This window comes from Sphaerodactylus townsendi, linkage group LG09, assembly GCF_021028975.2.
Source record: "Sphaerodactylus townsendi isolate TG3544 linkage group LG09, MPM_Stown_v2.3, whole genome shotgun sequence".
Lineage (NCBI taxonomy): Eukaryota > Metazoa > Chordata > Lepidosauria > Squamata > Sphaerodactylidae > Sphaerodactylus > Sphaerodactylus townsendi.
This window is the reverse complement of record NC_059433.1, coordinates 45159292-45447649: the sequence shown is the minus strand read 5'-3', so window position 1 is coordinate 45447649 and position 288358 is coordinate 45159292. Positions and strand designations below refer to the sequence as shown.

The 288358-nt window shown below is 41.7% G+C and overlaps 5 protein-coding genes across 9 annotated transcripts in view; 3 read left to right on the top strand and 2 right to left on the bottom strand.

Moving 5' to 3' along the window:
- The window catches only part of ROCK1 (Rho associated coiled-coil containing protein kinase 1), an 84620-nt gene extending 44603 nt beyond the window's left edge, over positions 1 to 40017 (top strand). The window contains exons 18-34 of one of the 3 annotated variants that reach the window (XM_048507194.1): positions 1442 to 1592; positions 2887 to 3047; positions 3478 to 3662; positions 4755 to 4824; positions 6901 to 6995; positions 7815 to 7980; positions 8634 to 8727; positions 10193 to 10281; positions 11567 to 11755; positions 12105 to 12270; positions 15917 to 15987; positions 17777 to 17865; positions 21010 to 21088; positions 21205 to 21466; positions 23085 to 23289; positions 32862 to 32918; positions 37109 to 40017. In XM_048507194.1, the coding sequence (XP_048363151.1) occupies positions 1442 to 1592; positions 2887 to 3047; positions 3478 to 3662; positions 4755 to 4824; positions 6901 to 6995; positions 7815 to 7980; positions 8634 to 8727; positions 10193 to 10281; positions 11567 to 11755; positions 12105 to 12270; positions 15917 to 15987; positions 17777 to 17865; positions 21010 to 21088; positions 21205 to 21466; positions 23085 to 23289; positions 32862 to 32918; positions 37109 to 37112 (2133 nt within the window). In that variant the 3' untranslated portion in view covers positions 37113 to 40017. Of the gene's footprint in view, positions 1 to 1441; positions 1593 to 2886; positions 3048 to 3477; positions 3663 to 4754; positions 4825 to 6900; positions 6996 to 7814; positions 7981 to 8633; positions 8728 to 10192; positions 10282 to 11566; positions 11756 to 12104; positions 12271 to 14991; positions 15041 to 15916; positions 15988 to 17776; positions 17866 to 21009; positions 21089 to 21204; positions 21467 to 23084; positions 23290 to 32861; positions 32919 to 37108 lie in introns of those variants that run through there. The other 2 variants (XM_048507195.1, XR_007245391.1) reach the window with 2 other exon arrangements.
- A 5977-nt stretch (positions 40018 to 45994) lies between these two features.
- USP14 (ubiquitin specific peptidase 14) lies at positions 45995 to 63110 on the top strand. The gene is made up of 16 exons (XM_048507410.1): positions 45995 to 46175; positions 48640 to 48785; positions 50239 to 50271; positions 51659 to 51763; positions 52724 to 52827; positions 54783 to 54841; positions 55775 to 55905; positions 56238 to 56318; positions 56805 to 56893; positions 57685 to 57799; positions 58401 to 58466; positions 59545 to 59637; positions 60058 to 60186; positions 61436 to 61496; positions 62215 to 62322; positions 62427 to 63110. The coding sequence occupies exons 1-16, from the start codon at positions 46160 to 46162 to the stop codon at positions 62576 to 62578; spliced, it is 1488 nt and encodes a 495-aa protein (XP_048363367.1). The 5' UTR covers positions 45995 to 46159; the 3' UTR covers positions 62579 to 63110.
- Positions 63111 to 63799: 689 nt separating this feature from the next.
- Positions 63800 to 89046, bottom strand: THOC1 (THO complex 1). Of its 2 annotated transcripts, XM_048507409.1 has the most exons (22): positions 88942 to 89046; positions 86425 to 86498; positions 84398 to 84458; positions 83830 to 83896; positions 83317 to 83435; positions 81656 to 81704; positions 80925 to 81020; positions 79715 to 79797; positions 79249 to 79322; positions 78972 to 79080; positions 77488 to 77619; positions 77030 to 77130; positions 75200 to 75266; positions 74899 to 74949; positions 74181 to 74251; positions 71978 to 72076; positions 71379 to 71444; positions 68824 to 68907; positions 68517 to 68664; positions 66777 to 66855; positions 64390 to 64715; positions 63800 to 64314 (listed from the first exon to the last, which is right to left on the bottom strand). In XM_048507409.1, exons 1-21 carry the CDS (start codon positions 88990 to 88992, stop codon positions 64420 to 64422), a joined length of 1977 nt encoding a protein of 658 aa, XP_048363366.1. In that variant the 5' UTR covers positions 88993 to 89046; the 3' UTR covers positions 63800 to 64314; positions 64390 to 64419. The 2 variants fall into 2 exon arrangements, with proteins under 2 accessions (XP_048363366.1, XP_048363365.1); XM_048507408.1 differs by having other exon boundaries at positions 63800 to 64715.
- A 30394-nt stretch (positions 89047 to 119440) lies between these two features.
- COLEC12 (collectin subfamily member 12) lies at positions 119441 to 240817 on the bottom strand. 2 transcript variants are annotated; one of them, XR_007245472.1, is made up of 11 exons: positions 240194 to 240817; positions 219581 to 219631; positions 141698 to 141820; positions 135741 to 135839; positions 133575 to 134621; positions 129321 to 129800; positions 128360 to 128496; positions 126615 to 126724; positions 125087 to 125232; positions 119974 to 123180; positions 119441 to 119865 (listed from the first exon to the last, which is right to left on the bottom strand). XR_007245472.1 is itself a non-coding variant. In XM_048507925.1 (10 exons), the coding sequence occupies exons 1-10, from the start codon at positions 240198 to 240200 to the stop codon at positions 123161 to 123163; spliced, it is 2220 nt and encodes a 739-aa protein (XP_048363882.1). In that variant the 5' UTR covers positions 240201 to 240817; the 3' UTR covers positions 119441 to 123160. The 2 variants fall into 2 exon arrangements, 1 of the variants encoding a protein (XP_048363882.1); XM_048507925.1 differs by having other exon boundaries at positions 119441 to 123180.
- Positions 240818 to 278438: 37621 nt separating this feature from the next.
- Positions 278439 to 288358, top strand: part of CLUL1 (clusterin like 1) — a 22265-nt gene continuing 12345 nt past the window's right edge. Inside the window, exons 1-4 of the mRNA XM_048508281.1 lie at positions 278439 to 278572; positions 279412 to 279519; positions 282995 to 283143; positions 286941 to 287108. Coding sequence (XP_048364238.1) covers positions 279417 to 279519; positions 282995 to 283143; positions 286941 to 287108 — 420 coding nt within the window. The 5' untranslated portion in view covers positions 278439 to 278572; positions 279412 to 279416. The remainder of the gene's footprint in view (positions 278573 to 279411; positions 279520 to 282994; positions 283144 to 286940; positions 287109 to 288358) is intronic.

Genomic DNA, 288358 nt, shown 5'->3' with positions numbered 1-288358 from the left:
TTTTAGAATATTATGGGTTTGTATTTCAATTAGAATGTTTCCACATTTTATGTACTCTAGGTTCAAGTCAGAATGCAGGAGATAGTTAAAATAAGATGGTTTTGCAGACTAAATCATAGTTGGTTTTGCCAAAATATTTGAATTTATGTTGATAAAGTCCAGTAGAAATCAGTGAAATACATTATAAATCAGATATCTCTGCTTTTTATAGGGCTGTGTGTCAGCCTGTTAGAAATGTTACAAATCTTGCAATAATTAAAATCTTTCTTAATTATTTGTCTAAATATTTGTAGTCGAAGTCCTTTTTGGAGAGTTGACAGGGTATAAATGGAAATAAATAAATAATGTAGTGCGATAAAAAGGCAAGGCACCAAGGTATTTGGTTCAGTGAAAGAATCTCTGTTTCGCATGCAGAAGGTCCACTGTTCAATTGTTGGCATTTCTAGCTAAAATGATCGGGTCTGAGGTGATGTGAAACACCTCCAGCCAAGATCCCGAAGAACCTCTGCCGAGTACAGTATTGACCTTGATCAATCAATGGTTCTGATTCAGTGGCAGCAAGCCTTTAAAATTTTTCTTTGGCTCCAGGAGCCAGACCAATAATTTTATTATTTATTTATTAATTAAATTTCTAAACACCCCCCCCCCCCCGGTTTTGGGCTTGGGGTGATTTCCAATGGATTATATACACAATATTACTCCAAACAAAATAAATACAACAAAACTCACAGACTAAAAACATCCATTACACCTGCAGTTTCTGGATGAGTTTCACCGAAACTAGCTAAAAATCAGGGAAGGGGTAGCTGGGAGAGACTTTTCACCTTTCAGATTTCTGTATTTTAATTGTGCGTTTTCTAATTATTTCTCTCACGAAACCTAATTGTAACCATATAACATGAAAGCCTTTGACAATACGCTTAGCACAGTTCCTTATCGGAGGACCCCTGGATCAACACCAAGTCTTCAATGGAACACTAGTATTTTGAGAAATTTAATGAATGAAGAGCATTATGGATGTTGTGGGAGGGATTTCCAGGAATAGGAGGTTTGGGGAAGAATGGGAGGGTGGATAATAAAGCTAGAGGCTGTGGATGGTGAAAGTTGGTAGTGAGCAAATGGGAGGTAGATAACAGGGAATTAGGATAGAGGAAGACTCAGAAGAGTTTAATACATCTTACATTCTTTGTGAAGAGGTTTTAACCATAAGCATTTGTGGGATTATATATTATGGATGTGATTGTCTAAGTGTAAGTGTGACTGACTTTATTAACATTATTTTACCCTTGCCTTATAAATAAGTATCATTCTGTGGCAATTCCCATAAACCAATATATTGCAGTAAGAAAAAATGGAAGTGTCATGAGAAGTGTCATGAAACTCAAACATTTGTAATATGTAATATTTTCATTTAACTATGATTTATGAAATTGCCTTACAGGAAAAGAATACTTTAGAAATAGATCTAAACTACAAACTGAAGATGTTACAGCAGCGTTTAGATCAAGAAATAAATGAGCATAATGTAGATAAAGCTCGGTTGACTGATAAACATCAGTCAATAGAAGAGGCCAAGTCAGTTGCAATGTGTGGTAGGTACTTATATCTTTGAGTAAAAGGTTAAAATACTGTATTTGTTCATATTTTTCATTTCCATAACAATAGATTGCATATTGGTTGTACAAAGGAGGAATGCTAGTTTAATGTTGTTAAGTATCAGTAAACAGAGGGAGAAATTGGTTCCTTTGCCTTGGAATATGTCACCTCATTTGTTTTAGTTTTCTAAGTAAACCAACTAGAGCCTACAGTATGGAAACAGTAAAGGTATGGAACTGTAAAACTCCTTGCTAACTCAGTTTAACTTTCCTCTTTTATTTAAGAGATGCCTTTTAAAAAGCATTTAGATGAAAAATTACAATAAAACTTTAAGATAGCCTTTATTGGATAAGAAATTTGGAAAGTAAAAATAATTTATCTTCCAATCACCTATCCCCCTGTCAAATTGATCTGAGGATTGTGGGCCTTTTCAGAACAATATTTGCAGTTCTCCTGAAGAGTTAGAACAAGAAATAGAAATAATCACATAGCTACATGCATGAGCATTTGTTCTTTGTGTATGTCTGCAAATAACTTCTTTCTGGAATGTCCATGCTTCATCAAAAATTCTCTTTAGGTTCTCAACGCTCAAGTACTTTAGTGGAACAGATCACACTGGGAAGTGGATCTCTCTTGGATCTAATCCTCTCTACAACTGAAGCAAGTTCATCTAGAATCCCAAATGCTTCACTTCTTAACATTTCCAAGTGCTATTAATGCTATTAAAGTGTACAAGAACTTCATGAAATATTGTAGATTCTGTTTCCTCAATGTGGTGAATTCACTAATCAAGTGATTTGCCTCTCCCCATAGATTGTGCATAATTGCTGCTGAGTTATTAAAATATTTTTATTTTGCCTTGTTGACTGCTCTGTTACTTTATATACTTCCTTTCAACTAAAAGTTCCCAAAATGGTTTGCAAAATAGTGTAGTATAACAGAATCAATAACAATAATTTCATCACTTCTTGGTGAGGTTGGGGACATTGTTGTGGTGGAGGAGGAGACTCTACCAAGCTGTGTTCTAGCAATTATCTTTATCTCCTCAGCATGGGTATTGTTTTGGGTCAGTGCTACATGGAAATATCATTAGTATGTGTTCTGGTAAATTTTGGTTCATTCTGGGGCTGAATATTTCATTTTACCTGATTGTTCGATGACACAGTCAAAACCTTTAGTGTAAAACTATCATGTACTACTAAGCACTTGACTTCTCTGTGCCAGATCGGCATAGAATAATGTACTGAATTTGCAGTTTTAAAAGACATGTTAACTTTGGTTCTTATTTAGAAATAGAAAAAAAGGTAAAAGAAGAAAGAGCAGCAAGAGAGAGAGCAGAAAATCGAATTGTTCAAATTGAAAAACAGTGTTCCATGCTTGATTTCGATCTGAAGCAATCTCACCAGAAGTTGGAACACCTTTGTGAGCAAAAAGAGAGACTAGAAGATGAGGTAACTTTGCTTACTTTCTGTTAGATTTCTATTCCAAAGTGACTGTTAAAGAGAAGCCAACATTATTTAATGTGGCAACCTAAAAAGCTTCCTGATGATTTCCTTGATTCCTGCCATTTGATTTTTGGTTGCTATATATGCAATTCAGAGTTATCGGAACTGAAGTCCAAACAGTCCTTTTATCAAACCTCTTGGGCCCTTTTTGCTGTGTTGTGAGAAATTGCATGGGGGGGAGCAAGCAAATGTTAGAACTGGGGAAAATGCCTTGCTTGCTAAGAAATATGTACATATTGACATTTTTTCTGTTCTGCATAAAAATATATAACAAAACTAACTACATGGCAAGAATGGCCTGGGAAGTATAGCTCTCTTGTCGTATTGTTGCTTTTTTGGAGTTTAAACAAACTGTTTTCCCTTAAAATATGGTTAGGTTAAAAATCTTACGCTTCAGCTGGAAAATGAAATAAATAAGAGAGTGATGACTCAGAATGAACTGAAGATGCATGCTATAGAAGCAGACAACTTGAAAGGCTCTGAGAAGCAGCTAAAACAAGAGATCAACACATTGTTAGAAGCAAAGAGATTAGCTGAATTTGAGTTGGCTCAGCTGGCTAAGTAAGTAATTAAACAATTTAAAACTAATTGTGCGCTTTTGATCACTTTTAAGCCTCTTATGTACTGTGATTAAGGGGGGGGGTTTGGTTCGGAAGTATCAGGCACCTCTTCAATGCTACAAAAGTAGTGAAGATTTGTTGCTGAAGACAACAACAGCCACTTTCTTCCTTCCAAGTTTCTTTTTTAAAGTGGGCTTTTAAAGATCAGCATGGAACAATTTCCAATTTGAGACTTCTCCTAACCTTCAACTTTCATAGACAGCATGTTAAGTTAGAATCTCAAAACAGAGCTGCACATTGTGCTGTATTCAGTCATGGGAGATCTAATGTAAACAGGCTGACTGGCACAAGGAGGAGGAGCTATGTGATCCATTCTCTTGTGCCTTTTGTCTGCCATAAATCAGCACCTCTAGGCTGTTGTGTGACTGCAAATTTGCCCTAGCATGGGCTGGAAAGCCTTTTGAAGGTGATGATTTTACAAAGAAAAAAGTGGAAGCAGGAGCAGTTAAATAGCTGACTGAGTATAATAGCTATTTCTTCCCCTGTTGTTATCTGGCCTTTAAATAATAATCCCTGTCGTTGTTGTTGCTGGGAGATTTTTTTAAAACAGACTGAGGTCAACAAAGTACATGAAAGTGTAATTTTACACCTTGCGCTCACATCCTTGTTCAACTTTATTCCCTGATATATGAAGATTCACTGTTAAATGTGTCAGCACTCTATTAAAAACCGATTTAAATTGATTTTAGGGACTTTGAAGATTGTGTCTAATCAGCTGCCAGATGGAAGGGGGAAGAGTGTGGGGACAGCAAGTGGAAAGAGAGAAAAATGAGGCAAATGTTAAGACTATAAGAATTGCCATTCTGGTTCATTTCAGAGTGACATCTTCCTGTTTCCCACACTGGCCAACCAGTTCCACTAAAGGTCCAACAAACAGGATAGAGAGACTAAGGCCATTCCCTGTTGTAATCTCCCGTGTGCCAACTCCTTTTTATATCTTTGGTATTCAGAGGTTTGCTGTGAAGAAAGGTTTGTGTGTGATGGAATTGTGTTTAGTTTTAAATTTACTTACTCATCTTTCTCTCTCTCAAAGGCAGTATAGAGGGAATGAAGGTCAGATGCGTGAACTACAAGATCAACTAGAAGCCGAGCAGTATTTTTCTGTAAGCTACTTTTTGTATATACTCAAACCATGTTTAAAATTATGGTGCTATTGTGCAGAATATGGGGTGAACATAACAGTACTGACTTTTTATTTTTTGGTATTTCAGTAAGTAGCTCTTTATTCCCACCTGAGAAGGGGGAAAGGAGAGGAAGAAGGATGTGACAGGCACACCTATCTGGGTACATCTAAGCCACAACCTGATGAACTGCAGCTTCTATTGTATTTATAACTGTAATTGCAGCAGTTTGCCTGGTTTGCTTGGTCATGCTACTATGAAAAAGGGGGGAATATCCAACCAAAAAAGATAGGCTATACCAAAAAAAGAGGAAAAAAAGAAGGTTGAGAGCGCAAAAAGCAGCAAAAATTAGTGTGATGCAACATAGAAACGAACAAATTCAATTATGGGTATAAAATATGCCAGTAATTTGATATATTAAAAAACCAAAAACAGGAAACAGTTGTGCACTAATCTAAAATACCACACACCACCAAATACACTAAACTATTCAAATATTTCCAAATCTGAAATTTAATATTATCAAAGTGAGACACTTTGAGAAACACAAATGTGGAAATATTTGGAGACTGATTTTATGTAAAGAGTATTTAAATCACTCAAAGAAATTAATTTTCTTGTAATTTCTCATGTTTTTTACAGTGTGAGTTAGATATGATTCTGTTAATTATGGTCATAAGCTAACTAATCAAGGCATTGCATTTTACATTCTGTTTTATTGTGTTTGGTAGTGTGTACCTCTTCATTATGGTGTCCAGGTGCAGCTGAAGAGTTCAGCTGCATCTAAATATTCCTGCTTCTTTAGGTACTGTATGATGGTCAATAACTCTGCATGATGTATTATGGTCAATAACTATTTTGGCTGTTTTAGGGGACATAGGCTATGCTCTTTAATATCACTGTTGCAGATTGCTCCTTGCCTTCTCTTTTTGCTTGGTTGCTGTTGCTGCAGTTGTTGTTTACCATAATCTGTCGGGATCTAAGCCAGGTGAAGGCAAATGTTAAATTAGTTTTATCTTAGATAAGGCCTTTTTTATCCTTGCACAATGGACTACAGAAACACAGTTTTAATTCCAATCTGAATGCTCTTCTGCCCTCTTTTGCCAGTTTTCATTCCAGTCTGAATGCTTCCCCGTCTTCTGCTACTAATTATTACCTGGACGGTTGCATTCTGACCATATCCAGTGGGAAATTGAATGGTCTGATTACCCATGTAATTGCTATTATCACTACTTATCTTTTTCTGCCCCCTACTCCTCTGCACCAGGCACAAGTAAAGAAGCAGTGGCGTAGTGGTTAAGAGCAGGTGTACTTTAATCTGGAGGAACCGGGTTTGATTCCCTGCTCTGCTTCTCGAGCTGTGGAGGCTTATCTAGGGAATTCAGATTAGCCTGTACACTCCAACACGAGCCAGCTGGGTGACCTTGGGCTAGTCACAGCTCTACGGAGCTCTCTCAGTTCTACCTACCTCACAGAGTGTTTGTTGTGAGTGGGAAGGGAAAGGAGACTGTCAGCCCCTTTGAGTCTCCTACAGGAGAAAAAGGGGGATATAAATCCAACTCCTCCTCCTCTTTTTCTTCTCCTCCTTCTCCTTCTCCTTCTCCTTCTCCTTCTCCTTCTCCTTCTCCTTCTCCTCCTCCTCCTCCTCCTTCTTCTTCTTCTTCTTCTTCTTCTTCTTCTTCTTCTTCTTCTTCTTCTTCTTCTTCTTCTTCTTCTTCTTCTTCTTCTTCTTCCTCTTCTTCTTCCTCTTCCTCTTCCTCTTCTTCTTCCTCTTCCTCTTCCTCTTCCTCTTCCTCTTCCTCCTCCTCCTCTCTTCCTCCTTCTTGTAATAGTACTAGTACTAATGCTTCACTCTGTTTTCAGTATATTTGTGTACTTTTCTTTGTTAACAAATAATGGGCTGCCATCTTTTTTGTTCAGTCTTGGCCAGTTTCCTTGTCCTTCAAGCTCCACTGTAGCCTTCTTGATGGTTAAAAGAAACTAATATCTGGATGGATCCAACACAAAACCTATATTTATACTCGGTATGATAGCTTTTCTTCTCTGTTTCATTTGCAGACACTTTACAAAACTCAGGTTAGAGAACTTAAAGAAGAAATTGAGGAAAGAAACAAAGAAACTCAGAGAAAAATTCATGAATTGCAGAATGAAAAGTAAGAAAGCTTTGTGAACATGTTGCTTCCACAGTTAAGAAATGTTAAACCCTGGTGAATTTAACTGGGAGTTGGGTACTTGGTTTGGTCTCTGTCTCTCTGAAAGTAATGGACCCTACATTGCATAACTTTGAGTTTGCATTTTATGTTTTTAGAAGGATAACAACTTTAGGGTTTTTTAATTACAAAATAAAAAATAATTTGGCCTCCCATTAGAGATGAGAAATTCTCAAAAAATTAGCAAAAGCGACAATTTTCTTGAATTTCTATCTTGAAAAGTCAGACTGATGGTCTAAAATGAGTCTGTAAGATAGAAAGTATCAGACATGAGATAGCAAGTTTTTAATGAGATGCTCAGTGTATAGACTTCAGAGGTAGACAATAAAGAAAATGGGCCCAACAGTACCAAACAGTATTGGGTATTCTATTTCAGTGTGTAAAAGGCAGTCCAGTTGCCAATAATTCCCATACTGCAACAAGAATGCAGTGTCCAATGATGTGCTAATATGCGAAGCAGAACAGAACAGCATACTCGAAAATATTTTCCTTACATGGATCCATGCTTACATTCTGAAAGTAACTAATTGGTATAAGTTTATAAAGATTAAAAATTTATATTGGAAACAAGGTCACACTGTAGAATCACTTATTCCCATTTGTAAGTTCAAACTCTTTTTTAAGTTTAATAGTATGTTTTCTGGGTCAGGAAATTTTTGTTTTGTAAAATTGGTTGATTGAAAAGACACACCAGGATTATATTTTGTTTTTTAAAAACTGCAAGCCATGTTATATGAGAAAAGTATTGACTGTTTGTTGTAGAGAAACGCTTGTTGCCCAGTTGGATCTGGCTGAAACAAAGGCTGAGTCAGAACAATTGGCCCGAGCCCTTCTGGAAGAACAATATTTTGAACTTACTCAGGAGAGCAAGAAAGCAGCATCACGAAACCGACAGGAAATTTCAGATAGAGACAATATTGTAAGCAGGGTAAGTTTATGATAAAGTGATTTGTAATATGTTCATCTTGATGTTGATGTGACACTTGCAAACTCCCCCCGCTCCCCAATAATGCAGTCCCCTACCGATTTCCCATTGTTTCCTGCTCCTTCCAATGCCTACTTAGTGAATTGGTCCGCCACAACACTGTCTGCCATTCAACATGGTTCTTCATGTTGTGGTCAGGAATACTTGGTATCTATCCCTAGCAGGAGAACTCTTCTTCCTCTGATTCTGATGACTCTGAAAAACACTTCAGACTTGCCACCATCAAATGTGGTTTATGACCTGTGGGCTGTCTCCCAGTGGAGATTGCTTTTTAAAACCTTACTGTTTTAGCAAATGTGCTTGGGTCATATACAAAACTTTTCTGTGATTTGTTTCTCCTAACCCTTAAGTGGCATTTTTGGCTTCTGTCTGTTCAATAAGGAGGGATGGTGGACTTTGCGCTCAACCCTCCATGTAATTCTGCAAAGGTGAAGTAGTTCTGATTATGCCAATAACTTTCTGTCTGTCTTTCTGCTTGAGCAGTTCTGACTTCAAAGGCAAAGAGAAGCACACCCACACTGTACAAATCTTGTACTCAAGCTTCAGATTAATATTTCAACATCTAACACAAATACTTCGTCCTTTTTTTTGCTTAGCTTGAAGAAACAAACAATACACTAACTAAAGATGTTGCCTTTCTAACCAAAGAAAATGCTGAACTCAAAGAAAAAACTAAGAAGGCAGAAGAAGGTATGTTGTGTTTTCAGTTTTGATGGATTTATAAAAAATGAGTTCAGCAAATATTATTATTATTATTATTATTATTAATAATAATAATAATAATAAACCGCCCTCCCCCGAAGGGCTCAAATATAACGAAGCCCTTGAAATATTTTCTCTTTACACATTCTCCAGTAGATTTCTTTCACTTGTTTAAAACATTTCTATGCTGCTTTTCCACCAACTATGGCCCCCAAAGCAGCAATTTCATTCCAGATGCACATGAATATTTTAGGAGTTGTTTGATGCACCATTACTGAAAAAGCATTGATCCCCGGACACCGTTTAAAGATTTTGTTGGTTCTATAAGAACTTGTGAGTGAAAACCAGGCAGAGGAAGTAATTATAGAGGAAGTAATTATAGCTTGAGTTGTAGATGTAATGTGTTGTAATAATGGCATTCAGTTGTCACAACAAGCTAGTGAACAGGGACATGATTGGTTGTTCACTCACCCTGCTGTTCCATCCTCCTCTTGTGCACAGAGCATGAGTATGAGACACCTTGAAAAAACTACAGTTCTCTGTAAAGTCTGAATTCTGTGTGAATTGGACTTAGCTTGTCTTTCATTCTCCAAAATTCAGAACTAGAATTAACTGCAGTTTTAAAGCCACTGTGGGGAAGGGGTGTGTGTGTGTGTTGCTAAAAAAGCCCCAGTTCATCTAGGATGTTTGCGTCATGAGGAATTTCAGTTTGTTTCAATACTTATTCAGGTTGGGAACCGTAATTGTACTCTGGCTGTGAAAAGTAGGAGAAAGTGATAGGTAGCATGCAACCACAACAAAGTACATTTGTAATTGTTACAGCAGCAAATATCAAGTTTAATTACAATTTTTCACAACATCTGAATGTACACATTCTTTTTGTTGAGTCAAAATTCCGAATAAGAGACATAGTTTAACAGAATCCCTTTAATCCTTCCATTTTTAAAACGTTGCATTACGGGGCTTCTTAGTTTCCACAATAAAACAGAAAAATACCTTGAATGATAGCTAACTTCATCCTGATAAAATGGGTTGTCTTCTAGTCTGGATGGGTTTATCTCAGCTCCTATATGCTGCGTCCAACTCTCTAGAGACCAGGTTACACCCAGCCACCTGTGGGAGTTGGGGGTAGTTACCTGGTCCAGGTTAGGGAATTCCTGGAGATTTTGGGATAGAGCCAGGGAAAAAAGGGACCTCGGTGGGGCACAGAGCCATAGAGATAATCCAAAGTGTCTATTTTCCCCAGGGAACTGGTGTCTGTAGCCTCTGTAGTCTCTGTAACTACAGAACTGTAGTTCTGGGAGAGGCTAGGATCCCTACTCTAATTGTGGAAGCAGTCCATTGGTTTAGTCAGGTTCGCAGGCTACAGTGAAATTTTTGAGTGGAGAAGAAAGGAAAAATTAGACAAGGTGCAATTGATCTGATGCTATTAACTGTCTAATGTTTTTAACAGAGTATAAACTAAAGAAAGAGGAGGAAGTCAACAACATTAGAATGCAGTATGAAAAGAACCTGAACACTGAAAGAACCCTTAAAACACAGGTATTTTCATTTTCATCCTACACTGATGTTCACAATTTTAGTGCACCATTTGTCCTTTGTGTGTAGGTGAGGCACAGTGGAACAGAAAATCTTAATTCAGTTGTAGGCTAATGGGGTCTGAACTTGCTGAAGCTGAGATGGGGAACGATCGTGGAGTTGTAGAGGATAGCTCAATGGAAGTATCAACAGTGTGCTGCTATGGTGAAAAAGGCTAACTCTGTGTTGGAAGTAGTTAGGAAAGGACTGGGTGATATTATAGTGCCTCCGCATAGGTCTGTGGTGCTGCCTCATTTGGAATATTGCATACAGTTCCAATCACCATATCTCAGAAAATACATTGCAGACCTGGAAAAAGTACAGAAGAGGGCAGCCAAGATGGTTGTAGCACTTTCTCTGTGAGGAAAGGCTGAAGAGTCTGGTATTTTTCAGTATAGAAAAGAGATTTCTAAGGGGGGACACGTTAGAGGTTTATAAAATCGTACCTGAGAGAACAGAGTTGACAAAAATGCGAGAACATTAGGGCATTTAATGAGGATGATGAACTGTAGATTCAGGTCAGACAAAAGGAAATATTCTTTACACAGTGAGTGATTAAAATGTGGAATTCACTGCCAGATGTACCTGTAGTGATGGCTACAGGTATAGTTAGCTTTAGAGGCTGTCAAAGTTTGAACCTGCCAGTTTCAGGAGGCAACATCAGGGGAAGGCCTCAGCCTCTGTGCCCTGCTTGGCCACTTTGTGAGACAGAATGCTGGATTAGATGGGCTACTGTTCTGATCCTGCAGCACTGTTCTTAGGTTGTTTTTTTCTGTTCAAAATCCTGTTCATATTAGGACTATTTCAATGGGAACAGCTGCTATTGTGGTCCATATAGTTTATGGAATTTTGTGCATTGTAGTTACTTTTCTAGGCTAGGTCTGGCAGGATCTGAATTCAGATATGTGCTTGGTCATGCAATTCTCTGGAACCATGAACCAGTTACTGTTTCTCAACTGAACCTTTCTCATAGGGTAAAGTTGAGGGAGGCAAGGAAGGATTCGTGCATTGCATGGAAGGAAAACATTTTTCAGAGTAAATTCCAATTAAGGTACTACTGTATATAAAGCACAGAAAAAACAACAATGCTGGTAGCACTCATTTTCTGCATTGCTACCAACAATCCAAAAGGTAGTATTCACTGAGGTAATAGGTTATCTGCTTATCTGAGTTGTGAAAAATGAAAACTCTGTATATAAATGTATTCGTATTTAAACAAATATATCAATTTGCTTATTTTTCTTATAAGGCTGTCAACAAACTAGCTGAGATTATGAATCGAAAAGATTTTAAACTGGATAGAAAGAAAGTAAACATGCAGGATTTCAAGAAAAAAGAGAAAGAAAATCGCAAGTTGCAATTGGAACTTAACCAAGAAAAGGAGAAATTTAATCAAATGGTGATAAAATACCAGAAGGAGCTTAATGAAACACAAGCGGTAAGACTTATATGGACCACAAGTTTCTACATCAAATGTCTTCCCCTTATCACAGTTTTACTAGATGACAACCCTTGGCTTATAGTTGTGCCATCTCTGTGTGTGTGTCTCTCTCTCTCTCGTATTTATAAATCTGTCTGATTGAAAAGAATTATACTTAAACTATTATAATTGATATGTTGTTACATTTGTTGAATTTCCTAATAATTGGTCTGTGAGTAATTAGTGTTTTGTTTTTAATTATTTTAATTATTTTAATTTTATGGTCACATGTATGATTGCCAAATTACTTAATGTAAAAAAACTATTATTGTTATTACTGTATTCTCTTATTTTCTATTGACTACAGCAACTTGTAGAAGAGTCAACTTATAGGAATGAACTTCAGATGCAGTTGGATAGTAAGGAAAGTGATATAGAACAACTGCGCAGCAAAATTTCAGACCTACAACAAGGCATGGACTCCACTAGTGTGACCAGCCTGCAGGCAGATGAAACTGATGGCAGTGTTCTAGGTAAGAGGCGTGCATGTTTTATCCTTACCTCTATGTGATTTACTTTATAGTTCTGTAAGGTGTTCCCTTTTTAAAAAGAACACATCATTTTTAACTTATTATTTGACTTTCTTTATTTCTTTAATGGTAACTAGGGTTAGATGGTTATGCAGTGTAAAAATTTTATCCCTAAAGTAGGATATGGAATATCCTAAGACAGGATATGGAATTCCATAGTAACTCTTACAGAGAAAAGCTCAAAGATCAAATTCCCACTTTCATCATTCCGCTAATATAAAGCTTGCATTATGCTTATATACAGTATGTGGAAAAGCTTTACCTCTGCTGTTGTCATTACTGTTGTGTTAATTTTAATGACTATATAAATGTGTAAATTACACAGTTTTCTCTGCAGGCTTTTAATATTATCATATGACCTACAGTATTATAACATCAATGAGTAATCTCTAGCCCAGTGGTGGCGAACCTTTGGCACTCCAGATGTTATGGACTACAATTCCCATCAGCCCCTGCCAGCATGACCAATTGTCCATTCAGGCAGAGGCTGGTGGGAATTGTAGTCCATAACATCTGGAGTGCCAAAGGTTCGCCACCACGGCTCTAGCCTCTACTATATAAGGCCTCTGACAAGGGTAACATCTTTTTTTAGTTGTCTGTTTACAGATTACCTTAAATTGGGAATTCAAGCTGAATCACTCTTGCTTTCTTAATAACTTAAAAAATGCTACACATCTGGTGTCATGTTCTTTATATTGCTGGATGCTTTTAATCATGGACTGGCAGTTCCCTGCTTTTAACTTATCAATTCATTACATTTAAATGAATTTATTTTATTTTAAATTACAACATTTTATTTTTGAGGCTATTTGAGTTGTAATGTTGATTTATTACTGTAGTAAGGGGATGAAAAAGAATGTGTAACAAATGGCATTGTCTTCTAATGATATGGTACCTTTTTTGTCAGTTCTAAATTATCTGCAGATAATCCTTTCTAAAATTCAAAAAACATCATTATTATGAATTATAGAATTTAAACCTGCAATTTAAAGTTCAACCCAAGCCTCGCTGAGACCAGGATTGAATGAGCCTGCTCTACTCCTGGACTCTACGTGGAGTTTGGGGGTGGGGATGGGGTAGGGTGGGGTGGGGTGGGGTGGGGTGAGCCTGGCTGGCCCTATTTCCAAGCTCCATGTGGAATTCAAGGGCAGGGCTAGCCCCACTTGCCAGTGTTCAGCTGCGCCCCTAACCTGAACTCCTTGGGGAGTTTGTGGCCAGGACGCAGTTGCAAGGGGCTGGGACACTGCTGTATGGGGGGATGGGCTGGATACCCAGGGTGAGCCCTGGATGCCATTTTACTCTGCTACACCTGTGTCTCCATGTCTGTCACTTTCTGTTTTTCTGCCCCCAACCCATCACTCTTTCTCTTTCCCAGCATCTAGCCTGCTTCCCACCCTCACACAGCAGCAGTGATGACAGTGGCTCTTCTGAAATCACAGCGGATGTCCCAAATACAGTTCCCTAAGGGGAACTGATCTCTGCCATCTGGAGATCAGTTATAATTTCAGGTGATCTCCAGCCCTCATCTGCAGGTTGGCAACATCAGTTCCCCTGGAAGAAATGGCTGCTTTAAAGGGTACAATCTATGGTACTGTACCCTTCCGAGGTCCCCCCCACCCTCAAACCCCACCGTCCCCAGGCTCAACCCCTCAAATCTCCAAGAATCTCTGAACCTGGGGTTTGCAATTTCCTTCCCACCGAGCAACCAACCTACCTTTTCCTACCCCTCTGTCTTTCGTTTTCCAACTCCCTCCCCCACCCCCCGCCCAAAGCCTTTACCTTGGAAAACTAGTATTTCTGCACAATCGGGACGAAAGCAGCTTACATTGATCACTTCCCCTTTTTATCCACATAACAAGCCTACGAGGTAGGTTAGGCTGAATGTTCCATGATCATCTAGTGCAGGGGTCTGCAACCAGCGGCTCTCCAGATGTTCATGGACTACAATTCCCACCACCCCCTGCTAGCATGGCCACTTGGCCATGCTGGCAGGGGCTGATGGGAATTGTAGTCCATGAACATCTGGAGAGCTGCAGGTTGCAGACCCCTGATCTAGTGGGCTTCCACAGCAAAATGGAGATTTGAACTTGGGTCTCCCAGGGCTTGCTCTGAAACTCTAACCGCTATACCACACTGGCTTTCCTAGGGTGACTCCTATTGAACAGAAGCAAGCAGCCAAACCTAGATAAGTCATGTAAGTCGGGTGGAATCAAGTCACTCAGGTGCTGCTTCCAGGCCTAGGTTTACCAACTTCCCAATGGGAACCTGGAGATCTCCCAGATTTACAGCTGAATTCCGTATGGCAAAAATCCCTGGAGAAAATAGCTGCTTTGGAGGGTGGAATCTATGGTGTTATACCCTGCTGAAGCCTCTTTCCTCCCCAAAATGTGCCCTTCTCAGATTCCAACAAAATCTCTGGAAACTTCTACTCTAGAGATGTCATTAATCAGAACTTGTGATGTAATGGGCAAGCTTTTTTATTAATTAAATCAGATTCAACAGTGTGATCAACTGGCTTTAAGTGCAAGAAAATTTGCTTTCATAAGTAGTGTACAAATAACTTCTGCTGTTTTAGTAATGATGTAGGAATCTTATCACAGATTTTTTTTAAATCTGTCATTTGAAAACTGAATAAACTGCTTCTCTCTCACTTTTTATATCTAGCTGATTCTTCCTGCATTCCTTATTTATTTATCTTCTATTCTTATCTTCTGTGAGTAATGGGATATGTGGGTACTTCTGTTCGCTTTCCTGCTTTCTTCTTCCCATGTAAACTGTGATTTTCAGTTGCTGTCTTTATGCTGTTTATTTTATCAATTTCCTACCCTAGTATTAAATTATATCAATAATATATATTTAATAGTACTATACATCCTGAAACATAGTTTGTAGACCCCAGTAATGTTTGTGTGTTTCAAAATATTTCTCTTGAACATGAGCAGTAAAAAAAATTTTTTTATACGCATCCTGCAGTAGTTGCATTACTATAATAAGTGAATTTGTGACCAAGCATGAATCAGTGCTTCAACCTCGTTTTTGTTTAGTTGTGTCTTGTATTCCTGCTTTACCAATCTGGTAACCGCTAATAGCTGCATGAACATCTACTATATTATAGTACAGTGATGGCGAACCTTTTAGAGACCGAGTGCCAGGGGCGAAGCAAAGGAAAACTGCGTCCACGGCACGTGTGCACCCTGAGCCCCTACCTCGCCCCTGCCTGTCCCCGCCCTGCCCTGGAACATCCTGAAACACCCCAGTCACACCCCTGGAACGCCCTTGCTACGCTCCTGCAATGTCATGCACCCAGTGCATTGCACACCCCTTACCCCTTGACACTATGCCACTTCCAAGTGCCCAAACTGGGGTGATGGCGCGCGTGCCCACAAAGAGGGCTCTGAGTGCCACCTCTGGCACCCATGCCATAGGTTTGCCACTACTGTTATAGTAGCTATAGTAGAGGAATAGGAGCTTTCACAGTCAGTGCTCATGTCTTTGGAGGATTTTAAATCACTCCTCCTTTTAAATATTTTTTAGATTTTACTGAAATACTGTTCTGTGATTAAAATTGCACTTCATTTTTAAAAAACAGAATCAAGAATGGAGGGTTGGCTTTCCATACCAAACAAAGGAAATATAAAACGTCATGGATGGAAGAAACAGGTATTTGATAATTCTTTCCTTTTAAGCATAAGCCAGTACTGTGATGGGTTCTATATCAATTTTCATATTTCTACTTGCACAAGACATCAAACAGGCAGAACACACTGATGCTTTCAGTATTACCTTTCTAGTATAGTTCTCTAAAATATGTACAACAACCATTATTTGAGCAGGTGACATTTTCTGTGGGCAAAGGATAGTTGTGGCTTCAACCAACGTTTCTGTTTACAGTTTTGTGACTAATGCAAAGCAAATAACTAATTTATCTTCTAAGCTTTCAAAATATTTACACACTCCTATAACATGTAGGGGCCAGTACCAAGTATGCAATATTGTCATCAGTGAACTTTAAGCCACAAGTTTAAAAAAAGGATTTGATAGTGCTTCTGACAAGGCAACTTTATACAGCATAAGCAGAGACCCACATCGTCAAGCCCCCAACTCCAGCTTCACCACCTCAGTGATGGATACAACAGTAGTGGCTCCCCACAGCCTGCCCAACCCTAGTTTCACCACTGCTGCCCCACCCAAGTCTGCCTGATCCCTGCTTAATTATGGTGGCTCCTCTCCAGCCTGACTCACCCTAGCTTCATCACCTCAACAGCTATATTATAGTAGCGATAGTAGAGGAGTAGGAGCTTACACAGCTGATGCTCATTGTCTTTGGGGGCATTTAAATTCCCTCATCTAATTTTTTTAAGTTTTCAGATTTTTTTAATGTTTTTCTGCAAACCTGGGGAATCTTCCAGGTTTTCTGAAAAATCTGCCTTCTATCAGTGGTTTTTTCCATACAAGTCACCCCATATGCTTTTGAAACATTTGAAAAACTTTTTAAATCCTCCCACTCCCAGCTTGTCCACACTCACCCCCTCAAAATAATTCCTGGCTACCATTTTGTGTTTTTCTCTGTTTTTTACATTTTTCTGTGGAATCAGTGCCTTGTGCTGCAATTCTCCATACCTCGTTTACTCAAAGCATCAAAAGTTTCATTTCCTAAAAAGTTTTTAAAAACTGACAAAAATAGATAGGCAAGGTGACAGAATGGGGCGAGAATGTTGCACTAAGGAGAAAGTCTGGAACTGCATAGAGGCGTGGGAAATATCTTAAAAGAGATTGCACAAGTCAAAACTTTTAAAAGCATTTTCAGCAAAAAAATTACTAAAATTGAGGATATATTTAAAACGTTTTCAGACTGGAAATAAACAGTTTTTGGGATAAAAACCATGTAAAATTCCTCAGAGGAAATGTTTTATTTCTTATTTTAAAACATTTTAGTTTGGTTGTGTGGAAAGGGCCACAGTGAGCCCAAATTGGAATGTAAGGTATATTTGTGATACATGCTTATAATTTGCATATCTCGACCTTATATTCAATTAAAACCCATTGTGCCTAGTGGCTGTTAGCCAGCTCCTTATTTTAGGTCTAATCCCTGCTTGCTTTGGGCCATTATTTAAGGGCCAGTGGGAAAAACCTAACACCTGGGATTTTATGTTCCACTACTAGTCAGAAGTAATTGCAGGTGAGAAGGGGCTGCCTAAGATTCTGAATGCTCCTAATCTGTCCCCGCTTTGCCTCTCAAGATTTGTAGATCTCTTTGATAAACTGTACTGTCCTTAATGATAACTGCAGTATAACACTGAGTGAAGGATGTTTGCTTAATTGGTTTTGCCTTAATTAACTTACAAAGTTTTTGTGTAAACAACGGATTGGGAGTTGGGTAGAAATTACTTAAGAATGCATATCATAAGAATATATGTCTTACCAGATTTTCTTTTCTATTTTTTTCCAGTATGTTGTGGTCAGCAGCAGAAAGATATTGTTCTATAACGATGAACAGGACAAAGAACAATCTAATCCATCCATGGTATTAGATATAGAGTAAGTTCTTCTAATTTTGGTTTGAGATTTATCAGCAGTATTGTTATAGTTTTTTAAAAGTATTAAAAGAGTGGATTTGAAAATATAAATCAAACCATGGAAGATTGAATTTTCTGCTGTGATTCAGAATGAACAGTTAAATTAGTTTCTGACTCACGGGAACATTTTGTCTGTAGACTTTTACACCTAAATTTTAAAATAGCAGTTCACATTGGGCCAGAATTTAATAATGATGGCGATTACTTTTGACACACCGGAACAGAAATTCAGCTTTGTCACCAAAGCATGACCCATCAGCCAATAAAAAGAGAATCAGAGAGAACATTCTGTCCTCTCCCATAGTTGGAAATTAATTCAAAAATGTATGGCTCAGTTGACCATTCTAGTTTGTTTTAAATACAGTGTTCAAAATGCTTTCACACGATCGAAGTATGAATCCTGGGCCATGTAACTAATTTCTGTGGTTCAATCTGAAGTCTTAAAATTATTGTTTTATTGGTGGGAAGTAACATTAAAAGATGAAGTAAGAAAGGATCCTCAGCCATTTTCAGCACACAAGAGCCTTGGCAATTTTGAGGCCAGCTGGCAGGCTCCACTTCAAAATGGCTTCCACAGGAGACCTATCTAAGTTCATATACGGAAGAGGAATTCACATAGAAGAAGACAACCAATAGGGAAAAGGAAGGGTAAAATACAGTGAAGATGATCATGGGAAGAAAGGGGTGCTCCACTTTTCTGGTGCACCCCTGCCTTCACAGCTGATCTGTGGGTTGTGTTTACGGGATCCAGAATCCTTCCTCTCAGTGGTGGGCAGGAGCAAAGTGAAAAATCCCTTTATATGTTCCTATGGCAGCTACTCACTGGTTCTTCATACACAATACCTTTAATTTCCTGAAGCACATGGCAGGTACCTGGGGAAGTGCCTACAGCTGCTGTGGTACTTGTTGAAAAACCCTGGATCAACAGCCACCTTGGTGGGAAAATGTCTGGCTTTGCCTGATACTTTTGGTAAAATGTTTGTTTCCTCACAGGGCCAACCTTGTTTTCCTAACTGAATTCAAATATCCCTCTTATATTAAAAAAAAACAGTTGGTGGCATCTTCCTCTTTTGAAGTAGAGTAGCAGTTTCAGAAATGGTGGATAGTAGAAGTACATTTGCTTCCTTAGATACTGAATGCATGTTTGTGCATTTCCATACATTGCATGCATAGAGCATCATCCTCAAAGTGCTGCCCCTACTGTCACAAACAATAGTTTCATTCTAAAATCTGTGTAGGGCAAAACAATGGCAGCAATAATAGTTTTGAATGCATATGTTTGTTGTTTATGTTGGTCACATGGGAGGCATTAATATCACGTCCTACTATATGCCATGGTGATGAATGTTTCCAGTGAACCAATGGGTAGTAAATTTTAGTGCATTTTGTGAGAATTATCTACCATTTAGAACAATCATCAGTATCAAAATATCTAATTCTCAGCATTGCCTAATCTGTGGCTGCTTAATTTTGGAAATTGGAGCCATAACAAATAAAACGGATTTTTCTGCAAATCTGCAAAAAGTCCCAGGTTCGTAGAAAAGTCTGAAATCTTCCAAACAAAACCTCTTCAGGGATTAACCCCTGAAATAATAGAAGCACCAATTGTTGCTTTAAGAAACAAATGTTCCTATGGCCATTGCTAGGCAACCATAACAATTTTGCCTGTTGAAGTCTTAGTTTCTGTCTGTAAAAGACAGGAGGTGGGGCCTTTCCAGAGTTGTTTTGCCCATTGAGGAAGATTCACTGGGGCGAGGCATAGCAGCCACCATGGGACAACTTGCTACCACAAGACTTGCATGACTCACCCAGGTCCAGTCTCTTGCTACAGTTCAACAGCAACCACTCCACAAAGACCAGTGTGATATAGTGTTAGAGTTTCAGACTAAGTTCTGAAAACCCAGGTTTGAATCTGCATTCTGCCATGGAAGCTCAGTGGGGTACAGTACAGTAATACATTCTCAGCCTGGCCTACCTCTTAAGGTTGTTTTGAAGATAAAATGGAGATAAGAATTATGTAATCTGCTTTGGGTTCCTATTGTGGAGAAGAGTGGAGTACAAATGATGAAAATAATAAATATAGCTGAAGATGGGCAGATATAAGGTTTGTGTGTGAGAAGGAGATAAAGAAGCAGGGGAAGGTGACTGTTTGGGGCTTGCTAGAAGTAGAGAAAGTAGAAATAATGGAGGAAGGAAAAACAAGTCCTTGCAGGTACCCTTCTGCTGGTACCCAGCTGAGCCTGGCTTGGCACTGCAATTAGAGGGGTTGCCAGGGAGGGGTTGCCAGGGAAGGGAGGAAGCACTAAATACTGAAGCAGGGGGCAGATAAAAGTAAGTTGGCTGGTGGGTGAGACAGACAAAGAAGCAGGAAAAGAGGACAGGCTACAGAAGTTTTCAGAAAAGAGAAAGAGGAAATATTGGGAAAGGGTAAATAAGATGTCCCTTGCTAGAATCTTGTTTATTTCAGCACACTGTACAGTAACTAATATATCACATGCGCTTTACCTATAAGAACCATATGAATGGTTGCTGGAGAACAAATAATTTTTGAGAAGTTCTTTCATAGAGAAATTGTTGCATCAATATGTTATGCATTTCACTTCCTGCTACCTAATATTAATAAAATATTTTTAAACAAAGACGATCTTCATTAATAACGTGGTGGCCTTTGTATATAATTTTTTTAAAAACTGGATAGATGGGCTCAATTGTTCTAACCAGCATTTTTCTTAAGCATGCTCAATTCTTTTAGTTGGCACGGTGTCTCCATATTTTAAACAACTTTCTTATAATTGTGTCTTACACTAGTTTTTCCTGCAGGAAAGAGTAAACACAAATATACATATATCTTGTAACTTTGATTCAGCTACGTCTTTCTGAAGCATGAACATTGATTTTTAAGAGTGTGCATTTGTCATCTCTACTTCTTTACTACAGAAATTAGTATAGCAGCAGTACATTCAATGCCGACAAAAATGCTTTGTAAAATATGCTCCTTCTGTAACTATCTTGTACTAAATAACATGAAAATTAATTTACAACTATATCACATCTGCTCAGTTTTAATACTGGTGCTAAAAATAATGTAATATTTGTTTTATTTCAGTAAATTATTTCATGTTCGACCAGTAACACAGGGTGATGTCTACAGAGCGGAAACTGAGGAAATTCCCAAAATATTCCAGGTAACGTCATCACTTGTTTTCAAATACTGTCATTAAAATAATCTTTTGTTAAATAATTTATCCACTTTGGGGTTGTTGTTTTTAAAAATACAACCTTGTTGTGTGTTTTTTTCCAGATTCTATATGCCAATGAGGGAGAATGTAGAAAAGATTTAGAAGTAGAACCAGTGCAGCCACCAGAGAAGACAAATTTTCATAATCATAAAGGTCATGAATTTATCCCTACACTGTATCACTTCCCAGCCAACTGTGAGGCCTGTGCCAAACCCCTTTGGCATGTTTTCAAGCCACCCCCTGCAGTGGAATGTCGACGATGCCATGTTAAGTGCCATAAAGACCACTTGGATAAAAAGGAAGAATTAATTGCACCATGTAAAGGTAACACACAATTTGATTATATCTTTGATGGATTTCTATTGGTGCTTTTAGAAGTCCTTGCTGCAAACAATAATAGTTATTCAGATTTGTACACATAAAATAATTGCAATATGACTTTCTGCTGGTCTGCAGAATGTGTAAAATGTCAGAGCACTGATGTAACATGTGCCTGATCATCAAAATCTGACTGACAGGTAAAATCTGACAGCCTCATTCTGGGATTGATTGGCAATGGACTGTGATAGGCCAGTAAACCAGATATAAGGCTGCAGTGTACCCAGGACTATGAGACACTTGTGTTCGCTTTGCCTTGTGAAGCACTTTGCTTGAATGAGCTATACTTGAAAACTAATAAAGTAGGACCGCTTCTATGAAGCAGAGCTGCTGCGTGAGAGTCTGACTTCCTACAGTTGGTCCAGCATATTGTGCTACTCTGCTATAGGGGTTTTACCCCACACCTTCACAGGTTATGGGCCTAGAGCGCCAGCTTACTCCTATTTTTATGAACTGTTAGACTGGATCAGGTAGTATGCATAAATATGGTACACAAAATGGCTTGTTGGTGGGCTTACGCATGGATCTCCTTTTCCGCTCTTCACATTTAGGAATCCCATGCATAAACTAGCTCAGTTTACAGCCTGTTATACATGGAACACTTACCTTGGGCATCTTAATTGCACAGTGGGGCTGTAGTGCGGGTGTCCTTACGTTTCTCTGTTTACACACGATGAGGTGGTCTCACAGTGCAGCTTTTCTTCTGAACTCTGCTAGGCCTCTAGTTTTCCCAGTTCTCTTAACTCCGCCCATCAACAGCCTTAAAGACACAGATCTCATCACACCTAGAAGTCTCAATGCTAGAGCTGATATTCTCTCCCCCTCTCTCCTACTCCCACAAGAGAAGAGAGAAACATGTTTTAAAACAGAATCTTGTCTGAAATAAAGTTTTAAAAGCCTGTTTAATCATTGGCGAGGGTGGAAGCAGAGCGGCGGAGGTGGGGTGGAGACAAAAAGATGCTCTACTCGTACTGTTCCTTGCAAAAGGAACTGACAGCATGGAAGGGGTGCAGGTGAGGGGAAGGAGTGCAGCGTGGCCCAAGGGAGTGGGAAGACTGGCTGTGGGCAGAGGGAAGATTTCTGGGGCAAAACTGCTTTCACTGGCAAAGCTGCCTGCTCTGTCGATGAAGTAAATTAAAATTAAAAGTTGTGCTAAAAATGGTCTCGCTTGCTGTGGAGAGAATGGAAAGTGAAAGGGGGGCTCCAGGAAACAGCTTCATACAAAAAATCTTGCTGCGATGGACATTTGCCTCCATCATGCAGCAAGTACATAGTGCATATTTGGCCTGTCTGTGACATACAGCTGAGATATGCCTTTGTTTTTAATATAGCCAAACCTCCTTTCCACCAATTTAACTACCCGAGGTAATAAACAATAGCAGAAATACAATACAAATACTATTAATTGTTAACACATAATATAGATAAATGTGTGGAAAGTTTATCTGTTGCCTTTGCATAGAATATATGGTCTCTGTTTTTAATACTTGGAGCATCCAATTGATGGTGATAGTGCTTTATTATGTTTTCATTTACTTGTAATATTCTTTTCTCTTATTAATAGTGAGTTATGATGTAACTTCAGCAAGAGATATGTTATTATTGGCAACCTGTCAAGAAGAGCAAAAGAAATGGGTTTCTCATTTAGTAAAGAAGATCCCCAAGACACCACCATCCAGTTTTATTCGTGCTTCCCCAAGAACTCTTTCTACAAGGTCCTCAGCCAATCAGTCATTCAGAAAAGTTAAGAACGCTTCTGGAAAAGCTAGGTGAGATGTGAATGAACTAAACTGTAATCCTTTTTGATAGAAAAAAGTATTCCAAAATTACATGATCATTCAGATATCACGACAAACCTCTATTTTACCATAGTGGCATGAATGCAGGTACTTGATGTGGTTGTTCCCCACTTTCATTGTCCAGAGAACATTTCCCTGGTTTTTAAAGCCCTGATTCAAGCTCCAGGTCCCATGACATCCGAATGCAAGCATCAGGCAACCTGAAATTTGTTTCTTCCCTGCCAACTGGAATTTTACATTAGGATTAAATTGAGGTTTAAATCTCAGTTTGTGCGGAAGATTCAGGTGCTCGTTTGCTCAGTTGTCTGCATTCAAACGTCCTAGAAAACTTAGTACTTGATTCAGGGATTACCAAACCAGGAAGCCTTCAGTTGCTCTTGTCCAAGTGGAAGAAGGCAAGAGAGTCTTCGAGAAAAAAAAACTGCAGTTAATTTGTCATGCCATTTGAATATGCCCTGCATCTGTTTCCAAGTTAAGAACATTTTATACAAGTTCTGTTTTTTTTAAATACAGCAGTCTTTTAATTTGACCAGGTAGCAGCAACTAACTCCTGTAGCTGCTATTGAAACAATTTAAATTCCTAAGCAAATTGTTCTTCAACTGATGCGTTTTAAATATACTTTTCAGTTGTACATTGACAAGTCCAAAAATATACACTTTTATAATGCTTTGTTTTCTATTCGCAAATTCTGTTGGTTTTCAAACTGTCCATGCAATTTTAAACTTTCAAATAAATATCAAAACACTCAAATTTACCATTCCACTGCCCATTCTAACATATGGCTCATAAGAATTTAACATACCAAAAAGTCCTTGCTTTTCAATATGATGAATTTGAGTTTTTATTATACGTGCTAAGATGCTTATTATATATCTGTTTTTCACAGGAATGTGATCAAAACGTATTGAGAAATGGACTTGTTCTATCAGTATAACCATAGGAACTTGTTACAATTACTGTTGTTCTCTGCTGACCATAGCCTAAATATAACTAGATAAAGTGATCTGCTCTGTTGTTTGATTTTGTTCTTTCTTTTCCCAACTTCTTTGAATTTGACCAAAACTTCAACAAGGTATTCTGATTAAGGATGTACCATTTTCACAAACAAATACTCTTTTATAAATTGTGGTTTGGGACCTAAATACAATCAATAGAAAGCACAGTTGATTACCATCTTTGTTTCCCCCAGCAGTCCCTTCCACATCCTGGAAAGTAGATTTCCAGGTTACAGGACCTGCACGGACTGGTGGGCTGTAGGTAGAGAAGGACCAAATGGTTCTTCCTGTCTTTTCTGTCAGTGCAGCTCCATGGCAAAATTCCGGTTCCTTTGTACTTGAAGGTAGCTGGGCTCCCATCTATTATATAAATCTAGGTACTTCCTTAACCAAGTTTTTTTTTTTCGTTTCTTGTTCTTTGTAATTGATTAATATATTTATAAGCAAATAAAAATATTAATCAGTGTGCAAAGTGTTTTGATGAATTTTGTCTTAAAAATGTTAGATGTACACATAAAATTGTGTGAAGGATCCCATACTAATCCAAACCCCAAGAATATAGTAATTGCAATATTAGCCTTACCTTCAAATAAATGCATCTGAGTCTCTCTGCTGTTCAGATTTTTGTAGCATATTTAAATGATATGCTTTTCTGGAAAAAAAATGACTTACCCTCAATCAGCAAAATTCGCTCTTCAGTGGAAAACTGCTAGGATCTCTTGTCAGAGTCCTGAGTCGAGGCGCCACGCTCCAGATGTTTGTCTGTTAACCCAGTAGTAAAGTCATTACAGAACTGGATATCATACTTTGTTCTAGTATTGTCTAATTTAGGATAGCATTCCATTTATTGGTCATTCTGTCCCCTAGCTATGCAGGTCATTAAATCATTTTGTATATTTCCTCCTTGCTCATTCTGCCATTTTAATGTCTCAGAAGCCCTTAATATTAGCATGCATAACCATGAATTTCCTTTTAAGAGTTTATTTATTCTTAAAATAACCATTTTACTGGGAAGGAAGTAATTTGCTTCATTTACAATCCAATTCACAGGCTGCAGCAGCCAGGGATGACACCACTGCTGCTCCACCCTGCCGCCTCTGAGCACTTTCTGGTGGTGCAGGGAGACAGAAAAAAAAAGCACCACTGGAAAGCCCTCCATTAGGACTAAATGGGCTTATGCCACCTGAACACATGGCATAAGTCTGAGCCCCGGCCTCAGCATACCTGGCTGCAAAGCCCGTGTGGGAAGCCAACTAACCATGGCTCCACTTCCAGGAATGCCCTCCCTGCACTAGTATCCAATCAGACAGCAGCGTTGTTCTGCAGACACGCACGCACACACACACACACACACACACACACACACACACACACACACACACACAGGATTGTGCTTTTACTCTTCTATTCAGAAACAGTTTTCATATTTAAATCTTCTTTGCAAGAATATTTTGGCATGGTATTTGAGGTTTTGCATTCTTCAGTTAAACTTAACCTTTTGCTCTGGCTACATTTAGACATGGTTACTCTAATGCTGAACAAAGTACTTTTTTCTTAAGTATAAAAGATAGAAACCATGTTTTGTTTGCCAAGAAAGAGTAGCCAATAAAGAGGCAAGACCAGCTCTGGCAGCTACTGAAGCAAATAACATGAACGTCAAAAGTTGTTCCTTGTGCTGTAATTTCCTGTAGCTATTGCACATTTATTCTAGCATTCTGTTTCTTCATTTCAGTTAATGTTTCCTGAATCTTCAAGTTTCTGTATGCATTTGTATGTATATATGCATGTATGTATATTCTCTAAACAGATCATAGGCCACATAGATTCATATTCTCAATCTGTGTTTCTCTTGATTGGTTAAGCATTACAGTCTTGGGAAGAATGTCTGTAAATGCATTTATGTAGGGAATTTTGCAATATTAATCAGCATTAATATTAATACTTATCTGCCTCATTACTGTAAGGCAATCACTTACTGGTATCGCCCTGTTTACTAACTACAATGAGAGCCTTTGATCATGACTGCAATAGAATAGAATGCTGATCTTGTTTTCTCAGAATTCATCTATATAGGGAAAGTTCTTGTAACTGGATAGGTGATGACATTTCTGTATGATTTTTCAACTTTGAAACTTGTATAACAACTAATAAGCTAAGTTACGGTGCTTTGATCTTAACCTTTCTTCTAGCATTTAAACATCTTTAAACACAAATGGATGGACTGACACTTAAATGTGTTGGTATGGGGAACTAACTTTCACAAACTGTGTACTTCAGGACAGTGGTAAATAAGGCTGTTGGAGGGGCCATACTTGTTACAACCGCTGCTGAACTTCTCAAGATGATGTAGTTACATGTATAGTTAATTTGTTATTTTGTTATGGTTTGCTGAAGTTATAGATAAATGTGAGACAGATGAAGTAGAAATAATATATACTTATTCTAACTAGTTAATAAATTTGAGTTCTTGCTCTGAGGGAGGACATCTTCGGATCACGAATTATTCTCACATATTCTGCAGGGAGGCAGAACTAAAATTCCATTTGTTGGTCCTCTGACAGCCCTTTGAGCTCAGTTCAGTTCTTGCCTTGCAAAGACCTAGCAGCTCAGAGAGCAAGATTTCCTCTTGTTTCCTTTGTCTTGATTTACGCCTTTGTCAAAACACCTCATTCATTGTCTGCTTGTTTTTTGCCTTGTCTTTAAAACCTCCTGCCTCTTCCTAAGCTGTTCCTTCCTTCTCTGTCCTGTTCTTTGCCTTTATCTTTCCTCCTCCCTCTCCCCCACCAAGAATCTTTGAGATTGCTTCACGGAGTCACTGGAGGGCCGAAACAACCACAGATCTGACAAGTTCTTGTCAGAGGGAAACTCTGGCCCCTTCCGCACACGCAAAATATTGCGTTTTGAAACCACTTTCACAACTGTTTGCAAGTGGATTTTGCTATTCCGCACAGCTTCAAAGAGCACTGAAAGCAGTTTGAAAGTGCATTATTCTGCATGTGCGGAATGAGCCTCTGACTTGGGCCTGAATCCATCAGGTGGGGGAGAAGACGGGAACGGCAATGGAGAAGCCACAGAGCCTGCAAAAATGGAAGTGGCTTCCTGCACCTTTGCAAAAGGGCCCTCCAAAAGTGCACCAAGGCAAAAGTCCTCCAGCAGGCAGCTAGTTCGGCCCTCTAGGACTATGATGGCAGGCCTTACCCTATGGAGACCCTATGGAGCAGCACAGAAAACACCTGGGTTAATGTACAGGTCCCTTTTCCTGCTCTTGAGTCCATGGAAGGGCAGCCATTTTGTGCCACATTAGGGCAGCCATTTTAAACATGGGAGATGCAAAGGACTGTGAGGGAAGAATTTCACCATTTCCAACAGCTTGCCCCCCTTTGCAATCCAGCCAAAGACCAGTGTGGTCTGGCTATTGGAAGGAACAAGCTGAAGGCGCTCAGATATGAACCAGAGGTCAGAGAAACTATGCTTGCGTGCAGAAAACCATCTACACAAAGACTCTTCAACACTTTTGGCTAGCCTTCTACATGTGGTGTTGGCGTAGAAAGTCGACCCTCTAAACTGACGTCTAGGGCAACTTCTTGGTTTTCTACAGGAGGGAATCAGACAACAGCATAAGGCCTCCACTTTAAGATGTCAGGTGGTTTCTATCTCAGTGGTCATTCCCTCCATAGTGGGTCTTTCCACCTTCAGACATCTGCATGCCCTTGCTTTCCTTAAAGGAGTTAGCCATGCTAACCCACAGGTTTTCCACCTGGTGACTTCATGTGGTTTTAACCACTATAACCAAGCTGCCTTTTGAACAACCACTATAACCAAGCTGCCTTTTGAAAGAGAGGTGCCACCCAAGTGGCCGTAGATGAAGGTGCTCTTCCTCCCAGCCATTACATCGGCCCAGAGAGTCTCTGAACTAGGGGCACAATCGGCCTGAAAAGGCCTTCTTGTTTTCCACAAAGACAAAGTTGTCCTGAGACTGAGTTCAACTTTCATCTTGAAAGTAAATTCTTCATTCCACAGGACGCCAGATATTCACCTTCCATCTTTTTGTCTTGGTACTCCCTCAGCTTTCGGAGGGCTCTCAGAATATACCGAAGACTCACATCACATGGTCAGCCTTGAACAAATGGAGAAGAATGTCCAGGGCTGCCATCAGTTACACTACTAAATAGTTCATACATCAGGCATACATAGCTGCCAAAATTCCACCTCCAGGGGTCATCACTGCTCATTCTCTCTAGACTAGGGCATGGCCACCAATGCAATTGCACAGACCCCCCCCCCCACACACACACACCTTCTTACCTCCTGTAGGCATGAAAACCACTCACTGACCTGTCTTGTCAGATTTTTTCCACCTTTTTTTCTTCATGGACTGAGGTGCTTCAGAAATTGTAGCATTTGGTAGAATAGCTATCCCAGAAGGTGAAGGGCAGTGGCGTAACTAGGCAAACTGGAGCCCTGGGCAAAACCTGAGTTTGATGCCCCCACAGGCGCGTGCCCAATGCAACGCGCACCCTCCCTTGTAGCTACGCCCAGTGGCGTATCTAGGCAAACTGGAGTTTGGTGCCCCCCATGGGCAGCCACCCTCCCCCACTGTGACCAAGCAATGATTTTTTACCCCAGGTCGTTTCAAAGTCACCATCACATTATAGAACATGCCCCAGCTCACAAATCTGAGCACAGCAATAAGCCATGCCACACAGCAGAAATAATTTTTTGAAAACATTTTCAAAATGCTTTCAAAATGTTTTATTACTGCTATGAAAACATTTTATGGTGTTGTATCCAGTCCCCCCGATTGGGGGAAACAGCATCACTTTCAATGTTTCAAAGGAGAATCTGGGCTCCCTCGTTTAAACAAGTGATGCTGGAATCCACCCCCAAACAGCATCATTTTCAATGGTGTTTAAACTAGGGAGCCCAGATTCTCCATTTAAATCCACCTTAAAGGGGGAATCTGGGGTTCCCCAGACTAGCTTTAAACAACATTGGAAGTGATGCTGTTTTGGGGTTGATTCTCCCCCACCCTGAAACAGCATCACTTGCAATGTTTAAACTGGGGACCTCAGATTCTCCCTTTAAATCCATGTCAAAGGCGGGGGGATTTAAAAGGAACATCTGGGGAAATTTGGGAGGTGCCTGCTGGCAGGGGTGCAATTGTTAAGCTAGCAGCACCAAACTTGCATGGGTATCTTTAGGATACTCCCCTAATGATACCACCCAGGTTTGGTGAAGTTTGGTTCAGGGGGCCCAAAATTATGGACCCTCAAAGGTGTAGCCCCCATCTTCTGTTAGCTCCCATTGGAAACAATGGAGGATGGGGCACCTCCCTTGGGAGTCCATAACTTTGGACCCCCTGGACCAAACTTCACAAAACCTGGGTGGTATCAGTAAAAGATTCTCCTGATGATACCTCCCAGGTTTGGTGAAGTTTGGTTCAGAGAGTCCAAAGTTATGGACCCTCAAAGGTGTAGCCTCATCTCCTATTAGCTCCCATTGGAAACAATGGAGGATGGGGCACCCCCTTTGGGAGTCCATAACTTTGGACTCCCTGAACCAAACATCACCAAACCTGGGTGATAGCATCAGGAGAGTCTCCCAAAACTTCCCTGAAATTTTGGTGCGGCTAGCCTAAACACTGCGCCCTCTGCAGGCCAAAAATGGAAAAACACTGAAAATACAAAAAATCCCACAAACAAACCTGCGCCCCCCACAGGGCTGCGCCCAGGGCAACTGCCCACTTTGCCCAATGGGAGGAACGCCTCTGGTGAAGGGTGCCCATTGTTATAACTCTGCCCAGGCAAACCCGCTAATAAGGCACAGCTAGGCCGTGATGGACAGGGCAGGCAAAACAAATCAGTGGCTGGCAGAAGTGAGGGGGTCTCACTCTCCATATGTCACAGCTGAGGGGTGGGAAAGATCAGGACCAGGGATTGAAGCTCCATATCTGTGACTGCTCCCCACCCCCTTCAAGTGACTGTGCTCTGCCATCAGTCCCTGGGCAGCTGTCAGAGTTGGCAAGGGCTCCAGCAGTCCCCTTCCCTCGGAGACCCCAGGCAGGCCTTCCACCAAAGTGATGCAAAAGCTGCTAAAGGGGCATGGGAACAACAAGGAGAATCTGTTCAGTGACCTGCGTCCTTCTCTTACCTGTACATGTGCCTTCCAGCAAGCCCGACCACGCTATTTCATTCATTTACTCTAGTCACTGCCCATCTTCCTCCTCCATTGGAACCAAAATTGGCTTATATAATTTTATTTTCCATTTTATGCTCCAGCAACTCTGTGAGGTGCATTACGCTGAAAGTATGCAACTGGCCCAAGGCCCCCTATCTAGCTTCCGTGGCATGAGTGGGAATTTGAATCTGGGTCTCCCAGATCGCTGTCTCACACTCTAATCCCACACCAATCTGGCTTATTCACCCAGACCACTCCGCTTCACACAACAACCAGCAAGGTGAAGGTAGGGAACTTGGTGTTAGTTCAGCCATGAAGGTGGCTCTGGCCCCTACTAGTTTTGGCAGATGACTATGGTGAGAGACCTGTGGCACCTGAACAACAATCTATAGGGATTGAGCCCTCCCTCTTGGATATGTCATCGAGCAACCCTCAAGGAGAATCACAGATGAGATGGAGGGGGAGAGGGTAGGAAGAAGTGTGGAGCTCCTGATACGCATTAAGAACCAAAAAGGCATTGAGACACCATTGTGGCACAACACAAATTTTGTTGAACTGCAAATCATGGCAAGATCTGAAGACTCCAGTCACCCCCTTTTTGGGGCAAGGAGAGAGGGACTGAGGTTCCCGATATGGCTTGCATCTAAGTGGAGTGGAGTTCCTGGGGGAACTTGGAAGGTATGATTCTGTACTCCAGGAGGCAGGCTGGAGCAGCAGACTGAGCAGAGTGGGGTGGAGACTTCCTATGCCTAGAGGTCTCCCTGTTTGATCTTCACCTGTAGGAAAGCCAAAACCAGCTATATTCAGCCATGGAAACTGGGCACAAGTGCCATGCTGGGCTCAGCCATGGGTATGTTGTCCTGGCAGAATCTGCAACTGCATCTTCATGGAGGGCCTTTACTGTGAACCCCCCTTCTTGAGGCAGATGGTTGTGCCATCTGAACTGCATTCAGTGTGTTGAAGTACACAGTGACTGCTTGTGATCCATCAACTGCAATACTTGAAGCTACTTCTCAAGACTCTGATCCTGCAAGAGAAAATGAGTCAAAAGGTTATCTGCTAAGCAGGCAACAACTCCGACCACCCCCCAACCACCAGCAAGTCCTGTCCTCTGTCGAGGGGGAGAAACAAAGGACTGAGCTTACATCCCACTACAGGGCTGAAATCATTCCTTTCCCCAGCAGTTCTCCTGGGAAACTTTCCTGGGATCTTTTCTCATTGCATAACAGGGGCTACAGTGCTGGGATGCTGTGGCTCATGCTACCCCTACATGAATGCAATGCTGGGCTTGAGTGTAGGAAGCTCCGTCAATGGAGTAGCCCTTGCCCTCAAGTGAGGGAAACTGGAGCAGGTTTGGGTTCCTCACCCTTGCTTACCTGTCAGTGCATAGCCACCCCTTTGGGTCATGCTTCCACAGGTGGGATACTCCTTAGGATTCTGAAATGGGAGAGATCAGCCACAGAGTACAGACTTTGCTCCCCCCCTTGGGTGTTAGTGCTAAGTTCTTGTTTTGTAGTTCTAAGTTCCCTATCTGTGCTTTTCCCACTGCCAAAGTTTCTCCTTGCTCTATGTCTGCACAGTAGGGAATTCTGAGACATCGCTTCTGTGCACTCTTCTTACTTAGTCATAAAGCATACTGGCTGAGATATTGGTAGGGCAGATGGGGCACACAGTTGGGAACTGGAGGGGGAGGGGCTTGTCTACCCTGTGAGGCAAGTCAGGTCTATAGTCAGCATCATGAGCATCTCTGTGGCTAATAGGCATGGCTACAGCAGTGAGAAGGAACGTTTAATTTTCAGTTCAGTGGGCACCTATGGGCTACGTTGTGGTTTTTGTTGGCGTAACTTTACATTTCTGATGAGACATTCCCAAGCTGAAAGGGCTCAGGGAGCTAATCCCAGCCATGTCAGTTCAGGGGCCTGCACCTTGGTTGTGCCAGTGATGGAGTCCACAGGGGGTCTGCACTGGTATAAATGGCCCTTACACTGATGTTTCTTGGGGATAATGGCGTTGTAACAATCACTTGGTTCCCTGATTGCTCCCCCCCCCCCTTGAGTATCATGCTTGTGGTGTTGGCGTGGTATAATTAGCAGGGTATGGTATAATATGGCTTATGTTGTTGGCATGGTATAATAGCTCTATCTTTCCATTTGAGGACAAAAGTCTGTTTGCTTTCTCTTGTCAAAACAGTTCATTGGTTCTTTTTCCTATTATTCTTTCACTGAGATTTTAAACTAGGTTTTGCCTTTTAAAAAATACTAGTGTTCAGATCACCCTACTTAGACCACTCTTTTAACATACAGAGTGTACAGTCGACACTCAACACACACACAAATTGTAGTGAAATGCTAATTTCTAAATTTCAATAGGTCAAAGGAGTATGGATCTATGGGGGACATTACCCATTCAGAAAACTCCAGTTATTGGTGAGTAGCTGTTGGCACTTGTGTCATGTGACATTAGTAAAAAAAGCAGATTTGACTTTCTTCTAGTAATGAAAGTTGCAGCTGCTTAGAATGAGAAATCCCCTATTATTTCTCATAATTTTGAAGAACTGTTTCTTTATCTTTCTTTGATCTAGAGTGGATCACTTGCCCCGAATCTTTCTTAGCCTTGTACTTTCACCTCTTGATACTGTTTGTTTTAGCACAACAGTATGCATGTCCTTGCAGCAATCTTAGTACTTCTAAGTAGAACAAGCCATAGTGATGTCTATTCTTTCTAGCTCTTTTCTTCTCATATGGTGAAGGTATGCTCATTATTTATGATAGCCTAATCTCAGAAAGGTCTGTGTTAACATTCAGCAACCTAAACACTGAGGACATTGCTAAATATTGAGCATATGGGGTAAGTTGTCCACTTGTTGGGAAAAAGTAGGATATAAATCAAATCAAGTCAGGTTTACAGTAGGGAGCAGTGACTGTTCTCCCTTAACTGCAGCTTCACATTATTTTATTGGTTTCAATTGCGTTGCTACAGTATTCCGTGGAGAAAGCACAAATAAAGTTGATTTGTGCGCTAGTTCATCATTTGCAATATCTTCGCGGTTGCTTGATTTATCCTCTTCCTTCGGGACAGTTGGAGTAGCTTCCTGAGGGCTTGTAGGCATTCTTCTATCAAGGCACTAGATGTATACCCTTAGATAAATTTCTGAGCTCATCACATAAAATCTTTTGCATACAACCCTGAACATACCTCTTTCTTTGAAACTAAATAAATTGACAGCATGGGAATGGAGACTATGATACACATCAGAATATCGAAAGTTTAAACCTTCTTTCATGAACATGGCTTAGGCAAGCTATTCTGAAAAGCTTTGAACATTATAAAGTAGTGGTTCCCAACCTTTTTTTAAACTCATGTTCCCCTTGGCAACCCATTTCTCTAAAAATGGGTACCCCCCTATCAATGAACCCGTTACATAATTTTTTGCGTATCCCCAAACGCTCTGGTGTGCATCTCTGGTTGGGAACCACTGTTCTGAAGCATTCTGTAAATGTTAAACATGGTGATGATGAGCTAGAAGTAGCCATTCCATGACACTATATGTCTTCATGTGAGCTGTTACACAAAATTACAAGCAGTGCTTTGTGCATACTGTCAGAAGACTGACTTTAACTTAATATTCCTCTTATCAATCTTTCTGTTTTCTTTGTTTGGGTGGTAGCTTTATAGTAGAGGCTTCTGTTGAAAATATTGAATAGACACTACATTTTTCCTCATTGTCACTTACGTTGAGGTGCTGAGAACAGGCTTCTGCAGTGATAATACCTAAAAACATACTCCCAAGAAGAATTGCATTGCAACTATATGGTCACTCAGGATAACAGCAAAATGATGGAACAAAACAGATAGTGATGAATTTATATCACTATGGTCCCGGTGTCCTGGAACTGTAATATGGGAATTAGGACAAGGGGATGACCTGCAGAGACTTGAGGGAGCATCTCATGTTCCCTCCCCCACTATTTTCTCTTTCCCTTCCCTGAAAACCCACAAAAACTGTCCCCTTTTCCTACTTCCCTGCCTCCTGCCCATCCACCACCCAGCATTTTGACTCCCCTTCTCGGTTTTCTTCCTATACTTCCACAGATAGTTGATACTGAGGAAAAACTATGACTCAACTTTGTGGTGCTAGCTATTGGGCTGGGCCTAGTTGCACAGTGGGACCTCAGGAGGCACCTAATTTTCCACTTTATCTCTGCCTCCATCCTCTTAGCAACTGCCATAACCATACCTTTTTCTGCTTCCTTCTCTTATTCCAACTCACAAACTAATATACCTTCCATCTGCTCCTCCCCCAATTTAGTTTCATTTATTATTTCATTTATATCCCATCTTTCTCCCCAGCGGGAACCTATAACCACTTAAATATTTCTCCTCTCCTCCATTTTACTGACACAGCAATCCTGTGAAGTAGTTTATGCTCAGGTTGTACAAGTGGCCCATACTCGGTGAGCTTTCACGGCAGTGGTCATTTGAATCTAGGTGTCTCTGAATCTAGTCTGAAATTCTAACCACACTAACTTTAATGGGGTGGCTGCTGTTGAACAGTAGCAAATAGATGGGCTTGGGTGTGTGGTGCATGTCAGGTGGTAACTAGTTGCCCAGTGGATGCTGCTGACATTGGTCAGGATGAATCCTTTCTTAAAGGCCAGAACATCCCTGGAAAGGGCCCTGTCCACCTTCCAAGCCTGTTACTGATGGAAACCATGGCTTGAAGCCTGAGAAGTACTGTTGTGGTTTCCTAACAGCTGCTGACAGCATTTGTTTCCTAAAGATAGAGGCACTGCTTCTATTATTCTAGTTTTAGTTTTTTAATGTTTTTTATTTCATATTTTTCTACAAACCTGGGGCTTTTCTCAGGTTTGTGGAAAGATCTGTTCATGGCCCCAGTCTCCAGCTTTAAGCATTCACAGGTGGGGCCATGTTGAATACTAGCTAATTGAAGATATAAATGCTGTACCTTACTAATGCTATATCTTTTTCTTTGTGACAGGTTTGGTAAACTTGGTACTTAGTAATATTCCTGTTAGAACTTAATTATTTTAACTTTTCTGATCAGTGTTCTTTTATCTTCTATCTCAAGAAGTACCCTTGAGTCTGATACTTTTCATGTGTGCTCTGTCCTTTGGCTGACATGGCCAGTGGAAATGAACTAAGATTAAAATCAGGTTGAGATTAAAAATAATGTGGTAGACAAGTTGCCCAATACCAGAGTGACACTAACTCAAGATTTCTGACCCCATTTTTAAATATTGGCTAGTAATGAACTCTCTGAATAACTTACAATACTGCTACTAAAAACCAATTCTTTCTGCTAAACCAACAATTATGAGTTTCTATGTAATCTTAGATTGTTTCAGATACCGTGTGAATTTTCTTGGTTCCCTGAGAAACTTGGTAAAACAGTAATTATGAAAACAAATTTAAGAAACCAAAAGAAATTGCTTTTGCTGACAAAGGCTCCTAAAATGAATTATTGTTTTATAAATGATCTTATTTAGTTCATAAATCTGACATACCTTCACGCTAAAACCACCCACAATTGTTTGCATACTATAAATTGTTTGGTAAAATGCTTCAACAAAACCCACTTAATTTATACTAAATTTTATGAATAGTTATTTATAAACATAATTCTTTGGTGAGGCTTTGGCATTTAGACTATGCATAAGCTGATGAGAAAGCCATGTGTACTATTTATTTGCTTAGCTAAACAGTGGAGAAACATTGGCAAGTTTTAATCTTATGTGGCTCATAAATGCTATGATATTTATCAGAAACCCAATAACTAAAAATATAGCATATCTTAACCAGAGCTATATACCATCAAATCCATAATAATGTGACAGTTTGTAGGATATTTTAAAAATAATTAGAATGCATCTCCATTTATGATATTCTTGTAATGCAGATCCACTTGTTATTGAAAAATAAAAAAGATTTAAAAAGATACGAGAGAGAAAACAAGAAAGACTAATGAGAAGGAAAACAAAAAGGAGGGGGAAACTGTTTCCAAGAACTACCGTGTTTCCCCGAAAATAAGCCCTATCATGATTTTGGGAGGAGGCTTAAAATATAAGCCGTACTCCAAAAATAAGCCCTACCGATAGCTACAGATCAGGATGGTGTGATCCAGCAGGGTGCTCCCTGCCAATGAGAATGCAGCTTACATCACACGTGATGGGAAAGCAACAGGGCTGCCGAGAGCCCCCCTTAATGAATTGTGAAGGTACTGTATTTTCCCTAAAATAAGCCCTACCTCAAAAATAAGCCCTAATGCATCTTTTGGTGCAAAAATTAATATAAGACCCTGTCTTATTTTCGGGGAAACAAAGTAGTGGGTCTAAAATCCAGATTCTTCCAGTCCACCTGCCAAATTCAAGGTCCCCAGAATCTGGGGAGGTGAGAGCTAAAATGTATATGCCATTTTTACATAGAACTGTTTCCACTCACCTATGTAAAATAGCTTCAGTAGCCTCAATATCTATCTTTAAATGTCTGATTTGAACATTACAATTGCAAGGCATTCTAAAATAATGTTAACCTATAAAGTTATATAATTTATACAAAGTCATATAGTAATTCTAATTGTATCTTTCTTGTATTCCAGTTAACAGTGTTTGCAGTGCTTCGTGGAATCTGGCAGGATGCTGCAGTCTGAGAAAGCAGGACTGTTTTCATCATTCAGAGCAATGCAGACTGGTTGTTCCAACAAACCACAGGCTTCAGGGCTAAGACTGCTGTTACTCTCTCTCCTCCTTGCTTTGGCATAAAAAGCATGCTGAGGGTGTTTTATTGCAGGTTTGCCTTAAGGTAGATTAGATTAATTATTACTATGTAATGCAAGTAAAAGCAAATAAAGCTTAGCTAGGTATAAGGTTAAAGTGCTGCCTTTTTTTGAATTAAAAAAATGCCTGTCAATCATGATGGAACACAGTGAGCTTTTCTCATGTTGATGAGAATGAAGACTTGTTTACCCTGTGGGAGGGGTATTTTTTTTTATCAAGATGAATACACAGACTGAGTAGATGGAAAAGGTTTCTCAGACTGAATTTTTTTGTAGAAGACTTAAAAGTTGTCCTGAAGAAAATGACATTTGCTTGAAAATGAAGCCGTATATAATCACTTGAACTTCAGTGCCTTTTCTGCAACATTATTATGCTAAACCTTGATTATGAACAGCTCAAAGCGTTAAATATTCTGCTTTACAGATTACTGATTCTGCATATTTGTAAAGGGGGAGAAAATGAGTAATTACATATCTATGCATTTTTGCCAAGCCATACAGAATTTTACTCCTGTAAGCATTAGAAACTAACGGTTAACCATGTTTTGAAGCATATTTTGGTACATGATGTTTCTGTACTTTGTATAACATATTGCATTAACCATTTGAAGTGCAGCTTAGAGTCACACACACACTATATGCACTGTTTAAAATGTAAATTATTATTAGACTTTTAATGGATGTTGCTCTTTTAGTGCCTTAATCTGAGAATTTTTACTGCCATGTCAGTAAGTGTAGAGATTTCAAACACCTATTATGTGTGTCAGTGGTTTTATTGATTAAAATATTGTAGAATATAGTTCCATGTTTTCAAAAGAGTACAATTTTGAATCAAAATCCTGTTACCAAGAGAGATTTTTAATCCTAATATGAAAGGTAGTAAATGCTTCTATCATGAAAACAAAACACCTTTGACACTTTAAAAGTCTAGATAATACAGGAATTGAAGCTCTTGCTTTGTAGCAGGAATATTGTTGTGGTATGAACAGTATGGTTTATTTTATTTTTTAACCAAATACCTCTTCAGTAATTTATAATGGCTTTGCATTGTGTATTAAACATGAAGCACTGGAAAACTGATTCGTCTTCAGGACGATCTACATGTTTCAAGTGGTGTTGAAAGCCACGCTAATGGATATGTAATTAACATATCTGTTATTAATACAGTAATGACTCGTGCTCATTTAATACAAAATAAAAATAATATATGGACGAACTATTTTGAAAATGACTGTGGTATTTTTCTCCAGAATAAAGTACACTTCCTAGGAAGTTTTGAAAATTACAATGCTTTAAAACATTCAACTGTCAAAAATACAAATCTGATACAAACTTGATGTTTTTTTTAAAGAAAATTACAATTTTATAATGTCATACATTTTAGTACAGGATGAAGTGTGTTAAAATTCTCATAGGATTTTGAAGAATTTATTTTGGAATATGACTTGTTTAGTCCTGTTTACTGTAATTATTTTTCATCAAAGGAAATTATAACAGGTACACAGCTCTTAAAAATTGTTACATGTATTTAATTTATAATTAAAGCATGATCAATAGTAATGATTTGTTAAACTTATTCTGCACTGTTAGGGAACTCAGTGGTAGAGAGGGTGACCTCTCACCAGAAAACTAGCCAGTGATAGTGGCAAGGATAAATCAAAATTACTGAGAAATGTTCAGGAGGGATAGGTGGCAGCAGAAGAGCCCATAGAAAAGACTAGGATTGTTTGCAAGAGTTTTGGCAAAAGTAGGTCTTGGAGAAGGAAGAAGTGGTGTGACTTGTAGAAAGGGGAAAAGAAACTATTTAAGGGAGCAGAATGGGAGAAAGCACAAGTGGGAGGAAACAAAGGGAGAAGGTAGATTGTGCTTGTGACCACCAGGGAGTGAGAGATAAGGGGAGAAAGTGATTGGCAAGTGAGATGGATATCTTCAGTGGCTTAAGGAAAGGAATTCTAAATGTGGTGTAAAGATGCAGTCAATAGGGAAGACAGCAAGCTGTTAAAGTGATTTTGGTGTTCACTTCCCAATTCAAATGATTACTTTTAAATATATATATATATATTCTTGATTGAAGTTGTACGCATGATCCTTATGCAGATAATTAGAAAAGAAATATTTGTTTACAAATGGGTGTAAACATAACCTGTAAATGTGCAATTTGCAATCTTCTGCTAGAGATCTAACATATTGGTCAGAAAATGCAGAAGCTCTAAAAACAATAGCAGTCTGCTTATAATTGCATATGGGTATGGGATTTGGTGGGAGAAGTACTGATGTGGAGCAATATCCTTACTGAAAGCCATATGGTTTATCATGCATTTTTGCCAGCTACATTCTGGAGAATTATGCCTAAGCCCTAAATTTAGGAACCCCGCTTCGTTTTATCTCCAGAGCCCATTCTGTGATATCCAGGAGTACATACCTTTGATGGGTATGTTCACCTATAGATATCCGATTCCTACTAATTCTGTATTTGGTGTCAGGCCTCTTCTCCATTCAGTGTCAGTATATTATTGTTTAATACTGCAATTTAAGTTATGCATTGTATCAGGATGTGTTTTTGTATTTCCAGTATTGTTTTCACCTTGTTGGTTTGTTCTCTGATGTTTCTCAATTCATGTATATATATACATATACACACACCTACCACCTTATCATTCCACTACCTGCATCAATTGGAGTAGCTGTTGCCTGTAAAACCGTATGCTGCAATAAACCAATGAGTCTCTAAAGTGCCACTGCAGTTTTTCTTGCTGCTTCAGTGTACCATTACTGTGTATCTGAAGTGTGCTTTCAGCAGTTACAATAAAGTTCTGTAACATTTGCTACATTGAAACATATTTAAGCTCTGATTTGTTAGGAAACAGACACAATGGATTTAGGGGAAAGCTGCAAAAGCTATCTTTGGTAAAATTCAGTAGGGCTGAATTACTTATTCAGCTGGTGCCAAGTCAGTGTGGGATGACTTGCACCAAACTTTTGGGGCCAGTAAGAAATGAGAAGGTTTGTAAATTCTGCATGTGGGATGTGACTGGAAACAGGCAAGCATGTGGGTGAGGGGGAAGGTTTGGGTTTGTGTATATTGGATTACAGTTCCCTAATTTGCAACACTTCTTTCAAGTGATTGGTATGCAACATACCCTGTTTCCCCGAAAATAAGACAGGGTCTTATATTAATTTTTGCTCCAAAAGATGTATTGGAGTTTATTTTCAGGGGATGTCTTACTTTTTCCATGATTTTGCGCCCCCCACGTGACCAGATCAGCTGTGCCGGGGAATCTGTAACCATGGCTTATTTTTGGAGAAGGGCTTATATTTCAAGCAACCTCCAAAAATCCCCAAAAATCTTGTGGCTCCATTACCTAGGCTGGGGGGTGGGGTGGTGGGGGTGGTTAGCAGAGCTCAGGCTTCTGCTGAAATTTTCTGAAGGGAGGCTCTTGTGTTGCCAGCCAGGCAGCACAAGATGAACTCAGTGGCTTAGACTGCATTTGCTTGTTCTTGGCTTGGACAACCTGTGGATACATTAGATGGCATCACAACAGATTTAGCTCCTGTTGTTCCTTTCCTTCGCTCGCTCGCTCGCTCGCTCGCTCGCCCTCCCTCCCTCCCTCCCTCCCTCCCTTCCTTCCTTCCTTCCTTCCTTCCTTCCTTCCTTCCTTCCTTCCTTCCTTCCTTCCTTCCTTCCTTCCTTCCTTCCTTCCTTCCTTATATTTGTATACCGCCCTCCCCAAAGGCTCAGGGCGGTGTCCATCAACATTAAAACAATTTAAAATATCAAATACATAATTTACAATAAAATAATATATAAAATACTAACTACAGATGGCTGTACTATACTATAAAATACTAAACAACCCCTCCTTTTCCCTTTATGTACCCACGGGAGGCCAGATGTTCTGGAGCAGCAGTGGCATAGTGGCTAAGAGCAGTGGCTAAGAGCAGGTGCACTCTGATCTGGAGGAACCAGGTTTGATTCCCCGCTCTGCCGCCTGAGTTGTGGAGGCTTATCTGGGGAATTCAGATTAGCCTGTACACTCCCACACACGCCAGCTGGGTGACCTTGGGCTAGTCACAGTTCCTCAGAGCTCTCTCAGCCCCACCTACCTCACAGGATGTTTGTTGTGAGGGGGGAAGGGCAAGGAGATTGTAAGCCCCTTTGGGTCTCCTACAGGAGAGAAAGGGGGGGATATAAATCCAAACTCTTCTTCTTCTTCTTATGGCGGAGTTGACATCATCCCGGCTGGCCAAACGCCTGGCGGAACAGGTCCATTTTACAGGCCCTGCGGAAACTTTGTAAGTGCCACAGGGTCCTGATCTCACCTGGAAGCCTGTTCCACCAGGTAGGGGCCAGAGCCGTAAAAGCCCTGGCCCTTGTAGAGGCCAGCTGGATCGCCTTGGGGCCAGGGATCACCAGTAGGTCTGCCTCCGACGAGCGGAGGGGCCTAGAAGGGTCCCTCAGATAAGCAGGGCCAAGGCCACGAATGGCTTTGAAGGTCAATACCAAAACTTTAAACATGACCCGGTACTCGATTGGCAGCCAGTGCAGTTGGTATAGGTGTAATCCGGTCCCTAGCTGTTGCCCCAGAGAGGAGCCTGGCTGCTGCATTTTGTACGAGTTTCAGTTTCTGGATCATGGCTACAGGTAAGCCTGCGTAGAGCGAGTTACAGTAGTCTAATCTAGAGGTGACCGTGGCATGGATCACCGTGGCCAGATCGGAACGGGAGAGATACGGGGTCAGTTGCTGTGACTGCCGGAGATGGTAAAAAGCTGTCTGGGTGACCTGGACCACCAATGATAAGGATGGATCCAGAGTCACCCCCAGGCTCTTGGTGGACGAAGTTAGTTTTAATGTCTCACCAAGAAGCGTAGGCAGGCCAAAGGCCACCGGACACTCCCCATGGCTTAGCCACAGGACCTCCGTCTTAGTGGGATTCAACTTCAGCCGACTTGCACTCAACCAACCAGCCACAGCGTCAAGACAATGCTGGAGAGCATCAGGGGCCGAGGTCAGGCTGCCCTCCATTGTGAACAAGAGCTGGGTGTCATCAGCATACTGATGACACCGTGGCCCAAAACTCCGAACAACACTCACCAGGGGGTGCATGTAGATATTAAAAAGCATCGGGGAGAGTATCGCTCCTTGTGGTACCCCACATATAATGGGGCGATGCTTGGAGATCTCACCCCCCGATGCCACCTGCTGTCCCCGATCCCAGAGGAACGAGATCAGCCAATTTACCAGCGAGGCGGTGGACCAAAAGGTCCTGATCTACCACATCGAACGCTGCGGTGAGATCTAACAACACCAACAGCGCCGAACCGCCTCTATCCAAGTGTAGTCGGAGATCGTCCACAACGGTAACCAGCACCGTCTCGGTCCCATGACCAGCGCGGAAGCCAGACTGGAAGGGATCCAATACGTTTGTGTCATCCAGGAATCGCTGGAGCTGAGCCGCCACCGCTCGCTCAATTACCTTGCCCAAGAATGGTAAGTTAGAAACTGGGCGGTAATTGGCCGGATCTCCAGGATCTAAGTGCGGTCTTTTTAGGAGGCTGGGCGGACCACTCGCCCTCTTGGGGTTAAGCTTCTAATTCACAGGGAAAACTTGCTCAAGGGAGCAGTTGGACTATATCCAACAGGTGGTTTTGAAGCTTCTCCCTGCTAGCTTTCACCAACCAGGAAGGGCACGGGTCAAAAGGACAAGTGGTAGATCGTATGGCATCCAGGATCCTGTCAACATCCGTCGGGTCAAGTAGGCTGAAGTGGTCCAAGAAAGGACCCAAAGACGGCCCAGGGGCCTCTAGTTCACATACCGTATCAATAGTGGCTGGAAGGGATTGGCGGAGGGTTAGGACTTTGTGTGTGAAGTAGTTCGCAAATGCCTCACAGCCTAATGCCAAATCAGTCTCTTTTGGACCTATCGAAGAGGTCATCAACGTCCGAATTACACGAAACAATTGTGCTTGGCGCGAACTAGCTGACTCAATAACGGAAGCAAAATATGCCTGCTTCGTCTCCTTCACAGCACCCTCGTAGGACTTCATAAAGTTCGATATGAGTGTCTTGACCCCTCGTCAAGTGCCCGTCGCCACCCTCGCTCAAGCCGTCTCGGTTCCCTTTTCATCTTCCTCAGCTCCTCGGTATACCAAGGAGCCGGGTTGGTGCAGGTGCAGAGAAGGCGCTTTGGAGCGATACCGTCGATGGCTTCAGAGAGTCTAGTATCCCAGCTCTCTACCAGCTCATCTAGGGTAGCGCCAGTGGGTGGGAGTTCCCGTAGAGCATTTTGGAACCGTTTCTTTCTTTCTTTCTTTCTTTCTTTCTTTCTTTCTTTCTTTCTTTCTTTCTTTCTTTCTTTCTTTCTTTCTTTCTTTCTTTCTTTCTTTCAGGGTGCATGGAACTCCCTCCACAGGAAGATTAATCAACTTCTATTGTTATCTTCTGCCAGCTACTAAAGACCTGCTTGCCCCTCTGGATGGATCTGCTAGAGCCCTTAAATGGGGGGTGGGGGGGGGGAAGGTGAAATAGAAGTGTTTTAAATAAAATTCAGCATTCTGGCAGGTGACTTTCAAACATATCAAGTTCTGCAGCTGAGGCATATGCAACATGAGCCCTCCGGGGGAGGGCGGTATAAAAATGCAACAATCAATCAATCAATCAATCAATCAATCAATAAATAAATAAACAAACAAACAAACATGTGTTCATTTTTCAGAGTCACAGGAATAAGATTGTAAAATAGTTCAACATCGTGTCTTCCATGTAGTTCTGCATGAGACTGTGCAAGTACAGGCCAGCCACAGGAAACCAATTTACAAGCTTCCAGAAGTTTCAGTGACTTCAGCAGCATTCTCCCTTCCCTCCATAGCAGGGCACTCCCCTTCCCCTCAGTAGCTTTTTTCCTGCCCAGATAGTCAATGACAGAGTTGGGAGAGTGCTTCTCCCTCAGTTCTTTTCTCACTGCTCTGGGGAGAGGAGGTATTTCTTCAGTGACTTTTCATCAAAACCATGAGGAAAAATAATGATGTTTAAGAAATGTTTAAGAAATTGTTTAAGAAATGAGTGTGGTACTAAGATAGCACAGAATGACAAACATAATTGATGCCTTTTTGCAGGCAAACAGATCTATTGTAGGGAACCCTCTACTCCCTGGATATGGACTGAATATATTTGTGTGTCAGATACCACTTGTGTCCCTGCTTAGTGAGTCTGTTAGTACATTGTCCTGCCCCACTATGTATATGGCCAACAGGCTGATATCATGTTGAATGGCCCAATGCTGTACATGTCATAAGGGGCTGTCTCGTTACTTTTAAACACTGTCAGTGGAGGGATCAGGACTTCAAACACATCACCTTCTGAAGACAGAGGAGAAGTTGGTCTGCAACAAGACAGGGAGGGTTTTCTTGGGGGTCTGTAATGCGCTTCCTCTCAAATTAACATTTTTTTTCTCAAATTAACATTTATTTTAACTACATTTTAAGAATTATTCAGAAGAATTCTGTGGAAAAATAGTATAAAACCATTGATATTTATAGTCATTTACATAATCATTACCACAAATGAAGTGGAAATTTGCTATAGCAGAGGATGACAACACTTCAATTGAAAACTTTTATACAATGGATTTTGATATATCTTAGGTGCAAATTCATTTCACTGTGCAGTGAGCTTTTGTATCCTGTACATCAAAATGGCTACTCTTTCTACTCAAGCATGGACCAAGTCAGAGATCGTTATATGGGCTGTTTCTTGTGAGAGATGAATTTTGTAGCTGATGGGTTCAAGAGAACTCCAACTAAATGTATTTCTTCTTAGCATGGAAGAATTCTAACAATGTACACAATGTGCTCTTTTTCTACCACCCAGTGCACTCAGTTATGTACAATGTATTACACTTTGTCAGATATTTTAATTCTAAACTCCTCCTTGAATTGTGGCCTCCAGTTCAAGGTTAAGGGCACGCTCCCAGGCCTGAGATTCTGCATGTGTTTAAGGAGCTGGATCGAATTTTTCTAGTTTTGTCGGTCCCTGCTTCCAGCTGTATAACACAGCTTGACAGAATTTTCAAACTCCTTTAAAAACATCATTTTTTATTGACAAGATATACAATCCAGCCTTCAACTGCAAGAGTAGCGCCAGTGAAGGCTTAGAGGTTGGCAGCAGTGTTTTCTTTGGCTGGTCCTATGACAGCATAGCGTGGTAAGGCAATTCTGAAGGAGAGCAGAGGCTATAAGGATACTACTATGAAAATTTCAGTTTGCAAGTGATGTTAACAACCCCAACTTTGCCTAAGGTGTTTCATTCACTTCAGTTAACCCTTTGTAGCATCTGAAAAACGGGGGGGGGGGGGGGCAATGCGCGAGCTGTGATGGTGTCCTAGCTGCTTCTTTAACAAAGATCTGGATTCCACACAGCATATTTATAACGAGTGGCAATCCTTATAAATGAATTCGTATCCATTTATTAACAGGGAAAACGAGTTCATTTATATCGATTGCAACTCGTTATCAACATACTGTGCGGAATCCAATTTACTTCCAGGTTGCTATTGCACCCTGGAGTTCCGCCAAAAGAATCTCAGAATCTCAGACCTGAAAGGCGGAAGGCGCTGATTACTGAACCGGAAGCTCCTCCACTTCCGTTGACGAAGCTCTAGCGCGACCGCAGCTAATGGAGGCTCCTGCAGGGAGGCATCTTTTCCGGAGTTGCGCGCGCATCATTTCCGCTTGCAGCGTCATCGTGAGGGGCCGGTTTGAATGAGACCCCGAGGGAGGGAAGGACCGCTCGAGCCGTTTCTTGTTTCTCGTGTTTGGAGGCGCCGCCGCCGCTCCTGTCCCCTTTCCTTGCCCGGCCTCCTCGCTGCTGGGCCGCCATGCCGCTTTACTCAGGTGAGCCTCGCCCGCCTGGAGATCTGGTCCACCATGCAGGGCCTGACTTTGGCTTCTCGTGAGTCTTGTGTCTTTTAGACCCCTTGAGGGTCGAGTCCTGGAAGTCTCTGCCTCTGCTGTACTTTTTTTTTAATGACGAGAAGCTCCTGAGACTGTCTTTGTGCTAGATGTGGGTGAGGGCTGGCCTTTTCTAGTTGCAAGGAATTGGCATGTTGTGGGCTGCTGACTGATTTCTCCACCCCGCTCTAGTGGGTCTCCAGCCCTTGACAGAAGATACCACCGTCCAGTTTTTTCTCTTGCACTATGAAGGCCCACCGGTCATGGATACCCTTTAAGGGAGCACGTTGGAATGACTAGCTCGGCATGGCTGTACGATAGTGAGTGGATTAGGCACCGATCTGCATATTTAGCGTCGGTCGGCTGTTGATAGCAGAAGAGAAGGTGAAGTATTCTGTGCTCTGAGGACCTGGGAGAGGAACAAAGCAGCTATGGGAGAAAACATCAGAGCCTGAAAATGAATAACTGGGATAGCTGGAATCATGGCTAGATCTAGAAAAAGAGTGTCAGGTTTGTGATAGAAGGATGTAGTGTGGAAGACGAAGTATGATGGAGAGGATCACTATTAAAAGTGGAAACCGGTGAGAAATTATGCAGAGGGGCGAAAAGAAGACTGTATATCTTCTTTTAGGCTTGTTAATTTTCTCCTCCTATTCTAGCTCCCCAGACAGTTGTTACTGCTGCATTTGAGAATAGCCCAACATGAAAGATGGCTGTGGTATTGGCTTCTGCATTGCAGGGGAAGCAATGATAAGCAGGACTTGAAAAACGGTAGCCTAGATCTTCCTCCCAGGCTCCCTTGTCCTTTATTACATTACTTATTAGATTTGTAGCCCCCCTTCCTGACTGTAGACAGGCTCAGGATGGCTTACATCATATTCCGGCAATAAATATACAATCAGTAATAATTACAGCCTTATTAAAATTCTTACTTTAAACCTACATTGCACCCTTAATAAAATTTAAACACTTGACAAGAACAACCAGAGAGAGAGAGAGGAAGTGAGAAAAAAGAAACAAAAAAAATAACAGATAAAAATACAACAAAAACAAAACAGGTAGGGAGACCAGCAGCATGGAACTGTCACTACCTCAACCATAGGCCTGAGAGAACATCTTAGTTTTACACTGTTAAGGAACTACCCTTTCACAGTTTAAAAATCCTAGCATTTGGATATGAAGAATATATCCTTTAAGGCAACATTAGGGTTTTACAACTCAATCTAGTTCCTGGAAGCAGCCGGGGACAGTGCTGTTGCTGCTCCGCCACCTCCAGAGGGCTTCCAGGTGGGACAGGGAGGCAAGAGAATCTGGAGAATCCCCAGATGACTGAAAGCACTCCATAGGGGAAAATGAAGTTACTCTAGTCAAAAGGCTGGTGTCAGTCTATCTTCCCTGATGCCAGAATTCCCAGGGCCGTGAGAACAGACTAAGGTTGGCTTTGCCTTCAAGGATGCCAATGTAATGTAATTTTGTTAATGTAATTTTGTTAATTTGCTGTTTAATGGGGGTTTAATGTGATTTTTGTTTTATTATGTTGTTCACCGCCCAGAGCCCTTCGGGGGAGGGGCAGTATATAAAATTAATTATAAATAAATAAATAAAATAAAGAATGCCCCCAGTTGAGTTGGCCTCCACATTACACCAACACAACTCTTGAAGTGGTAGCTGGGAGTCCGTCAGGCACTGCAGAGTTCTTGGCACCCACCTGCCTCTATATTTACCCTCCTGGTAGGCGTGCCACTTATACTGACTGGGAGGGCAGACACATGGGTGTGAGCCTGCACCAACTCCAGTGGTCTTTCAGCCCCCACCATCTGGATTGGTTGCCCAGCTTACCCTGCCCAGTTTTGTCAAAAGTGTTTGCTATCAGACTTTATTACAATTTCTGCAGGGTTTTTTTAAAACTTAAAATATACAGACTCAGGAAGATGTCTTCTAAAAACAACGAGCAAGCATTTGTTGTGGGTGTTTAGAATTGTTTGTATGTTAACAGTGCAGTCCTATGCAGTTTTTTTTAGTCCAATTTCAGTGATTTTAGGCTGGAATTCAGGATTGCAATGTACACATTATTTTGCTTTACTGATTGATGCCTTAACCAGGCTAATCTGATCTCAGAGGCTAACCAGAGTGAACCTTTTCAAGTATTTGGATGGGAGGCCTCCAGGAACACCAGGGCCATGGCACAGAGGCAGGCAATGGCAAACCACTTCTGATTGTCTCTTCCCTTGAAAACCCCACCAAGAGTCTCTGTAAGTCAGATGTGACTTGATGAGAAACCTCCCCTTCCGATAATTATGGGATAGTTATTTATGAAAAATTGCTGAATTTTTAAAACACTTTGCAAATGTTAAGAGTGCATGAACATTTGTAGAAACATTCATCTTCATTTGATACTTTGTTGCAGTTAATGTAAAATGGGGCAAGGAGAAATTTGATGGTGTGGAGCTGAATACAGATGAACCTCCCATGGTATTCAAAGCTCAACTGTTTGCTTTAACTGGAGTTCAGCCAGACCGACAGAAAGTGATGGTGAAAGGTGGCACCTTAAAGGTAGAGTATAGGAAGAATGTGCTTGTGTTATAGAGTTTTGTAATATGCTGGTACAGGTGTGAACATTTGAGGCATATTGATATCATTTTGTGCCACCAAAAATCATCAGCAGATATTTAAAATAACAAATAAAAATAACAAAGTAGGTGATTTTTTTTAAAAAAATTGCCACCTTGAACATACTTGCCTATAAAAGGACAACTTGAGTCATGGTAACAGTAACCCATTGATCCCCAGTGCTTGTTGATGTGTCTTTAAGACCTGACCACTGGCTGCAGAAGCCTGATCTGTGTGCTGGGGAGAGGGAGACAGCAAGATGACAGAGGGATGGAAGAGGCTCTCAGGCATCCCATTGCAAGAGCCTGCTTGGGTTGCGCCATGAATATTTTGAAACGAGGTTTCAAGCTGGTTGGTTCTGAGTAGGTGCCTGCAGTAGGAAGCCTGTATGTCCTTTATTTCCCTCTTTGCCTTCTTCCTCCAGCATGAGACACAACAGCTCAGACAAGAGAAGGAGATTGCCAAGGTGTCTAAGGGAGCACAAGCTGGCCATGTAGAAAATTAGCCCATTACCACACACACTTACACACTGTGTCCAGCTTATTCTTTTCCAGCTTTGTTGCCGTGGCAGTGGTTTATCTTGACTTCCCTTCAGCATGTTTTCTTTCCTCTTGGAAGGCACCTAGGTGCTGGAATGAGAGCACACCCAAAAAGACTGCAAGAAAGATAGGAGTTGTGGGAGAGGGCAGGTCTTTACGCTACTGGTTTGAGGCCTGCTCACAGCTACCTAATCCTTCCTGCAGTCTCTGTAAGGGTGTCTGTATGAAAATGGGAGCCACCTGCCAGCCACACTAAGCAGTAGCCTTGACCACTTTCCTGGGATGGTGAGTCGGCGGCAAATTTGGAAATAGTGCTCGAAAGAGCCATAGGTGGCATGTCAGACGTGTGGCTTCAGAGCAACTGAGTATCCCTGATGTATAATATTTTTTGGCAGTTGGTGCTTGGAGCTGCCATTGAGGAATCGGTTCTGATTAGCTGGGACACCAGTTTGGACACACAGAATTTTTCTCACTAAAGAACCCCAGCCATAGGATCCAACTTAGGTATTTAAGACAGAACCACCTCAAATATATTGTTCATACACATGTTGCATAAATGCAAGATTTTTTTTATTCTTTTGGGATGAGATAGGTATGACCAATATGTACCTAATTTATGCCTGTTTTGTGCACTGAGTGCTTATCTCTAATAAAAGGCAGCGTAAAATTTGTACCGGCAGTCCTCTCTCTAAGTCATTGGGCCCGTTGAGCAGCAGCTTGTGTGGAGTGATCCCAAAAGTGTTCATTCTTACCTGAATTCTCTGGGAATTGGGTTTAAGCGTGTCTTTCTATGGTTTGGGTTTATGCATTGTTTTAATGCACTGTCAAACGTATGTATGTTTGTTATTTCCCAATAGGATGATGACTGGGGCAACCTTAAAATAAAACCTGTAAGTATTGAAAGCTAATTCTAAATTATGCTTAGGTTTTTTTAAAAAACTGTTGGGCTTTGAATAGAGCTGTTGCTTATCTTTCAGAATTCTAATACTGTATATTGTGGGGAACTGCAGTTTAATCAAGCCAGGCATTTTGAGTCAAGGTCCACACGTAAAGAAACGTGGGAAAAGCCAAGGGAGCACACAAGGCCAGCAAAGGAGTTGCAGCACTTAAAGTCTTCCATAGAAAGGCTGTATCTCAGCTTTTATATGGATCCCAGCTCTACATCTGTCAAGAAAGGTGCTCGTTGGAAGTGGTACAATCCAAGTTGCTGCCAAAAATCCTTGGAGTTCTGTGATGTGTCCCAAATCTCTCCTTCGTTAAGAAACCAGCCTGATTCCTTCAGAGACCTGAGTGTGGATCCACGCATCCAACTATTGGTTAAAACTTATATTTGACCCAATGGACCTAGCTCCTCTGATCCTTGTTGATAACCATCGTTCAAGTTGGCAAACACAATTGAGAGGAGACTTGAGAAACATGGCCTCGGAGTACCAAAAGCAAAAGAAACAATAAAACAGCAGCTTTGGGATCAGGCCCTTCAATCACGTAGGGCCCAGATACACAAATCCTTATCTATCCTCTAACGCAACAAATATTTCCTACCTGTAGATAATCTCAGATCCCTCGACATCCCCAACTACCAGCGAATCTTTGTCCTTGCACATTTCAACATTCTACCTTCAGCCCTGCTGGAAAGCAGATACCACCACACTCTACTTTCCCAATGACGTTGTCCACTGTCTATTTTATAATGACTTTTGGTCTCAGTGCATAACTGCCATTCTGTCAGCCTGACCTGGAACACCTGAAAAACCCTGTATCTTCTTTTTTTTCTGGCAGGCTGTTCCTAGGAGATAACTAGCCAAGTTGCCACATTTTGCCTTTGGGCGAGTGGGTTATGTTAACGATTCTTCATAGCTGGAATTACCTCTTTATTATACAATTCAACCTCTTGGCTTTGTGTTTGTTGTAATTTTTTACATCCCTAATTTTGTTGTTTATTGTTACTGCTGATCCTGCTGTGATTGTTGGTCTTATTTTAGTTTTATTGCTGTTTACTTACTTCTGGAGCAGATTTTATATGGAAATAATATTGACTGACTAACAGCATAGGAGGTGTGTTTATTCATGATATCAGTCAGCCTCTGCTTCTTGTGGTGACTAATGCTTTGGCAGGTGCTATATTTAATTTAAATAGAGTATTATAGTGGAATAGAGGACCTAATTTCATTTGAAGATTTAATAAAAGCTTTCACATTGTTCTGTTTAGTAACTGCATCTTTCCTTGATGGTAAGTAGTTTTAAAGCCTTTGTTACCTTAAATATTTTTTTGAACAGGGGATGACCTTATTAATGATCGGTTCTGCTGAGGCTCTACCTGAAGAACCAACAGCTCGGCCTGTCTTTGTAGAAGATATGACAGAAGAACAGTTAGCCTCAGCAGTAAGCCCCTTTTTTTGGTTAAAAATCTGAATGTTCTATCTGGCATTATTGTATGCTAGCAGCGAAGCCCATTTTAAGGTAAAATAAAATGGGCTCTAGAGACAAGTGTGGAGAGAGGGCGGTCGGGAAACTGAGCAGGCTGGTGGAATGCCTGCCGCTTTTCCTGCCTGCCCTCCTCTTACCATGCCTGCCGCTTCTGCCACTGCTTGTCCCTCCCCCACTTGCTGCTCACTTTGTCTGCCAGTGGGAAGTTGGGCAGGGGATCGGGGAGGCTGGGGCTGGACCAGCAGTGAGGGCAGCCTGCTGCTGCTGCCGCCCTTCCAGGCCTGGCTTGCCCCTGTGTTGGGGGAACACAGGAGGGAGAATGGTTGGTAAAGGTAAAATAAAATGGGCTCTTAAGTCCTGTGCGCCAATTGGTGGGAAGTGAGTCGTTGATTCATTCCATCTGTTACTGAATTATGTATGGAGTTTTAATTTTAAAATCACCTCTGCTTTACAGAACTGATGTTTCCAAGATCCAGAGAACTGCAAAACTCATTCTGTAAACCTGAGTGGGTTTTAGACAGATTTGTCAAATAAGTCCTTATTTATTTAGAACAAAACTGGACAGTCCTCTGAGTATGTAAAATCTGTGACCTTATCTATAGGTGCCCTAATTGTAATGCTGGTTGATTGGCATAACCACCCAATTTACTATTAGTAATTGAGGGATTTTCTAAAACATACTTAATGAGCTGCTCTGTGATGATAGCTTAATAAAATAATGACTAAGAAAGAGAGAAGTTAGCTGCTGGTATTCTGTAAGAAAAAAATTCTGAGATTTGGAACATGTTTTTTTTGAACTGCAGAGCTGTAATGTTAAAGAAAATTAGCTCATTTCTATTTATTTATTTATTTTATTTATTTTGGATTTATGTCTCGCCCAATCTTCAAGTAGTCTTTTTTTTGTGTGTGTGACAGATGGAGTTGCCATGTGGTTTAACAAACCTTGGTAATACTTGTTACATGAATGCAACAGTTCAGTGTATTCGCTCTGTGCCAGAACTGAAAGAGTCCTTAAAGAGGTAGGTTTCATTATTATAATAAAATAACATGGTGTGGGTTTATTAATTTTTTTGTCAATTTTACCACTCAACATTATAATGAAACAGTAAGGATTATGACCATTATGTTCGGTGGGTGGGAGGGGTTCTCAAATGGATCAGGTAAAATTTAGTAATAGAATTCTGATTGCTCAGAATTCTGATTACTGCAGCTTACCATTCTGCACTCTTTGTGCAGAGTGGTAAGCTGCAGTACTGCAGCCCAAACTCTTCCATCCTTCCAAGGTCGGTAAAAGGAGGACCCTATTTGCTGGGGGTAAAGGGTAGATGGCTGGGGAAGGCAGTGGCAAACCACCCTGCATACAGAGTCTGTCTAGTAAACTTTGTGATGTGACATCATTCCATGGGTCAGTGATACCCTGGTGCATGCGCAGGGAACTACCTTTACCTTTCAATTTGAAAGTATTGTCATTTCTGCAAATGAATTTATTTTGAGACGTGCGACTCTGCAACATGTAATAAGTTGGGAAGCTGATTTCTATTAATTTCATTCCTGAAACTTTTCAGTGTTTTATTTGCTCTTAACTAATTTTCAGTGTAATAGCATATTCATGTTTAATATTACTTCTGTGTGTTTTTTACTGCAACCTTGTGAAATCATCAAGAAGCAGAATAGGCAAAGGTTAGTCTTGCCAGCAGCTTTCAGATGTAGGAATCAATCTGCTTCTATATAAAAATAAATTTTACTGAATTTCTGCCATTTTGAACCATTCCAGAGTGCTGAGGTGTTTAGCTGAGCCACATTCTATGATCTCACTGTTTTTCAAGTCTTTGGCTTTTAATGTTGTCTTAATTTTTAGAATACTTTGGAGGTTCTCTTGAGAAATTGGTGATAGCGATAAGTCGTGGTCGTAGCATAACTCTGCGTACCCTTCACCCAGTATTCAATATTGTCCATAATATAATGGGCAGACTGAGAAGCTGAATTTTGCACAGCTGCCAGCAGGATTGGGAATTCAGCATAATTTTGAAATTTTAGTGAACTTTTGAATGAAAGAGGTGATAGCAGAGATGATACCCTGGGAAACAGTCCTTTCAGTAGAGGCATGAAGGGCATTAGGCTCATCTACTCCAATTTCATTTTCCTCACTGCATATAGAAAACAAAGGATGGAACTGAGTAAACCCTGCAGTATTTCAATCTGGGATCTCCTTAGCCCTAGACCAAGGGTCTGCAACCTGTGGCTCTCCAGATGTTCATGGACTACAATTTCCATCAGCCAATTGGCCATGCTGGCAAGGGCTGATAGGAATTGTTGTCCATGAACATCCGGAGAGCCACAGGTTGCAGACCGCTGCCCTAGACAGTAGAGACTTGGCATATATCCTGAATTCAAATAAATAGACTGTCTCCCTAGTTCAGTTGTTCACTTGTATATACTACTACAGTGAAGGCAAAGCCGAGAGAATGCATGCAAAGGCTCCAACCCCGCTCTGCCTCAGTTGATACATTTTGTTATGATGATATGTGAATCAGACTTGAAGACTTATGCTGTGACTGATCATGCGTCCCTTCCCTGCTTTGACAGACAGTACATGATCACTGTTTTGCCATGCAAGTTGACTTTTTAAAAGCAATGGTGGTAATCTTCTCAAGGTCATGGAAAACACTGCTGTCACAAGGTGCTTGTGGAAGTGGTTTTATCCCACTTGCCTCAGCAACTGTCTGTCAGCCTACTTTTTGGGACTCATGGATAAAAATCCATATGCCATTTTGTCCTTTGCATCAAGGAAGACAAAGTGAGGAGAAACGTCACCTTCTTTGGCTGGTGCTTCTGTTCTGCAGGCTCCAGTCTGTGCACTCCCCAAGTGCATAGATGATACATGATCTAGTTGTAGCCCATGTTAGCATTATTTTATGTGTGTTGCTCTGACTGCACGGCCAAACTGAGTATCATGTGTTAAACATTTGTTTAGGTATGCTGGTGCCTTAAGAGCCTCGGGGGAAATGGCCTCTGCTCAGTACATTACTGCAGGTTTGTGTTTTTCACAGCAGTGCTGAATTTTCTACTTTTTAAAAACTGGATGATTATTCTGTTCACAAAGCACTGTTTGTAGCTTGCCTTTAGTGCTGCATGGTGTGCCAAAAAGTTGCCGTTGAACATCACAATAAATAGGTTTTCAGGATATCTGAACCATAAAGGCTTGTGGATTGATGCCAAACCACTATTTTAAACATGGATTTATTGCTGGCCTGTTAACCAGCATTTGGCTGGCTAGCCCAAAAAACTATCCACCCAATAATGTTTTGGTCTTTGCTTGTACTTTATTTCCCCCCCTTTCTCTTTGACTTTCTTCTTTTGCTGCTTCTCTCTATATACCACCCAGTAATGGTGTGATAGACTCAGAACCAACAGATACTGAATTCTTTCCCAGTGGAAAGTTTTACAGTTGCCACCTTGTGAGTGAGCAGCTGCAAGTAGGAGGGGCTGCAGCATCAGTTTGGAAACAATCCTGTGCACACAACTGGTTCTCTAAACAGATGTAGAGGTGGGGCTGCCATAGGCCATAATGCAATACCATCAAATATGGAACCACTTGAAAAAGGTATCCAAGGTGATCAGCATTTTTACTTTTATGCACAATAGAACTGGAATACTTTTTTTTTTTTTAGAACTACTTTTAGTACTACTTGCCTACTGTATTGCCCTGTATTGTATTGTACTGTATTGTCTTTTACTGCATTGTATTGCCCTACTACTGGATGAGGATACTAATGAATTTATGAAGCCTATTTTCAGGGATGCTTGGCTATACAAATAATCCTTTACTGAACAGCTCTCCTATTATATAGGTTGACTAGGGATGGGTTTTAGGGATTTAGGGGTGTATTTATCATATGAATTGACAGTCATACTTCATAATTTTACCTTTTTTTAAAGAAAAAATGCTTTTCTCTCATTTTTAAGCTCTTAGAGATTTGTTTGATTCCATGGACAAAACCTCCTCTAGTATCCCACCCATCATTCTCCTTCAGTTCTTACATATGGCCTTTCCCCAGTTTGCGGAAAAAGGGGATCAAGGCCAGTATCTCCAACAGGTAATATTTTTAAAAAACTTTTATCAGGCAGAAAATTTATATCAAAAATGAATCTGTTATTCAACTAGTCCCAGCTCATTACCCTTATGAGGCAGTAATGTAACATTCGGCTTGTTTGTGTGAATGCAACGTTAGTTTGCACCTGTTTTTGTGTGATTCCTTTAGAAGTTTACCTTTCTTTTGGAGACTGAATGAATGAATGAAAAACATTTTCAAGTAACAGTTTGGCTTCATAGCATTTGTAACTTGCCCACAGGGCGTTTTAAGATGTATTTGTTATCAGGCTGCTCTCAGTCTCTCGGATGCCAGTTTTCATTCTGTTTCCCTCACAGGATGCCAATGAATGCTGGGTACAGATGATGCGAGTGCTACAGCAGAAGCTGGAAGGGATAGAAAGTGACGTGGTTATGGAAGTACGTCCTCTTAGCTGTACAGTCCAAACAATGCTGTTACCAACCCTTTGCTCTCGTCCCATTAATTTTATGTCCACCTCTACCTCCCTAAAGGTAGCAGTTATTGCTAAAAGAAAAGTCATGTCCCACATTATGGACTGACTTCTGGGCTTGCTTGAAGGACTTTTGGCCATCAGTTCATTGTAATTTTGAAAGCATAAACATGTTCCTTCATTTTTTCATTCCTTGAGTGTTCTTTTTTTCTTTTCTCCACTACCTTTCCCACTACCTTTTTTATGCAGGAGGGGGGTTGACCTGTACCCCCTTATTTAGTGTAACCCAGTGGTAGAACTTTTTGCATCTGGACCCACTTCTAATAAACAGAAAGATCCTTGAAGTCAGGCATAAAAGAATGAAAGTCTTTATGCAGTAGTCAATATAGAGGAGTTGGCAGGATTCCACGGCTGCCAAAGATGCATAATTAAAAGATGCTGTTTTTCCCCACAGACTGACACGGGAGCTTCAGGAGCGGCAGCATCACTACCAAAAAAGAAGAGCTTCATTGATCAGTTTTTCAGTATCGAATTTGAAACTGTGTATCCTAAACACTTTCTGGCAAGATATACATCGTGCGATGGATAAAAATTCTGCTTGCCCAAGAAGGAATGCTTGTTAAAATGTATTCAAATATAACTGAAGAGGGTTTATATTAAGGTTTACCCACATGGTGCCAATGGGCAGCAGAGCTCCTGGCACCCTCCAAGTGTATTAGGAAGTTGGTGGCACAGGATGATGCTCTTGCCCTGGATGGCTTCTAGTTGACCTTTGGAAATCTGATTGGCTGTGCAGGGCAAATAACATTTCAGCCACCGCAGTGCTGATTTTATTGTCTCTTTCCTTTTCCCCAGTATATATATACTTAAATTATTGCTCTTCTTCACCGCACTTGGACTTTCTCTGTATGTACATGACATGGCTCTGCCTTCTGCAGCAGTCATTTTGTTCCTTCCTTTGGTTCTGCCTCCCTGTGTCAGAATTCTAAAAGTGCCCACAGATTCAGAAGGGTTGGGAAGCCCTGGTTTACACAGTAGAAGAACAAAGAACAGTAAGTAGGTAGAGGGAGAGGAAAACCTAAATTTAAAGAACTGCCCCAAGCGGAAGCAACATGAATTGTGACAGCTGCTGTTGAATCAAGAAAGGCTAGTTAGCAAAAGCTCGTGCCGTACAAAAGTATCCTGTGTTGATACTTTGCGAAAGAGTTGGCCGTTGCCATCCAAATCTGCTGAAAAGGAAAACTTTGTTTCTCCAAATTCATTTTACGAAGTGCAACGATTTTTAAATGGAGCACTCCTGCTACTTTTTTTCTTTTCCTTAATATTGTGTAAAGCATGAAATGCACAGAAGCAGAAGAGGAAGGGGTAACAAAAGGAAAAGAGAATCAACTCCAGCTTAGTTGCTTTATCAATCAAGAAGTTAAATATCTTTTCACGGGTCTTAAGCTGGTGAGCAATTTTAGTATCTATGCCTTTCTATCACACTTTTTTCTGTCTGTCACATTGCTTAGCCCTGGTACTCCTACACAGGCATGCCAGTTGGTTTTATTGTACAGACATCTCGTATAGATGTGTCAGCTTTTGTTCTGCTCTGTTTCCAGGCATATGTTACATTATAAATTGCATTTCATATTTTCTCATGTCCTTTTCCCCCAACAGCTGCATGCATTGACTGAACCAGAGCTTTAGTACTGTTGTTTTTCCTTTGTATGCTAATAAAACATAGCATGTTGGAATCCTTGTGCACTCGCTCCTTGGCTTCCGAAAAACAGGTTCTTGTGTACAGTAATGTTTTCTTTTGGTGCAGCCCCTGTACAGAGGATGTGCCAAAGATCTTCAACGGTGTTCTAACCGTGATCCAGGTAGCCCAAAGAAAACTGCACCAGAGAGGAAAAGTGTTTGATATTCCACTGTATTTTCTCATCCTGCTGAAGAGTGCCTGCTGCATTTCAGTTAAAATTTAACCTGATACACAACCTGATAAAAGCAACCAACTAAAACTGAGCATTATCTTTCATGGTTTGGTGCAATATTGTGTTTTTTCTTTCAGCGTCTTCAAGAAGAAATTACCAAACTCTCTCCCACATTGCAAAGGAATGCCCTTTATATAAAATCTGTGAGTATTATTGGGATGCCAAACTACCTTTTTCATATCAGGAAAGCATTCTGCTTATGCTGAAATTCAGAGTGGGGGGGTGAGACAGTTTAAGGTTAAAATTGCAGTAGATTGGATTTTTACTAAACCAGTTATCATACAAGTACGTAAAAAATGTATCAGTTTGAAGAACTTTACAACCTGGCATCTAAACATATTCTCAGTGGACTAATTCATTGTATCTGTGCAGAAAAACTGTCTGCCATGTGTGACTAAATTACACCATTCACTGGGAGGCCAGGGTATGTAGAATGAGCCAAGTTCAGGAAATTGGTGCTACTGTTGCATAGTTATGTGGAAGCCTGTGCATGTAGCTTCCACAAGAACCTATTTGTTCATGGATAGGGTAGAAATGCTTAAAACAATCCTTCCATCCATGCACCCTTCTGTTGTTTGTAGAGTTGTACATAATCTCATTTCGTGGCATTGTTACTTATCTTTTGGTGAACTGTATTTCAGAGCTTAAGGTTGTACTATGAATAGTGTAATGGACTTTGCTGCCACAGGAGGTGGTGATGACCACTAACCTGGATAGCTTTAAAAGGGGCTTGGACAGATTTATGGAGAAGTCGATCTGTGGCTGCCAATCTTGATCCTCCTTGATCTGAGGTTGCAAATTCCTTAGCAGACCAGGTGCTTGGGAGCAGCAGCAACAGAAGGCCATTGCTTTCACGTCCGGCATGTTAGCTCCCAAAGGCACCTGGTGGGCCACTGTGAGTAGCAGAGTGCTGGACTAGATGGACTCTGGTCTGATCCAGCAGGCTCTTTCTTATGTTCTTACGTATTGGCTGTGGAAAAGGATGTGTCATGGATTTGTGGGACTGTTAGAGCATCTGATTTGCACAAGGTCCCAGGTTCAATCCATGGCACTTCAAGTTAAAAGGAGCAGGTGAGGTGAAAGACTTCTACGTGAGACCCTGACAATCTTCTGCCAGTCTGAGCAGACTATCCTGGCATTGATGGACCATGTGGGGCAACGTTCATTTGTGTAACATAGACAGGGATTTCTGGGTTCTGATAAATTCTCTTCTTGTTTCAGTCCAAGATAAGTCGCTTGCCTGCCTATCTGACTATTCAGATGGTTCGTTTCTTTTACAAAGAGAAGGAGTCCGTGAATGCCAAAGTTCTCAAGGTGTGTAGCTTTTAATATTTCTTAAATTTGGTGATTGGCACTCTTGTCCTGGGGCAGAGACAGACAGGCACTCTTTCTTATGAAGGGTTTTATTTTAAAAACGTGGTAGGCACTGATTTTTTGCCCTGTCCATGGGAATGAAAGAAAGACCAGAACAGGCTGTGCAGTCAGTCTGATAACATACAAGATCCTTGTTTTAGAAAACTGTCAAAACAACTGATTGTCATATGTTTCTGTGAAATGTTTCTGTGATGTTTTGGGCAGATAGTTTTTTGTACAGTATGAAGGTTTATTTAAATTATTTGTCTCAGGTAAAAATATTATCTAAGATATTAAACCGCACTTAAAGCCATCACGGAAATAGCTTTAGCTTCCTGTGTTGCTTTACATGGACATTAAGCTTTTCTTTTTGTTATCTAGGATGTTAAATTTCCACTTATGTTGGATGTATATGAACTGTGTACACCACAACTTCAAGAAAAGATGGTCTCGTATCGGTCAAAATTTAAAGACCTAGAGGACAAAAAAGTAAATCAGCAGCCAACAAATGTAGGTGACTCAGAAAATTTGATTTATGCCATGCACCAAACTTTTTTTAGGTACAGGCTTTCACTCATACCTAGTATTCAGGTAAACAAGGCTTAGAATCTTGTAACTATAAATAGGAAATTCACTGGAGAATGTGACCAGAAAAGAGTTAAAATTCCCACTCGTTGAGGCTAATGTAGTAGGTGTCTCCATATGTGATGGTTGTATGTATTGGGTTGTGGCACAAAGGCAAGAAGGAATTGCTAGGAGTCTTTCCCCTCCCCAATAGTGTGGGTCGTAAACTCCACAAATGACATCAGAGAGGAACATTTCTGATACTTTATCTTGCTAAAGTTTACTGAAAAGTATCCTATGTTTCTCTTGAGCTTCTTTGCCCTTGGCCTAACTATCAGGTGTGTCTTTTGATGGACGAAGGAGACTGCACTGGGATGTGGAATATCCCTCTCAGAAACGGGTTTTCTTGGTTGAATCCAGCCCACACAGTTCTGGATCTGAACCATTTTTTTAGTATCCCTCCAGAACTGGATGTCATTTAACAGTCTGTTGATCAGGCTGTTCCTATACATTTTGTCAGTCACACAATTTTCCTCTGAAATCCATGGCTTTTAAACAAGGTTAGGAACCCCTGTCAGTCCATTTACAAGCATTAAATCTCACACACAAAAAAATTGGTGTACCGTGTTTTAGAATTCAGAGTTGAAGTCTTCGGATTTTTAGGCTTCTGTTGAGAAAACCAAAAAGAAGTATTACATTGTGATTCAGTTTAACAGTAGAAGTGAGTTATACAATAATGCAATAAAAATAGACTGTAGATTGAGATGAGTGGCTGATTGAAGTTTATACCTGATGGGCAGCCTAGCCCTATCATATACAGAGTGGAGGTGAATAAGACAAAAGTTTTTAGAAGAGAACTGAATACATCCTACTTCTTATCTCCATGCTCATAGTGTTCACCTCACCGGCTTTCCTGTGGAGGTAAAAGTGTTTGGTGGGGGTTGAGCTCCCCTTTACCTGTCTTTTTTGCTATTCAGGTTGCACCTATTCCCAGCCTTGCTTCACATGTGATAGAGCAGATCTGGGTTTAAATAAGTAGATCTTCTATTAAAGTATGCAGTTTAAACCTTCATCTTCATATTTGGAGAAATGTCTTTGTTGGAGAAGGGAATTCATTTGTGATTTAGTAGCATAGGCTTGGTAATAACCATATTGGTTTGCTAAATTGTTTTATAATATAAATTTTACTTTTCAGTCTAGTAAAGGTGACGGTACACAGAAGGAAGTGAAATATGAACCATTTTCCTTTTCTGATGGTAAGTATCTATTGAAGGCCATTTAAAATTTTAAATATTGATCTACATGCTGCCATAATTACTCTATGGCTATAATCATAAAAGTTTTGTCATGATTCAAAAGCAAATAGATAGATATGAAGCTAGGCAATCTGGAATTTCTATTGATTGCTGTCTGTGTTTCGTGATTGCACGCCTTCACTGCAGTTATGGATAGAGCAAACTTTTTTTTATCTTGAGTATTTAGATACTGTATTTATTGGATGGTTGGGTGCACTTATGCTGATGGTTTTATTGCACTTCCAGATAAAATCAAAGAATGATTTTATGCATGTTAAAATTAACTGTGTAGCCTGCTGCAGGTAAAGGATTTAATCCTGTGAACCAAGAAGTGGTTCTACCAAACTTGTTCTAGCAAAGGGGAGGAATATTTTGTTCAAGAAGGTACCCTAGATCCTCAGCATTGGCTTTTTAAGATCATTCATGGGATATCTGGGGAAGGCGGGAAACATAACTTTCCTGAAGTCACAGTTCCTATGTAGACAGTGTGTAAATTCAACTAGTAAAACTCACTACATGCCCCCAAGAAAATCTGTTGTTTAAAATATATTATTAAATGACTTTGCTTAATATTGGTAGAGATTAATTCAAACAGCTACTGTGTACTTTAGTACATAAGGCATGGATAAGTTGTGCGAAAAGGTTTTACATTGTGACATGTCTCTTTCTCCCCCCTCAGATATTGGCTCCAATAACTGTGGTTATTATGACCTTCAGGCAGTACTAACACATCAGGGAAGATCTAGCTCTTCTGGACACTACGTATCTTGGGTTAAAAGAAAACAAGGTACTGAACCAACTGTAGAAAAAGGGTTTGGTCATCCACCAGAATAAACTAAGAACAATGGGTTTCATGTCAAGTTGTAAATTGCCACTTTTCCCTCTTTCCAGATGAATGGATTAAATTTGATGACGACAAAGTCAGCATTGTCACACCTGAAGATATTTTGAGGCTCTCAGGCGGTGGAGACTGGCATATAGCTTACGTTCTACTTTACGGGCCACGCAGAGTTGAAATAATGGAAGAGGAAGCTGAGCAATAGACTTCATTTCTAACCATTTTTGCCTAGGTGTGAAATAAATTTCTTTCCAGAACGTCATGGAATTTGCAATGCTCAAACAATCCATCATTTGGAGCAGCGAGGAAGTCAAAGTCTGTTTGAAACTGATCTCTGCCCTAAGGCACGCAGCCATTCAGTATTTGATATTAATTTTTTAGTTACCATTTGCAACAAACAATTTTTAAACTAATGGTGAAGTTTAAACAGGCCTTCCCCCGTTTCTGTAACATTATTGGCAAGATATTTATCGCACACCTATTAATGCACATCATTTGTTGTTAACTCTTGCATGGTTTCTACTGGTTCAGTAGCTGTCCATCCTCTCTAATTGTGACTGACAGTTTTGTCAGAATGGTGAAAACTCAATTATTGCGCCCAAACATGTAACTCAGTGCTGCTGCCCATAGCCCATGGAAATATGGCTACAATCACGTATTTGTCCAGCCTGACCTGCCACCTCAACCTGTTCTGTTGTTGGCATTTCATGACTTTAAATAAATGGTGATCGATGATATTGGTGCTTCTTATATAAATATAGCTGCCTTTTGTCTTCTCTCTAGAGTTGAATAGTACATCTGAATATATTCTCAGCATGCCCCTATCTATGAATGCTTACATCTGGAAGCAGGAGCCATGAACAGCCAAGTCACATATAAATCTGAGAAGAGCTCTAGGTTTTCTGAGGGAAAAAAATTCATAGGAAGACCTAGCACCATGTACATTTAAGAAGACATTTATTCTGTGGTCATTATGGGGACCACTAGGCAACAACGGTATTGGCAGTGGTTAACTCTTAGTTTCTGTCAGTAAAAAGGGGCGGGCACTTTTGGGATTCTTCTACAGGTTGATGGAAGCAACCACAAAATGGCCACTATGGTGCAGGGGATGAGAGCAATTTTTAAAAACACTGGGAAAGAAGATTGTGAGGGAGAACAGAACCAATACAGTTGCCACAGAAACAATGTTATTTTGATCTTCACAGCCAGATGCTGGCGCCATCTACTTTTTATAAACATTTGCATGCCTCCCCAACCTCCCTCCCCTTCCCTGCCACCTCTCCCCATCCTCCCTCCGCTAGGGTTTAGTGAAATCTACTTGCCAGAATATTTTAGATCAACTCTCTGCTTTAAGTTACATAGGGAGGAGAGAGCTACGATGGGATCATACATGGACGCATAAAACTACATTACCCTACATCAGATCGCTGGTTCATCAAGGTCAGGATTTATTCAAACTCCCAAGACATGACAGCTTGCGCCTGCTGATGTTTGTCACATCAGTAAACACCAGTACTTTTAACTACAATTTTTCATTGATAAATTGTTGTAACAAATACTTAAGGAAGTGGGAACAGCAAGAAATTTTGTAGTATGAGATCTACTTCACATTAAGCCCTGTGGTGTATTTGGGAATCAGTTGATGCTTTCCTATTAAAGCAGGCTCTGTTTAAGAACTTTAGCACAAGAAAGAACAGAAGAGCCTTCTGGGTCTGGCACAGCAGGCATGAAAAGTGCTAGCAGAGTCCCACAATTGATGCTGCTTCTCACTTGTATCACTGAAAATCATTCATGGTCTACCACCCTTCACAATATCTATTTTGACCAGCACTGCTAATCCTTTCCTTATTGGAACACTGAACACAACTGTGACATTAAAGATTTTTAATGTGTACCAAATACAAGCAGTAGGTCCAGTTTCCTAGAAATAATAGCCATTTTACTGGCAAGTAACACAGCATGACTCCACAGCCCATGCTTCATGGCAGATTCCAGAGCATCCTTTTATTACAGAAATTTTTCAACTAAAATTACTTCCAAGAAAATTTAACTGTAGTTTTCAGTGTCATTGGTTAAGCTGTCTGCAAGATCGTGTAACCCAGCTTTGTTCAATGCAGTAATGAGATTTCCCAAGGTCGCCCGGATCCCCTCTTGGTCTTGCCAGGCAACAAGGAGCTGCTTTGCTCTCATCTTCACATCTTCACTATCCAGTTCAATCTGCCTTATGTCAGAGTCTTTCATCTCCAAGTATGGGGCCAGAAGTTTCCAGTATTCACCAAGCTTGTTAGCAAATAACTCTATTTGTTCCCCTGTTACAAGTTTGTCTCGTTGAACATCTGGACCTAAAACAAAAAGGAATATTTTAGCTTTATGGTTTACAACTTCAGATTGAGAGCCTTAGACCTTCATATTTAATAAATATTAAATGGTTTTTGAAAATTGACTGCCACATTTCACATTCATGATCAGCTCCATCAATTTTAAGTATAATATAAATTTTCTTTAAATAAAGGTTAGGACCAAAAATATCCTAATAGTGCTCATATTTTTCTGAAGCATTTTCATTAGTATCAACTTATTCAAATGCAGTGTGAAACAAAGTACCTTCCTGGAAGCATCTCTTTCTGCTTCAACTTTTTATGAGGCACCACGCATCCGTTATTTGACCAGAAACATAACTTTACCATGACAATTTCATGATTAAGTCAGAATTAATCTAATTTAAATGTTTTTTAAATGTGAATGATAAGTTAAAAGTGTCTCAAATAATACCCAGCATCATGAATTGTAATTTTTTTTGTACCTGTGATATTTTTCTACATCAAGCACCATCTGCCTGCAGTGATATAAATGCTCTCTGGTGAAATCCACTATTTGTGCCAACCAATAAAGTCACAAACTTTTTTAAAAAATCCCAACAGCAGTTCCACGCATAGGGTCAGGAGGTGGCCCCATGGCTGCAATGCCCTGCCATCCTCCAGGAAGCTTCCCAACAGCAAGGGGGCTCATGAACACAAAAAAGCCTCCATTGGGCTCAATGGGCTTGGTGTAAGTCCAAAGCTCTGGCTCTAGCCAAGTGAAAGCGGACTAGTGTCAATCCCTCCTCCGGCCATGCCGCAAGGCCCCCCCCCCCCCACTACACCAGGGGTGGGGTGTAGAAAAGCTGGCAAAGTGTTCAGTTTTACATTCTGCCATGGAGGGCCATGGCAGCAGCCCAGTGGCAGATCAACCCCTTTGCTGGGGCAAGTGCCCCAGGGAAGGCAAATATACCGGTGTAACCCGCGCCACTTGCAGCAGCAGATTCACCCCCCTCCCCTTCAGATGGGGCTGTACATTAGTTAAGGACAAAAGAAGACCATCATGGTAGTATCAGATTTTTCAGCTGTTCGATGTACTGTTTTTCTCTTTACAAAAGTAAAACTTATGTTGCTGTATTCCACAAAGCATTTTGCTAACAAAAGGCAACTGGGATGAAGTTCTCCAGTTTTGGCTTAAAGGCTATTTAAAATAGGACAACATTAAAAAACAGCTTGATTTGGAATACATAAAGGATTGGTTGAATGCACATTAAAAAGACAGCAAAGGCCATGAGAAAGGGAAGAAGAGGAGATACACTAAGCAGGAGTCTGTTGAAAGAATCACGAAAAACAGGGTTAACTTTTTTGTGCTGTCTTGGCAGGGCGGGGGAGGGAGGATAAAGGATGGAAGTGGAAGCATTCATGAATTAATGTAACGGAACTGCATGAAGTTAAACCAGCACTCAGCTCAAACTGGTTACAAAGAGAGCACATGGAAAATATGAGGAACGCAAATAGAGGATAAGCAGACTGAGGACATGGAGAAGAAATAATATGCAAAGATCACAGACAGACACTGATTCACAAACTGGGTAGGAGGAAGCAGTGAAACGGGAAGAGCCAGTGGTCTCTGAAAATGTGTGCGTTGTGGCAAGGATGATTTAAAGCTCTCATGCAGACTGCTTTAAAGCATCATAAACACTGCTGAAAACTGTGAAGTGATAACTGTCTCAGAAAACATCTTTACCTGAATGAACCACGATAAGCATAAGAGCCTGGAGAACATACTTCACATCGTCGTGTGATACAACAACTTCTAATCATATACTAGCCAACAGACCACCCAACTGCTAGATGAGATACCATCAAAATGGCTAGATTACACTGAAGCCCAAGGAGTACAACAGTATCAACCCCGGCAAGATTAAGGCCACAGAACTTCTGGTGGTCTTGAAGAACTTGAACACAGAATTGAGCACCAATTACTGTGGCAGATCAGAAGCAATAAATGTGATGAACTCTGGAGAACACGGATATGTTTTCAAACTTCTTATACAACAGGGTTCGAGAGGAAAAACAGAAAGAAGTTTAAGAACAGAGTCTTACTTTCGTTGTTTTCCTTTAATAAAGCATCATTATCTTCCTCATCGTCATCCTCGCCTGTTTTAATTTCTTCAGAAGGAGGCTATAATGAGAGAACTGAACATCACTGGATGGATATGCTCAAAAAGTTATTGCTGTGACAGTAGCTCTAGTACACATAGCAGAACAGAAAGGTCATGAAGACATTTGGAAAAAAAAGACACAACAAACATGCTAAATCAGATCACAGGGTATTTAGGCCATCAGAAAATTTTCAGATTCTCCTTTTTCTAGAAAACTGACATCATTCAGTACTTATCAGAGACCAATTCTTGACTAAAACACTGAATAACAGCATAGTGCTTCTTTTTTCAGTTACTATGTGTTGTATCTCAAATACTCTGAACGTTTATATGAGCTGGCTGGATTTTTATCTCTGATATGTAATTAATTAAAATGATATGACATAACTAATTCAAAGCTCCATTCAAAGCTGGGGTTTTTTTGGGGGGTGTTGTTTTAAAGAAAATCTTCATTTTTCTATATTTCTGCACATTAAATCCCAAGAGAAAGCCCAGTCCACAAGTCAGGCTCCTTTCGAGGAAGTTCTCAAGACAGACAAAACAAAACAAGAATGCCCAAGGCAAAGAGCCTATTCGGTCAGGGAGAGGGAAGAGAGATGAAAGCCAACAGGCCTTCATTCCTTGTTGAGAACTATTTTCACAAGATAGTGGCAGTATAGGTACAAAAATTTATTACTTGACTGAAGGCAAAGGAAACTGCTTGAAATGGAAGTTTACATTTATTGCTCGTTCTCAAAATTCTCTTTGTCACAATCTGAGGAGTTCTGCTTGAAGTATTAAGAACCAAAATGCTGGGACCAGAGTAGAAAGAAAGATAAAAGACGTCTTTCCAGTTATTTGTTCCCAGCATTAATTGACTTTGGGAGGCAGCAGAAAGGGGGCAGGGAACATTCCCTTCCTGCTCAGATCACACACTGCCATTGTGAACATTCATAGGACTTCAACTAATACCAAGAGGCAACGTTTATATTGCATTTGACATTTATATTTCACAAACAGCTTTGTGCAGTAGCAGCATGGTCCCATATTCCAGTTGGGGAAGAATACTGGCCTGGGCCACTGTGGCTTTCCTAAGGCCACTTACAAAACCATGGTTGAGGCAAAAGCCATTTTTCATCAGTCACCCCTTTTCCACATTTCTCAACATTTACAATTAATACAAAATACAAGAAACAAGAAATTCTGTGGGACATCTTATTTTCTCCTCCTCTTTCCATTCTTTGATATCCCTTTGATACCTCCTTCTCACCCAAAAGTCAACCTTCCTTTATCTGCCCCAGCTTTCATTCCCTCCCATCTCCTGGAACCCTTTACCTGGGAAAACTATGACCCAGTTCAGCAATGCTGGCCACTGGGCAGGGCCCAGTTGCATGGTGGGGAACCCAGGAGGACCTGCAGGGGGCAGGCACTTGATTTTCTCTTGTATCCCTTTCCCTACCTCTTTCCTTTTTGTGTTTGTCATTTGCAAAACCTAATTCCTCCCTTAATGGGAGATCCCCAAGTCAAGCTTGCCTCTGACAGAAATGATGATACAGAACTTGAAACAAAAAGGACATGTTATACACACAGTGTGACACTCACGTTCAACACGTTTCAACACTCCTTGTTTAAATGTACTGCTACTTGCATTGAATTAAATGAACAATTGTAACCCCAAAAATAAGCAAAATATACTACTTACAGGTAGTTCTTTAGCTAATTTGATAACCATGTTTTCGAGGTACTCTGGTAAACTCTTAAATTGCTGGTTGGTTGGCTGAAAAAAGTGAGGACTTCTGCGTGCCAGCAGCCTTAGTGCTCTCCAGCCATAGTTCGAATTATTGACCACCCTGCAATGATAACCAGAATCAGTAAACCTATTTGGCACCTGAGGAAAAGGTAAATTGTTGGCCCAGCTAGCCCCTTAGCTAGTTCGGAGTACACCTTCGTATGTACCAGAAACAAAGGGCTGGAATTAATGAGGGCAAGAAAAATGATTCCTTACGTACTTATACTTATTCTCAACCATGTTTTCAGGAACTGCCTGTTCAATAGCTTCTTCAAAGAACTCTTCCAACGTTGGCATGTATTCCCTATAAAATAAAATCAGTCTTAGTACTGAACTTGCTCCCATCCTTCCAAATATTTCTTTAAATTCCAGAGGGCCCATCCATGAATAAGGGGGACAGACACTCTTCTAGAGTTTTCAATCAATTAATTATAAAGTAGAGAATTCTGCCTTGGTTGACCAGATGGTTAAACAAAATTATGCTTACCGCACTGCAATATATCATGACAATCTGTATAATCTGAACAACATTTGGTATTAATTAGAATATGAACAATGCTAACATGATTTGGGCTAAATCTGTACTTGAAGCTCTACTACAGAAAAAACCTACACCCTTTTCAGGATAAAGACAACAGGTGATTGGTGAATTCATCCTCCATTTCTCTGGACCATCTTTGTTCTAGAATGCTCCACTCGGGTCCTAGTGCCTACCTAGTTCTGTCCCCAAGGCATCAGAACCCAAGCGGAGCATTTTAGAGCAAAGATGGTCCAGAAAATGATGGATGAATTCACTAATCACCTGTCATCTTTATCCTGAAAAGGGTATAACAGATGCTCTTAATGAAACATCTTAGGAATACTTGTAGAATACCTTGAGAAGTAATCTGAAGATCTGCTTCCACTGATCCTTCTCCCTACTTCTACATTAATAGACTAATTACATTCCTTATAAATATTTTAAACAGCTTTCCTGCAAAACAATTATACGCTCATAGACCAACAGCCCAATCATGGGAGGGCAGGGGTAAACCTCCCATCTGGAGGAGGCAAGGGCTTATGCTGGCGGATATGCCCTCCCCAGGGACTGACCCTGGCGGAGGGGCAAATCCATCAGTGCCCTGGAATGCCCAGCAACAGTGCCCAGTTTTGCATCAGTGCTCCCGCACAGCTTCGTATTGCTTCACATGACGGCAGTTATCCTGGGGGAAGGACTGATGTAACGGGCGCACTTATATTCAAGGGTGAGGGAGACATATTATCCCACCACTAGCCACCAATTGTAACGGGACGTGTAGCCTACAATCAAGGTTCCCACTAAACTGACCAGTGGGGTTTCCTTTGCCACCCAAAATATCCCAGACTAGTGTTCAGGGATCTTCTTTTTACTCTGCTGCCACCATTAAAGAGAAGGAACTAGGAATCCCAAAACTGCTGCTGGCTGCCAAATATAATAAAGGATCCCACCTCACATTCGCTCCTGGTTTGAGGGGAATGTCCTTCAGAGTGCCTTAATCAAAAAAATGGAGGGAACTCAAATTGGCTGGGATTCTAGCCACACAAACAGGCACTCTTCAATCTCTCACACACAAACGCAGGCTGGCACGAGGGTAACTTGAACACAACGAATTACATTTATTTTAAAAACAAAAGAAAGGCTTCTTAAACTGGCTCAGAGAGGTACTAACGCTTGATGGTTTCAGAGAGGTTCTTTTCACTTAAAAATTACAGAGCTTCAGATGTTACTTAGGTTTCACACACACACAGACACACGCAGGTGTCTCTTCAGGAACGATTTTGCTTTAGATCTACTAACTTTCTTCACAGACAGACACTAGTCCTTTCTGATCCACAATCCACTGAATACACACACACACAGCCTATGGCCAGTGAGATTCAGGCACACATAGCCTCCCTCTCTCACACTTATCCCAATTCGGCTTCACTGCCTCTGGATCGGGCTTTTCCCAGACTGGTGTTACACAGGGGTAGGGCAGACTCTAGGTCTGGACAGTATTCACTGTCAAGCCACTGACTGGCATGTCACTTTGCACCAAACTCAGGGCCTCCTTTCTCTGACAAGCCTCCTCAGCTTGTAGAATGACTGGAATTCTGTCAGCTAACTCGGCTGAGACAGAATCCTTCAGCTTCAGACCTGACAGACCGCTCTCTGTCAAACTCTGGCTCTTCCTGAATCTCTCCCAATCTTGCATTCCCTCTGACAGGCACTGCACTGTCTTATACAGCCAGCACTTTGGCTCCCCCTAGCCCTGGTCATGGGCAACTGTGCCTCTGCTCGAACAATCAAGTGGGTTCTCTAGTATAGTGGAGCCTTCTGTATAACTCTGGTTGTCACTAAGGCCTTTTCACTAGGCCTTTCACACACACCAGCCCTTCAGTGTGGGCACATCCATTACAACTGACGTTGGTCAGCTTCCACTGCCCTTTCAGTCCCCTTGCGCTGGTGGAGCTGGCTTCAGAGATATGCCATGATTTTTGTGGTGTACTTCCGCTTTACCCTAGTGGAACTTGTAAAAAAATTTTTTCTTTTTGGGCTTCATCTGCTGTGGGAAAGCCCTTTAAAGGCAGCAGGACTGCACTGGCGCCATCCTCACCCACCAGACAGCTCTGGATTGGGCTGAGAATCAATGATACACATATTAGGATATAACAAAATAAATATTCCACTCACATCACACATAAGCATTATTATTAGCACAGCTATAATGTTAATTCAGGATATGTCACTGACATAATGACAGCTTTCTAACTTACCGACTCTCAGATTTACAAGCTTCCATGTTATCAGGGCACAAATTCCAGAGCCGTGTTAACTCTTCACTATAAGAAGAAATATAAAATACATCACAGAGAATACATTTTGCTGAACCAAGTGTTTTCAAGTAGGCCTCTATTTACTTAATGTTAACTAGTAGCATCAATAAATAACCATTTCCAAAAGTTTAGCTTCTTAATAACAGGCATGCAACCTAGCTCAGCTTTGTCCTTCTTTGAGCTGAACAGCACTTATTTACTGATGATATCAAATACTTCTAACTCAAATTTCTCTTGCAAAAATGTCAGATTTTAGCCTCTTTCAAACCCTGGGGAGAAAGAAAAATGTCAAACTACACTGTTCTCTTGTTTTTGTGTTTTTTAAAAAGCTGGTTCAACAAACAGGAGCCCCAAATCCAAAAGAAACCAATAAGATTAATAAGAGACATATACTCAAGAATAAAAGAAAATGTACAATAATACAATGTATTACAGTATTCATGATTTCTCCCAGTCTTGTAATATTGCTGTTCACACCACTAAATTATTGATATAAAATGACAAGTACAAGAATAAAGAAAGTTAAAGGCTTGACATACTTTCCCATGAGAATTTTTTTGTTGGGTCCTTTCCCCAGAAAGTCTTCTGGAGCTGGTCTCTTTCGCACAAAAGGCCTTATTGGTTTAGAATCACCTGGTCTAAAGAAAAATATGTTAGCCCGCACAGTGCAGGTTTGCATACCAACACCCTATTCAATTAGGAAACCACTTTGGGGTAGCTTGGGTGAGTAACCCCTCTCACATAGCTCCTGAGATGCTGAAATGCCCTGAAAAATCAAGATGGAAACAGGGGAATGTTGGCAATAAATGGAAGCCAATATTGGCTGAAAAGTAAGATAAAAATAAAATCAGCATGCTCAAATAAAAAGCAAGTGAGTTTTTTGGTTGAAATCTTCTGAAGATACAAAGATTAAAAGCACCTCTTCACGTGGGATGAAAGTCAATGAAGGCCAATGTGATTTTGGGCTGTATCAGTAGGAGTATAGTGTCACGATCTCCTATTGTAATTGTACGTCTCTATTCTGCATTGGTTTGACCTCATCTGGAATATTGTGTGCAGTTCTGGGCATCACAGTTCAAGAAGGATATTGACCAGCTGGAATGGGCCAAGAGGAAGGCAACAAAAGTGGTAAAAGTTCTGGAGTCCATGCCCTACGAAGAGAGGCTTAGGGAGCTGGGGATGTTTAGTTTGGAAAAGTGTAAGTTAAGGGGTGACATGATAGCCATGTTTAAATATCTGAAGGGATGTCATGTCGAAGAGTGAGCAAGCTAATTTTCTGCTGCCTCAGAGGCTAGGATACAGAGTAATGGATTCAAGGTGAAGGAAAAGAGATTCCATCTAAACATTAGGAAGAACTTCCTGACCATCAGTGCTGTTTGACAGTGGAATTCACTGGCTCGGAGACTGGATGAACATATGCGGAAGTGCTTTGATTGTGTGTTCCTGCATTGAAGGGGGTTGTACTTGATGGTCTCTTCCAACTCTATAATTCTATGAGTTTGTATCTATCAGAGACCGGAAAAAGGAGTACAACAGAAGTGCACCTGATCAGAGTGACTCAATCAAGCCACTATCCTCTGGGATGACTAACATATTTTGGCTGGTTCACAGGAGACTAAAGTACAAACTCCTTCTGTTAGGTTTCCCTCAAAGTGGAAAGATTAGATTTTGTTTATTGATGGTTCAGTACATGACTTTTTGATGGACTGTCATTAATCACCTTGCAGCCTACTGTTACATCAACAAACAAACGAAAGCTCTTAGATACTTCCTTTGTAATTGTTTAAGCATACATCACTTTATTTTATTTTTGCTAGGTTAAGAGCACTTTTTCAAGAAATATCAAAATAAGCAAGAACCTAAATAGAATCATATACTCAGGAGGGGAAAAACCCCTTTTACATAACTGTTGGCTATTGTAGGTTTTCCAAGATGTGTGGCTGTGGTCTGTTAGCTTTTGCTCCAAATGTTTTGCCTCCATCTATGGCTGGCATCTTCAGATGTGTTTCTCTCTGTGGCACAGTGGGAAGTGTTTTGTGCAGTTGGGTATCTCTTTTGTCCATGACCCAGATGTGAGGGGGAGAAAGGCACTTTTGCAAGTTTCTGAGTGAAGTCTATTTGCAAGTTGTATTTGTAAGTGTCCTGGTGATTTGAATGTGTGGGACACATCCCAGAGTGAGGGGAAGTGGTGGGTGGGGGAGGGGGGGGCGGGCGGGAATGAAGGAGTTTGTAATATCTGGTCAATTGTTGAATGGTTTTTGAAAAGTCCCCTAGGTTTTGGTGCTGGTGTTTTTTAGCACCAGAAGCTAGGTTTGGTTGATTTTCAGACTCTTTTCCTTTCCTTTGTTGCTTGTGGATTTCAATGGCTTCCCTTTGTAGTCTTACACAGTAGCTGTCCAAGTTGTCAAGAATTTCTGTGCCATCAAATAAGATCCTATGTCCAGCTTAGGTTAGAGTATGTTCAGCTACTACTGATTTCTCAGTTTGGTTTAGTTGGCAGTGCCTTTCACACTCTTTTGTTCCTGTCAGACTGCTGCATTTTGCAGTCCCTGTGTATACTTGACCACAGCCAGACCATGGGCACACAGCCTGGAAAACCCGGAACAGCCAGTTGATTCCAGCGTGAAAGCCTTCAACAGGACCATATAACTTTGATATGATCTTTGGCATGATATACAAATTTTACAGGAATATGAATGCTGCATTAGCAAGACAATCCAGTCCAAATCTAACATTTTATACCTTTCCTTAACAAAGCTGGGGCAACCTTCATTTTTCCACGAATTCCAATTTTCTTCTGTGTTTAATATATGCTGTGAAAACAAAACCACAAGCCTCTCAATTAGAATTACTATCGCCTTTAACATCAGTGCAGAGATTAGAGAGTCACAAAAGAAATACATCACAAAGCCAGGACAGAAGTCAGAACAGAAAGGATAATCTCAATGTTCAACCCTGAGAGCTGGTCTTGCATAGTAGTTCGAATGACAGATCACAACCTGGAAAAACTGGGTACAAATCCCCACTCTGCCAGGGCAGCTGACTAAGTGACCTTGAGTCTGTCACACTTTCAGCCGAAACTCTCTCACAGGACTACCTTTCGGAACAAGGTTGGAAGGGGGAGAATGACGTGGTAAAATGCCTTGGATTGCCATTGGAGTGAAAAGCAGGGTATAAATAAGAAAGAAGTACATCTCTCCGGTTATTGTGGGTTATCTTTTCATATGAGGTCTGTATGCAACTTTGTCAGAGTGATGCAAGGGGCATAAAAGCCATTTTAAAAACTAGGGAAGGGTACTCAAAAAACAAATAAATTAACAGCAACCGATGAGGATACTTGAAAGCAGAAGCAGGGAACAAATTGGTACACCACCACCTAATTTTTCTAAAATGAAGCGAGTTAAAGCTGATAGTGCCAACTAAAGTACATCTCAATTCTATTTATAAAGAGTCCACTTACCGCTACCATTTCTGAGAACCTCTCTCCATCTGGGGGGTTTTCTGAAAGAAGCTGTTGTTGGAAAGAGATCAGATAATTAGATTCCAATGCTTTGTGGCATTATCAAACAAACAAGGTCACAGGGGATAAACATATATTCTTTCTTCTCAGTCTTAACTTGCTTAAAAAAAAAACCAACATAGCCAGAATCATACAAACAGCTGCAGCAAGAGCAAATGCCATATAAGGTAACTAGTGGAGGATTAAAAAAAAATTCAATCCACAACCTGAAAATATACAATTTGCATTCCACAGCACTAACCTGGTAGACTAACTTTGTAGTATCTTCAATCCAGAGGGACTGCTCATCAGTCAGCACAAAATTGGAGCTAGACGGCAAGCCACCAATTAAGAGAAAAACACAGTGAGACACAGTATATGTACATAATGGGAGTTACTAAACGAATACTGAAGTTTGGCATGGTTACACAGCAGCTATTTGAAAAACAGCGAAGATCCAACCAAATATTTTGGGTTTTTACTTCAACATGCCAGAATGCATCATTGTGAACATGGACTGGAGGAGGGTAGGCAGGGGCCACCACTCCATAATACCAGGCAAATGCTCAAAGACTCACAGTACTCATAAAACACATTAATAGTTCCAATTTTCCTTCACTCCAGGCAGCACATTTAAAAAGCACCTTTTGTACTGGGCATAGGTCCAATTCCATCATTTGCCTCTTCCCTGTCTAATTCAGTCTCGGGCAGTGCTGCATCACCTCCTTTGAAGCCTGTCCAAGCATGCATGCTTGTCCTGCCTGTCCCTCTCTCTCCATGAGACCCCTGAAGGTCCCCTAATCTAAGGGCAGTCTCCTCCATGTCATTAGGCATGCCCCAGCCAACAAAACTCATCCTAACCAGCTGATACTCTGGCAAGCTTCCCCATCAGGCTGGGCTGGTCTCCTTAAGCCACACTTCAGGGTTCCAAGATCTGCTTCCTGCAGATCACCTGACCTGACCTCTTGTCCAACACCAGCAGGCACCAATCTGTCCTGGATGCTGAGAATGGGGCGTCCTGCCACAATCATGACTTGGGTATTGAAAGATGAACACAGATACAAGGGCAAAGACAGAATGAGAAGAATAGGGAGAAGTTCTGAAAAGATCTCTAACTCTACTAAGAAAAAAATATTTTACTCAGTAAAAATAAAAATTATTTTGTAGAGAATGACACTGCTCACACAGAACACACATTTAGTTAATTAAATTGCAGTATCTAAGTATTTACTTGCCACAATGGAGAATGTCTGATTACACTACTAAGTGCTTGTCTATGAAGCTATCTTAAATATCATGTTATTTCTTTTTGAAAAATGAATACAATTATCCAACAGAAAACTATTTTTATAATGAGATATTCAGGGTCTACATAGTTTAATGTAGGAGCATAATCACTTTTCACTACATAATGAAGTTGAAAAATAGCTTAAACAGCATCTCAATATTACAAGCACCTATTTGGAAAAAAGCTTAATTTCAACATGACTTGGTGAGAATTAATTTGAAGTCAATACATTAATCTTCAAATAGAGAAAGAAAGGTATTCAAAATACATGTGTTAATTTCAAGGCTACATAGAAATTCAACAGAAAAGAACTGCTGGATCTGACTCATAATACACAAATTTAGCATCACCTACTACTAAAGAAGCCAGAATGAAGCAGCACCAGGTTAGCTTTCAATTGTAATGGTTGCTAATATGTTTACATGATTATTTACCCTGCTATTTCAGTTTACAGACTTGGGAAAAGCTTTATTATATTACCACAATCCAGAGATTCACACATCAAGCACATTTCATTTCTCATTTGCTATACCGAAAGCATCAGTATGCCTCATGAGGATTGCTTCCAGGTACTATGCTTCTCTTCTATATACTGGGTTCTGTAATCCCTCTGGGCTTTGTTAAGCACTGCCTCTGTTCAATAGATTGCACTGGTGACAGATCAGTATGAACAGACAAAATGGATGGAATCATGACCACTGAATATTAATTCGGTTTCATGAAGTTCTGCTAAACAAAATTCATTTCTCTCAGTATAAGAAATAATTTTTAAATACATGATTTTAATCAGCACTTCCTACTTACCTTTTAAACTTCACCTGTCCCTTTAAGTACTGAAATAGTATCAAATACTGCAGTAAGATGTGACGGCGGAAGTTGCTGTCACTCAGCTGTAAATCCATTAACTGAAAATAAAAAGAACACACATTGTCTGCTATTGTCTACATTGTTCTAGAATACAGAAAGGGGGTCCCCAACATGGTGTCTGTGCCCACCAACACATTTCCTGTGCTGGCCAAGTGAGTGTAGTAAATGGGTATGGCCAGGGGGGCTTTTGCCCTGCAGATGTTCTAATCAGCCACTGGAAATCAGATTGACTGTGCAGATTCTTTTAATTGCTTTGGAAGCAGCTGTCATAATAGCACAAGAACCTTCACTACGTGACTAAAGCTTTTTGTGTATATGCACGAAGATATTTAAGACTTCATTTATTTTTCTATATAATCCAGTTTTCATTTATGTTAGGACCAATAGAGCAATACCTTCTCACTCGTGAGAAACTTGGCAAAGTAAACATGCTCCCCTCCAGTTTTCAACTCCTCTAATTTCTTTCTTGAAGCCTGAGTATCATCCAACTTGTAGCTTTTAAAGACAGTCAATACTTCTTCAGAGTACTTTTAAAAAAAGATAGAAAGATGTTATCTTTACATAAATACTGTAGTAAATATCCAAACAGAATTGCAACCACACAGCACTGAAATGTGATCAAATATATCGTAAATAGGAGTCTACTGCTTCTGCTCCTTTCCAATTAAGCGTTTTAGTCTGGCCTCTCTTTGTAACATTCCTGTCTCCTTTGCTCTTTACATATAAACTGGCCTAACTAATTTATACTGGAGCACATCTGATGGAATGAGCTGTGACTGATGGAATACATGTTGTTAGCCTTTAAGTACCGCCAGATTCTTGATTTATTCTGATGCTACAGAGTCACTGAAACTAAGCAGATGTAGATATGATAAGAAACGGGGATGAGAGACCACTTAAACAACATGTAAACAGCTAAACACTAAAACAGTGCTATGCCAGCATACCCTCCTACAATATAATATGTTTTCAAGACCAATCTTCAGTTTGTATCTCCCTGGACTAATCCTCATTAACCTACAAAGTCATAATGGCGAGTTTTTTTATTTTTGTGTTTGAACTGAGGGGAGGGGGGGAACAGAACAAGGTAGGCACCAGGACCAAGCAGAGCATTCTATAACAAAGAAGGTCCAGGAAGTGGCATCATGATATATTTGTGCACCTCCAAGGGTTTCCCCAGCTTTTCTCTGCTCTTCCTCAAAACTGCTTTGTTTGAAATTTTGGAAATGATGACAGTAAAACCTCCATGGCTGCTGTATGGGTGGGTAAAGTTGGATTTTCTGGGCCACGTGGCAGCCATGTTCCCTGATCCTGTCCTCATGGCAACCATTTCCTTCCCCTGCCACCAGGGACTTCTTTTAGTTTTTTTTTAAAAATCAGAACTAGAATATTGTCATATCAATATACCATTGCAACAATAGGTGTATCAGATTCTCCACATTCCCAGCTTTAATTTGTTTTAAGTAGGTCTCTTTCCCCTTCCCCTTGAGAAACTACAAGAAAAAAAGAACACATTTTCACTAGAAAAAAAACTAGAGCACTACTGTAAAAAAATGAAAATTGAGAATTCTGAGAACGTGATACGCTTTTAGTCTACTGAAATAATGATAGAATAGTGACAATTTTTTAAAATTGTAAAACCCAGTAGCCCAGGGCACAATTATTTCCAGGGGATTTGGGCAGGAAAATCTACTGTGTAGAGGCCCCATTGCTGCTGTGCAGCCACACCAGCCACAGGAATCCACAAAATCCCATCCCTGTGTGGAAAAATCCTTACTTGTAGGTGTTTCATGTTTTAGTACTGGGACAATCTAAAAATAGAAAACATCAATCTCACTTGAGATGAAGGGAGAAAAAAACCCCACACCACAACCATTACCTTTAGAAATGTTTTCCATGAGATCTTTTCATAGCATTGAACAGGATTTCGGAAGTAGTCTTGCAGGGACCAGAACTTTCTGTACAGGTTGTAATCTATAGGAATAGAGCTGGAAAAAAAAATAAAACTTGAAAAACACACAAACACACACACATGCTCCTGGCAGCTTTGGAGACAAAGATCAACTCATAAATGGAAAAATCAACACGAACAAGTATTTCTTTTTTTTCCATTTTAGAACTGATGAAACATTTATTTAAGCTTCATCTACGCTTACCAACTTGTAGGAGCTTCATCATCTCCCATTTCACCTTCTTCTACTTCCATTCCTTCATCTCGCTCTTCAACATGCTAAAGGGAAACAAATATTTATAGACCTAAAACTTTCCCCCCATATTACAGGGATTACATATAATTTCTTTAAAATCAGAATTAAAATTAATCAGGGAAGTGAACACAGGGCTCAAATCAAAGATCTGAGTATTTTCTTAACATGCCTTTCAAAGCTTCCAGTTCTGATAAGTGTGTTTATTCATAAAAAGCACTTAGACATCAGACGATCTTATGCTTTGGAGTGAGGTACAAGACCAGGGTGTTTGTTTTTTAACCGCTTTCCCCTCTTTTGGATATGCGGTGAACTATATTTAATACTCAGAAGGCAGTGTGTAGTCCCTTAAACCCCCACTTTTTCAGGTTATTCATCAAATTAGTTTCTTTTTATGTAAGTTTAAAAGGAGGTTGACCTTTTGTCCGAGTGTGCTCTCTTGCTCATTGGTATTAAAAACAGTGATATTCTCCAGGTTGAACTGACTTTGCAAGTTGAGTCCTGCACAAGAAAAGATGCACATTTAAAAAACAAACAAGAAACTTGTGAGAAATTGCTACATGGAAGAAAATTGTAAGGAGCATGCCAACTTGTACACATATCAGGGCGTCTTTCCTAGACGCCAATTAGAAACATGTGGAGGTCCACAGAAGCTAGGGTGGGGGATCACACCTCTCCCATCCCATCCCCTCTCCAGGACCACTCCCCTCCCCATCCCATTTTCTAGCCAGCTTGCCCGACACTGTGCCAAGCAAACACAACGAGTCAGGCCTCCCTCAGCCCTACTTTCTTGCCAGTTTGCCCAGTGTGGCTAGGCCTCCTTCTTCTCCCTCCTGTGCACACCCAAAGAGAAGCTCTCTTTAAAAATCAGGGGGATTTAAATTCCACTTTTAAAAAATTTCAAGATTTTTCTGCAGACCCAAGGAGTCCCGAGTCTGCAGAAAAACCTGTTGGGGAGAGTGTGTCTCTATGTATTTAAATATCGGCAGGCAGGAGACATGTGTAAGATGTGTAGCCCAATCCAGAGCCCCTGGCAGCAGGATGCAGTGACGCTGCAGAGCTACCTGCTTCCTCCAAGAGAGCTTCTCAGGGGCATGGGGAGGAGAAAACAAACAAAAAGCCTCCCCGCCACCAAAAAGCCTTCCATTGGGTTCTATTGGAAATCCAAGCCCCAGGCTTTGCATTCTGGCAAGCCAAAGCTGGGTGGAAGCCAATTAATGTTAGCTCCACCCCTGGCCATGCCTCTGGAATGCCTGCACTGTGCCAGGAAAGGTGGTGGTGCCACAGGAGCACTGGATGTAGCATCTAGCTGCTGTGGAGGGCTGATTTGCCCCTCTGCCAGGGGAGGACAAATCACCAACACGGCCCCCCGCCACCACAGGTGTATTTGGGCCCCCTTTGGATTGGGCCATTAGATATATAGATCACAGCAGTGAAATTAACTTACAATGACAGACTGGAAATTGAGCTTAATGTTATTATCTGTATTTAGATATGCAGGGTTACAAATTTAAAATAAACACAACTGTTTGAAAATCAGAATAGCCTTGGGTTAAAATATATTTGACAGGTTCTACTTCAACCCATCCATTATACTGTTTTTGACAACATAAGGGAACAAATCTCACCTGACTTTTCTGAAAGGGGGAATAATCTAGCCAGGAATAACTGAATTCTTCCACAGAACACTGTATTCTGTGATTTAGATAACCTTCTTAAGAGATCTAAACAACAGACATAAAAAAGGAGAAAACATAAGTTACCTTTATGATTATGCCTAGAATCCAAAAAAGTGCCTTGTACAAACTTCATGTGCACTTCTACTCATGCAAAAAGGAGAGGGCCGCTGATTTCCCCTTCAAATTATAGCCCCACTGTCTCATGTCCTGTGCAATTCAGAGTCCTCAACTTGGCCCCTTTTAACAGTACATTTTTTAAAAATATACTGAAATCTGCAATAGGAAGGAGGATGTGCGAATGGTCTGTGATGCAAGCAGGATGCTGACAGCTGTTGAAAATGAAGAGGTGGTAAACACATCCCAAAGGACATTAACTGATTTCTCCTTCCAATCACTCTGTACACTTTAGTTGTCTAAGTACATGTGCTTCAAATACGCTCTTAGTTCATAAACACTCTTTCCCAGAAAGATTAAATAAAAACTGTTTAAAGCAAGTTGTAGTTCAAACGGCAGTTCATACCCAAAAGTAAGCAAGTACCACAGATACCATCTAATAAAATCAATTTTATACTGAATCATATTACAGAAACTTACTGAGAAACTGTTTGAAAAATAAATCAGATTTTGATAAATAGCACTAGAAGCTGTGCTATTGTCTTCTTTAAAACAAGGCTACTCACCGTTGCACATTCTGAGCAAGTAATTCTTTCCTGCCGAATAAAATGTATTCTAAAAATAAAGCATAATTAAAAAGAGAGTAATTAGTTGGTGTTTGAAGTTACAATAGTAACTTCAACACTGACATGATACATTCATTCACTATGGGTTGCCAACGAACTAATGGTTAGAGATGGGTTGTAGCTTTGTATCAGAATTCTTATACAGAAGTTTTGGAAAGAGCCATTTGCCTAAAGACTTGTTGAAAGAAAATAAAATTTATCTCCAGGCATCAGGTAGGAAACTTTAAAAACAAAATAGTTGACAATGTTTCACATGTGGGTGTGAGCCAAGAAACAAGACAGGCCAGTAATATTTACTTACTTTTTTGGCTAAGCTGGCTCAGAGTGCTCACTTAGATTAACTGACAGAACCTATTCCACCGAGTCGATGTTTTTAAAGACTTGTTGATTTGGTGCCGTAACCCTAACTTCATTCAGCCAGCTTTTCATCTCACCTAACTGCCTCACTTACTGCAGGTCCTAGCCAAGATGGCATTTATTCATTCAGGTCTCATTAATCCCCAGTGTCAACTTTTGGTGGTGAACAGCAGAATAGCTGACTGTATCCATCCCTGTCTCAGAGTGGTTTCAAATCTATTGAGTTTTATTACATTTATGTAAAATGCTGGAAGCCGCCCTGAGCACACAAGGGGAAGGGCGGCATATAAAACGAACTAAATAAATAAATATGGCAAACCAGGATTCTGCTGATGGCATGTACCACAATACAAATAAAAACCACTGCTCATGAGCATGGAAAAACTGATAACCAAAAAATAAGGCAATTTGGTGTGGGAATATCCAAACTGTGCCCCGTGCCTGCCACTGGGTAAAATGCTACTGACCCCCAAGGGTGGGGGGATTACCTGCAGGATGCTGAGCCCTCAGCTTCTGTGCTGGCCTCAGAATTGGAGTGGAGGGAGGGGATCACTTGCTCCATTCGCCAGTCACCTGGTGGGCGGCTCCTTTGTCTCCTTCCTGTACCTTTGCTGATAGGAAAGGGTCAGTCCTGGCCACATCCTCCTCAGCCTTGAGTTTTATGGCCTTATATACTCTGGTTTCCCTTCTTGTGAGGCTTTCAAGCCTAGATTCTTTTCTGTAGCCTCTTCTTTGGTATCCTCTGCTGACCTTGATGATTGCCCAGTCAGCTACCTATGCATGGCAGGAACTGACTGTTCTGAGCTGGAAAGCATGTCCTTACTCGCAGCTGATCAGCAGCACTGCTTTTGCTAAGCCAGCAGGTGCCTCCTGTGGTACTGAAACTGACTGGGGCATCACGAGCAGGAGCCTTGCCATGGCAGACAACAAGCAATTCAGGGAGCCAGCCCAGGAGATGCCATGGTGTGATGGACTCCTCCCTGGAGGGTACGTTTTGATCGGGGGGGGTGTCAGAGCCAAGGTCAGGCCTAGCATCCAGAGCAATGACAGAAGGAAGATGGCCAAGGGCAGTCTTGGCCCATGGACATAATCTACTCTACTTTACTATTTATCAGAAAATATTAATTTATACTATTAAAATAACTTTGAGGAAGAACCATACAATTATTAAGGAAGCAGGCATCCACTGAGCTTACTCATCCAGTATCTCAAACTGAAGGAAGCTACCTTGATAAAATGCTTACCGATTTCCATGTAGAGACATTTTTTTCCACAAATGTGAAAATTCTGTCACATTGATCCAATGGAAGGCAATCCAAAACATCTCCCAACAGCACAAAAGGGGTAGATGCAGTGCAAATACCTTTATGGGAAAAAAGACATTTATGAAAAAACTTGTTTGTGTGTGTATTTTACTGACCCCTGAAGAAGACCCTTTTTGGGTTGAAATGCGTCGGGTCTTTTGTGGCATTGAATATGTGTAACCATTCTAGACTTTTTTAGTGTTATACACTAGAAGTGCATCTATTTTGTATACATTTAATTTGAGTTTTAACATGTCTTGTTTCTAACTTTAGTTATTAGGCACTATGTACTAAAAAGTATAATATATTTTTTATTTCTATGTTCTTTCTATCAACTTTTTGGCTCCTTCTGGTTGTTTTACAGGTTGGGTTTTGTTTCCCTTCAGTTTACTGCTCTTGAACTGACTGCCAGATTCATATATTTAAAATGAGCCATGTGTGACTCTCGCTTACCTTCTGTAACCCCATTAATAGCAAGAGAAATTATTGCCAGGACGTTTTCACAGGAAGCTTTGTGGATCTAAAAAATATAATGCAAGGCAGCTTACTTACCAACTAGTTCAGTGAAAGTCAGTAAATACAAAACAAAAAACACTAGAGGACAATTTAAATAATGTTGTTTCCTTTTATGTTGGAATTAGAATATTACAGGTTATTTGTGAATATGCATTGTATGATTTCATAACAGACTACTTAAATATGCATTGTATGATTTCATAACAGACTACTTAAATTCTACTGACCCAAGTTTTGTATGGAGCCTATCAACTACAATATCAGCAAACTGTCATGAGATAACAGAAAGCTGACAAAAGCATGTGGGTATAAAGTAGAGCAGGATTAAAATGTGCCAATAACAATAAAACTTAAATAACTTTTTAAAAAGGCCGAGTGTACCTCGTGATATTTAAGCTTAGCAATTTTATTTACTGTATCAACAATAATGGACATTATTTCAGTTTCCCTCAGAAACTGATCTGCACATAGTATTATTATCTGGGACTTTTGAGATAGTACTCACAATTTCTTCTTCTAAGACAACTCTGAATGCTTGATCCAGGGTAAACTTTTTTTCATTTTCACTACAAATCAAGAATAGTTTAGATGGCTTAAGATATTTATTCAAAACATCCCACCTACAGAAGATCCCAAAACCTTATACAACAGCATATCAAATATAAATTCATCAAGCACATGGGCAGCCCCATCCACGCCTGGCTGCTGCCCCCAAAGTGGCTTCCCAGTGGTGAGGGGATGCTTGAAAAGAGAAAATGCCTTTCTGCATTTCTTCCCTGCAAGAAGCTTCTATTAGGCCTCAATGAACTTATGCCACCCAAATTGGTTGCTTAAGTTCAAAGTACGGGCTGCCAATGTAACGCCAGCAAAGGTTGGGAGGCAGCCAACTTGGCCACACTCTCGGCCTGCACCTGCTACCCCAGTGGCAGGGGGCTCTGGGATGCTAGCATGACCTCCAGTGCTGGTGATATTGCCCCTCTGATGGGGTAAGTTCTCTGGGTAAGGCAAATCCAGTGGTGCAGCAGCACACAGTGCCCACGAGTGGATTCACACCCTTTAGGGATAGAAGAAGAGTTGGATTTATATTCCCCCTGTCTCTCCTGTAAGGAGACTCAAAGGGGCTAACAAACTCCTTTCCCTTCCCATTAAGTTAGTAACAACAACCAAAAACTGTTATCTCAATGCTGAAAGGAAACAATATTTATAAACAATTGTACAATTCATATAGACAAATGCAACTAACAAAATGTTTTCTGAAAGTCATACAGTGCTTCCTGAAAACCAATCTTCTTAACTACTCAGACGATTTACTACTCAAGAGGATTTGGAAATACTAAAAAGTCCTGAATTAGGCTGAGGATGATTGTACAATCAATGAGACAGACACACAAGCAAAGAAAGCCAGAATGAATGAAATGGGCACCAAAAGATCTTTTATATCAATAAAATAAAACATCATTTATTTATTAAATATTTTATATCACCTTGTATCCATCAACTTCTCCAAAGCAACAAAAAATATAAATAACCCAAACAGATCTATTAGAATTAGCACTGAGGCAAAAATAAACAAGTGTTGGGACCAGATCACACACCAAATATAGCAATACTGCCTTTGTCTGGTGACTGAAGGTAACAAGGAAGAGGTGGTATAAGGAACAGTGTTCCAGAGCTTCAGGTTCACTGCTGAGGAGGTTCTATTCTATGTATCAGTCTGCCCTATCTCAGGCTTTAGGGGACCATGCAGTAGAAAGAACTTAAAAAAAAAACAGGATGAAGAAGGTGGTCTTTTATGTATTCCAGGCCCCCCAAAAAGTTGAGCCTTAAGTGTCACTGTGGCACTTCCAACTGGGTTGAGGAAACAGCTCTGAAACAGGAAAACTGGTGTTATATATTCCTTGCAGCTCATTACAATCCACCTAGTAGTCATACTTGCGACCATTTGTAGACTCCAAAATACTTTCAGGTGCCACACTGACTATTACACAAATTGAATCTAAGCATCTATGTCCTTTCTGTTTAGGAAAAGCCACAGCAAGTGAACTAGTTTAAGCTATAAAATGTACTCTTGACTCCTACTACCTGGGTTTCCTGGAAGCACAGATTCAAGAACACCCTAAGCTGAGAGCATGACCCCCCATTCCAGCACAAGATGAAGTCAAACTCTTGGACTGCCTAGTCATCAGGGCTTCCATCTTGTCTACGTAAGTTTTATTACAGTTGTCCCATCCACATTACGGGACTTAGGGGTGTGGTGCCTGCCTCAATCTGGAAAACCACATAAAAGATCACTGCAAGATCACTGTGAGATGTTGTGTGAGAAACTGCCGTAAACACACTTTGAACCATAGTTTTTCTACTACAAATTAAATTTTAAGAACAAAAATTGTGTAGCTGTTTATTTATCATTATTAAAATTCCCATTTACCATACTTTCTCATGCCAACCTGCTGTATATCAAAACCGCGATCAGGAAAGTTATGATGTGGAAGGGACAACTGTACATACAAAATTCAAACTGAAATATATTACCTTCCAGGTATCTGGCTGAAGGCATTCAATAAAGGTTTAATGGTTTTGTTGTTGAGAGCATCTCGAGTAGAATTCTGAAAAATAATGAAATATTCATAGTCTGTAAAGTGTAACAAATAAAATAAAGACTATCTTACTCAACGACTGACAGTGGGTTTTAGAGAACTCAGTACAAGTTATGCACCCAGGTACTGGGAGTGGTGGGAACATTGTACAATTACCTATAGTGGACATTTGTACATATCACTGCTAATCAGTTGGCGTGGGGAGAGTTTGATACGTATCACCCTAGTTAGGCATCACTACAAGCACCAGTGAATTTAATGAGTCTTAAGATGGTATTCAGAGCCTCAGGACTAGCCCTGAGATTGGTACTTCAGCATAAACTGAAACCATGGAACAGTGCCATGCGGCTGGCTAGCTCCAGTTGTTACCTAAGGGATTCCCAACAGCTAAAGAGGCATAAGCATATTCTTGTCTTGCACTGATTCTTCTGTTGATGTAGTTTTCTTCTGTAGAGTACTTAAGCTACTTAATAAAATTTATTGTCCTTCACCATTTGTCTGTTCATTATCCTATATCTATTAGAAGAAAACAATCATGGTCCCTTAGCAATATGGTGTCCAAACCTACTTTAGCCCAATTTTTATTTTTGAAAAACACTGTAGCAAAAGCTAGAGTGGTGATTCCAAATACAACACATAAATATAACACATAAAACATAAATTTCAGAAAGGATTTTAAATATTCATACTAAGAGACAGAAAATATCTGAAGACTTCTTCGTAGTGCCAAAGAAACGGCCTGAACATTTTCTATGGAAAAAATTTCCAGTGCTTGAATGTTCAGTTCTAAGGATGCTTTGTTTCATAAAACTATTAATAAATGGATGTTTTTGTCAACACAATATTAGGCAAGACTGATCATTTCAAAGATAATCAAATTCAAGATATCATTTCTAGAAATTGAGTGAAACTGAACATGAACATTTCATTGATCTGTACGATGGGGGAGTGGGGGAATCATAAATATATATAATAATCCAAATTTTTAAATTAACTTAATTGGTTGTGCAAACAAAAAAGAAAGCTAAAATTTATATGTCCAGGGCAGAGGGGATACCATAATAACCAGTACGATATGGAATGGATAAAGAGTGCAAACAATGAGGTGCCACAGTGACCTCGGTGGATGCGAGTTAAATTCCAATGAAATAAATGAGTAGACTAAGACTTTCAGATCCATGGTATATGGACAGTTCTTCAGTTGAATGGAAATGAGTGTATCAACAGTTCTCAGTACATTTAAACAATGCAAGACAAATATTAAATTGCTATATTATATTTTTCTGATATAAATAACTTTCTTTAAAAGCTTTGAATATTTTCAGAGTCAAGTGTTGTTCATTTCTTTTCATAATCAAATATTTCTGTTCAGGTAGTTACTGCTATTGAGGCGTAAACTAAACATGACATTCTTTTCAAATTTGTTTACTAAATGTAAGTCAAAATCAGTACGCTAAAGCAGATCAAAATCTATTCAGGACATTTCCCAGGTCCTCATCACTTCTTCTGAAACCAACTTATACAGTCAATGCCCGTATCATCCAGTGAAGATGAATTTAATGCTGAATAGACATGCATTTTAAAGACGCTTGTTATAAGCCAGGGGTCGGGAACCCGTGGCTCGCGAGCCGTATGCGGCTCTTCCGCTGCTGTTCTGCGGCTCCATGAGCTGAGCCGCCAGCCCCTCCTTCAACCTGCCCTGCAAGCAGCAGGGCGGGCGCATCAGTCGCCCGGCAGCCGGCCAGGCCGAGCCGCCGGCCCCTCCTTCAACCCGCCCTGCAAGCAGCAGGGCGGGCGGATCAGTCGCCCGTTGGCCGGCCAGGCCGAGCCGCCGGCCTCTCCTTCAACCCGCCCTGCAAGCAGCAGGCGGGCACATCAGTTGCCCGGCAAGGCCGAGCCGCCGGGCCCGTCTTCAACCCGCCCTGCAAGTAGCAGGGCGGGCGTATCACTCGCCCGCGGCCGGCCAGGCCGAGCCGCCGGGCCCGTCTTCACCTGCCCTGCAGGCGGGGTGTGTGTGTGTGTGTGTGTGTGAGAGCGGGCGGGGGGGGGGTGCGAGCGAGCAAGTGGGCGGGAGAGCGGAGGGGGTGTGTGCGAGCGAGTGGGGGGGTAGGGAGGTGACCGGGGGAGGGTGAGCCAAATGGCTCTTTGAGGGGAAAAGGTTCCCGACCCCTGTTATAAGCAAACGAGGTCCTAATAGGTTGTAAATTCTCACATAAATAAAACGAGAATATTTGATCTTAATGTGGAAAATTCCCGTAATTATTTGGATTTTTGCACAGTGCTTTGTCTGAATTTGACTCAATTCGCAAAAGCGGACAGGGTGAAGTCGAGAGAAAATGACTCGAATGTAGCGGGCTTAGAAAAGTGGACGAAAACCGAGTGTCCGGCAAGCCCCGTTCACTGGCCCCTGTCCGAAATACGACGGCGAGAAGCTGTGCCCACTCCCACTCACCGTGAAACGCAGCCGCGCCTCCGGCAAGCTGAAGAGCGGCGGCGGCGACATAACTCCTCCGGACTCCTCCTCCCACGATCTGCGGCCCGCGCTGATGACGCTATTCCTATGCGACCGAGAGGATTTCTGATGACACAAGAGCGCCCCCTACTGACCGTTAGAATCTTGTTGCAATCTGAGGCTGCCCGCCTCTAACATTGTGAAGGAGGGAGAGACGCACCCACTTAGAATGGGCGGTGCTGAGAAGCGTCCAATGCTGTGGTCCCTTTCGGGCTGTCCTCTTAAGGCCGTGGTGATGAGGTTCGTGGCCGCCGCTTTCCTTCCTTCATGAACTCTACAATGTGCATTTCGATTCCGCGTTCCACACCTTCCTTGCTGTTTAAAATAAACGAAGGAGGGAGATTGCTGGTCCCTCCTTTGTGTGTGTGTGTTTATGGGATTCCAATAATGTCGAATGACCATTGTAAGAAAACAGACTACAAATAGGTGTTGATTGCTGTCTAACACTTCATATAGGCACCTTCCACACATGCAGAATAACGCACTTTCAATCTACTTTCACAATTGTTTGCAAGTGGATTTTGATATGCTGCACAGTAAAATCCAGCTGCAAAGTGCCTTGAAAGTGGATTATTCTGCATGTGTGGAACAGGCCATAGTTGGAGGTTTTTCTTTTTTCTTTTTTTGCAAAAAAAGGACACCTCTACCCCCTAGCTTTTAGCTTTTGAACGTTTTGGAGCTAGCATCCCTTCAGAAAGGCGGAAATTTCCCTTTCTGGGAATTACTGTCTTGACAATATTCTCAAAACTCTGGAAATCTTAAGTTTTCTAGCTTTTAATTATTGATACACTTTTCAATCAAGACTAGCTTCCGCAATGATGTAAGACAACTAATATGGGACGCACGGGTGTGCAGAGGTATTTGTATGTGATCATTTCCCCTCCAAGAACTGATAACTAAAGGTGGGACTGGAGACCTGCTGATGGCCCAGATGCCACCAGAGGGGGTTGTCCATTTTGCAGAACATTTTGTTAGTTTTTGGCACAGTGCAGATTTCAGACATTCCTCAAAAAATAGTGTTCTCTTTTGCAAAGTTAGTTCCAGAGCAAGGAACACCGAATAGAGCAGAGGTCGGGAACCTGTGGCTCGCGAGCCGCATGCAGCTCTTCCGCCGTTGTTCTGTGGCTCCATGAGCTGAGCCGCCGGCCCCTCCTTCAACCCGCCCTGCAAGCAGCAGGGCGGGCGCATCAGTCGCCCGGCAGCCGGCCAGGCCGAGCCGCCAGTCCCGTCTTCAACCCGTCCTGCAAGCAGCAGGGCGGGCGCATCAGTTGCCCGGCGGCCGGCCAGGCCGAGCCGCCGGCCCCTCCTTCAACCCGCCCTGCAAGCAGCAGGGAGGGCGCATCAGTCGCCTGGCGGCCCCTCCTTCAACCCGCCCTGCAAGCAGCAGGGCGGGCGCATCAGTCGCCCGGTGGCTGGCAAGGCCGAGCCGCCGGGCCCGTCTTCAACCCGCCCTGCAAGCAGCAGGGTGGGTGCAGAGGTGGGATTCAGCCGGTTCCAGACGGTTCGGTAGAACCGGTTGTTAAAATTTTCTCAGTTCGCAGAACCGTTGTTAATGATTAACTCCATAAGGGACAAGGGGGCAATCTCTGTCTCTGGGTGCAACAAAACTCATCAAGTGGGGGATGCAAAATCATCCCCAGGGGCCCCCTGCCCTCCATGGCACCCCCTGCCCTCCATGGCACCCCCCAATCCCACCCCCCACCCTGCGGTGCCCACCCCCACCCCTCACACATCTTTACTTTTCGTTTCCAAGAACGAGATAGGAATTTGCAGACGATCCCCTAATCTTAAGTCTCTTTCCTGCCTGGCTGTCTCTCTTCAGCCTCCCGTCCCTCCCCTGCCCACAGCTAGCTCTGGAGCAAAGCAGAGGGAGAAGCAGCTGGCGCTGCCAGGGGAGAGGAGTCCAGGTACACAGGGTTAGAGGAGAGGCAGGCAGAGGGGCAGAGCTGGAAACTGCTGAAGGTGCTGTGAGCAGAGCAGCGCCAGGAGGACCCTACTCCCAGAGAGAGGAGGTGGAGGAGGATGGGCACGGTGGCCTCTGAGTCTCATTCAAGCAGCACTCTAGAAGGAAGCACCCCACCCACCCAACATCGGGGGCTGGGGCTCTGCTTGCTGCTCATGCACAGCCAGGCAGGGGCAGGCTTGGATCCCCATAGGGCACCACGCAGCAGAGCTGGTGTGTGTGTGTGTGTGGGGGGGGAGGTTAGGGTTAAGTTTTACTTATAGCCTTAAGTAAGCCTTTCCCTCTCCTCAGCCTTTTCCCCCCACTCATCCTTAGTTCCAAAGATGCTTTGCAGTCACAAGAAGTCCTTTTTCTGACTTTCTATGCATTGCAAACCTCCAGTTTACTTTCAGTTTGTGAATTTGTCCTCTCCAGATTTTTTTTTTCAAAGGTAGGGCAAAACCTGGAGCAGATCACAGATCTGGCACATCAGGTCTCTCCATTTGGGGAGCAACAATGCAGGGAAATCCGTGTTCCAGGATTTCAAACAACCTGTTGTTTGGGGAAGTGGGCGCAGAAGGCCGGAGTGGGGAACATTTTTCTTTTCTCCCAGATTTTTTGCAAAGCAAACACCTCTGTCTATTACCTTACGTTTTAATAAAAAAGCCATCACTTGTTGGAAGGAGTTCTGGAAGGAGATCTCGAAGATTGCACACACACCCTTTTCCTTTTAATGTTAATAAATTAAAGGGAGGTAACCAGAGTTCTAAAACGATCTCAGAAGTCTCATTCTAAAAGTGTATTGAAGACTGGAGTTGCTAATCTGCAGATGGGTGGAATTACTACTGTATTATGCTAAAGCAAGACATTTCTTTATTTTTAAAAAAGTTTGGGGAAGGACACCATTTTATTTCTACTGGGAGGGGGGGGGAGGGAAGTTTCTGCATAGCATGCCCAGATGCTGATTCAAAACAAAGGATACAAATATAATACATTGAGGGTATTATTTATTACTACTGTTTATATTCTCCTAATATTTTTAGCCCTATGTGGAAGTTTAATTTTTTGTTGTGGCCATGCTTCTTGTCCCTTTAAATGAGTTGTTAAAAAATATAATTAAACTTCATATCTTAAATAAACTTAAATATAATTAAACTTTCACTTATCTAATCATTAATTATGAATATGAGGAAGTTATGGGATTAGCAAGGGCAGCCTTTCCTGTTCATGAATTATAAATAGATTGGTTGTTGTGGTTTTTCCAGGCTGTTTGGCCGTGGTCTGGTAGATCTTGTTCTAAACGTTTCACCTGCATCTGCAGCTGGCATCTTCAGAGGTGTATCACAACACACTTCTCTATGGGATACACTTCGAAGATGCCAGCTTCAGATGCTCTACGCAAAACTTTACTAGGAACAGGATCTACTAGACCACGGTCACACAGTTCAGAAAACCCACAGCAACAGCACAGTTGAATCAGCCATGAAAGTCTTCAAACAATTTAGCTGAAGTTCTTTTGCAAATGAATGCCAGTGAACTTGAGCTTTGCTATTTGTGCACAATGGAAGAAATATATATAAACAACATGAGCTTCTTTTCCCTAGCATGACCATAACAGTCTATTTTTTCTCCCTAAGGCTGGCAAACAAGAGTCCCATCTTAAATAGGAAACTAGCAGAGAACTATGTGTTGTAGAGAGATTCTATTTTTTCTCCTGTTACCTCTCATCCTGTTACCCGTATAAGCTGCGAGGTACAGTTTGGGGAAATGTTTTGCTGGGGGTGGGGTTGTAACAGGACCTGTACCCAGCTGTTCCTGCACACTTGAATATTATAGCACAGGAGCAGCCAAATGCAGGCTGCATTACCTTCCCTGTATTAAAAAACAGGGGTCCACCTTTGACCCAGATTGAGGGAAAGGAATTATTCTGTTACAGTGATAAGCCAAAATGTATTAAGTTTAGACTTTTAATGAATTTAAGATGGATGTTTTAGTTCATCTGTGTTTTAAATAGTATTTAATGTGATGATTTTATTGTTTCATTATACACTGGAAACTTCCCTGAGCCTGGGAGGCCCGAAGGGTGGCATGTAAACTGTATAAAATAAATGCATTAAATAAAAGTAGACTGGAATTGCGTAGGCATTACTTACCCAGGAAAGCCAAGTATGATGAAGTGGTTAGGATCTGGGGAGACCCAAGTGTGAATTCCCACTCTGATATGGAAACTGGACCAGGCACTGTCAAGAAGGGATAATGTCGTAAGCTACTTTGGGTATCCCAGATCCTAACCAAAAGCTTGCACTGCATATCACCTCTATAAGCTCTTTGAAAAATTTAGTGTTTTGGCTATCTTCGGCGTTCATGTTTCCTGCTTGTTCCTTGATTGTATGCCAAGCAAGATTGTCTTGATAGTCTTTGCAACGGACCACAAAGAATCGTGTTTTTACGCAATGTGTGTGTGATGAGGTGCATGCCTTTGAAGAGTATCAGTTGATGTAAGGCAGAGTTAAGGTAGAACTTAGGAAAAAGCAGTTAGAGCCTGGGACTGGGAAAGTTAAGACTAAGAGCATTGTCAGTATTAAAATTCAATGTGTGCAACTACTGTGAAAAACATGACTTGAGATTTGTCCCTGTCCTCCCTCCCTCCCTGGCTCTGGGCTGTGTTTCCAATGTTGGGGGGGGGGGGGGGGCAATTGGGGGTGTTGGATATAATTCCATAAAACGTATTCACGGCAGTAATAAAACATTTTGAAAGCATTTTTGAAAATGTTGTCAACAAATTTTTATTTCTTCTGTGGCACAGCCCCATTGCTGTGTTCAGATTTGTGAGTTGGGGCATGTTCTATAATGTGATTGTGACTTTGATATGACCTGGGGCAAAAAAAATCATTGTTTTGTCATGGTGGGAGAGGGCAGCCACTGATGGGGGGTGGGGACGCAAAACTCAGATTTTGTCCCCGGGCTCCATTTTCCCTAGATACATCTCTGTTAAAAGAAAATATGACCTTCTACTTTCAGTTTTGTAGAGGCTAAGTTCTGCCTCATGAAGGAGGGCACTGGGCTTGAAAACTGGTGAAAGTACCAACAACAGTACTGGAGGGGAGGTACAGAAAAAATCCAGAGGCGGAGTGAGGGGGAACTGCACCTGGGGCGCGCAGACCCTGCGCCCCTGCCGCAGCACTGCCCACCCTGCTCTGGAATGCCCCGCCCCCCAGAACGCTTCTGTAGCCACGCCCCCCCCACCGTGTCACTCCCCTCCTGGTCCCGTTGGCCCCACCACCATCGGAACCTGTTGTTAAAATTTTTGAATCCCACCACTGGGTGGGTGCATCACTCGCCCGCGGCTGGCCAGGCCGCGCCGCGGGCTTTGTCTCCTGCCTTTCCGGCGGCTGGCCAGGCCAAGCCGCTGGACCCATCTACGGGGTGTGTGTGTGTGTGAGTGGGCGGGTGGGGGGCGCGAGCGAGCGAGTGGGCGGGGGAGCGGAGGGAGGGTGGGGGGGGGGTGGCCGGGGGAGGGTGAGCCAAATGGCTCTTTGAGGGGAAAAGGTTCCCGACCTCTGGAATAGAGGAAAGAACTTGTTTATTGATCCATCTTTAGTTTTTTCACAATTTTCCCGAAAACAATAAAAAAGCAAGAAGAATGTACTCTAGCAGGATAAAAAAGCTCAACTACCAAGTCTGTTAGAGGAAGAAGAAAATGGGTAATGTTGGCAGAGGCTTCAGCAATATGCTACTATTGGTTACTATTGCCCATACAAGAGGCCGCTCCTTTTCAAGAAATGTTCAAGATAGTGAACAAATTAAAACAATAAAATGTTTTAAGTTTGCAAATATTAATTTCATTTTCAAAAGCTTCATCTATTTTTATTATGCTTTTTATTATCAACTTTTTTCATTAATACATTTATTTTAGTTGCCATTGCTTTCAATGGGAATGCCAGCACCTCCTCTTCATCATTTTTCTCCTTTCCCACATTTAATGTGTTTCAAATGGCTGCCACTACAGCAGGTTTGCAGTCGCAATAATGTGGGTGCTGAACAACTCAACAATAGGTGGGCAGGTCAGAAAGAAATCCTGCTGTCTTGTGCTCTTTGTTTCTTTGTTGGTTTGCTCTTTGTTTCTTTGGACACATCAGAGCTCTGGGAAATGTTGCCAGGATGCCTGAAAAGAGGCATTAGCCAGCAAGCACAGGAGAACAGCATCTTGTATTCATCAGAAGCAGTACAGAAGCAGTATCCATTGTATATTCTTGAAAAAAGACACACACCCCCTCAATGTTCTGCACAATATTTTTATTATTGGACATAATTGTAAGTTGTATGCAAATTTAAGATGACTTCCCCCACCCTTTGTATGGCATACTTGGGAAAAAAAACCCTAGTCTTGCATTTGAAAAAATGCAGTATTTTCAAGCCTGGCACAGTGACAGCCGCTGGGAGAATAGGAGAAAGAAGAGGAAGAGGGGACATTTATTTCCCTCCCTTTGACCTTCTGGAACGTTCCAAAAGACTGCCAGGCTCCAGGACAACAAATGAATAAAGGACAACAAATGAATAAAGGACATTGGTTCATTTGTTGTTTTCAGCTATTTATTTTTGTTACCCAAACACATGACACAAGTAGGACTTTTTAAATTTTAGTTTTATGAAAATGAATGTATATCCCCAACGTCTACATACTTTTTGTACTGTAATTTATTTTGATGACTCAAAAGCTCCTCCTTGAGTTTAGGGGACTTTTTAAAATCTCAACATTTACTCCATTCTTTGTGCTATTTTTGTTTGACTTATATGTATATCTGAACTTGTGAAGCTACCTTATACTGGGTCAAGCAGTTTTTCTAGTCTATTGGGATCAGTACTGACTTCCTGGAGTCTTAGGTAGAGAGGTCTTTCACATCACCTACCAACAGTCTGATTTAATGGAGATGCCAGAGTATTGAACCTATGATCTTCTGCTTGCAACACTGATGCTTTAACACTGATGCTTTAATTTAAAAAATTAGCCACAGTCCCTCTCCATAAGAAAACACACATGAATGCACTGATCTGCCTAAATCTCAGCTAGGCTATTTTCATATCTTTACTAATAGCAGTGGCTTTCAGATCTTCTACTACCTGATTCTGTTTAAAACTGGAGATGTCAGGGATTAAAGTTCTATACACTAAGCAGCTGCTCTGCTACTGAGCTGCAGAACCCCATGAACAGATGATGTACGTTGTGTGACTGTTTCATAGGGAAAAGGCACTGGTATAGACGTTAGACTCTATTACAGAACAGTGGATAAACCAAGAATCAACATGGCAGGATGTTCTGTATGATCTATAGTGCCCAGTTGTCACCTTGATTGATGCTACACATAACCGAATGAACACGAAATAGGAAATTGTTCTCTTACTGCAACTATTGAATAGCTAGAAGTTTTCATTTCCTTGGCTCTCTGGAGACTGGACCCCTCTCATGTCACCAGATCTTGAGACAGCAGACATTTAGCTCTAGGTACTCTTTCCAGCCTTAGTTTAATAAATCACTTGGCAAAGACAGTTATCAACTAGGAAAAAAACCCTCTTTCTTCCAGATTGCTTTTATGGTCTATTGGGAAGGCTAAATGAAATGTTTCTTATTTCTGTTGACACTGTTATCCACAGTGGTGCATGAACAAATTGCAAAGGCCACTGTTTTGTAACAACACTATTTCTCTATTTCCCACCTCTCTAAAAAGAGTAGCAACTTGTTAGCTTGACATTACTGGATTAAAAAAGTGTTCAAACAAATGTAAGTATCTTTGGAACAATTACAAATGACCATTCCTGCTTGTTCAAGAGGTGCAGTCTGGCTGTCTCCAAACAATTCTGAAGTGTCCGGTTTCACAAACTGGGACATCAACCGAGAAAGGCCAAAGGAATGAGCAAGGGGGAAGCCTGGAACAAAACTGGAAACACTGGGAGATAAGGAACCAACCGCTTGTGCATATTAGGTTTCTCATGGTGTGATCCATCCCTGCAATCCCTACTGACCCCCAAAAAGATCATTCTTGGAGCCATGGGATCTGTGCAGAGAACAACTATGTAAGGTGTGCTGAAATATGAAGGAACAAAGGGGAAAAATAAACCCCTTTCTTCCATGAATCTCTGTTTTGGGGAGAAGCAATTTCTCCTCCTTGTCCTTCATTTTACCCCCCAGCCCATGCTGTTATTCCAACCCATGAGTCCTACAGTCCTGGAAATATTTCTGGTAATTGGTAAGAGAACAATGCATGAAAACTCAGCATTCCATGGACAGAATAGTGGGACACATACTAATTCATCCCAAAAACAATAACAGTTGAAAACATGAATGATGAATCAACATAAAACAAATGATTATCACAGTCATCTATAATACTGTTTACCATTCAAAAGAAAAAGTTTGGTTATGAAAAAAACAAACAGTAGACAGAAATTTTATGCATATCATTAAAAATATCAAATTTGCAATATAGCATGAGTATAACATTGCTCAAACTCACTTCAGTTCAGACAAAATATCTCCTACTATTCTGAATACATTCTCTCTGTATAAATTCAAAGGAAGACTTGACTTTTAAGCCAGTTTTGATAATCTCTGTACATGGGGAAAATAGCTGGGATGGGTGGGTGGGTATCTAGTTGTAAATAAACAACAATATTTACATTGACAGTATTTACATGTATTGACTTAGAAATTAAGCTTCATAAACAGAAAAGAGGAAGAGCGCAATATCCAGTCACAACTTAAAGATTTAGAAAAGGAACTCAAATTTCTCCCACAAACAAAAAACGATTGGTCAAAATAGGATTGCTAAAAGAGAAATTAGAGGAAAGAACTAGAAGAGAGCTAGCCCTGAAATTATGACATATTAGAACAATTTTGCATATGCTAACAAGCCAGGAAAATGGCTTTTGGCCAAAGTCAGAGAAACTAGGAATTCTAGAACTATTCGTGAAGTTAAGCTAAATAATAAAACCTTTACTCACCCTGATGAAATTAACAAATATATTTAGGGAGTATTATTCTGACCTATATACAAAAGTAGAAATTCCTAAAAAATAATATTGCAGATTATTTACGAAATCAAAATATCCCAAAACTTTCAGATGAAGATAGGGGCCCTTTCTGTACGGGCGTTTTATGGCGGCCTGGGGACGGCAAAAATGCTGTCCCCAGGGAGCCATTCGCACAGGGGGCGCAGCTGCTGCGCAGCCGTACCGCCCTCACGCTGCACGACCGGTGCGAAGCCGGCATTTCCCAACCTCACTCGGGGAGCGAGGTTGTTGGGAAACGCCTGCTTGGAGCCACTGCCGTGCGAACGGCAGCGGCTCCAAGGCGCCCTCCCCCCCACTCCCACCCTTCACTTACCTGGTCTCCGGCCCTCCGGAGCGTTGCCGAGGCCTGGGGACACGCCCCCCTGCCCTGCGATGCTGAAGCAGGTGTGCAGGGCCGGGGGGCGTGTCTCCAGGCCTCAGCGACGTGCCGGAGGGCCAGGTACAAGCTGGGTCGGCCGGGTGATGGCACTCCGCGGCGCCGTCGTCCCGGCTGTTTCTGGGACCATTCATGCGAACGGTTCCAGGGGGGTTGGGTCGGCGCAGAATGCACCGACCCAACCCCCAGCGATGCCGTGCAGAAACGGCCAGGGAAAAATTAAATGAGGCTTTTTCTACAGAAGTTCAAAGAGCTATCAAAAAAATTAAAAATAGGCAAAGCACCTGGACTGGATGGCTTCACTGCCCTATGTTATAAAAAATTTGAGGGAGAGATCAATAACATTTTTGCCGAACTTCTAAATGATGTTAAACAAGGTAAAGAAATGCCAGAAACATGGAATAGTAACCACATTACTCTTATCCCTAAACAGGACGAATGAGTGTTAGAGCCAGGTCAATTTAGACTTATTGTCTTTCTGAACATTGACTATAAAATTATGGCTAATATATTATCTGACTTAGACTAATTTTGATGAAAAAGACACACTGATCAAGCTGGATTTCTCCTTGGGAGACAAATAACAGACAGTGTTAGGACAGTTGTAGATATTGTAGAAGCACTGAATCACAAACCAAGTGAAAAAAAGCAATAATTTTCTTCAATGCGGAAAAAGTATTTGATAAAATTAACTGGGATTTTCTAATGACAATATTAGAGCAAATGCACGTAGGAAATTATTTTATGAATGCCATCCAATCTATTTACAATAAGCAATCAGCAGCAGTCAAGATTAATGGAGCTTTGATGGACCAGATCATTATTAACAAAGGCACAAGACAAGGGTGCCCTTTGTCACCCCAGCTGTTTATACTAGCTATTGAAATTTTAATTAACATCATAAGAAAAGATAAAATAATAGATGGCTTAAAAATAAGGAAAACACATTATAAAATCAAAGCATTTGCTGACGATAATCTTGGTTGTTTTGGATGATCTGATAAATAAGATAGAAAATCTACTAAACATAATAACAGAATTTGGCAATTTAGCAGGCCTTACAATTAACAAACATAAAACCAAAATGTTAGCATTCAATCTTACAAACAAAGATAAATAAAATCTGGAAAGAAAATCAGGATATAAAGTAGGAAAAAAAGTGAAATACTTTGGTATTACCCTCAGTAATAGCAACCAACACATTTACGAAAATAATTACACCAAACTATGGAGAAAAATAAATACAGACCTACAGAAGTGGAATAAAATACAACCTTCTTTAATGGGTAGAATATCATTAATAAAAATGTCTATTTTGCCAAAAGTTATGTTTCTGTTACGGAACATTCCCTTTATTAATACAATGAAACCTTTCAAACAATGGAAGACCTATGTTACCAAATTTGTATGGTAAGGCAAAAAGCCTAGAGTCAGATACAAAATTATGATAATGAGCAAGAATAGGGGAGGCTGGACTATACCCTACCTATACTATGTTTCTAATGTCTGTGTCTGAATTAAAACATAGATTGTCCTGAATGATCAAGAACTATTTGATTTAGAAGGATTCAGTTTGGTGGAAGGATTGCATGAGAGATTATGGCCAGTTAAGGAAAAAAACCCATAATATTTAATGACCACTTTGTAAGAAGAAGACTGATACTCTAACTCAACTGCAAGGGAAAATAACTTTAAAAGAATGAAAAGAGATAAAATTTGAGGGGAGAATTTGCCATTGGTATACGTACCTTCAACTTAAGCAATATTTTAAACAAGACGAAAAAACTGGGACTTCTCTTTAAAACAAAATAACTGTGATGTCATCATAGAGATGACAAGTAAGTTATTAAGCAAAATATACAACTTTCTGCTTAAATTAGAAATAGAAGATGAATTAATAAAAGCAAGTATGATAACCTGGAGTAGAACCTACAAAAAGTGTTAACTCTAGATGATTGTGAGGTAATTTGGAAAAATGCCTATACCAATATTAGATGCTATGAAGTTTGAGAAAATATAAACAAAATGGTACACAGGTGGTATATAACACCCGAGAAATTATCTAAGATGAATAAGAATTCTGGTGCTGGAAATATGGTAAAGAAATAGGATCTTTTTTACATGTTTGGTGGTTCTGTAAAAAAGTAAAAAGATTCTAGGTCAGGATTCATGAGCAAATACAGGTAATTCTAAAGACAAAATTTGATATGGTACCTGAATTCTATTTATTGGGCCTCTACAAAGGGAAACTAGTTGAAGCTCATAAAAGATTACCAGCCTATTTAACAGCAGCAGCCCAATTAGAATTAGCAAAATTTTGGAAATTGGCAAAGATTCCTACATTGTGTGATTGGTATTTTAGAATTTGGACAAATATGGATTTAGATCTTTTAACATTAACTCTGCAGACAAATGAGTCACAGATTACAGAAGATACTTGGACTCCTCTCAAGGACTTCTTCCAGATTACATTGAATATAGTGTGATGTATTTAATTATGTGGTTCTCTCCTTCCTCTTCATGTTTCTAACGAAGTTATGAACTATATTCAAAGAAGAAAATCTTCTGCCTCTTTGGGTTTTTTTCTGCCGTAGCTCTTGATACAGTAGCATAAGCTAACAGATTTAAATATTGTTAATAATTAGACGGATGGGGAAGCCACCTACTGTAGAAGACTTATGTATCTGACAGTCTCTTGAATAGAGACACAAATTGAATTAACTTATCTTTGTTTAATTGTACTGTTGAAACTATTTATGTTGACTTATTAACTTTTGAAATAAATTTCTTTCCAAAAACAAAAAAAAAGATAATCTCTGTACATGGGAAAAATAACTGGGGTAGGGGGGATCTAGTTGTAAATAAATGACAGTATTTACATGTATTTGGACCTAAATTAAAATATTTAATTCTGAATGGAGGGGCGGGTTCCTGCAAACCAGGTCGGGGGGAGTCCCAAACCCCAAAATCCCAAACATTAAAAAGGAAGTGATTGTGTCTGCTGCAGAAAACACTCTTCACGCCCCCACCCCCAATACTGAAGATACAATTATAATGTAAGAATGTTTTAATAAAAGGCAAGTTGTAATTATCCTTTGGAGGACTGTTATCATTATTCCAGTTCTTTCATGGTACATTTCTAGAAAACTAAATGAGTGGATGAATGAAACATTTTGTTCTTTGAGGAACAGGACATCAGAGTTTATTTTTATTTTGTTTACTTTTCCATGTCCTGCCCCAAGAAATGTATGTATTTCTAGTATAGTAGCTGTAGCTAGTCACTGTGCCAGTAGGTGTCAGAGCTGACACAGATAATAAGAATGAACAGTCTCATCCATTTTTTTCCTAGTTTGCATTTGGTCTTGAAGAAGTTTATAGAATGGCTGGAAGCTTCAGGCATTCACCATGTGACTACAGATGTAATTCCGACTAGAGTTTCAATGTTGGCAGAACCAAAACGTAGCAGTTTGTTTCAAGAAATTAGAATAAATATAGTGGGTTTGTGAGTCACAGGCAGTTCCTGATAATTCAAGGTATCTGTCTCAACTGTCTTAGGGAATATCAGATGTAAGCTCAGTTGAAAAGATGGCTACCTTTAAAGCATGTTTTACAGTATAGTTCTTTCTAGTTCAATCATTTGTAGTCTGCTTTGACAAATTAAAGCATATTTACTGTTCAAATGAAGTAGGGATCTAATTCTGTTAGAGTAAGCTGGTCTTTCCATTCACGGTTTGTTTCATGAATCATTTCCTGCTGTGCTCCACCCACCTCATGAAAAATAAACAGGAACGAACTTTGCTTGGATAGAAAGTGTATTTTAAACTTGGGATTACCACCATAGAAAGTGATTAAAGTTAAACCTAAACTTGTAAAACTACTTTTAAAACCCTGCCAAATCACTGAAGAGTGGCTTTTGAAAAATATTTCTCAAGCTTAGTTAAAGGCAGACGGAGCAGCTAATTAAAATTGCAGAAACCTTGTAGATACATTCTTTTCCCAAAAAAAGTACAAAAAAGATTCTCAATAGTTTGTGTTTCATATTGCGTCCCTTTTATTTCATTCCGCACTGTAGTAAGCACAGCAACTATGTTAGAAAGGCCACACACAAAAGAGCTTTAATTGGTTGTGCAAATATTGTTGCCAACTCTGGGCTGGGAAATGCCTGGAGACTGAGCGGTGGGTTGATGATGCTATTCAAGGAAGCTGATTTCTGTAGTCTAGAGATCAGCTGAAATTCCAGATCCCCAGGCCCTACCTGAAGTTTTGCAACCCTGGGGCCTGATAAAACAGCTGTCTTCCTTCCCAGGCAATAAGGATATGCTGCAAACACGGCTCTCATACAGCTGACATCGAACATATGCGGCAGAGCTGTACAGCACTAAACATATTTATGAAAAGAATGCTGTGTGAAATACATGAATGGCTGGTTTCTGTTTACCTGAGGATCCTAATATGTGTCTGTTAGGACTGCTAAGCAATAATGTTCTCATAAACATCTATCTATGGTGTCTGCTTACTGCTGCTAAGATAATGATTGCAAGCAGCTGGAAATCTTCCAAAGGATTAAGCAATGAAGTTTGGATCATGAAAATATGGCAGATGATGAATTTACTTAAATTAACAGAATTAGTCCAATTAAAGGATGGAATGTTACAGAAACCCGATCCAGATTTGTATAATTGTGCTTTTTTTTTTTTTGCTGAGAAACGTGCTTTAAATGTGTTAGCACAAAAGTGCTGTTTAACTTTTAGTTCTGGTCTGAGGTAGCGAAATGAATTAGGAAAATAAAAAACTGAAAACTGTACTTGGATGTGATAATGTCTAGAAGAAAAATATGTAAAGCATGCAGGCATTAGTACAGATGATAATGGCTGAGGTGAGAAAAGTGGCAATTATTATATAACTAGCAGCAAAACCCATTGCAGGGATAGATGAAATGGGCCCTTGCAAAAGGGGTGTGTGTGCAAGCATTTCATCCTGCAATGAGCTTTACCAGGGCAGTAGCAGCCCCCCGCCCCGCTCCCAGTGTGATGCTTCCCACCCACAAGGTCCTGAGTCTGTGGCTTGAGGTGGGGGGAGGAGGGGAGGCTGTAGCTTGGGGTGGGGTGGGGGGTTGGAAAGTGTGGCTTGGGGCAGGGGGAGGGTGGAAAGATGAGGCTTGAGGTAGAGGGGAACTGGGAAAGCTTTGGCGCAGTATGTGCCAGGGTGCCTTTGGTCCACCTGCCAGGATGGGCTAATCAGGGTGGGGAGTCCAGTCACTTTTGGCGGGCCAGCAGAGCAATGTGCACCAAGGCATTGCTGCTCTGTTGGCCAAGAAGGACTGTTGAGGGTGGGGGGAATCAAGAGGGTGTTGGCGGGGCAGCAGAACAGTGAGTGCCAAGGTGCCACTGACCCACTAGTCAGGTTGGACTGTTGAGGTTTGTGAGAGAAACTGGGAGGGTGCGGGGGGCTTGCTCCTAGGTAGGGGAAAGGTGGGCGACGCCTAACTATGTTAAACCAAGATAGGCAGTTATTCAAGATCTGCTTGATTCCCTGTGATAAATAATTTTATAGTGGAATGTGTTTGTATTGTATTGTCGAAGGCTTTCACGGCTGGATTCAACTGGTACTGGTGGGTTTTCCGGGCTGTGTGGCTGTGGTCTGGTGGATCTTGTTCCTAGATCCACCAGACCACGGCCACACAGCCCGGAAAACCCACCAGAACCAGTTTGTATTGTGTTTATAAAACAGAATTATGATAAAAAATATAGTTTAAAAAATCCATGTCAGCTAATCACAGTTTTACAGAATTTTTTCCTTTAAATGCTCCCAGAAGAAGAGAATGGAATCAGATGTGAATCAGGTAAAATCCAGTTTCCAGATGAACGTTAGTTTCTGTGTTGTTGGAGCTAATCTTCATGAAGTATTTGGACAAGAGTCACAATAGTAAATGTTCAGTACCTTCACTCTGAGCACTGTTTTCTGTCACTCTTTTCCCCTCCAAAAAGGCAAAGCACTTTGCTTATTTTCAGCCATTTCATTTCCTAGGCATGCAACATTTTACTTTGATTGGTTTGCACAGAAGAGATCACCTGATTAGTTTAGTTTAAGCCACTTACTTGGTATTTCCAAAGTAGTCATGGAAAGAGTAGCATAAACATGGACACCTTTGATCTCTGAAACAGACACCACACCACAGACCTGATTTCTAGCTAGCATCCTCAACTAACATTTAAAGGTACTTTAACAACTTGTTTTGAGAAAAGGACATTCCAATTTTTTTTAAAAAAAACTTGCCTCTCAATTTTTTGGTGGAGGCATGAGATAAACTGACTTGTGGTTCAGTCTTTTACCACTAGGCTATACTAAGGAACCAAATCACACATCCATTTTCAAATGTTCTAATGACAATTCAAGAGTCTGTTGCATTCCTTTTGTGTGACATGGGGAGTTGTAGTCTGATTGACTCTGCTCCTTTCTGTTCTAGCTGCCAATCCACCTGTGCCACCACCTCTTCCTTCACACAAGCATCTCCCTCCCTTGGTGAAACTGGCAAGGTTAGGGGAGAGCCTTAACAATCTCATCCAAGTTTTAAAACAACTGTACATCTACACTAGCACAAGAGAAATCCCTCCCCTGCTTGCTGATGAAACTGACACAAAAGCATGTCAGTGTCAGACCTGGAAGAGTTTGGAGTGGTAGCTGTGAAACTGATCAAGCTTTTTACTAACTCAAATATAGAGAATAAACTGGACTGAATACTAGTTATCCTTGCTACATGTGATATGCCACAATCAAAGAGTTCGGAGATGAAGAGGTAAAGGAACTAACCTTTTATGAGATTAATTTTCCTTTTGGAATTTTAGCAGTTGTTCTCCCAATGATACAGCACTACCCCTGTAATCTAGAAATTAAAACTACATTTCAATTATGTCAGTACAGTTTCCAAACCTGAAGTTTTGTTCAGAAAATAGAAACAACTACTTTCTAAACACAGCCTTTTAAAAAAGTAAACAAAGCCACACCATGATACCAAAAAAAGCTGAATGTCCCTTGATCAACTTCATTTGTAAAGTCTTCAGTAACAAGAAATATTTTATCATCTTTTCTCAGAGGCTTCACATGAAATTTTGTAAATTAACTTGTCCCTTAGAAGACAGCCGCAGAGAATGGGAGCAGAATATAATGATCTTGACTTAGTGATGGCTTTGAAGATTTAGGCATTCTTGAATAGGCTGGTGGTGTGATCAGTCCCTAGGGAGATGTTTCACAGCAGTCTGCTTCTCTAAGAAGACCTGAAGCGGCATTTGGAACAAAGTGAACCTTCTGTATTACAGTCTTATTAAGACTGAAATAATCTTATGTAAGAGATAAAAAGAATCTGCTGTAATCCTGTTGATGCTAGTCTTTTGAACTCAGAAAAGTGTGCCAAATTTCAGCTGAAATGTTTACACTATCATTCACACTTGCCCAATCCAGGGTGGTGGTGGAGGGTGTTATTGTGCTAAAAGCTTGTGTAAGCTACAACTGTATTTGTGCTTCAATTCTCAGCATTCTCAGTCAAAACTGTGATCAACTGAAAATGACTGCAGAGCATAAGGACTGCACCAGTCTAGCAAGATTAGGCCCCTGTGGGGTTTTGAAATAAAAAAAAATATTTTAAAAAGTGGTGGACTCAGAGACAAGGTATCATCTAGCCTGGCCCTGAGTTCAAGAGCGTAGCTGTTGATTTTTTGTGAGGTTGGAATTCTGATGGCTAGCCATTGCCTCTGTTGTTTGCCCTATTGGTCTCTTCCATCAATGTGGGGGCTTTGCACAAGTATGTAGTTCACTTCCAGATCATTACACCCTCCCCGAGGGCCATCTTTTCTTGAACTGTCATATGACACATGAAGCCACCTTATACTGAATGAGACCATTGATCTATCAAGGTTTATCAAGGTCTATCAAGATCAGTCTATTCAAATTGGCAGCAGCTTTTGAGGTCTCAGACTGATGACTTCACATCACCTACCATTTGATCTTTTAGCTGGAGATGCCAAGGATTGAACCTGGGACCTTCTTCACACCAAATAAATGTTCTACCAATGAGCCACAGCCCCATCTTTGCTCCCCTTTTCCTTTCAAATGGTAGTTGACCATTTGACCCACATTTTACACAATCCAGCAAGCTCATGCCAATTCCATTGCAAAACTTGAGTTTCAGCAATGCTAAAATTGCACCTCTAGTAATGAATGCAGCCGTTGATCGGGTCATGAACTATTTCTCAAGACCATCTTGTTCTGGAAGCAAGATGCCTTTTCTGAGCAGAAAAAACCACAACTTTGCACAAACTGAGACCCTAAATTGCATCGCTAGCAATTTGTTGTCTAAATTTGAGCTGTCCATTAATCTGTCATGGTAAGTTCCTCTTTCTTGGTCATGCTGCATGACTAGTGAGACATCATGCCTTGTTTCTAGCCTTTACAAACAAACCTGCGAGTCACCCAGACACATTAGATTATCATACATTAGATAATCACTCTTATAAATTGAGGGCATGTCACTAGGAAGGGACATGCTAGAGGTTTAAAAAATTATGTCTGAGAGTATTTTTCCCCCCTTATCATAATACTAGAACTCAAGGGCATCCATTGATGTTGATGGACAAGAAGCACAGAACAGCCAAAAGGAAATACTATTTTGCTCAACAGATAATCAGACTATTTGTTAAATTCACTGCCACTGGCCACAAACATTTTTTTGCCATCTAGTCACAGCTGACCTATGGTGATCCCATAAGGTTTTCAAGGCACGAGTTGTGTGGAGGTAGTTTGCCATTGCCTGCCTCCACATTCCAATCATAGTATTCCTTGGAGATCTCCCATCCAAATACTGGCCAGGATGAGGGCTGAGTTACCATGCATGCTAAGCTTCCATGACTCAAGTCCTAGTCCGACACCTAGTCTGACACTATAGCACTCTGCTTATTGGCCACAAACACAGATGGATTTTAAAAAGGGGCTAGACAGATTAATGGAGGACAGACACTTCAGTGTCTACTAGCTATGCTGGCTAAAGGGATCTTCCCTACTGAGAGGCAGTAAGGAAGGAGGAAAAGACTTCCTAGCAAAGGAAGCAAAGACAACCTTGATCTCGATACCCTTTGTTGTCTCTGTCTATTTCTGACCTTTAAGAGATTATCTCCTCTAAATTAAAAACACCCACCCTCCTACTCCAGCCACTATAGATGTAGGGAAATACCACTTGGTATTTATTCAATTATTCAAACCCAGGTAGGCATCTTCTTGTAACTCAGTATCTTGGTAAGCATAAACTTAAATAGGCTTTGTGTGGGTACAAAGACCACCATACTACCAATTTAAGAAAAATGAAAATATATGTTGACTTGTATAAGGATTCACTTGTTATTATAAAGAAAAAGACATATGGGTGAACCACAGTTGACTAACAACATCTGAGCAAAGGAAAACTAGAATGGGCAATGAGTGTAATTCTTGAGCTATACTGACGTCTTTACATCTTTTGGGCCCTCTACTTTCTGATCACGTGGCTAATCTCTGAAGTGTTCATAAGGATGTTTCCCTGTTGCCTAGTGGGAAATTGCCAGCTAAAAGGGAAGGGGAACCCTTAGAAGATTCTGGCAATCTCCACTGTTTACACTGTTCTCCCCTCCACTGTCCCAGAAGAAACTCTATTGTTTTCTGTCTACTTGTATTAAATATGAATTGGCATTCTGCCATCTGTGTAGACTGCAATTTGGGAGGAATTTATAAGGGAAAAATGGGTTTGTCCTCAACCTTTTATCTACGTGAAGAGGTAGTTCTATATTAGCCTCTGAGCATTCACTTAATATACATTCAAATTCACCTTGCAGTGTTGTAAATTTCTGCAGAGGAATGGTCATGTGGAGCACCCTTTGTTTCTTGTGACATGCTTCTATTTTGAATTGATTGGACTGTCTATAACAGCCTGTGAGCAGCTGGAAAATTTGTAAGGTTTTTTTTTAAAAAATTACTTTGTTTAGTAATCTCACATGCTTAAAGGCTGCCTCTTTTTTCTATTTGTGTTTTTTAATAGTTTGTTCTTTTATGTTCCTCTTACATGTATGCTCTTTCTTCCTTTATGTACCAAATGACTGACACAAATATATGGTCTTGGCAAGGTAATACACTATTCCAGTTAAAAAAGAAAAGGACACTGGTATTACTTTGATAATTGGCCCTTTTGTAGTGTGACCTATTTGAACTCCACAGCCTCTGTGATTCATAGTGTGAACTTCTTGAAAGTAAAATGATGAATTTCTTTTATGTCTGTGTAGGTCAGAGGAAGCTGGTGACAGTCAAAGGATACTCAGTTATATAAATGCTTACACTATTTCACACCGAGGCAGTACAATGGACAGAGTACAATTTTGGAATCGATTGGATCTCAGTGAAACAGTAAGCCGGTTGTGAGAAATATAAAGTTCAAGCAAATGGGAAAGGAACAATAACAAAATCCTTGATTTCCAGGTGTGGGGGATATCACTTTTTACAGAGAGCCTGACTAACACATCTTGTGGCAAAATTGCCTGTTTCAATAGGATGCCTTTAACTTTTCACCACCATTTACAAACTCAGGTTCATTCCACACATGCAGAATAATGCATTCAAACTGCTTTCAGTGCTCTTTGAAGCTGTGCGGAATGGCAAAATCCACTTGCAAACAGTTGTGAAAGTGGTTTGAAAACGCATTATTTTGCGTGTGTGGAAAGGGCCTCAGTCTTTTCAGAAAAGATCAAGTATGTAGGTTTAAGCAGAATTTGAGAACAAATATGACTTGGATTCCTTAAGGCAGACTATCATAAGACCTTCTTCAAACAATCTATGCATTTGATATACAAAATTGCAATATTTCAAAATAGAGCTCCTTGTGTGGAAAATTATCCAGAATTAGTATCATATTTTTGACTTTGTTGCCTAGGGAAAAAAAACCCTCAAACTGGTGAGGCCGATAGTTCCGTAACAGAGCAAGTGCCTTCTACAGAAGTGGCAAGTTGTGTTCATGGTGTATCCAGTTAAAAGGATTTCAGCTAGCAGGAAAGGCAAGTCTCAGACTCTGTTTCAGACTTTGGTAACATTGCCAGTCGGTGCATCCTTTTAGGCTACATGAACTAACAGTCTATCTTAGCATTAGGCAGGTTCATATTCCATTGCTTTAGACTCCTCCAGGATAAATTTAATCTGTTGAAGCTCATACTTATGGAATAGAGTGCAACAACAGTGAGGCCAATGCCTACATTTAATCTTCTTCTGCTTAAAGCTTTCTAGATGAATACATTTAAAAAAGATGAACCCTGGAGAGGAGGGAAGCTTGTGTTAAGAATGGAATTCTGGTATATTTTCTGCAGTCCAGATCTTTTTAAAAAATGAGTCCAGTCTATACATATATAAATGGATTTAGATTGGGGGGTTGGATCTTGCTCATCCCACTGAAAGAGCAAAAGAATGGCCATCATTCAACTGCAAACCCTGGTACTAGGAAAAACTTCAGTTGTGCTTAGCACAAAGTGATCTTTCTTATAGTAATGCAAATCCTAATTCTTTTAACAACAATGGGTAAATCAAAACTTATTTTAATTATGCTGTCAAGCATACTTAGGAATTTTTGGTTTCTGATGGCCAATAATCATCCTCCAAAACAACAACAGCTTAGAGAATCCGGCCAAGCCCATGTGGGGTGATTACAGCATGTGTCATTGACAAATTTGGCTGTTGGGGCTTTTGGTTACGTTTTATTTATATTAACTTCAACACACACACACACACACCACCCCCAAGAATGTTGCTTGGGCTGTTTTGCAGTACATGTAATGCCTAGCATATGTGGATTTACTGACAGAAACATTAGTCACTCTTATTGCTTTAGAGGAGCCTGTCCTTTGCAACCAGGCCTGGCTCTAGCACTGCTTCTTAGAGTAAGCCTATCCAAGCCAAGAGATGGAAGAGGTCCAGATGCTAGTTTGGGTTTTAGAAATCAAGATCCCTTAGCCAAACACAGACTGACCCATTCTTCATTCAGGAGAAGGAGCTAGTCCACCACCTTGGCTCATCTCATGGCCAGTTTGGGGAAATGATACTGAATGATCCTTATTTTTCCTGGAACAACTTTGAGATTAAAACATTTTGCTAAAGGCAGGTCTCTGATTTGGAGGGTCAATTTCTTTGCACCTCCATTGAATCTGGAGTGAATAAGAATGCCAGCAAATAAATCTGGGAACAAACCCCTAGCCTGCAGGAATGGAAAGGAACCGGGGTAGATGGATCACACCTAGAATTTATGAAAACCTAAATAATATTTGATGTGGTAGTTACCACTATCCCGAACAGACAATGAATGAAACTAAGATCAGGAAGACAACCCCTCACTCTGAACGGGCCATGGGAAACCATCAGTACATGTCAATTTCCATGACAAGGTAAACATTGACTACATGGGGTCATTGCAGATCAGGAAATGACATGGAGGGGAGCTTCCATTCCTGGGCACCATGGTTCCCATTAGAGTTGGGCAGATTCATGCTTGGGAGTTAAATTCTGAAAATGGAACAATCAGTGCCTGTTTGGTCAACAGGAATGGAGTGAACTTTTGAAGGGAGCATGAGGACAATGCAGCATAGAGTTAATCCCCCAGAGATGATGCTGAATTTAGCTGCTTGGTATCTTGAAACTGAATTTAGTCATCCTCATTTGCTTCAGAAGCATTACAAAGAGAACCTTACATACTGTAAATCTCTCTCTCTCTCTCTCTCTCTCTCTCTCTCTCTCTCTGTGCATCTGCATGATTGTGGCTTTTACCTTGTGGGAAATATTTAGTTTGTATAGCCAAAACGTTTTTCTGATCTGTGAATGCAGCTGGGTAGCTGAGGCTGCAAGTCCATTTCTCTGGTTTTACACAATGGAAACACAACCTCATCATGACATAAAAGCAAGGTTTTTTAAAATTGTTTTGTGACCTGGTGGGAGTTGCATGGTCCAGGTCATACTGCTCAGACACCAGCATAACAAGCAGAAGGAGATCCAGGTGAGATGGAGGGATGATCTGGGGTTTTTAGAGCAGCTAATCTGGCCTGTTGGTTTGTGAGCATTCATTCTTGCTCCAGAGCTGTTTATACAAAGCAGCCAAATATTCTTGGATAGTATTTCTATTTCACAGTCACATGTTGATTCATTGTTTATCTTGGTGAGCATGGAGTACAGAATGTAGTAGCCCTCAAAACAGTGAGGAAAGAAAATCCAAACACATCACTATGTTCTAAGAACCTGGAGCCAATTTTTATACCATTAGGGCAAACGTATTGTATGGCCTCTTGTTGCTTATACTGGCAAATCAGAAATAGAACATCACACTCTGTAATTCCAAAACTATGTGCATAACACAACTCAAGCAACTGCAAGGAATGTCAGAAGGAGGTATCTTTGCTCATGGCATGGTGGTGGCAGTGGTGCTGATGGGGTCTGGCTGTAGCTTGTTTCGAAGGGATGGTCCATGGCCTTTGCTTCTACGTCAGCTGGCAGAGATCTATGGAGACAACATATCCCTACCATGTTGCTTGTCTAGTTTGCCAGCTGAAAGTTAACTCATGCAAAACAGTTTATATGCAAGTGGTGCACTTCCTTTCCAGAGAAACAGTAAATTTGGCCTCAGATCCAGTTGGGCTTCCTTCAAGGGCCTCCGAGAATCCACTCAGAAGATGCAAAATATTGTATCAGGCAAATCACTTCCTTTTAAATGACTTGGTGCAATCTAGATTAAATGAGAGGGAGAAAGTGAAGTGTGGATGAAACTGACTGTGCAATTCTAAACAAAGTTATACACTTTTAAATTCGCTGAACTCAATGGATGGATGTAACTGATTAGGACTGCACCGTGAGGGAGCAGGAGGTCAAGGGAAAAGAAAAGGCTTAAGAAAATAATATCTCCAGAGGAGATTTCAGGAGCACCATTTTGGTTACAGTCAAGATTTTACGGTAAAGGTTTCCCCCTATAGTTTCCTGCTCTACTATCTGGCCTTTTATATGATATTCTGGAGCCCTAACCTACAGAGCAGTGTCTACTCTCTATTAGTATAAAAGGATTGAGAGGTAGGTGTGTTTTGTTAAAAAGTTAGCTAATAATGTAACAGGAGCCCTTCTGTATCAGATCCAGGGGTCCTTCCCACCCAATGTTCTGTTTCCAACAGAGGCCAACCAAATACTTCTGGGAAGCACAAAAGTAGAGCCCTCCAATGTGCCTTTGAATACAGAGGTTCCATTTAGCTATCATAGCCATATCATGGCAGTGTGGATGGAAATTATCGCTTGTTTTCATTCTGTTGCTGCATTATGTTCATTATTATACTCAATAATTTTCATTATATTTATTATCGTTGTTTGTTTTTGATTTTTTACTTTTGGTTTTGTCTCCTCTCATTTCAGTAGGAGGCACATTTCTCATTGTCACTTTATTTGTTCCCCATTCAATCAGGATGGAATTCTTAGGGCTTCTATTCTACCCCTTATCCAAATGATCCTCCTTGCCCACATTCAGTCGGATGGGAGAAAGAGTTCCGCTGTTTTACAACCAATTAACATTCAAGCTTGCAGAACTGACACAGGTGGTTGTTTGGCAAACCCGCTAGGCAGACATAAGGGCAGTACAGGCCTAGGACAGTGTTTCGTAAGCAGAAGAATGAAGCATGGAAGAGTGGCAACCAGACAGCTTGCCATTTGTGTGCATGGCAAGTGCTCATTATTTCATGCTCATGCTCAGACAAGGCTACATGTATGGATGGGCCAGCTGGGCTATTTTTGTTCCTTTGGGGGCTTTGCAAGTTGCCATTAGTTTTAATTGATTATTATTGGGCTCATTCATTATTCTTGCATGCCATTTTAAGGCTATTTCTAAATTACACACTGTTTACATGCCATGCCATTTAAATGTAATTAACGTGCACATTTTTTTTTAAAAAAGCATTTATTTTAATGGGGAAAATTCCACATGAGAAACTGGTGTGAAAATGCTCATCCATTTGTTTATCATGGAGAAGAAATGCAATAAAATGGAGGGATGAGACTAGCCAGTCTCATTCCTCAAAATATGCAGATTGGCACAACACTCACTTAAGAGAGATAGTTTTGCAAACTTGGGAGACCCCTTAGGTTTGCAGAAAAAATAGAAAACATTAAAAAATATATTGGGGTGTCTAAATCCCCCTCCCAAGCAAAAAAGTTGTCTGTGCATGCACAGATGACGTAACCAACACCCACAGCCCTGCAGTCAGTGTGATGATTCAGCCAATGTGGTGGATCCTAGGGGGCCTGCTGGGGCACTGCAGCTCTTGATAACTAGGCCAATGCAACAGCTTTCAGACTGTGGTGGCTCCCAGGGGTCTTGCAGTTGGTACAACAGCTCCCAACTTCCAGGCTGCTGTGCCAGCTCCCATGGGACCTTGCCACAGCTGCTGCAGCTCACAAGGTGGAGAGAAGAAAGAGAGGAGGGTTGTCTGAGAAGGCTGGGAGGAGTGAAAGAGGGGGAGATTGGCATACAAAAGTTGAGGGGAGAAGTGGGGATTGAGAAAGGATTGCCAGAGAAGGAGGTGAGGCGGGAGAAAGAGGGGGGAACATTGACAGAGAAAGAGTGAAGGGAGAAGGGTGTGTGTGTGTGTGTGTGAGAGAGAGAGATAGAGAGAGAGAGAGAGGAAAGATTGATAGATAAGGGGTGGGGCAGAAGAAGAGGAGGGGAACATTAATGGAGAAGGGAGAGGGAGGAGACAAAGGCAGGGGACTGCCTTCTCCCTGCAAATTTCTGGAGGGAATGATATAACCATGAAAAGCAGTTGCCACAACCACCAGGCATTCTTTTCACCTGAGGTCTTCAGGACTAAAGTGTAATGTGCAATATGAAACTGCGCCCTCACATGGTATACCATAGCATGAAGGGAATATCACTGTATTTTGTCTTTGGCAAATCTCCCAATTGTTTGTTTTATGGCATGCATAACATTGGAACAGATTTGTCACTAAATACAGTAATATCTCTACTTTAAAGAAATAAGGGCAAGGAGGAATTTTTGGGGTGGGAAGCCTCAATAGCCCCGTATCAGTCCATGTGGATGCAGCTGGTGTTCTAATTGCATTTTAAGTGAAACACATTGCCAAAAATCAGGCCTGTAAAATAAAGATGGAAAAAGCAACACAGAAAACCCCCAAATGCAATGGACTGGCTATGATCACCTGAAAAAACTGGGTGAACAAATGTGTGTCTATTCCAAGCCAAGATGCTAGCGTGGCAATAACCAAAATAAATTAACATGGTGAAAATGGCAATATCTCTGCAATAAAAGCACAACCTCTAGGAACATGGTGGATTTATGAAAGAGAATCAATGTGGCACTTATCATACAGAAGGCTTATTATGTATAAGGCCCCCCAAAATATTAGGCTTATCTCTGTTGTTTCCTTTCAGTGCTTTCTTGAAATAGGGCTGCTTCACGCATGATGTTTTCCCTCATGTTATCACACTTAAATAGAAAAATGCACACCACCTGTAATCTTTTCATGTGTGTTGAAAGGGAATGGAACTATTTCACAAAGTATCGGTGCATTGGGGAGCCTATGGTCTCTCTAAACATTTTCTTTGCAAAACTACAATTTCAAGCACTTACAGCTGCACTATGAGCAATTACTTGTTGCAACACTTGTGTAGGCGGGAAACAGATATGAAGAAAGTTGACAAATTTATCCAGCAGGAATTTCTGCTTGTTCTGAGAAAGCCGTTTGTGGTTTAGAGAATTTGTTACATTTGCAACACAGACCCCTTTTTAAACTCCAGAAAAGGTTTGGGGTTCCACTGGGAAGATTCATGAGATGGCCCAGGGTTCCTCCCATGTTCTAGATGCATACAATACACATTCTTCACATATAATTTGTACAACTTTATTAAGCTACAGTACTGTATATTGTTATTTAGAAACAGTTACCAGTAAATGTGAAATATTTAATCACCATTTAATACTGAAATGTAAGCATAGAAATAGAAAGAGGGAAATAGTGTAGTCAACTTGCTTATCTTGTCTTTGCAGCCATGAGTGCCAGAATGTCATGAGTTTTAGAAACGTGAACACTGGAATCCTTAAAAGTTTAATAAGAGCTTTGATCTTCCAAAGTGCCCCATGGATCAAATTTTAGGTCCCATTTTATTTCTCTTAACACCACTGAGAATGTGGATTGTAACTGAAAAAACTCACAAACTTTTCCCGCTGTATCATTTCATAAATATAATATCCATTTTACCTCTACATGAAAGTTGGAGGAAGAAGAAGAGTTTGGATTTATACCCCACCTTTCTCTCCTGTAAGGAGACTCAAGGTGGATTACAAACTCCTTTCCCTTCCTCTCCCCACACTTTGTGAGGTAGGTGGGGCTGAATGAGTCTGAGAGAACTGTGACTAGCTCAAGGTCACCCAGCAGGAATGTAGGAGTGTGGAAACACATCTGGTTCACCAGATAAGCCTCTGCCACTCAGGTGGAGGAGTGGGGAATCAAACCCTGTTCTCCAGATTAGAATTCACCTGCTCTTAACCACTACACCATGCTGGCTCTCAGGAGGTAAGAGCGGGAAGAACAGAGTTACCTGTTACCTCTTGCACAAGGATGTTACCACATTTTATAGCAATATTATGTGGGTTTGAAACAAACCACATTTCTGACAAGGATGTCTAAAAAGAACCCTTTTTAGGATGAGACTGCAGGAATCCTCTTCCCCACATTTGTACTAAATTAATTTTTTATAAAAAATACTGTTTAATCCATCCACTTTTTTTGCATCATTTGATGGTGTTAAAATGGTGTTAAAATTATATATTACACAAGAATTATGTAAAAAAACAACAAAAGAAGAACAAAGCCTGGTGAAACTTGCAGCATGGCTTCTGCAAAAGGAAGTCCTGCCTCACAAACCTTTTGGAGCTCTTTAAGAAACTGAGCGGGCATGTAGACAGTGGTAACCCAGTAGACATTACATGTTTGGTCTTTCAAAAGACGTCAGCATAGACGTCAGCATAGCATAGACGTCAGCATGGAATGACAGTTTCACTTATGGATTAAAATTGGTTAAATGACAGGAAACAAAGAGTAGGAATAAATGGACAGTTCTTATGTAAGGAACTAAGTACTGGGATCCCACGAGGATCAGTATTGGGGCTGGTACTACTTGATTTGTTCATAAATGATTTGGAACTAGGGATGAGTAGCATAGTAGCCAAGTTTGAAGATGGCACAAAGTTATTGAAGATTGTGAAGTCCAAGGATGACTCTAAAGGTCTCCACAAATTGCGTGAGTGGGCAATAACGGGGCAAATGAGGTTCATAGGCTGAGCGGGAAAAGGATATTGGATTTGTAGTGAACAGCTCAATAAAAGTGTCAGCCTATTGTGCCACAGCAGTGACAAATTCTATGTTAGGAATTATTGGGAAAGGGCCTGAAAATAAAATGGGTAATATTATAATGTATCTGTATAGATAAATGGTGCTACCACATTTGGAATACTATATACAGTTGTGGTCACCATATCTCACCATGTGGTCACCATATCTCAAAACATACATTGCAGCAGGGGTATAGGGAAGGAAAATGGCACCCGTGCCGTGCCCCCCATGGCCCCCCTGCACCCCCCTTACCTTAGAGCAGCCAGCTGAAAAAGCAGCCGGCTGAAAAAGCAGCTTGGCTGGGCTGCCGGTTGAACTAAGGTAAGGGGGCACGGGGGTGGGGGAGTGTGGAGTGCAGGGCACAATGCCTGGCTGGTGGGTTGGGGCCAGGCAGGGATGCCCAGCAGCAGCTTCTGCTGGGCATGGCAAACCGGGGTGAGGAGGAAGGTGTAGGGGTGTGGGGGCGAGTGCCCACCCTCATAAGAAACAGACAAGAGAAGTGAATGCAGACTCCCAACATAGGGTGGCTGGATCCCCATTCCTGTTCACCTTTCAGTATGTGGTTGCCTCTTTGATTTGTGCTTCCAGAGATGGTATATATGTAAGGTAGGCTTCTGAAGACCTGTTAGCCAGACTACATGGCCTTTGCTCTTCCCTTGGGTGTTAGTATAGAGTTCTCCCTCTGTGATGTTAAGTGCCCTTCCTTTTCCTCTCCCACCAACAAAATGCAAAATTGTGCACCCTAAGTGTGCATGGCAGAGACTTCTAAGACAGAGTCTCATGCCATGTGCTCTACCTAGTGAACTGTGGGAAATCCTGGCTGGGGTAGGGCTGGGACTGAGTGGGGGGCAGGTGGAGAGGAGGGGTCAGTCTGTCTCCCCATGGTTCCTGGGAGCCGCTCATTAAGGCACAGGAGCCATTCCAGACAGAGGGAACTGCCAGCTATAATAATCAGACTGTGGTGAACATTGGAGTATTTAAAAGCCTGAGATGTTCTGCAACTCTGTCACTGCCTGCCTGTTTTTGTGTGAACAAGATTTACTCCATGTTCCTCCCTATCCCCTAAGGGCTGTGTGTGCATGCCGAGACTGCTTGACTTTCTGGGAGTACACTGTTGCTGGGTCTTTGCTCCATCTGCTAGCTCTGTGTGGGTGTGGTGAAGGGGTGGAGAGTGGCATTGAGGTTCGACCAGCAGGTGGTGATTGGCTGTTGTTCTGTGTGCCACTCAGAGGGACACCATCTGGTGCCACTGCCTGGTTGGTGGTTCTTGCTGGGTTGTTATGGACTCGAACATGCTTGCCATGCCACCTGTATCTTCTGGAAGGAATAACCTGTGTGTTATTTTCCTCTGCATACTGTCCAAAGAGAACAGACGAGTGGTGCTTCAGCTGCACTAACAGCTGACCACCTCCACCACAGCAGCCCTCAGTATCAGACTGTTGGTGTAGAGGAAGGACTACTTCCAGTGCAAATATGGTGCCACTGGCTGAAAAAACAGGTGCCTGAGATGTTCTAGAATGGTAACAAGACACCCAGAAATCTACTATAACAACAACAAAAAGAATTCTCAAATCCCAGACCTGAAAATAAAATGAATTTCTCTCCCCACCCTGGTGCATATCCCTAATTAACAGTGTCTCTAGGGAGAGTGCTGAAATTTCACTGTTAGGCTATGGAAAGATCATCTGGACATTTTCTTCATCCAAGAGTTGAACATGCGGTAACTGTAATAAGCATGGTAATGCAAGATTAATTGCAGCTCATGGATTGGAGCAAACACATGGACCTTTCCCCCATATATCCTGCAGCATGTCCTTTCCCTCCGTTTTTTTATTCCTCACTTTTCTCTTTCATATCCTTTCCCCCTATACCTTCCTCCATTTCACTTGCATTCTTTAAAATTATTGGCACAATTACACATGAAAGGGATTCTTTTAGTATTCTGTACTGCTTTGATTATTTAGACTTCCCTCTCTTGCTGGTTGTTTGACAAATGGCTTAAACCATTCTATACTAACAAAACAAATATGACTTTTATGGAGAAAACCTTCCTAAGTACCACTCCAAATAGTAAACACGGGGAAAGGATATTTGTACATGAATGACAGCTTAAATTTGGTGGAACAGCATATCTGGATTTCAGCAAGTTGCCGAGATATTTTCAGGTTCTTTATTGTTCATCCAGGAACCCTAAAGTCTTGGTTTCCACTCTCAGCAATCAGTCCATCAACATGATTAATCTGGCCCCTTTGCCTGGTTTTGCCTCAGTTATTGCTGCCAAGGTTCCTTGTACTTTCCCTTCCAGGATCCAGTGCTGCCTAGATGCATATTTTGTTATCCGAATACTAGAATTTGATAGAATCAGGAAGCTACTAAGTTCAGTCTTCTCTGTGTCCTCGATTTCTCTTGGACTCCTTTTCTTGAGTATGCCATACCTACAGTTCTGACTTTAAAAAATAATATTTCAATCAAGGTGCAGTTTTTCTCTTCTTCCCTCGGATGTAGTGAGTGGCAAGCGAAGCATGACCACACTTACATCCACTTTAGAAAACAATCAAGTAAATGTACCCACATTTTCAGATTATTACAGTACGTGATCATTCTAGAATGAAGATATTCAGAAATTCTGGAAAATTAACCATACTTTATTATGAAAACACATAGAAACGTTTGTTTCACTGTACCAGAAGGAATTAGATATTTGACAAAGAAAAGAAATTTGAATTTGTTTACAACAGCCTTTCTTTCTATGGACCCTACTCAATAAGCAATGGAGGGTATCAAATGATCCAAACTGACACACAAAAAAAGCACCTAACAGGGAAGCTGCTCTTGTGGCAGGTTCTTCGTGTGCATCCTGTCAAGACATGGGTCTGCTATTTTAACTGCAAACCCCACAAATCCTTCTTGGTAGCTTGGTAGCAGCATAGGGGAATTGTAGCAGCATAGGGAAATTGACAAGCTGCTGAACATTATGCCATGTGAATTTCACATCCCAAATAGTGGGTTTTGTTGGACTACTAAATGCATAGTTGTCAAACTCGCGGCCCTCCAGATGTTATGGACTACACTTCCCATCATCCCCTGCCAGCATGATGCTGGCAGGGGATGATGGGAACTGTAGTCCATAACATCTGGAGGGCCGCAAGTTTGACACCTCAGAGTATCAAAGTGCCTCTTTTAACTTTATTTTTTGTCATAGGAGTGTCTAATCTCTTTATGTAATCAGTCTCAATTTCTATTAGCATGTACAGACATCATTCCTGAAGATATAAAGGTTGGCAAAATGAATATTGGCATAATTTCCATCCACTTCTCCGTTTCTGCATTCAAGTAATGCACAATCCTGTATTCCTTTCTGTTCTAGGCAGCAAGCTCTTTGTTTGAATGTCACATATATATTCCATCTCTTTTCTGTCTTGGAACCCAACACAGCATCCACTGAAGGCACTGACCAGGGGCAAGCTTGCTGAGTTTCATCAACATTGGCACCACCATTTACTTCTCAACCATAACCTGGACTCCTATCGTTCAATTATATAGAGTTACTCTAGTGTAAGCTAATTGAAATAAGTGGTGTTGGATTGGAGTAACCCAAAAATTCCTTATCTTTCATATGAGAGTTCTGACTTCCACTCAAAGGTATCTAAAAATATATTTTCTTACTCATATACAGTCTATCCCTCAAACCACCTCCTTATTGGAGTCTATATTTTAAAAATAAATATGTAAAAATAAAAAGCATATTTAAGACTACTGTTGCATCATTGCTCAAACATTTTAAATATGAAATGGCAGAATTAACCCTAAATCCAAAGTAGATTAAGAAAACAACACAGGTAATAAAGAACAGGGAATTAGACTCACTGCAGAAAATGGGAAATTTAGATTCAAATATCTCAAAGGCTACTTTCTTGTACTAGGAGAATAGGAAGATTTGTTTACCTCAGCAGCATTGGTTGAAATTCCACTTTCCTAGGAGTAAGCCTCATTGAATAATATTGCGCTTACTTCTGAATAGGCTCACTTCGGATCACTCCTATAGTATCATGAATATTCAATCTGAAAGTTCTAATTAATTTTGTTGGGGCTGCAAGCAGCTCTTTCAGAAAAGGAAACTGCCAATTAATGGCATCACAACTTCTCAGAATTTCTCAGATTGTAACAATCTAAAATGTTTGTTTTTTTTAAAAAATCTTGATTTTATCTAGTGATGACATTCAACTAATAATGTAACTTTCCTCCCACAGACAGAGTTTCTGCTCATGTGACCAGCCTGTTCCAAGCCTCTTCTGCAGGAAGAGAATTTCCTTATCAGAAATAACAGTTATTAGCTATAACTTTCTATTTCGGGATGCTGAAATAATAACCAGGGGTAGAGGGCCATTCTGGATATCTTGTTCAGTAGTAGGGACATGTTCTTGAAAACATCCTTATTTATTCTTACTTTTATTTGCTTTTAATGAAGGCAAAAGGAAAAAAATAAGGATAATAGCCTAAGCAAACCTACTTTTAAAGATGTTTTATCAGATGCACTTATCCAGCCCTGGGATGAGCGGTCTTCTTTATGCAAACAGGAGCTCCAGTTCTTAAATGTAACATCTGTACAGACAAGTGTTTTCCCATTCACTACAGTGACAGGGAAATTCCACATCTTCTTTGCATCTCAACACCACCCTCAGGTGAATAAAGGAAGTCAGTCCATATGAAAGCACTACATGCATCAGGATTGTGTGTATTTTTTAAAGCTAGTCTTGGTGTTCGGTAGGTAACCAAATTCAAATTTCTTAGGTGACTAAGTTCATTTTCACTCTTGGATAGAAGGCACATTATCTTAAACTATTATGTCTGGATGAAGTCAATGAACATTTTTCCCTCCTTGGAATTAAACACATCCTTTAATACAAGCTGGAGCTTGTATTATATACTCAGACATTTGTACGGTACATTCTACATTTCACAAAATGTCAAAATGTATTACCTGTCTTTTATTTTGATTTAAACCTAATTCTATGCAGAACATTGTTGTAGGAAGCCTTAATTTGTGTCAGTTCGGGACATAATTAGAAGTTGTATGCAGATGTGTATTACTTCCCCCCAACCTCAAAATGTTTCTTAGAATCAGCAATCAAGAATGGGACAGTGACACCAGGTGTGTGTGTAGGGGGGTGGTTAATCTTTTCCCCAATGGTCTCTTCCCTACAAGCGAAAGAAACCAGCCTTGTAGCCAAAAAATGCCTGGAAAGGAAAGCATAAGCATTACCGCAGCGGCTCTGTTCCCCTTTGGAAGCTCTCGTGGGTTAAAACAATTAAACTGGGGGACGTGCCACTGCAGGTAAGTTACACGCAACGTCAGGAAATCTCTTCTTTGATTCTGAGCTCCCATTCGTTGGCACCACAATCAAGCAGCATGCTGCTCTGGCAGAGGAGAAGCATATCAAATGCAGCCCTTCATCCTTGCAGTCAGAGCACCACCAGCTACTCCTGAGGACATCTCCCTACACGGCTTATGCTGCAATCATTCCATAGATGAGATGAACCAAGAAAAAAAAAAGAGAGAGATTTGAGGCCTACAGCTTAACTATTATTTGAATCACTCCCACCAGTGCCCTTTTACATAAAATACTACATATGTTACCCCAAACCATCTTCAAAGTCATTTAAATTAGAGTGATTTAAAACTAAAAACATGTTTCTATAGTGGACAAGAGTTGTACCGGACAATCATTTCTGGTGAATGAAAAATAGCATCAGTGCTATTTTCTTTGGCCTTTTTGCACTTCATTTTTTTAAAAAAAGGCAGTTAAAACCCCCCAATGTAATAGGCAAACATTTTGTATAAAAATACAAAAATTTAAAAGCTTTTAAAAGTATATTCTATATTACTGATCAGACTTGGACTGTATATATTTATATATAAAATTTATATATATTTATAAAGGTATATTTATATAATTTGCCTATACTGGGATTTTATGAAGTGGATTTTGTGTGTATGCAGTAGTTTCATATTATTTTACTACAGTGGAAAAGTCATGATTTGTAGCCAGCTTGGCAACGTCCATTTCTGACCAGAACACACTTTTTTTGTATCTGTGCTATTTACGGTTGAAGAGGATTGACAGCTGGTTCAGTCCAATTGCATTTCCAATCAATGCTCTTGTGCAACAGGTTCTAAAGCCCCTGAAAAATAAGAAGACGAGGACAGTCTGTGCAGGTGACTTTTTGCCCATCAAAACCAGTTCTCAGTGCTCCCTCTTTTGGTCAGGTGATGATTCACTCCCAGAGGATTTTTTTTTTGTCTTTAAAGAAATAGTCATTTTCATCTTGAAGTCCACAGCCTGTTACAATCCTGAAGGCTGAGCTAAATTGGAAAAGGAAAATGACAAATTAAACTCGAGGAAAGTAAGAAGTTTTTAAAACTGACAGAATCAGGAGCAGCCAGAACCAGACAGCATTTTGCCAAATGCTATTTCCTTCCCCCCCCTCCCCACTTTGTTGAAATGATTAACATGTGGGACGTAGGAATGTGACCACAAGGATTAGCTGACAGGGAAAGTTTACCATTATGCCTACAAATTATTCCCTCCAAAATCTTCCCCAATGCCATTTTCCTTGAGTCCGGTTTAGGTTCCTGACAATGGGGAAAGTAAGTAAGCAAAATACAGGAGAGAAACCATGGGAATGAGATGGATTAAGCATTCCTCACCCACCCACTAGCAGTTTTATGTAAATATTCCTTTCTTCCAGATTATTATGAAACAAACACAAGTTGTGAGCCAGCGAAAGGTAGGTTAGCGCTGAACAGACTCAAGTTCAAATTCTTACTCAGCCATGAAATTCTCTGGCTGACTTCGGGACTGTCATTGTCTGTCAGTCTAAACTTTCACACTATTGTTATGAGGGTAAAATGGGGGGAAGAATCATGTATCAGGTCTTTAGCTCTGTAGAAGAAGAACAGGATAAAAAGATTAGGATTTCCGGTCTTGTTGGGATTGTAGGCACTTTTATAGTTCTGAAAGACAGTACTGAGTGCCACTAGAAAATGACTGCCATGGGGCCCCTCAGAGTCCTCCTGTAACTGAAGTGGGTTCTTCTTCTTCTTTTTGCAGATGCAAAGGAATGCCTCCAGGGTTTTGCTGAAGCTCCCCTGCTTCAAGGAGATGGGGAGAATGTAATCAGTTTGCATAAGAGATGCTGCATGACAACATCTTGATGTTACCAAGCCAAGAGTTGTTTGATCTATGATCAAGGTACAGGTACAGCTAATGGCATCCCTGCTCAGGATTAGGTCAGTGCTTTGCAAGGCAGTCAGCACTAGGTTTAGAGATTCAGGTGCACCAAATCCCAGATTCAGCCCAAATCTGGGCGAATTCGGACATATTTGGGTCAAAATCGGCCCGAATATGTTCTGCCCAAATACAAGCCAATCTGAATGCCTCTTATTCGGGCTTTTTTGGGGGGTATTTTTGGTGTATTTTGCATTTTGGCCTGCAGAGGGCGCATTGTCAAAGCTAGAGTCCCAAAATGGGGGATGGGGCATCCACTTTGGGGGTCCATAACATTTGCCCCCCTGCACCAAACTTCACCAAACTCAAGTGACATCATCAGGACAGCCTCCGGATGAGACCCTGATATTTTGGTGCTGCTAGCTTTACAAATGCACCCCTGCAGGCCAAAATGCAAAAAACACCAAAAAAAATTTGGATGGACCCGAATATATTTGGATATTGGGGCATACCGAATCTAGTATTTGGATTTATTCGGGCATACAGAAACTTTTATGCCTGAATAAGCCAGAATCTGAATTTTTCCAAATATTTAAGGTATTGACCAAGCCTAGACATAAGGAGTCACCTCAAGATGCTGGGTTTTTCTCCATTCAATATTTTCTGCATTTTACCCCAAGATTTAAGAAACAAGAGGGTGCTGAGGAACCCATGACCACCACATTTGGGATCACTGAGGCAGATAATTAATACAGAGTCCTGGAATCTCCTTGCCTTGCTGAATGCCTCAGCCTGTTGAATGTAGTTCTCCACTAAAAAATCTTACTCAAAAGCACTACTGACAAAAGAAAATATAATTTTTGCCATTATCAACAATTAAAACTGGGAGAGATGCTCCTGTAATACACAATGTTAGCTGCATGAGTGAATTGGGCTACTAATCCCAGAGCTATTTTTATTTTATAAAAACATTTGATGAGACAGCCTTGAGTTGCTAAGGGAACCAGGCTGACTAATACCTGGCCTTACTGACTGGCTTACCTTTGTCCATTTCTTTTTCACAAATAAAACTGTTAACATCTTGACAGTGAAAGTCATTCCACAGCCCAGCATGGATCAATCCAGCACAATCTTCACCTGGCCCATGCCCGTGGTTCCAGTTATCAGGCTGCCCAGCCTTCCAGTTTCTTTCAGCAAAAGAAATAATGGATTATTTTATGTAACAAATAGCAAAAGGTCATGTAATGCTGCAACAGAAGTGACTAACAATAAAGCAAAAACAAAACATCAAAGCCCCCAGCCCTGTCCTGAATATAAAGTTCACTCCTTGACACACAATACATGATACTTCATAGAAATGGAAAACAGCTGGGCTGCAGAGAGGAGAATCAATTCAACAAGCTGCCAAGGCTTAATGACCTAAAATTAGAAATACACTTTTTAATTTAAGGATGCTCATTCATATAAAAGGGAAATGCATGATTCACAGAGCTGCATTTGCCTGTTTTAAAGCTCCTAATTAGCTACTGAGTTATAGTCTTTCTGTTGGATTTATATCCCCACCCCCAAATCAAAATAAAGCCTGTTTCTTGTTATCAGGTGCCAGAGGTGTATCTAGGAAAAATGGAGCCTGGAGACAAAAATCTGAATTCCGCCCCCACCCACAGGCCCCCAGGTCTACCGCCCAGAGCCTAGGTCTTCTGCCTGGAGTTCGTGCCAGCATCCAGTTCTACTGCCTGGAGCTTGTGCCGGCGTCCAGGTCTACTGCTCAGAGCTGAAGCCGGCATCCAGGTCTACTGCCTGGAGCTGGTGCCAGCATCCAGGTCTATGTGAGCCTGGGGACATAGGTGGTACACCCCTGTCAAGTACAGAGACAAAACAGAGAGTACTGAAACATGACAAATTGAATTTACTTTAATATGTTACCAGCTAACAAGAACTAACCAGTGACAAGTAGTTTTTTTAGCCATTGTTATGTCTTTAGAGGGAAAATGTATCATCTTGAGGCTACCAAGTGTGATAAGACTTGTGCCTTTAAGGCTGACTTGATGGGCGGCATTAAGAGAACCAGCAACTAAGACCTGGCAGAGTTCAGCAGACAAACTGCATTGCAGGCTGTGGGCTGCCTCCTTTTGTGTAAACAGAGAAATGCGAGGAGACCCCACTGCAAGCCCATGTGCAGCTTGGAGCCCCAAGGTAAGTTTTCCATGCATAATGGCCATTAAAAGAAGAAAACATATAAAACAAGATCAAGGAAAGAAAGGTCTGATTTCCACCTCTGTTTTACAATAACATTCTACAATGAGTTTCTTGGCAAATACTGTCACACTGTATGGTTCTATGATTCTTTTAGTCAAAATTCAGTTTTCTTTTTGGCAAACAAACAAAGCCTTGTAGCTTTATTGTTGCAAAAGAGAATATGAGTGGGTATGAAAAAACACAAGTCAGTAACTTTCCAGATAAAGATTTGCTTTAAAAGGTTCCAACGATATTTTCCATTTCACAATTATATGCCAACAAATAATGCAATGGCAACGACAATAGCCAAAAATGCTCCTCCTTCACTTACGTATATTCTGGTGAAGTTCCATCCAGCCATTGCCATTCATCTTCCCTCTCTAAGTCTGTGAGGCCAATCCAGAAGCTGCCTTTTCCAGCTATCTGTTTTTTTAGCCATTGCTGTGAATACAAGGAAGTACTGGTTTCACTGTGCTGCATCTCACAATATACGAGATGTACCCATGTGACTTTGTTTTTAAGTCATGAAACACAGATCTGGCCTTAAAAAGTATTTCAGATTATCATGGTTTTTAAAGTATTTGCGGGTCACATACACTGACCTCTCATATGGGTGATTCAGACATGCATTAACATAATGTGATTTCTCAACACTTACCGGCAGCAGAATATATACATTTTTTCCACTTAAAAGCAACACAGCAACTTGAAGTGATGTAAGCTTTGTGCATTTTTCTACAAATACATATGAATCAATCACCACTTGAAGTGACAACTGTCAAGTGAGGAACATGTTGGGGGGATATGATTGAAGTCTATAAAATTATGCATGGGGTAGAAAATGTTGACAGAGAGAAATTTTTCTCTCTTTCTCACAATACTAAAACCAGGGGGCATCATTGAAAATGCTGGGGGGAAGAATTTGGACTAATAAAAGAAAACATGGGGGATGCACGATTTTCCGCCCCCAGGAGTGCGCCCGGTGCAATGCACCCCCTGCCCCCTGTCTTTGATGGCCAGATAATAATAGAGTAGAAATTTAGAAGGAAAAAGAAGCAACAACAATCCCACCTCTTTAAATTAATTGCTTGGGTTAGGGAACTAAGAGGACTACTCACATTTTATCCTATACTCTTGTTAGGTTACGTATTCATTAGCATGAAAAGGGCACAGAATTGGTGTCCATAGCTTTTCTGTTGCCTTTAACGTCCTGCTCATTGGCAGCACAGATCCAGCAGAGGGATTAGGAAGAGGTAGGCAACAATAGGTACTACATATGCACAGGGTCATAGCTGCCTAAAACGGTACCCATGTTTTAAAAATGCTCTACTCTCTTCTTTTGTGTACACACAGCTTCCTTTGACAGTATCCTAGATTATGACCCAGGCTTAAGATGCCCACTGCAGAAGGAATTAAAAAGTTTCAATTATTTTTAGTTTTCATTTCAGACTACCTTCTATTAACCATAGATCTGACAGGGTCCAGTTACATGAGCTGTGATTGATCTCTTTAAGTGTTGTTTTTAACTGAAAATAAATACAGTACAGCCAAAGGAAACTGCTGACATTTGGAGCTGCTATATGTAGGGGTTGGGTGTTTTCTACTCTCTACCTCCTGATTAAATTACCTTCCCCTCATATGTTGTTTGTCTTCCAGGAAAAAAATTACTTCGCCAACAGTTGCCAACAGCAGCTTTGAGGGTATGTGTGATTTTGATTGATTCACTGAGGGAAGCAGTTAAATATCCCTGCCATCATCATGGCTGCATTTTCTGTGTGTGTGTGTGTGTGTGTTTTAGGTTACCAAGTGAAAAGTCACAGGCTTGATTTATATGTTCTTGCAAGGAAGTATCAGAAGATCTCACTGAATTTTTAGGGGATTGTCACTGTCAGCATTTCCTCAGGAACAGTCCTATTACTCCTTGTGCTGCTCCTCTGGGTAGGGTTTACAGACTTTTGGATGAAACTAATAGTACCAGACTTTCTGATGTTCTGCTGTCTTTTTTGTAGAGAAGGTTTCTCAATGAAAGTGCCTTCAGAATCTCTAGCTGTGGGAACACTATTTGTGGTTTTGTACCTGCTCATCTTTGCTGTTTATGAAAACCAAATGTGAGGATGTTTCTTCACAGGAATGTTTTGCACCTTCAAAAATGTCTCTTTCTGATGAAAAGTAATAACAGTTGCCAGTAAAATTCTTCCAGTTAACAGGACAACCTAAAACATAAAATAAGAACCGACAAATGCCATGACTAGATGTATGCCCTTTTTATAGTACAATGATATTTAACAATTTAGATACTTTTCACGTTCAAAAAAGCATATCTTATCTTATCTTATCTTACACTATATAATTCAGTAATATGCTAAGTGTCGCAACAACGAACCCTCGACCAATCATCGTGCTGTGCGCCTACTGTCCTGTGCGCCTACTGGTTGAGAGCAAGAAGCCACCTGCCTGCTATACAAAGGAGGCACCTGCCATGAGCTTGGTCGGCTGACAGTGACAGGCCACCCAAGAGAGGGATGAAGAGGGGAAAAGCAAGACAGTTATTTGCTGGCTGCCCGCCTGCTAACACACCTCAGCAACAAAGGGTCAGGGACAAGCACCTGACAGTGTTAAAAGGGGAGACTCTGTGTTGCCCTCACACACGCAAGCAGGCATTTGTGCATGCACACCCACCAAGGAATTGGTGCAACTCTGGCCCAGGCTCATAGAGCACTTGCTGGGAGGTCTTCCCTCCCTTCTGTCACACCCAACACCACCACCCACCTTTCAAAGGGGTTGGTGGGTTACCTATGGAGATAGGGAGAATTCTCCTTATCTTCACAAGCACCCTTCTGGCTCCCCCCTTCCCACTTTGCAAAGCCACGATCCACCTTTGCAGACAGTCAGTGTGCCCCCTGTCAGTGCATTTAGGTATCTGCAGGCAGGGAGTACTAGTGGGAATGAGATATATAGATATTATGGTTAAAATATAGCACCCAACACTACCACTGAGTGCCAGCCATATTGTTAGAGAATCACATGAGTAACTTACCATTAGCTTCAGGAGCTGATGTTGTCACACTTTGAAGTGCCATAGGCATGCCTGGACCTGGTAGCCCAGGAGGTCCTGGTGGTCCTGGTGGACCTCGCATTCCAGGCAGGCCAGGTAATCCACGAAGACCGTGTACTCCTGGTACGCCAACAGCTCCTTGAAGCCCGGGGAGTCCAGGTGGACCAGGAGGGCCTGGTGGGCCGTCTTTTCCAGCTATTCCAGGTGGTCCTGGATCTCCACTAGGTCCTGGAAGTCCTGTCTTTCCAGGTGAACCTCTTTGGCCTTTGGATCCAGGAAAACCTCTAGAACCTTTCCCACCTTTTTCACCTGGTGGTCCAATTGGTCCAGTTGGTCCTTTTTCACCTTGCTGTCCTGGTGGTCCTGGCTCACCTTTCTCTCCTTTTTGTCCTTTGGATCCAGGAAGTCCCATAGGACCTATGAGTCCTCTGTCACCCTTGGAACCTCTTGGGCCCGGAGGGCCTAAGGTGTTTGAACAGAGATGAAAATTAGAATAGCACTGAGATTTCTTTATTATGAAATCAAAATCCTGTAAGTGCAGTTAATTACTGTAGAAAGGACACATTTGGACCAGAAACTTGTACCAATTTTAAAACATTTCAAATGTGAAGGATTCTCTGCCCCCCACTCTCAGATCTTCAGGAGAGTTTATAATTGTGCTTACATTAAAAAGAAATTAAAATGAATCAAAAATAAACAGGAGACTTGTGGGAGAAGTGTGGTTACTTTAAAAGATTAACAAGTTATACACTTAAAATAAGCTTTTGTAGACTTCATCCCACTTCATCTTCACTGGATAGACTTGTATAAATTGTTGTAAGCAGTAGGGTTGTAAGTCAAAGAAATGCAGGAAGTAAAGGGTGAGATACTATTATGCAGAATTCTGATGTTTGCAAGAAGAGTATAGAAACCATTCCCAATAATAGTTGGCAATATACCAGTCTCCATAGTTTTGCTAAGCAGTTTAATGGTTATAATATCTATGGAATTTCAAGTTCTCATTAAGCCCTGGGGAGACGGTATAAACGTCTTTATGAGTTCTAACTCAACAGTTTCATGCTGAAGTTCCCCTTTGAAGTTATTTTGATGGATGGTAGTTACTTTTACATCACAGGCTACAGAAAAAGGGATTAAAAACTGTTAGTTTGGATTGGTACATTGCACCAAGGTGGGAAGCCTACGTTATAGGAGTTGTATCAAGACATGGTCAAACTTCTAATTCCTACATGCATCCCATGATGAAGAGGAGTTGCTCCACATGTGTAGGTTAGCCACTCATTCCCTTTTGGTTGCCTTCTTGTGGTCGCAATATATGGAGTTGTTCCAGAGGTGGGATCCAACCAGTTCTCACCACTTCTCTAGAAGTGGTTACTAATTTTTTCTGACTGCTGAGAAGGGGTTACTAAAGCAACCGCCCTGCCCAATAGGTACTGGAGGTGCGTGTGTGCGGCGGCGCCACTGTTTGAATCCCACCACCATCGGAACCTGTTATTAAAATGTTTTGATCCCACCACTGAGTTGTTCCAAATATTTATTTATTTATTTATTTATTTATTAATTCGGCTTTTATACCGCCCGATCCCCGAAGGGCTCCGGGCGGTGAACAGCAAGGATTCAGAGACAACAGGAGCAAAACACATATACAATATAAAGACATAAGCTCCATCTCATGTCAGCACTAAAATAACCTAAAACCAGCGGAAACAAATTAATACATAAAAGCATAAAAGCAGGCGTCCAACCTCAAATTTAAAACCTACCCCCAGAAAAAAGGGGGGGACGGTAGGCCCCTCAATATGAGGGGACCCTGATGTAACAGCCCTGAAAACCAGAGGGCAATAAGGAGCAGTAGGGGGCATTTCCCATCTATCTGTGCTTTGTTTATATTAGGATGATTCGTTTTAAAGATTCATTCTCTTAAAAATGTTTTGTTGTGAACTGGCTGATTTTAAATCTCATTCATGTTGCCTAAGACATTTACCACACAAAATACCATGATCCAGCAAGGCCCTGAAGGAGTGGAACTGGCTGAGGGATTGAAGGAGGAAGGGATTCTTCTCAAACATCTATGCTGTTACCCTCATACACTCAAACTTCTACTAGTCAGAGGGGAAGGGGAGAAATGAGGACTGTAGCTACAAACTACAAAAGGTTAACTTCCTAGACCTGTGGGAGTTGGGAAGAAAGAGTTTGTGTTGAGAGGTTAGAAAATACTGTAAGCCAGCCCTTTTTCATCACTCTTGGCAGACCCCAGCAAAGGAGGAAAGGGGGTGGTGGTGCTGTGACCATGGTTTAAGACATAACCCTCCATTGCTGAGGTCTTAACTCATCTCCTCCTCCTGTGACTGTGATGACACACATTTTGTGCAGTGTACCCCATTGTACCTAGTGGTTAAAAGTGGACTGCAGTTCAGAAAAAGGAGAAAAATGCTTTAAAGGATCTCTTTTCTTATTTGTGAAACTATGCAGCAATGAATGGGTTAACCCTCCCTCTTTTCCCCCATTCAGACATGGTCTGAATCAGGTCCTGCATGGCTGTAATTCAGCTTAAAAGGATGCTGGGAAGATTCAGCTACACATATCACAGTGTCTTATCTGTTTTGCCTTCAAACACTGGATTCTTTGATGTACAAAGGAAAAGCTATAGCCTGGCTAGTTTAAAACATAGTTTTAACCATCTGTTGTTGTTTTTGCTAAAACTGAATTGTATGGGAATGGTCTAGCTCATATTTTTATTCATTTCCTGTTTAGCAGGGATTGGTGTCTGATGGCTCTCTTATCCTTCTATATTTTATTTGTAAGTTAATGCAAACTTAAAAAGGTTTTCATTAGGGAAAAATATCCTGACTTGAATGTGATGATATTAGATTAAAATATGTTCAAATTCCTGATGGGTGCAGGAAGGCTGTCGAAAGACTGGATTCATATAAGGATCCCACAAGATCCTAAGTTCCATATTAACTGATAAAGTATCTTGTGCAGGGAAATGTGCAGTGAAAATATTTATTTAACATTTGTATCCCTATTTTCTGCCACTCTGGAGGCTCAAGATGACTTACAAAGCCATATACACATGAGCAATTCAAATTTATACAAATATACAAAAATATATAATGTGTGTGTGTGTGTGTGTGTGTGTGTGTGGAGTATTAATAGCTGTGGTACGCCCCCTCCCCAACGTATAATAGCTGCGGTATATGTGTGAGTGTCTGTGTATATATATATCCATTTGGCTCTTTAAAAAAGCTCTGGGAGGTCTGATTATAAATCATCTAATAAAATACAACCTTTTTGTATCCACTAGACTCTGCAAACATCTTCTAGACTAGACCTGACCACGCTTTTTGGATTTGCCCTCTCCTGCTCTGACGCTTCAGGGCCTTTCCCCACTTACCTTAAGCCCCGCGCTACTCTCCTCAAGTAGCGCGGGGTCCCCCAGCACTCCCCACGACAGGGGCGGTGACAATGTAGCCGCCCCGACGCTGCCGCTGTCGCCTCAGCACGCGTCATTCCTGGCGCTCTTGTAAACGGCGCCTTTTGATGACCCTGCGCAGAGCGCGGGGTCGTGGGGACGCCTGGGCGCGCGGCATAGCAGGGGTCGTGGTGAGTGGGGAAATGCCCTCAGACTTGGAATTACCTGTGCTTGATCTTGTATGGTATCCACTGACTGTATCTCCTGTTTCCAGCCTTAGCCAGCTGCCTGACTCTCGGCAAGCAAGATGGCTGACAACCTAAGGGCCTTTCTGGTTGTGACACCAAAACATCTGAACTCCCTCCCCAGGGAGATTCATCTGTTTTCCTCTATTTTTGTCTTCCATCAGTGAATAAACACTTTTTTGTTTGGTTTGGCGTTAGCCCCCCCTTGTTTTTGTGTGTTAATGTGTTTATGTGTTGATATTCCTTGTGTATTTATATTAGGTTTTATTTAATGGTGTTATATATTTTACATGTAATACATGTGTGTGTGCGTGCATGTATGTATTTTTAATGCTTTTTCATTTTTGTCCTGTTGATGTATTAAATATCTGAATTTTTGGGACTCTGAATTGGATAGAAATATAGACATAAATAAATAAGCATGGAGAAACATTTAGTAGCCACACTGTAGTTTTAGTAGAAGTTTCCCACCCTTAAATCCTGCATTTATTTTGTAGGATGAAACAAATAAGCAAAGCACACTGAATTTTGGCAGTATTTGAAGCTCATGTCCAAAGCATTATCAAAGACACTTCTTACCTTGCAGGATGGTGAAATTTTTAATGAGCTGGCCATGCTTGGAATCGACTAGTTTCATTTCTTCCATTATTATTGATAAATTGGCAACTTCTGTATCTAATCTTGCCCTCATCACATCCTGCTGCATCTTGAGGCCTGTAGCATCCAGACGAATATCTGCTAATGTGTTGTTCATAAAAGTCAGCTCTTCTGTGTGTTTACTAAGAGTTTCTGTGCATGTTGTCCTGACCTCATTGAGGTTGCTAGTTAATGTCCTCAGATGATGGGCAGTATAACTAATATTGCTAATGATGTTGACGATATCGGTCTCAAAGTTCTGAAATCGTTCTTCTTGCTGGTTAAACTTGGCAGCTGTTCCATTTTCATACTTTTTATGGCGCTCTTGGAGATCCTTCAGGGTTTGATCATTAGCTTGTGCAATAGTAGTGATGTTGTCCATCTGCCCACTAAATGAACTTAGCTGACTGCTCATATCCTCAAGTGAATCATTATTCGCTTTGGCCAAGGCTGAATTGTTGGCTGCCAACAGCTGCAAATTCTGTACTTTCTCTTTAAGCCAATCAGTATCCTTCCGTGCTTGGAGGGCAACCTGCTGAAGATTTTGAAAGTCACTTTTTATTCTTTGTATAGCTTGACTGGTATCATCCACAGATCTCTGCAAAGCACTGATAAGATCTCTTTGCTGGACTTGCGTTTGGTTCAGGTTGTTTAGATTCATGATGACTACACTGTGTGAATGTGCTTGGCTTTGCAAATTTGTCTGAATGTTATTCTGGTCTTGCTGGAGCTCACTGATGTAGCCATTGTAGACCTGAAGAGTTTTGTTGACATTGAGGATCATGAAGGAGTTGCTATCCAAAACACCTTTCATTTGGGTCTGTCTATTATCTAACACACTTCCAGATTCCTGTAACTTTTCCAGTGTATCTTTGTTCCTTGCAGTTTTCTCTGAAATCTCATGGAGTTGTTGATGCAGGGCCAGGATATCAGCTCTGAAGTTTGAAAGTTCTGTATTGATGTTCTGGGCTTTTTCATCTGTTTCATTACCTTAAAAATAGTGGGGGGGGGGTGTGTTTACTGTTTATAGTAAGAACTCTTAGGCAATCTCATCATTAAACTGGTGAGATATGCTAGAAAATATTTGGCATATGACCATCTGTTTTTAATTCCTGTGAAACAGAATGACTGTCCTGTTAGCATTATGGCATGAGTCATATAACATGATAGATCTGTTCTGTAAAAAAACAAAAGGTACAAGCCGGAGATGGAGGGAAGGCAGCATGGCATAGCCCAGTCTCATCAGATCTTCGAAGCTAAGCAGGGTCAGCACTTAAAAGGGAGACCTAGACTCTGTGAAGGAAAGAAGTGGCAAACCTCCTCTGCCTCTCACTCGCCTTGAAAGCCCCATGCTGGCTTCACCATAATTTGGTTGTGACTTGATGATACTTCTCTGTCTTTCTCTGTCTCTCTGTCTCTCTCTCTCTCTCTCTCACACACACACACACACACACACACACACAGAGAGAGAGAGAGAGAGAGAGAAGCACGATTGTGCTACTGATTTCACAAGAACCACAGCACATGATCACTTTTATTAAGACCAAACCAAAACAACACAGCGTTAGTCTTAATAAAAGGTATTACGTGGCTTTTCTTTTTGGACTTTGCTATTGCCCAACACAATTACCAGCTTTTAAAAAGTTTTCCAACATTCCCAATCTTTTGTGTATTACAAGTTAATCAAAGATGTGTAGTTACTTAACTGTGAGCCAGACTACTGGCTACCTAGTCAATACTATTTATTCTGACTGGCAGCCACTCTTTAAGGTCTTGGGTACATGTTGCAGTCTTTCCAGCCCTGCTACCTTAAGCTGCCAGCCACTGGGCATACATACAGTGAATTTACTGTGCTCAGCATATAGCCAGTTAGACAGTACCTCAGAGCTTCAGACTAATTAGTGCCTAGTGACATATGGGACAATCTGGTATATTGATGGGGGGGGGGGGGGAGAGGTTAACCAAAAGTCTTTTGCCTAATATAGCAGATGCACCTGCACATGCTTCCTTAAAAAAATAAAAGAAACTATGAATAGCAATTAAGTATTGGTTAACTGTTAAACAAAAAACCAAAGATCATGCTATTTCTTTTAAATGCATATGGATTACCCAGGTTCTTCAAGCGACTTTCCACTTTTGAAAGTTTCTCGTTGTATAGGCTGTGTGATGTATTCATGCCACCAGCAGCATTGTCCATTTTTTCTACAACTAGAATAAATGAAGACAATATGTTAGCAAAATAATTTCACGACCTGTTACAACACAGAATCTGGCCGGCAAGACTGACTTCATCTATGGGACATTCATGTGAAGTACCTGTCACTATCTCTACAAGCTGTGATTGTCATTCGAACATATGATGGGAGAGAACTGTAATGCTACAGAGTTTTGGGTGATCTCAGTATTTTATGCTGCTTCAGGTAATGTTGGATTCACAGCGGAGGTTGTGGGGCTCTTTATCAACACAATGAGGAAGTATGTACAGAACTAGTCCTAACTATTCCTAACACTGTCATAAATAATGAAGACTTTGTCTACATTTCCACATAGGAAGATTTACCTGGGCCCCATTTATAGGCCTGCAGAGGGATAGCAGAGGAGACAACACTGGTTGGCTGGCCTAGGTCCCATGGTGTGGCTGACTAATGGCCAGGGAGGCACCACAAGTGTGGGCTTTTCTCCCCAGTCTCCCCAGCTGTTTCTGACTTCATTCCTGGTTTCCTGCTCCCCCCACCTCCAAGCCAATCAGGCTTGGCCTAGCCAGAGGGGGTGGGGTCCAGGCTCCTCCACCTCACTTGGAGGAGCAGTTCACTCAGGTGTGGTATTGGCTGCTGCTGCATCTTTTAGGCCACTCATTGCTTTAACCTGCATCCTATCCTGGTCCTTCATTCAGCTAAGTCGGACACCATCTCTTAGCAGAAAGAGTCTTCCTTGGGGCATGATGCTCATGCTTTGGCACAAAAGGGTTGAAATCTGGAGGAAGGTGCCATACTTAGATGATCAGAATGGAAAATACAAGCCAATTACCCTTTCTGCACAAACCTTTTAAAACATTTTGAGGCAGGAAATAAAACGACTCCTCCATGGAGTTCCGCACTGTTTTTACTGGCAAATGTTCTATTTGTGATACACCTCTGAAGATGCCAGCCACAGATGCAGATGAAATGTTAGGAACAAGATCTACCAGACCATGGTCACACAGTCTGGAAAACCCACCACAACCAGTTCTATTTGCAGTCTCAAAACATTTTAAACATTTTAATCCACCTTTAAAATGATTCTCTGTCTAAAATATTTTGAAAATGTCTTCAGGCTCTGTGCAATCGATTTACTATGTTTCCCATGCTTCTCTGCTTCCCTGAACTTAATCCTCAGTGCCATTTTCTGAGCTCACTCCGTTCCTCACCTGTTTTTCCCCAATAATTTCTGTTTTTTTTGGGGGGGGTAATTTTCGATGCTTCGAGTATATTTGGAATAAAGAATTGTGGCAAGAAGCTCTGAGGCATTGAAGCATTGATTGAATATAGAACAAAAAAGAGGGGAAAATAATTAATGGCAGTCAGAAATCATTTCAAGGGGGTGAGTGCAGAAATACATGGTGGTAAAGGGCTGAAAATGTTTTCTGTGATTTGTGAAGAAAGGGCCAATGTGCTACATAGTACAATCTTCAGTAGTTACCCCCTTCTAAGTCAACTGAAGTCAATGAGCCCAGGAGACTACAGTTCAGTTTTGGAGTGTTCTGTAAATTTAAGGTGACCAGATGGTCACCTTTGTGAACCGGGAGGGGGTAGGCGGCTGCGCATGTGCACGCAGCCGCAGGAGCGCACGGCCTTCTGGGGCGCTGCCGTTTCCCACCCTGTGACAGGGCGGGAAACGGCAATGCCCCAGAAGGCCGTGCTCCTGTGGCCACTCACGCGGGAGGCTGCCGCACTGCCTTGCGCCCCAAAAGGCAGTGCAGCAGCCTCCCAAAAATTGGGACAATGGAACTAACCCGCGGGATGCAGGACAAATTGTGTGAAGGCGGGACTGTCCCACCAAAAGCAGGACGTCTGGTCAGCCTATGTAAATTACATGCTGAATTGTGATTTAAACCACCAACATTTTTGCAAGAAGAATGATTCAGACAGAACTGGACTTAGTAATTTTGTGCAAACCAACCAACCAGATTTGACAGCAGGAAGGCAAAAAGAGAAGAGTTAACAGAAGAAACCTACCTGGGAATCAAGACAACATTAAGAACAGTGATTGGGAAGTGCATTTGTAGAGCTACTGTTAATTACTTAACTATTGTTTGTCAAAAGTGAAATCACTTGTGAATAAGTACCTACACGTTAATAATATTTGCTCACAATCAGGCTTCAAATAAACAATGGGATCTACAGTACACTGGCGTAATGCCCATTGGGCAAGGTGGGCAGCTGCCCAGGGCATCACTTTGTGGGGGGCATCAAAATTCTGGGTTCGTTTTTGGGTATTTTAGTGGTTTTCCATTTTTGGCCTGCAGGGGGCGCAGATTTTAGGCTAGCGGCACCAAAATTTCAGCATATCCTCAAGAGACTGTCCTTATGCTACCCCCCAAGTTTGGTGAGGTTTGGTTCAGGGAGTCCAAAGTTATGGACTCCCAAAGGGGGTGCCCCTATCCCCCATTGTTTCCAATGGGAGCTAATAGGAGATGGGGGCTACAGTTTTGAGGGTCCATAACTTTGGCCCCCCTGAACCAAACTGCACCAAGCTTGGGGGGGTATCATTAGGGCAGTCTCCTGATGAGACCCTGAAAGTTTTGGATACTGTGCCTTCGAGAAATGTGCCCCCACAGCCTGCAACCCCATTGACAGCAATGCAGAAAAAACTCAATGCAGAACAAAGATTCTTGGGCAAATTTCTAGGATGTTCCTTGCAGGGGGTGCATTTTTGGATGTGATCGCTAGCACCAAAATTTCTAAGGTATCATCTGGAGATGATGGTAATCCCCAAGTTTAGTAGCAGTTTGGTTCAGGGGCTGCCAAAGTTATGGACCCTCAAAACTGTAGCCCCCCATTTCCTCTATTAGCTCCCATTGGAAACAATGGGGGATGGGGCACCCCCTTTGGGAGTCCATAACTTTGGACTCCTTGAACCAAACCTCACCAAATTGGGGAGTAGCATAAGGACAGTCTCCTGATGATATGCTGAAATTATGGTGCTGATATGTCTAAAAATTCACCCCCTGCAGGCACCAATGTCCTGGTGCAAAAAAAAATTTGGTCGTGGTGGAGTGGCCGCCTGGGGGGGGGGGGGCATCCAACTCAGGTTTTGCCCAGGGCTACAGTTTGCCCAGGGCTGCCTCGTTACGCCCCTGCTACAGTAATTTACAAACTTAAACTAACAGTCTAATTTATTCAATGTTTTGAAAAACCAGAGAAGTTTTTATTTGCTGGCAGTTGCACACTGTCACATGGTAATAATGTAGGCAGGGACTAAGCAGAAAACATTCACACCTAGTTATACAACTGCTACACAATTAACATTATCAGTTATATCCTAACTACTACCATGGAAAATGTAGATCTGTATTCTGTTCTCTCCTGCTCAATATTACCATCTGATGGTGGAAAGTAAATTGGGGTAAATTGGGGTTGCAGATTAATATAGCCACATGGATTAGGAGATACAGCTCATATGCCAGCAGGAATGGCAATTTCATCCTGTGAGAAAGGACGGCCATGAAAGCCATGTGTGAGCCTTGTGCTGAATTTTAAAACAGCTTACCTGGCTGAATTTTAAAACAGCTGGGTTGCAAAGGGCAGGAAGCTTTCTCTTCCCCAAACTGGAACATGATAATAAGGCAGGCCCAGTTGAGAGAAAGAAGGAAAGACTGCAAGGAAAGGAAGCTGCCAAGGGAGGATTTAATTGCGGGCAGCTTGCTCAAGAGAGGAGCAGAGATAGAATAGGCCCTGGAACTGGAGACCAAGAGGACCAGGTAACACAGAGCAATGATAGGCAGAACTGCTCCCTGGATTATATGGAGCTAGCAGATGTGCTTTGCACCTAGGGAAATGGCTGCAGACTGCAGTTTTTAGCTATGTGTATAAACAAAAATAAATAAAGGGTTCATGGCAGGATGAGGGTGGCCAAAAAGGGGAACACGGTGTAACAAGTGCCCATACCCTCAAGGCACCATTGAGCACAACTGTCACATGCATTCTTCCCATCTCCCTACTAAAGCCCCCAACCCACATGGATGTTTATCATGCAGGTCCCACAATTCAGGAATTGACTGTCTGGGAGCTGGCGGGGACTGCTGGAAAGGAAAGGAATATGGCAAAGATCTCCATTCCTCCTGTTAGAATCCAATTCTATCTGAGACTGGATTCTAGTATCACTAACGTTCATACATTTTCTCATTTATGAAAATAGTTGCGTCTGATTATTTCTGTAAAATAGTCATGTGATTAAAGAATGTCAGGACCTTAAAAGCTGAGACTACTTCTCTGGCTTTTTTTCCTGAGATACCATAAATAGCAATTATATAATGGGAAGGAGCTATGACAGATCAATGTTAAGAGCAATACTCCTCCTCCATAGACAGTACAGGAGCTTCTAGGGACATTATTTATTTTCATGCTCAAGGTCTAATGAATCTGAGAGTGGGAAGCATTTCCTTGTTCAGCTTGATTGATTACTGTGGACAGCAACCATTTCCCTTTTGTTTATGGCATGGCTCGCTTACATGCTTCTTTGAACTGACATAGGATGTACCTTGGCCAATACTGTTGTGCTTTTTGTCCCTCATGCCCTGAATTTATCTGGGTTCAAATTATTTTATTCCCATTTATGTATATTTGTTATTATAGCAGATTTTAAAATTATTCTATCAGGAAGTACCTGTTGCAGACTATCATTTGTAAGTTATAAACTATGCAATGGAAGTGAAAGTTGGTCCTAGTGAAATTGCTACTGAAAGCAGATCACTCAAAGTCTGGTATCATCATTTTTTCCCATTGAATACTGAGAGACTCTTCCTGGAACAAATCCTCTAGTGGGCCAATCTTCTACATGGTTTTACATCATCTCCTTTTCCCTGTAGGGCATCTGGCTAATTAATTGGATCAATTTGTGAAGCATATACAGCTTGTCTTAGGGCTTGATACCTTCAGAGTTTCTATGCTCCTAAGGAGATGCTTTAATGTTTTTCTTGCCCCTAAGATTTGTATAAGGGATCTATGCAGCTAATGGCTATTTACTTTGCTCACAGAATCTGATCATAATATTGTGCAAAACTTAGATTGAATGTTATTCTATTTAGTGGGATTCTTATTTTTTGTTCCAGGAATTTGGAAAAGGTCAGGGTCATGAATTAAACTGAATGTTGTAGGGGCCCAGCCAATTGCTGCTAAAGTTTTTAGCCCCATAAAATTCTTTAGTTCATTATAATATAGAGAGAGCAGGAGAATATAAATATGAGAATATAAGCCACTAGGAAGACACGTCTACCTCCCATTGAGAAGCACTGGGTTGACCTGCCCTCGGTGAACTTATAGTTTTTTCTTACTACACACAAAATGTTGGGCGCAAGATGAGGGTGAAACTGACCAGATTGCAAAACAGTCCAATGGGAAAAATAAAATGCCTCCTAAGTTCTGCATTCTGCACAGCCGTGCAGGAGATGTCTTACAGGTGGCTTAGGGAAAAAAGGTGCACTTTGAAGCTTTCTCCAAAAAAGATCCCTTGAGCTAAAATATGGCTTCCTGGGGACATCTTGGGAAGAAAGCTGTGCAGAGTGCTTTCCCAGGACACTTTTTAAGAGTCTCCAGGACGTCTTATTTAGGCTGTGTGGAATGGATCTGTGTTATAGTCCAATGTGTATAGAAATTCTCATGTGGCAGTTCTGTGAGCCAGTCCTTTATCCATCAGAAAACATATTTGGAATAGGAGAGAAAGTGTATTGATAAGTCTAATACTGGCAGAGATGGTATAGTTTGCAAACATTTCAATCTTGGATGCATTTTTGAATTTCTGGTATTTTCCCCCTTTTAAAATTGGATTCCTGTTTGACTGGAAGATAATATGACAAATGTGGAACATACCTTTGTATCCCAGAATGGCGACTGTTATTGTCAGCAAGGCACATAATATATACAATAGTATGATGGAAAACTTCAAGGCCCAGTTACTTTTACACTTGGTGCATTGTGTCCCTTCCTGAATACCTGCAAAAAACCACAAAGTTTTAAATCTAGCTGTAGTTTGTGAGGCTCTGGATCTTTTTTGTGTTTTATTCTTGTCACATGCAATTCTGCAAATGAATGACTACAACTCAGCACATGCTAAAAGGAAACAGCGTGCCAAGGACATAGGTAAGGGGGGTTCTCAGGTTCAACCCCCCATTACATGTCCAAAACTCCGCCCCCCGTTTGTGGGGTTTGGGGTATTTTTAGTATTTTTTTCAGTTTTTGACCTGCAGGGGGTGCAGTTTTTAGGCTAGAAGCACCAAAATTTCAGGGATGTTTTGGGAGATTCTCCTGATGATACCACTCAGGTTTGGTGAAGTTTGGTCCAGGGGGTCTAAAGCTATGGACTCCCAAAGGGGGTGCCCCATCCCCCATTGTTTCCAATGGAAGCTAATAACTTTGGACCCCCTGAACCAAACTTCACGAAACCTAGGCGGTATCATCAGGAGAGTCTCTTACTGATACCACTCAGGTTTTGTGAAGTGTGGTCCAGGGGGTCCAAAGCTATGGACTCCCAAAGGGGGTGCTCCCACTGTTTCCAATGGGAGCTAATAGAAGATGGGGCTACACATTTGAGGGCCCATAACTTTGGACCCCCTGAACCAAACTTCACCAAATCTGGGAGGTATCATCAGGAGGGTCTCTTACTGATACCACCCAGGTTTTGTGAAGTTTGGTCCAGGGGGACCAAAGCTATGGACTCCCAAAGGAGTACCCCCATCTCCCATTGTTTCCAATGGGATCTAATAAAAGATGGGGGCTACACATTTGAGGGTCCATAACTTTGGACCCCCCTGAACCAAACCTGGGTGGTATCATTAGGAGAACCTCCTAACGATGCCTTGAAAGTTTGATGTTGCCAGCGTAACAATTGCACCCCTGACAACAGGCACCCCCCAAATTTCCCCAGATTCTCCTTTTAAATCCATCCCCTTTGGCATGGATTTAAAGGGAGAATCTGAGGTCCCCAGTTTAAACATTGAAAGTGATGCTATTTCAGTGTAGGGGATAATCCATCCCCAAACAGCATCACTTTCAATGTTGTTTTAACTGGGGACCCCGATTCTCCCTTTAAGGTGGATTTAAAAGGAGAATTTGGGCTCCCTAGTTTAAACACCATTGAAAGTGTGGCACATGGCCAAGGATAACCATAGCTGAACTCCTCTTGGAGACTTGCTATCACCAAATCATTTAATAAGAGGAAGCTCTCAAATAATATGCATTGATGCATGGACAACACAATAACAAAACATTCCTGACTGCAGATAACATAAAATAGAAACATCCCCGTGGGGTCAGTTCATGATGTGGCCCCTCTCAATAAACCTATCGGGGCCCTTGTAAGTTTCATTTGGAAAAACATATGAAACATTTTTGTCCTTGGGGGGAAAAACTTGGAAACCCACTAAATCTGCAGTTTGGCACAAAGTACATACTTGTTATCAAGTTTTATAATCATATTCCAACCCCAAATCCTATTTATTATGTTCATGTCCTTGGTTCTCAGATCTTTCTACCAATGCAAAGATGATTCTTCTGCTCAACAATCCCAAGGCTAAAATAATGGAAATCGTAGCCAAATTTTTGCTGCACATTTTGATCTAGGTTCCCTTGGCTTCTGCTCACACTATTTTCACTGTTCTCCACTGGATTTACTCTTTCCTTTTTGTCCCTATGCTGTATTTGCCTAATAAAGGTCTCTGAATCTGAAATATTCATGTCCCATTAAAAGTCCTAATAACATAAAGGGACTTAAGTATGAATAACTGGTACAGTGTTGCTGTCTGCCACAGTTTTGTTTCCAGAAAAGATGTATGCGCAGTGAATCGTTTTATCTTGAGAGCTCTCTGACATTGCATTAGTAGAACCATACATTGTTCTGAAAGGAGGTCATGTGTTAAGTCATGCAGAGCTGAGCCTTGTTTGCATCAGATTTTCATGTGTTGCTATTATCCCATGGTTTGCGCATTCCATTATGCAATCTGAGCACATGGCTTTAATGCTGAGCTGCCCTCAGACTTTTGTCACTAATGGTGCATACCAGAGAGGCAGGGTCACTTCCGAATGTTGCACATTTCTCATTGCTGACTTAAACTTAATAAATATCAGATGGGACACAATGGGCCTCCTTTCACTTGACACATTTTTCTGTTTCCTGACTTATTTTAATAAGAGCTTTATTTTTTCTCTCTGTCTCTGTTGGAAAGACATTTGGCTAAACAGGCTGGTGCTCAGTACAAAGGGATCCAGCTGTCACACATGTTTTGGGGACCCCCTTTCTCTGGGAGCCAAGATGGTCACAAAAAACAAACTGAACAGACATCCTCCTGTTACTAACCTTTGTAGTATTTGTTTTTCTAGTATTATATTCCATTGACTGGGGACTTTGTTCTCATGGGGGGGGGGTGTGGGTCCCATCTGCAGATTCTTTTTGGATTGCAGATAAGCAGTCTTGCTACTAACAGTTATACTATTTTTGTCCATTTTCAATACTGCCCTTTGGAGATTAATAAACAGTGGCAGCTGGTGCTAACTGGGGCTGGCAGACTAGACTGATCCTACACTACTCCTCTGCAAAAGAAAGAAAAGGAGAAAACAGACTATTCTCTCCAAGTGTGCTTTTATACATTGAATTTGTGCTCTGCAAATATGCAGTCGACACACTGACTGATCTTAGCATACTAGTCCAATACAAACTGCTACACAGAAATGAGTGTACATTATAATATTAGAACCCAGGATGATCACCCAGCTCCACAGAATAACAAAATATCTTCTTCCCTCCTAATCAGAAGGCAGCTGCAGCAGAATGAAGAATCTTGTTGAAGAAACAAGTGTCCCCTTGTATAAGATAAGCAATAGCAGTGGCAGCTCAGTTAGTCTTAATCAGGCCAATTCCACCCACCTAGCCCAAGCAGCAGCTTGGTGTGAAGGCCTCTGTTCTGCTCCTGAGTAGTCTAAAAATACACTGAGAAGGCCTGCCTATCTTTCCATTCCTTCCATTTGGACTCTTCCACCATGTTGTCAAGAGTAAACATTATCTCCATCCATCTGTCTTTTCCTAGGATGATTCTTAAGGAGTTTCCCAGTGATGTTCTACCACTGAGCTACCCTCCATACCATACCAGTTTCTTGAAGAAAGCTCTACTGGTTTCAAAGGTCCCTACTTCCAAATAACTGAGGTGCAATCCTTATTTAAAACACTAAGTGTTCATGTTATTGCTGTTGCTTTAATTTTTTTTTACATTATTTATAGTCCACCTTTCTCATTGGGATTCAAGGTGAATTATACAGACTGGGACTATACAATCTGCCCCCAAGAAGCTTTTTTTTCTCATCTGGTATGCACAACTTATACCCCTAAACTAATTCACATGATCACTATCTATAATTCATAAATATAATCTGGTTGTAAAATGGACAGAGTATATTCCTATAGCTGACATATTGTTCAAAGCAGAATGACTACATTCAAACTGCTGCCCAGTCTCTTTTATATGAACTGTATAATGATGATATCATTTCAAGCAGCACTTACAAAAGGATGTAAGAAGGAATGACAGTTTAAAAAAAGTGAATGTATGCTTTGATTGTAGTTAAGATTTTTAGAATAACTGCAGAGAAACATTTACTTTTCATTGCTGTGATCCTGATTGGTCAATAATGCATGAACACAGACAACATATTTCATATGGGTTATATTTCATACTTTCAGTACTAAACAACAAACCATTCTTGAAACTTAAAAGGCTGACACAAGCCTTTGGAGTGGGAAGGAATTGCTAAATGTCTTCTGCACCTCTGGATCATTGCTAGAAGGTGTAATCATCAAAATGCTTTCTGCTGGCATATTTCTGGAGTAGTATTTCAATGGGACATTCAAGAAGGTATTGGAAAGAAAGTGCTTTAATGAACTCAAACATCCTAATTCCTTGCCCTTCAGTGTCAAATGAGGACCAATTCAAGACTACAGAGACAGAAATGATGGAGCCCTCTCACAGGAACTGTGACACCCAAGATTAGACATGGAAAAACTGATAACAGAAAACTTCCTCTTTTGGAAAGCTGTTATAAATGAACAGAGTTGCCAGCCTCCAGATGGGGCCCAGAGATCTCCTTCTGTCACAACTGATATTGAGATACCAAATATCACCTGGAAAAAATGGGCACTTTGGAAGGTAGTTTCAATGGCATGACACGCTGATGAGGTTGCTCCCCTCCTCAGTCCCTACTGTTCTGCCCCCCCCCCCCCCCAAGTGTCTCTGCTTGAGGTGCCCTGTTTTTGGTTGGGACAGAAAGGGGGAATGCAAGCCAGTTTCTACAGTTCTTAAAATGGCTTTATTCAAGGAAAGAAACAAGACCTTAACTCCTCCCAGGCTCTAACTAAACAGAGTACTTGCTTATCCTCAGGCTGTAGGAAGCTGCAGACTTGGTTCTTTGCTGGCTGCTGTTGGATGGTTGACAGTCTCCGCTTCCTTGTAGCTCTGGAATCCTTGCTTTTTGCTCTCACTGTAGATAAACTTGGCTTGTTCTCTTTTTAGCCCACCATATAACCTATGGACTTCTCTGTAAGCTACCATAAAGATATATGGGCTTCTCTTTAAACTACCATAAGGTTATGTGGATCTCTCTTTAACCCACCATAAGGTTATATGGACTTCTCTTTAGCACACCATAAGATTATGGACGTTACGAACAGTGCGGAGATCTTCACCCTTAGCACCTCATTGACTAACTGAACAAACTAACACAGAGGGTTTCTGGGTGGGGAAAAGGAAATTGCCTGCTGGGAAAAAGTCTTAAAGGGGCAAGGTCTAACTAAAACACCCTCCCAAGGAAGACTTAATAAGGCAAAACCAAACTGACTATGGGTGAACTAAACCTTAAAAGATAAATAAACAAAGGCTCTGTGGGGGCATGACACCTACCCTGTGCAGTCCCCACCCCAAAATCTTCAGGTATTTCCCCACCCAGAGCTGGCAACCCTAAAATATGTTAGGACAGTGGTGGCAAACCTTTTCGAGACCGAGTGCCCAAACTGCAACCCAAAACCCACTTATTTATCGCAAAGTGCCGACAAGGCAATTTAACCTGAATACTGAGGTTTTAGTTTAGAAAAAATGGTTGGCTCTGAGGCATGTGTTACTCGGGAGTAAGCTTGGTGTTAGAAGATGGCTTTGCTTTGAAGCAACCATGAAACCCTTTGAATGGGTGAATCACGACCCTAGGAGGGTTTACTCAGAAGCAAGCCACATTGCTAGCAACCGAGCTTACTCCCAGGTAAAGGATCGCGCTTTAGTTCTTTGCATGAAAATCAGTAGGGTTTAACAGCACTTAACAGGGTTACCTATTCTGCTTCCCTAAAACTAGGTCTTAGGTTTAATGCTAATAATCGAGCCCAGTGGCCCAGGCCAGCCTAGATATGTGGGGGGGGGCGATTTCCCCCCCCCCATGATGAACTCTGTTTGTGCGTGCCCACAGAGAGGGCTCTGAGTGCCACCTCTGGCACCCGTGCCATAGGTTCGCCATCACTGTGTTAGGAACTATCTAATGAGCTACTCACACATTAAAACTACGAAAGAACAGTAATACAAGAAGGCTTGGAACTCAACAATAATACATTTAGAATGCAAATATTTTCATTCAAAATCGTTGGGGTTTATTGGTTTACAAATTTCAAATGCTTTAGAATGATACAAGAGAGCCCAGTAAAGTTAGAGAATAGTTGATGCTACACAAGACCTCATGGAAGATACTGCTTTGAATTTTCAAATGTTGCTGAACTTCAAGAGTATTCCTTGTCAATTCCTCTAAAAATAGTATTTTCAATGGCTCTGTACAAAAGAAAACATAATTTTTTGGTCATCTGTGTACCCCTCTTCATTAATCCTTTCTTCCTCACCTGACATAATAAAGTGTCTGAAAAGGGTGCCATTATTTTCTCTGGAACAGGTTCAATAAGGGAAATAGTTTTGATTGTATGTAATATACACAAATCCTTTTCACTAAATAGAAGAGTCTTCATTACTCACTTTGACCATAACCTCTAACTTGTTTTTACAACACAGACATTTTGCATTTGGCTTTGTACATATTCATTGTAGGTCAGAGATGCAAAATGAATAGCTAAATATTCTAATTATACACTTCAATAGCCATAGACATTTAATTATATGGAACCACCACACAATGCTCTATTGTGATTAAATACAAACTATCTTAATTGAAAGGGCAGAAGGAGAAGAAAACTGAACCACAACATGGGAAACAAAAAATCTGAAGTGTCTGAACTGCACGTTACACAAATGTAAGCTTTGGGATTACCATAGTACATTCTGAGGAAAAATCACAGATTTTTTCAGCTGTTTGTCAAGCCACAGAAAAATACTAAGACTACTCAAAGGGCTAATAACCTTTAAACTGTCCGTTTTTTTAACAGCCATGTCTTCCTAAATTAAAATCTCATCTGCGTATTTGTATTTGTAACATAGTAGCCCTCATTCCCTCCCAAAACCTCCCACCAACTTTATGATCTGATTAGTGCAGCTTTCAGGTAGGAAAATAGGCATTTTCTCTAGACATGTGGCTATGAAATATGAATGACTGCAAGATGCAATCTGAAAGATATACATGGGCAGTTACCAATTACCACAAAGTAGGTATCTTTTCTTTTCAGATGTTATTTGTCATGTATGATCATGGCACAACTCTATCCTTTCTCCAAGGCCCTTTCCGCATGGTCCAAAAGCGGTGGCGGCGAGCCGGTAAAACACCGTTTTCGCGGGGACTGCTTGCACAGGCGCCGCTGCCAAATCACTGCAGCGGCGCCCGGCTCCTGCCAAAATGGTGTTTTTGAATCTCGCTCAGGGAGCGAGGTATTTTGGAAACGCTGTCTTCCATTCGGTGCCATGCGAACAGCACCGGGTGGAAGCCGGCGTTTCTCTCCCAGCCCTTCCAAAACACTCCTTATCTCTGGTCGCCTTCTGTCACATTGTGCAGGTCAGGAGAGACACCCCCTGGCCTCATTCTCCAGTGTCGTCGCTTTGGCAAGGGGGGGCGTGTCCCCTGGCCACCACAACGCGAAAGAAGGCGACCGGAGGTAAGGAGCGTTTGGGAGCGGCGCAGCCTGTGTGAAGGCTGCGCCGCTGTCACTTCCAGCAGGACCATCCATGCGAACGGTCCCACGGGGGTGTGCCGGCATAAACTATGCTGACGCACCTCCCCTCAGTGCCCATGCAGAAAGGGTCAAAGAGTCTTCCTTCAGCTTAAATGGTTGTTTCATGTTGCATGGGAGGAAGAGATGCATAAACTGGAGGAAGTCTCCTTAGGTTGGAGGAAAGCTTCAAACATTTCTAAGTGGAATGGTAGGGTTCATCCCAATACCATCAGCAAAGTGGCCCCTATCAAAGTGGCCCCTACACTTGCTATCAAATTGTCTCATTCTTAGAAATACTAGTCTGGCTGAAACAATGCATATTGAAGTTGTTTGACAGTTCAGTTGAAGAAGATTAGTTATTGAAAATAAAATAAACAAATAAATAAATAACTGGGCTAAGTGGGTCCTTTGTTGTTGGATAATTTAATTCATTGCAGAAAACTGTCAGTGAAGAATAGCACTACAGTTCTGCAGTCCCAGATAAGTATGATTAAAGTATGATTTCCGGTTGAAATAGGCAAGGGAAAAGAAATATTGATACTGGTGACCATTTGGGAAGTTATTTATTTAATATTAATACACTACATATTAAGAACTTTACTATCTCAGTCATGCTTACAGCTGCTTTGTTAATATCACACTGCAAATGAGGAACAGAGACTGAGAGAACTGATGGTTGCCATCAGATGAATTTAGGAGAGAGGCTGACTACCTCATGGCATTTTTAGTTGCTATGTTAAACCAGTTTACTAATGCAGGAACCTTTAATTATGAAGGATCCAGATGTTCCAAGTGCAAAATCCTATGCACACTATTCTGGAAAGAAGTCCTTTTGAACTCAGTGAATAGGCTTGCTTAGAAGACATGCAAACAGGGACTAATTTGGTGCTGTTTCATAATCCTCAAACTCAAACTTAACAATAGTCTGCAGAGAAAGGGACAGTGCCAATTTTAACCCCTGACGCACATATTTTAATAGATACAACAATTCTTCATTAGACAAATACCATATTAGTTCTAAAGTTGAATCTTATGCTGAACATAATCATGGTTACAATCATATCTCTTAGTAACAGAAATACAAACATGTGTTGCTGTTTGGGAGTATCCACCCAAAGCACTTCTGCATATTAGATGAATTCAATAATGGAAACAGCAACCTAAACAAATGCAGAAACACAACATAGCATTCAGAAACAGCGTTTCAAGCAACTACACTTGAAAAACAAAACACAACTATTATTTATTTATTTATTTATTTGATTTTCACCCTGCCCGTTCCCAATTGAGTTGAGTTCAGGGTGGCTTATAACATATTCTATTAAAATTACATATATAAACAATTTAAACCTTCATTAAATTAAACACATGGTGCTTAAACACACATAAATGGGGCGGCCAGACAGAGAGAAAGGAAGAAAAACCAACTCACAATAAGGTGTGACAGGAATAGGGGACAGTATTTCAGCAATAAAATAAAAGAGGGAAAGGGAACAGAAGGGAAGCCAGATGAATAAAACTGTTGCTGTCTTCAACCAGAGACCTGGCAGAACATTTCCGTCTTACAGGATGTCTTCCATGCATACTTCATGAAGGAATCCATTACTTTGTGGTATTGTGTCTTTGCATTATGTGGATCGCAGAAACAAATATTTGTAGTATTCTACTAACATAACCTACAAAGGAACTGCATAACAAAACTAATCTTCAGAGGTGGTGTTATTGGTTAAAGGCTCCAGCACACGTTTGAGTTTTAAAGGAAACTAATATGTGTTTCATTTACTGCAACAGCTGCTTATTCTGCAACTGGGTTTCATAAAATGTTTGATGATAGTTATCTGTATCTATTCCATCATCATCAGTTATGGTGCTCGTGCACGTTTCCCCTAAAAACTCAGAAATTTATGCTAAAGAAAAAAAACTGTGAATACAGAAACAGTCTGAGCCTCTGTATGGCATAGAATGGAACAAGCACGACAAACTAAATGACTCAGTTTAAGAAATTATTCACTAATCAAAGTATATGTTAAAAAAAGCCACCCTAATTTGGAACAACCGTGACCTAAATAGCCCAGACTGGTTTGATCGCATCAGATCTCAGAAGGTAAGCAGGGTCCACCTTGGCAAGTATTTGGATGGGAGACTTCCGAGGGATACCAGGGTTGTGACACAGAGGCAGGCAATGGCATCCTGAACATCTTGAAAACCCTACGTGGTTTCCATAAGTCAACTGTGTCTTGAGAGCAAAAAAAAATATTTGGAACAATGCTGTATTCCAGTTAAGGTTGCCAATTCCAGGTGGGAAATTCCTGGAGATTTGTAGGTAGAGCCTGGGGAGGACAGAGTTTGGGAAGGGAAGTGAGATAGCAGGGTATATTGCCATAATTAAAACAGCCAGGGTATAATTTCAGACACAATTCCAGGGGATTCTCAGGCCCCATCTGGAGATTGACAACCCTAATTTCAGTGCTGGACCTATTTTACTCACCTGTCTCTATTCATTGGAAATTAAAAGCAATTGCACATACAACCAGCTGCTATAGGACAGATCTTTTCATGTCCAGAATTGTAGGTTGCCCACCAATTTCTGACCCAGTGGTGCTTTGGAGCTTCCCATTTCTATAATGGTAGGGAGAGACAGTGAAGGTATTTACTGTCTCTTCTGCTTTATGTGTAGAGGTGAGTTGGACAGCAAAACCGATTTTATAGCAGTAGCTCTAGGGTTCCAGAGTAATACAGAGGAACACATTTATTATTAGGATTTGAATATTGGTTTTAGGAGGTAAAAATGGCAAGTATGCTGGAGAAGTTCAAAAACACACTAGGCGACTATTTTTGTTCTTTTCTACTAACATTGAGAGTCACACATGATTTCTCTTCCATTTGTTCAAAGTATAAACAATCTCAGATCCCAGCCCAGCTCCCAGTGATTTTGTGATCAGCTTAAAATGACACTGCCAACAAAAATCACACATCTAAGAATCCTATTGCATTGTACTAAAATATACAGAATGTAGAAGTGACATACCCTTTATGGTTTATTTAACCCTATGATTTTCTTTACCTTTTAGGATGATTTTTCCCATCTGCTTAGGAATTTACTGTATCCATGGGAGAGTAATGCTGATTTTTTAAAATAGTAACGTTTTCCAAGAAGAAGTGCAACATGAATTTTAATTTCCTTTTTGCTTCATGATGGGACATAGTTTATCATTACCATTACCATATTTCCTGGTTTGCTATCAATACTGCCAAATGTTTAACTTAAGTTTCTGTTTAGATGCTCAGTCTACTCATTAAGAGGCTTGTGGAGTGGACTGGTAAGCTACAGTATTGCAGACGAAGCTCAGCACACAAAAACAAAAACAAAATAGAGAATGGGTGCAGTGTATAACTGATACTAAAAGTAGAAAATGCCACCATACCCAGGCTGCCAAATATAAACTAACTCAAGGGTCTTATTTAATTAATAAAAGTGCAAGTGCAAACTATGACGCAAAGTGTAAAATGCATTTTGCACTTTGAGTCACAGTTTGCACTTGCACTTTTATCTCTCTCTATAAAAAGCTAACAGTGTTTTTGTTGATGACAGTATACCTCAGTAACTGCTGGGCCAATTCCTCTGAAAATTCCCAGCCACTATAGTCAACCAGGCGAGAGTGTTTTTAGATGTTCACATACCTGAAATTTCACACCTGGCCCAGGTAAAACGCCCTTTTCTTGGCGCTCCCTGGTGAAGGACATGTAGCTGCCTGTGTGTAACTGTCACCCTTAGCGTGTTCGTGCTGCTTAGAATGTTCACTCAGATGGCCAGATATAAGCAGTGAAAACAGTACATAGGCAGTAACTTGAGTGGAAGTGAAACACATACATACACACGAGGGAGAGGGAAGGGAGGGAGAGGGAGGGGTGACATGCAAGGGAAGAGAGGGAGGGAGAGGAGACAGTGAGGGGTGGCATGCAAGGGAGGGGAGGCATGGGGCCCAGCATCTTGATATGACCCACCCACCCTAGCGGAGGAAAAGGGAAGGGAAGGAGGGGGAGGGGTGGCATGCAAGGGAAGAGAAGTGAAGGAGGGAAGAGAGTGGGGGATGGCAAGGGACGGGAGGGAGGGCCAGGCACCCTAGATTCCCTGAATACTGTGGTTACAGTTAAGAAAACCAGGCATGCATTACTCAGGAGTAAGCTTGGTACAGCAACTGTGACATACTTTCAATGGCTGCGTCGCGCCCCTCAGAGGGTTTTCTCAGAAGCGACACCCATTGCCACCAACCAAACTTACTCCCAGGTAAAGGATCATGACCAGTCAGCCTAGATGTGTGGGAGGGGTGCCTTTCCATTCCCCCCCAAGGAATGCGGGCACACACATCAATTACATCACACAGTATCAGGCTGCATGTTTGCATGAGCATGTACTGCTGGCCTCTGCAATTGATTTGCTGCTACTGTTCCTTTTCCATTTCACCACAATAAGCCACAGCAACGCGTGGCTGGGCCCCGCTAGTTAATTAAATAACAGCCTTGAGCCAGTTTATATTTGGCAGTCTAGGTGTGGTGGCGTTTTCTACTTTAAGCTCAGCTCACAACCTGAGTTTGATCCCATTGGAAGTTGGTCTCTTTCTTTTTTTCATAGTAATTTTAATTAAAAATTTTCAAAACATTAAAAACAGGTTAAATAGTGTGCCTATAAAGTATTGTAACATTATGTTTCATCACTCTAAGTATAATAAACTTATAAATTAAATACAAAGAATTCAATCTACTCTCTCTTTATCTCACTAGTAACACTGCATATTTATTTATTTATATATCAGATTTAATATACCACCCCATTTCCAAAGGGCTCTGGGTGGTGTACAACCAATAAAAACAATCACATTAAATTATGATCAATAAAACAACATTTTATATCTACCCTTATCCTGTATTCTAATTTACAATGTGTTTCTATCTTAATATTCTACAGAAGAAATATGTACCCTATCTCTTGTGTTAATATACCTTATCCCAACACTCCCAATTTTGTCTGTATGTTTCATATGGTAAATTATGTATTTGGTGAGCCATTCTATCCAGTGCGTAGAGATGATGCACTTTCAGTTTCCAATCAGGTAGCTGGCTCAAGGTTGACTCAGCCTTCCAACTTTCTGAGGTAGGTCAAATTAGTATCCAGCTTTCTGGGGGTAAAGTGTAGATGACTGGGTAAGGTAATGGCAAACTATCCCATAAACTGGTTGTGGTGGGTTTTCCAGGCTGTGTGGCTGTGATCTGGTAGATCTTGTTCCTAATGTTCCGCCTGCATCTGTGGCTGCATCTTCAGAGGTGTATCACAGGGAGAAGTCTGTTGAATCTGGCTGTGGTAGCCTTCGACAATACATTATTCCATAAACATTGTCTGCCAAATAAATGTCGTGGCACGATGTCACACCATGGGTCAGTAATGGCATGGTGCTTGCACAGGGGACTACCTTTACTTTTTACCTAGTATTCCCTCTCAAATGTTCAAAATCAGATTACTGTTAAATTGCTTCTATATATAAAACTCTCCTTCCTGCACTGGAAGCAACATTGTGAGATTAAAGTAATCTTTACCCAGGATTTTGTTATCTGTTAACAAGGTAATTTCGCACTGCTGCTTTACTAAGATGGGGTTTTTTGTATGTAGATTTTTTATCATTACCATGTCAGATCAAGAAGAAGTAGGGTTTGTTTGACTCTGGCCCATTCCCCACAGCACAAATAAATCATTTTCAGAAAGGGGGAAAAAGAGTTTTGGGGTGGAGTTAAGCACAATTTCCTCCCCAAAACGTTTAGAAAATGTTTTATTTGTGCTCAAAACAGGTTAATCTGAAAACTCTAAATGAGCGACTTATTTCCAGAAGCCATTTTTAAAATGTTTCCTGCTTGCTGTGCGGAGAGTAGGAAATGTTTTATTTTTCCTGCCCAAATGTAAAGCTCTTACTTTTGCTTTTTCAGGCACTTGTGCCACCATTTTCTGCTACTTCAGTTTAACTCTCTGTGCCACCCATCATTTTCTGATCCTTTCCCGTAGACATTTCCTCTGCTGGCATTGTGGCTAGATGCCATTTCAGTGATTACACAAACAAATTCAGTTGTGCCTCTGAATAAGCCAATGTGTTGCTTCCCCCTTTTAAAAATTTTTGATGAGGTATCTTCAAAGGTTTGAAGAATCAGTATGTGAATCCATGCTGAATCTCATATTGAATCATCAAAGCTTTGAAGCAGGGTATAAATGATGTGTAAATAAATTTTAAAATTGCATGTTGAGGCCTTGAATATGATCCAGAAGGGATGCGATGTGAAGAACAGATGAGTGTCAGTTAAAGGAAGTGAGGGAAACCACTCTGCTCCAATTTCCAAGAGCTTAGAACATATTAAAAAAAGAAAGATGGTTGAGTAGAGCACAGATTGCCAAATAATCCTCTCCTCACTATTCTTTGTAGGTCCCCAGATTGTATAATATAATATGGAACCATCAGTACAATTGATATAGAAAATCAATGGACAAGTACATTTTTGTAGGCTTCTGAGAAAAGATCTTAAATAAATAAACTCAGAACCCATGGCACATCTTTCGACTTTGGCTATGACTTAAGGCTTACGTTCTCCTATGGCTCACACCAACACCAAAAGCAGTGGTAATTTTATCATGCCCACCAAACTCAGATTTGAAAAAGTCAACTTTTAATTCTGTTCCTTACCCTCTTCCCCCTTCACATCTGCTTGTTATCAGTAGCTATCTCACAGCATGTTTCCAAATCATTTTGCAAACTCGAAGCACATGCTCATGCCTGCTGTGGAACCAGCCATTACTGGGCTGTTTACTGGACCTTTCTGACCTAAAGTGTTCTCCACAAAGTAGAAAACCGCCAACAGTCTTGGCAAATAGGATTCCCTCCACCATCAACTTTAATCACAGATCTCCTTCACAGATTTTAACCACCTTGCTTCATTCTATGTGCCATAAAGCTGCATCTCTCTGTGTCTTGAAATGGACTTGTGAAGAAGGCCCTTTATGCACAGATGTAAAAGAAGCCTTTTGTGCTTTGGATCAGATTTTTAATGACACAACAGCTTTGATATATGATTCATGAAGGTTAGATTTTCCCTTACACAACTGTTCTAATGTGACCATGCTTTTTAAAGGGGAAGTCCCGCATTTTGAAGGTGCAGAGAAAACCTGACCTTTTTCATTTTGCAGGGAAGGTGAAGTAAATGTATGTGAAATGCCTGTGTCAGGTTTTTCCTCCCTCCTCTATTCTCCTTTCCCCCACCCATTATAGTGTCCCTCTACAACTGCATAACCCCACCATCCTCCCACGTTTCTGGCCAGCCCTCTCCTTTTCCCCTCCAACCTCCATTTTTGTTCTGCTCTCTGGTCACTAGGCTTACAGTGACGTGTTGTTGTTGTTGTTGTTGTTGTTGTTGTTGTTGTTGTTGTTGTTCCAAACTGAACACTTAATTTTTGCCCCCAAATGTTTGTTTAGAAACCTGCACTCAACAATATTGAACATATCGTATTTGTCTGCAGTTCTACTCTGAAGTAATTGCCATGATCTTCAATGAGAGCTTATACCCACAAAAGTGTCTGTAGGACTGCCCTGTACATTTCTTTTTTTTCTTTAGGTGTTCTCTGTTACCTAGTTCAATACAGTGATCTATAGGTGTGACACCTCCATAGACAAGAAATAAGGAGATAGTGCTTCCTACCCCCGGCCACTACAGATTAATCCACACAGCCCAGATTCATCTATCAGGCATAATTATGTGCAGAGAATCCATCTTTAATACATAAGGATGGGGATCACTTAGGTGCTTTAATACATAAGGATGGGGATCACTTAGGTGTATTACAGTCCTGGGATTCTATTATTTCTACCTCCATAAACAGCACACAAACATTTATATTCCTCCTCCTTAGAACCAGCACTGATGCATCAATGTACGCTTTATACCTGGCTCTCCATATGAACAATTCATCACATCCCCTTTTGCGCTCCAAGCTTTTAAAGCATTAGTATTAAAAGCAAATTCATAAACTGGCATCAGTGTTGGGATTAATACAGAGCATGCGGCATGCGCTTTGAATATGCTTCAATGGCAACTCCCAGCTCATTAGTGTGCTGTTTTCTGAACGTATCTCAAACTCAACCATTTGTTCACCAGAAAACTACATTTATGAGAAAACTGGGAAGAAAAAACCAGGAAAGGCCTATAATCCCAAACTGCCTGATTATGAATAGCCGTTGGAATAGTTTCGTTTACAAAATGAGAAGAGTCTCTAAGTTAGAGCTGCATCAAGTATACACATTGTCAGGTGAAACATCTAAAGTAAATCTGCGTGGCTCTTCTTTAACACATGTCACTTTAATATATGAACAATCAACACAAACAGAAAAAGAAACTTAATCTTCAAATTCAAAAGAAAAAGATTGCACTGACATCAGAAGATTGAAAACATCTGAAAGTTGCAAAGATTTAATATATCCATGAGGAAAAGTCTTCAGATGACATGCTCAACCACGTGTTCTGCATACTGCCTCATTTCACACCACAGGGAAACATTTATATACTCAGAAGTACCTAGTTCTCATATAACACAATTTGGAAAACTACACAAGTGCAGAAAGAAAGCATTCAATATATGCAGGTCAAAATCCAAAGCTTAAACCTAATCCAAATATGCCTGAATTCCTCCACTTATGTTACCAGCTTAATACAAAACAGTATGTTTAGTTAATACAAAGCTTCTGGCTTCAATCCACGTACATTAGGGAAATTCCAAGTTTTCAGACAGCTGCTCCATCACCAAACAATGTCACTCTGAAAGAAGAATGGAATAAACTGGCATGGATACTTCTGTATTTCTGATCACTTACTTTTTATATGTAGAAAGACAAGCTCAGTTTGGTAAAGCTAGTGGCTTAATGATCAGAATTTAGTTAACCTCTATAATTAATTGGAGTGCTGGTAGTATATTATACACTAGCAGGGCACCCGTGCTTCACTACGCATACTTCATCACAGACTCTCTATGAATTTTGGGGTGATGTTCAACATACTTCTTTACAGCCTGTTTGTGAACTTTGGGGTGACATGCAGCATATTTCCTCACAGCCTGTCTGTGGACTGATGGGTTTGTTTTCGCATATTTTGCAGCAGCTTCCTGTAGTTGTCTTTTTCTAATGCAATGTGTTATTGCTCTCTTTCACCTGGTGGGCTCCAAAAGATGTCATGTGGAAGCAGCCATTGTATTTTCGGGATGCAGAAAGGAAGTGTTCTGCCATTGGATGCTGATGAGTGAGAAGGCTGTGAAGAGGTTCAGGGTAGGGTTGAAGGGCAGGGAGCTGGACTGTACCGCCACTGCAGCACATTCCTGGCGACTCATCCCGCCACTTCAGAGCACGACACGAAGCACAAGGTGATCGGAGGTCGAGAGCAGTAAACAATCTGATGTCCATATGCAAAACCCGACAAATGTTTAGTAGTCCAAGATGATAGTGTGGTTTGTAATCTGTTTTGATAGTATTTGGCTGTAGCGGTGTTGTTAACGTGAGGGTGGGTGGAGGAGTACTTTTCGCCAGCCTGTCTGTTAACTTCGGGGCGACATTCAGCATGCTTTTTTGCAGCCTGTTTGTTGAAGCTGGTGGTGTTTAATTGTCACCCTTAGAATGTTCGTGCAGCATGTCTGTGGACTGAGGGGCTGGTTTGCCCTTAGAATGTTCGTGCAGATGGCCAGAGATGAGCAGTTAAAACAGTAAATGTGTAATAACGCGAGTAAAACTGAATATTTTGAAAAATCCTTTCTTAGTGAGCACCTAAACCACATAATGAACCGGTGTGCCAAATTTCATCTTTGTAAGTTCGGTGGTTTTTGAGTTCTTTTGATGAGTCAGTCAGTGAGTCAGTGAGTGTTATTTTGCGTTTATAGGTATAGATTAGCAAGGAATGATAGATTGCTGCATCTCTTCCAGAATCCATTAGTTACATCCAGCAGTTTTCATCACTGTCCTTGAAGGAATACTCACTTACTCTTTATGTACTACCTTTGCTTTTCCTTTTGGGGCAACCCAGTCCAGAAGGGGGGACCGAATTCCCCTCTGGAGCCAGCACACCCCTGCATCAGCAGAAATGTCCTTTCTGCTGGCATAAGGGGCAAATGTGCCGGTGCAGGGACAGCTTACCTGGACAGCAGGGTGCCACACGGCTGCCTGGTCATCCAGACCTGCCATTGTAAAACACTGGGCCAGCATGGCTAGGGATGTTTGGGGAGGTGGAGCCAACCTTAGTCAGCCACCAGAGCCCGATTGGCCACTGTGCACCAGCAGAGCAGCTGGCAGAGACATGCCACAATTTTCATGGCATATCTCTATTCTGCCCTATGGGGGAGGGCTTTAAGGATAATTTGGTGTTTTTTTTTCTTTTCGGGCTTCCCACACTGCATGAAAACCCTTTGGAGTGGGTGGAGCAGCGCTGAAGCAGCAGCATCCCTGTCTGTAAGCTCTGGATTGGGCTGTAAGTTACATTTTCCACTGGTCTGGGTCATCATAATATCTTCCCAGTTGCTAAAAAGATTCCCTGAAAGTTTCAGAAATGACTAAACAATCCTGGATGATCATATTGCTAGTGGCTACTAGCCAAGACAACAGCTAGTAGTCTCCCATCCTTGGTAGTCTGCCCTCAAGTTTTAAGCTGCTTAGTTTCCTAGTTCTTATAAGATGGGGCTATATACTATGCCCCCATCCCTCCCACTACTAACCTTATATTAAAGGATATATGCCTCTCCTATGTAATGGCACTTGTATAATTGAATGCATGTAAAGTGAGGTTATCTATGAGGAGTACTGGTAAGATTCACCAGATACTGCTCTATTATCCTATACTGAGCAAGTATATCCAGTACTAGAAGTTTATACATCCCTAGACATGCAGAATGTGGAAGATGACAGGTTCTCAGTCTTTAGAACTAACCTTCTGTGGATCAAACTAGGTTTCTATAGCTTAAGAACAGTGATATCTGTCCTGTTCTCAGTTATTTATTTTTGGATGGGTGGGTTAGATGGCATAAGAAGACCCCTTCAAACAGAGATTTCTAAATACAAGACAATTGCTGATGGAAGAAAGTAAAGAATTCTGTGGTTGCAATTACAATTACTTTGATACAGATGAAACAAGCAGATGTATCAATTGTTCGTGATCTTTTAACTGGAGAACTGTTTGCGAGAGAAATCAAGGGTTTCTTTGTGCCAGTTATTTGAGTCTGCTGCTTTGAGTGGAGAAAAAGCAGATAGGCAGCCCAATTCAAATGGGGAGGGGTGGTAGAGTGAAGGCTGGGGATGATGCCATAGAGCAGGGGTAGGGAACCTGCGGCTCTCCAGATGTTCAGGAACTACAATTCCCATCAGCCCCTACCAGCATGGCCAATTGGAGAGCCGCAGGTTCCCTACCCCTGCCATAGAGCCACTTCCAACGCTATATTTAGTGGTGCAGGTGCTGGGGGAGAAGGAGGAAACCATTTTCTCTCTCAGGGAAGCCTATTTTCAGGAATGCCTTTTTGGTGGTATTAAGTCTGCTCTGCAAAAAGCGGTGTTCCCAGGCTGAAACTACACAGGGTGCTAACTAAAGTTGGCTTTGCCTCCAGAATGCCCCCCTCCATGCCGATGCAGCCCCCAGTGGTGCAGAAGTGATGTTGTGGGGGCAAACCTCTGGATTAAGATGCCGTGGAACTGCATGGCGTCCCGGCACCAAGGTAAGTGCCTCTGCACCCGTGTCCATACCACTTTGTGTTTGTGGCAATGGCACCAGCACTGGGGTCACACCACTTCTAATGTGACTTTGCCACCCCCTTTAGATTACACAGTAAATCTGTCCAAATAAAGAAATAATACAATGGGGGGGGGGTAGGTATATTTTTGTATACTTGACAGTTGACACAGAAGTTGAAAAGTTAGGGATTATAATGGAAAGACTACAGAGCTTTAGCTACAGACAGATTCTGTTGTAAAACAAGCCACCAGCCCTTTTGAGTAAGACCGCAACGTCAGTTTATACTTTCCAACGTTAGCCATTCCTGTGGCTTTGTTTGTTTGCTTGCCACAGTTCTTTGGAGTTAGGAATATGTTGCCAGAGAAACAAAAGGCAAACTCTGGTTGTGATGTATGAACCTACTGTTTACAGTACATAGAAGGCATTCCTATACATTACAGGATTGCAAAACTCTGAAGTGCCTTGGTGTTGTTTACCACCATTAACAGTCTGGTAGCAATTTATATGTTTTGGGGAAATAGAGCTACAAAGTAAGAGTCATGACCTTTTGTTTCTTTTCCATGACAAATATTTAAACCATGCAGCAGAAGCTCCAATTCAGCAGGCCCATTTCCACATCAGATAGGAAAAATCTTGAATTAAGTTTTAGTGAAATTTAGCTTATTGTATTGTTTCAAATAGTATTGCCCTTCTCAAAGACAAGTACAATTTATAACCGTAGTGCTGAAGAGCTGGGGAGAAAAGGGCTATACCAATAGGTAAACTATGATAACACACAGTAGTAGAATTAATAATTAACTCTTAAAAATATACCAACTATATTCCATAAGATTCTTAATGTTCCGTAAGATTCCCAATGCTGTCTATATATATAAAAAGCAAACAGTGACTTTGTTAGTCACTCCCTAACGCGAAAACGGCTGGACGGATCGCCCCCGAATTTTCACATGACGCTCCTCCCTGTTGCAGGCAGGTAATCGGACCTTCAAATCGCCGAAAGTCCATACCTGAGCCAGGGAAAATGTCTTTTTCCTGGCGCACCAGGCCATGAAGCTGACTGCGTTTAACTGTCACCCTTAGAATGTTCGTGCAGCCTGTCTGTCTGTGGCCTGAGGGCTTGGTATGAGGGCTTAGAATGTTCATGCAGATGGGCAGAGATGAGCAGTGAAAACAGTAAATAGGTAATACTGTTAGGTAATATGAGTGGAAGTGAAACACATACACACTTTGCCGTGTGAGACATCAGGTGGGGTTCCCCCCCTCACACGCAGGTAACTTTCACTCTCTGTGCCTCACCCACTACTACCACACAACACACATCCAGCTCATCCTCACACACCTCACTCTGCCCTCCCTCACATCCAACCACCACTTCCTTACCCATATTCACAAGGCATTCCTCCCTGTTGCGGGCAGGTAATCGGACCTTCAAATCACAGAAAGTCCATACCTGAGCCAGGTAAAATGTCTTTTCCCTGGTGCACCAGGCCATGAAGCTGGCTGTGTTTAACTGTCAGAATGTTTGTGCAGCATGTCTGTGGCCTGAGGGCTTGGTATGCCCTTAGAATGTTCACGCAGATGGCCAGAGATGAGCAGTTAAAACAGTAAATAGGTAATACTGTTAGGTAATACGAGTAGAAGTGAAACACATACACACTTTGCCGTGTGAGATGTCAGGTGGGGTGCCCCCCCCTCACACGCAGATAACTTTCACTCTCTCTGCCTCACCCACTGCTACCACACAACACACATACTCTCATACACATCCAGCTCATCCTCACACACCTCACTCTGCCCTTCCTCACATCCAACCACCACTTACCCACTTCCTCACCCATATTCGCCACAGTTCTCTTTTACTAAAAGCGAGCTGGAGTTTGTCTTTTTCTTCTAAGAAAATCCATGGGGTGGGGGCGAACCAACACTACCGGCTCCGCTTCTTTTGCACATGGCCCTTTAAGAACCCAGGGAGCTGGCCTCGATCTGAACGCCTCACCACCCTGCCTCCTTGCCCCAGTTCTGCCCTTACCCAAGCCAGGACTGTGCGTGTCAACCAGCCTCATGGACAGCGGGATTTGCACTCTGGACAGTTCCGTTGTGGAATGGAAAGGGTTACCTTATACTAAAAAAAAGACACCACCATATAACAATGTGAATTGAAAAGGGAAAGAGGGATTCCATTTGATCACCCCAAAAGGCTATGCTGTGGATCATTGGACCTGCATGGACATCTGTGTGGGTTGCCGGACTGTGATGAGAAGGACAATTGCCACAGCAACTCGTGACCGGGCCCCGCTAGTGTTCTATAAGACTACCCAAATTTGGAGATAGCATACATGGTGAAATGCCAAGATTTGTAGCCACAAAGGACAATTTTTGGGTTTGCACTCCATAATGGTAAAGAGACAATGAGGAACTCTTGACTGACTAGCAGAAGGAAAGTGAAGAAACAAGTGGTGAAGAATTGCTCTAGAGCTAGTTGATGCCAGAGAAATGAAGATGCTAGAGAAGAACTATGACAGCCAGAGTCACACATGGTTACACTTAAGCTACAGGGGACCAAAAGGCACAGTGGACATTTCATGTAGATAGGAAGAAGGTCTTTTGGAAGGGGAGGGAGCTAATAATAATAATACAAAAAAGCTGTTTTGACCATTTTACACACCATTTTACACACTAAGAAGGAGGAAGAAATCCATCTTGATTCCAAGAAGCTTCTGTGAGCACATGGCACTGAAGTAACCAAGGGATGACACCTAGATACTCAGGCCATTTCTGCACAGCCAAATAACAGTATCCTAGGGATGGGAAAAAAGTGTGCCCCTAAGGTGCTGTTCGCACAGGAGATGCTGCTGCATCACAGCAGTGCCATCCTCGCCTCCCACAAGTGGCGCGAAGATGCCACTTTAAAACCTCACTTGTTGAGCAAGGTTTTTGAACAGCACCATCTTCCTGCTGGCGTGGTGCAAACCGCACCACCGTGAGGTGCCGCTTTTGGCCCCTCCTGTGTCTGCGAGGGACTTACCTTGCATTCCTCTGCAGTTCCGGGCGGCTGGAACGACATGCCCATGCTGCCCTGTGACCCCAGAGGGTTGGAGGGTAGCATGGGCGTGTCTTCCCAGCCACCCGGAGCTGCGGAGGAATGCAAGGTCAGTCCCTCGAAGACAACCTGGGTGGTTCCATGTGGAGCCACCCCTGCGGGCAACATCGGCATAGGGACTGCCCGCATGGGACCATGTGAATGGTCCCGATGCTCCACTGGCTTCATCAAAGCCAGTGGGAAGCCGCTGCCTCTGGCCGTGCGGAAACAGCCTCAGATAGGGCTGCTGGGCCTTCTGCTGTGGTAGGAGGCCTCCCATCAGGCTAGCTTGATTTCAGAAACTAAGCAGGGTTGGTTAGAATTGGATGTGTGATCACTAAGGAATACCAGTATCAGTATGAGGACAGGCAATGAAAACGACCTATGTTAGCCTCTTGCCTTGAAAACCCTGCTGGCTATAAGTCAGCCAAGAGTTGACTGCACTTTACACATATACATGCACACACACATTAATGGTCCTGAGGGCCTCTCAGCAATGACTGTACTGTGATCTGCTCATGACCTTCAAAGGGCAGATTATTCATCTTGGCGCTTTTGCTCTGCAAATTTATTGTCGTTATAGTGTAGCCCTCTGTTTCTCTTGTTGCCGTCCACTTATTGCTCATTCCATCCTGCAGCCTAATCTTACCAGCCTATAGTTTAGATGCTGACAGTCCACTGGCACATTCTACATTGTGTGTTACTACAGTGATGACTCCCTCTTTGATGCACACCTTAACAGAGAATCTATCACAGACAATGGCAGTGATGCTTCAGCTAAGCCTGGTTAGTACTGCATGGAAGGCAGTAATAATAAAACACTTCTGAGCATTTCGTACCTCGAAAACCCTAGGATGAAATAACCCCAAGGAAAGAAGATATATGGACAACTAAATGTGAGAGCATTCTCATGATAGCCATGAGAACACTGCTGTTATTTTAAAGGCATTTTAAAATGCTGCAAGTGCCCAATCCTCAATAGGCCCTCAGCATAGTGCTCTCCATACCTTTCCAGGTGCTGAAACAGTTGCAGGGGGGAACAACCCCCCCCCCCCCCATGAGTCTTTTAACACTTGAAAAGGCACACAGAAGGGAACAAGAAATGCTTAGTTTGGCCTACAATGCTGGAAGACAGAACCCGCAAGTTAGATGGCACTCAACAATCTACTGGGGAAGAGCAGAGGACAGCTACAAATAGAGCTGTTTTAAAATGATACATCTATATTGAAATTGAAAGGACATTCAGTTACAAAGGAAAGTCCTAAACTGGCTGAAACATTTAATAGGAACATGGAATGTAAGAAGTATAACTCACCATAAGCTTGAAATTATAAAACGAGGAGTGGAGCATTTAAACATTGGAATCTTAGGTGTGAGTGAACTAAAGTGGCCTGGATTATAACAATTTCAGCTGGAAAATTCTGAACTGCTTTATTCTGGAAATGACAAGTTGCATTGTGCTAATAGTGAGGGAAGACATAGCAGAAGCAATCAGGTGTTTTAATGCAAAGTCTGACTGAATAATACCAATCATATTTAATAGAAAGCTTATCAACATAACCATCTCTGACCTGGCCCTTTCATTGGGGTGTGGCTCACACCTGGGAGCTAGCAAGTGTATGCCCCAGTTGGCAGCATCAGGGAAGAATTGGAAGCTGAGCCCATAAGGTGAGGATTGCCATGAATCCATAACATTGGACATGTTCGGCTGGCAGGTTTGCAGGGGGTGGGGGAGAGAGAATGTGCTCTTGGGGTGGCAAGGAAGAAGCCAGGAGACCCAAGGAGGAGGAAGGGTGGGTTTCCTAGGGCTGGTCATGTTATTAGGGTAGGCTTTGAAAAAGGTTAGCCATAAAATATAGGGGAACAGATGGAGGAGGAAAATTCAAGATTATTTGCTACTTAGGTAGAATCAGAATCAAATCTATATGTATAAAAAGCAAACCGTGAGTTTGTTCCTGATGGTCTAGCACAGGAACTGCTGGGCCAATTCCTCTGAAAATTTCCAGCCACTGTAGTCAGCCAGGTGAGAGTGTTTTTAGATGTTCACATACCTGAAATTTCACACCTGACCCAGGTAAAATGCTTTTTTCCTGGTGCTCCATGGTGAAGGACATGCAGCTGGCTGTGTGTAGTTGTTGCCCTTAGAATGTTCATGCCCTTAGAATGTTCGCTCAGATGGCCAGATATGAGCAGTGGAAACAGTACATAGGTAATAACTCGAGTGGAAGTGAAACACATACACACGTTGCCATGTGAGACGTCAGGTGGGGTTCTCCCCCACACGCAGGTATCTTTCACTCTCTGTGCCTCACCTACTACTATTACACAACACGCATACTACCACACATCATACACATTCAGCTCATCCTCACACTCCTCACTCTGCCCTCCCTCACATCCAACCACCACAACTACTTCCTCACTCATATTCCACATATTGAACAACCTTGAATGTAAAAGACAGCTGGAGGAAGGGAGAGAGAAGGGATGGAGTGGGAGGCATGCAAGGGAAAAGAAGTGAGGGAGGGGAGAGAGTGAGGGGTGGCATGCAAGGGAGGGGAGGGAGCGGGAGCCCAGCATCTGGATATGACCCACCCACCCTAGCAGAGGGAGAGGGAAGGGAGGGAGGGAGGGAGGGAGAGGGGTGGTATGCAAGGGAACAGAGGGAGGGGGAGGGAAGGGAGGAGGGGGAGGCATGCAAGAGAAGAGAAGTGAGGGAGGGGAGAGAGTGAGGGGTGGCATGCAAGGGAGGGGAGGGAGGGGGTACAGCATCTGGATATGACCCACCCACCCTAGATGAGGGGAGGGGGGGTAGGGGTGCAGTGCAAGGGGAAAGAAGTGAGGGAGGGGAGAGAGTGAGGGGTGGCATGCAAGGGAGGGGAGGGAGGAGCCAGCCAGCCTAGATTCCCTGAATACTGAGGTTACAGTTCAGAAAACCAGGCACGCGTTACTCAGAAGTAAGCTTGGTAAAGCAACCATGACATACTTTGAATGGCTGAGTCGCGCCCCTCAGAGGGTTGACTCAGAAGCGACACCCATTGCCACCAACCAACCTTACTCCCAGGTAAAGGATCGTGACCAGCCAGCCTAGATGTGTGGGAGGGGAGCCTTTCCACCCCCCCCCCGCAAGAATGCGGTCACACACATTAATGACATCGCACAGTATCATGCTGCGCGTTTCCATGAGCACGTACTGCTGGTCTCTGCACTTGATTTGCTGCTACTGTTCCTTTACCATTTCACCACAATAACCCTCAGCAACGTGTGGCCGGGTACCGCTAGCATTGTTGTAAAATTTGAACTAGGATTATAAAATGAAGCAGGAGAGTGACTCATGAAATTCTGTGATGCCAACAATTTGTTCATTGCAAACACATGATTCAGGCAACCAAATGATTGTATATATGGATGTCACTGGATGGCCAATTCAGAATCAGTTCACATAATCAGAAGCAGAAGATAGAGAGGCTGTATTCTCTGTGCTAAAACAAGACCTGGAGCTGTATTGTGGCACCTACCACAAAGCATTAATATTTTAAAAAAATAGCAAAAGCTGCATTTTTTATAGATACCATGAACCACCAAAAAGACAAATAAATGGATTCTATATGAAATCAGGCCTGAGTTCTCCCTAGAAGCAAAAATGACTAAACAGAGGCTATTGTACCTTGGTCAAGCCAAGGCTCAATGGAAAAGATAGAAATGCTAGGAAAAGTTGAAGGCAGTAGGAAAAGAGGACGACCTAACATGAGACGGATTGATTCAATAAAAGGAAACCACAGCTTTCAGTTTGCAAGATCTTAGGAAGGCTGTTAATGAGAGGATGTCTTGATGATCAATAATTAACAGGGTTGCCATAAGTCGAAAGTGACTTGAACACACGCAGAATTATCTCTCTTTAGAATGAGGGTATCAGTCATCATTTTACAGAACCTGTGCTATCTGTTAAAATAAAACTTGAAGGAGAATAGTTGACCAAAAATCAAAACTAATGTAAACAATTTGCTTTTCCAGTTTATTAATTTTCATCTTACTCCCCAAATTGTATGTTGGTTTGATATGCCTGTAGCTCAATACTGAAACAAGCAATACTGTAATGTGTGCATGACCATATCACTGATTGGCTCAGCTGAGAAAACAGAATGCTCGGCTGCTCAGTAAATTCAAGAGCTTGAAGACCAGCCTCTGTGAGGGAAAGCAAAATGGTCAATTTGATCAATGAAGTCCTAGAATGAAGTTTAAGCACAGAATCCCCGATAAAAGGAGGCTAGAAATAGAGTGCAGAATCCAAATCTGAAGGAAGAGACAAGGGCTTGGGGGAAAGGACAGAAGGGGCAAGAAACTGAGTCAAGAAGCCTGAAAAGAGAAAGCACTCTGAAGAAACGTTATGGAACAAAGTCTAGAAAGGATGTTGCTATGCAGGGGATGGATGGAGTGACAGAGGAATCCAAACATTTGGTTGTAGAAATAATTCTCTTCCACAACAGCACAGAAGGATACAATGTAATTTATGTTGTGAACATCTGTTTCTGCTCTACTTTTGGTCTTTCCAGGACCCCTTCCATCTTGCTGCTCTACAAAAAGATTGTAACTTCACACAAGCACATACATTCCTAACATTCCAAAAAGTCTGCTTGAAGTACACTCAATATAAATAAAATATACCATATAATTTAACACTTTCAGAACTACTGAGATGTCTGGATGTTCTTCATCCTATTAGTCTGTCTTATGGAGATTTGAATTCCCTTTGCTTAGCTTCACTTCTGCAAGGACTCTTGCAAACTGAACTAGTGGGTAGGAAACTCTTCCAGGCCTTTCTTGTCTTTGGGTAATCTCCAAACTGAGGGTCATGGGACCCTACCCCTCTCCAGGACACCAGCAGAAGTTCCTTCTAGCATTGCCAACCTAATGTGTATGACTAATTCCCTATGTACAGTGCACTGAAATATAATTTTGATGTAACTAGGGCATGTACCACACTGGCCAGATCTTTCCTAATCAGGAAAGGCTACAGCTGACTAACCAGTCAAAGATGGTAAAAGCAACTCTTGGCCACAGGATATGTTCACCTTTACAAAGTAGTGCTCTGTGTAATAACTCAGGGCCTCCAGTCACATGCTGGTTTAGTATGAAGCCTGTTGCAGTCAGAATCAGTGAGCATTCATTAAATCCCCATTCACTTGTCTTCAAACAGCTACCTCATGTATAGCATATGCTCACTGTCATACTGTTTAACTATGACTTCTCCCATCTGCTACAGTCTTTCCTTCCCTGTTTGCTGTTTGGTATATTCTTTAAGTACACAAAAGATTTCAGTTTAGCAGTTAATCACTTACATTTGTAAACTGACTCCCTCTGCATCTTCAAGTTGTATGACACTGTGTTCATTACTGACAAAGACTGGCAAACTGTCTAGTTCTGAAACCAGTCATTCATGCAAATTCTCACACTGCCTAGTGTGAATTGTAGTTATGGAGGGAGTATAACTCATGCGATGCGACAAATGCAGTTTGTTTACAACAGCACAAGCTACCTAAGGTGCTGTAGCATAGAAAGGAACATAAACTATTTTGAATTTCATAGCTGGTGCAAAACAATTTTGTGGTTTGATCCCACCAGGTCTTGTTGAGAACCTTAGACACACTTTTCTAGACTGCAGTGTAAATTAATGAACGGGTCTTGTCCTTATGAAACAGAATTGTCATCCTGTAAAGGCAATCTCATTCTTAGATTTCATATAAATTCCCAACATTCACAGATTAATTTAGTTTCAGCTTGTGGCTTGTTCAGTTGTTTTCTGCAAGGATTCAGTGGCACAGCACCTGTCTGGAATGCACAAAGATGTCAAGTTCAATCCTCAGCACCCCCAATTTAAAGGATGGAGTTGAAGGTGATGTAAAAATTCTCTACCAGAAGACTACCAGAGACCCCAAAAAACCACTGCCAGTCTTATATACTACTGCAATTCTCTCTATGCAGGGCTGCCCTCAAGACTGCCCAGAAACTCCAGCTGATACAAAATGCAGCTGAATGAATCCTTATGGGGACTCCATTGTGTGCTCACATATAACTAATGCTCCACCAGCTGCATTGGCTTCGAAGTCCTAAATGGTCTGGGACCAATGTACCTGCAAGATTGCCTCTCCCCAGAGAGTTTAACACTCATTAAATAACAATCTGCCGGTGATCCCTGGGCCTGGCTGTCCTCAAAGCCTGGCCACAGCCTGGCCACAGCCTGATGTGATGCTCTGTCAAGTGACACAAGGGCCCTGTGTGATTCAGCACAATTTCACAGGGCCTGTAAGACAGAACTGTTCCGCCAGCAATGGTTTTTCATCTTGCTAGCCTCTCTTCCCTCTCCCTTTTCCTTCTCCTAATGACTGATAAAGATTATTGTAGGGGAGGGTTGTGCTGATTGATTTACCCTCATTTTAAATTGTGCCAAGATACAGGGTCTGTATATTGTTTTACGGGTTTTTATTATTAGGTATGAATTCTTTGTTGTAAGCCACCCTGAGCCCACTTGGGGGAAAGTGACCTAGAAGACTAATAAACAAGCAAATAAAAATAATACCAACTTTGATAGACAACTGGTTTGATCATGCAACATAGCCATTGCTTTCACAACCTGCATGTGAGCTCCCAAAGGCAGTGGGCCACTGCGAGTAGCAGAGTGCTGGACTAGATGGACTCTGGTCTGATCCAGCAGGCTCTTTCTTATGTTCTTATATTCTTATGAGCAGCTATCATCTTAGCCCAACTGGAAGGGACACATCAATGAAATTGGTCCTAGCATTTTATGGCATATAATAGGATAGGGATCCCAGAAGATTATGGGCAAGATTGAATTATGTCGCTGATGAAGTGGACAAGATTTCCACAAAACAGGAATACTCTGGGGAACTTGTCTGCATACTGGACTCTAGGGACATTTTTTTTTCCTATTTGCATAATGAAGGTGTGAGACTAGTATTTTAGCAGCAGATTCTCACACAGGACTTTGATCCTTATATTTTGTCTCTATTCATTGTCAGAATAAATTTCCACATTTGTTAGCAACTTTGTGCTTATTTTTGTAGCCTAGGCATAGTGACTTTGTTCTGGTTGTTGCTTGTGTGCACACTATACCCAATTTGTTGTTATTTATCTTGCTGATCCAGTAAATGGCAGTTTTGTGTGCCCATGTTACTAAGAAACATGATAGCCTTATTTGTTACAGAAACAGTACCGTGAATTGGTTTAAAACATTGGGCTACATCTTAAGCAACAGCACTTATATGGGAGAACTTTGTAGCAGCTACCTTGTTCTGCAGGTTACTGTATTCACTGAAGTGTGGCCCCAGGTGTTGTGGACACTCAGACATGATGTGATTTGCAAAATGAAAGTTCACAGTTGGCAGGGAAAATAGAAATGAAACATGCATGGATGGAAAAGGAGTTAAGAGCCAACCCACAAAAATAATAGTGTTTAGTACAATAAAATGGTAAACTCCTTGGGGCAGAAACCTTTTCTCCTTGCTTATATTACCAGGTAAGGCATTACGAATATTGATAACATTTGTACAAGGGGTAAATGCCAGAGGAGCACCAAGTGCTGAGAGTGGTCAGGCCCATTTCAGCTATTTGGAGCTTTCTAAAACCAAGTGGAGCAAACATTAAATAATAATAAACCCCCTGCAAAGTAGTTCAATATTATTATGTGGACATATACAAGATGGTTGTGAGGGCAGGGGGAGAGAGGTCTGAGGCAGGGAAATAGTGGCATGTTTCAGGTTACCTAGCTAGTTAATGCCAGGTACAAAATCTGCACTGGAATCTTCCACATTCACAGCTAAACTGTCTGCTATGTTACTCTCAGTTATAAGTATTCATGAAGTATCTGTAATTGCAGTATTCCAGTAATTTCTCTTTCTGACATGGTCAAAATATTTTAAATAACATATGGAATTGTTTCTTTTAAATTCAGTATATAAAATATTACACAGGCAGTTTTCATTTAGAAAGTTTTCCTTTCCATTATAATCTTGTAACGAAAGTCCTTGCACTTTATAAATATGTGAAGAATGCCATTCCTGAATTTTGGAAAGGCATGAATATCAGATTAGGTTTGAATTATTCATGGGTTTTTTAAAAAATTCAGAACTCAATGTGGAGTCCAAATACTACAATTATATGTGGTTGCCAAAAAGGCAGAACCAATTCACAAAACTAAACTCAAGATCTGAGCAGATTTAGTGTTTTATACTTTCAATAGCTGGATTACAAAGAGAGCAGAGAACAAGACTGTGAGTTCTCCTTTTGCTGCTGTTATTGTGTGTACTTTTTGCCATTCTAGGATAGCAGGCTTACACATTTATATATGATATTTCTTTATATTAGTATTTATGCATTAGGACAACTCTAAGATTTGTATTGGATTTATGATAACGGTCCATACTCATAGCTGTTTGTAGAGATCCAGGTACATATATACTGTACCTAGAAGAAGAAGAAGAAGAAGAAGAAGAAGAGTTGTATTTATATCCCCCCTTTCTACATGCAGCTCATGTTGTTGATATGAGTGTGGTCTTATTGTTGTCTGGTTACACTTGCCCTCAGCAACATTATCATGTAGCATCTTTACATCATATTATCCTATTCACTGTTGGATCCCTAGTCAGCTTGGATCACCCATGTGACTAATTATTATTAATTTTGTAAAAGCCAGCCATCGATCCCCTGGAAGTGGCTGTAAGGAGTCAGGGGAGGGGGAAAGACCGGAAGACGTGGAAATCCCAAAGCCAGGGAAAACACTGAGGTTTGCCTGCTCTTAGGAACCATGGGGCTTCTGGGCAGATCAAGCTCAGACAAGCAGCACCGCCCTCAGCGTCTTAATCACTGGTCTTATCAGTGCCCAGCAGCCAGTGTGCCCTGGTGATGGCACTGCTGCTGCAAGCAGGATGTGGTTGGCAGCACTGAGCGCCTTCTGCCTTGAGGTGCTGCGAATGCTGTCGTTCAATGGCCTTGAGCTGCACCATCCAAGGCTCCAGATGGAAGGGATGTGTCCCAAAAGTGTTTCTGTAAGAGGTGGGCAGCAGCTCCCAAAGTGGTCAGGTAAGAGGCTGGCATCAGATCCGCTGGCGTAACTACAGAAAATGGCACTCGGGTTTCAGTGCTTTCCTCAGGCACCATTTCTCTAGTTATGTCCCTGAAAAACTGAACTACCTTGGGAGTGAACTCCTATAATTAAGGACTCTTCCCAGATGCTCAGATTTCCTCAGTATATATTATACCCAGAGAAGAAACCCTAAACGGCACCATTTACTAGAATGCGAAGAGTGGACAAGTCAATGTTTTATTTACTTATGGTCAGTTAAGTCTTCTGGGTAGTAATTATGTGGGATTTTTTGCTCTACTAATCTAGCACAAAATATTTGAAATGTAAGAAATACAAAAAAATCCCTTACTCTTAGCAGCTCTGTCTCATGCATGTTTGTTCTGAATGTAATTCTACTAAGTCTAGTGGGACACACTCCCAAGTATGCAAGCATATAATTGCTTCTAATGTATCAAATGAAATACAATGAACAATTCAATGTCTCTTCTTCTATAGCCTTTGCATCATCTCATCAGCACCCAGATACCATTTCTGCAACCAAATCAACCACAGTACATTGGTTATAAAGAAATTATGAAGAAGTTGTTTAAAAAACTTTGATCCTCAACTGTTTATCGTTTCTCTGTTTAAGGTCTTACGATCAACCCAGTTTCCAAAAACATTTTGCAAAACTGAACTTACTTTTCATTGGGGGTGAGATATAATGGAATCAATCTTTGCCCCGCCATTTGCAAAATTCTGTTTTTCAGAAAACCAACATGTGTATCCCCTACACCAGTGATGGCGAACCTTGTTGAGACCGAGTGCCCAAATTGCAACCCAAACCCCACTTATTTATCGCAAAGTGCCAACTCGGCAATTTAACCTGAATGCTGAGGTTTTAGTTTAGAAAAAAACGGTTGGCTCCCTCTTCCTCCACCCCACCCGCTCGAGAAGGGGCCAGCCTGCTCTAGCCTCCAGCAAGTCCCGCGCGCACCGCTCTGTGCCTCTCTAGCATCTCTGCCTCCTCTGCACCCCGCCCCCCCGGGGCAACAGCCACCCAGAGCACAGGCACAAGGCCCGTCAGCCAAGTCCTCCCTGCTCACCGCGGTGCGCGCACATTGTTCTCATTGGCCCAGGCCAGCCTAGATGTGTGGGGGGGATGATTTTCTGCCCCCCACGACAAACTCTGTGTGCGCGTGCCCACAGAGAGGGCTTCGAGTGCCACCTCTGGCACCCGTGCCATAGGTTCGCCATCACTGCCCTACACCTTGAAGCTTGTCAACAGGACAGAAAAGATGCACTTTAATAGAAGTATTATAAATGGAAATAGGCAGTTGACCCTTTTTATGGTGTGAAGTTAAATAACATCACTTGGCAACTACTTGCAAACCTCATGGATATTAAGGGAGCAGCTAGAGAGATCAGTTTAGAAGTTGGCACCCTGTTTTAGGAGCTACTCTGGTGACATCTTGAAAACATACCCACACAGCATCTGTATGATTCTTCCTGCAGGGAATACAGCAACCCAGTGAGAGTAGGTGGGGGTAGTTGAGACTAGAAAAAATAGAATGGTAGAGAGAGCTAGTCCTCCCCACCCATGGCTGCATTCAGGCTCTAAAGAGAAATAACTAGATTACATGTCTCCAGGCAACATCTAGTATGGTCATCAAGCCCTACATATTCCAGCATCATTTTAGAGAAGTAGTTTCCTTTCTTAACTTCACAGATTACCTTTTGGCAGGACTCCAGCAAACATTTGCAGAATTGCCAGCCAAAACAAAGTTTATTCATGTACTTTAAACGCTAAAATGGTGGACGGCTGCAAAGCAAGCAGAGGAAATGTTTGTGGGAAATCTTCAGCAAATGGTGGGTGGCACGGTGGATCTCTGCAGCAGCAGCAAATGGTGGGGGAAAGAACCATTTTCACTGGCTTTATTTTTCTATGCTCTGAGAACAAAAACAGCAAAAAAGAAACTTTTTACAACGTCTGCAAGACATTTTATTTTTGCTGTGCAGAAAAAGCCCCTGCTTTTTCTGCTGCACACTGCTGCTAGGAACCAAAGTGGGGAATGAGCAGGTTCTATGGTTCACAGAGCACACCTTCCAAAATAAACACAAGCTATGCCAAGGGTTCCCCTGACATTTCCCATACTTCTGATTGTGTACTACAAGGCTGTACCATTTCTGGAACTAAGTCTCAAGGAATAACATGAGATTTACAGCCAAGTAAAACTGATTAGGATTGTTACCTCAGAAGTCCCTTAGAAGTGTTTGAAAACTGCTATGTCCTGAGGGGAAAAAAACGGACACTAGAACTCAAAAGCCAGCTGCCATATCATGAAGTGTATGTTTTGCCAAAGTAGCAGCTCAACTTTAAGAGTATTATTTTGAAGCAAAGAAGTCCACGTTCTCTTTGACTCGTTAGGCATGAACAAGAAATATGAATTGCTATGGTCAGCATAAAACAAACATTTAGCATTTTAATAATTGACTATATGTTGTGATACACTATGATTAAAAAAGAAAAGGTAGTCACAGTCCCCTGTGCACTGGGCCAGTATTGACCTATGTGGGATGATGTCACATGACCTCTACTAGGCTTATGGGTGATTTGCCACTGCCTTCCCCAGTCCTCTACACTTTACTCCCAGCAAGCTGGGTACTCATTTGACTGACTCAGAAAGATGGAAGGCTGAGTCAACCTTGAGCCCGCTACCTGAAACCAACCTTTGAGAGAAGAGCTTTTGACTGCAGCACTGCAGCTTCCCACTCTGTGCCACAGGACTCCTTGCACTATGATTACATGGTCTAAAAAAGTGTTTTTTCCCTAAACTTCCATTTAAATCAGGAATTTTCCCATTTTGAGAGAATATCAAAATGCATCTTTTAGTCCACTGAGAACAATGGAAAGTTTCAGGACAGTCAGATCATCCCACTAGCTTGAGGTTTTAAGTACATTATTGTTTAGTAATGGTGGATGACCAGGAAGGAGAGCAGACTCAATCTGTCTTTGGAGGGAAATGAGCCAATTTGTCAAATCAAACTGAAGTTTATGAAACCATTAAGAAAAGTAATGTGAAGGCTGAGTCCATACAGGTTGGATATGCATGCCCCCTCTGGCCAATCTTCCTGCAAAATTATTTCTGCTTTCAGAATAAATGTATTAGATGCAGGCTCTCTGGGGAGACAGCATAAATGTTTTCTAAAGAAATAAAATAAATAAGCATATTTAAATGATAACTGCCTGCCAGCTTTCCAAGCTGTTATTACATCTATAAAGGATCACACATTCCAATATACATTCAAATGCATTCCTTGATTGGGAACCTTGACCCAGTTGTTTAAATCACTTAGACAGTTTGCAAAGAAGAAAAATCAAGACACAAATTCCCATACATATGGTATTGGTTTGCAAGCAGAGTAGTTTTAAAGGTATATTTTAGCCAACACATATGCAGACAAGAGTTATGAGCATATTTCAAGTTTCAACAGAAGTACGTAATCCATAAGAGTGTCTTGGTTTTCATTAAGGTGTCTAGGTAAGAGATTATTCATGAAAGCAAGAAAGCTTAGGATTAATGCACAAAGTGGAGGATTTAGTGATCTAGTATATAGGATTCTGTTGCCATAAGGTTATGCCAGTTATATGAAAAAATCTCACTAATTAATGAATACATAGATGCATTTTCACAAGTTTTCTGCAAAGTATCATCTCAATGGTGAAAAATATGTAGTTATTTGTGAGGATAAAGGTGAGGATAAAGGTGAGGGGCTCAGACTTACCTAGGCTCCTGTTTGCGGGTTATGGGGGGGGGGGGGGGAAAAGGGAAGGTGGCAGTTTCAGTTGAAGGCTCCTGCCTGCACAGCACAATGCAGGCACAAAGACCCTGGTCACCTGACCTTCTTCTGGGTCAGGTGACCTTCTTCTGGTGCTGTGGGGACCTTCCCTACATCGTCTCTGGCTGCCCTCCTACCCAGCCATCCAGTCAGGGCTGGCTGTGGAAGGACCTTGCAAGGCTCCCTCTCGCCCTATTTAGAGGGCTCCAGCCTGGACCAGGCCTCTTTTGGCCTCATGGTTTTGCCGGAGAGGACACCTTGTGGAGCAGACCTTGATATGGCAACAGCAGGAGCAGTTAGCAGGTCGCAGCAGCTAGCAGGCTGTGGCAGAAGCAGCTGCGGGCAATGAGTGGTAGGGGCCAGCAGGCAGCTTGAGTTATATCACCAATCACCTAGATCACATTTTGACAGAGAACCTGAATTACAGAGGGTGCCAAAGAGACCCTACCCCTCCAAATACTCCGCCTTCAGTGGGATGCCAACTCCCTTTCTTGGCTCGTAAGACGGAGTATAATAAAGACTTAAATACTCTCATATTGCAGAACCTAATACTTGAACATAACAAAATCTGTTTAATTATCTTCCCACATTGGGGAACTCAACCGGACTGGAAGTCGGCAGGCCTAGCCAAAAGACATCTGAGTGTCCTGCTGAAACAACTGACGGCCCAAATTGATTTGGCATCAGTAGAACACCTTGGCAGTTCTAAAGCACACCAAAGAATAATTCTAATCTTCGCCACGAGAACCATCCCCTAGCAGTTGGCGAAAGACAATGACCATCTGGGGCACAAGGGTCTCTTTCTTACCCAAGTCTTTTAAAAATCTATTGTTCAATCACTGATTACATGTAACAGGGTGAGGGAGAAGAACAGGAGGGAAGTGGATCAGAAGTGCTCTCCCCTGATGCCTTCGTGCATTTCCAATTTCTTGGAGGCCACAGCCAACAAGAGCTTTGGGACAAATAGGAGTCATGTTACAAGCGAACTATCTGCAGCTCTAAACTCACCCAAGTATGCCCACTGTCAAAAAACTGCTTTGGTCACTTCAGCTAAAGAAACCAATGCCACAAGAATCCAAGATGTAAGCCCATCTGTAACTCCTATAAACGAAGGCCAGATGTCCATCACGATCGAACATGATCATGCATGTCAAAATGCAGTATCTGGTTCCAATGAGGATGGGAAATTTGAGACCAGTGGAAATTCTGGCCAAGACTGCCATAACACAGACTCTTTTGAGATGCCAGTTTTCAGATCCTCAACCCATCTCGTCTGTCCCACCCAAAACAGCCAAATCCCAAGTATGGGAAAACCTCTCGATGACTTTGATCTTGACACCTGTCCATTCAGGATTTTCAACTCCAATCCTCATAGCTCTAGCATGGGTAAATCCTGGGCACAAGAAATAGAGGACCTCGTAAATTCAGCCAATGATTTGATTGGTATGGAACAGGCCAGCACCTCATCATTCTCAAAGGCAAAGCTCAAATGGGGTGAGCCCATTCCTTACAAGAAGGATTGCGTCCCCCCTACTACAAACAACTCACTGGCCAATCTAATAGATCTGGAGATCTCGATAGCTTCCCCGCAGTCAACAAAGGTGCCAGATGTAACCCAACACGCAGATTGACCAAGCCTCAATAATAGTCTCAGTATTTTGTCATGGAACATACCTGGCTGGTATAATCGTATAAATGATTCAGATTTAATTAAATTTCTATCTTAATTTAATATCATCCTTTTACAAGAGACCTGTACAAGTAGAGACGTCCATCTTGCAGGTTACACTTCCATTACAACCCCAGCCTTTAAGATCAAAACTAAGAGGCAGATGAGAGTAGGTATCTGTACGGTAGTTGCATTACTCAGAGATTACTTCACAAATTCTGAATCCATGCCCACCTTTGGCCCAGGCACTTCTGATTACACAAGCCGAGTTGAATTTCCTACTAGTGAATGTTTATCTACCTCCAACTGATGAGTCAAGTCAACTGGAAGATAATTGCTCACGCCTCAACTAATATGTATCCCTGCTCAAGCAGGCTCATCTCCTGACACCCGTTATTATAGCGGGCAATTTCAACGCCAGGATTGGTACCAATGACTTAGTCTTGGGCAAAAAAATGCAGCCTAAACATTTAGGAAGCTCTGTCGGACACCTTGTCCTATAGCAGGAGGTCAAATGACCATATCTTGAACCAAGCAGCACCCCTCCTGATTAATATTTGCTTCCCAGCAAACAGGACTATCTTATATGGACAACCCCTTTTGACTGCCCTGTGAAGTTCACCTTCAGATCTGCCTGAGGGGCAAGTGTGATAGACCACTTAATAGTCTCGCCAGATCTGGTGAACAGAATCGAATATTTTTTAGTAATGGACCGCACCAAAAGTGAGCATTCCCCTCTCCTTCTTAAATTAACTAACAACTTCTGCTCTATGAAGCCAACTCACAAAGAAGGGCTCCCTTGCCACCTCCACCTTCGCTGGTCCCTTGAAACGGAACTAAAAGTCACCCACATTATGGAAGGAGAGCAGACGATCCATCTCTCTCAAAATCTGCTAAATGCTGAAACAGTCAAGGATACCTGTAAACTATTCAACAACCTGGCTTCCCATTTCTTGAACCACTGTGCAGCAGATCAACCAGTGCACAGGACCTCCTGATCATCAAATCTTTCTACCTGGTTCAATGGTAAATGTATATTTAAGAAGTGACTGTTAAGAAAGTCATTTCATCATCATGAATCTTGGAGAAACGGGGCCTTATCCAAAGAGTATTTATCAGCCAGGAAAACTTACCTAGATCTTCTTGAGGCCAAAAGGAAAGCCCATTTAATGAAAACCTGGGAATCCCTTTATCAAACCTTCAATTCAAGGGATAGCAGGAGTTTTTGGAGCATAATTTCAAATATTGGCAAATCCCAAACAATTCTTGGTCCCTATATATCAGCAGAAACTTGGAAGGCCCACTTTACAACTATCTTCTGTGATCTAACGCTCCCAGAACCCGCTAATCTAAATTTAACAGCAGAAGATCTGACAGTCTGGCCTCCAGTTTGTAGCGATGAGGTGGCCTCCCTTATAGCTAAATTAAAATCAGGGAAAGCAGCTGGCCCAGACGGGCTTCCACCAGAACTATTCAAGAAATACTCTGATTTCTGGGCTCCCATCCTAGCCAAACTTTTCACCATCATAAATACTAGTGGGAATATCCCAGAGTCCTGGATGAGGGCAATCACAGTCCCCCTTTGTAAAAAGGGTGACGTATCCAATCCATCAAATTACTGGCCCATTAGTTTACTATCCGTGGCCAGCAAACTTTATGCAAAAATCCTAATGATGCTGCTAACAAGCTGGACCTCCTCGGTCTTAGGACTGGAAAAGATCGGTTTTGGTCCCAGCAAATCAACTCTCGATCACTGCCTGGTTCTGCACTATCTGGCAGAGAAATATAGTTGTCATAAGAGAGGAAAACTCTTTACAGCTTTTTTAGATCTGAAATGTGCCTTCTATTCCTTGCCCAGGGAACGCCTATGGGATAAACTGTTAATGATGTGAATTGATCAAAGACTCTTGTTTCTAATTCACCAATTGTACTCTGCCACTACCTGCCAAGTTCGGTACGATCAAGACAGTCACCTGACATCATCAATTATTGTCAATAAAAGTGTCAAGCAGGGATGCATCCTTGCTCCCTCTCTATTCAACCTCTCTTTAAATGATCTAGCCCCATACTGTCAACAACAGAATCTCACGCACCGATTTTGGGACAAAGAGCCATCCAAATGCTTTTATATGCAGATGGCACAGTCCTACTGTCCTGGACTAAGGAGAGTCTACACAGACTCCTTTGCGCAAATAACACCCTGACATTAAATTATAACAAATCCAAAGTGTTAGTCTTATCCAAATCCCAAAAGCTCCATATGTGGAAGATAAACGACACACAGATAGAACAAGTTTACTCTTTTAAATACTTAGGAATCACCTACCACCACTCCCTGCCTTGGAACCTTCATATACAAGCAGCCACTAATACAACAAAAAGCAAAGGCCAAGCAATCGTGAGATTTTTCTATACCCAAGGTGGCCATTTTTCCCCTACAGCATTGAAGGTATTTCTTTCCAAATTACTGCCTCAGTTACTGTACGGAGCCCCTATTTGGGGAGCAAGAACAGTAGCCAAACTTGAGACTATACAATCACTGTTCATCCGCCACTTATTGGGCTTCCCTAACTCAGTCTCTTACCAAGTCCTCTGCCTAGAGACAGGAGTCTATACGCTTTCTGCTTGGGTCTGGCTCACAGTGTTCAAATACTGGTTGCATCTCTACTTCAGAGCCTCCCCGAACAGCTTCTGCTAAGTGATCTATCCAATTACGCCTGGCAAAATACAATCCTCAGCCAAATCCATAAAATAGGAATACCGCTTGACCACCTTCTCCAGCTAGACGAGAGCCAAGCATTCCAGATTCTAAAGCAATGAACACTGATGGGCAGTTGCTCCTTGCGGGAGCCCAGAGAACTTGCTCCCCCATGTTCTACGGCATCTCCCCACCTCTCCCTGGTTCTATGCTCAAATACATCAATCTGATTACTCCCCATCTATGCACATTTTTCATGATGGTACAATTGAATATTCTTCCAACTGCCCAAACAAGAGGAGGATACAACAACATGCCACACAAAAATAGAGTATGCTCCTGTAATGAAGGCTCTCCGGAATTGACTGAATGTGTTATTCTCAAATGCAACCACCTGGGTCTCTCCATCAGCCTCTGCTTTCCTCTCCCGAAGCCACTAGGAAGGGTAGAGATAGGGGACCTTGGTAGCATCTAGTTCCCTCAGCAACTCCTGCACATACATCCACGGGGAGATAAGTCGCCAGATTCCTTTACAAGACCCTTGGCTCTAGAGGGAACCTTATGTTTTAGTAATAATTTTGTTTTACTCTGTAAATAGTTATCCTGTTTTATGCCATTAAAGGTTTTTGGAATTTGGATTTGACAAGAAACTGACAAAGGTGGTTTGCCATTGTCGTCCTCTGCACAACAACTCTGGTATTCCTTGGTGGTCTCCCATTCAAGTACTAACCATGGGGTTCATACTTAGCTTCTAAGATCTGATCGGATGAAGATAGCCTGGGTCACCCAGATTAGGGCGCAAGATTCTATAGTTGTCATAAAAGTAGTAGGATAGTCCATGTTAGGGGAGCCTCTGAGAACTGACAAGATAAACACATCCTTTCAAATAATCATCCAATCCAAAGATCTGCATGCAGTCAAATGTGTACTCCTTAAAGGGATGTGATCCTCCAGATAGAACCTGGAATTCTAGAATCAAAACCAATCTAGTCTAGACTTCAAAGATCAGTTTCCTGGAGGGCAGAATCTATGGAAGTACATCTCTGCTGAATTTCCTCCCTTTCCCAAGGTCTGCCATTGGAAGGTTCTACCCCTAAATCTCTAGGAATTTCGCAGGAGGGGGTTAGCATTTCCGGTCTCAGGTCTGTGCTTTTCACTCTTTCTATATGGCCTCAGCCTCTTTGGTGGAGGAAGGTTATCATGTATGTGTAAAGATCACAACCTTTAAAATACTAATTGAGCTGTTCTTGCAGGCAGAGAAGATCTATGTGTAGAAATGTATTCTGCATTGGAGTGGAAACCAGTGGAGTACCTAGGCAAACTGGAGCCCTGGGCAAAACCTGAGTTTGATGCCTCCCGATGGGCAGCCACCCTCCCCCACCATGACCAAACAATGATTGTTTCCACTAGGTAGTTTCAAAGTCACCATCACATTATAGAACATGCCCCAACTCACAAATCTGAACACAGAAATGGGCCATGCCACACAGCAGAAATAATTTTTAAAACATTTTCAAAATGCTTTCAAAATGTTTTATTACTGCTATGAAAACATTTTATGGTGTTGTATCCAGTCCCCCCAATTGGAGGAAACAGCATCACTTTCAATGTTATTTAAACTGGGGACCCCAGATTCTCCCTTTAAGGTGGATTTAAAAGGAGAATCTGGGCTCCCTAGTTTAAACAAGTGATGCTGGAATCTACCCCCAAACAGCATCATTTTCAATGGTGTTTAAACTAGGGAGACCAGATTAAAGGGAGAATCTGAGGTCCCCAGCTTAAACATTGAAAGTGATGCTATTTTGGGGTGGATTCTCCCCCACCCTGAAACAGCATCACTTTCAATGTTTAAACTGGGAACCTCAGAGTCTTCCTTTAAATCAATGCCGAAGGGGGTGGATTTAATAATAATAATAATAACCTTTATTAGGTATTGAGAGAATAAAAGAAAGAAAGAAAACAAGCATTGGCAGGAAGGGCATGGATTTAAAAGGGGAATCTGAGGAAATTTAGGAGGTGCCTGCTGTCAGGGGTGCAATTATTAAAATAGCAGCACCAAAATTTCTGAGTATCTTTGTGAGACCCTACTGATGATACCACCCAGGTTTGGTGAAGTTTGGTTCAGGGGGTCCAAAGTTATGGACCCTCAAAAGTGTAGCCCCCATCTCCTATTAGCTCCTATTGGAAACAATGGGGGGATGGGCACTCCCTTTAGGAGTCCATAACTTAGGACTCCCTAAACCAAACCTCACCAAACCTGGGTGATATGGGGCTAATGGGAATTGTAGTCCATGAACATCTGGAGAGCCACAGGTTGCAGACCCCTGGGCTAGCCTAAAAACTGTGCCCTCTGCAGGCCAAAAACAGAAAGAACATTGAAAATACAAAAACCCACAAACGAACCTGCACTTTTGGTGCCCACCACAAGGGGTGCCCTGGGGAACTGCCCACTTTGCCCAATGGGAGGAACGCTTCTGGTGACAGTGCTACAGCTTGGTCCTATCAACATGTTATGCAATCCATCCCACTTCAGTCTGTTTTCCATTTTTTTCTGATCCATTTTAAAATGTACTCAGCTTAGATGTAGACTTTTTAAAAAGTGACTGTATGGGCCAGTTTCATTCATACCTTAAGACCTTTAGGACAGCTGCTTAAAGTCAACTCATATACCTTATCTCTATATTTTAATTTTTAACCCAACTTTAATAAGACCACAATTGACAAACTGCTCAAGGCAATGTTTCGTGAAGTACTACCTTGTTTCATTTTACCAACGTATATATCAACACTGAATTTTTTTAGAAGGCAAATGTATCAGCCATTTACTACCCCCACATGGCCATGGCATTCCAGGCTTTTATGTGCAGGAAGTATTGTGTTGACTTTGGCTTTCCCATGGGTTAAAGATCTTGTTTAAATGCTGCAGACTTTAAATGCTCTTTGAGATTATTGTGTTGTTTTATGGAAAAGCTTCTGCCTGATTGTTTACAGATGCTGTCTCCAAGAAAGCCAAAAATAGCCCCCCACTAATTCTAAAATTTCAGTTTTCACTTTTGTTATTTTATTGTGTTACCCAGCAATGCTGCTTTGAGTTCTCTGTATTACAAAATGAAGTCCTTCAGATCTTCTGATGGCAGCACATACAATGAAGTTTGCTTTGGCTAGCAGCACAGGGAAAGTCTACAAAGTCCTTTCTACTTTCTAAGCCTTGCAGTGTCCTTGGCTATGTGGTAACAAAGAGTGTTGTTGTTTTTCTCCACTGTAGTCTTTCCTATCCTGCAGTGAGAGTTTTTTTCAAGTTATCCTGAAATCATGGAAGGTTTCAATGACTCCCAATCAGGTCCAGATAGTTCCAACATTGTAATCTCTCCATAATTAGCATATCACAGTGATTTCATTTATCCCATTTTAGTAATTTGCAAGTACTCAACATTCATGTAGACCCATCAGATGGCCTATTGAATTGTCCAACCCAGTTACATTGCACAGTACACTGAAACCCAATCCAAAGCAGGTTCAATCAGTATCCTGTTCAAATTTGCTCAGTGGGAGTCATTCACAGAAAAGTGTAATTAGGTGTATCCTATAAGTAGACCTACAAGAAGAAAAAAATAATGTACATAATTTCCAGAAAGGGGCAAGGAAGTGGAAGGAAATATTGTGGGAATATATATGCAGTCTATAAGAAAGTCATATGGAGTTCTTTCCCTTCATTGACCTGTTTGTTATCTTTGGCATATCTCTAACTTTGTTGATATAGGGCTGTTCAGCATGTTTATGTAATGCTAAGCAAATAGTTTTAATGGGTTGCAGCTAGGCAGATCAGTATTATATAGGCCTTATTTGTTTTCCTATTTAAGATATTTATATCCTGCCTTACCTCCTTAGATGGCTAAAAATGCACGTTGAAAAGGTACAAAAGACAACATAACAGTCTGGCAAAAAGATAAAATAGCATACATTAAAATCTGTAATTAAAAAAACACAAAACTTTATAGCCGAATCAGCTAGAAAAGTGTACCCACTACCAAATGCCCTCTGAAATAAACTTTCTTGTACATCTTCTTAAATTCCATGACTGATGTTTTCCTCCATACTCTGTTTGCCTTCCCAGAGGATTGGTCCAACAAAAGCTTGTGACTGATCTGTTATTGGGCAGACAATCCTAAGCGAGGGTACCATAAGGAAAAGGCTATCTGAAAAACACAGCTGACAGGTGGGAATATATCAGACGATATATGACAAGTATGAGGGACCTAGGCCATGAAAGGCTTTAAAAATAATTAGCATACCTCTGAATAGGGACGAGAAGCAAACAGGTAATCAGTGCAATTCATACAGCCCTGAAGTTCCAAGTTTCTAACTCCACACTGAAAACTTGCTCTTTGTACTAATTGAAACATTGAAGATAAACTTACAGGAGTTTACATCAGTGTAGCTAGATTAGCAAAGTCTAAATAAGTGGTTCCTTTCCAAACAACAGGGCCCAGCTCAGTCAACACAAGGGACCTGGGCCTGGCTGAGTGACTGGCACCGTGCAACTTGGGCAGAGTTTTCCCAGGAAGATGGGGGGAGGAAGGAAAGATAGGGGCAGATAAAGGCAGTTTATTTGGTGGGTGGGAAGAAAAGAAGGAAATATGAAAAGGGGCTTTCAGAAAGGAAAAAGAAGAGTGGGAGGGGGGAAATTAGATGACCCATGAAAGCCCTTGCCAGTCCCCTGCTTGTAAATACAAGTTCAAAAATGCAGATATTTCCACATACTACTCTTCCCCTAGCAACTGTCATGAACACAAAAGCTGCCATTTAAAATGGAGATGTCAGGAATTCAAACTGGGACCTCCAATCCAAGCAGATATTCTGTCACTGAGTCCCAGCTGATCCCTAATGGATCCCCATGGTCCTTCAAAATTCAATGCTTCAGGCTGGAGAGTCTCATAACCAGAATAACATTAGACACAGAGGTGCTGAAGTTTGCAGGTCATTTTTTGGTAATGGAAACCTTAATCAGTTGTGTTTGCTCCAGAAGAACAAGTGAGGGATGATTTCATCTTATTCATCTTCTTTACTGAAAGCCCCAATACTTTGTGGCAGTTTTGTCAATGAGATTCACTGATATTGTGGAGCTGCTGGGAGAAAGGAAAGATAGGAAGTGATCTGTTTCTGTGAACAACTCGTGCTTCCACAAATACTGATGATTGCTGGTATTCAGTTACATTATTATTAAGAATTTTTTTAAAATTCACATATCTTGCCTCTTCTGAAAAAAAAATCAGTTTAAGTGCTCAACTTGGCACTATACTATGCAACCTCATAGTGCCGTTTTGGGAACCAATTATCTGAATAATTGGAGAGTCCTTTCCCGTGTAGTTTCATTGTACCTATAGGAAATTTAGATCTTAAAATAATGGCCCATGACTGATGTCCCTAATGTCTTTGCCCATATAATTTTCAATGTTAATTGTATGTTATGAATCAATTTGAGTTATTGTCCTAATTTTGCTATGTACTCTGTGCTCTGCTGTAACTTGTGAGGCGCCTAATATGTTTTGTTGCAAAGCACTGAAAATCTCTTGTTGAGCACTGTACAATAAAGTCAGGTCTTGGACTGAAACTTGGTGTCAATGACATAACAAGTAAAGAAGTACAGAATTAAATGAAAAATTAGAACTCTACATTATGACAATATCTTCATGGTAGGACCAGAATCAGAGTCTGAAAGTGCATCACCAACCATAGTTGCTTCTAATGTCATCTGTTGAACTCCATCACAATCTATCTATATATATAAAAAGCTAACAGTGTTTTTGTTGATGACAGTATACCTCAGTAACTGCTGGGCCAATTCCTCTGAAAATTCCCAGCCATTATAGTCAGCCAGGCGAGAGTGTTTTTAGATGTTCACATACCTGAAATTTCACACCTGGTCCAGGTAAAATGCCTTTTTCCTGGCACTCCATGGTGAAGGACGTGCAGCTGCCTGTGTGTAACTGTCACCCTTAGAATGTTCGTGCTGCTTACTCCCAGGTAAAGGATCATGACCAGCCAACCTAGATGTGTGAGAGGGGTGCCTTTCCATTCCCCCAAAGGGAATAACGCGGGCAATAATACATCAATGACATCGCATTGTATCAGGGCTGGCGTGGTTTGCATGAGCATCGTGACTGTCATTCTTAGCCTCTGCAATTGATTGGCTGCTACTGTTCCTTTTCTTCCCATTTCAAAGCCACAGCCACGGCGTGGCTGGGCCCCGTCCTAGTATATATAAAATCTATCAGTGCGTTTTTTACTAGCTGACGAGGGTAATCTCCCCGAAACTACTGGACTTCGATTCCGCTTTGAAATTTTCACTACAACGCCGCATTTCGCGTCGCGCGCCAGGTTTCCATACTGCTTCCACACCTTCTGTTGTGTACATGTCACAACTGTGCCAGTTATTGTGTAATTGCCAAACCTGTGGCAGTTGGAACCACAGTTCTGTTCTGCAATAGCGCCATCTGCTGGCCGTCAAAGCAACACCCTCTGATACAAGGGAAACAACCATGCATTCTTTGAAAACCGCTGCCATCTGGAGTGAAAAAGGTGGGGGCTGCCATCTGGACATGGCCACCCCCCCTAGCGGAGTAAGGGGAAGGTGAGAGAGGGTCCAGGGGTTTGCTGGACCAAACGCTCTGAAATTTGAACACAACGTAGCTCATGCCTCCCAGCGTGTTTTACGCTAGATAATTCGCCTGCAAGGGAAGGGAGTGAAAGGGACAGGATCAGCCACCTGCACATGGTCCGCCCACCCTAGCAGAGGAAGGGGAACATTAGGGAGGGACCGGCCGGGTTGCCATGCAAGGGAACAGGAGAGAGGGAGGGGAGCGAGGGGCCCCTTACCCCTCCCCTCCCTTGCAAGCATTGTGCAATGACACATGTTCGAACCGTTCGCTTCCCCTTTTCTTTCTTTTCCACTTCACCAGACTCAGCCACAGCAACGTGTGGCTGGGCCCGCTAGTTACTATTAAAATTAATAGAGATCATTGCACATCAGCTGTGCTTAATACATTGGGCTCATGGGCTACCCAAATTACATTGACTTCAGGACAGCCACCTGTGCATCGTTTTTAAGAATCCATCATTATGTTTTAACCTGAGAAGCTGACAATATGGAAATATGAAAAAAATCATTATGTATTATAGCATATTGTAATTCTTCCACTGGCATTATTACTAGACTGTATATGACACCAAGCTTCTGGTTAACTTTGCTAAACAGAATCAAGACTCTTTCTCCAGGTGGTCAAGATGAAATATTCTATTTTAGTTTGTTACTTAGTCCTAAAACCACCACAAAACACAGATTGTACCAATTAAATTCCAATTCATAGGACTTGTTTGGAATATTGATAAAGGTGAGTTCAATGGGCCATGTTCTGCATACATGGTCAAGAAATAATTGCTTCAGAAAATGCCTTCTAATAATTGCCATTTATTACACAATACCCATTTCAAGTGGTCCAGAGGTGGCATGTGTCACAACTTTGTACCACAATAATCATATGATTATAGGCGTAGCTCAATGCCAAATGCTGCATGCTACATGAATGCATGAAAACCATTTACAAGAAGTCAACTGATTGTATGAACTAGCACAAAATCTCTAGATTAGTTATTACCAAGATGGCAGCTATGTAACTGGGCTGAACCATTTTAGACTGTAGTTGGTTGCTCATGTGATAAACAACAACAACAGCAACATCATATTTATATTTCATCCTCCCTCACCAAGATGGGCTTGGGGTAAATCACAATAGATAAAATACATAACAAATGTGCAATAGATACACATTAAAAACATAGCCATGACCTAAAAATGACAGCACCAGTCAAGAACTTCTTGATATTGATATTATATATATATAATATATATTGAAATAATATAAAAGGCTGGATAGGGCCCAAGTCTATTTAGAAAGAGAGTTCTACCAGACAGGGGCTACCACTTACAAGGCAGTGACCCTGATCGAGAACAGATGAACAATCTCTGGGCTAAGGTAAAGTTGTAGTCAATCAACTTCCTGACATGTCATTTTTCTATGTGGAAGGAAGAGTTGAATCTATAGAAAAGATGCCAAGTGGAGTGGTATCATCCAGATGCATGTTTGGCAACAAGGTAAAAACTAGGTTTATGACTGCACACTTTATTACACAGAAACCCACAATCACTGTCCACACTAGTAGAAAATGGTTTCCCTCAGAATTTCTTGGCATTCAGCCAGCCAAGATGATATTCATTAACACTGTCACTTTCCAAGGAATTTAACTCAGGGATAATTAAATATCATTCCCAGCTGTATATGCCCTACTAAGCCTATGTAGAAACCTTCCTGGGAATTGAATCATCATTGACACATCCAGCACAGTTGGGAACTTTTTAGAAAGGGTTGCTTCTTAGGGTTTGACAAGTGTAAGATTTCATGTGGACTGTTTCCAGGTGTCACATAGAGATTACTATGTCCCACACTTGTGTGAATACTTTTAGAAGAAGGTTGCTGAACAGTGTGGCAGGAAAAATGCAATAATTTACAGCCTTATTCTGTGGAGAATTACTCCGATCTAAGCCCAGTGCTTTCAATTAGCTTAAACTGGAGTGAGCCTGCATATGTTCGCACTGTTAATCAAGCAGAAAAATATGGCAGATGACTTGCAAGGAATCTGCAATATACAATATAACTTACGTTGATGCAAAACTATGCAATGGTTGATGAAAACTACTGGTCCAAAAAAAGCTTAAAACTATTGATCCAAAAAACTCCAACATAAACTCAATGCAAAGCAAATGTACATTGCTAACAGGAGGGTGAATGTGCTCTGGAGAGCTTGCAGAATTACATCTGAACCCAGATTACAGAGATCAGTTTCCCTGGAGAAAATAGCTGCTTTGGAGGGTGGATTCTATGACATTATACTCCTCCCTTCTCCCTTTCAACATTGGGGGCTCTACCCCCAAATCTTCAAGAATTTCCCACCCCCGAGTTGGCAAATCTATCAAACCTTGATAATGGGCTTTAGATCACTTCACAGCAGGATTGCAAAGTATGTCCTGGCAATGGTGGGGGGAGGTAGGGTGAGTAACTTACTGACAGCAAAGTGAGGTCTAGGCCTCCATCATAGATGATACACTGATATCACTTCCAGCACATGCCAGAAGTGACATCATTACATTGAAGGCACCCATGGGGACACTCTCATTTTTGGGTTTGGTAGAAGCCATACCATAAAATTTTTGCCCAAATACCAGAGCATCCCCCACATTGTTGCAGCAATGTGATGACATTACTTCTGGTGGGTGAAGGAAGTGACATTAATGCATAACTGGCAACAGGGGCCTAGGCCTCAGTTTGCTGATGCTAAATCCCCCCCCCCCCCGCGCTGACTGGCTGAACAACACTAGGGAAAGAGCTGCAAAAACTCATGTGGACTGTTGATCCTATTCCATTCAGTTAACATGCAGATTTTTTTAAATGCAAAGAGCCTTTCTCTAGCAAAAGCAATGTTTCCTTCAGTGAAGTGAAACTCCCTGAACAGAAGGAAGGTACCACACTGAACTGAGTGAAGTAGTAAGATACAATGTGAGCCTTTTCATAAAACTACTATGAGAATGCAGTCAGAATTCATATAGTGCTTATTGTTTAATTCTTTATGATGAATAGCAATACAGATTATATTTGTCTGGTTTTGATTTCAGACATTAGTTTAACTATTTGGATGTGATCTGGAAGCAAAACTATTGTAGATGTATGCACAGAGCTTTCAAAATCTTCTAACGAACTGTTCAGAATCACTTATTCCCCACATGCCCAGCATATAACCAGCCCCTCAGTTTCAGCTATCTGAAAAACACTCCATGTTATATATGAAATAACAAGCACACAGAAGGGGGGGGGGGGGAAGGAGAGAGAACTCAGTTAAGTATTCTCTATCTGATTGGCACTAAGTTCCTGTTCGTGCAATCAACCTGCCTGTGCTGTTGTGGTTATATGTTTTTATATCTGTTTTCCTTTAAGTTTGCTGACAATTTTTAAAAAATTATTTTATTTTTGGATTTATATCCCGCCCAATCCCCGAAGGGCTCTGGGCAGGTTACAACAATGCAAAATTAGATCATTTTAAAGGCATAAATAGCAGTTGACAGTGTGAAGCACACAGTTTTGCCAAACTGCTGTGTCTGAGAAGGGAAATGATGACGAAATGCCCTGATCAAAACTGAATTTCAAGTTTTCTCTTCTATGACTGGGTTACTGGTCATATGAATTCTGTCTCCCCTCCCCATCACGTCTCTTAAGATCTCTTCCTTCATCTGCATGTAAAAATTATTATTAAGCCATCTTAGTGCCCCAATGAATATTCAGCAAAATATTCATTTTGCTGGGGGTGAAACAAAAAGAAAATTGCTCTTTTTGAAGAGGCATGTGACAGCATCCTAAAAGGCATTGGTCAAATGTACTCGGGACAACTGTTTTATTGAAAAAAGACCAGACTCAGAATCTTTAGGATTACCAGAATCTTTAGAATTACCAGATTGGAAAATACCTGGAGTTTTTGAGGGTGATGCCTGGGGAGGGAGGGGTTTGGGGAAAGATGGGACTTCGGGGGGGGGGGGGAATAATCCCATAGTCCACCCTCCACAATAGCCAATTTCTCTAGGAGAACTGATCTCTGTCTCCTGAAAATGTTCTAATTTTCAAATTCTATACAGCTCACTAAGGATCAAGGAAAATTCCAGTCTTACAACAGCAAGGGTATGTGGATTGCCAGCCCTCAGTAGGGAGAAAAAGACACTTGGGCCGACCACGTGGTGTCACTTCCAGGACAAATCTAGAAGGGGATTTCATGCCATTGATGATGGCCATCCCCTATGTCCCTATCCCATTGATCTTCCACTCATTGCCAGGACTTCTGCCATACATCCCATGTCATTTCAGCAACTTGCAGTGGGTGGAAGTGGGAGAGAGAAACTTGCAGATACATATTCTGAGAATTGCACACCATTTGCAGTTTCTTGCAAAAAAATAATAAGCAGGGGCAGAGCGAGGGGGAACAGCACCCAGCGCACGTGTGCCCTCTGTGCCCCCGCCATGCTCACACACCAACATGTGCCTGGGGCGTCCCCCCACCCATTGGCGCTATGCCACTGATCCTAAGTTTAACCATGTGTTTCTTCCATCTTTCTTGTGCCAATGGAACAGCAAATGCCAAAGGTGGGCAAATGGGTTCCGAGTTGCCAACTCTTGTTTGGGAACTACCTGGAGATTTGAAGGTGGGACCTGGGGGGGGGCAGGATTTGGAAAAGGGGGAACCTCAGTAGAGAATAATATCATACAACCCACACTTCAAAGTAGTCATTTTCTCCAAGGGAACTGATCTCTGTTTGGAGATACGTTTTAATCCTTGCTTCCACTTGGATAACCTTACATTACAGCAATCAAGCTAATGTGGCAATGAAAAGTCTTTTTTGGCCATGCAGATTTCCTTCTCTGTTTCCTGACTTTAAATATGTCAAAGGGCAAAACATATTTTCAGGGACAAGATGGAAAAAAAGTATTGTTTTTAAAAAACTGGTAGTCGTTTGAAGATATTCACCGTTTAAATTGTTATAAGTAGCCCCAGAAGAAGGGCGCTTTCTATGCCATGTGCAAGTTCGATAGTAATCTATCACACAGTTATCACCACCATCTGTGTGGTATACTTACACTTCAGTCTTCTAATATTAACTTATTCTGCAGCAGTCACATGTAATTTTTCCAGCATTAGAACATTAACAAATGTCTGTGTGTATGTATACTGAAAAACCAATATTTCCATTAATTCTCTGTTCACGTGTAGTCCTTTATTTACATGGGAGTGTGGAAGATCGACCAACCAACTATTTATTTCATAATCTTTACAGTGCAGTGATATTGTTGCATAGCAAACAATTACTTCCTATAGTCTTGATTTCTTGACCTAGGATTTGTGAGGGCATTTGAACTTGTACTTCCAGGAAACAATCGGCTTGCTTATGTAAATCAAATTTATGGAGGCAATCAGGAAAGTCTAATTGTTCTAGCAAATTGTAAGCCATCTGAGATATAAAAATCAGATATGTGGGATCTTGTAAACGAGAATGTAATTCCATTCCTCCCTTCTGAAAGCAAATCAGCCATGATTATGCTAATTACAAAAATGATTCCATTATTTTCAAATTAGTTTTATTAATATGGAAAGAAGAAGTACTTTGTTTTTCACTGCTGTAATATAATAAAATTTAATCTGATTTCTGCAAAAATTGCACCACTGAGGTACCACAAACTGAATGTCATGTTACCTTAATCGACAGCAATGTAGTGGATAAATGTGATATGTTCTCTTTGCTAGAGAAAAAACTGACTTCACTTGATTTTGTGCAAAAAATATTATTAAATAATTTATATGAACAAAACTTACTCTTCAGCAAAATAATGAGGAGAATATTTCAAATTATAACATTCCTAAAGGATTAAGATATTTAAAAACCATTCTTAGTTTGTTATAATTAATGTATTCCCTGTATGATAAAGATGAAAAAATATACCACACTTGTGCTTTAATTATTTCACTGCCTTTGCCCATGGAGGTAAATTGCTTAGAGCGCCATGCACTATACAGACTATCTTCTTCTTTATGTTCCATCACAATCTCTGAGATTAACAAAATGCACCCTCTCTAAATTGAATCCAAATTCAACTAGCCAGAAGCACACACAGGGACATTTTCAGTTGGCTATACAACTGTGATATTCTGGAGTTCCCTTTTAAAAAGGCAGCAGATTGTCCCAGCTGAGTGTTAGTTACTATAAGCAGCAGTACAAGACAGAAAAGAATGACAATAAATAACCTTAAAACATAATGCACTTTCAAAATTTAGTCTTGATTTCAGCTATTGGGGGTGAGGCATGGGAAGAGGAAGTGTTGATCAACATCACAACACTTCATGTAATACCATAGAGTTTTGGACAGTTTCTAGAGCACTATGACATAAATTGGCATCCTCTCCTCACTTTCCCACCTTGCTGGTTATTTGAGTACTTTGCCCAACAAAATGGACCAAATGGTAAGCCTGGTCTTGAATGTTTAAAAAATAGGGACTTTGAATTTTGGAAGACATCATGAGACTTAGGGATGCTGGTTACAGGTTGGGAAATTCCTGGTGATTCAAGGCTGGAGCCTGGGGAGGGTGGGACCTCCGGGTATAATGCCACAAATTCAACACTCCAAAGAAGCTATTACCTCCAGGGGAACTGGGGGGAGTGTCTCCCATAACAGCTTGTCTGAGTCAAACAATTTTTCAGAAGTACTGTAAGATCTTCTAGCCAGGTGGTCTGGCCTTGAAGGTGGGCATTTTTACACAAATTTATTTATTTCAGCTGGGTATTTCATCTTACAAGTTCTGGTGTACCCCTTTATAAATAACAATTTGAGAAAAAAATCATAAACTTGCATGTCTACAAAGAACATGAGTTAAAAACGTATCCACCAAAATATTGCTACCCCAACTCAGTGAGACAAAGCCAACAGAACCAGATTTCTGTATGAGGCTCAGGTCCAGATCCCTTGTGGATTGGGTCCAGGTGGATGGGGGTGTTTCATGAAGAAACATCTTCTGTCAGGGATATAGGCAGTAAATGTATAATTAGTACTGTTTTCTCCACACAGTACTGATCACCTCTCTGAGGACCTGTAATTAAAAGCAAAACATTTTCTGCAGAACCCTTTTCCTTACATATTTTACATACACTGAAAAGAGTGTATATAAATCACAGGTCACAAGGCCTGGTATCCTCTCTCCTTTTTTTATTTTGCTTAGAAATCTGACAGAGGACATGGTTCAAATACTTCCCAAAAGTTCCTCTGAGTTAAATATAAGTACAGTTTACTGGAAATCTGTTGGCTTCCCTTCACTGGTTATTTCAAGGAGAGGCAATGTAAGTTCCAGACTTTTAAAACAGTATATTTCCAAGTTGAAGAAATATGCTGACTACATGTGCTGACTCTCAGCGGTGGTCAGCTTTGGAAGGTTAAGCAGCCTGAGAACACATAGATCCTACCCGAAAGCATCAAAGCCCTGCCAGATGTCCAATTCTCTAACAAGGGGGAAGGAAAACAAACAAACAAAATCAATCCAGTAGGGAAGATATAATTTTCAGGCACCCAACAAAGAAGTTAGGAAAGCATCACTATAAAGGCAGTCCTAGAGTAAATTGTCACTTAGCTTTGTAAGAGTAAGAAAACAGGGGAAATCATGAACTACACAAAGAAAGAATAACTTATAATCTTTCAAGTTTTGTTCAGAAGTATCACACTGCCAAAATCAAGGCGAGCAACTGAGACCCCATAGGATGCTGTTGTACCATTATGGCAGCAGATTTTAGTTACCATTAAAGGGCAACAATATACTTCATTGTATTGTCGAAGGCTTTCACGGCCAGATTCAACTGGTTGTGGTGGGTTTTCCGGGCTGTGTGGCCGTGATCTGACAGATCTTGTTCCTAACACGGTAACAGACTTCTCTCTGTGATACACCTCTGAAGATGCCAGCCACAGATGCAGGCGAAACATTACGAACAAGATCTACTAGACCATGGCCACACAGCCCGGAAAACCCACCACAACCAATATACTTCATTTGTTATTATACTATTACCAGTATCTGACTATTATGCATCAAACTCATTCTGAAGTTCATTTATTCTAAAAGTTCACTTAAGATGTTACTTCTAATGTGTACATCTTTTCCTTCTATCTCTAGAGTGGGACCCAGAGTGCCAGACTCCAGGTAGTGGCTGAAAATTTCTCCTTATTACAACTGATCTCCAGGAATCAGTTCACCTGGGGAAAATGGCCACTTTGGAAGGTGCACTCTATGACATAATTGAAGTTCCTCCCCTCCCAAAATTCTGCCTCCTCAGGCTCTGCCCCCAAATCTCCAGGTAACTCCCAACCCAGAGGGGGCAGCCCTAGTGGGATCCCACTAAATCTACCCAGTGGTGGGATTCTATTAATCTATCTACTGGTTCAGTAGATGATCCCCCCCCCCACTGCTGCCCCCTCTTCCCTCGCCTCACACTTACCTGGCTGCTGTGGAAGAGGCCGGGCTTCTATCACTGCCAGGCTTCTCCAGGGGTCTGAAAGGCCCCAGGGCAGGAAGTGAATGGCCTTTCAAAGCCCCGCAGAAGGCTGGTGCCTCGGCAGCAGGTTTCTGTGGGGCTCTAACAGTCCCCTCACTCCCGCTGCCATGGCGGGAAGCAAGGGGCCTTTCAAAGCCCCGGAGAAGCCTGGTGCCTGGGCTCCAGGCTTCTCCGGGGCTCTAACAGTCCACTCGCTTTGCCTTCCCTGGGGTTGTGGGATGCAGCTGGTTCAGTGAACCAAGCTAAAAATTAGTGCAACCAGGTGCAAACCAGTTGAATCCCACCTCTGAGTCTACCCCAGATTAGCCTACCAAGGCGCAGTTACTTTCTTCCAGCTAATGAAATCAGAGGCTACAAGAGTACATACAATTTAGGGCGGAAAGTAGGGAAAAGGAAATGGTAACTAGACAGGTATGGTATACAAACCACACATTTTTGTAAAGGTAAACAAGTCACAAATCATTGAGTTCTTGTGTTCCTCCCCATCCTCTCCTCTCTCAGTCAGGGATCAGTGATTGAAGAACTGATTCTGGAGGACTTTGATCTAACATGGCTTAGAATCCCAGTTACTGGGAAAGAAAAATCTTAAATTAGGTTTCAGAACAACTTGGAATCAAGGATAGAACTACACCACTACAATTTTAGGCCCTAAGTCAGGTGATTAAAAAATGTGCAGTAGGATCAGGTGCTCTTGTTTCCTTCCCTGCAGCTGGTTCAGGGTTTAAAAGATGCAGCAGTGGGGAGAAACATGGTTGGGCCCTCACAGCCTTTTTAAATAACTCATGTTAGACTCTAAAATGGCATCAGCATTCTTAGGTCCAACCCTGGGATGCAGTCACATCTAGTTGGGCCCCTTAAATCAAAGACTTCTAAAGCAGGGAGTCTTCCATTCCTTGTCTGTGTGAAGGGGGGGGGGGGGAAGGAGTTGCTTACAAGATTAAAGATCTGAGATGTTTGTTTCACAAAAACCAAATTTGAGTTTGCCCGAGATTCTTAACATGCATTAAACTGATTTTTCTTCTACAGCTAGGGTTACTGTTTACCCAATAATGGTGGAGGACTGCCTGGTAATACTCCCTGTCCCTCACCATCACTCACTGCAGCAGCAGGGGGTACAGGGGGGTTGGGAGGAGGAAAGCATATGGAAATACCTCCAGGTTTCAAAAATAGGATGTTACATCATGACATTCTAGGAATTTCCAAAATTGTTATTAACTTTCCCCCAGTAATCTGTGTGAGTTATGCTATCTGCTGGGTTACCAGCACCCCAAACTAGCCCCAAGCTCCTCCTGACCATGGGGATAGGCCTTGTTTCTCTCTTCTTGCAGCACACCCAGTTGGAGGCTCAGTAATACGGGAATCCCTTTCCCAATCTCACTGTGACTGTGGTCAGCCGTAAGTTAGTGACTTTGGAAATCTCTGTGTTGTCTAAAATTCTCAAGGTTTTTGGCATATTTTCCTTATGTTACAGCAAATAATGGCGTTTTCCGCATTCTGGGATGGGGAGGTGAAATATCCTAATCTGCGCATGATTTTCACATGGTTTCCAGTCCTAAATTGGGCCTGCCCCACGAGATTTCCCTTATCCTGGGCTTTTAAAAATCGTTAAATTGGTGGTTCTTTTAAAATATCCCGTTCTGATCCCTCTGCCATGCAAACACCATGGAAGAAGGACCAGTTTATTTTTCCCACCTCGTCACCTGCTCTCTCTCCCTCCTGCACCTGTCCAGGGTCTCACCACTGCCCCTCCTCCTCTGCCACCCCTGTTTGCCCCATTCGGCAAACAGCGAACTGGGCATCGTTCTACAAGAGGGGCAGGATAGCGCCTTCCTCCTCCTCCTGCACTTGGATGAGTGGCAGCGGTGGGGTGGGGTGGGGAGCCAAGCAAAAGGAAGAAGCTGAGGCGGATGGCCAGGCAGCGGCAGCAGCAAAGGGAGCACCCAGTGGAGAAACCCCCCGCCCCGTCCGTTTGCATTATAAATACAAATAAACAGGGGGCTCATGCAAAATTAACTGGAGTTCTTCAACTTGATTTTTTCATGGAAATGGACAGCCATGCAAAGGGAGAAACCAAGATACAAACAACCCAGTATGTATGATCCCGGTTTTACCCCAGGGTAATTGTGGCATGCGAAAAACATCAATCTGTACTTATCTGCATACTAATCAAACATGAACTGCGGAACTAATCAAACTAATCAATCTAGAATGGAGCTTAAATAACACCACTCTGCTTATTAGGCAATATGAAACAGACAAAAGTAGGACCAACCTACTCTAAGAAGAACACAAAAAATATCTTGCTCAGAAAAGAAACCATCAGGGAATATTGCATTATCTTGCCCAATAGATGGATTGATAAGTAGCCCCAAACATTTTCAGTAGGCCGAGAGAATCTGGTGAACAATGTTATTTGCATACTGGGAAGTGTTCCAGAAATTATTGATTTATCTCATTATTGATTCATCTGATTTATCTCAAGCAGCATGTATATCGGTCTTTCAGTGTTAGCAGTGCCTTTTTCCAATTGACTTGTTTCCTTCTTAAATTCAACAAAATTTGTTATGTTACTGTAACCTCAAGGCTAGACACTGCAAGATGCCTTATGTGGGGCTGACTTTACAAACTACTTGGGAACTTCAGTTAATTCAGAATATAGATGTTTGCCTTTTGATCAACCCAGCAAATGTGTGTCATATTACACCAATCTTGCAATGATTACATTGTCCACGGGTAAGTTTTGGGGCCGTTTTAGATGGTGTTTTTGATTTTTAATTCCCTTCTGGTCTAGGAACCATCTCCAGGTGGTGGTTGGAAATCTTCTGCTATTACAACTGATCTCCAGGCAAGAGATATCAGTTCATGGGAGAAATGGCCGCTTGGGAAGGCAGACTCTATGACAATATACCCCTTTGAAGTCCCTCCGATCTCCAAACCCCACCCTCCTCAGGCTCCACCCTAAAATCTCCCATGTATTTCCTAACTCAGAGCTGGCAACCTTATGCATGCCTGAAATACTGTCTAATCCCTGTCATTTACCAGCCTCTTCTCTCTGTTCCCTTCCACAGAGGAATCCGATCTGATGATTCCAATTTTTTTCAGTATTCTGAAATGGATGAAGTGGAAGCGAGGACTAATCCTTGCTCACATTAAGGAGAACCAGAAAAAAGGACTTCTTGCTAATTTCCCAAGTATTTATTTATTTGCTTTATTTATAGCTCACATTTCCTGCTGTTAAGACGTCTTATGTGTTTTATATGTTTTAGGGCTGTATGGCATCAGTATGCTTCGTAAACCATCCTGAGCTCACTTTGGGGGGGGGGGGGGAGATTATGTATTATCATTATCTTCAAGACGTCTTCAAGCCTCCATCAGACATACCAGGCTTGCTATAAAGTGCTAGCCTGACATTTTTAAGTAGTGTTGAGCTTTTCCCATTATTGACCTAAGACAAATTTCTTCCACCCTAAATCAAGAAATTGTAGAGGTGGAAGGATGCCAGTGAGCCCTTTCTTCTGATGCCCTGTCTAGAAGTTGGAAAATATATTTTAAAACATTCCTTATCAGGTGAACATCTAACCTGTCCTTGAAAACCACCAAGAAAGTAAATTCTATGGCTTCTCTTGACAGTGCACTTCAGTTTTAACCTCCTGTTCTCTCGCAGAATGTTTCCTAGTATTTGTGGTACCAATTGTATCTGTGCTGTGTAAAAGGAATCTGTTCATTCCCTAGCTTTGAAAATAATGTTCTGAAGCAGTGAACACTGATGTAGTGATTTGGAACAGTAATGGGGCCGACATGGAATCCCTCAGAATATCACAGAATGCCTCTTTTCAACATGATGTTGAACCATTTATTGTTATCTTTTTTATGCTTGCCTTAAAAACAATTGTGCCAGTTTTCTTCCTTGTCACATTTCTGAGCTTTCTCTGAGACTGTTCTATTACTCTAAATGAACTTTGACCTTGTTGAAATTCAGAGGTACTGTACCAAATGCATCCCTCTAATTTATGAGACCTATTATCTGATTAAAGAAGACAATTAGGACTACATTCTCATTGGGATGACTCCCTGCTGTGCTCTTATTACTGTTGTGAATTGAGAGGCATTCGCAACGGAAACAGAGAGTCCACAAAAGTGTCTGTGGTGTCCCATCATGCCTTCTCTCTCCCCTTCCACCAGTGGAGGAAAGCTGGTTTTAAAAATCTGTAGCAAATATATCGCTACAGTGTGGTGATTATACAGTGACACACCTACTACTGAATCTAAATACTGGCAAAAAGAAATGAGGGGGACAATGGTGGTCAAGAGAAGATAGGAGGGGAAAGTGTTGCTGATGTGAGTGGGGAGGTCCAAAAATCCATACTTTCCCATACACATGGTGAGCAAACCCTTTTTGAACATGACCTTTCCAGAAGGATTATAACAAAGCAGATTTGGGGGGAGGGGGAATGCTGTGAAGCAGAAGAAAACCAGGAAGATGGATGGTTGTACATTGATGTCATGTGGAAAGTCCAAAGAACCTGCTGCAATTTGGGAGGAATGCCAAACTGATGGTCTGTATGGAAGCAGCCTAGGTTAGTCTAGTGTGTTTGGACATAAATATATGCAGTATAAGTTTTAAACTGGAACAATGCACTTTTGTGTAACAGGGAGGTAGCAAGCATCGCACAGCTGGCATCTCTCTGTACTAGTGCAGGCATTTTTGTCTTTTAACAAATCGAGGATGAGAGCACGCTGCAAGTGCCGGTTTCATTCAAGACAAGCTCTAAGAGAATGGCTTAAGATGTAAATGAATAAAAATCTGCTTTGGGACTTTAGGAGTTTGCTATATATATGTGAAAGGGGGAGGTGAAGCCAGCAATTCTTGGCCTGCTGACACAGCCGTACTAGGATAACTCTCATTTGCTGTAGCTCAGAGGGATATTCAGTTACAGTGGAGAAATCATAACAAAGACAGGAAACAGATCAGCACTCTCTGGATTTAACACTCTCCCTAGGGACTCTGTTTCTAAACTGCAGATGTTTTTAACCTTGTCTTGAAATATGTCTGTATCGCATACTCCAGTCTGATGAAGCTAAATGCAGTATATAAAGTCAAACAATTCAAGACTGAGAGAGAGTGAGAGAGACAGAGAGAGACTGACTTCATACTATGCTAGTTGGAAAGACTGAAGAGATTTAGATTTCTTTCTATGAATGAGAATTACAAGAATTCATTGTTTAGGAGCTGTGTCCAAAACAATTGTGCATATAATTTGCCATAATGAAAATCTCAGAAAAGTTTTGCTCGGGAATGAAAACAAAATTGCTTTCATCATCCCTCAAAAAGAGATTTTCACATGAAGGGAGGCATGAGACGCCTCCACAACCACAACTGCTTCTACAACTATAATTTTTTGTCTCTGTTGTACTTTGTTCTCCATTTCTGCTACCCTCAGCAATACACACATCAAACACAGAAGAAAATAAAACTATCTTCATTCAGTTCTATTCAACCTGGTGCCAAGAAAAACTGGATACTGGACAGTTCACTACCAGTGGTTGACTTAATGTATCCAAGCAGACAGGATACAGGTAGCCTATTATAAACCAGATTACTCTACACTTATGGGAATACTGGGTTCTAAATAATTTTGACCAAGTTATACAAACATTTCTCAGATTCCATCAAGGACCAGTTTGCATTCTGTGTGGGATTTCCATTGTAATACTGACTCAAAGAGTGGCTCAGAGGACTCGAGATTATGCTAAATTGAATAATTAGCCATGGATCTACTTTAGTGTGGATGGCTGTGGGTAGCCACAAACAGAGGTCATCTTGTGACTGCTCTGCTATATGAAAAAAACTGTTTCAATTTGCTTTGAAATGTGGATTGATCAAGCCACACACAGCTCATATGCATGCTAAATTGGCAATATTTCACAAGCTCATACAATTTACAGCTTGGCAGTCTTCTTAGCTTATATTCCAATAATGAAATTGGCCAAATCTTTAGATACTTAAATCTGTTGACTGGAGCTGTGAACAGGTCAGACAGATCTTTCTACAAACCTGAATAGGACTGCAGATTTCAAGGAAAATCTGAAATCCTAAAAAAAAAATACAGTGGAGGGTTAACCCCCACCCCCCATTAAACAATTGAAGGGATTTCTGTACTTTTAAGCAAAGGATTCTCTCAGTGGCTATGCTAGACAGCCACTGTGTTCCAGGTTTCAGTTTCTCTGAGTAAAAGGCGGGGGGGGGGGGCAGGAGCCTTTCCAGGCCTATTTCAGCCTTCAATGAATGACTAAGGGGGACTAGGCTTGACCAGGTTTGCCAGTTTCAGGTTGGGAAATTGCTGGAGATTTTGTGGTGAAGTCTGAGGAGGGGAGGGCAGAGGCCTCAGCAGGGTATAATACCATAGAGTGAACTCCTCCCAGCAACCATTTTTCCAACGTGATAGATATCTGTCACCTAGAGTTTCATTGTCATGCCAGGTGACTTCCAAGTGAGACCTCTAGGCCTGGCACTAACTTCTGGGTGATTGTACCAGCTGACATGCATGATTCAACTAGGCCGGGCTGCTTGGTGCTGTTCAACAGCAGTGATCCTATGAAAGTCAGTGTAGTGTAGCAGTTAGAGCTTCAGAGCAGTGTCTGCAAGACCCAGGTTCAAATCCCATGTTGCTGTTGAAGCTCACTGGATGATTCTGGACCAGTCACATATTTCAGTCTGACCCATCTCACAGGGTTTTTGTGTGTACAGAAAGGGAAGAGCATACTAATGTATGCTACTTTGGTCCCCATTGTGGACAGTCATTTTCCAAGGCAGAAGTTGCAGGGACAGGGGAGACAGAAAGCTTAAGACAGAACAGCAGATAAAGGTAGGTTGTGTGTTGGGTGAGAACGAAATAGGGTTGCCAACTCCAGGATGGGAAATTCCTGGAAATGTGGTGGAACGTGTAACCTAAGAAGAGTGGGGTTTGAGGGGAGGAGGGACCTCAGAAAGATATAATGCCACAGACTCCATCCTTCAAAACAGCCACTTCCTTCAGGGGAACCCAAGGTGGGGGCTGGATATCCCCCAGAATTAACTGCTGTCTAGACGGGGTTGCTAGACTTCTGCCAGGGGAAGGAAATCTCTCACTTTGGACCCCTCCCTCCAGTGCCCTCCAGCTGGCCAGCAGGGGTCTTACCAGTCTTAAAATGAGGCCTAGGCCTTGACATTACTGGCACAGTTTTTTGTCTTATTTTGAACAGGGATTCTCCTCCTGCAAAATGTCCCTAGCTGAGCTGAACAGCCATTTTGCTCTCCTGATTCTTCCTCGTTGTGACAATGGAGAAGTTGCCTGCCCCCCCCCTTTTTTCTGCTGTTTTTGATCTAGTGTTAGTTTGCTAGATCATGTCAATCATTGTCAATTTCACTGGGGCTATTGCTCCAGAGATAGGCCTTTAGCAAGAACATTTTACAAATCTGATCCTTCTGAAATGATGGTCCAAAGATTTGGAGGAACTGCTGTGGTCTGGGCAAGGAAAGGGAGGAGCATGAAAACCTGAAGAAAGCTAATTGCATGCTGATCTCCTTCATTTTCCTTTTGAAGGGATAGGACAGCCTCACTTCCAAAGCTTTCAGAAACTGTGGAGATTCTCTGATCTGAAGGCAGGGTAATGAGAAGAGTGGGAATGAGTGCATAACTGAGAATCATACTTGAAGGGAATATATGCTAAATGCAAAGGAGGTCACAAGCACATGAATGGCCATAGAGTTTTGCCTGTAGAATTTTGTCCAAAAACCAGTGTGTCTCCCTTGACATTGTTGAAGTGATGATGTCACTTCTGAAGGAGATGCCATCTCATCAGCACTGTTGAGACCTAGCATTTTTTGACCCTGGTAAAACCCAACCTGCCCCTCCAACACTGGTTGCCAGGGGTTACCTGACAAACCTATCTCCAGATTACAGAGATCAGAATTTCACAATTGTTTGCAAGTGGATTTTGATATTTTGCACAGTAAAATCCAGTTGCAAAGTGCATTGAAAGTGGATTGAAAATGCATTATTCAGCATGTGTGGAAGGGGCCTAAGTCTGCCTGCCACTCCATATCCTTCACCTTTTGCTTTGGGACTCATTTCGCCTGCTTGTTCCCCCACTCCAACAGGCTATGGGGGGACAACCCTAAACTCTCCAGCTTGCATCTAACAACCTTTAGTCACATACACTGAAAGTTGTCTTGAAAGATTAGTGGAGACAGGTCTCGGGGACTGAAGTTTAAGCCACAGGATAATGGATGCAAGTCATACCCTAGCTTGACTTTTACCATGCCTGTTTCTAGGTGCACAATTGAACTGGACACACCATGAGGTAGTTGGAGAACGACTCTCAGCAATTTCAATTGGAGCCACTCCAACAGAGAAAACCAGGCAGATTGTGGTCCAAGTGCAGTACTGTATAAATGCTGAGTCAAAGTTTAACATGGAATAGTTTGAAAGTAGATGGAATATAACGCCCTCCCCTAGCTCATAAATGTTTGATTATTATCATGTTGATTATGTTGTAGGTGGATTTTTGTCCAAACTCTGCTGCATATTCATTACTGCCCTTGAGCCAGAGGCCAGTAAGACAGCCCCTAGATGCTTAAAACTGGCCACTTGCTCTATCCTGTGGATATTTATACTCCATACTCAGGCTAAGAAGAGCGCTGGTCAAATTAGCCTCTTACTGCAATCAGGTTTTTAAAAACTAAAATCCTGGTTGCAGGGAAGCATCCCAGGTATAGGGCATGGTCAGTTTAGGTTCATATAACCTTAAATGCAACCTAGTAGTATGCCTTTATAGCTTACTATATTGTGTTGTATTACTTTTGTACAAATTTGGTTCTATTATAACTTCTTCTGGTCTTTGACCATAATAAAGTCTGACTGACTGACTAACTACTCCATACCCAAGTTTTAGGGCGCCTGCTGAATGCCAGATTCATCACAGGCACATTAACTTAACTAATATTCGGTGCAATCCTCACAGAGTTCCTTTCATTGAAGCCCATTAATTTAAATACTTAGAATAGAGCAGGGGTAGGGAACCTGCAGCTCTCCAGATGTTCAGGAACTACAATTCCCATCAGCCCCTACCAGCATGGCCAATTGGCCATGCTGACAGAGGCTGATGGGAATTGTAGTTCCTGAACATCTGGAGAGCCGCAGGTTCCCTACCCCTGGAATAGAGTAACTCTGTATAAGAATCACTGATAATGTCATAAAATTAACTAATGAGTAAGTTTTAACTGTGAGTCATATACTTATGTATCATTCTAATTGGAGCTTGTTTTCTTTATTTAGGAGTATGAACATATACCTTAGTCATAGCTCATAGGCTTATGAAAGAATATACAAATAATATATCAATGTACAGTGAAATGTTTATAACCATGTCTTCAAAATGCCTTGTGTATAAAAACATTAAATCTATTTTCTCTCTTAATCATTGATTTAAAAAAGAGAGAGGTATACTTACAAGAGTGGGATACAGTGGGCAACACTTTGAAAATCATGCATTTTGAGCTTGCTGGCCAAAATCTGTTACATAACTTGCTTTACAGAGCTTATATAGGCTATCTGCCACATGTTTAAATAGGTGTTGCATAACTTTGTGATGTGCTTGTAGCTTATTTTGAGTAGCCTTTATGTTTTTGTACTGTTCATGTGAAAGAGTCGCAAAATGACCAAGACAGGACAGGAATCATGTGCCTTGCCCTATTCAAGGAACATTAATCCTAGGTACTAGGTAAGATAACCTTTAAACTATTCAGTTAAAACTATGTGACTGCATATTTTTAATCTGCTCAGCCCTGACTGACTGCTAACTACTTAGTTGGATGTTCAAACTTTGACCCGAAAATACACCATGGGAATATTAGAGAGGCCTTTCGCTACAGCGAACTTAGCATCAGGTTGATAGGCAGGACATTTATACTCCAACATTCCTTTCTTTACAAGATCTGGTGTTTGAAACTCTGGCACACTACTAGGTAAGTAAGTAATTGAATGTGTCAAGGCATTAGGTAACGGGTCTAGCTAGAAGATGTTAAAACAATCTTCTTTACCTCCATGTCAGAATCACCTCCTCATATGACAAGTCTGACATACTCCTAAAGTTGGAACATTCCCAACAAAATTCAGCTCCCTTCAGTTTTACTGGTTACACTACTGACAATCATCCACATAAAGTTGTAAAGAAAAAAGGCACTATTGCTCAACATTTGCATATTTTTTTTACTGGAATCTTTCATTTCACATATTTTTCATTGTATTTTTCCAATCACCCCATAAATCCACCACATTTGCTCAAAAACAAACAAGAGGACTTCGGTTTCTTTTATGTGGCAGCTCATTGCAAAAGGGCAAACAACATTTCCAAAAAAGACAAGACTCAATAAATGTGTTGTCCATGCTGTTTCTTGGCTAGCTATTAGGATCTCAGCACTTTGGACAAAGACTTGATCTCAGCTTCCCCATGCCTCATTCTTTGTCACAAGTGGCCAAGCATGAAAAATTCTTGGTCTTTTACTTCTACATTGTCTCCATTCTCCAATAGCCTGACTTAGACCTCAGTTCAAAACCAGCAGACTTGGAGCAAGCTAACAATACTACAGCATATGCAAATGAATATGCAAGTCAGTGTCTCCCAACAATTTTGGACCAGCAGAGTCCTCTGGTTTATGTCACCCTTCGAGTGATTCTCAAAATTTCCTGCAACGTTGATTGTTAAGGATATTATTAAACTGCAGCTGTGATTCCTGAAGCAGACAATTATTCTTTCACTATCAACACTTTTTGCTGTACTTACTGTCCCAAGGAATTTGGAAAATAAGGCAATCTTATTTTGCCTTACTTTCCTTTGGTTTAACTCATATTAGGGCCTTCCATTAAATTTATTAGACTTAATAGGCTGGTCCTCCCCTTTTGGGCTTGTGGTGGCTTACAACATAATTTAAAATACATATAAATACCTCAAAATATTAAAACATTCCAATAATTTAATCATTTCAACAAATGTCACAATTCTATCAGGATACAGCATACATCAGTATCACAACAAGTGGGAGAACAAAGGGGGGGAGAAGAAGATGGAAAATGGAGAAGAAGAGGCAGAGGAAAAGAGAAGGGCATGAAAAGAAAAAGGAAGGTAAAGGGGAGGGGAGAGGAGGGACGGAGAGGCCAGATGGTACCATGGTTGCCTCACCTATAAGCCTGGTGGAACAGCTCTGTCTTACAGACCCTGCATAAGATCACTAGACAGAGTGTTCCATCGATGTGATGCAGGGTATTGTCAGGGCAAATGTGATGTGGATAAAGGCCACATTTCTGGATAAGGATTAGTGATATGGATAAGGGTCACACTTCTGGATAAGGATCAGAGTTCCCATTTGCCTGCTTATGACAGGAAACCTACAGGTAATTTCAACCCTCGCCCATTGATGCTCACCTTGTCAGCGGGAAGAAATTGGTGCCAAACTGGGGGTGGGGTCCTGAGGACCAAAATTAAAAAGTAAAATAAGGCCATGCCTACATACAGAAAGTTCTGACCACAGAATTCCTGGTGGTTCTTGGAAATGACAAAGGGTAGGTCTAGGAAACACTTGAAACTCTACTGTAAGAGTACCATAGAGTTTCTGGCAATTCCTAAAGCTACTCCTTTTCACTTCCTGGTAGCTATAGAATATGCCAGAGACTATGGTGAGAATTTCCTAAGCAGACAAGGTCTTATTTTTCTTTTTAATTTTTCTCCTGGAATGCTGCCCCTCCGCTCATAACCCTTCCATTTGTTGCCAGGCACTGACCCAAAACTGAAGTTCCCACCTTTCCCAGTGCTGCAACCATGATGCAGATTGGTTATCCCATTTAGAGTTGCTTTAGCAGCTCATTCACAAATTCCTATCATCACATGTCTATGCTCTAGTTGCTACACATGTCTATGCTCTAGCTGCTAATTGTACACAATGGTATACCCTGGAACTGAGAAGGAAGAACCAGAAGGTAAGACAGCTAGGGAGAGTATGGAGGAAGTCTCATGACGAACAGGCAAGAACATCTTATGGGAAGCTTATGAAAGCCTATGAGATGGTGGTAAAAGCTGTGAAAAAGATTATTTTACAGTTAACATCACATTCGCAAGCTCTTGTCTAGCCCAATTGTTCAGAGTAATGGCAATTGACAGTCTTAAGGGAAAGGTTCCCAAATGGCTTTTAGCTGTGACAATTATACAAGATATTTTGTGGACAAAGTCTTGTCTCTCCACCAGGACCTTCTGATCATGTTTGCTGCAGTAAAGAAACTAGAGACCCATTGGCTGTCTCTGGGTCCACTGTTGGACTAATTCAATGGATTCTCCCAGGATGATATGAGTAGAGTTCTGGGAGATGCAAATCCCACTATGTGCCTCCTAAACCCATGCTCATCCTGGTTGGTAAGGCGAGGTACAGGGTCCTTTACGCGAGATTGTTAGTCTGTCCCTCAGTACTGGGAAAATCCCCAGTATTTTAAAGGAGGCTGTAGTGACACTGCTGTTTTTTTTAAAAAAATCCCTAGATTCTTTTGATGTAGCCAATTACTATCGCGTGTCAAATCTACCTTTCCTGGGCAAGATGATTGAGAGAGTGGTTGCTGAGCAGCTCCAGACTTGTCTGGAGGAATCATCACTCCTGGACCATTCCAGTCCAGTTTCCAGGCAAGTCATGGGGTAGAAATGGCTCTGACTGTGCTCATGGACAACCTTTAGGGGCACTTGGATGGAAGCAGGTCGGCGCTGCTAGTGATATTAGATCTCACTGCAGCGTTCAACTTGGTTGATCATGATATACTGACCAACCGCCTTGCTGGTGTGGGGATAACTGGGGCAGCCTTAGAGGCTATGCATGACCATAATGTCTATATGCATTTCTCCATGACCGAGGACAGAGTGTGCAATTAATAAGAGGACTTCTGCTCATTATGGACTAGTGTGTGGTGTCCTGCAATGAGTGATTATCTCATCATTATTATTTAACTTCTATATGCACCATCTTGCTGGGTGATCCAGAAGTTCGGACTGGGTTATCATCAGTATGCACATGACACCCTCTTTTACCTGATGTTGGACAGACATCTGGAGCAACCCCAGCTGCTCTGGCTGGTTGGTTAGAAGCCATTATGGAATGGATGAAAGAGAGCTGGCTGAAGTTAAATCCAGCAGAGATGGAGGTCCTGTGGCTGAGCTGAAAGGGGCAGGTGGGAGGATGTCAACCTCTGACTGTTGTGGCACTGTTGTGACATCTATTTGTGGCACCAACCATCAACAGCCTTGGCATATTCCTTGATGCTTCACTGTCTATGCAGGTTCAGGTGAATTACTCCACTAATGTGACATTTTACCATCTTTGCCAGGTGAGACAGCTGGCACCTTATATTTCCCAAACTGACTTGTCCACAGTGATCCATGCAATGGTAATCTCTAGACTGGATTACTGCAACTTGCTTTACACAGGGCTACATTTGGGCCTGCTCCGGAAACACCAGTTGGTCCAGAATGCAGCAGTGAGGGTCCTAAATGTGAGGGTCCTAACTTATAGCAGTGAGGGTCCTAACTTGTGGCAGACACATATTCAACCTGTGCTCCACCAGATGCACTGACTCTAAGTGTAGTAGCATATCAAGTTCAAGGCTGTGGTTCTAACATACAAAGCCCTAAATGACCTGGGGCCAATATATTTGCAGGACTGTCTCACCTGATATGTCTCCCAATGGACACTCCAATTATCAAGTGAAAATATACTTGTGGTCCCTGGTCTGAAAGAAGTCTGGCAGACCTCAACCAGGGCCAGGTGGAATGCTTGGTCTAATAAGACCAGGGCCCTGCGGGATCTAATGCAGTTCCACAGAGCCTGTAAGAAGGAGGGACATGGTTGAAGCACCAATGGTCATCATCCTTGGCGTTCCCTCCCTCTTCTTTCATTTCCCCCTTTGATTTTTAGTAAGCTCAGATAGAACTCAGATATTTTATTGCCATCACGTTGTTACAGAAATTATATATGGTTTTTAAAATTCATAATATTGTATTTATTGTTGGGTTTAGATAAGGTTCTGTTGGAAATCACCCCAGCCCAAGAAGGGAGAGGCAGTACAAAAATTTGATAAAACAAAAAATATTTGTCTTCATACTTCTGTTTTTTAAATCTGTTTTGCTGTCTTCCTTATCTACAGACCACAGAACATTCCAGGAAACTGTTTGTCTTCATCAGCATATACCAACAACGGGCTTCCATTCTTCCCCTTTCTTCCTAATGTCTGCTTTTTTGTTGTGCAACTGTTGCTAACTCAGCAATCAAAGCATCTAATGAGGATGAAATATTTTTGCTCATGACAAAAAGAGGAAACTTAATAGCAGACATCAAAAAACACCATTTTTGAAAATCGCCTCCTACTTCTTTGAGTGATTTTACACAGCTGAGCCCAAAGCAACTATATGAAAAGTTATTTTGAAAATGTTTCTTACAATGACTAGATTTTGCATTGAACATTTGTTCCTGGTGGTATTAGCAATATAATCACCATACAACCCAAATGTCCTTTTGAAATGATCATAACAACTAAGGCAACCCACAGCTAGCAGATTTAAAAAGATCCTATTCCTTTAATAGATGCCTAATATGATGTTACTTGCCAGGTGATGTTATTTACCTTCAGGCCATGAAAAGTTCCAGCTGCCTATCCAAGCTAAACATCACAAGAAAACAAGGTTGTATGTTGACTTTGCCAAGCAAATCCGTGGCAGTGTAACCTTGAGACTAGATTACTGTAACAAGTCATATGGGGGGGGGGGGGTTGCCTGTAAAAATTGTTTGGAAACTTCAGCTGATAACTGACAGTTAAACCAATATAATTGTATTACCCCTGTTTTGGCAGCTTCACTGTATTTGTTTCCAAGCACTAGGGTTGGAGATTCGGACGATCCGAATCTGGATTTTGACCGAATATGCATTGATTTGGACGGATTTGGACAAGCAGGGTCCGAATCTGAGCTGTCCGAATCCCATCTTATCCGACTCCATGGGATTCGGATCACCAGCCGAATTGCGTTTTAATTTTTTGGGTGTTTTTTCATGTTTTGGCCTGCAGGGGGTGCATTTCTAAACATATCGGCACCAAAATTTCAGAGTATCATTGGGAGACTGTCTTGATGATACCTCCAAGTTTGGTACAGTTTGGTTCAGGGGACCAAAGTTCTGGACCCCCAAAAGGGGTGCTCTTATCCCCCATTCTTTCCAAAGGGAGCTAAGGAGATGGGGGCTACACTTTTGAGAGACCGTAACTTTGGCCCCCCTGTACCAAACCTGGGGGGCATCATCAGGACAGTCTCCCGAAGCAAAGTTCCCCAAACCTGGATGGTGTCATCCAGAGACTCTCCTGAAGATATCCTGAAAGTTTTGTGACCGTACCTTCAGAAATGTGCACCTCACAGCCCTCTACCAGAAATTCCCCATCGACAGCAATACAGCTAAGTCACTGCAGAACAAAGAATCTTGGGCAAAATTTTGGGGGTGCCTGCAGGGGGTGCATTTTTCACTTGGTCACCCCAAAATCACCACCACATCATGGCACAAGTCCTTAGACACATGTCTGCACAAAGCAATCACACATCCCACGCTTCATGGCCCAACAGTGCCCCAAAAACATGGTAAAAAGCATGGATCCTCATGGATCCTAATCCTAACTTTGGCCCTCCTCAACCAAACTTGGGGGATATGATCAGGAAAGTGTCCTGAAGATACCCTGAAATTTTGGTGTCACTAGCTTAAAAAATTTTTTGTTGTAGACCCTCCATGTGCAAGAGCACTGAAACACACAAAGTTTTTTTTAAAACTAGTGACACCAAAATTTCAGGGTACCTCCAGGAGACTCTCCTGATGATACTCCCTAAGTTTGGTGAAGTTTGGTTGAGGGGGCCCCAAGTTATGAACTCCCAAAGCGGTACTCCTTCCCCCCATTGTTTCCAATGGGAGCTAAGCAGATGGGGGCTACCCCTTTTGAGGGTCCATAACTTTGGCCACCCTCAACCAAACTTGGGGTGTGTCATTAGGACAGTCTCTTTATGATACTCTGAAATTTTGGTGCGGATAGGTCCAAAAATGAGCCCCCTGCAGGTACCCCCAGAAATTTCCCATTGAGAGACATGGAGCAAATTCACAGAGAAACGAAGAATTTTTTTTTTTTTTAACTAAGCACTTTAAGCAATATTTCTCAGATGTCTGCAGGAGGCTCATTTTTGACCTATCTGCACCAAAATGTCAGGGTATCATAGAGAGACTGTCCTGATGGCACACCCCAAGTTTGGTAAAGTTTGGTTGAGGGGATCCAAAGTTATAGACCCTCAAAAGGGGTAGCCCCCATCTGCTTAGCTCCCATTGGAAACAATGGGGGATAGGGGCACCCACTTTGCAGGTCCATAACTTTGGCCCCCCTCAACCAAACTTCACCAAACTTGGAGAGTATCATCAGGAGAGTCTCCTTAAATTACCATGAAATTTTGGTGTTGATACCTCTAAAAATGCACCCCTGCAGATCAAAACACAAAAAAACCAAAAAATAAAAATGCATCCGAGATTCTGCTGTATTTTCGGTTGGATCCGAGCCTGGCAGGCTCAGATCTCGGGAGATCCGACCTCACACACCTGAACTGGGCCAGAACCCAAACTGGGGCTGAATTTTTTTCCAATCTAACAACCCTACCAAGCACAAGGCAAGATGCTGGCTCTTACCTTTAAAGCCTGCACAGCATGGAACCAATGTCTCCAGTGGACCACCTTTTGCCTTGTGATCCCATGCTCCAACTAAGTTAATTAAACATCTCACTTTTGGCTGTCCACTCTGTCTGGTAAACCTGCTCATCAGCAGTTTGCAGCTAATTTTCACTGGTTGCATCCACATTTCAGAACAGCCTGCCAGAAATGGAACAGAAAGCTCCCACACACACTCTCACTTCCATAAAGAATTGCTTTCATACAAATTTGGTGGAAGTAACTAACAAAGATTGGTTGTTGGTAGTGCTAGATCAGTGATGGCGAACCTTTTCGAGACTGAGTGCCCAAATTGCAACCCAAAACCCACTTATTTATCGCAAAGTGCCAACACGGCAATTTAACTTGAATACTAAGGTTTTAGTTTAGAAAAAACTGGTGGCTCTGAGGTGCGCGTTACTCGGGAGTAAGCTTGGTGAAGCAACCATGCAATGCTTTGAATGGGTGAATCATGACCCTAGAAGGGTTTACTCAGAAGCAAGCCCCATTGCCAGCAACCAAGCTTACTCCCAGGTAAAGGATCGTGCCCAGGCCAGCCTAGATGTGTGTGGGGGTGGGGGTGTGATTCCCCCCCACATGACGAACTCTGTGCATGTGTGCCCACAGAAAAGGCTCTGAGTGCCACCTCTGGCACCAGTGCCATAGGTTGGCCACCGCTGTGCTAGATGTTTCTGGAGTTGCAATTAACTGGATAAACATAGTTATATGTGTTTTAAACATTTTTAACTGTGTGTTTGGCATTGTAAAAAGGCAGGATATAAATATTTTCAATCAATTAATCAATCATCCCCTTGACTTGCTGTTGTCATTAACAGGCTAATGTTTGTTTATCAGATGAGAAACATTCAAGGAGGGATGAAGGTTTGTAAAGGACTAGCTCATAGAGCCTTGTAAGTTGTGCGCCTAGCAAATAATTTGCAAACACTACCTGTAAATACAGTTGCTTGAAGGTCCGGAGGAAAATGTCCTGTTCCTTTAATATCAGCTTGAAGTGTAAAAATAGGCAGCTGAACCTTTCATGGCAAGGAGGTAACCATCACCCCCTGATAATTAAGCATCTATGAAAAGGACAGGACATTTTGTTTTTCCAGGTTATTCACAACCCAAGAGACAAAATTACCTCCTTCATTATTAGAGCAAATGGCTCTTCCCACAAGGAGTAGTAGTAGTAGTAGTTTGGATTATACCACCTTTTCTTTCCTGTAAAAAGACTCAAAGGAGCTTACAAACTCCTTTCCCTTTTTATCCCCATAACAGACACCTTGTGAAATTGGTATGGCTAAAAGACTTCTGAGAGAACTACGACTAGCCCAAGGTCACCCAGCAGGAATGTGTAGGAGTGGGGAAAACAAATCACCAGATAAGACTTTGTTGCTCATATGGAGTAGTGTGGAATCAAACCCGGTTCTCCAGATGAGAGTCTACCTGCTCCTAACCACCACACTGGCTCTCAATCCACTATACAGGTAACCATTGCACAACTCAATCACGTGCCAGCCAAGACAATGATTAAAGGCTCTTCCTCCACAAAGTAAACAATAACAGATACTTTGTCAGGGCCTTCCCCTTATGCACCCCTCAGCTGTTTAGCCCTATTTCTTTGTGTCTTGCCTTGCACATAAGGGAGACTGTGGCAGAGCATCTGTTGTACATTACACAGGAGAGAAGAGAGTTAAAAAGCCATTTGCCTGGGTCTCAGTTTGAATCAGGATGTGTGGCTAATAAGAGGAAGGACTCCTCAGGACTGAGCTGCTGGAACCAAATGGGAACCTCCAAAGAGACAGGCTGACCTCCCAGGCTGCAAGTAGCCATGGCTATGCACTGTTATGACAGCTGTACTGCGTTGGCATCTGAAGGCAATTGAAGATCAGCCTCCATCACCAGATGAAGCAGCAAATAACACTAGTACCGCATTTGGCCAAGACAGCCTAGTCTTGGTAGGCCAGTCAGTTGCTAGAGTATTGGACTGAAACTCAGGTTCAAAAAGACAATTCAGATATAAAGCTTATTGGGCAGCCAAGGCAGCTTCTAAAATAAAGAATAATGAAAACATAAATCATATTAATTAAAACTCAGCATTAAAAACCCAGCCACAGAATAAATCATAAAACATGGAGCAGCTTAAAATAAGTCTTAAATATTTCTGAGGCTAAAAATACACTATTAAAACAATGTTAAAAATCAACTCCTTAATTAAAATTCTAAATAAAAGCAATCCTTTGGCACTGAAAAAAAGAGTGGTATAGGTGCCAGGTAAGTCTCCAGGGGAAAGGCACTCCACAGGTAAGGAAAAAGCTCCATTTGCCACCCGAGGAGGGGAAGAAGCAGTCTGGGGGTGCAGAAGAAGACACAGAAAACCCCATTGTGTGGGTAAAATTTGGCCACATTCGTTTTATTGGTGTGCTGGCAAAAGTAAGCAAAGGAGCAAGAAAGGGGATGGATCCAGCACTGGGCAGCATGTCTGCTTTCCCCAGTAATAACTTTCCCCCAGCCTGATGCATGGGGGAAAACATTAACACCCGGAGCAGCAAGACAGTGGGAGCCATCTGGGTACTGGCCTCTGGATGAACTCCCCTTGTTGCCAGGGGGTGCAAGCCACAAGCAGCCTCCGCCTGGACATGCGATTCACAGGTTCGCTCCACCCCCCTCCCGGACTCTTATGGAGGCCCCCACCAAATGGGGAGGGCCAGCACGCAGGCTTCCCCACCCTTGAATGGATCAGTCCCCATCCGCACCCCGCAAGGCTGAGACAGGTGAAATGCAAATAACAACAATCACCATAAACAGAATGCCAACAACAAAAAACTCAGACGCATGAGGGAGGGAGAAGCCATTGGCACTTGGGCAAGCAGAGGCATGGGATGAGACCTGGCCTGCCCATAAAAGGCCATGGCCCCTCCTCCTCCAGGCATGACACTCAGTCGCACCGGCAACTGGGCAGCCCAGCCTGGGCTGGATGCCAGCACTGAGCCCACCCCTCTCCCTGCCCCACCCCCGGGCAGCAATGGCGGCCAAGGTAAATCTCAGCTACTCTTTCTGATTGCTACCCATCTCTGCAGGCAGGAGTTTAAGAGAGCAGGGCTGATGAGGAAGATCTTAGCTGGCATGCTGGACAGTTTGGGAGTGGGTGGTCCTTCAAGTAGCCTGTTCCTAATCCATCTAGGGCCTTAAAGGCAAGAACCATCACTTTGGATTTTTCCTGGAAACCAACAAGCAGTCAGTCTTGCAACCTAACCTCCACTGGGTTATTGTAAAGCTGAAATACTGTATAGAAAAAGGGCGACTTGCAACCTAAGCACGTTTATGTATTGCAGAGCCAGTTGGAGGGCATGCATTTATGTTATTTTTGCTTATGAATTGTTGACAGGGAACTATAACTCTCCTGCAGTGTAACAGAATATTTATGCATCCATCCTATTTGCACATATTTCCCATGACAACTAATGTGGCATTTAGCTTAGGATTGTATACTATATTGTTTCTCAAGCTGTGTTATTTCAGTTTCTAGTAGCTCTTAGTCATATTTAAATTAGAAGGAATCCTTTAATAGCACAACTATATTCATTTGTAATAAGAAAAAGGGAATTCTTAGGAGTAGTCTTGGTCACAAAATCTCTAGTTCACTATCTGGAGCAGCTGACTTCAAATAAGGTATTTCATGACTAAAAATGATATGAAAATACACTTTGTCAAGTGTCAACCCAGCACACCAGAATAACAAAAAAAGTGGAGTAGGCCTAGACACACTGGCTATTTCCAGGTATACCTACAGCATCCACTGGAAATGAAGAAGTACCATAAGCCATGCTTGTCCTAAGAACTTCAAAACGGCCATCCTGTCTGCTGACAGTGTCTGGCCAGATTCTACAAGGAGATTGCTAGCAAGGGTATGTGCGCAAAATCAATCCCAGCCTCTCGTATATCAGAGGTATGGTGACTTGTAGACTACTTCTGGAGATTATACTTCTGATGTTTCTATATCAAACTAACACAAATTCTCTACTCTTTTGGTTTGTCTTAAATAGGCTATCTACTAATTTACAGCATGTGCCACATGTTATATCCAGAATACAGAGATCAGTTTCCCTGGATACATTTTTAATACATAGAATACATAGAAACCACAATTTAGAATCACAAATGGCAACTTCAAAGGTAAAACTGTATGGTATATCATAGATTCTAGGTGAAATCACACCCCAAATGCCCTTTTACACAGTCACTGCTCCCAAATCTCCAGCATTTCAAGGCTGGAGTTAGCAAGCCTACTCACTTCTGCTTGCTCATAGTTTCAGCGTGCTCTTTCAAATAGTCTATTTTCTAGGCTACTAAAGAAGAAGAAAACTTAGAGAACTTCTCCTAACCTTTGTGACTTTTCCCAGTAGCCTTCTTTGTTGTTTAATGAAGTATATAAAAATTGCCAGCACATATTTCTCCTAGCACTTCAAAAGGAGGCCAGGGTCCACATTGGTTGTTACTTAATACTTCTTTGGCTTAACATAGCAAGACTATGGTTTTTGCTACTGCACAGAGTGGTAGCACAATCTGGTATTTCAAATGAGTTTAATAAGATATTGATCCCACAGACAGAGGATGTAGGATGTGCCTGTGTGTTGACAGAGGGAAAAATAACTATTTAGATTGTTTTAAAAGCCCTTCTTCCAAATATAAGATTGTTTTCATCCTCCAAGAAACATAGAAATATAGAGCTAGGAGGAGTCTCTGGGGTAATCTGTGAAATGAAATATGCAGAGAGCAAGTACAGTCTTTCTTTCTCCTCCCTGCTGACCCCCTTGCCAATATACTGATCTCTTCATCCTGTGAGCTCCACTGACTCCAGCAAAAGCAAAATACTAACAATAATTCCTTATGTGGTGTGCTTTGGATATATTTTGGCCATAATGTTCCTTGCCAGCTACAAGCCAGTTGTGGGTAATAGCTGCCAACATTATTCCCTCTGTGCTTTTAACTCTACAAGTCTTCTGCCTAAATCCAGTTGTGCACCTGCTCTTACTCGTTTGTGCAAATGTATACATAAATAAGTACACCTTACAGTTCAGAAACATTCAGTGAGCATTTCCCCTTGCAACAGATTTCCCTTTGCTGATGGCATCCATACAACAATCAATGAGAGAAAAGTATCCATTATTTACTACAGAGACATATTTCTCTTTGTGTACTGTATGGATGTGGTTGATTTATCTTGAAGGTTGCTGTTATCCTTTAGATAGGGAAACATTCAAGAGGTAAATCTCTATTATCCCTAAAAGTTTTTTAAAAAATATTTGAAACATTTGATCCCAAGGCCTTAACCATCAAAGCATTAAAACATCAAAACCACATTTAAAAGAAAGTCCACATTAAATAGAATATTGAAATTTCAATAAAAACAGTCATACAAATACACATAACAATGTAACCAGGGAGGAAAGCCAATAGCATTTACTAAGGGTACGCTAAAAAAATGACTTAACCCACTGGCAGAAAACAGTGATGGAGGAGACAGAGCAGTGGTGGCGAACCTTTGGCACTCCAGATATTATGGACTACAATTCCCATCAGCCCCTGCCAATTGGCCATGCTGGCAGGGCTGATGGGAATTGTAGTCCATAACATCTGGAGTGCCAAAGGTTCGCCACCACGGAGATAGAGGAATATCTGTAATTTCTGCATAAATTAAACACATAGCAAAATTCTAAAAAATCACATGGCAATAATCAGTCACTGTGCCACAATCCTGAAAGAGGTCCAGGCCTACACTTGTCAGCTCTTAGAACTTTTCTCTGAGTGAAAAACAGCTATTTAAAACACACACTAGCACAGTAAGATTTGACATGTATTTCGTGCAGAACTGACCCTGTCTGTATGAAGCGTCATGAGTCATGCTTAGCTTTGGAAGTTTACACAGCTGTGTGTGTTACCAGACATACAGCAAGCCAAGGAAGAGCTACACTGCATGACAGTCCTTCCAGTCACTGCTCATAAACTAGCAGGGCTGGCACCACTCAGAAGGCTGTTGTCGCACATGACAGCAGTGGGATACATAGGAAGTGTTGTCTTCTGTTCATTGCCTCTCTTCTTGCTAGTGTTGTTAAGAGAAGAAACATCAAGAAGTGACACCTGTGTATTGCAGATATCAAGATGAAACGTTTAATGTGATATTTTATGTATGTGCCTCTCTCTCAATAGCCAGCAGGGGATCATTGCTACTGAACAGAAGGACAACCATGGGAACAAGGAAATGATAAAAACAGATTCATGTAACATAACCCATGAACTAGGAGACACATCTGCTCCAATCATATTCAATCCCCCTTTTCAGTCAAATGCCCCGCCCCTTGCAATTCTCCAATTATAAGCATACGTTGTGATATAACTGCAGATTTTTCTCTTGTCACCTTGATAATAATGAAATGTGAAGATTCAGTCTAACTTACCAAACCTCTTATAACCAAAGGACTGGACTTCCTCCTCTTCGGCAAAGTCGTCTGCATAACAAACATAGGCAGAATATGGTATTAGAATGGGAAGATCTCCACATACTACACAGGTATTGAAAATTCTGTTAGGAGTTTACTGCCTCTGACTGCACTTTGATTCAGTTGAGTTTGAGAACAGAGACCTTTCTTGTACTGTCTATCCAGCCTTTAATTGATACGTAACTCTTGGAGTCTTGTTTGTCTGAATTATAAGTACAAAACCATCTGGTCATACTCAACAGCCTCTGTGTGGAATTGACTGGGTGGTCCAAGTACATAGTTTAATGGAATAGTTTAAAAATTAACAAGAAATCAAGCCATATTTGCCTTGAAATATAACCTTGCTGCTGAACTACGGTAAGGCAGAGATTATACAGTAATACCAAGATTAAACTGTTGTCCTGATTTGGATAAAGAAAAAGATCACTGGCAAGGTAAGTGCGGGAGAGAGGGAGGGAGAGGAGGAAAGGGGATTCCTTCCTAGTGTTTTTTTAAATGGTAGCAGTACCAAACAGCTTGAGGCCGTTTCCACATGGCACAATTATACTGGGCTACAATCAGTATCTTACAATCCAGGTCAATTTTATCCTAGTTTCTCCCTTCGTTTGACTGCCCATTTCTGTGAAGGAATCGAGTGAAGACTGGGAAGAAATACTGCAGTTTGTTTCGAACAAGCCTGGGTCTTTTGTATTTATACCATAAGCATATCCGCGCATGTACAAACACCCCCCGATGTCCCACATTCTGTTGTTTTGGGGCAGCAGCTTGAATGAATGTCTCCACCCTGCCTTCTGAATTGCTGGCCCACTAAAAGGATGGGCTTCTGATTAGTCGACCCACAGCAAGCGGAGGAAAACAAAGGCCCTTTTTTCCAGTTCTGGATAGGTCCCAATGCAGGCCTCAACATGGCAAGTGTCAGCAAAAAACAATGGTGCATAGCATCACATCACGTTCCCACTCATGTTCTCATATTTTTGTGGAAAATGGGAGACTGCCCCCCCTCCGTAATATGCCCCTAAACATTTGGCCAAAATGCACATCTCCCTAGCTATATGCTCCAAGCAACCAGTATATGTACAGAAAAGCAAACGGAGAAATGGCACTCCTGATTAACTCAGGCACCCGGTGGATACTTGGAGGAACGTTTCGGAAAGGTCAGGCTGCAACGGTCGGCAGCTCAGCAGAGTTGAAAACTGACATGACATCAGGTGGGGAGATCAGGAGGGTGGGGGGTGGGGGGTGGGGTGGGAAGATCAGGCGGCTGGGCGTGAAAAATAAACTGGTTCTGCTCCTGTGGAGTTTGCATGGTAGCAGGTTCACCATGCGATTTGTCATAAGAATCGCCAAATTGGCAATTTTTGGAAATCCTGGGACAAGGGAAATATTGAGGGACAAACTCACTTTAAGACCAGGAACCGTGCAAACTTTTTGGCCAAACTGGGATATTTCCCTTGCTCAACCTGGGATAATTGGACTGTGCAGAAACAACCTGAATTATGCTTTAAAAATCCAGGATGATTGGGATCCACTTTTCAGCTCCTTTTAAATTGCTGCTATTTATTTCAGGAGAAAAATATCCTGAAAAATAAAATATTGCGGGGGTTGGTTTGGCTTTGCCAAATGCATATCCTCACAGAAGGAAACAAGGCAAGGAAGAGCCTTATGTGAACAGGAATGCCTTTTGTTAATGGAAAATGTAGTCTGAATCCAGCCCTATGTTATTAGTTATACAGAATGCAGAAGATGAAAATATTTTTCATGGAACTGATTTCTTGTCTCCCTTTATTACAGTCTTGAGTAACAAAATTGGTAATCTTGCACTCATTTGCTTCTCTCATTCACTTTGACTGTCATAGAGTGACACACTGCATAAAAGTATGAGCGATAAGAAAAGAGCTTAACATTCTTAATTTCTTCTCTCTCCTCCAATGCCATGGCCTTCAACAGGAAAAAACTGAAATCACAACCTGCATTCTCAGATTCTTCACCTGTTTACCTAGAGCCTCACAGTCCCTTTGAATACTTTTTCGGCTTGATGTGTCTTTTGTTGCCAGTCTTTCTGTCACATCCTGGATTCATATGTCTAGTAGACAACATAACTCTTGAGGTGATAAATCCACCTGACATACTTCAGCCTCTATCCTTCTCCCTAATTAACACCAGACATCCTATCTTATATTGGGGGTACGAGGCAGGGAAAGTACGAATTCTGTCATCCTCAGGGGTCTGAGAAACTTCCTTTGACCTCTATGGTGTCTTGGGGAGTCATTCTTGTTCCAATAGTCCAGAATCAGTATATAGGACAGTGGTGGCGAACCTTTGGCACTCCAGATGTTATGGACTACAATTCCCATCAGCCCCAGCCAATTGGCCATGCTGGAAGGGGCTGATGGGAATTGTAGTCCATAACATCTGGAGTGCCAAAGGTTCGCCACCATGGATATAGGAGGAGGTCCTAGAATTAATCACTTAGCAAAAGAGGGTCAGAATGGCTTCTCATTTTCCTGTCCAGTGTGTCATGTTCTTCCACATGCCCTCTTTTTGTGTTTGGTGCTCTTCCTTTTCCTCAGATATCCTCTCTTCCTCCTTTCCACATTGCTCTCCTTCAGCCTTATGAAAGCAGGTAGTCACGAGTTCCTCTTCTACGTAACACCAAATGCAGCAACACAACCTAGCCAAGCCTGCCAAGAATGGAGTGGTATATAGCTGAATCAAGCCAATTTTTCTGCTCAGTCTTACCCATTTATCCTCTTTACAGCAGACCTGCATGGCTTTTGTCCGCGCAGGTCCAACTATCCTGACAATAGCCTTTTAGAAGGGAGGAGTTGGTGAAGACCCTCCTCTTTTTTTCAATAGTGGACAAATTGTTGAATCCAACTCCTTTTCTCTTGTAACCATTTCACCCTCACCCATGTCCCCTATACTTTTATTACAGAGGCTATTGGAATATTTGCTTAATGAGGACAATGTGTATCTTCCATTGGAAGGGAATGGTTTTCAAGGTTTCTGCCATCATTTAGCATGCAGTAGCTATCAGTAGTGGAAGTATAATTACTCAGTTGATGCTGTTACATTAGCCTCCATCCCATAGTTATTTCATTAGTTTGAATTATTAGACAAAATATGTGAGTCTTCAGTAAGTGCTATTCTTTATTATATTTTAATCATAGGATAACTGTAAGGCAAAGTGAAACCTAAAAAGCTGTGTATGGATTATAAAAGGTTAAACAACCAACTCTGCTTGCTTTCAGAAAGCCAAACTGCTACTCCCTGAACACTAGATAATTTTGTGTAAGTCACTTAATTACTTATGATTTTTGTGAAAACATTGCCAGTAATTTATGTAGATTTCCCTAGACCACTGCATTAATATTATTGCAAAACGATACCTATGTCATTTTTCCAAGGGTTTTTTTAATGTTTGGCAGTAAAATTCTATCATGACTTATATTAAATCTTTTAAGATACTATCCATTTCATTATAATATAAGCTTTCATGGCCTAGAATCCATTGAATCAGATGAAGTGTATCCTGAGGATCAAAGTAGACGGGGAGATCCATGATTAAGATCTACCATGACCAAGAGCAGTCACAAGGGAAAAGGCAATCACACTGGGCCCAGGGCTCTAGAGAAAGTGAGGAGGTGTGCTTAACCCTTTCCCTCCTGTGCCAGTTTTTACTGCAATCCAATCCTCCTCGCCCCAGAAAACATATTTGCCATATGTAGCAGAAAACACAAGCATGCTGACATATAGACAGAAGAACATGGAGAAGCAAATATACAATATGATATCAAATGGCTATGAATACAAATGAAGACAAGTATGTAACACTGTTATATATTCATGGCATGCATTTAATGTGTTTTTAGAACAAACATGAAAACAGAAAAATACCTGTATACCAACAAGTATTCTTGCATTTGAAAATATAAACTTCACGTTATTACACCTGAAAACACAGGTAGGCAACTGATGGCCTCTGTCTGGTTTCCAAGACTCTTTTCTAGATGTCAAAGGCAAGATGCTTCTATGAGTTTGTCATACATTTTCTGTACCAGCAGCAATAAAACTATGGGAGTGGACTATTTAATATTAAGAAAACAGTAGAGAGCGGAAAGGTTCAAATCCATTTTATACAGAGTTATACAATCTTAATACACATTGTCCTCCCAGCTGGTATCTGTCTAAGTTAAAAAGAGGAGACAGATGGCCATACGCTTTTTAAGAATCTTGAAAATCTGAGATGAATTATTTGCAAGGGAATGAGAATCTCTATCTGTGATTGACAGATAATTCAAAAATCTATACTAAGCAAAAGAATGTTGGCTGATATCCTCAGTAACAGACACTCTGTTAGAGTGGTGGATTCCGCACAGGGCAAATACAATGAGTGCAGGAAGCAATACAAACAATTTGGGAGGGGGGAGAGCTTTGCACATGTCCCATCCCCAAAACAAATCCAATGTTGGGAAGTTTTCAGCATATGCATTTGCTATTTTTTATTCTGTTTCTACTCTATTATACTCTATTATTAAATGTATGTATGTATGTATGTATGTATGTATGTATGTATGTATGTATGTATGTATGTATGTATGTATTTATTTATTTATTTATTTATTTATTGGATTTATATACCGCCCTATCCCCGAAGGGCTCAGGGCGGTGAACAATATAAATATAACATATAAAACTTGTATACAATTTAAAACAGTTCTAAAACAATGTCCCACGAAACCCATATACAACTCTATCCCACCTTTCTATAGCCATATTCAAAATAGTTTAGAAAATTTCTTCTACTCTTCAGTTCAGCACAACAGTTTTCCTTAAATGCCTTTTTGATTATTGCCTGTTCTCATTTTTGCTATTATTTCATATGATAGGATCTCTAAATGCATGATCAATAAAACTCAACCAAATTATCAAGGGAACATTCTGTGGACAGACAGTAACTAGCTTTTGCTTCTATCCTGGGAGCTGACATTTATAATGGTTATGTTGAGAAAGTTCAGTTAATCTATTTGAATGTAAACATTCGTCAGTGGTATGGTGAAATCTGTGGAGCAAAAGGGTATGATTTTGGCTTCGGTGTTCCAATATTTTTTCAAATGCATTCGGTCATGGGCCACCTGGGACTCACTGAGCTCAAGGAGAAAAGCTTGTGACTGAGACCTAAGAGTGCTAAACATTGCTTGCCCATAGAGGTTTGAACCTTCCCCTTCACTGGCAGCCTCTCACATCCGTGGGTTCTTTGGACTTCAGTATGATTTCAGTGGGCTTATTACAGTCTTGCTATTAGGTTTTATTAATGTCATTCTTGGCTCACACACGAGGGTGTTACAGTGTGCGTCATGTCAACTATACACAAGAACCAAACGAATTTCTAAGGAAAAACTGATCAGAACACAAGAAAGGTTAAGAATTAACATATCACTTATTGATGTCAGTGTAAATATTCATGGATAGCTTATGTAGTTTTATCACATCCACAGTGGATGTGGATTTGAATCTCAGCATGTCATTTGAATAGTAATAATCACGGTAAAACAAAATTCCTTTTACTACTAGTCATGTGTAGATTGTAATTCACTTCAGTAACATTTAATTTGAATTGCTAGTGCCAATTTTCTGTTAACATGTGAACACCTAATGTACTGACCTCTGAAAACATACACTTGGCTGATTCGAGCTTGCTGGGAGGAGTTACGACCCCACCTGTTGAGTATCATCAACTGCTCACTTGAGCAAGGAGCATTCCCAGGTGGGTTGAAAGAGGCGGTGGTCCGCCCATTCTTAAAAGACCATCTTTAGATCCTAGTGATCTGGCCAATTACTGCCCCGTCTCGAATCTTTCGTTTCTGGGGAAGGTAATTGAGAGAGTGGTGCTGGAGCAGCTTCAGGGCTTCCTGAATGACACATCGGCACTTGATCCCTTCCAGTCAGGCTTCCATGCTGGACAGAGACCATCCTCACTGCTGTCACAGATACACTACACATGCAGCTTGACCAGGGTGGATTGGTGCTGCTGGTATTGTTAGTTTTTACCGCAACATTTGATGTGGTCGATCATGACCTTTTGACCCACCGACTAGTCGCTGCTGGGTTGGCTGGGCACTCGCTCTCATGTGATTGCCTTGTGAGCCCAGGAGCGGAGTCAGCAAGTGTGGTGTGGGGATAGGGCTTCCCAGAGTTACCCACTGCACTGTGGAGTGCCTCAGGAGACCCTGTTATCCTCACTCTTATTTAACATCTATATGCGACTCCTTGCTCAGTTGGTGCGGAGTTTTGGCCTGACCATGCTGATGACACTTAGGTCATTCTATTGATGAAGGGGGGGGGGGGCGGCAACCACTGCCCCTGCAGCTCTACATTATTGTTTGGAGTCGGTCACTGGCTGGTTGAAGCAGAGCAGGTTAAAACTGAATCCATCGAAGACGGAAATCCTGTGGATGGGTCAGGGTGGTAATTTGAGGGTTTTCAGTTGCCAGTGCTGGAGGGGGTTTCTTTACCGGTGACCTCCTCAGCTTGGAACCTGGGGGTCCATCTGGATTTGTCTCTTTCTATGGAGACTCAGGTGGCCCAGGTAACCCGGGTAGCTTTTTTCCATCTTCGCCAAACTCGGCAGCTGGCCCCCTACCTCTCCCATATCTTTCCTGTGATCATATCTTTCCTGTGTTGTGCCAGCTACACTGGCTCCCAGTGGAACACGGGATCACCTTCAAGGTGTTGGTCTTGACCTTTAAGGCCTTCACAGCCTGGGAACCTCATATCTTAGGGACCGTCTCTCCCCATATGTCCCAATTCATATGTCCCAAATTTGCTGATGGTCCCCAGCCCCTCAATGATGTTGCTGGCCTCTACCCAGACCAGGGCCTTTACAGCCCTGGCCCCCGCCTGATGGAACACTCTTCCTCCAGCTGTCAGGGCCCTGCAGGACATTGGACAGTTCCGCAGGACCTGTAAAAAGGAATTGTTCCACCAGGCCTGTGGGGAGGCCAGCCGCTGATTGCCACCCACCCACCCTCGTATACGGGCTGCCATTTATCATGCCTGGTCCTGGTCCAGAGGGTTTTTTACGGGTTGCCATCCAACATGAGAATTTGAGTTGTATTGCCTCTATTTTTACATTATTCTGTTTTAATTGGGTTTTTTTTTAACTTTTAAGTGTTTTCTCTGTACACTGCCCAGAGCCCTTCAGGGGTGGGCGATATAATAAATTAAACAAATAATAATAATACATTTACAGCATATTTGAGCCTTACTGAAAGAGGATGACTACAACATATCTCCCCTGATATAAGTATCAGCTTGTTCAATTTTTCACCAGTTATATTTGCGATACCATTATCAGTTTTTTGTTGATGAAGTCCTGGTCATTTCTGCACATCCATTTGATGTGTGATTGATTGTATCTTGCTGCTACACATTTAAATTTGCATGAACAGTTTGTCATTCTTGTGCATGCATATTTTGAAGAACAAGGTGATTTAATGAGCGAAAATTTCAAAATACTCTGGGAAATTTAATGGCTTGATGCAATGATGCTGAAATAGCGAGAAAATACAAATATTTTAAGAACGTATAACACTTGTTCCTATTTGTTCCATTGTTTTAATGACAGATACTTTTGATCAGAGCCCAAAAACATTTTCAATAGGGCCAATTTAAAACTTGACACACCCCCAATCCCATTCTCTACATTCTTTCTTAAGAAGTATGAAAATTAAAAATTTTGTTTTGCTTTTGCAATGCCACCCATAGACTGTTATGGGCTTGCAGTGGTGTATTCTTCGCCACAGTAGCATCTATTCCCTCCTCTAACCCTGGCCAGAGCCATACTTTCACTGAATATGTTCCAAATATGACAATTGCCAAACACAACATTTTCAGTGATAGTACTCTTTCATATAAGCAGAATTAATTTTGTCAAAAACATTGTAGTTTTTAAAATGGCTGCCAGAACTCTTGAATCAGGATAAGAAGCAAAGTAATATTGTGTTTTAAACATTTTAGCATCAGGTCTAATATTTATTCACTGGGTTTGCAGGATTCCTAGTACCTTTTTTCAAAACATAAATCTTTAAATTACTTAAACAAGAGCAATCCTATTAATTCCAAAAAAGTATTCCTGTTGAATACTTGGGTCACGGCCAGCCCAATTCCGATGGGAGGGCAGAATGGCCATAGGAGGTGGCAGGGATGTAGGTAAGGGGGGTTTCTCGAGTTCAAACCCCTCCCATTACATGTCCAGCTTGCTTGAAACAATGTATGGAATGGAACAGCCAGAAAGCCCTCAGTCACCAAACCCACCCCATAAAAAAATCTATGCCTACGTCATTGGGAGGTGGCATAGGCTTGCACCAACATGTTTACCTTTCTGGCTGGAGCAAGTGGCATTTACACTGGGAAATGGGGAGGCAGGCAGGCAACACAGAGCTCCGCAACACCCAACTCGCCTCTGGCCACTGCTTCCAGAGACCCATCAGCCTGACTTGTAGGCTGGCCCAACTGGGAGGCATCCTGGGCGCATTCCCAGAGGCAGAGGTGACATTATTCTGCTCCCATCGGGCTTTCGCCTCAGGAACTCTGGTGGTGGCGAAGATGGACTTATGCCACCTTTTGGGTGGCATAACTGCTTTCCCCAATAAAGGCCTTTTGGGCCGCCAGGAAGGCTTTTTGTTTCTTCTGCCTTCCTGCACCGTCTGAAAGCCTTCTGGAAGTTGTGTGGCGGCACGTGAGCAGCACCATTCCCAGCCACCTCCAGGATGTGGATTGCACTGTTATGCACTGTAAAGCACTTAACAGTGCATTGTTAAGCACTTAACTGTTAAGTGCTGTTAAGCATTGCTGCTCCCAAATATATGAATAAAGCCCATGTTCTGACCATCATGTCTGAAAATCAGTGGCAAAAATCAGAGAACACAGAAAATAACTAGATAACTCAGGATGTATAGACAAAACCAAACAAGCAGTGGAACAAAACACATTGCTATTGTAAACTGCAACACAAGGCTTTTGTGGATACAGCAGAAATATTCAAAGCTTTTGACATAGTCACTCACATCACTTTCACCCCATAAACCCTGATAAAGATAAACTAAACTGTCATGTAAATTATATAGGTCAATAAATGGTAAGTATTTGCGACTGACTAATCAATAGACTAATCATTTCAAACACTTATATACATTAAGATTTCAAGCTTCAACAAGAACAGGGAGATGGGGAACTTCTAACTCTGAAAAGAGGAAGTATCTATTGTTCAACTCAAAAGAAAAAATAGTTGAGCAACTTGAGAAAATGACCTACTGCAAGTAATTTGGAACTTCACCTTGGAAGAAACAGTGACATGTATGCCAATACTCAGATTCTTCCGCATATACATAGATCGGGGGTCTGCAACCTGCGGCTCCGGAACCGCATACAGCTCTTTTGTCCTTGTACTGCGGCTCCGCATGGCTTGGGTCCTCTTAGCCTCCTTCGGAGAGTCACCCTAAGGCTTAATGGGAAAGAGTCTCTGTTCCTAGAGAGGCACAGCCCAAGATGGCTATCCCTATCTCAGCTGCTTAATTGGCTGATGACGGTGATGACAGAGCGGGGTGGGGACGGAGCACCGCTGGTGGATCCTCTTGAACAGGTGAGCAGCGAAGGGTGGGAAACGGGGGGTGAGTTGCAGGAGAGCAGTTTTTCAGTGCAATCCTAACCTCAGTCCGCCCCCCTTGAATACAGGGTCAACCCTGCTTTGGGTGGCCTCATTTCCCCCTCCCCTGGGTCCTTCTTTGGGGGGGCGGGACCACATGGGGAACCCCAGCAGCACCACCTTGGGTTCAAACCCCTCCCCAGCAGCTCCACTGAGCTCCAGGGGCTTTCCTGGTGGATAGCAGCCTGGCTGAGTCCAGGTAAGAAAGACGATGTCAGGTTTTAAAGGAGTTATTATCTGCAGCCCTGCAAGGTTGCACTTGTCGGGGCTGCTTGATGGGGAGGCGGAGGTGTGTGGGAATTGTTTGCTTCTGCATTGCCAAGGAGGGCAGGAGCTCATGGGGAAAGCCTTGCACATGGATCTTGAAAGGTTTACTTCTGAGTAAGCCAGTGGAGGGTAAGCTTGTAGATCGTAGAAGGGAGGAAGGCCGGGATCATCCTCAGCCATGGTTGTCGCAGTTTGCCAACTCCCAACGAGCAAATCCCAGGATATTTGGGGGTAGATTCTCAGAAGCTGTGGCTTTTGGGACCAGGGCGGGGGCCATGCTCAGTGAGGAATATGGCTGTCGAGTCCATCCTCCATGGCAGACATTTTCTCGGGGGGGGGGGAGAGAAGTTCACCCCCCCCAGAAATTGACAACCCCATTAAAGGCACCAATTTTGATCCACCATCCAAGTGGAATTTGAGAGGGTTCTTGCGGGGGGGCACAAACAGTGTCTTTCAACACAAGAAAAGAGAAATGTGTGAAACGGGGGTTCTATTGCTGGTCATTTGAATCATGTACAAAACAACAGGCTTTCCCCCCCCCCCACTGGCGTAATGACCATTGGGCAAGGTGGGCAGCTGCCCAGGGCATCACCTTATGGGGGGCATCAAAATGCTGGGTTCGTTTTTGGGTATTTTTAGTGGTTTTCCGTTTTTGGCCTGTATGCAGGTTTTAGGTTAAGTGGTACTGTAATTTCAGTGGGGACATCAGGAGATTGTCCTTATGCTACCCCCCAAGTTTGGTGAGGTTTGGTTCTAGGAGTCCAAAGTTATGGACTCCCAAAGGGGGTGCCCCTATCCCCCATTGTTTCCAATGGGAGCTAATAGGAGATGGGGGCTACAGTTTTGAAGGTCCATAACTTTGGCCCCCCTGAACCAAACTGCACCAAACTTGGGGGGAAACATTAGGGCAGTCTCCTGATGAGACCCTGAAAGTTTTGAGACTGTGCCTTCAAAAATGTGCCCCCCCAGCCTGCAACCCCCATTGACAGCAATGCAGAAAACTCAATGCACAACAAAGATTTTTGGGCAAATTTCGGGATGTTCTTGCAGGGAGGGCATTCTTGGACGTATCATCACCAAAATTTCAGAGTATCATCTGGAGACTGTCATGATGGCACCCCCAAGGTTTGGTGCAGTTTGGTTCAGGGGGTCCAAAGTCATGGACCCTCAAAAGGGTAGCCCCCATCTCCTTAGCAAAGAATGTGGGATGGGGTACCCCCTTTGAGGGTCCATATGTCTAAAACTGCGCCCCCTGAAGGCACCAATGTCCTGGTGCAAAAAAATTTTTTTGGTCGTGGTGGAGTGGCCGCCCATGGGGGGGGGCATCCAATTCAGGTTTTGCCCAGGGCTACAGTTTGCCCAGGGCTGCCTCGTTACGCCCCTGCCCCCCCTTTTTTGCTTTGATGGGTAAAAATGGACCCCAAAGAAGGGAACTTCTCCCTACATGAGAATATATACAGTGTTATTTTCATTTTAGATGTCAATAAGTATTTGAGGCTCCAAGTGTTTTCTTTTCCGTGGAAAACGGGTCCAAATGGCTCTTTGGGTGTTAAAGGTTGCTGACCCCTGACATAGATCACTGAAAACTAGGGTTGACAAATTCCCCTGGACTCTGAAGAAGTAGAAGAGTTGGGTTTATATCCCCTCTTTCTCTCCTGTAAGGAGACTCAAAGGGGCTTACAAACTCCTTTCCCTTCCCCCCTCACAACAAACACCCTGTGAGGTAGGTGGGGCAGAGAGCTCAGAAGAACTGTGACTAGCCCAAGATCACCCAGCTGGCATGTGTTGGAGTGCACAGGCTAATCTGAATTCCCCATATAAGCCTCCACAGCTCAAGCAGAAGAGCGGGGAATCAAACCTGGTTCCTCCAGATTAGAGTGCACCTGCTCTTAACCACTACGCCACTGCTGCTCATCATCCATACTGATGATCTTATGGAAGCGGGGAGGGAATAAGTTTGCCAGATCCAGGTTGTGAAACTCCTACAGATTTGGGGATGGAGCCTGGGGAGGACAGGGACTTTAGAGGGGTACAATGCCTCAGAGGCCGCTCTCCAAAGTATCCCAGGGGAACTGATCTCTGCATGGAGAAGAGCTATAATTCTGGGGATCCCCAGGTCCCACCTGGATGCCAGCATCCCTACTGAAAGCAAGAGAAAATATTTGTGTGGTTGCCAGCACTGACACAGAATAGTGGCTGTGCTGGCAAGTGTATTTGGAGGAGGTAATATGACATATGGATTCTATTAATCAGAAAACATAAAGCAGATTTACCAACACAGGAATTTAAAACAACTGAACTAGTGGAAAGGACTGAAAAGTTTTTAGGATTAGATCTGGTGTTATTTATTGTAGCTGGTGTAAGAAATGTAGTTTCAGTCAGCTGCTCCATAGCCTCTCACTGATGGTATGTCGCATTCTTCTGGACTAGGAATCTCGCTATACCTATCCTTTTCGATCTGACACTCAGTAACTTTAGTACTGGGTCAGGAAATAATATCTCCTTTTCTTAAGAGTGATGGCATCTGACCTTCTTTCCTCACAAGTATCTTTCATTATTCCTTTAGCAACTACCCTGTTTCTCCCAAAATAAGACATCCCCTGAAAATAAGATGTAGTACAGGTTTTGCTAAATATAAAGCATCCCCCAAAAGTAAGACGTAGCAAAGTTTTTGTTTGGAAACATTCCCGTCGACCAGAGCATGCAGCTGTGGAGCAGAAAAATAAGACATCCCCTGAAAATAAGACATAGCGCATCTTTGGGAGCAAAAATTAATTTAAGACGCTATCTTATTTTCAGGGAAACACAGTATTTATCCTCATGTTAAACTCTCCATTCTATTTTGCTAGAGTAAATCATGTTTTCTGCTGTCTTGTATTTGAGGATTGCACATTTTATTTTTTGCACCTCTGAAATTTAGAAGCCACTCAGGAAACATACAGATATATTTTTACCCTGAAGGTGCTTCTGATGGTTTTTTGTAATGACAAGCAGACAGAACTTAATGAATCAAAATTCAGTCCAATACACATGCAGAAATATTATAAATGTACTTAAACTGAATCAGAACTTGCATGGAAGAAATTTTTCAATCTGAATTATTCTGGTGTCTCATCTGCAGGGGCGTAATGCCCATTGGGCAAAGTGGGCAGCTGCCCAGGGCACCATCTTGTGGGGGGCATCAAAATGCAGGGTTCGTTTTTGAGTGTTTTAGTGGTTTAGTGCCCTATCCCCCATTCTTTGCTAAGAAGATAGGGGCTACCCTTTTGAGGGTCCATAACTTTGGACCCCCTGAACTAAACTGCACCAAACCTAGGGGGTCCCATCAGGACAGTTTCCAGATGATACCCTGAAATTTTGATGCCGATACATCCAAAAATGCGCCCCCTGCAGGAACATCCCAGAAATTTGCCCAAGAATCTTTGTTCTGCATTGAGTTTTCTGTATTGCTATCAATGGGGGTTGCAGGCTGGGGTGGGGGGACATTTCTGAAGGCACAGTCTCAAAACTTTCAGGGTCTCATCAGGAGACTTCCCTGATGATACCCCCCAGGTTTGGTGCAGTTTGGCTCAAAGTTATGGACCCTAAAAGTTATGGACCCTCAAAACTGTAGCCCCCATCTCCTATTAGCTCCCATTGGAAACAATGGGGAATGGGGCACCCCCTTTGGGAGTCCATAACTTTGGACTCCTTGAACCAAACCTCACCAAACTTGGGAGCGTAGCATAAGGACAGTCTCCTGATGATACACTGAAATTTTGGTGCTGATATGTCTAAAAATGCACCCCCTGCATGCACCAATGTCCTGGTGAAAAAAAATTGGTTGTGGTGGAGTGGCCACCCATGGGGGGGCATCCAACTCAGGTCTTGCCCAGGGCTACAGTTTGCCTCGTTACGCCCCTGCTCATCTGGTTTCAGTTTCCTGGGCAACAGTGGCAGGAGGGCAGTGAGGAAAGAAAGTGATTAGGAAAGTATCTGTATGACAGGGATGTTGAACAACCAGAAGTATTTTGCTTGTGTTACGGATGAATGGAATTGTCCCAATAGACATTTCTGTGTACAGCATTTCCGCTTTCTGCCAAACATTTAACTATTTTGCTCTTTGGGGCTACGCCTGCATGACAGGCACCCAAGGACAAATCTCTGTTTGCAGCCACAGGCAAGAAAAGACTTTCAGTTTGAACTGCATCTAAAATGAAGTACTTTTTCCTATTTCTCTGCAGTTTGGCAGACAGGACCACTTGGGTAAGGGTACAACCTGTAGATTTCATTCCCATTGGGATCAGAGGATGACAAATGCACAATTACTTTGTATTGAGTAATATGATTAACCCTAATTGTGATAGTAAAGAAAATTGTTCACCTTGCTATCTATATAAGTTTAATAAGATGTCCTATGCTTTCACCCCATTGCTAGAAAGGACAGTTTAGGAGGTTTCAATTAGCAGACTATTCTAAAAATCATTGAACAGAATCATAGAGTTGGAAGGAGTCATACAGACCATCTAGTCCATCCCACTACTCAATGCAGGATCAGTCTAGAGTATCCCAAAAAGTATTTTTCCAGCTGTTGCTTAAAGTCTGCCAGGGGGAGCTCACTATCTTCCTAGGCAGCTGATTCCACTGCTGCAAAGTGGAATCAACATTTTCCAGAAAGATGACAGTGGAATAAGGAGAACAACTGATTACCACACTTTCATTAGAAGAAGAGGAGGAGGAGGAGGAGGAGGAGGAGGAGGAGTTTGGATTTATATCCCACCTTTCTCTCCAGTAAGGAGACTCAATGTGGCTTACAAGCTCATTTCCCATCCTTTCCCCACAACAGACACTTTTGAGGTAGGTGGAGCTGAGAGAGTTCTGAACAACTGTGACTAGTCCAAGGTCACCCAGCAGGAATGTCGGAGTGCAGAAACACATCTGGTTCACCAGATAAGCCTCTACCACTCAGGTGGAGGAGTGGGGAATCAAACCCAATTCTCTAGATTAGAATCCACCAGCTCTTAACTACTACACCATTCTGGCTCTCCAGTGGTGGGTTTAGCAAAATCTGAGGCAGCCAGCAGTAATGGAAGAACTTACCCAAAGGGCTTGCACTGTCTTCCTTGGAAGTCTTGAAGGAAACATCAGGCAGATACTTGCTAGAAATGCTCAGGAATATAGTGAACTTCCTTACATCAGGGAGCTGAATCTAAGGTTGTCAACTCCAGCTTGGGAAATTCCCAGGAATTTGAGTGGTAGTGCCTGGGGAGGGTGGAATTTGTGGAGAGGAGGAGTCATTTGATGCCATAGAGTTGTCATTTCTTCTGGGGGAACTGATTTCTGGAAATCAGCTATAATGTATGTATAGAACTCTATCCCCATTTGGAAGTTGGTAATCCTGGCTGAATCACATGATATTACATAATATTACAATAATTTGTAATATTACTATTGAGTACAAAATGCTGGGGGGTACTTCAATTTATTCCTACAGAAGAACTTCACTAGGGAAAAGATGAGGATGAAGAACTTGTCCTTCATTTAAATACTTAGAGATTTTGTGGGCTGAAAGCACCATGTCCACAACCAAGTCCCCCCACCCACAACAATTTATTGGATTGTAACATGGAAGTCTACTCCTGTTTCTTCTAAGAAATGGCAAACACATGTACGTACAACTATCCTACTGAATGATCACCTACTAATAAATTTCAGGATTTCATTTTCATTGTACTATAGCTTTAAAAACCTTACTCAAAATTTGGCATTCAAGCCTTTGAGGAAGGTATTGCAAAGTTTAGGTTTCTGGATCATTTCCATTATAATCCTTGGTTTTCAGTTGATAATAATTGGCAAATTTACTGTGTTCCAGAATATTTCACATAAGGGAATGACTATTTTGGATCTTGGTTTCCATCCAGGAAATAATTGAAAAGAAAGCTCATTGAGCTGCTTTTGAATTCAAGGAGAGTGAAAATTATAAACTTAGACTCAAGAGAAAATTCTTCTCAATCTATCTTTTTTTTAAAAAAATCAAACTTACACATCTGGAGAGAAAGTCAGAATTTGGTAAGAAAACTGATATAATCCTGTAGGTTCCGTATGTAGCATACTTTTAAAGGTGATCCAAAGGTGATCCATCTTGAATGTATGAATGTGATCATTTTTCCCTATATAATTCGTTAATATCACAATGATGAACCCCCAACCAGTGGATGAACAGGACTGTCCTGTGCATGCCCACTGGTTGGGGGTTTGTTGTTGCACTGCCTATAAAAGTCAAGTCGGAGTCCAACCCCCTTCTCCCACCCCTCTGAAAAGCCAAGCTGAGCTGTCGGGGCAGCGTCATCTTGGTACTCCAACACCATCCCTATTTCCCCCTACCATCATCCTAAAAAACCAAGCCAAGACAGCAGGGCAGCGATGCCTTGCCATTCTCCCATCAGGCCTGCCACCGCCTTCCCATTATCCCAGCCACTCTCCCCTCATTCCAAAAACTGACCCAGGCCCTGCAGAGAAGCAGCGCCAACCCGCCTTCCTGCCTCCTCATTTCCCCAGCCATCCACCTCCCATCCCAAAGAACAAGTCAGGGTGGGCCATCAGAAGCCACTCTCCTGCCTGGCACCACCTCCCCATTCCCCCACCTGCCATCCTCCCCAATCCAGGCACAAAGCAGGTCCCACGTGGAGAGCCGAGGAGCAGCAGCCTCAGGTAAATCCAGCTGGGTTTGGAATGGAAGCTGGTGTAGGGGTGCACCCCTGGGGAGGAAGAGGGAGGGGGTTTCCTGCCTGCCTGCCATCCTTCTCTCCCCCCTGACTAGAGCCCATTTTATTTTAAGTTAAAATGGGCTTTAGTGCTAGTGTGATATATTTTGAATATAAAAGTTAACATATCTGCAGACCAGTCTTACAAAAGTTATGCCATTTTCACAAATAACATATTTCTTGTCTTTCTTTGCAACCTGGCAGACAGAACTCAGACTCACAAGTCATGAATTGGGTTCTACCCATTCCTTGTCCCTTGCTGTCCTGGTCAGGCAACACAAACTGAAGGTTTCATGGTAGGATGTCATAAATAATCTAGGCTTACTTTCCACTTGATGGATCACAAATTGTGTCACCTGCTACAGACATCTTACCAACTAGTCCTTTGATTGGCCTGAGCTGCAGAAAGGCATGTAGAAGGCTGCAAGAGAGGGCTCTGGCATCCAGGGACAGTATTGCTGCCATGCTGCTGTGCCACCTCCAGAGGGCTTCCAGGTGGCATGGGAAGGCAGTTATAAACAAGAAAAAAAAAGGCTGACTGAAAGCCCTCTATAGACTAGGTCCGTGGTGGCGAACCTTTGGCACTCCAGATGTTATGGACTACAATTCCCATCAGCCCCTGCCAGCATGGCCAATTGGCCACCACGGTAGAGACTAGGTAAGTATGATCCTGGAGTAAGTCGCTCCCTGCTGAGAGATCCAATGGCTAGGCCTGGGATGTTCCGGAGCTGAAAACCCATTGGAAGTCAACTATGGGTGGATCTATCCTCAGGAACATCACTAGCTCGCTCCCAGCTGCACCTATGACCAGGTTTAGACTGGTGTAGCTCTGAGGCTTGAGCCTGCTTTGGGGCTGCATGCCACCAAACTCTATGGTGCCCACTCACCACCCTCTCTGCCCCATCTGTTGGTGCATTTGCCACTTGAGCTGGCAAAGTGGGCACCTGCATCAGTATGAACGTGCACCGATTCTTGAAGTCCCTTCACACACACCCTCCCCAAATTGGGCTGCCCATTGCACAAGACTTTAATGTTATCTTGACTTCATGAAACTAATCACAATTATTTATTGCACTGTTGATGACATCTGCACTAATTGCATGTTGTTATGACATGAATTAACTTACAATGCTTTGAAAATGGAATTCATTCTTGTCACACCAGCCAAATGCTCATGAACGTAGCGAATGAATGAGGTTATGGAGAGATTGTGCTTTCCTTGTTTGTTAATTATACTCTAGCATGGCCATGACAGAAAATCCAAGAGAAGTTTCATTGAATCAGCCTCAAGTTTTCAAATGATACATTTCATTTTAACATATGTTAACATTTTCCCTGTTTGCTAGGAACCTTAGTTGTTGCATAACTCATGAAAAGTACTTGGATTTTCAATTAGAAATATTCAACAAAAATATAATTGACTCAAAATTAGAAAAAGCCCATTGATAAATTTGATCGATTGATACTAAAATACAAATGTTCTTGACACTACTGGATACGCAACAAACATTCATTAAACAGGCATCTTGGTTATTTGGCACACAACATTAAAATTCCAGCAATGGAAAACATAATTATGAGCTGCAAATCTGTAGCGATGTAATTATACTGATAATTTTTAACTTTCCAAGAAGTTGGATGCAGTAACACAGGCAGGAGTTTACTGTATTCTGCAGGTCACTGCTATTATTATTGGGAACAGAACATGTGATTATGCTAAGGAATTAACAAGTCCCAAGAATTTTGTTAAATAAGTGATTTAAACGAAGATTTAACAAAGAAACCTTTGTGTTCCCAATTGACTCTAAATCTTAGTTGATAGATGTTCTTATTGTCTCTGTAATGTAACTATTTCATTTTGCCAGTTTTATTGAGATTCCACAATTCTGGGGGAATACTACAAACTTATTATGAAATACCCTATACAAAAAATCATTAGGATCTATGAAGGTGACTGAGAATTTGGCAACAACCACACATTAAAACTAGAATGCTATCTCTAGTACAGGCAAATACTAGTGGTATTACATTTCATTGTGTGTCGGGGGAGAACATGCTACATGTGATCCTCCTGATACACATGATTGTCATTTTGTCTGAAAGGGCAATGGATATATTTCCCACCTTGGTATATATGATCCAGAAAGTCTCGAAAGTCTCCTCATGCATACAGTGAAACCAACAGCAACGCAAAAATCACCCATGAGTAAACAACTAACAATTTGCTACTGTCACATGATAACTTCATCTGAAATTCTTCTACATGCCAATCTATCATGTTTCATTATGAGCAAAGACTATTAAGTCACTCAATAGTAAGGTAAATTTGTAAACAAAACATACTTTATAGGTAAATCCCATGTGGCCTGAATCTTTATAAGACTTCGAGACAAATTAATGGAAGTTTCTTGTCACTATCTAGTTTGGGAGAACATAGAGTGAATTAAGAAGCATTAAGGTGTAGTTCATCTTTAATCCCAGCTAAGAAACTCTAATAATGGTTTAATCCTAATGACAAGTAACATTGTGTTAAATACTGTCCTGAAAATTGTATGCTAAAGAACAGTTGTTCTTTAGTCTACAATACATCAATCCTGGTGGCACTCAACGGTAACAAAATGGGAACTGATTACTCTGCAAATAATAAAAAAATTAAATTGCTAATAGCCTTCAGTGTTCTGAACAGCCCTCCCTACCAAATGACATTCAAAACAATATTTTCACATGTGTGTGGGCTCAGTAAAACAAGTTATTTCTCCCCAAAGGCTGCCTCTCTGGCACTCTTAACTCAATGATCACATCGTGTACCTATTGGTCTCTGGAAACAAACCACTGCAATGTTTTTGCCCTCTTAGCATCTCGAATTAAAATGCACAATCCAAGCAAGAGCCTGGCACTCACAAATAGATTCCTTCATGATTTTTCCCTTTACCTACTTAGATGTATTTCATCAGAGAATCTATGCTTGCAAGCTCACCACTGCTTTCTAAACATTCCAAAACATTCTTTGATGCCGTAATTATTCCCTGGTGTACAGAGCTCTGAGCTCATTGCAAAGTTCTTCCCTCTCAAGAAAAAGAGGCCTTATTGCAAAATATTAGCATGTGTTTTACTCAGTCACAGCCACCTTAAGGTAGAGATACATTTGCTAATTTTAAAGGACTAAAGCTGCGCTCTGTGATCACAAGCTTTAGGACATCCCAACGTGTACATGCTGAAGTGTGATTCCAAGGCAATTTTACACTTCATCTTTCAGCACATGCAAGGCAAAGACCAAATATTTTCCAGCCTATGGAGGGCGGGGGGGGGGTTGAGAGAAAGATGCCAAAGTATATTTCACAAGCCAGTTAAGCCTCTACTGGAACCTAATCATTGCCAGATGTTTTAGAAGCAACACCAAGAACATCACGAAATGCTGGCACCCCCCCCCCCTTCACAACTGCTTTTTGAAAAGTTTCATAGGAGATACACGGGGAGGGGAATAAAACATAAGTGATCATCAAGAGATATGTGCTAGGGAAAGCAGACATCACAGTTGGGTGAGCACGGTGCTCTCCTGAACAGATTTTTCCAATCAAAAAGTCTCAACACGGGACATGTAAACAACTCAGAAGGAACTGGACTCCAACTTTTCCTGAAGAACAAACTGCAGCTTGTAGCAGCAGAGGACCAGAGCGGCGACATTATCCATATTCAGTTTCACCCTCACATATTTGCAAAAATATTTGCGCCCACCCGAAGCAGGCTGCCCCTCATGTCCCTCGCTGACACAGCCGCGCTCTCCTCCCTCGCCACCCAGATCCATCCCCAAAACACTCGGAGAAACTAGCCCCCTGCCCTGGGCTGCTTGCTTACCTTTCATGTTGCCCCACAAAACAGCCACATAGGAAACTGGCAGTATCCGGAGAGGTGAAGTTTGTTGCAGCGCTCCCTCAGTCGACTTTCATGCCAGGCGTCCGGGAGTTTCTGATCAGTAGAAGGACGAAGTTCTGGGCAGGCTGGTTGTAGCACCGAGGTCGGCCGGTCTCTTTCTCCCTCTCAGCTCAGCTGCCCCAGAGATTGCAACTTTCCACTCTTTCCACTGGCCTGAACTCACACGACCAGCCTCTGCCCCTCCTTTCTCTGCTCCGGGAGAGCAAAGGAGAGCAAGCTGCTGGCTTTACAGATCTCTCTCTCCCCCCCCCCTCCCCGATTCCCCCGCCCCCTTCACGATTTGGGCTACAGGGAAGACGCTGCAATAATAAACCCCCGGGCGAAGTTTGAATGAGAAGTTCTGCCGGGGAGTTCCTTCACTCCGCTAGGCGCGCCGCAGCCTCCCCAGCCCTCCAGACTGCCCTGCGAAGCGAGAATTCCTGAGCGCAGCCTCCCTCGCCTGCTCGACGCGGGGCTGGCTCTTCTCCGGCGGCGGCGGCGGCGGCTCCTCAGGAGGCCTGCTTGCGGGAGGCGAACGCATTTTTGGCACGCTCGCAGTCATAGGTGTGGGCTTTCCAAAGGATGGGCAAAGAGAGAAGAGGTCGGCCAGCCCAGCTCTTCATTCCGAGCCGGGGGTGCGGGAGGCGGGAGGGGGGGGGGGGGCTGGTCCCTTCAGAAGGTGCTGCCCGCATTGAAGATGTTTCTTCTTCTGCATTATAAAGTTGTAGCTTTGGATAGCTGCCTTAAAGTTCACACACGTATTTCATTGCCTGGCCAAAATTTGATGGAGACTTGACAGTGTGCACGGCTGACAATCCCAGATGACTTTCAGGAATGTCTGAAAGTGGATATGTATTTCCCCATAGAAGAAAAACATAAATAATAAAGGCACCTCTTAAACACCATTAAAACCAAACAATGCATTATTTGAACAATTAAAATCAAGTTAAAATACATATACAACACAATAAAATATACATAAAAATAGGGTAGGAAGGAGGGGCCACTGAGAGAACACTGATACAAAAAAGTTTTCACCTGCTGGTAGAAGACAGTGTCTGAAAGGGGCTTTCTTACTTTACAGTCACCTGTCTTCTGCTAGTATAACATCCAAGAGGTTATTTATTAAAATTATAAAGTTACATTAGAAAAAATGTAACTGTCTTACAATAGTTAACAGTTCAAAATATAGTTCATTAGTTGTAATGAACTGACAGGCACTGTATATGTAATGAAGTGACAGGCACCATATTCATGCCCATGTAAATAAGTGCTTGAGATGATGATTCCATTACCTATTCTAGGATTTCTTTTCCACAGACCCTGGGGAAGGAAGATGAGAACACTGGCAGGAAAGGTCACAGGAGACCCTCTGGTAACCCCTTGGCTGTTTCTTTGCAGTGGGGTTTCCCCACATTTTTCTGTTTGCACAGTGATTCTCCTACTGTGAAGTTTCCCTAGCTGAGCCGATCCCTCCCCAATGCCAGCCCCCCCCCCCGCTTCCTAGTTATTTCTGTTCAACCTTCATTTGGGGAGATTGCCTACCACCTTGTCTCCCCCTGACATCTTTGGTCTAGCATTTGTTTCTTGTAAACTTCACTGAGTCTATTGCTCCAACAACAGACCTTTAGAGTGAAAATGCAAAAAAGAGAAAACCCTTCTGATCCTTCTGAAACGGTGGCCCAAAGCGTGGGAGCAACTGCTGTGATGTAGGTGGGAAAAAGCTGGTAGGAGCACAAAAATCCAAAGAAAGCTAAATGCATGCTGATCTCCTTTGCTTTCCCTGCGAAGGGAGAGGAAAAACTGCATTTTGAAAACGGGTGGAACTGCCAAGGATGGGGAAACATGTGTAACTGAGGCCGTTTCCCCACTCACCTTTTGTTGCGCGCTACTCTCGCCAATTAACGCGGGGTCCAGCAGCACTCCCCACTACCGGAGCGGTGACAACACAGCCGCCCCGATTCTGCTGCCCTCGCAACCCCTCAGCGCACGTCATTTCTGTTCCTGTTTGGAACAGCGCCTGTTGGGAAACCCCGTGCGACTACCTGCAGTGGGGAGCATGACTGGCGCTCAAAAATACCCGAAGCTTACAAAACCATTTTGCCTCTGCTTTTTTTTTTAAGTGAGGAAACGGCCTGAGAACCAAACCCAAAGGGAATATACATTCAATGTGAAGGAAGCCACAAGTGCTTAAATGGCCTAAATTTGAATTAATATAGAATTATTAAGGCAGCCACAAGTGCATAAACGGCCTAAATTTGAATGAATATAGAATACGAACAAAGACAGTTCTGCAATACCCAGTTCTTATCAAGTTGGTGTTAAATATTACAGAATGCTGTTTGGATCTGAGGAGAAATAAATTGTTCTTTTTCTTGGGGAACAAGTGCCTACAATAACCTGATACTGCCTTTCTATCCAATGGGACCTGGGTCTCTTAACATAGATTTCTCCTTCATTTTCTCCTCATAGCAGTCTTATGAAGTAGGTTACTGCTGCAAGATCGTACAGCAAGCTTCCCTGAGTGGGAATTTGAACCTCGGTCTCTCAAGCCCTAGTCTGACATTTTAATGGCCACTATATCACATGGCCACTATATCACACAGACACTCTTTAGAAAAGATATTGACCAATAGATATAAGTGGACATATTTGGGGATGTTTTGCATTGGTGCATCTCATATGCCTAGCAATTACTGCCTCTATAAAAAGCAGTAATATTTGTAATATATAAAATCCAAGTTTTAGTCTGTAAAATTATTGAAATTAACTGGACTTCAGCTGGTCCTGACAATTTTCTATTTTCAAAAGGGACCAAATTTCAGAAATCAGAAATAGCCTATAAAATATACCAATTTGTTCCTGAACCATACATAGTGAGGCACTGACCAGGTCTCTTCAGGAAAATGATGTATATTGTTTCTGTTCCTTCCTTTATATTTTCTTCCTGCAACTGGTGATCAGTCTATTTGGAAAGTCATTTCCCAACAAGCCTTCAAAAGCCAAAAGAATTAACACTTCCTATTAAAATAAACTTCCCTCCTTTTCACATATTTTCCCACAAACTCATTTCTTTTGTCTGCCTCAAAGGGATTGGTGCATAACCCAAGAGGGAGAGGGGTATTCTTTCCCCAGTTCTATAAAGCAGTGGGGCAGTATTACCCGTGGTTGCCAACTGGTATGGAGAAAATGTTTTGCCCCTTTAACAGAGACTTAATGGGATGTTATTTACTTAACCGGGTTTGATTTCCAGCTCTGCCATCTGAGCTGTGGAGGCTTATCTGAGGAATTCAGATTAGCCTGTACACTCACACACACACCAGCTGGGTGACCTTGGGCTAGTCACAGAGCTCTCTCAGCCCCACCTACCTCACAGGGTGTTTGTTGTGAGGGGGGAAGGGCAAGGAGATTGTAAGCCCCTTTGAGTCTCCTGCAGGAGAGAAAGGGGGGATATAAATCCAAACTCCTCCTCCTCCTCCCCCCTCCTCCCCCCCTCCTCCCCCTCCCCTCCTCCTCCTCCTCCTCCTCCTCCTCTCCTCCTCCTCCTCCTCCTCCTCCTCCTCCTCCTCCTCCTCCTCCCCTCCTCCTCCTCTTCTTCTTCTTCTTCTTCTTCTTCTTCTTCTTCTTCTTCTTCTTCTTCTTCTTCTTCTTCTTCTTCTTCTTCTTCTTCTTCTTCTTCTTCTTCACGATATTACTTACTTCTAAGCCATGGAAAACTTCAATGGTCTATTGCACATTAAGCTTCTATTAAAGGAACAGGACAATTGCATCCAGCAATTTAGAATCATAGAATCATAAAGCTGGAAGGGATCTTACAGGCCATCTAGTCCAACCCCCTGCTCAATGTAGGATCAGTCTAGCCCTAGAACATCCCAGAGAAGTGTTTGTCCAGCTGCTCTTTAAAGACTGGCAGCGAAGGAAAGCTCACCATCTCCCTAGGTAGCTGATTCTACTGTTGTACAACTCTTCCTTTGTTAGAGTCTGTGGGATGGGATAAACTTTCATATTCTGGCTTCATTTTAGATTAATGTTCCTGGGCCTTATTAAATACATGATAGGAACTGCAGTGTTCTATGACTAGGCTTATGCAAGGTAACATACCTGCAGAATATCCAGAGATAATATTAGGCAACAGCCATTTTGAAATCAATTGTTGTAAGAGTTTCACTAGACAAGTCTGACATAATTTTGCAACAGAAAATGTTATGGTTACCTATTTTCCAGGACTAGGAACTGGCTTTGGAAAATGGATTCTAACTGCTTAAATCTTGTTCCTGTAACTGTGCTGGCATTATCTTATTTTTGTGAGGTAGACTACTATTTGAACATTCTTTTTACTTTACTATTCTTTTTACTTTACTCTATGAGTACCAAGAGATTCTGATTAACTGATTAATAAACCTTCTACAGTTTTGCATTATCTGCCTTTGTACATGTTGGAATAGGCCTATGTTTGGTGTACAAAGAAGAAGACCCCTGCAAGGGGCAGTAGGAAGACAATTAAATAGGATAGTGAGGTCAGCACCTTCTCTCTTGTTAAGTTTCATTCCTTGTTGGTCCCAGATGACTAATGTTAGGTCAATATCCTGCTTCTTCTCAGAAGTTCTACACTTATTCTCTCTCTCTCTCTCTCTCTCTCTCTCTCTCTCTCTCTCTCTCTCTCAGCTGGTGATATAGTTAGGGCATGATGTTTGTTTCTCCTCTTCACTACTAAGTATGTTAGTTCCTGACACTGGCGTAATGCCCATTGGGCAAGGTGGGCAGCTGCCCAGGGCATCACTTTGTGGGGGGCATCAAAATTCTGGGTTCGTTTTTGGGTATTTTAGCGGTTTTCCATTTTTGGCCTGCAGGGGGCGCAGGTTTTAGGCTAGCGGCACCAAAATTTCAGCGTATCCTCAAGAGACTGTCCTTATGCTACCCCCCAAGTTTGGTGAGGTTTGGTTCAGGGAGTCCAAAGTTATGGACTCCCAAAGGGGGTGCCCCTATCCCCCATTGTTTCCAATGGGAGCTAATAGGAGATGGGGGCTACAGTTTTGAGGGTCCATAACTTTGGCCCCCCTGAACCAAACTGCACCAAGCTTGGGGGGTATCATTAGGGCAGTCTCCTGATGAGACTCTGAAAGTTTTGATACTGTGCCTTCAGAAATGTGCCCCCCACAGCCTGCAACCCCCATTGACAGCAATGCAGAAAACTCAATGCAGAACAAAGATTCTTGGGCAAATTTCTAGGATGTTCCTGCAGGGGATGCATTTTTGGATGTATCGGCACCAAAATTTCAAGGTATCATCTGGAGATGATGGCATCCCCCAAGCTTAGTGCAGTTTGGTTCAGGGGGGCCAAAGTTATGGACCCTCAAAACTGTAGCCCCCATTTCCTATTAGCTCCCATTGGAAACAATGGGGGATGGGGCACCCCCTTTGGGAGTCCATAACTTTGGACTCCTTGAACCAAACCTCACCAAATTGGGGGTAGCATAAGGACAGTCTCCTGATGATATGCTGAAATTATGGTGCTGATATGTCTAAAAATTCACCCCCTGCAGGCACCAATGTCCTGGTGCAAAAAAAAATTTGGTCGTGGTGGAGTGGCCGCCCGGGGGGGGGGGGCATCCAACTCAGGTTTTGCCCAGGGCTACAGTTTGCCCAGGGCTGCCTCGTTATGCCCCTGGTTCCTGAATAATGCTTTATTTGCACTTTAATCAGGTTGTACACCTTCACTGTGTTAATTACTCTGCCAACAGGATGTTTTCTCTATGGCTATTGTTAGACACTTTGTACTATCATTTTGTGATTATTGACAACTGTATAAGTGTGCAAGGTTGATAAAATACAAGGCAGGTGCAAAAAAAGCTTTTTCACTCCGCATTGTTGGTTACAGTTACCACCTATTCATCACTCTCAAGTTGAAAATGTGAGTGATACCAGAAAGAACAATGTTTCTGTCAGTTGAATTATTATTAAAATATTTCTTCATTTAAAATGTTTTTACCTCCACCTTTCTCCTGTGCACCTCAAGTCCCAAGATGGCTATACAGAGTTATGCTTTACCTACCTACCTACCTACCTACCTACCTACCTACCTACCTACCTACCTACCTGCCAGCCAGCCAGCCAGCCAGCCAGCCAGCCAGCCAGCCAGCCAGCCAGCCAGCCAGCCAGCCAGCCAGCCAGCCAGCCAGCCAGCCAGCCAGCCAGCCAGCCAGCCAGCCAGCTGTAGCCAGCCAGAAGCTGCAGCCAGCTCAGCCAGCTAGCCAGCCAGCCAGCCAGCTGGGGCCAGGCCAGCCAGCCAGCCAGCCAGCCAGCCAGCCAGCTAGCCAGCCAGCCAGCCAGCCAGCCAGCCAGCCAGCCAGCCAGCTAGCCAGCCAGCCAGCCAGCCAGCCAGCCAGCCAGCCAGCCAGCCAGCCAGCCAGCCAGCTAGCCAGCCAGCTAGCCAGCCAGCCAGCCAGCCAGCCAGCCAGCCAGCCAGCCAGCCAGCCAGCCAGCCAGCCAGCCAGCCAGCCAGCCAGCCAGCCAGCCAGCCAGCCAGCCAGCCAGCCAGCCAGCCAGCCAGGCAGCCAGCCAGCCAGCCAGCCAGCCAGCCAGCCAGCCAGCCAGCCAGCCAGCCAGCCAGCCAGCCAGCCAGCCAGCCAGCCAGCCAGCCAGCCAGCCAGCCAGCCAGCCAGCCAGCCAGCCAGCCAGCCAGCCAGCCAGCCAGCCAGCCAGCCAGCCAGCCAGCCAGCCAGCCAGCCAGCCAGCCAGCCAGCCAACAAACAAACAAACAAACAAACAAACAAACAAACAAACAAACAAACAAACAAACAAACAAACAAACAAGTACTAGGCTTGGAGAAGGAATCTCTTACTTGGGGAAAAATAACTTTGAGTTGCAATCTAGGATAGATAACTCTGCATTTGGTTCTTAAGTAAATGAGCATGTCTGAGCAATTATTCAGAAGCAACAGTATGTGTGTTAATAAAAAGACATGCCAACTCATGGTCGCATGACTTCCAGCAAGCTTCTGATTGACACTTAATCTTGTTGGATTATAGTTTCCCCACAGTATAACCTCAAGGCAGCTAGTGTTGCTGCCTTGATATAGAGTTGATCTTCATGCATGGAAAAATCACATGATAAAGCTTCCTTGGGTCTGTACCACTTTAGACTGCAAGTTGATTGTTTGGCAGCCTGGAGACCCTGTTTCCTTTAATAGTCACTAAGGCAGCAAATGGAGGTATACTTGATGAGTGCTGTTAAGAGGTATCCCAGAGGGTTAACAGCTTTAATGGCACCACATTCCTGCCCAGGACAGATGCTTGTCAGAAGCTGAGGCAACAGACAGTTCTGACTTTACTGTTTAGGTATGTGGCTATTGAAGGCATCTAATTTATATATAATTGTGATTCCCTGTCCCTTATATTGCAGAATTTCTAATTATTACTTGGCCTATTAATCCCAGATTAATCCCTATTAAATAAACTTGGCCTTTAATACTCTTTCTGTTCACCATTACTCAAAACATTAAGTCAAAACAAATCCAAAAATATATCAAGGTACGAAAATGTATTTTACAAACCTAAGTAAAAATGCCTTTTGTTTGCACCAGAGAAAGTTTGCATGCAAACAATAATTTTGGCATGTAAACAATAATTTTGGCTTAAGCTCTGAACTTCTATACTTATGTAACATTAACATTTATTTTAGATGATTGTCTTCAAACTATATGTGTCTAGAATGCCAGTAATTCTGAAGGATGGATTTACAGTAGTATTTTGTAAAAGTGTCTACACAGAAACTTTCACAACCTATAGATTTGAATCTAGTAACACCTTAAAGACCAACAAGCTTTTGGGGTATAAGTTTTAAAGAGTCAGCACTCCCTTCATGACAATCTCTGTCACTGTCAGGCTCAGGGATGTAGGTATAGATTTTTATGGGGGCGGTTGGGGGTGGGTCCACACCCCCATCCACCCTGGGGGCAGGGCCATGCCTCCCCAAGCCCCACCCCTGGCCTCAGTGCTTATAATAGCAGCTCTCCTGAGGCTGGTGACAGCAGACTCCCCACCCCCGACGTCCCCTGGCCCCCTACCAACTGGGCTCCCAGCCGGCAGCCCCTTCTGCCCTCCCCTCTGGGCAGAGGCATAGCAAGGGGAAATGGAGCCTGGTGCAAATCTGAGTTTTGTGCGCCCCCCCCCCCCATGGGTGGCTGCTGTGATGCTGGAATCCACCCAAAACAGCATCACTTTCAATGGTGTTTAAACTAGAGAACCCAAATTCTCTTTTTAAATCCACCTTAAAGGGAGAATCTGGGGTCCCCAGTTAAAACAACATTGAAAGTGATGCTGTTTTGGGATGGATTATCCCCCACACTGAAATAGCATCACTTTCAATGTTTAAACTGGGGACCTCAGATTCTCCCTTTAAATCCATGCCAAAGGGGTAGATTTAAAAGGAGAATCTGGGGAAATTTGAGGTGTGCCTGCTGTCAGAGGTGCAATTGTTAAGCTAGCAGCACCAAACTTTCAGAGTATCTTTAGGAGACTCTCCTAATGATTCCACCCAGGTTTGGTGAAGTTTGGTTTAGGGGGTTCAAAGTTATGGACTCTCAAAGGTGTAGCCCCCATCTTCTATTAGCTCTCATTGGAAACAATGGGGGATGGGGCACCCCCTTTGGGAGTCCATAGCTTTGGACCCCCTGGACCAAACTTCACAATACCTGGATGGTATCAGTACAAGACTCTCCTGATGATGCCACCCAGGTTTAGTGAAGTTTGGTTCATGGGGGCCAAAGTTATGGACTCTCAAATGTGTAGCCCCATCTTCTATTAGCTCCCATTGGAAACAATGGGGGATGAGGCACCCACTTTGGGAGTCCATAACTTTGGACCCCCTGAACCAAACTTCACCAAACCTGGGTAGAATCATCAGGAGAGTCTTCCAAACAATCCCTGAAATGTTGGTGCTGCTAGCTTAAAAACTGCGTCCCCTGCAGGCCAAAAACAAAAACCACTGAAAAACCCCACAAACCCCACAAACGGGGGGGGGGGGAGCTTCGGACATGCAATGGGGGGGTGAACCCGAGGAAACCCCCCCTTACTTACATCCTCCTTGGTCAGGCTATATGATAACATATCGGCAATTTTGTCTTAAAAACCTACAGATGACTGGATTTGAAGCTTATTCAGAAAAAAAGTTACACTGATTTTGACAGACATAAATCTGATTAGGACCACACCTGTGCAGCGTAAGCTGCCATTTACTTTTCAAGAAAACTCAAAGCTCAGCAAATGGTTTTTAAACATATTGGAATAAGTCTCAGTATGTTCAATTGGACTTTAAAATGTGCATAGGATAGCAGCCTTTATTAATGGAGGAATATCCCATGGAAATTCCAAATACCCTGGAAAATGTGCAGAAAATCTGTAGGAATACCCTTTATAGTATTTAACAATATAGAACCAATGACCATATCATACCCAGAATAAATCTATGAGGAAAAAGAGAGTAACTTTAAATAGATGCAGTTCCAGGCAAAGGCTATACTCAAAATCCCAAAGACATAATGAATTATATTACTTTCAATAAAACTTTGGACTGTTTTGCAGCTCTCTGGGCACTTTTGCACATATAGAATAATGCACTTTCAATCCACTTTCAATGTTCTTTGCAGCTGGAATTTATTGTGTGAAATAGCAAAATCCACTTGCAATCAATTGTGAAAGTGGATTGAAACTGCATTATTGTGCACGGGAGAAAGTGTCTCCTGGGGCTTTGGCAGATTGCATTTGTTTTCATCTCCCCACATATTACTGGAAGTTAGTTGGAATCCAAGTTGCCTTCACTTATCGCTGGGCTGAAAATGTCAAAAATGCTGTGGGTTGCAGTCTTGTGTGGCATAAGGGAACCTAAACCTTGTCCAGGCTGCATATCTACTACGGGAACAGTCGCAGATATTCACACAGTTGAAGATTCTACATTGTGAGTGTGTGTGTTTGGTATTCTGTTTGTGTGCATGTATTTAGTAGGGTATGGTGACAAGAGACAGGCATGTCAGCATTGTCTGGGGAGTGGTTCCTTCTCTGAATACATGATAATATGCTACACAATTGATGGGTGTCAGCAGTGTCACTATGGTCTCTGGTGGTGTTACTAATGTTCTCTTTTCCTTAACATTATATGATTTGTTCTTTTCCTCCAGAAGCATACCGATTACATTATGCTGATACTAATGGGTAACCAGCAGAGATATTTAACAGCTTTGTAATTTTTTAAAAGTTTGGATCTCCATAATCTACAGTTAGAAACTTATTGCCACAAAAATCTGTTAAATGATGTTGGTTGTCTCTGATGGATTTGCACAGATTACTGTTCAAAAGAATTAACTTCTCCAGAGAAAGATAATATGGGATTTGAAGAAAATACATTGAAGACCAGATAGTTATAAAACATTACCAGGAATTGTTGTAATATTTATAGTTTTTACTAGACATTAAATGTACAATGCACAAAAAATATTGCTTTCAACATATACTACTCAGGGAAGTGAGAGGAACGGAATTTTTTTTTAAAAAAAACTTGGCAGAACAAAGATATTGTGGGAATTGGGAAAGAGAAGCAGCTTTATTTTTTTCCCCCTTAAAATGTGTCAGAATTGGACTGCTATGAAAAGTAACTGTAATGCTGGTTAGGAATAATTGCATTACTAAGGATTGTCAGAACAGTGATTTGCCAGGATATTAAAATCTGCTGATGAAATGTTTGTTAATAATGTTTGCAGTTGCCTAGATGAGGTACTTAGGAACTGAAATCCAATAACCTAGATTTTTGAAAAATATGTTTAAACAAAAAAGGGGTTTAATGGCATTCATTGTCGTTTTAGTATGCTTGTTTACATTTATAAATATGTATGTGTAGTGTGTAACCTATGATTTAAGTGTGTAGATTTATTTCATATTATTTGTTTATTTAGAAAATTTCTGCACTCTCTCTTTCAAGAGCACCTTTTAAGTCCCTACACTGGTGGATGTCTCAAGACAACTTGTTTAAGGGTGTTCACTTATGTACATTTGCTCATAACCTCACTGTTTGCTCTTTAACAGCTAGTGGAGCTTCCTGTAAGTCTCTGTGGGTTCGGGGTCATTGCTCAGAAAGTGAGTGTAGGATGCATAGAAATCTTTTAGACATCTGAATGTTCAGGTATGCTTTTGTATCTCTTTCAGCCACAGTCGCATCTGTTCATCATTATGGATAGCACAGCTGCCAAATGTTACTTCAACAAGCAAGGAGGTACGGGTTCCAGATCCTTCTGTGCCAAGGTGTTCAAATTATGGTGATGGGCCATACCACACAATGTATACCTGGCAGCCATGTGGTTGAAGAGACCTACATCACAGCGGATTTTCTCAGCAGGGAGGTCTTCTACTCACGAATGGTTCCTGAACCCATAGTATCAGTTCTCATTTTCAAAGTATGAGGATTCCCTCACCAAGACAAAATACCCCTTTTCTGCTCCAAGGCAGGAATGGGCAAGAGTTCTTTGGGACATGCTTATTAGCTTTCCCTCTCTTCCCTCCTCACAAGACCATAGCAAAGGTAGTCTTCGATCTGTAAACAGTGATCCTCAAAGCCCCTTATTGGCCCAAGAGGTTTGGGTTTGCCACACTGCTCAGAATGTCTCAGTGAATTTCAGTTAAAGGTCTTGTCATGATAGGGACTGTTCTCCGCTCCAGCATCCCTTCCTTGCACCTGACAGTGGCTAATTGAGTCGAAATGCCATAAACGCTGTGCAGGTGTTGATAGAATCATGAAAACCCTCTAGATGAAAGTCTTATGACTCCAAGTGGACATGTTTTGTCTGCTGGGCACAGACACAAGGTCTGGAGCCTGAAACCTATCCTTTATCTGACATTTTTTCATATTTATTGTACTTAAAGGACACGGGTTTCGTCACTTCCTTCAAAGTTCATCTTGCTTCAATTTCTGCATTCCACATATCTATTGGCATTTGTTCTGTATTCTCAGCACCTGATTTCAAAAGAATTTTGAAATGCCTAACTAACCTATTCCCTGTGTTTAAACTTCCTTTTACTGTTTGTTTGTTTTCTTTGGTTTTGTCACACATTATACACAAACCTTTTGATCCATTGGCAATATCTGACTTGACCTGTTTCCTTTCTGGTTTCTATCACCTTGGCTAGGAGAGTTATCTGCTCTTCAAATAGACTCTCCATTCATCAGATTTCACCATGATAAAAATGTTCCTATGTCCTAGCTTAGAATTTAGACCTAATGTGGTGTCCCAGTTCCATGGCATTACACTACCTGCATTTTCCTGGCTCCTCAGTCCATGGTTGAACAATCACTCCATACACTTGATGTTAGGAGGGCACTCCTTTTTTATTTTAGTCATACACACTCTTTTTGACAAGAAAAGAATTTATTTATCTACTTAACAAGTCCCAAGAAGGCCAACGCTGCTTCTTCCCAAACCATTTTTAGATGGGTTGTTTCTGCCATTAGGTTTGCCTATGCCAGTACTAATGTCAATTGTCCACTTCAAGTTAAGGCTCACTCCACCGGGGTCCAAGTCTCTTCAGTTGCTTTTCTTGCCAGGATCAACCTTCATGTAATCTATAAGGTGGTGACCTGTTTGCTCTGTCCATATTTTTCTGGCAGTACTTCATTGATGTGGACTCCAGGAGAGATGCAGCTGTTGGGAGAACAGAGCTGCTGTCATTATTTCAATGACAAACCCAACCCCATTCATGGTAAGTCAGGGTTGCTACTCTCCCATGAGGGACTGCACTGAAAACAAAACAATGAAAACCTGTAAGTGTTGTTCATCATGTGTCTTCTGTGCAGGTTCGCATCCCTCCTTTCCCACTGTGGGCTGCTGCTTCTTATAATGGTGTACTTCCATGGCAGCAAAGGAGAACTGAGAGGAAATACTCTCATTATCTCCTTTTACATGTTTCGGTTATAAACCAGCCCATTCTTGGCTCCAGAGGGGAGGGGAGGGGGAGAGCCCAGCCTTCTGGTCAGTTTTCCATAGCTGGCCTGCACCTGCACAGACCCCATACATGCCTGTAAAGAAGACACTTGATTAACAACAGTTACAGGTAAGTGTAACTTTGTTTTCAGAAAGATACATTTTAAAAAGTGAAGATATTGTGGACTATGCCATTGTGTATAGTACTACTATTCATTGTTGTATGCATTATCCTACTTTGTAATTAACATGTCATATCAATACTTATTCTTTGCTTCAGCTTTGTGTCATATTTCTACTTGATTTCAGAGATCTGCAATCCTTTTACATTATTTATTGGATTTTCCATCCCGTTGATTGCATTGACTTGCACTGTGTAATTTGCCTTAAACTTTGGTGAGGAAGGCAGGCTGTAAATAATTAAGGAAATAAATAAGTAAAAATAACAAAAAGGGACTTAATTTTATGTTTAAAAAACTAAACCGCAAATCTGTCAAGGAAGAAATTTTTGCACAAGATGACTTGGTGTAAAACTAGGTGTGATGGAGCAACATATTTCTGCCACCCTTTTAAAGATAAATTAAACCCATGCAGGATCCCAGTTCATATGAGATCACAGGAAGGAAAGATTAAATTTAATTCTTTTGTCCTCACATGATTCCACAAATTGAAGCCAGCCAGTCTATCCTGTTATTAGTCTATCCTTCAGAGAAAAAAAAAGAAGGAACAGAAGATGGGATATCTATTATTTAATATAATATTTTGGTGTACTTCTTTCAGTTTGTGAAACTATGCAGAGGTGAGAGGGTTAAAAAACCCTGCTTCCCCTTGTAATCTTGCTGAGAACTAGGCTCCCATTAATCTGTTATGAAGTTTAGAAAAACACTGGAAAGATTCAGTCAGGGATCTCTTACAGAGCAATCCTCAGCAGGTCTCCTCAGAAACCTATTCAGGTCTATTAAACGGGCTTACTTCCAGGAGGAGGTTCTTAGCATTGCACTGTTAGCATCTTGTCAGTTTTGACCCTTACATTACAACCCCATATATGCATACTGGGAGTTATGGTTGCCAGCTCTGGGTTGGCAACTACCTGGAGATGTTGGGGGTGGAGCCTGAGGATGGTGGGATTTGGTAAAAAGGGTGACTTCAATTGGGTATAATGCACGAGTACACTGTCCAAAGTGATTATTTTTTCCAGGAGAATTTATCTCTGTTGCCTGGAGATCAGATGTAATCCGAAGAGATCTTCAGCCACCAACTGGAGGTTGACAACCCTAAATCAGCAAAAGCACCGGTTCAGTTTGCTCCAGGCGTTGAAGAAGGCCAGAGCAACTGCATGCTGCCTAATATATAGGGAGCTTGCTCCACCCCTAAAACTCACGCGCATCACGCGATCAGGTCAGGTGTGGCTCGGCCACTTAGCTGGCCCAGGGCACGCATGCTCACTGCTCCAGAGCTCGCCATGTGCCCTGCCCCCTGTCACAATTACGGCCTAGCTGATTCTAGTACCGTTATTTATAAGTAAATTTACCGAAAAATTGTGGTGGAAATTTTGGTTCATTTAACGTGGTCAGAATTCATGTTAAGCTGTTTGTTTAATGAGATATGTGTGTGATTACCCATGGCAGAAAGGGTTGATGAGCTGTCAGTTATAATTGTAAGAACATTTTTGTTTAGATAAATTATTGTTTTATTACTAAAAAATTATAATATCAGATGTGATTTTTATATGAAATTGACTAGCACTAGAACATACTACTCAGATTGTCTTCATTGTTGTAGTTTAATTTTTGTCTGCAGATGAATGGACAGATAAATGCACACAGAGATACTTTTATTTTAATAGATTCATGGTAACAACAAGCCACATTATTTATTTTGTTATATTTGGTTTGGATGTGAGACATATGGGGTAGAAGGAATCTTTGTTTATGAACCCATGGTGGCTCTCAGTAACTCAGACAAATTGCCTGCCTCATGCCTTTACTGGAGATATATAGCTCACATAGAAAATAACCCACCTGGTTTCCAAGTTATTACACACAGAACCCACCCACTGGCTACTATATTAGCAATGCACAAGTAGGAACCTACAAAGACTTGTGGGAGGCATCTCATCCCCCCTACCCCACTGTTTTCTCTTTGCCTTTTTTGAATGTCCCTATATACTCTCATTGTTTCCTGCTTCCTTCTCTCCTTCCCACCCAACAGCTCATTTATGTTTATATTTGTTTTCAGGTATCCATCTCCCCGCAGCAGCCTCTGACAAGGAAAACTACTGCTCAGTTGTGTGGTACTGGCCAATGCACAAGGGCCATTTGAATGCTAGGGAACTCTGAAGTACTTGGGGGAAATATCACTTTCTACTCTTTCCCCTCCCCCCACTATTTCCTTTTCCCCTTCTCCTGGGAGCCCCCATGTTCTGCCCCCTTTCCTGCTTCATTCTTACCTTGTCAGCAATTTACCAACCCACCTTTTAATTTGCCTCCCAAATTCAGCTGTATTTATTATTTATTTACTACATTTATACCCAACCTTCCTCCAGTTGTGCAGGCTGAGGAGAGCAGGGTTTGGAGAAGGCAGATGCCTCAGCTAAATATAATGCCATAGAGTCCACCCTCCAAAGAAGCCATTTTTAAAATTAAAGTTATGTCCTGGTGGCAGTTTTTGCCAGCAGCTGAACTGATAACCTAAAAGAAGCAAAGAATGTGCATTTAGAAAAGGGTCTTCGTGCTACAATAATTGTGCTCAGTTTTGGAGTTGCTATGAGGGAGCATAAGAGAACTTAGCTGATTAATTGATTTGCTCCAGCAGATTTGATTTAATTCAGTTCCATGTCTGGCTAGCAGAAATCAACCCAGGTGATAACACAGTGGTTTGTGTGTGCAGATTATTGATTCAGATAGACTTCATTTTGGAAGTTTTTATCATGGCAAGATAACTGTACAAGTGACTGACTGCAACAAAGTCTGACATATGTTCTCATAAGCAAGGCTTTAAAAATCAATACAAAAACTGTCAAAAGAATGCAAGATATGCTATAAAAGTGGAATGCTTCTTTCAGGAAAGTTAAGATAACATTTCTCTAAATTGTCAGTAAGGTTACTTTACTAATAGTTATTTTTGACTACTGTGGATATGTTTCATAAAACAGCTATGGTTAAGAGTGTCTCAACTGGTATGCAGAAAGCCAGTGTACAGTGTACAGGATTATGACAATTATTTTGACTTTTGGTGATGCCAATTGTACCCTATAAGAATCTCTGGTCAGCAAGCAGGTGTTAGTAAATCTAGGAAAACTAATGCTGAAATACACTGTTCTTTCCAGAAAGCATACCGAGGCTTTACAAACCATTAAATGTAATGCTGATCATATAGTATTTTGATCAGTGCCTCTGTAATTTATGTAAATAGCTGTTTATGAAGAAACTAGCCCTTTGATGTTTTGCTTTCCTAAGTATAATAACTGCTTTAATAAGTGTTTCTTGCTTTCTTTGGCCTTCGTTATTTAGGGTAATGGTGGGGCCATGGGAGTTGAACATGCTTCAAAAAGTGCCGACAAAATGAAAAGATGGGAGGAAATAAACAACCTTCTGTCTACTGCAGAATTCATGTTAACACCTCTTCTACCTCTGTGTTTTTTAAGGCTTGTGATCCTCAGTGTGATTCCCATGGTCACTGGGGTGCCTGCTGATGTGCTTTCTAGCATCTATTTCCTTCTTCCCCCAAACAGAGCAATTCCTGGCTTCCCCGCACTTTAGTGGAGCAGGAGAACCCTCCTTTGTTTTGTTTTGTTTTTTGAATTTACAACAGCTATTTCAGTCATAGGGAGATGCTGCACTTGGCAGCTTCCAACATCTTGTTATTGCTCCCAGACTCCATGGCAGCCATTTTACGGTGGCTTCCACTCCTTATTTTCAAAACTGCTTTTTCTTTCTCAGAATACTAGAACTGAGGGGCATGCAGTGAAATTGATGAGCACTAGATAATGGGGCAGACAAATGGAAAAAACTTCCTAAGTGAGTAATTAAATTGTGGAATTCGCTGTCAGTGGGTGAAGTGATTACCACAAGCATGGGTAGCTTTAAAAGAGGTGAGACAGATCCATGGGGGATAGATCAATCAAAGACTACTAGTTCTGGAGGAACCTCTAACTTCAGAGGCAGCAAATTTCTGAAACTTAGTGCTAGGGGATGCAACATCAGACTTCACTGCCATTTGGCCTCCCTGCCATTTGTTGGCCCTTCAGGGCAACCATCTGGCCGATCTATGGAACAAGTTGCTGGATTGGATGGAGCAATGGTCTGATCCATCAGGGCTTTTCTTTTGTTAAAATTTCAAAAGTGCTCATAGGTACAAAAAGGGTTGGGGGAACCACCGTTTCAGACTGTGCTTGTACTGTAGGGTATCATTCTGTTTCACATGTTTTTCATTTGTGCTTCTTGCTACATTTCTCACATGCTAAATTTCGTCGCTTCCTATGGAATGCACATACATAGAATGTTCACCTGCTAGTTTTCTAGATGGTCACTTATTTCTAAATAGTGTACGATTGTACACTAAGAAGAAGAGTTGGATTTATATCCCCCCTTTCTCTTCTGTAAGGAGACTCAAAGGGGCATGCAACTCCTTTCCCTTCCCCCCTCACAACAAACACGCTGTGAGGTAGGTGGGACTGAGAGGTCTGAAGAACTGTGACCAGCCCAAGGTCACCCAGCTGGGGTGTGTTGGAGTGCACAAGCTAATCTCGTTCACCAGATGAGCATCCACAGCTCAAGTGGCAGAGTAGAGAATCAAACCTGGTTCTCCAGATTAAAGTGCACCTGCTCTTTACTACACCATGCTGGCTCTCTCTCATTTATCACTAGAAGGATAAATGAACAGTGCAGAGGAGCAAACAAGCACAAGAGAAATATGACCCAATATAATGGAAGAATGCAGGGGCAAAGCGAGGGGAAACTGCGCCCAGGGCATGTGCGCGCCCTACGCCCCTGCCACAGCACTGCCCACCCCATCCTGGAATGCCCCTGCCAAGCCCCCACCATGGCCCGGCCACGCCTCCTCTGTGGCTCCACCCGTGGCATCGCCCCCCCCCCGTCCCATGGGCCCTATGCCACTGGAAGAATGGCTTGTGTGTATGGGTGGCTTATCCATCTAATTGTGCTACCTCCCTGCTAATATTTTCCCAAGTTGCTTTTGGAAGGTGATTTTTTTTTAGGAGGAAAATGATATTCTTCTGTTTTTGTTTGCATCCTTTGTGTCTGCATTTCTGAGAAACAATTAAACAAAAAAAACCCATTTCATCTTGAGCAACCCACACATAATACAGCGTCCTTCATTCTGAGAAGCAAATATGAACAATAGTTAGTGTCTAGTTTTGAGGATATCTGTCCATATATATATAAAGTTGTATTTCATCCCTTTTTTGACATGTAGTGTGGTAATAGCAATGCACCAACACTGTTGGTCCAACAGTGATTTCCAGATGTTTACAGTACAAACCACACAGATCAGATGAACATTGCAGATGCCTGAAAACTGTACTGACACATAAAACATGGGAAACAGCTAGCTCAGATACTGTCAGAGATTCCATTTGTCATGCCAATAATGGAATTGAAGCTGCCACGGATCTAACTGGTATATTATTATTTCAGTTTATGATATTGATTTCCCCTCCCTTCCTCCCTTAATTATCATACTTAACCAGAGCTCTAGGTAAAAAGCTGCTCAATGGGTGTCTTAACTAAAATAACATAGCTTTAATATGCTTCAGTGGGTTTAATATGTAGAAGTGGGTGTGGACGCTTGGAAGTGGAATGGAGAAACGCCACGCAAGGTGAGATTAAGCATCCCTTTCTTTTCTCACCATTCTCTTGCTCTTTGCAGAAAAATTCCCTTTCTTTTTTCAACAAAATGTTGTTGGGGAATTGACACTTCAGATTTATTTATTTAAATTTCTATATCAAGTAAAACATAGTAATTCCCTCATTATATGATAAACATTTGCACCTGGACTCACTTCTTTTCCAACATTGCCACACTGGGGGATAACACATATATAAGCAAGCATGTAGGAGAAAGGCAGGACCAGGCACCAATATATCATGTGGCTTTTCCATGTGGCTTTTCCCCATCAGTTCTGGCTTCAATTCATATTGCTTTGGTTTACTCCACAGTTTCCACAGGCATTTTTTGTGTCCTCAGTTTCTGCTCCCTGTCCCCTTTCCCCCTGGTTCTTTGAAACCACTGGTCTTTTTCTGGAAGCCAATTTTATTGCCGTTTTCCTTGTGCATTATGCTTCCATTGGTTTTCTTTGACCTACCCACTGCCACCCATCTCTAGCCCACTTTGCAATGATAGGATTGCCATCACCCTCAAACCACTCCCCACCCCCAGATAAGTGGTTTCAGTTTTGATTTTTTTTTTAATTGTGGAATCATCACATGAATATTGTGATGCAAAGGAAAGGATCACATTACATGAATGTGTGTGTATATATACACAAATACAACAAACTCACCCACACAGGAGATTTGTAGCATTAGACTATATCAGCTAACGCTAATCGAAACCTAAGTTAATTGCATTCTTCTTACAGACGTGGGACAAACATTCTGAGGGCAAGAAGCTAGAAGGCAGTCTGTAATAATTACATTCCCTCAGAAGATAAAATCTCTTGTACAAAACCAGCATTTTACAAGAATTGGTTACTAGTTCCATTAATATTGAAAATTAACATTTCCACATGGAAATTCAGCCTTATTGCCTTCCAGACTGTTTATGCTAGTTTGAACGTGGCATCATTGACTTATACTATTTATATTTCATACAGGATAATTTACTGAATTTGGCTGATAACGACAAATCACAAGGTCACAGTTTGAAGAAGAGACATCAAAATGAGAAATTAGTTGGTATTTTGTCACTTGTACTTTTTTTTGTACTACAGCTAATGCTTGGGTTCTGTTCATTATAATTGTACTGTATTACATAGTATACAATTGTTCTGTTATTACTTATGATAACAATTTATACTGCGAGCTTTTGTACTTTTTGGCTAGCCATTTGAATATTTTAATGTTCATATTATCTGTTTGATTTTGCATCTTTTGCAGTAACTATAGTGTTCATTTCTGAATTAACTGCAGACTGGTATATAAATGTCTTGGTGCTGTGCACCTTTTTTCCTTCAGTATTCAGAGATTTCTCCCCCTTCTGTTTTTTCAATAGTTCCATTAATGCCGTATTGGCAAGAGGAAGAAAATATATTGCTAAAAACAAATATTGGATTGAAGCTACTATAATGGTACCTTAGTGGCCAGCAAATGAATACATTTGGAATGTGTGATTAATTTTGCATTTGCTATTACAACAGGAATATCACAGGCTTTCTACATTCAATTATGACTCCTTAAAGGATCTATAATAAATCTGAAAAATAGTACCAAGCGTAAGGTGACCATTAGTCCCGCTTTTCGCGGGACCCTCCCGCTTTGGGAGTGCAAGAATCCTTGTCTCGCAGTCTCCAAGCGGCGATTTTAAAAAGTCCTGATTTTTGCCAGTTGGAAGGGCATGTGAATGAGGGAGCCACGAGATTTTTTTTTGCCTCGCTACTCACGCCTCCTCCTCAGCAGCAGTGCGCGGGTTGCGTGCGTCGCCCAATGCTGCTTAAAAGTTTCCCACCAAATCCACTCAGCCAGCCGGGCGAAAAGTGGCGCTTCTACCCACTCTCCCTGTGAAACTTAACTGGCTGCGGCAGGTGGAAACGTGGCCGCCGGGGCTTTCAAGATATATGGCGGCCGACTGCAGCCACTGCGTGTGGCTCCGTGAGGCAGGCAGCAGGCAGCGGCGGGGGAAGGAGGAACTCCTGCGCGGTGGAAGTCACCGGGTGGCGGGATCACTGACCAACCTGCGCAACCCTGTCCTGCAAGCCCTGCTGGCGGAATCTTTGACTGGCTGGCAAGCAAGTGTGTAAACCGAGCCTCCTGCCTCTGGTTGCCCCCATTCTTTCAGAGGGGAAAACAGCAAAATGTGGGAACTGGGAAGGGCTAGGGTAACTTTCTTTTCTTCCAGTCTTGCAATGCGTGGAACTCTTCAAAAAACAACAACCCTACTCATTGGTTTGTTCGGCAGGTGCAGGGGAGAGAGAGGAGGAACTCCTGGGTGCGGCTGGTGGTCACCGGGCTGCTTGGGATCACTTTTCTTCCAGCCTTGCAGATCTTGCAAATGCGTGGAAATCTTGATCCCCCCCAGCTCATTGGTTTGTTCCTTCCCCCCCAATCGGAGGCCAATAGGCTCTTTAAACGAAGGTCTTGGGAGGGGCCATTCCCTAGAGAGGAGGAAGGGAGCCGGCAGGTTGCTGGCTTGGGGCATTGAGTGAAATTAGAATCCTTTATTTTTTTCCCAGCCTGCATCAGCCAAGTAAGTCCTGCATGTTCACTTGGAGTGTAGGGTAGGTCAAAAGAACTTGCAAGAAATTATCTAGGTTGTTTTGGAAAAGGGAAATTTCTGTTGTGGCTGACAAATATGTTCTGGGTGGGGAAGAGGAAGCAGACAGTAATGTTCTCATACACTGTTTCTTGGTGGGCCTCTGTAAAGGAGGGACTAGTTCTTGCAATGAATATTTGATGTGTGTTTGAATGGAGTCATACACTGTTGCGTGTAAGGATCATCACAAAGACAACCTAGGGCAACACTTACAGTGGGGGTGGGAGTCACAGATTGAATTGGTTTGACTGTTAGTGGATGACACAAACAAAAAACTTTCCTTGTTTTAAAAACTGTCAAGTAAAAAGTTAGCGTGTCATTGATTTTTTTAAATTGATTTAAATTTTTTTTATTAAATCAGATTTTAAAAATGAAATGCTTTTTAATGGAAACATCTACCTATAGATAATTTGAATAGTTTTCTGTTCAAGAGACATTATAGTCTGATGGTTATTTATCTAAATAAGGATTAGTTTTTAATTTATGTAGAATGAGACTGTATATTCATGCAATGCTTAAAAAAATTGTGTAGGATGAATTCCATTAACCCATTCACAATGTTATGCTCTTCCAGAGATTTCTGTAACATTATTTTGGGCAGTTTTTCCATGCAGAAGATATTATTACAGACAGTTCTCAAAACTGTGAATTTGTGTCTACAGAGATAACATGCCTCTTCTTCACTGGAAAAATATTATAAAATAAGCATTGAGTTGAGAAAAAGACCTTAATCCCGTTGTTCTGTTTGAAGAACAATTCTGGATCCATACACTGCCTTTCTCTCCTGTAAAGTGGCCCAAGGCGGCATACAAACCCCTTTCCCTACCTCTCCCCATAACAGACATGTTGTACGGTCTGTGGGACTGAGAGAGACTGGCCCAAGGTCACCCAGCAGGAATGTAGGAGTGGAGAAACAAATTTGGTTCACAGATAAGAGTCTGTTACTCATGGAGGAGTAAGAAATCTAACCTGCTTCTTAATCTGCTCTTAACCACTACACCATGCTGGTTTTGCAAATCTGTGTACACAGAATCTACCCCTCGTCTCTTAGTAAACAGAATCTACCCCTTACCTCTTAAGTGTTAAGTTTCAAGAAGTTCATTTAATAGAAGACTGTTTGGGAGGAACAGATGTGCACAAGAAGCTAAGGCCCCTTCCGCACATGCAAAATAATGCTTCAAACCACTTTCACAACTGTTTGCAAGTGGATTTTGCTATTCCGCACAGCTTCAAAGAGCACTGAAAGCAGTTTGAAAGTGCATTATTCTGCATGTGCGGAATGAGTTTCCTAAGTGTGAGAAGATGGGGAAGGCAGTAAAATGTCCATGAAACCTTTTGGACAGAATAAGGCAAAGGTTTTGGGATATTTATTTGTGTAGCCAGAGATTCGTCATATTATTCTATCTCTGGAAGAGCAGAATCTGTAACCACACTCCATTTTGACCCCTAACTCATCAATCACAAAAAAATATTACAATGTTGGTCAGGGAGTTGATGACAAAGCTCTGCTGTAAATGGGAGGGGATCAGCACTGCAGGGTTATGTAATGGCAGTGCATCCAAGAAATGGCAGAGTGTCAACAGTGACACCACTCAGCACTACCATTCCATTCCATTCCAAATCACAAAAAAAGGAACACAAGCCATGTGTCTAAGAAAGAATAGGAAGAGGCCTATTAGAATGACACCTGAAATGCCATCTTGGTCAAGAGTGTATTGATAGCTTCCCAAGATCTGGCAAAATCAGGCTATGCCATAGCATTCCACGGCCAGCCAGATCTACCCTTTAGAGATGTTAAAAAGTCCCACTTATCATGCATCACACTTCTTGATGCATGATCACACACTTGAGCATATGTTAATTCTGCTCTGCCTTTCAATGCACCATGCAAGCAGTTTTCACCCACACTAAAATAAATCCATTTCTTTTTGAGTTGCCATTGCAAACCAGCCTCTCTTTCTACAAGTTCATCTGAACAACACGGCTGAGATGAGTCATGTCAGGGTCTGGAACACATTTAAGGGTCACACTATTAGTACAGAGACACACCTTTAAAACTTTTTCCAAGTGCTGGGTCACTCTGTGTGGTTCTAAGATTCACAGTGCAATCCAAAACGGAGTTTATTCCAGTCTGGAGCAGCAGTGGCATAGTGTTTATGAGCAGGTACGCTTCTAATTTGGAGAACTGGTTTTGATTTGCCTGCCACTTGAGCTGTGGAGATTTTGCTCTGCCACTTGAGCTGTGGGAGGCTTATCTGGGGAACTAGGATTAGTCTGTGCACTCCAAGACATGCCAGCTGGGTGACCTTTGAGCTAGTTACAGTTCTTCTGAGTTTCAGCCCCACCCATCTCACAAGGGGTTTGGTGTGAGGGGTGGAAGGAGATTGTAAAACCCTTTGAGTCTCTTTACAGGAGAGAAAGGGGGGATATAAATCCAAACTCTTCTTCTTCTTTTTCTAACCCCACTGACTTCAATGGCTTTAGACTGGAGCACCTCTGTTTTGGATTGCACTGTTGGGGTGGTAATCTTCAGTAGGGTTCAGAGGAATTCTGTGTGATCTGTGGACTTCAGTGGAGTTCTCCAGTTCTGAAATGAGGATATCTGTTATGGTCTTGCATTTGACAAAGGCTGCACTAGGGTATGGAAATGTTCAAACTTCCAAGGGGAATTTTAGTGCCCAATAAGTTGTTTAATCTGTGATTCAACATATAGACCAAATTTTTAATCAAGAACCTCCTACAATGGTGTCCCACTTTACCAATGTTAAAATCTGGTCACCTTAACCAAGCGGAATGTCTCTGATTTTGAAGAGCTTATTGAATATGTTATACACTGGATATCCATACTGCTATTGTCTTCTTTTAGATTTGCTCCATCATCTCTCTTAAACTGGAGTCCTATGAGGGCATAGAGAGCAAATAGCCAGTTTATTTCTTCCACAAAATGTGCATCTCAGTCAGAGGCGTACGGGGGGTGCGGAGGATGGTGCCTGGGGGCAAAAATCCCTCTGGGCGCCTCTCCTGGCGCAGAGCCCCACTTGCTTGTGAGTAAGTCCCACTTACTTGTGAGTCAGACTCCAACCCCTCTTCCCTGAACAGCAGCAGTGGCCTAAGTTTCTCTTGTGCTCTGGCTGCAGAGCCGGGAAGAGGAGCCAAGGGCAGCCCCTCTTCCCTGCACAGCAGCTGGGGTGCGAGTTTTTCTTGTGCTGGGGCTGCTGTGCATCTGGTCATATGGGGGGGTGATTTTGCGCCCCCCCCCCCCGCCAGATTAGTTTTTATTTATTTATTAGATTTTAAACCGCCCACCCCCGAAGGGCTCTGGGCAGTGTACAACAGGCCAAAAACAACACCACACACAACAGGTCAAAAACAACATTGCACACCACAAAATAAATTAAATTAAGTCAAAAACAATGTACAAATTTCATATTTCATAAAACCTAGCTGCATCAAGCAACATTATAAAAGTTCATTATAAAAGTGTGGCGCCCGATCCCAAGGCCAGGTGGGGCAGTAGTGCAATTTAGATTCTATATTGGGTGTGCCAAGTGAGGAACGGCACGCAACACAGGGTCATCCTGGAGGGGGAATCCGCGGCCGGCCTCACCAAAAGCCTGGTGGAACAAAACCGTTTTACAGGCCCTGCGGAATTCGCCAAGGTTCCGCAGGGCCCGTACATCTGATGGAAGGGTGTTTCACCAGGCAAGGGCCAGGGCTGTAAGTGCCCTGGCCCGGGTAGAGGCCAGCCACATCATGGAGGGGCCAGGGACCACCCGGGACATATGGGGTGAGACGGTCGCGAAGGTATGAGGGTCCCAAGCCGCAAAGGGCCTTAAAGGTTAACACCAACACCTTGAAAGTGACCCAGAATTCCACTGGAAGCCAGTGTAGGTGGCAACACGGGAGTGATATGCTCTCGAAACGAACCACCCAACAAGAGCCGTGCTGCCGCATTCTGGACCAGTTTCAATTTCCGGATCAACCGCAACCACAATGGAAGGCCCGCGTAGAGCGAGTTACAATAGTCCAGCATGGAGGTGTCCGTTGCATGGAGTAAGGAATGAAGGATAGCACTAATTCTACTAACATTGGAGCTATTAGGTCTGCAGAAGTCCTGGCTCATAGGCTTAGCAGGGGGTCTTAAAGGCCATTTTTAAATTTGAAATTTACTTTCATTTCTAAATGGAGACCATTAAGACCTAACTAAGACTGAACTATGTTACAGTCTACTAAAAATTCCTATGGGCACAAAATGATGCCTAGGTCCTCTTCCCGCTTTTAGAAATCTGTTATGCTATTACTAGATTTTGTAAACTCTGGGGATGTATTTGGTTTCCACCTTTCCACAAAATTAAAGGTGGCTCAAACCAATAATCAAAACTTTAAGACTAAAACAAACCAATTAAAAACAAACACTCTTAAAAATGGCAGGAGAAAAAAAATCCACAGATTCACCTGTGGCAAGCAGCAACAATATATGGATGTTCATACCCATGGGTTCAATTCATGGTCTTTTCATCTGTTATGAATAGGAAACTGTTTTTTCACTGAATTTTTTGCCTGTTTGTGAAAGTTGAACCATTTTGTTGTGTTGCTTGTCACATATTCAGACAGTACACTAAAGTGTACAGCAGTATTTCATGCATGTGTATTCTCAAAGGCTCAATGCCAGAGTTGTTTTTCCTGTGCCTCATCCTGTTATTATTGCTTACTGCCTGGCAGCCAATTGTATAAACAAACAGTGAGCAAACCAATCAAGTAGCCATTATAAATAAACATTAGCCTTTAAAAAAAAGTCTTACCATTTGGCGTTCACTTAAGTCTGCGTAAAGAGAGTTGTTTTGAGAATGCACATTTATGCCATTTTTATGGGAGTCATAGTTTCCCCGGCATCATTTAATTGTCTGACCATTCATAACCCTGGGTCCAATTGTCTTACCCACTGCACAGATACAAAATACCCCCAAAGGCATGGAAACTCCATCACCACAGTTACTGTGCTGCTTCAAAGCTGTTTGAGAGTTGTTCAGTGAGTAGATAGTGGAGAGGCGACGTTCAGCTCATAGGGGCTTGGATCCTTTAGTAATATTCCATCTGCACAGCAATGGTTCCTCCAATGGAACAGATTTTTCATTTGTGGAAAAGGGGGAGGAGGAGAATTTGGCCAAGGTCATCTTCCTTCTGTAGGTTCCCAAACTGCCTCTCACTAGAACAGAATATAGATCCTGTTGGATCCACAGGGGGATCCACAGGGGGAAGAAGGACGTCTACAGGGAATGAGCAGAAGGGAAATTGCTTACCTCAAGCATGATACAGCTCATGCTGTTTATGACTGAAGCCTATCAAACATGTCACTACAAAGTTCACGCCATATATACATAAAAATCAGAAAACATGATCAGGATAACCAAGATCAAACAACAAAATAGCCAAAACCAACTAAGGGCCTGTAAGACATAGATATTCTGCCAGGCCTATGGTTGTGGGTGGTGATGGTCTTCGCATAAGCTGGTCTCTCATTCTTATCACCCATGAAACCTATACTTAACACAAGATCAGGAGTGCCAGATTTTTATAAAGAAATGCAGGTCTTTAGTTGAAGTTATTTTATTCATTAGCCAAAATCAATCTGTTGTATAGATGAAACTTATTTTTTGCAACTGAGTTGTTACATATGTTGGAAGCTGCCCTGAACCCAGCTTTGCTGGGGGAGATGCAGTAGAAATTAAATTAAATAAACATAAATAAACAGTGCTAACCAAAGCCAACTGAAACAGGTCTTTGCTTGTTATCAAAATGGGAGGAAGTTCCATAAAATGTCCTGTTTTAACAAACAGGGTCTTTTCCTCTGTGGCCATCCAGCTTTACTAGCTGCAGTTTCCAAAAGATCTTCAAAGGTAGAGCACACTACAGCAATCAATGCAACCAACTGATGAATCACTGTAGCGATATCATTTCTCAACAAGAAAGAACATGATGGGCACAAGAAATGAAATTACTCCCTCTTATCCACAAACATATTTGCGCAGGCAAAATGTTTCTGCTGTTTCCTGTACACTGTCAGAGCTCTGTCATCTGTGTAATTTTCAATAGTATCCATTTTCCATTCATGCTGTTTGAGGGCTGACAGTGCTTTCCAAAGGCATGATTCATGAATGTGCTAGCAGCATCTCTCTGGCTTGCCCATCAGAAGCACAGTTTGCATAACCGTACAGTTCTGATAATCCTGCTTTTTCACTTCTTTTCATACACATGAACAAAGCAAGAACTCCATCATTTCCAATCATTCTAACCAATAAATGGCTAAGTGATGGAATGTCGTGATGACAAGCTCTCCACCAATCGGTGAACAGGATTCACAAAGACTGAATATATATTTTTTTCATTACCTAGTACTAAGAAACAAGAACCAAACTAATCTCAAAACAAAGTTCGGCTTTTAACTCGGTCTCACCATCTTCACGCTTTTCACAGCATATTTGTTGATAACGCTTGTTAAACCTTGCAGTCATAATAATAGCACACAATACCCTACACTATTTCTCTTTTGCTGATGGTGATTCCTGAAATGATTTAAAACAGTTAAAAAGAGAACCAAGTAATGTTTAACTGATAAATAGCAAGATAGCGATTGTGCCAAGGAACAATTGTAGACTTCCTGACTCCTGGTCCCAGCGGATAACCTTCCTCCTCTTCATTGAAAACGTGGATGGTCTCCTGGAAGGAAAATCTACAAACAGCATAAATTCCTCTGTCATAGGGAGCCTTTGTTACTTGATATAGGAGCTCCTTTGATTACTTAAATAACTGCACAGTATGTGATGGGAAAGGGCAGATTTGGTAGCAGTTTTCATTAACAGACACACCAAGAGTACAGTCATGCAGGATTTTGCCACAGAAGGAACTTTCTTCAGCAAAAGTAAACTAAGGATTATTTTCACTCATAATATAAGAGAAATTTGGAAGCAATGAACATTCACCAGATTTTATATTAGTTGTTGGCAATTGGATTCCTTTGAAATATCAATCTGAAGGCAATGGCAAGTTTAGCATTAATTTTGTTGGTGCCAGACACTAGGGGTATGTAGGGGCTAAACAAGTTACATTCTATATTGTCTGAGTTCCAACTGCTCCCTACTGAGCCTTGAAAAGCTCTTGCTGTTTCACTATCAATGTTGCCTACTTAAAATAGGCCCTACTGGAGTCCTTTTCACTGTTTTCCACTGCTAGTAGGACTGCCTCTTTCTGCTTGGATTTTCCACTCTGGAGACGCAGTGTGGTATAGTGGGTTAAGAGTGGTAGACTCATATCTGGAAAGCCATGTTTGATTCCCCACTGCTCCACAGGAGCAGCAGAGTCCAATCTGGTGAACCAGTCATTGGCATATTATATACAGATTATATAATTGACATATTGTATGAAGCCAGCTGGGTAACCTTGGGCTAGTCACAGTTCTCTCAGAACTCTCAGCCTTGCCTACCTCACAAGGTGTCTGGTTAGGAAGGAAAGGAGTTTGTAAACTGCTTTGAGACTCCTTACAGGAGAGAAAGGTGGGATATAAAACCAAACTCTTCTTTTCTTCTTTAAGCCCTCCATTCTTCTTCTGCTTCATACAGAAAGTGGTCCTGCTATTCCACAACAGTAAAAGAAGCCTGTGCACCAAGATGAAAAATATAGAATTTTCAATATTTCAAACTTTAAGAAAAAATTGGTATAAGATGGTACATTACTCCAAAATGTATTAGGAAGATGTATAAAAACTACAAAGAAACTTGTTGGAAGTGTCAAGAGATGGATCATTTTATCGATGTTACAAAATAATATTATCAAAAATAGAATGTTATAAATGTTAAACCAAAGCCAATATATTATAGTGATGGAAATAATATAACTGTTGTTTTTCTCTCTCTTTGATAATGAAGATTCTCTCAAAAATAGAATGCTATAAAAGTTAAGGTCCATATTATTGAAGTATAGCTGTTTATTTTTATTACCTGCAACATCTGTTTTAAAAAAACTTTTGATTGTACTATTATTAAATATGAAAACAATAAAACTATAATAAAAAAAGAAAACATTTGGTTGCAATCAGATTTTTTTTTTGAACCATCTAGTGAAATCCTAAGCAATCCTAAGCAAATCCTAACCTATCTGAGTTAACAAAAGTAAATAGTTTATGACTGGTCTATCTTACGCTGTACTGTTAAAAATAAATTATAAGACATCAAAGGATGAATGCTATTGTGTTTGAAGGTAGAACACTCTACTATTCCATGTACTAAATGACATCTACACAAGTTTCCCTTGCTTTACTTATGTTTTCTAAAGGACATGTAGTATATTTTAAAGTTTTCTATAGGAGTCTGTACCAAAAACTAAATTATATCTTGTCACCTACAAGTATATTTTCTTGCCTTACAGATGACCAAATCAGTCAGTGGCTATTTCTAATCCTGATCATTCGTTTGTTGAAATAACAGAACTTTCTATGAGACACAATATTGTTTCCTTCTGAAATATATGTCTACCTGGTTGCATTCAAAACTAGCTTTTCAAACTAAGTTTTTAAAGGTTTTTTAAAATTATAAATAGTAATTAACAGACAGAAAAAAGAAAACAGAATTAACTTGTACTTACAATTATTTCTGAAGACAGGCAGCCCAATCCAGAGCTCTGGGTCAGCCACTGCTTTGCCACCCTGCTGCCTCCAGAGGGCTTCTTGGAGGTGTGAGGCAATTTTTTTAAAAAACCTCACCACTGCCAAAAAGCCCTCCATTGGTCTGAATGGACTTACCAGCATCCTGGGAGGCAATGCCAGGGTAGGAGCTGACCCCTGGTCATACCTCTGGAATGCCCGCGCTACTCCTGCCGAGCCAGTGGGGGTACAGGGTGCTGCTGTGGCACTCTGTACCACATTGGTGAGTCCCGAGAAGTTAAATTTGCAAGCAGGGAAGGCTAAGCCATTGGCATAGGGCTCCACAACTGCCACTGGCTCCTCCACTCTGGATTGGGCTATCATAGAAACAAAATTATAAAATATTATACTAAAATTAACAAACAATTACCAATAATGACCATTACTGATGTAAATTACACTGTTCCAAAGCAGGTAAAAAGAGACTGATGAATGTTTTTTTCTACTATAAATATGTCAGATTTTTCTCTCAAAGTAAAAATTGTATTGGCATATTATTATCATGTTTGTGATAAATAGTTTATTTCCCTTTAAACCTCTTTTCAATATAATATATTATGAAGGTTATTGATGGTTTATAGATATCGTTTCAGTAATATCCTTCACATGTCACCACTTCTTTGTGGAATAAAATAAGTAATATGCTTTCCATTTATCTTGAAATTCTTTGATTAGTGGCTTATTCACAAAGTTTGTTAGTTTTTCTTTTGCTGCATATTATACTAGTTTATATTCCCAGTTTTCTCAGCTGAGACATTATTCTGCCTTCTATTTTGTTGCAAGTACTCTGGCTGCTGTCATCAAATACTGAAGCAATTCTTCTGAGACTTTTGGAATATTTTTGGCAATATTCCTAGTAACATAGTTTTGGCATCTATAGCAAATTTGCTTTTTAAAGTACGATTTGCACTTCATGCTATGGCCTGTTTAACATAGGAAGAGAAAAGGGACCAATACTTCCACCTGCAAGTAAAACAGAGGGGTCAGATGTGAATTTATGGCGCTTGATGCAATTCTTACCTGATGGAGATCTTACTGGAAAATACACTTACGTGCATTTACATTTCATTAAGTTTGTATAAATGAAGCCACTGTTAAGAGCATTTAGGATTAGAGCATTAAGCTTTCTCTATAGGGGAAGATCTGGTACTTTGCTCAAAAAGGTTTTCTTCTGAAGAATGAAAGGCTAAAGTTACTGCTATTACTATTAATAGAACTAGGTAAGGCTGATTAGTCAAGCTTAACCTACTTATTTTGATAAGATCACCCAGGGCAGCTGCTAGCAAAAAAAAAAAAATAGAGTATGAAGCTCTGTATTGGAAATCATTGTTTAAAACTCTGTGGCCACCAAGGTGTGGCCACCAAAATAGGCATCAAAATAAAATTAAATCTTTGGAGTGATTAGCGATAAAAAGTCTCACTTTTCTTTATTGGGTCTTATTTTAACAGTCCTGAACCTTCAAAACCACTAGTCATCATTTTATTTATTTTTCTGTTTTGTCTAAATACTTTAATTCTCCATGAAGAGTAGGTAGTTGTGCATATCCCGCTGGGTGAAGAGGGCTGATTCATGCTAGATAACCCATAAGGTCCCTTCTAGCTACTGGTTCAATGTTTAATATTTCTATGTTTCGCTTACAGCTAGGATGGTACTCTGGGCATTGGGATGGGTCCATTGATGGGGGAAGGCTGTGCCTGTGAGCCTGCCTCCCCAGTTCTGAGGAGTCCCTTATGGGTCTTTAAGGGTGAAGTCATTCAGTGGCATGCCCTGCTGTGGGCTGTCAGATAGCTCTCACCAACAGGCAGCAAAGGAACCACACAGAGGCTGGTGCACAGAGGCTGGTGCACTCCATGGTCCACCCCCAGGAAGTGGGACGGGGGATGGGTTTACAAGTGGCAGGTGGGTCGCCCAAAGCTGGATTTTTCCCCATCCTGCACCAATGCTCCTGCGGTTGTATTCATTGAAGCTACTTTACCCCAACTGGTTGTGTGTGGTGAGTTATTTTCTCCCCTGCCACCCTCCCTCCCTCACCTCTGAATTTTCTAGTACTGATAGAAAAGGGGTGAGGGGGTCTCCTTTGATCACCAAAAAGGCAATGTTGGGGATCATGGGATAAAGACTTGTGGGATGGAAGTTATAGTAAGGAAGGGAATAAAGTGGGATGGAGTAAAGCTGGAAGATCCAATCCTCTGCCCTTAAGACCCATGATACTGTAGAACTAGAGAGGACTTGAAGGTTATTCACTTGGGATCTGCTGCACACCAAACATTTCTAGCAAATTAGTTCATGCAATGAAAGAATGCAGTTCCACATTTGTACAATGACAACAATAGTGATTTACTTATGGGAATGTCATGAGGATATATGAGAGACATATTGTAAAGCAGCTCATACATTAAAACAAAGTATGGATGTAATAATAACAGCTCTTCCGTAATATGTAAAATGATACACGTTGGCTCTTGCTTCATTGCTTTTGAGGGCAGCGTGACTCAAAGCATAGTGGTGAATTACACGGGGGAATGAATCTTAGCCAGTGAAAGTGAGATTCGGATTCATGCCATCCTTTTCCCAAAATCCTTCTAATTGCCCTTTATAAGAAACATATGGGGACATGCAAAAGAGCACTAAAATGCAATCTGTTCTGAATTTTAACATGACAGTGGGCAAGGCTATTATTGAGGATATTGTGACAGGATTAATAGTCGGGTAGCTCTTTTTCAACATTGCCATAAGTGATGTCACATTCCCGACAGTCTCAGAGTTCAACAATTTCAAGCATGGAGGTTGGCACTACTAAGTTTGTTTCATTGTGTTAGCTGTTTTTTGAATGCACAAGAACATTTAGAAATGTGGTATCAAGGCCTGACTAAATGGGGATAAGAAGCAGTAGAAATGGGCACAAAGGTTACCAGATTTGGAAGCATTCTGATGGAACTTGCCAGGAAAGATGGCATCACTGCTGCGCCACCCCGCCACCTCCAGAAGGCTTTCCAATGGCACAGGGAGGAAGAATTTTTTTTAAAAAACCCCACTGCCAAAAAGCCCTCCATTGGTCTAAATGGATTTATGCCTTTTGGGTGGTGCAAGCCCCAGCCCCAGGCTGCAGCATAACTGCTCACAAAGCCAGGGTGGAAGCCAACTAACATCGGCTCCACCCTGGAAATGCCCAGGTCCTCCCCTACTCTGGTGCCCGATCAGATGCCGGACAGTAGTGCAGCTCCGGGGCAGCCCCAGCTTTTGGAGCTAAGGGCTGCCATGGAGCTAAGGGCTGCCAGCTGCCAGTGGCTTTGTCCCCTCCACCAGGAGGATGCCCCTTGCACAGGCACCCAGGGAAACTCCATTCAGCCCCACCCCACCCCCAATAGCACTGCGCTGTAAAGTTTCCAGTTCATCATCCAATCTTCAAAGGAATACTTATTTTCGTCTGCAGATGGAGACTGAGGTCCAGTGTTATTCAATTTTTTTATCAATGAAATAGAGGGCATGTTGGTTGTGGTGGGTTTTTCGGGCTGTGTGGCCGTGGTCTGGTAGATCTTGTTCCTAACGTTTCGCCTGCATCTGTGACTGGCATCTTCAGAGGTGTATCACAGAGAATAGTCTGTTTCGTACTGTGTCTAGTGAGAAGGGAAAGTTTAGTGGGGTATATTGTCCATGCCCTAGGGTGGGGAACCAATCAGTAAGTGTTTGGGTGGAACTTGCTATGCAAAGGTGTGGTTGAGTGCATTGTATTGCGGGTGCAGTTATCATTCCATTTTTTATGTACTGGTAGCCAAGATTTGTTAATTTTCAGAATCTCTTCTTTCTTGTTGAAGTTGTCTTGGTGTTTGTGAATTTCAATGGCCTCCCTGTGCAGTCTGACATAGTAACCTTCAGAATTGTCCAGAATTTCAGTGTTCAGTGAGGTCTCCTTTGTTACTAGTCCTTGAATATGAAGTAGTGAGATTGTTAACTGGCATGAATTATATGCCACATAGCTCACGAAGTTTTAAGAAAATGCACTGGTTACCCATTCATTTCCGGACGCTGATTTCTAACTAAAGCTATAAGCTGTCAAGAACTATGATATATGAAGGACTTTATAGGAACGTGCTCGTAGTTCTATAGAGCCATTCTGTCTTTCCCCATCACCAGAGATGGTGTAGAGAGGGCCTTTTCGGTGGGGGCACATCAATCTTGGAATTCTATCTTTACTGCAATTCACCTTGTGTTCAGCTTGTTAAGATATTGGCCACTTCTGCACTTGTCTCCCCTGTGTTCAGCGTACATTCCCTTTGGGTTGGATTCTTGGTTATACACACATTCCTCCTCTTCAGAACGCAGGGAATCAGCATGCGTGCAGGCTTCCTTCTGGTTCTCCCACTGTTCCCCACCTTCCCCCACCCACAAACCAGTAGTTTGGCCCACTCATCCAGCCAGCATTTCAAGAGGATCAGTGGGGTTGCTTTTTAAAAAATTTAAATGTTGTAGGATTATTACAGGAGTGATAGACAATTGACACTCTTTCCTCCCCCAAGAAGGTGATAGGCAACCTCTCCATTGGAAACACCAAGCAAGTGTGGGGGGCAGGAAAAATGGCAGCTCAGCTTGGCAGGAAGTCTGTGTAAATTAAAAAAGGGGGGGAAGCCCTACTGTATGGCAAACAGCCGTGAGGTAAGTTCTGCATGCATACACACCTTTTATTGCTGACTAGTGATGCCATGATTACTGTTGTTTATTCACGTTTCTTTATGTTATTGATACTTAATTCTGTGCATTTATAATGTTATGATTATGTTTATTCATACTGCCTATTAATTCATATTGTGCTAATTACTGTTTTATCTATGCTATTATTGTGATGTTATGATTTCTGATGTTTATCCATGCTGTTATTGTGATGTTATGATTACTGTTATTTCGGTAATGTTGTTATTATTGCTTTGTTGTGGGATATAAATATGGTGATATGGTGGGATATAAATATGGTGATATGGGGATGTTATTATTATTGATGCTTTGTTGTGGGATATAAATAAAAGAATAAATAAGGAAATAAAAGAATAAATAATGAAATAAATAAATAAAGTCACCAAGTAAAAATCTGTTGTTTCCCCAGGCTTTTGGCTGAGAATCAAGTGAAATGAAAAGGACTGAAAAACTCATATGAAATTAATTGAAGAAGTGAAGAGGGGCAAAAGGTCATGACATATCAGGAAGGAAGAGGATCAGAGGCAAGAGGTGAAGGCAGGTCTGTTTTAGAAGATGCTTTGTTGGACAACAAATATGAAGATGCCAGTGACCTCAACAGGAACACCTGGAGCGGGAAGCACAGGTGAGTAAATAAACCTAATAAGGATTGTGTAGGATGTAAAGATACAAAAATGTGATGTGGAAATCACAGTTTAGAGAACAGTAGGACTGATATTTTGCTACAGCTGTAGAATGTTTAAGACTAGCTCTAGTTTCTTCAAACATATGAATCCATTTACTGTTGGTGCTGCACAAAATCATGTCACACACTAACCTTCCAGTGAGTGATATGTTTTTACATTATAGAGTTTGCGAATTCCTGTTTCTGGCTCTGACCTTCCACTTATCTGGTTATCTAATTCCCTTTTCCACAGAATCATTCCCTCAGCCAAAGCCACTTAGGGGACTACTTTCATGTTTCCTTGTTGTAACCAGTGTTTATATTGTGAGCACTTCAAAGCATTTCAGAATTATATGCCAGCAGCAAGTAGCCATTATAGCAGTTATGTTTTACTAGCAACTGTAAAAACATGGTAATGAGATGATAACTTTAAAAGCAGGAGAAGCTCTACATATCATTATTAATTCTTAATAACAATAAAATCTTCAACGTAGTCATAAGTGGAATTAAATTTATCTTGGAGTTGTAAAACCAATGAAATGTGAAGTAGGAAAACTGAAATAAGTTAAACCTTGAATTTTATGGAGGATTCTTCCTGAACAAGCCAAATTCTATTTAACAACAAGTGTAAAAAACATAGTGCCTGCTAGATATGTTTAGAAATTAGAGAGACCAGTCATAGCTAGATTCTTCTTCATTAACTTTTCAAAATTTATCATTATTACTAATGAATCCTAAGATGAGAAAAAGAGCTAGATCCATCAGTTTTTAAGAAAGGACATTTTCCTTCTTTTACGGCAATCATTAAAACATCAAATAATAAAACCTATCATATTAATGCAAGTATTTTCTAACATTCATTAGAGTTTGATCCTGGTTGGTTCTTGCTTTCCTTTTAAATTTACACCCATAAAAATACTATGAATATGAAAAACTGTTAAAACAAATTTACTTGGGAGTAATCTCCACTGAAAACAATGGCATTTCCCCCAAATGATAAAAATCAAAGTCAATAGGAACACCTATTCTGTTCTTTTGAACGGGTTTTTTAAAAATCAATTCATATCTTTGTTAATGTCAGTTTCAAAGGCAATCAGAAACTTAAATAAAATATTGAACCCAAAAGAGTAAAACCCATCCCACTACATTTCAAATACAACATATGGTGTAATAAAATAATGTAATTATGATCAAAAATTCTCATATCAAATCTTTAAAAGACATGTGTCTGGTTGTCATATCTATTTCCTTCTGCTTATCTATAACTGACCTCTGCAGACGTGTCATGGCCACAGTGATCTAAAGCACACTGACCAAACTCACAGACCATCTTTCTGTCCCCATGTAATGAGTGAGCATCTGCCTCCATCGCCACTGCCTATAGCTGATTGACTGGGTAATCCTAAAAAGCGTTACACCCTTCTGAGCCCACTGTAATGAATTAGGAAGTGTGTAGTTTTGCTTAAGATGGCACTGTAAGACTCTCAGGGTGGACAGTAATGATTGTCTGGCAGGCTTTTGGATGCACCACTCCCCACCCCCATGCAGCAGCAATTTGTGTGTTCCAGTGGCGGAGCTCCCACGGGGACATCCAGGGACAAATGCCCCAGGCACTCCCCATGGGAGTCAAGTGGGGGCACAAAATAATCTGAGCACCACCCCCTCCTCTACCCCCTCTTCTGCCCGATCTCTGGTAGTCCTTCCCTTCTCCTTGCCTTCTTGGTTGTCCTCCTCCATCCTCCTCCTCCTCCTTGCCTGCTCGTCTTGCTCCCTCGGTTTATCTCGCTCACTGTCTATTTTCCTCTACATTTAAAAAACTCAGCGTGGTATTTATGTCTCCACTATCAGTGAACTTTTCCAGTTACGGTGAGTCCCAATTTCATTTTACACAGTTTCCCAGCATCTTCAGGGCATCTGAAAATCACTACTTTGTAATTTGCCCTCATCCTTTTCTGCCTTTCCAAAAAGATATTTTCCCCAAACTGTATATTCATTTAATTGGACTTCAATTCCAAGTACCTGTGCAGGATTGTGAATATAGCTTTAAAATAATCTGATTTCAATTTATTTATTGATTGTGTGTTAATTGTTGTTATTCATCGGATAGATTCATGCCCAGGAGCATTCTGGAGACCAACAAGATTTTGGAAGTATAAACTTTTGAGAGTCAAAGCTTATAACTCAAAAATTTTGTTCATGTTTACAGTGCTCTGGGGTCAAATCTAGCTGCTTTACACATGCATACAGGGACTGTTAGTGTAACTAGAAATGTATTTGAGTTGCTACTACAATTGCTTCCATAGTCAAGATGTTTGCTTCATCACCTGGGAGAGCTGTAGATATGAGAATTAAAGAGAAAACCTCCGATGCCAAATCATGCACTGACATTACCAAAGACGTGTATCGTATACAAGGATACCATTAATTATGCAATATGTTATGAAATATACATTGAGACAAATTAGTTTCAGTGAGCCTAAAAAGAATTAATTGAAATCTACTAGCTTAAAAAGACAAGAATCCAAGAAATCACAGACAAGCACACTCAGGGCATGAAAACAGCAAATCTATATTTCTAGTTGTCTTGTGCTCCCTCTGGTGTTTATTTTTGGATATGAGCACAGACAAGTCTGAAAAACAGGGAAGGAAATCCTAGAGTGTAATCATTAAATGTCCCATTAATAGGATTAAGTACCTTGTCATCAGATAAGATGTACATTGCAAAACCCATAACACTCCCAGGAATTAGAACAACACATAACCTCGTTTGTTCCTGAAGCTGGAAACAGGGTGGCAAGAGGAAACTCCTGCATTAGTGGTAAATATGGTATCTTAGGAATTCTATTGTTAAATAGTACTTTTTATGATATTTGATGGCCACCTGCTACTGCTAGCTTTATGAATATAAATTAATGATGTATATTTCTATTTTTGTATGTAACCTTCTGATATTATTTATTAAATAAACTATGAGATAGTATATTTCAAAAAATGAGATAATAGCTTTCAAAAAATAAATCTTGTACAGAGTTATGAATGCATATGGAAGGGAAAATAAAGATTCTGGGCATGATTCTTCCAAAGCTAAGAACTGCAAAGCTAAGAACTGTAATTACAATGAAAAATCAAGTATTTGCTTAAATTTCTACAACTAAAGTCACTGAGACAGAATATGCTGAATTGTGCCAAATGGAATTATTTATATACAAAAAAGTCTCATTAAATTCAATAAGGATGGATTGTACTTGAATGTGTTTTTTAGAGTTTTAATTTTTTATAGATAGAAATTAGCAAAACATAAAAAAGAAATCAAAAATAAGTTCTGATAAAAGACAGTTTTGTGAAACCTAAATGATTCTCCTGCCTTCAACATTTGTAACAACAATGCCATGTGTGTATTTTTTTTTAATTTAACTGTTATAAATGATGTTACATACTGTTTGGAGAACTTTATCTACAGCATAAGAAATCTTAAAACTGGGTATTGCTTTATCTAAGAACACAGGAATACAGAACTATGTATTTATGCTAGGATAAAAAAATATTTTTAAGCTACACTAAATGCATCATTTTTAAAAACATTAATCCTTGCTGCTGCCCTAGTATCTGAGGATAATATGAAAACTAACTCAGAAACTGTAATGATCCTTAATACAGAAAACATGAAGCTTTTCCTGCTCTTCGTGATATACTTTTTATGGCTGAGGGGACAGCAAGGTGCACCAATCAAGGAGGAAGATGCAAACACTGTGGAAAACCTGAAAGGTAAGTGCACTTGAAGTACTCGTACATACCTTTAAATTCATTCTGCAAAGGCCACCATCTTGCCATAGCTAAGAGAAAGCAGCCTCAACATTTAATATGAGAATTTCTACATGTTTTGAATCAAGACTATGAACATCTACGTTTTAATAACTGCATTATTGAAAAGTCTATTGACCATTTTATAAAGATGAGGATGAACATATATTCAAGATTTCTTAATACAAAGATTAATATCCCTTAAAAGCTTTTTACTATCCATTGCCTCAATATTCATTGTCTCATAAATGCTTATATGAGTATGAAACTAAGACACAATTAGAAGAATGGATACGGAGTAAAAAGATGTGGTATTTTTGTTTGTTATTTGATTATAAATTATAAATGCCATCTCTAGAACAGTGCTTCCCAACCTTAGGATCCCCTTTTTAATCTCAAAAAACTTCCTCACCATAATGATAAAAGCTGTACTATTTTATCCATTGATTGAGAAAATAAGCAATCAACACTGACAATATCAAAATATCAAAAATGACAATACTTAGTAGTCACATGAATTTGCAGCCCCCTTTGCTATAATTCTTCCCTCACAGAAGTCCCTGGCCCTTAGTCTAGGAATCACTTTTCTGGATCAAATAAAGAGCATTGGGTGGGTGAACAATTTACTTTGGAAAGAACAAGGCAACAAAATAATCGCGAAGGCCTTCCAGCTTGGATACCTTAGATTTATCGAACTGATGGTGTCTGAGATAATTTATAATGCACATCCTTAATTTAAAAGGAACATAACTTCTGAAAATAAATCTATGCAGGATCTGCAATGAAAATGATGCAAGAACAATTGTCAAATATAACAGGTTATATCCAGCACAGTGGTCTTTTCTGCATGCACCGCTTACCACAGATTTTCCCAGTGGTCAAATTTTGTGTCTTGGAAACGTTTTCTGTGAAATCATTCTGTACACCTCCATTCCACTCCCCGTCGGTCATTTTTTCACTTGTCTCTTTAGTTGCATTTATTCCACATAAATTGCTGAAAATATATTCCTAATTGTGGTTGAATATTATCCATGATGCAGAAGTACAACTCTCCCCTTCAGCCATTTTCTCCTCCCCTTTGTCCTCTGTTTTTGAAAAATTGTAATTTTTTCACTGTCACATTAGCAATGTAGCATAAGGGCAGAGACACAAACCAGGTTGATTGTATCAGCTTGGTCAATTTCATCCTGAATGAGTGATGTCGTGTTTATGCAGTTTGTATTGTATTGTACTGTATTGTATTGTTCGATTTGTATACTGCCCTCCCCTGAAGGGCTCAGGGCAGTGAACAACAACAGTATAATACCAAACATCAGTAATCATAACATCAAGCAAAAAAATCAATAAACATAGTGAAAGTGACAAGGGAAGTTGCTTTTGCATGAGAAAACTGACAAAGGACTGCTGCAGTTAAGCATCATCATTACTGCAGCAGTCCCTTGTCAAATCCCTTCTATGAAAGCACATTGTTAATTTTACTCACTTCTAACTGCAGTATATCTTCACCTTAACATGGCATCACTGATTCAGAATGAAATTGAAAGCTGGTACAATGGACCTGGCTTGTGCCTATGCCCTTACATTACATCTCTAATGTGACAGAAAAAAAAGTTTAAAAATTCCTTTTGAAAATGAAGGAAGAGGAAGAGAAAATGACTGAAGGGGAAATGGGGTGTGGATAAGGGCCAGGTATTTGGTGGGACGGAGAAATAAAGACTGTTTCAACATGACCACATGCTCAAGAGAAGGTGGCTCAGAAATGAATTTTAAAAAACATCACATTAAAAGTTCTTAGGAAAACAATATAATGTGGGGAAATGAAGAGAAAACGTTTCTGGAATCAAATGGAGGAAAAAATGTGGAAGTGAAAGAATGAAACACAGCATTTGGCAGCAAGGTTAATTGTACACAAGTCTTGTAAAAGGCCAGTATTTCTGCAGGCACAAGGACTTCTACATGCAGAATGTAAATTTTGCAGGTTCTCCCTACTGTGGCAGCCTGAGGTCCCAGCCTCTCTGAAATCCTGTTCCTGGGAGAAAGGGAGTCTTCCAGGAGCAGCATTTCAGGGAATTATTTTAGGCTGCAGTGAAACTGACGTTTGTCAGTGCTGGAGTACAACAGTGACATCACGGGAAACTTCAGTTAGTGGCAAAATGCTTCGGTACAGCAAAGTACCCATTGATATGATCAAACTGCCAGTCTGACTTTTGTATAATCAATTCTTCTACAGGTCAAAATGTGAAAAGTGTAAAAATATGAGAGAGGAAATGCTGATTAAAAATCTGAATGTGCAGTAAACTACACTGAGGAAAACAAAATATAATTTGATGTAAGAAAAATTACTTCTATGGAGGGGACTATCTCATGTGGAACATATTAGGCATTTGTGCCATTCTTCTTGATGCTGATGACATTTCCATTACAAGAGAATAAACAGATATTTTTCAAAGAGTATTGCTTTTGCTAATAGATTGCTGGCATTTTGTTCCGTTGTTCTCTGGGAAAAATGCCAAAATGCTGAATTCTCATGGACATTCTACTGACACATGTGAAATATAATTCATCACATTATTAGAAAATAAATACATTAATACATATGGTTGGAAATGTTGAATACAATGCAGACTTTAGTGAGACAGGGACTACATCTAGGGACCGGATTATACCGGTCCTATATCAGCTACACTGGCTGCCAATCGAGTACTGGATTATGTTTAAAGTTTTCGTTCTGACCTTTAAAGCCATTTGCAGCCTTGGACCTGCGTATCTGGTGGACCGTCTCTCCATGTACTGCCCCTCTAGGTCCCTCCTCCCAGCTTCATCAGTAGGCATGATCTGCTGGTGCAGGTGGTCCCTGGCCCCAAAGAAGCGATCCAGCTGGCCTTTACCACACGCTAGGAGACCCAGGGAGCTTTTAAGCAGCCCTAGCCCCTCACCTGGTGGAAATACAGGCTGCCAGGTGAGATCAAGGTGTCCCGTGCAGGACTTTAAGGGCAGAGTTTCCAACAGGGCCTGCAAAGAATGTGGAACCTGTTCCGCCAGGCATTTGGCCATTAGCCTGGATAATATCGTATTATCTCAGCTTTAATATACATCTGACCTCCCATGGGTACAAGTAAGGGAGAGGAGTGGGAGTTTTAAAGCCGTCTATAATGTTTTATGGTTCTTAGCATTTGCGATTCATTGATGATTGTTAGCTGTTTTTAAATTTTTATAATTCATGTTGGACACCGCCCTGAGCCCTTTCGGGGAGGGCGGTATACAAATCAAGTAAACAAATAAATAAATAAGATTCTGACTAAAATCTTTATCTATAGAGAAGAACAAAGACCTGTTCTTTTTGTCTTCACAGCCAGAATGTGTTAATTATAATTCAATATTTAGGCCTCAGCTTAAAACACAATTATCTTTCTTTAAAAGAACCAATTTCTTCCCTCAGTTTTATCAGAAGTTGGGGAGAAATATGTAGATGAAGAGGTAAAGAAAGCTCTGATTGGCATTAAGCAGATGAAAATTATGATGGAAAGAAATGAAGCTAAACACATGGATCTGATGAAAACCTTAAAGAAGAGCAGTGAAGAGAGACAGGTAAAAGCAAACAGTAACTTTAGTTTTTAAACAATGTGGGGTTGACATTTATTACATGACTATTTCCAGGACTGCACTAACAGGGCTGCCAACAAATTTACCAGGTAATGTTATTTACCTCCATGACACGAAAGTTTCAGCTACTCATTTCCACACATCATCTGTATACCGACAGTGAACCATGGCATTCCCAGGCTTCATTTCTGTGAGTAAAAGGCAGAGGGAGCGGGAAGGTTCCTTTCAGGGACTATTTTGGCCTTTGAAGGATGACTCTGGGGCCATGTCTAGGTTGGGAAATTTCCGGTGCTAAGTTGGGAAAATACTGGAGGTTCTGTGGTGGATCTGAGGAGGGGGGGATTTGAGGAGGGGGAGAGCTGAATATAATGCCCTTGAGTGCATGCTTCAGAGCTGTCATTTTGTCAAGGGGGACTGATCTCTGTTGACTGGAGTTCAGATGTAATTCGGAGAGATCTCTCGGTCCCACCTGGAGGTTGGCAAACCTAGGCCTAGAAATAACCACTGGGTGACTTGATGCTTCCCAAGCAGCATGACTCAATTAGGCCTGACTGCTTGCTACTTTTCAACAGTAGCCACCCTATGAAAGCTGGTGCGATGTATCAGTTAGAGCCAATCACTGGGTGATTTTGGACCAGTCACATGCTGCCAGCCTAATTTAGCAGTTGTGCAGATTAAAAGGAGATGAGGAGAATAATGAAATCTGCCTTGATCCCCACTATGGAGAAATAATGAGGTATAAATGAAGAAAATGAATAATAAATATAGCTGAAGATGGGGGACAGATGGTAAGTTCGGCCCCTTCTGCACATGCAGAACAATACACTTTCAGTCCACTTTCATAATTGTTTGCAAGTGGATTTTGCTGTTCTGCACAGTAAAATCCAGCTGCAAAGCGCATTGAAAGTGGATAGAAAGTGCATGTGTGGAAGGGGCCTTAGTGAATGACTGAGGAGAACAGAATAAGTCAGGGAACTGGCATTACAAAACTAGGTCATAATTTTCCTAGGTAGAGGCTGCAGGGGGTGGGAGTGGGAGTGGGAGTCGGAGGGAAAGCTTAAGACAGAGGGGCCAATAAAGGTAGATTGGCTGTTAGGTGGGAGGGAGATAAATTTGCCAATCCCAGGTTAGGAAATTCCTAGAGATTTTGGGGGCAGGGGAGGGTGGGGTTTGTGGAGGAGAGTGACCTCAGAAGCGTGTGTCATAGACCCCACCCTCCAAAGCAGCCGTTTTCTACACAGGAACAGCCACTCATCTTGGCTCATCTTCTACATAGGAACAGCCACTCACAGAAGTAGAGGTAGTCACACAAATATGTGAGCACAAGTTGGTTAGGACATCATACCAGTGTCCAGGTGGGGGTTGGTAATTACCTGGAATCCACTCCAGATGACAGAGATCCAGAGGCGGAGCTGCTATGGGGACATCTGGCATGGCTCATCCCGTGCGCTGCCACTGCAGTCACGTGGCAGGGTGGGGGCATGTCAGGGGTGGGATGGGGAGGGGCATGTGGGGGCGGGGAGGTGCAGGAGGGGCATGGGGGAAGTTCATGTCCCGGGCGCAGTTTCCCCTCCCTTCATCACTACAGAGATCAGTGCCCTGGAGAAAATGGCTGCTTTGGAGGGTTGACTCTATGGCATTAAACCCAGCTGAAGTAACTTCTCTCTCCAAACTTCACCTCCCAAAGTTCCACCCCCAAATCTCCAGGAATTTCCCAACCTGGAGTTGGTAACCCTAGGAAAAGGAGAAAAGCTACTGGGGCTTTCAGGAAATGGAAAAAAGAATTAGTGCGGGCGAAATGAAAAGCCTTGTGGATTTCCACTTGTTCAACTTTTCTACTCTGTTGGCAAAGCACTAGTGAATTTTTACAAATTATGCTACTTCTGGATTGTTGTTAATGTGGTTTAAATAACAGAAGAGAGAGATTTTAATCAAATATAAGTTTAAAATATTAGTTATATTTGATTTACCAATGAAGGAAAGCCATCCTTAACTGTTATCTTAAGCATAATGTAGGAATGATTCCATGAACTCATTGAGACTTATTTCTAGCTAAATTTACATTGATTAGGACTCTTTTAAAAAGCATTAGCTTTAGAGACGGTATAGCTAAATTTGTACTGACCTGATCCAGGTTCCTTCTGTTTCTACTTTATTTAGTGCATTCTGAAGAACCAATGATCCTTTTCAGTCTCCGCTGAGAGACATACCTTTCAGCGCTTCAGACAAATCTAATTTAACAGTAATTTCCTCTTTAAATTGAATCCTTGGACTTGTTCCTGTGGAGGGAGAAAAGATGCTTGGTATCTCTAACAAACAATACTCACAATTTACCAAAAAAATTTTTTAGATTCTTTGGAGGAACCAATGGCAATTAAAATTATATGAAGGAAATTTAAGCTTATAGTATTGGGTTTGTCCTTAGCCTTTAGTAAGTGTCACTGAGAAGACAAGAAACAGCTACTGAGGAGTTTCCAGTTGTAACCTGGCTTATAGATGGTAAGCTTAAAGAGGGCATTATCATTTGATTATAGAAACTGTGATGGAACACAGAAGTAGAGGTAGTCACACAAATATGTGAGCACAAGTTGGTTAGGACATCATAGATTATAGCCATTATAGTGGTTGTTAACAAGCAATCCGCAACAAGAAGTCTATAAAGCATCTTGTTCAAATGAATGTATCTCTGCTTAGGATTGCAGTATAAGGTTGGCAACACCCCCACTCCACCCCCAACCTGCATGCCTCTGAATAAACGTTCTTAGGATTTTAGAAATATCACTCTCTGTCAGTGGGTGATCTGTATATGGACCGGGAAAATCTCTACCTAGAGTTATAAAGAGGCTAGAGAAAGTAGTCCTTGCATATCAAGGGAACCCTGAGCAGTGGTGTGGCACCAAGCGGGTAGGGGGTGCACGATGCAATGGGCGCATGCCCCTGTGGAGGCGGGACGGGGGCGGGATGGGGGTGGGACAGGGCAGACAGGGGCTTGGAGGGGCACATGGCGCGCGCACACACTGGGAACACTTCCCCCTCACTCTGTCCCTGACCGTGAGACATGCAGAATAACATCTGGACAAACAGCTGCACCATCTCTTTCTGTAAGGTAACCTTTACAGCATATGGGTTGTATAGCTGAGGCAGTGGCTCTTCCTGGAGTGGCTAATTCCATGAGTATGGGAAGGGACGAGTTGAAAAGGCTAAAATATTCCTCTTTGCTATGCTACTTTTCCTTTGGTCCATTACTGTTTGTCAAAGACCCAATCTATTGTTAAATATGAAGCTCGAAGCAGAAGTAGTTAAATGCAGAAGATTAAGTTATTCATACATTTCATGAGTCTAAGCCCTAGACCAGGGGTCTGCAACCTGCGGCTCCGGAGCCGCATGCGGCTCTTTCAGCCTTATACTGTGGCTCCACATGGCCTGGCAGTCAGAAGGTAGTGTGGGCATGTCCCTCCAGCCCTCCAGAGCAGCGCTGGAAGGAAAGGTGAGTGGAGGGCCCGAACCGGAGGCTCTCCAGCTCGGTAGAGCTCCGGGGCCGTGGAAAACGGGTCCAAATGGCTCTTTGGGTTGTAAAGGTTGCCGACCCCTGCCCTAGACACGCTGGGTGACCTTCCAGTATTGTAGACAAATTGAACAATGGGGGCTCGCAACTTGCCATGGAGAAAAAAAAGCTTGGCATGACTGAATTGATGCAGATGTTTAAAATGTGAAGATATATTCTGAAATAAATTACTCTGATGTAAGTCATGACTCGGATGTTTATCTGATTGCTTAATTAGGAAGCTCTAAGACTTATGAGTGAAGTGAAAGAGAGACTGGGTGAAGAAGAAGAAATTTGTCAGGAGTCAATGCAAAATTTATGGGATGAATGCAAATCTTGTATAGAAAGTAACTGTATGAGATTTTATACAACTTGTCGACGTGGCCTGTCTTCATTTACAAGTAAGGTAAGATAAAAATTAAATATATTTTGTTTACTTATTTATTTCTAAAATAACTTGCTGCTATTCTGATCGAAAAGACTCAAAGTAGCCAAATTACTTGCTATATGGTTATAAGTAACTTCCACAGACTGATTCTGGATTTTTTCCTAATTTTGTAATTCAGTTTTTATTTACTGTTGGCTTCAGATGCAGACCACCCTCTAGGCAACCCGAAGCTATTGTCAGCCAAGTGGGAGTACTGCAGTGGCAGAGTGTGCACTCCAAGCCAGGGCTGGGGGCTGGGTGCAGGGGAGGGGGAGTGGGAGTGGGAGTGGGAGGAAGGGGCCAAAATGCATCCCCATGTGACCCAGGTAAATGGCGCTTGGGTAATCTACCCCCTCTTGCCCCCTAGATATGCCATTGACTGTAATGCGCTGTACATACGTCCCCACTTGAAGTCAATTTGGATATGCCAGTTAGTACCGAACATTGCAGCTAGGAAATTATTGGGAGCTAGGTAGAGCATGCTCCCAATATTGGATACTGACTGCCCATCAGTTACAAGGCTCAATTCAACGTACTGTCTATCAGTGGCATAGCTACCATGGGGAGGGGTGGGGACAAATGCCCTGGGCGGGCCCTCATTCAGACATGTGGGGGTGGAAAATCACCGCCACACCCCTCCCCTTCCCACCTTGGTTGGGCCCTGCCCTGCCAGGCCACTCCTTCAGCCGGTGGAGGCTGAAGGAGTGGCCTAGCAGGGCCGCCATAAGGCACTCTTCGACCCTGCCCCACCAGGCCTGACAAAGACCACTGCAGGATGCCCCTCATCCTGGCCCCACCCCACCAGGCCCAACTGAGGCTGCAGCTGAGCACTCCTCGGCCCCACCCCGCCCTGCCTGGCCCAGTGGAGACCACAGCAGGGCACTCCTTGGCCCTGTGCTGCCAGGCCCCGCCAGGTTGTCCAAGACCGCCACTGGCTCAGGTAAATGGGGCTCGGGGGCGCCATTTTGTCCTGGGAGCCATTTTCCCCGGCTACGCCTCTGCTGACTATCAGATGCAAAGCCCTTCTTTAGGGTTGCTAAGTTCTTCCTGACAACTGGTGGGAGCTTTTAGAAGTACATACAGGGGGCAGTGTTCCACATATTCATGTGATAATGTCACTTCCAGCATGTCTCCCAAATGCAATGCTGGCACTTCCGCTTTGCATGGGAAGTGACATCATTGTGAGGGAAAATGGATTGCTCTTTCCATCCACTGGCCTGTTTCTGCCC

Excerpts from the sequence above, each read along its gene's own strand:
- COLEC12 (XM_048507925.1), bottom strand. Across the intron at positions 128,497-129,320 it reads ATCAGCTCCTGAAGCTAATG|GTTGTCCTGTTAACTGGAAG; the intron begins GTAAGTTACTCA and ends TTTATGTTTTAG. Across the intron at positions 126,725-128,359 it reads TAAACAGCAAAGATGAGCAG|CAATGGCTAAAAAAACAGAT; the intron begins GTACAAAACCAC and ends TTGTATTCACAG.
- USP14 (XM_048507410.1), top strand. Across the intron at positions 50,272-51,658 it reads GCAACCTTAAAATAAAACCT|GGGATGACCTTATTAATGAT; the intron begins GTAAGTATTGAA and ends TTTTTTGAACAG. Across the intron at positions 59,638-60,057 it reads TGAATGCCAAAGTTCTCAAG|GATGTTAAATTTCCACTTAT; the intron begins GTGTGTAGCTTT and ends TTTGTTATCTAG.
- THOC1 (XM_048507408.1), bottom strand. The coding sequence starts at position 88,992 with ATGTCGCCGCCGCCGCTCTTCAGCTTGCCGGAGGCGCGGCTGCGTTTC. Across the intron at positions 79,081-79,248 it reads GATGAAGCTCCTACAAGTTG|CTCTATTCCTATAGATTACA; the intron begins GTAAGCGTAGAT and ends TTTTTTTTCCAG. Across the intron at positions 66,856-68,516 it reads AATTAGCTAAAGAACTACCT|CCTCCTTCTGAAGAAATTAA; the intron begins GTAAGTAGTATA and ends CTCTCATTATAG.